The sequence below is a fragment of the Mesoplodon densirostris genome, chromosome 5, assembly GCF_025265405.1.
Source record: "Mesoplodon densirostris isolate mMesDen1 chromosome 5, mMesDen1 primary haplotype, whole genome shotgun sequence".
NCBI classification, from domain to species: Eukaryota; Metazoa; Chordata; class Mammalia; order Artiodactyla; family Ziphiidae; genus Mesoplodon; species Mesoplodon densirostris.
In genome coordinates, this window is record NC_082665.1 from 78366035 (window position 1) to 78654392 (window position 288358).

The 288358-nt window shown below is 39.7% G+C and overlaps 3 protein-coding genes and 2 non-coding genes across 5 annotated transcripts; 3 read left to right on the plus strand and 2 right to left on the minus strand.

Annotated features, from left to right (window-relative positions):
- The first annotated feature begins 28014 nt into the window (after nucleotides 1–28014).
- PIK3R4 (phosphoinositide-3-kinase regulatory subunit 4) lies at nucleotides 28015–111347 on the plus strand. Its single transcript, XM_060099053.1, has 21 exons — nucleotides 28015–28126; nucleotides 28388–28514; nucleotides 29687–30457; nucleotides 38662–38795; nucleotides 39935–40517; nucleotides 45265–45399; nucleotides 47010–47231; nucleotides 58408–58581; nucleotides 66673–66818; nucleotides 68776–68979; nucleotides 75951–76152; nucleotides 78125–78312; nucleotides 79086–79296; nucleotides 81597–81762; nucleotides 100965–101129; nucleotides 103889–104100; nucleotides 105728–105859; nucleotides 108722–108822; nucleotides 109445–109533; nucleotides 109835–109943; nucleotides 110799–111347. The coding sequence occupies exons 3-21, from the start codon at nucleotides 29725–29727 to the stop codon at nucleotides 110967–110969; spliced, it is 4077 nt and encodes a 1358-aa protein (XP_059955036.1). The 5' UTR covers nucleotides 28015–28126; nucleotides 28388–28514; nucleotides 29687–29724; the 3' UTR covers nucleotides 110970–111347.
- On the plus strand, nucleotides 96215–97042 carry LOC132491130 (V-type proton ATPase subunit e 1-like). The gene has a single exon (XM_060099966.1). It carries the CDS (start codon nucleotides 96269–96271, stop codon nucleotides 96509–96511), a length of 243 nt encoding a protein of 80 aa, XP_059955949.1. The 5' UTR covers nucleotides 96215–96268; the 3' UTR covers nucleotides 96512–97042.
- A 3545-nt stretch (nucleotides 111348–114892) lies between the features above and the next one.
- COL6A6 (collagen type VI alpha 6 chain) lies at nucleotides 114893–222286 on the minus strand. Its single transcript, XM_060098820.1, is given in 37 exon segments — nucleotides 114893–115100; nucleotides 129323–129416; nucleotides 132048–132719; nucleotides 135648–135744; nucleotides 142616–143109; nucleotides 146624–146635; nucleotides 148884–148920; nucleotides 149030–149065; nucleotides 150124–150186; nucleotides 154979–155041; nucleotides 156119–156154; nucleotides 157809–157859; nucleotides 158640–158702; nucleotides 163140–163202; nucleotides 172332–172394; nucleotides 174422–174484; nucleotides 176360–176395; nucleotides 184246–184299; nucleotides 185862–185927; nucleotides 187022–187084; nucleotides 188162–188215; nucleotides 188306–188350; nucleotides 188682–188708; nucleotides 188795–188866; nucleotides 190622–190675; nucleotides 192155–192247; nucleotides 195003–195157; nucleotides 199906–199984; nucleotides 200068–200411; nucleotides 207703–208272; nucleotides 210325–210678; nucleotides 210681–210899; nucleotides 214131–214688; nucleotides 215834–216394; nucleotides 217442–218062; nucleotides 219325–219912; nucleotides 222226–222286. Coding segments are annotated over 37 exon segments (6789 nt in total).
- An 8287-nt stretch (nucleotides 222287–230573) lies between these two features.
- On the plus strand, nucleotides 230574–230778 carry LOC132491497 (small nucleolar RNA U3). Its single transcript, XR_009532709.1, has one exon. It is a non-coding gene; the product is annotated as a small nucleolar RNA U3 (small nucleolar RNA).
- Nucleotides 230779–286244: 55466 nt separating this feature from the next.
- On the minus strand, nucleotides 286245–286351 carry LOC132491507 (U6 spliceosomal RNA). Its single transcript, XR_009532717.1, has one exon. It is a non-coding gene; the product is annotated as a U6 spliceosomal RNA (small nuclear RNA).
- Between the last annotated feature and the right edge of the window lie 2007 nt (nucleotides 286352–288358).

The following is a 288358-nucleotide window of genomic DNA, read 5'->3' on the forward strand; positions in this document are numbered from 1 at the left end:
AGTAGTGATTTATGGAGATAATATATGTAAATACTAAGAACAGTGCCTAGGACACAATAAGTCCTTAATGTCAGTTATGATTAATCATCTAAAGAAATAACACATAAATGAAAATATACTATATAAACTCAACATTCTTATCTTGAGTGAAGAACTCTGAACATTTATATGACTTTCCTCGAAGTACATGTGCTATTTTCTGTGATTGATAGACATACCAGTAACTTCAGGGTGATTTAAGTGGAAATGATTCAACTGATGATAGAATTTCAGCCTGGTGTTGGAGAAAAGATGATGGTATTATGAAAGCAGTCATTCATTTATTTATTCATCAAGCATTTATTGAAGACTTAATAATGTGTCGTGAATCCCCTGTATAAGACAATGGGGAAATTAAAAAGTTAAATGATACTTAGTATCTGCCATTAAGAAGTTGAGTAGGGGAAATAGCCACATAAGTAAATTAATTAATTCAACAAAATTTACAACAAGGGTACAGTGGGAGCACAAAGAGGAGGTTGCCAATTCTACATGAATGCATTAGGAAAGCTTCCACAGAGAAGCAAGAAATGAGGAAGGAGACCTCCACAGTGCCTTTCAAATTCCAAGAGGTAGCTGCTGTTGCATGGAGCCAGGGGAGAGCACCATGGTGAAGGGTGGTATTGGGAAGAGAGTCAAGTTAGGAGGGTGCTTGAACCACGTAATCTACAGACTCATTGCCAGGCCAGAGATGCAAGGTAGTCATTGAGAGGAACCAAAGTCATGGCCAGGAATGTGGAAGCATGGTCAAGTTCAAACAGGGCCACACACTCTCTGGAAAGGATCAGTGAAGTTGGAGGTCCAGCCCAGAGAAACAAGAGTAGATTTGTGGTCCAGAGCTAGCTGCAGATTCAGGCTTGTTCAATCAATAAGGCTCTTTAGCTTTGCGAAGCACCAGGCTTGGGATGGTGTGAAGTTATTTCAAGAAGCTATGCCAAGTTGAACAGATGCCGCCTAATTTGCCATCTCATAAGTTTGGTTTTCTGGCTATTTTTCCTCTTTATTCTAGTTCATGTGGATACTATCATCCTTAGCACAATTTTTACTAACATGTCCTAAAATGCTAAAATCCTGCTTTAAAAGTCTCTTTTCCATTGAGCCATATTCAGGTAGTAAAACACATGACTAACTTGTATTCTGTGACCTGTGTACTATGGAATTGTGTCTAGTGTGTTAGATATAAAATTACACCATCCTAGTTAAGGCTAAATGAGGGAGTCCAAGAGAAGGGGAGCAAAATGTGATGATTCAATGTAGAGAGTGGCCCCAAAGAGAGAGTTGCTTGATGTCCCAGCTACTGAATTCATGGGCCAGATTTAAATGCTGCAAGCATGTCCAGTACTGACATCTATCACCAAATGCATGACAGAACTGCGGCCCATTTGGTAAATAACGCACATAGTGTGACTTACCTTCCTACTTGTGCTATTAATTTGCTTTCCATGGATCAATTACAGTAAAGCGTGATGAGAATTCTAGCCAGATCAAGAATGACTTATCAGTCTCTACAGGAATGGTCAGCTTGCTGGCAGGGCAGTAGCACTTCTGTAACTTTGCCAGAGTTCACAACTGGGGAGAGATAATTAAACCCAGGTATGAAGCTCAGAAGTCTTTGAAAGTTTACTGTAAGGTTACTTTCTGCTTCAGGATTTGAGGCTGAATTCAAAGGTCATCCTCTGAAAAGCCAGAAACCACCCAAATCAGCACATTTAAAATAATTCTACTAATAAAACCCCCAGATAGCTTTCTTATCATTAATTCAAAGAAGACCTGTCTCTCTTACATCTTCTTAATAAATTACTTTAGCCCCTGGACAAACATATCCTCTGTCACTCTGCCAAGTCCCTACCTACATGCTGGATCCACGTTAACAGAAGAACATAGATGGTGTCAATTGCTGCCATAAGAGAGCTTAGCCTTCCTGGATATGAGGAAGTTAGCTTCTCTGTGGTTTGGGCCTTTCCTGGAATCCAAAGTCAGACATAGTACAAAGCTATACTGAATCTAAGGTATTAAACTGAACAGAAAGAACCTTGTTCACATACTAAGCATAGTCTTAAAATTCTATATTCTCAACTTCCTACCCATAGTGGAAAAGCTTAGGAGAGTGAGCCCCTTCCAACTTGTTTAAATCTCTCTGACCATACAGATGAAGGCCAGTGTGTTGTGCATGGGGACAATGGAAGAACACGGTATGGTACTCAATGTAATTGAATGAGAATCCAAAACCAAAGACAAGGATCTATGGAAATGTGAGCAGGTATATGAGGGACATTATGGGCAAATCTTGGGAGAGGCTGTGGACACTCATGTGCATTCCTTTGCTCTCTGTAGGGCAATATGTAGGTAAGTCAGATCCACTTAAAGGACTGGCATTGGATGTGTTTTCTTACATGTGTTTTTGTTTTGTTTTGTTTTTGTTTTTGGCCACACTGCGTGGCTTGCAGGATCTTATTTCCTTGACCAGGGATTGAAACTGGGACCTCTACAGTGAAAGCGCAGAGTCCTAACCACTGAGCCACCAGGGAATTCCCGGATGTGTTTCCTTTGATTCCCTCCGTTCATTTGGCTTTACATGGTCTGCTATATTCCGTTTCAAAGGCGAAACGCAGAATTCCATGATTATTCTTGCAGCCCCTCCCTTCCTAGTGAACCAAGCACTGGTTCAAGCTTTGATATTCTCAGGAGCCCACTGCATCTTTTCAGTCTTGGTTCAGTGGGTCTTGACTCTGGGGTATGAAGTGAGATAGGGTTTTTGTGGCCAGCAGAGAAGAGTGGAATTTCAGTGGAGGCATGTGGAAGGGGGATTCTGGAATACACACAATGGGCAGACTATTTCTGTTATCCAGGAGTGTTCCCAGCAGAGGTCCTCTGGTCTTCGGCAGAGGTGGGGGTAGTAGCAGCAGGAGGAGAGTCAGATGGAAGCTACCACTTTGAGTTTCTCTATGCCTCTCTGGCATGCAGGCTTTCGTGAACTGTAGGTATGGCATCTTGGCACAGACTGGCTCCTAATTATTGTGGAGGGCCACATTCTGGGTGGAGAATTGTATCCAAATGTCATGGTAATTCGATCAGCCTTTAACTCCAGGGGTTCTGTCTCAGCAGCTGTTCAGCAACTGAGCAACTTCAGTAACTTCAGTTCTGTTCAGCAACTCTGAACCCAAATGTTGTGCTCTATTAGGTAAATGGTTTATAGAGGGTGGGAAGTGGGAAGACGGATGAATGTTTTGATATCTTTGAGTGGTATCCTACAGAATAAAAATATAATGAGGATGCTAGAGTCAGAGACTGTGCGGTTGGCCATGGAGACGGATGATTTCCTTGCTGATCAAAGAGGCAGAAGCTGGAATATATGATGGAGGAAGACAATGGTGAGGAGGGGACATAGCCATTCTTTTTGAGGATACAAGTAGGAATGTCTTTGTATGGGGGTGGGGGCAGTCTTAAGTGAAGTTTCTTGCCAAAGTGTCCCCATTTAGATTTAGAACTGGGAAAGGATATATCAGATTCTTACATCACCTTGGCCTTTTCCTTTTTTGATTTTTTAAAAATTGAAGTATAGTTGATTTACAATGTTGTGTTAGCTTCTGGTGTACAGAAAAATGACTCAGATATATATATATATATATATGTGTGTGTGTGTGTGTATACATATATATGCATATATATGTGTGTGTATATATATATATACATATATATATATTCTTTTCCATTGTTACAGGATACTGAATATAGTTCCCTGTGCTATGACCTTGTTGTTTATCCATTCCCTATATAATAGTTTGCATCTGCTAATCCCAAACTCCAAATCCATCCCTCCCCTCCCCTCCCCTGTTGGCAACCACCAGTCTGTTCTCTATGTCTGTGAGTCTGTTTCTGTTTCATAGATAAGTTCATTTGTGTCCTATTTTATATTCCACATGTAAGTGACATAGTATGATATTTGTCTTTCCCTTTCTGACTTACTTCACTCAGTATGATAATCTCTAGGTCCAACCATGTTGCTCCAAATGGCATTATTCCATTCTTTTTTTATGGCTGAGTAATATTCCATTGTATATATGTACCACATCTTTATCCACTCATCTATCGATGGACATTTAGGTTGCTTCCATGTCTTGGCTATTATGAATAGTGCTGCTATGAACATAGGGGTGTATGTATCTTTTTGAATTATAATTTTGTTTGGATATATGACCTTGGCCTATTCCTAACTCCCAAAGTCTTTGTGATTATATTAAGGTTTTAAATGGAGTCATCCAGGGTAGTTTCTGGGTGAGAGTCTTTCAGGCTGTGAAACAGAGCAGATCATCCTACTAGATTAGAGACCTTTGAAGCCCTTGACCCCTGGGCCTCCTTTGCATAGCTCTGGAGCTCCAATAAAAGCTACCATATCTTCTTGGTCAGCTGAAAACTGCGGCTGGATGATAAAAGATTTCTTGCCCCAACACTTTCCTAAGGCCTGCAGGCATCCCATTATCATCTATTGTAGATTGAATTCTCTGCCTGGTGGGGCCAGAGCTGGGCAAGGAGAAGCCAGGGATTCCACCTCAGGCTCTTGGGCACTTATTATCTGATGTGGTCCCACAGCTGTTCTATTGTCATCAGCCAAAGAATACTCAGATCAGGGAGTTTTGTGATGTCAAGATTGATGAAGAGCTGAAACTGCCATCTGTATCCTGTGGTGCTCAAGCATAGAGAATCATCAGAATCACCTGGAGAAGTCTTTGAATGATAGAATCCCAAGCTTCTAGAACTTATTTTTTTTCTTTTAACATCTTTATTGGAGTATAATTGCTTTACAATGGTGTGTTAGTTTCTGCTTTATAACAAAGTGAATCAGTTATACATATACATATGTTCCCATATCTCTTCCCTCTTGCATCTCCCTTCCACCCTCCCTATCCCACCCATCTAGGTGGTCACAAAGCACCGAGCTGATCTCCCTGTGCTATGTGGCTGCTTCCCACTAGCTATCTATTTTACGTTTGATAGTGTATATATGTTCATGCCACTCTCTCACTTTGTCACAGCTTACCCTTCCCCCTCCCCGTATCCTCAAGTCCATTCTCTAGTAGGTCTGTGTCTTTATTCCCATCTTACCCCTAGGTTCTTCATGACCTTTTTTTTTTTCTTAGATTCCATATATATGTGTTAGCATATGGTATTTGTTTTTCTCTTTCTGACTTACTTCACTCTGTATGACAGAGTCTAGGTCCATCCACCTCACTACAAATAACTCAAGTTCGTATCTTTTTATGGCTGAGTAATCTTCCATTGTATATATGTGCCATATCTTCTTTATCCATTCATCTGTTGATGGACACTTAGGTTGCTTCCATGTCCTGGCTATTGTAAATAGAGCTGCAATGAACATTTTGGTACATGATTCTTTTTGAATTATGGTTTTCTTAGGGTATATGCCCACTAGTGGGATTTCTGGGTCGTATGTATTTTTAGTTTTTTAAGGAACCTCCATACTGTTCTCCATAGTGGCTGTATCAAGTTACTTTCCCACCAACAGTACAAGAGTGTTCATTTTTCTCCACACCCTCTCCAGCATTTATTGTTTCTAGATTTTTTGATGACGGCCATTCTGACCGCTGTGAGATGATATCTCATTGTAGTTTTGATTTGCATTTCTCTAATGATTAATGATGTTGAGCATTCTTTCATATGTTTGTTGGAAATCTGTATATCTTCTTTGGAGAAATGTCTATTTAGGTCTTCTGACCATTTTTGGATTGGGTTGTTTGTTTTTTTTGTTATTGAGCTGCATGAGCTGCTTGTAAATTTTGGAGATTAATCCTTTGTCAGTTTAGAACTTGTTTTATAGAAACAAAAAATTAGCCTTCATCAAGTGGTTCTTATTATCAGCCAGGTTTAGGAACCACTGTATGCAATATCTTTTACATCCAGAATATTGAGCCAAATCCTATAATTCAGCAAATTATTGTTCTTGCTAAACTGGTCAAGCTCATTGATACCCTGGAAGCCCAGCTCTGTGTAGGTCAGGGCCACCAAAAGGGCAGGGATCAGAGACTATGTAAGTTGAAGCAGCTGTCATGTTTTATTTACACTGCTTATTTTTCTCCTTGATACTTATGGAGGCCCTTGTTTTCTGGAGTATACCCTGGTGTTGAGAACTTTCCTTGGGATCCATCACAGTACATTTGTGATGGGCAAGTATGTTGGAGGACAGTACCTCAGCTTTCTGGTCTAATGGTGTTTCTTAGTGGTCATCAGGAGCCTGATATTCTAAGACTCCATCCTGGTTTGGATATGGAGGTGACTACCTGTCATCCTTAGTTTCATAAGAATATATTGTAATTTAAACCTGAAGTTAGAATACAATTATGTAAAGGAAATCCCTAGCCAATTTCCTTCCTCTCTATTAACTAAACATGTGGGATCAAGTAAGTAGGGAGATTTAAAAAAAAGTGTACAATGAGTTAGTCAAGGCAGAGGAAGTAATGGTGATGGTGGAGATGTTGGTGATGGTGCTGATGTTGGTGGTGGTGGAGATGGTGGTCATCTTGGTGACACTGGTGATGGACATGATGTAGGAACGGTGGTTACAATCGATGCAAATCTAGCTGTCTGAGATGGCAGCTATTGCCTAGGGATAGCCTGGGGTTAGCCTTAATTTGATCTTTTTCACATGATGACTGGAGGTGAGTCAGCTACTTTTAAAAGTCTAGGAACAGTGAACAGCATATAAATCAAAGCTTTATAAATTAAATATTTCCAATTTGACTCACCATAATTTCTGAGGCATTAAATCTTTATTTCTGAATGACCGTTCACTGTCAGTGATGGAATATTTTAGCCTTAAGTTACTCTGCCCTATTTGCCTCTGTAACATCTAGTTACTTTGTAAAGAAACTCCTAAATGATTATTGGAACTCATATTTGAAGAATCATTTTGTGATGAGTAATTGGCATAGGTACAATCTATTAAATATTTCTATTTTCCATCAGATAAAAAATTTTTTTTCTTTTTAATTAATTTATTTATTTTTGGCTGTGTTGGGGCTTCATTTCTGTGCGAGGGCTCTCTCTAGTTGTGGCAAGCGGGGACCACTCTTCATTGCGGTGCGCGGGCCTCTCACTGCGGCGGCCTCTCTTGTTGCGGAGCACAGGCTCCAGACGCGCAGGCTCAGTAGCTCTGGTGCACGGGCTTAATTGCTCCGCAGCATGTGGGATCCTCCCAGACCAGGGCCCGAACCCGTGTCCCCTGCATTGGCAGGCAGACTCCCAACCACTGCGCCACCAGGGAAGCCCCAGATAAAAAATTTTTACACTGAGAATTCTAAGAGAAATATACTGTACCATCCCTGAGGCTACAGAGCTCATGAGGAATAATATTTAAAAGGCTTGGAAGACAAATTATCTATATATTACATTTTTTCCCTTGGGATGTTGACAGATGATTCAGTTAGGAAATTTTAAAAAGTAGCAAAAATGTGGGACTTCCCCGGTGGTGCAGTGGTTAAGAATCCACCTGTCAATGCAGGGGACACAGTTCAAGCCCTGGTCTGGGAAGATCCCACATGCCGCGGAGCAACTAAGCCTGTGCACCATAACTACTGAGCTTGTACTTTAGAGCCTACAAACCACAACTACTGAGCCTGTGTGTCACAGCTACTGAAGCCCATATGCCTAGCCCTGTGCTCTGCGACAAGAGAAGCCACTGCAATGAGAAGCCCATGTACCACAACAAAGAGCAGCCCCTGCTTGTCTCAACTAGAGAAAGTCCACGCAGAGCAACAAAGACCCAACGCAGCCAAAAATAAAATAAATTAAAAAATAATTAGTAGGGCCTCCCTGGTGGCGCAGTGGTTGGGAGTCCGCCTGCCGATGCAGGGGATGCGGGTTCGTGCCCCGGTCTGGGAGGATCCCGTATGCCGCGGAGCGGCTGGGCCCGTGAGCCATGGCCGCTGAGCCTGCGCGTCCGGAGCCTGTGCTCCGCAGCGGGAGGGGCCACAGCAGTGAGAGGCCCGCATACCGCAAAAAGAAGAAAAAAAAATAATAATTAGTATAAAAGAATAGCAGAAATGTGATAATGATATTCCAGACTTTAAAATGACTAAAATAACACTTTGTAGTGACATGAAAATTTTTTACTCTGATGTTTTAAAGTGCTGAAGATAGGATATTAGAAAAAACAGAATATTTATGTAAGAGAATAATTTCACTTAAAGTAAAAATATATTCCACCACAAACTCTCTAATATAAATTTCAATAAGATAAAGCAATTCAATAAACCTATAAAGAACTTAGTTCAATAACTAAAATTATTTTAATTTTCTTATGCTCCTTTTTAGTGTTTTTTGTCATTACTGTCATCAACCTGCATTTTTTGTTGAGCAATATTGTATGCTTGGCACCACGCTGGACATTTTACATATATGATCCTTTTGAATGCTCATAGCAGCCCTAGGTGGTATCTGTAATTGTCTCCATTTAACAGATGAGGAAACCGAGGCTCAAGGGTTTTTAAGCAGCTCACCCAAAGACACAGGGCTTGTAAGTGAAGACAGGGATGATTCCGAATAAGATCAAGATTAAGCTCTTAACTACTATGCGATGCTTGTCCACAAAAGCATACATAATTCTTAGAGTATCTGAATTCTATTTTTTTTTTTTTTTTTCACTTAACATTATATCGCAAACATTTGCCATGTTTGCTACATTCTTAATCCAACCCCCTGGGCACATTAGCCGTGATCCTCCCCGGGGCACACTGCCCTCTAGTGGAATTCTGTTCACAAAGCACTGTGGCCCACTCCCCAGCCCCTGGGATGAAGAGGGGTTTTCTACTGTATTACTGTCTATCGTTACTGTATTATCTTAGGTATGGTAAAATGTTAAAAGGTCTTTTTCCTAGCTCCTTTAATGTAGAGAGAGATGATTATGTCCAATTTTCTGCATTGGGGAGTTGGAAAATAAAGTGAACCCCAGAGAAGTTCTGAAATGCCCTCCAGGGAATGAGGTAAGAATTAGTTGTTATTGGTGCCGAAATCTCCATGACTACTCTGTTCCCTAAAGTAACAGGATATTTCAAACATCTCCCTTCAAATTGCAAGGAAAGGCTCGAGGATGTGTCAAACTGTGTTAACACCAGCACTGGAAGACAAAGTAAGACTTTACTGGGATCCATAAAAAAAAAACTTGTAAATATATTTAAAACAGGAAATTCAAACAGATCAGGACTTGTTTTCCTCTGAGCTCACATTAATTCTTCAGTTTTCATATTCTTCTAAAGAATCTCCTTGATATTGTTAAAAATTTTCATTGGATTAAAATGCATAATTTCATGGACTTGGTTTAATTAGGAAGGACTTGGGTTAATATTGCATTGTTTTGCAGACTCACAGACATAGACAACAGACTTGTGGTTGCCAACGGAGGAAGGTGGGTGGGGGAGGGAAGGACTGCGAGTTTGGGATTAATAGATGCAAACTATTACATATAGAATGGATAAACAACAACGTTGTACTATATAACACAGGGAATTATATTCAATATCTTGGGATAAACCATAATAGAAAAGATTATGAAAAAGAATATATATATATATATATATATATATATATAAATGAACCAGTTTGCTGTACAGCAGAAATTAACACAACATTGTAAATCAACTATATTTTAATTTAAAAAATTGTTTTGGAGAAAGCGACAGGGATGGGTTTTTGTTTTTGTTTTTAGTGAATTAGGCCATTATTTCTGCCATTGTTCATCAAAAAAAGAAGCCCTGAGCAAAATTGCTGATGCTATCACACAGGAAAGGGCTAACTGGTGAGTTGTAATTGCTTTGTGTGCCGCTGGTGGGACACACCGTGGAGAGGAGGGGGGAAACCTGCCAGTTTTATCTTTATTAGCAAGCTGGATCTTAAATATTAGATGTCTTTTTATGCTTAGTGAATGACCAATATGAAAAAGGAGAAGCAGCAAAGACAGGCTTACATGGCATGTATAGTGTTGATAAGAGTTATCCAAGTGTTCTTAAGGAAATTGTATTTCTTCATGCCCTCCCATTAAAATTGCTGATTTCTTCTGAGCTTAGATTTCAGGATAGGGAAGGGGATGGTCTGAAACCTAACAAAAAACAAACAATTTTTGAGACAAATACTCCCCCAAGTAATACACAAATAAATTACTCACACAAAGGGTAAAAAAGTCCATGACAAAAATGCTTAATGTAGAAATATATGTGAAAGTCATGGAAGATACATATAGTAAACTCATTTTGTTCACTGAGAGTTCTTCTTTTCCAGCTTTATTGAGATATATTTGACATGTAACATTGTGTAAGTTTAAGTTATACATGTGTTATATACCTGACATATAACATTGGGTAAGTTTAAGATGTACAGCATGTTGATTTGCTATACATATATTGCAAAATTGTTACCTCCATAGTGCTAGCTAATTCCTCCATCACCTCACATAACTACCATTTCTTTATTTGTGGTGGGAACATTTAAGATCTATTTTCTTAGCAATTTTCAAGTATATAATACGGTATTATTAACTATAATCACCATGTTATACATTAGATCCCCCAAACTTCCTCATAACCAAAATTTTGCACCCTTGACTCACATTTCCCCATTTTCCCCACCTCCCGGCCCCTGGTAACTACCACACTACTCTCTTTTTTAATGAGTTTGGCTTCTTCTGATTCCACATATAAAGGATACCATACAGTATTTGTCTTTCTCTGACTGATTTCACACAGCTCACGGTTCTCAAGGCCCATCCATGTTGTGACAAATGTCAGGATTTCCTTCTTCTCGTGGCTGAACAATATTCCATTGTATATCTCTACCACATCATCTTTATCCCTTGACGGAAACTTGGGTTGTTTCTATATCTTGGCTACCGTGAATAATGTTGCAAAGGATTTGGGAGTGCAGATATCTCTTCGAGATCCTGATTTCGTTTCCTTTGAATATATACGTATAAGTGGGATTGCTGGATCATATGGTAGTCCTATGTGGTTTTTTTTGAGGAACCTCCATACTGTTATCCGTAAAGAACACATATATATATTATACATATTTCATTCCACTTGCTCTTCTTATAATGTGACCTTGACATGCCTCCACTGAGAGGTGTATAGGCAAGAGAGGGGGTTTATGTCCCTTTCCCTGGAATCTGAGGGGACCTTTGTAACTGCCTCACCCAATGTAAGGTGGCAGATGTGACGCCGTGTCACACTGAGGCTAGATTATAAAAGGCAACACAGCTTCCCCTTGGCTCTCTCCCTGGATACCCACCCTGGGAACCTATCCAGCACGTTGTGAGGAAGCCTCAGTCACATGGAGAGGCTCTGTGTGGGGCTGCAGCTGACAACCGCAGCCAGGCCTCCACCATGGCCAGCACCAACCTCCAGACTTGTGAGTAAAAGAGCCTTAGGTGATTTCAACTCCCAGACTTTAAGTCTCCAGCTGAGGCCCCAGACAAGTAGAGCCGAGACAAGCTGTCCTCGTCTGAATTCCAGATCCACAGAAACCGAGAGATAGTCAATTCTTTTTATTTTAAACCACTATGTTTTGAGGTAATTTCTTATATAGCAATAGATGACTAAAATGTGTGGGTCCATATATATATGAGGGTCTCAATCAGGAGAAAGGAGTCTCAATCTTCCTGAATTTCATTAAATATAAAACAAAACAATCAAAACAACCACACCTATCCTATAACTACCAGATTCTTCCCTATACCACCATCTTTATCAGTAGTTCACAAAAACATCATGGCATTGATTTATTTTGTGGCAAGCACTGTCAAACTGAATCAATGAACATTTCTGGGGAATTTTCATTCCTACAGGCAAACCACATTCAGCTGCTAGAAACACATGAACTAAAGGCCATGGGTTTAGTTTTATTTTTCAAGCCACATGGGCATCCCTACTTGCTATAAACAAGAGACCTGTAAAGGTCAGACTATAATGTAAAAGCCAGCTCCAGTATAATGGCAAACTCTGAACAGTGATGTCCCCTGGAATTAAGTGACTGTAAAAGTTCTAGAGTAAGATAAATTTGTTAACGTTTTACAGTAATTTATCAGTTAAGGGAGCTATTTGGTTAAAAGTAGTAGAAAATCCAACCAACAGTGGCTTAAACAAATGCTTATTTTGTTCCTGTAATGAGAAATTTGGAGACTGGGGCTGTTGACATTGGTTCAGAGGCTTGACCATTATCAGGGCCAGAATTTCTGTGATTCTCTTTTCTTTTTTCTCATGGTCTTAAACTGTGGTCACATTATGACTATTGCAGCTCTGGACAATCTGTGATCAGGGGTGGAAGAAGGTCAAAGGGAAAAAGGTAGTGCCAACAGATTTCTCCTTACATCTCAATGGGCAAAACACATCAAGGCCATTCCTATTGTAAAGGAGACTGGAAAAAAACAGTATTCAGCTTTCACAGCCTCTATAGTAGAGGCAGCAAGGGAGAAGTTGGTTGGGACTAGATGTTGGATGAACCAGCAGTGTCGAAAATTAATACAAAAATGACACTTTACCTTGGTCAAATATTCCTGAAAACGTTGACCAATAGAATGTATAGATATATCGGGCCTTCTTTTCACTCATAAACTCATCCATCTGATTATAACCTATATGCATATACATTGCAGCTTCCAAAACGGCATGGATTTTTCATCGATCAATTAGTATACACCGTATAATCCTATTTTTGTGAAAAACAAACTTGAACGAATAAGCATTCAAAATAATGTGGAAGAATAGACACACACTGAAATATTGACAGAATTACGCATCTTCTCCCTTTTATATTGTCTCACTTTTTTATAATAAAACATATTAACTATGAATAAGAAAAATGAGTAATACAGAGAACAACTACTGAACGCTGGCAGAAGACCCCAGACCTCCCAAAAGGCAAGAAACTCCCCACATACCTGGGTAGGGCAAAGCAGAGAGATTCCCGCAGAGAGGAGCGGTGCCGAGCGGCACTCACCAGCCCGAGAGGCTTGTCTGCTCCCCCGCCGGGGCGGGCGGCGCTGGAGCTGAGGCTCGGGCTTCGGTCAGAGCGCAGGGAGAGGACTGGGACTGGCGGCGAGAACTCAGCCTGAAGGGGGCTAATGTGCCACAGCTAGCCGGGAGGGAGTCCGGGAAAACTCTGGAGCTGCCGAAGAGGCAGGAGACTTTTTCTTCCCTCTTGGTTTCCTGGTGCGCGAGGAGAGGGGATTAAGAGCGCCGCGTAAAGGAGCTCCAGAGACGGGCGCGAGTCGCGGCTGAAAGCGCGGAGCCCAGAGACGGGCGTGGGACGCTGGGGCTGCTGCTGCCGCCGCCAAGAAGCCTGTGTGCGAGCGCAGGACACTGTCCACACCGCCCTTCCGGGAGCCTGTGCAGCCTGCCACTGCCGGGGTCCCGGGATCCAGGGGCGGCTTCCCTGGGAGAACGCACAGCGCGCCCCGGGCTGGTGCAACATCACGCCGACCTCTGCCGCTGCAGGCACGCCCCGCACTCCGTGCCCCTCCCTCCCGCCCGGCCTGAGTGAGCCAGAGTCCCCGAAGAGGCTGCTCCTTTAACCCTGTCCTGTCTGAGCGAAGAACAGACGCCCTCCGGCGACCTACACGCAGAGGCGGGGCCAAATCCAAAGCTGAGACCCAGGAGCTGTGAGAACAAAGAAGAGAAAGGGAAACCTCTCCCAGCAGCCTCAGAAGCAGCGGATTAAAGCTCCACAATCAACTTCATGTACCCTGCATCTGTGGAATACATGAATAGACAACAAATCATCCCAAATTGAGGAGCCAGGAGTCAGTGCTGTGCCTCTGAGGTGGGAGAGCGAACTTCAGGACACTGGTCCACAAGAGACCTCCCAGCTCCACATAATATCAAACGGCGAAAATCTTCCAGAGATCTCCATCTCAACACCAGCACCCAGCTTCACTCAACGACCAGCAAGCTACAGTGCTGGACACCCTATGCCAAACAACTAGCAAGACAGGAACACAACACCACCCATTAGCAGAGAGGCTGCCTCAAATCATAAAAAGTCCGCAAACACCCCAAAACACACCACCAGACGTGGACCTGCCCACCAGAAAGACAAGATCCAGCCTCATCCACCAGAACACAGGCAGTAGTCCCCTCCACCAAGAAGCCTACACAACCCACTAAACCAACCTTAGCCACTGGGGACAGACACCAAAAACAACGGGAACTACGAACCTGCAGCCTGCAAAGAGGAGACCCCAAACACAGTAACATAAGCAAAATGAGAAGACAGAAAAACACACAGCAGGAGAAGGAGCAAGATAAAAACCCACCAGACCTAACAAATGAAGAGGTAATAGGCAGTCTATCTGAAAAAGAATTCAGAATAATGATGGTAAAGATGATCCAAAATCTTGGAAATAGAATAGACAAAATGCAAGAAACAGTTAACAAGGACCTAGAAGAACTAAAGACAAATCAAGCATCGATTAAAAACACAATAAATGAAATAAAAAATACTCTAGATGGGATCAATAGCAGAATAACTGAGGCAGAAGAACGGATAAGTGAGGTGGAAGATAAAATAGTGGAAATAACTGCTGCACAGCAAAATAAAGAAAAAAGAATGAAAAGAACAGAGGACAGTCTCAGAGACCTCTGGGACAACATTAAACGCACCAACATTCGAATTATAGGGGTTCCAGAAGAAGAAGAGAAAAAGAAAGGGACTGAGAAAATATTTGAAGAGATTATAGTTGAAAACTTCCCTAATATGGGAAAGGAAATAGTTAATCAAGTCCAGGAGGCACAGAGAGTCCCATACAGAATAAATCCAAGGAGAAATACACCAAGACACATATTAATCAAACTGTCAAAAATTAAACACAAAGAAATCATATTAAAAGCAGCAAGGCAAAAACAACAAATAACACACAAGGGAATCCCCATCAGGATAACAGCTGATCTCTCAGCAGAAACTCTACAAGCCAGAAGGGAGTGGCAGGACATACTTAAAGTGATGAAGGAGAAAAACCTGCAACCAAGATTACTCTACCCAGCAAGGATCTCATTCAGATTTGATGGAGAAATTAAAACCTTTACAGACAAGCAAAAGCTGAGAGAGTTCAGCACCACCAAACCAGCTTTACAACAAATGCTAAAGGAACTTCTCTAGGCAAGAAACACAACAGAAGGAAAAGAACTACAATAACGAACCCAAAACAATTAAGAAAATGGGAATAGGAACATACATATCAATAATTACCTTAAATGTAAATGGACTAAATGCTCCCACCAAAAGACACAGAGTGGCTGAATGGATACAAAAACAAGACCCATATATATGCTGTCTACAAGAGACCCACTTCAGACCTAGAGATACATACAGACTGAAAGTAAGGGGATGGAAAAAGATATTCCATGCAAATGGAAACCAAAAGAAAGCTGGAGTAGCAATTCTCATATCAGACAAAATAGACTCTAAAATAAAGACTACTAGAAGAGACAAAGAAGGACACTACATAATGATCAAGGGATCAATCCAAGAAGAAGATATAACAATTGTAAATATTTATGCACCAAACATAGGAGCACCTCAATACATAAGGGAAATATTAACAGCCATAAAAGGAGAAATCGACACTAACACAATCATAGTAGGGGACTTTAACACCCCACTTTCACCAATGGACAGGTCATCCAAAATGAAAATAAATAAGGAAACAAAGCTTTAAATGATACATTAAACAAGATGGACTTAATTGATGTTTATAGGACATTCCATCCAAAAACAACAGAATACACATTTTTCTCAAGTGCTCATGGAACATTCTCCAGGATAGATCATATCTTGGGTCACAAATCAAGCCTTGGTAAATTTAAGAAAATTGAAATTGTATCAAGTATCTTTTCCGACCACAATGCTATGAGACTAGATATCAATTACAGGAAAAAAGCTGTAAAACATACAAACACATGGAGGCTAAACAATACACTACTTAATAATGAAGTGATCACTGAAGAAATCAAAGAGGAAATTAAAAAATACCTAGAAACAAATGACAATGGAGACACGACGACCCAAAACCTATGGGATGCAGCAAAAGCAGTTCTAAGAGGGAAGTTTATGGCAATACAATCACACCTTAAGAAACAGGAAATATCTCGAATAAACAACCTAACCTTGCACCTAAAGCAATTAGAGAAAGAAGAACAAAAACATCCCAAAGTTAGCAGAAGGAAAGAAATCATAAAAATCAGATCAGAAATAAATGAAAAAGAAATGAAGGAAACGATAGCAAAGATCAATAAAACTAAAAGCTGGTTCTTTGAGAAGATAAACAAAATTGATAAACCATTAGCCAGACTCATCAAGAAAAAAAGGGAGAAGACTCAAATCAATAGAATTAGAAATGAAAAAGGAGAAGTAACAACTGACACTGCAGAAATACAAAAGATCATGAGAGATTACTATAAGCAACTCTATGCCAATAAAATGGACAACCTGGAAGAAATGGACAAATTCTTAGAAATGCACAACCTGCCAAGACTGACTCAGGAAGAAATAGAAAATATGAATAGACCAATCACAAGCACTGAAATTGAAACTGTGATTAAAAATCTTCCAACAAACAAAAGCCCAGGACCAGATGGCTTCACAGGCGAATTCTATCAAGCATTTAGAGAAGAGCTAACACCTATCCTTCTCAAACTCTTCCAAAATATAGCAGAGGGAGGAACACTCCCAAACTCATTCTACGAGGCCACCATCACCTTGATACCAAAACCAGACAAGGATGTCACAAAGAAAGAAAACTACAGGCCAATATCACTGATGAACATAGATGCAAAAATCCTCAACAAAATACTAGCAAACAGAATCCAACAGCACATTAAAAGGATCATACACCATGATCAAGTGGGGTTTATTCCAGGAATGCAAGGATTCTTCAATATACGCAAATCAATCAATGTGATACACCATATTAACAAGTTGAAGGAGAAAAACCATATGATCATCTCAATAGATGCAGAGAAAGCTTTTGACAAAATTCAACACCCATTTATGATAAAAACCCTGGAGAAAGTAGGCATAGAGGGAACTTTCCTCAACATAATAAAGGCCATATATGACAAACCCACAGCCAGCATCGTCCTCAATGGTGAAAAACTGAAACCATTTCCACTAAGATCAGGAACAAGACAAGGTTGCCCACTCTCACCACTCTTATTCAACATAGTTTTGGAAGTTTTAGCCACAGCAATCAGAGAAGAAAAGGAAATAAAAGGAATCCAAATGGGAAAAGAAGAAGTAAAGCTGTCACTGTTCGCAGATGACATGATACTATACATAGAGAATCCTAAAGATGCTACCAGAAAACTACTAGAGCTAATCAATGAATTTGGTAAAGTTGCAGGATACAAAATTAATGCACAGAAATCTCTGGCATTCCTATATACTAATGATGAAAAATCTGAAAGTGAAATCAAGGAAACACTCCCATTTACCATTGCAACAAAAAGAATAAAATATCTAGGAATAAACCTACCTAAGGAGACAAAAGACCTGTATGCAGAAAATTATAAGACACTGATGAAAGAAATTAAAGATGATACAAATAGATGGAGAGATGTACCATGTTCTTGGATTGGAAGAATCAACATTGTGAAAATGACTCTACTACCCAAAGCAATCTACAGATTCAATGCAATACCTATCAAACTACCAATGGCATTTTTCACAGAACTAGAACAAAAAATTTCACAATATGTATGGAAACACAAAAGACCCCGAAGAGCCAAAGCAATCTTGAGAACGAAAAACGGAGCTGGAGGAATCAGGCTTCCTGACTTCAGACTATACTACAAAGCTACAGTAATCAAGACAGTATGGTACTGGCACAAAAACAGAAAGATAGATCAATGCAACAGGATAGAAAGCCCAGAGATAAACCCACGGGCATATGGTCACCTTATCTTTGATAAAGGAGGCAGGAATGTACAGTGGAGAAAGGACAGTCTCTTCAATAAGTGGTGCTGGGAAAACTGGACAGGGACATGTAAAAGTATGAGATTAGATCACTCCCTAACACCATACACAAAAATTAGCTCAAAATGGATTAAAGACCTAAATGTAAGGCCAGACACTATCAAACTCCTAGAGGAAAACATAGGCAGAACACTCTATGACATAAATCACAGCAAGATCCTTTTTGACCCATCTCCTAGAGAAATGGAAATAAAGACAAAAATAAACACATGGGACCTAATGAAACTTCAAAGCTTTTGCACAGCAAAGGAAACCATAAACAAGACCAAAAGACAACCCTCAGAATGGGAGAAAATATTTGCAAATGAAGCAACTGAAAAAGGATTAATCTCCAAAATTTATAAGCAGCTCATGCAGCTCAATAGCAAAAAAACAAACAACCCAATCCAAAAATGGGCAGAAGACCTAAATAGACATTTCTCCACAGAAGATATACAGACAGCCAACAAACACATGAAAGGATGCTCAACATCTTTACTCATTAGAGAAATGCAAATCAAAACTACAATGAGATATCATCTCACACCAGTCAGAATGGCCATCATCAAAAAATCTAGAAACAATAAATGCTGGAGAGGGTGTGGAAAAAAGGGAACACTCTTGCACTGCTGGTGGGAATGTGAATTGGTACAGCCACTATGGAGAACAGTATGGAGGTTCCTTAAAAAACTACAAATAGAACTACCATATGACCCAGGAATCCCACTACTGGGCATATACCCTGAGAAAACCATAATTCAAAAAGAGACATGTACCAAAATGTTCATAGCAGCCCTATTTACAATAGCCCGGAGATGGAAACAACCTAACTGTCCATCATCGGATGAATGGATAAAGAAGATGTGGCACATATATACAATGGAATATTACTCAGCCATAAAAAGAAATGAAACTGAGCTATTTGTAATGAGGTGGATGGACCTAGAGTCTGTCATACAGAGTGAAGTAAGTCAGAAAGAGAAAGACAAATACTGTATGCTGACACATATATATGGAATTTAAGAAAAAAATGTCATGAAGAACATAGGGGTAAGACAGGAATAAAGACACAGACCTACTAGAGCATGGACTTGAGGATATGGGGAGGGGGAAGGGTAAGCTGTGACAAAGTGAAAGAGCGGCATGGACATATATACACTACCAAATGTAAGGTAGAGAGCTAGTGGGAAGCAGCCGCATAGCACAGGGAGATCAGCTCGGTTCTTTGTGACCGCCTGGAGGGGTGGGATAGGGAGGGTGGGAGGGAGACGCAAAAGGGAGGGGATAAGGGAACATATGTATATGTATAACTGATTAAATTTGTAAAATAAAAAAAATAAAAAAATATAGTGAAAAAAAAATAAAATTAAAAAAAAATGAGTAATACATGTAGAAAATTGGCATTTAAAATGTTAACTTTTATGAAAAAGAATATATATATGTATAACTGAATCACTAATTTGCAGTACATTGGAAACTAACACAACTTTGTAAATCAACTATATTTTCATTAAAAAAATAAAATAAAATGTTAACTTTTAAAAATATAAATCAATGAGAGATAATCTCTATTAACATTGGTATATATCCTTTCAAATGGATGCACACACACACTCACACTTTTGAACATTTAAGATATGTCAGAATCCTAATATATATTAGTATTATCTCATTTAATCCAAAATATTATGTGATAAAGTTACTTCAGAGAATCTTCATTTCTCATGTATTTATTATCGAATGCCCAGAACTACAAAGCTGAACATGAAAACAATGGTCATAAAAAATAGTCACTAATGAACAGACCCTCGATAAACCTACTGCCTAGCCAGATATCGCCCTCACTCAAAAAAACTAGCACATATTTTTGTCTAGCGTATCAAGGTCTTTGTTTCTCATTTACTACTTTTGACTTACTAAGAATTTGATCTTATGTAAGGTATTAATCTCTCTGTGCCTCCATTTTATCATCTGAAAAATGGGGATGTGGAGTTAATCTACTTCATGGAATGTGTGCACAGTTGAAATGGATTAATATCTGGCACAATTTAAGCCCTGTACAAGGGGTAACTTTTAAGTTTATTATTACATGCTTAAGTATAAAGGTCAAATAGATATTGGATACAGGAGCTCTGGGGCTGGGTAAGGGTTTGAGAGAAAAAGAAATTATTGTCAGCATACTGATGATGTTTGAAGCCAAATAACTTGAGAGAAGTCGTCTATTTCTTTTTTTTTTAAACATCTTAATTGGAGTATAATTGCTTTACAATGGTGTGTTAGTTTCTGCTTTATAACAAAGTGAATCAGTTATACATATACATACATCCCCATATCCCTTCCCTCTTGTGTCTCCCTCCCACCCTCCCTATCCCATCCCTCCAGGTGGTCACAAAGCACCGAGCTGATCTCCCTGTGCTGTGCGGCTGCTTCCCACTAGCTATCTATTTTACATTTGGTAGTGTATATAGTCCATGCCACTCTCTCACTTCATCCCAGCTTACCCTTTGTCCTCCCTGTGTCCTCAGGTCCATTCTCTACATCTGCGTCTTTATTTCTGTCCTGCCCCTAGGTTCTTCATAACTATTTTTTTTTTAGATTCCATATATATGTGTTAGCATATGGTATTTGTCTTTCTCTTTCTGACTTACTTCACTCTGTATGACAGACTCTAAGTTCATCCACCTCACTACAAATAACTCAATTTCTTTTCTTTTTTTTTTTTTTTTTTTGGTGGTACGCGGGCCTCTCACTGTTGTGGCCTCTCCCGTTGTGGAGCACAGGCTCCAGACGCACAGGCTCAGCGGCCATGGCTCACGGGCCCAGCCGCTCCGCGGCATGTGGGATCTTCCCGGACGGGAGCACGAACCCGTGTCCCCTGCATCGGCAGGCGGACTCTCAACCACTGCGCCACCAGGGAAACCCTACCAATGTCTTTTCTATAAATATTCAAAGGAAAAATCCCATCCTGAAGCTGGTCTAGGGAAAAGTTTTCTTTCCCTATTAATTAGTTTATTTCCCTTTCCTGGACAATGTGAGATGTGTAAACCACAAATTTAACTCTAGGGATTAGTTGCCACAATTTCAAAGCTCAATTGAAAATTCATCTGCAGTTCAATTCACTGATTCTAAGTACTAGTTTTTTGTTCTTTTATTTATTTATTTATTTACTTTTGGCTGTGTTGGGTCTTCATTGTTGTGCATGGGCTTTCTCTAGCTGCCGCGAGCGGGGGCCACACTTTGTTGTGGTGCGCAGGCTTCTCGTTGTGGTGGTTTCTCTTGTTTTGGAGCACGGGCTCTAGGCATGCGGGCTTCAGTAGTTGTGGCACGCAGCCTCAGTAGTTGTGGCTCACGAGCTCTACAGCACAGGCTCAGCAGCTGTGGCAAACGAGCTTAGTGGCTCTGTGGCATGTGGGATCTTCCCGGACCAGGGCTCGAACCCGTGTCCCCTGCATTGGCAGGTGGATTCCTAACCACTATGCCACCAGAGAAACCCTTCTTTGTTCTTTTAAATGAATATATATTGTTTCTGTTCTCACTGTCTGATTTAACTTTGTAGAGTCACTCCAGATCCTTTGTGGAAGAGAGTTGGTGGAGGAGCAGAAGTGGAAGAACAGTGCTGGAGTAGAGGGATGGCTCTGAGGAGTGGATTCTGTGTGCCCACCTCGCACCGTAGCTGGGTCCACTCACAGTCGCTCCCCACCCCCTACACCAGACTTCTCTTGGTTCCTTGGTTCAAAATTCTCCCATCAACAGGCTTCACTTTTACTCTTTCCTCTGCTTACAACACTTTCCCCTACTCTTTAAGTAGCCAACTGCTCATCTTCCAATTCCCAGATGAAGTGCCAACCCTTCAGGAATGTCTTCCCTGAATGCTACCCTCCCCCTGCTATATATCCTCAACAGACCCTTGTACGTTTTCTTCATAGCACTTATTATCATTAAAATCATTTTATTTTTTTGACAACTCTCATCCTCTTTTAAAAACTTTCTTCCGCTCATCTATTCAAGAGCAAAGTTTCACCTAATTCCATATTCAAAGGAGTCCAGTTTTCTGGACTCTGTCTGCCAGCCCTTAGTGCATGAAGGGATGCAGCTCTAGGTCAGACAGCTTAGGTGTTTTTAAATAAGACCCAGAAAGTGATAGCAAAATGAAATAATTAGTGGTTTGAGAAACATTTTGGTCACTTCTTTCTATCTGAAATATTCAGTCCATATTCAGATTTCCCCAACTTTGCACCAAATGCCTTTTATGGCTATTTCTAACCCTGAATCAGGTTGAGCTTCACACATTGCATTTGAATTTTATGTAAGTTTAGAGTCTTTTGGTCTAGAAAAGTTTCTCCACTTTTTTTTTTTGAAGAATCCAGGCTAACGTTCAATTTTCTAGGTTCATAAGATTGTTTCCTGATGATATGGCTTAAATTATCCCTCTATTTTATTTTTTTATAGTCTGGAAGTTAAGGCTAGAGCAGGGCTTTCTAATAAAAATATAGCCTGAACCACATATGTAATTTAGAATGATCTGGTATACACATTTTAAAAAGTAAAAGAAAATTAAATTAATTTTAATAAGATATACAAGATATTTATTTAACCTATTATTTCTAAAATATGATTTCAATGTATAATAAATATTGAAAAGGTATCAGTGAGAGTTTAAACATTTTTTTGGTATTAAGTTCTTTAAAGGCTGTGTGTTTTTCACCCTTAGAGCACATCTCAATTTGGAGTAGTCACATTTCAAATGTGTCAGATGTGGCTAGTGTCTACCATATTGGACAGTGAGGTCTAGGGGCTTGATTAGATTCAGGTTAAAGATTCTTGGTAAGAATGCTTTATTGGGTGATACTGTGTACTATTAGTCATGTTACATTTGAACATGTGGATAAAGGGTTTACTGCCAGAGTTTTCCACTATAAAAGATTTATTTCTCCCCCTTTCTAATGTAGAAAGTAAACTGTAGGTATTCTTTGGGCACCATGAGTCTATCTTCTTGCCCCACAGCCTTTCACCCAATGATTTTAGAATCCATTGATGATCCTTGTGGGAACCAGTTGTTATACTGCAGGTTACAAATTGGTAATTTCCAATTCCTTTTACATCTATCATCTTGCAATCATCTACAAAAAAAAAAAAAAAAGGAAAAGACGTACTATTAACTGCAGGGTGTTGTTTACATTAGGGATTCTCTTTACTCCTTTCCCTTAGGATGCAAGCCTTGCAGAGAGTCCACGTGGACACCTCCCGGGATTGGAAGTGAGGCAAAAGCAGCTGGGGGGAGGGAGGAATGAGGAGAGGTCAGGACGATGATGAAGTGTGTGTTAAGGTAAGGCTAATGTCCGTAGCAAATAAACATCAGCATTTCACTGGCTTAACTCATGGATGTTTGCTTTGGCTTATGTAAAGGTCCTATATGGGTGCTGGTGTTTAACAGGTGGTCTTTCATCAGACAGTAATTCAGGGACACAGGCTTCTACCATTTTGTGGCTCTGGCATTACCTACAGCCTTGAAATCCCCTGCATCTAGGCTGAAGGGAAGGAGAGAGTGAAGTTCATTCCCCTAACTGCCTTGACCTAGAAGTGAAACACATAATTTCCACTTGTACTTCATAGTGAGAGCTAGTCAAATGGCCCCACTTATATTCAAGGGGTGGAATGGGGTGGAAAGTATAGTTTCTATGGTACAGCTACTTTCTGGAAACATTAATTTTTTTCTGTCACTGCCACAATGCAGCTGAGAGGCTGTTGGCCAGAGAATAGAGGAGTGTTTGCTGGCTGTTTCTTCTTATTACTCTGCCAGTGGCAAGGAAATTTTATTTTTTAATTTACTCTGAAAAACACTAGGTGAGATTCTTTTTAAAAAATCTCCACTGGGCTTCCCTGGTGGAGCAGTGGTTGAGAGTCCGCCTGCCGATGCAGGGGACACGGATTCCTGCCCCGGTCCGGGAAGATCCCACATGCCGTGGAGCGGCTGGGCCTGTAAGCCATGGCCGCTGAGCCTGCGCGTCTGGAGCCTGTGTTCCACAGCGGGAGAGGCCACAACAGTGAGAGGCCCACGTATCGCAAAAAAAAAAAAAAGAACATAAAAAAAATCTCCACAGGTAGACATGATTGCTATTTATAAACACAAGAAAAGAAAAGAAAGGAAAGAAAACCAAGAGGCGAGTACAGAAAGCATTAAAAAATATTTCATGAGTTATTTCACAAAATGTAGTGGTGGGGAAAAAATAGATGTGGAGAAAATGCAGTAGTACTCTAAACTGAGACAGATTTATCACATTTTTACACCATGACTTCTCTATTGGAGAGATGTTTAAAGCACTTACATACATGGTAATCAGAGTCTGAAATGTAAACATAATCTTAAAATACTAACTGCTAAATAACTGTATGTGTGTGCTAATTCTTTTATTTATTTGTTTTTTTATTGAAGTATAGTTGATTTACAATGTTAGTTTCAGGTGTACAGCAAAGTGATTCAGACATATATATGTGTATATGTATACATATATATTATTTTCCATTTAGGTTATTACAAGATATGAAGTATAGTTCCGTATGCTATACAGTTGGTCCTTGTTGTTTATCTATTTTATATATACTAGTGTGTATCTGTTAACCCCAAACTCTTAATTTATCCCTCCCCCCTTTCCCCTTTGGTAACAATAAGTTTGTTTTCTATGTCTTTGAGCCTGTTTCTGTTTTGTAAATAAGTTCATTTGTATCATTTTTTTAGATACCACATATAAGTGGTATCATATGATATTTGTCTTTGTCTGTCTTACTTCACTTAGTATAATATTCTCTAGGTCCATCCATCTTGCTGCAAATGGCATTATTTCTTTTGTTTAATGGCTGAGTAATATTTGTACTAATTCTCATATGTATTTTAGAACTTCCTCATCCTGGGACTCATGATCTTGTCTTTAATGGTAACATATCTGACAAGGCCACATCTATTTATTCAACAGGGATTCTACTGAATGCCTACCATGTGTCAGATACTGTCCTGGTGTTGAAAATATCCTGGTGAATAAGAATTACAAAATCACTGTCCTCATGGAGTTTATGGTCTGGTGGGAAAACAGACATTAAGCACATAGTTACCCTCTAAAATGAAATGATTTCAATGATAAGTGCTATGAAGAAAAAGTTTAGGGTCCATGAGATTATTATATAATGGGCAGGGGGCAGTTTCAGGGAAGGCCTTCCTGAAGTGTTGGCACTTAATCTGGAACCTGAAAGATGAGCAGATTTTGTCAGGGTGGGCAGGGGTCAGATCATGCAGGGTCTTGCAGGCCAAACAAAGGATTTCTAAATTTAGTCTAAAAACAAGGGGAAGAATCTGGAAGGATGTGAGCATAGATATCCTGTAACTGTAGCTGTATTCTAAAAAAGATTACTAGAATAGTAGCCATGTTAGATGTTGATACAATTTTGTAGTGATTAAAACAGTACTCCCAGATGAATTAAATGGCAACTCAATGGACAGAAGAGAGAGTTCATCAGAAGACTCACTATATATAGGAAATTTGTATATGGTAAATATGTCATTTCAAATAACTGGAGGAAAAATGGATTACTTGTTAACATGTTTTGATATTACAGTATCCCTCTAGAGGAAAAATAAAGTTGGATCCATACTTCAGAAATTTAAAAATACAAAAAGACCCAGAAGAAATCATGGAAGGAGTATAAAAAATAATATTGTGGGTGCAGAATGCCTTTTCTGAGCAGTAGATTTCAAAATCCAGACATCATAAGAATAATGGTGGTTTGGCTTAGGCCCTGGAGAGATGGCAGTGGGTGGCTTCAAAGCATATTTTGGAGGTGGAATCAACAAGAACAGGTGATTATTGAATGGGGTGGGTGAAAGAAGGAAAGAGTAGAAAAATGTCAAGGATGATCTAAGGACTTCCAAATCTGTAGTTTGAGGAACCCAGTGGATAGTAGTGCTGCCTACTGAAATGGGGAAGAATGGAGGAGAGGAAGTTGCTGGGATAATAAAAAAAATTCAGCTCTGGATTAAAACATTTTGTGCTTCAAAGGACACCAATATAAAAGGAAAACACAGCATAGAGAAAAACTATTTGCAAATCTGATAAGGGGCTTGTATCCATAATATATAAATAAATCTTAAAACTCAATAATAAAAAGACAACAGGATTAAAAAAATGGGCAAAGGGTTTGAATAGACGTTACTTCAAAGAAGATATAAGAATGGCCAGGAAGCACGTGAAAAGATACTCAACATCATTAGTTATTAAGAAATTGCAAATAAAACCCACATGAGATACTACTTCACACCAAATAGGATGGCCATAATAAAAAAGATAAATAATAACATGTGTCAGTGAAGATGTAGAGATATTGAAACCTTTATACATTGCTGGTAGAAATGTAAAATGATGCAGCAACTTTGGCAAACAGTTTGGCAGTTTCTCAATACGTTAAACAGAGTTACCATGTGACTCCACACTTCTGTAACTGAAAGTGGAGTCTGGCTGCTCTCCACTCAAAAGCCAATATTGGTGGAAAGGAAAGTTTGCTTTATTTTGGATGCCAGCAACTGGGGGGGAGGGCGAACTTCTGTCCAAAGGCCGACTCCTGCCATGACAGTCAGGGGGCAAGAGCTCTTATAGACAGAAGGAGGGGGCTACATGCAGAAAGAGCACTGTCAGCTCTGACAGTCACCTTGAAATTGGTCATGTGGTGGTCTGACCAGCGTCATCTTGATTGCTTTAGGTACAATTAATCTTCAGTTCTAGGGTTGGTTTGTTCCCAGTTCCTTGAGGCCAGTTCTTGGAATTGTGGTAGCTTAAGTCATGGCTACAGTCTGGTCATCATGTAGTTAACTTCTTCCACCTGGTGGGGGTCTCAGCATCTACAAGGCAGCTCATAGGATATGGCTCAGAATATTATCTATAGTGCTTGAGGAGGAGCTAAAGGTCCTTGACTATGCTTAATGACTAAACTATTATTATTTAGTCTTGTTGAACTGTTTTCCTTTGTTTCTGCATTTTCTCACTTCTCTGATTAAACTTATTCTTTGGCTAAAGTTTTTCCACAGACAAAAGGCAGGCAGAGGACATGGCTGGGAAGGACCATAGGGTCCTGCTCCGTTTCACTTCCACTCCTAGGTGTTTACTCAAGAGAAGTGAAAACATATGATCACAAAAAGCCTTATTCACGAATGTCCATAGCAGCATTATTAGTAATAACCAAAAAAGTGGAAACAACCCAAATGTCTATCAACTAGTGAATGATAAACAAAATGTGAAATATTCGTGCAATAGAATATTTGGCAATAAAAGGGAATGAAATACAAACTACAACAGGGATAATCTTCAAAAACACATGAAGTGAAAGAAGTCAGTCACAAAGACCCACATGTTGTATACCATATACACAAAATGTCCAGAATAGGCAAGAAACAGAAAGTAGATTAGTGGTTGCCTAGGGCTGGGATGGGGAGAAACAATTGGCAGAATGGGGAGTGACTGCTAATAGTTACAGGGTTTCATTTTGGGGGTCAGGAAGATGTTCTAAAGTTAGATTATAGGTATGATTGCACAATGCTGTAAAAAAATATATAAATCCATTGATTTGTGTATTTCAAACAGGTGAACTTTATAGTATGTAAATTATATCTCTATAAATCTCTTAAAAAATTCATCTTGGGATATATTAACTTTCCTAAGCCTGTGAATCCTCTTAAAGGACTCTGCTCTGGTGTACTTGGGTGAAGGGCATCTGAACAGGTCCTCGGGGATGTCAGAAAGCCTCAGAGTTTAGGGACTGGGTAGAAGACCTGGATGGGGAACAGACTGCTGTCAGGGAATCTCGTTTTCTTCGCCCAGGCTCAGGGAGCTCGGCCACTCCCCTCTCTTGTTTCCTAGCAACCAGCCCCGGACTCGCGCTCCTCCTCGGACCGTCACTTCCGCTCCGAGACAGGAAGTGGGGTCAGATCCGGGAGCTTTCCTGGGAGTTCAGCGTTCGCAGCGTCTGCAGCCGCTGGAGAAGCGGGATTTCCCTGCACCTCGCTGCCTACCTGTTTCCCGGGTTCCACCTCCCGCGGGTGAGGAGGTCCTCAAGGAGTTAGAGGGTCTAGAGGGTCCAGGCCCGCGCTAGAGGAAGGCGAGGCCCGGGAACGCGTGGCAGGCGGGGCGGAGGAGGGGGCTGGCGGGGCGACTCCCTGGGGTCTGGGATCACCTCAGCGTGGCTCGGTGTCTGCTGCGGCCCCGAGAGTTTCCCGCGTCTCCCCCGCGGACCGCCGGGGTCCTGGAGACTGGGACTCCTCTGCGTCCTCCTGCAGTATCCCCTTCTCCCCTCTTTAAAGGAGGACCCCTCGTAGAGAAGACTCGCCGGACTGCAGACTCCCTTCCCCGCCCAGACCCTGAAGTGACCTGCCATGACCTCCGTGTGAGCGAGCGATCGGCTTGTGACACTTCCCAGAGTCCCCCAGGGTAAATATTTGCACGTGTGCACGGTTGTGTGTACATGTGTGTTTTCATTTCCTGCAAAATCTGAGCTAGGAGAATCCTGGGCTGTGTTTGGCAAGTCGGTATTTTGGTTTACTTTTCTTTAGCATCTCTACCAGAGGTTCTTCCTTGTCGTTATGGGAAACCAAACGACTCTGTGTCTTCTGTTAGTTGAGTGGGAAGGCACACTGGAATCAGGCTGGGCGGGCTCAGGATATGCTGATTGTTTGGATTTTTTTTAGCCCGACCTATTTGTATCAAGCGATTCTTAGTTAGATTTAAGTTTTTTATGTGTTTGGGTTTTCTATTCAAGACTAAAGATTCTTCTTGGACAAAGACTGTGTCATATAGTACTTTTTTTTTTTTTTTTTTTTTTTTTGGTATGCCGGCCTCTCGCTGTTGTGGCCTCTCCCGTTGCAGAGCAGAGGCTCCGGATGCACTGGCTCAGCGGCCATGGCTCACGGGCCCAGCCGCTCTGCGGCATGTGGGATCTTCCCGGACCGGGGCATGAACCCGTGTCCCCTGCATCGGCAGGCGGACTCTCAACCACTGCGCCACTAGGGAAGCCCATATAGTACTTTTGTAACTCTTATAGCCCCAGCATAATACTGAACACATTAGTAAAGGCTCATTTAGTTTTTTTTTTTTTTTTTTTTTGCGGTATGCGGGCCTCTCACTGTTGTGGCCTCCCCCGTCGCGGAGCACAGGCTCCGGACGCGCAGGCTCAGCGGCCATGGCTCACGGGCCCAGCCGCTCCGCGGCATATGGGATCCTCCCAGACCGGGGCACGAACCCGTATCCCCTGCATCGGCAGGCGGACTCTCAACCACTTGCGCCACCAGGGAGGCCCGGCTCATTTAGTTTTAAATTTAAATATCATAAAATACACATTCTAACATTTTCAACTTAATAGAGATGGGGCCTATTTACATATAAGTCAGCTCCTGGAAAGGACAATATAAAATAACAAGATCTTTTAAGATAAATATGTCTGAAATTTAGAAGCTGCCCAGAAGGCTAAGTACAGTGCTCTCAATGGAAGAGAAATACGGTATATCTATCTTATAGGAAGAGGCCACACAAATAATGGTATTTCATTGCTTGTTTCTTTTTCCTTTTCTCCTTCCTTCCTTTTTTCTTTTTTTTTTTTTAAATAGGTGTTGTATCCTAACTTACTGAGGTGCTTGCTGCCATTATGGGAAACCAGCTCGCCGGCATTGCTCCCTCCCAGATCCTTTCTGTGGAGAGTTATTTCTCAGACATCCATGACTTTGAATATGATAAGAGTCTGGGGAGTACTCGGTTCTTTAAAGTTGCTCGAGCGAAACACCGAGAAGGCCTGGTGGTTGTGAAGGTCTTTGCAATTCAGGATCCCACGTTGCCTCTAACCAGCTATAAACAAGAGCTTGAGGAACTGAAAATCAGGCTTCATTCTGCACAGAACTGCCTGCCTTTCCAGAAAGCAGCAGAAAAAGCATCTGAGAAGGCAGCCATGCTCTTCAGGCAGTATGTGCGAGACAACCTCTATGATCGCATCAGCACCCGTCCGTTCTTAAATAACATTGAGAAGCGCTGGATCGCTTTCCAGATCCTCACAGCTGTGGACCAAGCACACAAATCTGGAGTCCGCCATGGGGACATCAAGACTGAGAATGTGATGGTCACCAGTTGGAATTGGGTCCTTCTCACTGATTTTGCCAGTTTTAAACCCACTTATCTTCCAGAGGACAACCCAGCAGATTTCAACTATTTTTTTGACACTTCACGGAGGAGAACTTGTTATATTGCTCCTGAACGTTTTGTTGATGGTGGATTGTTTGCCACTGAGTTAGAATATATGAGAGATCCTTCAACTCCACTTGTAGACTTAAATAGCAATCAGAGAACAAGAGGAGAGTTGAAGCGAGCAATGGATATCTTTTCAGCAGGTATGTGAGTTGGTCAACTTTGCTAGGGTGGGAGTGTGCATTTATTTTAACTCGAACATAGAAAATTAATTTTTTTGGTAAATCCTCCTGCACTTTTCAGATAGATGCAGTATTCTGTCACTGGATGTGTTTCGGTACTTAGAAAATCCAAAGAGTGGTCTACTCATTCAGATGTTTAAGGAATATTTGAATTCTTTCTTCTGTATATGTCAGGCACTGTCTTAAGTGCTAGAGACATAGATGGGTAATTACGTTTCTCTTTTCAGGGTGCTTACACTTTAATGGGGAGATAGATATGATATTGAAAAAAGACATTTCAGTGCACTGTGGTTTGCTGTGGTGGTGATAAGCTTAGGCTGCTGTTACAGGAACGTATGGATACTTAAATGAATCTCTGTGGTGGTGATGGGTAGAGTGGCAGGATCAGGAAAGGCATCTCTATTGGAAGGAAGGTATTTAAACTGAGACCTGAAAGGTGATTGGGAGCTAGCTATGGGAAGGGTAGTTTGTTTCAGGCAGAGGGTGTTGTTTATATGAAGACTTGAAGACCAGAGCATGATGCATTGATTTATTAGGGGACTTTAAGTGCTTTAGTACATCTGGAACGTAGGGTGTGAGGTAAGCAAGGCCCAGATCAGAAGGGGTCTGGTATGCCCATGCTAGTCTACAGGGACATTATCAGATACATATTTTAGACAAAACACTGACTGTAGCAGGAGATAGGAAAACAAGTTAGTAGTCAGCTGCCACAATTCAGGTAAGACATGGTCCTGACTGGCTTCAGGTTGTGACAGTTGGAGAAGGAGTGGAGAAAAGTAATGCTTCAGAGATAATTAGTGGGTAGAATTGTTAGGATTTGGTGATTGATTGGAGGATCAAGAACACTCCTGTTCTCCCGGCTTGGGAAACCAGGGGGATGGTGATACCAGTCACTGAGCTAGGAGACACAGGAGGAGGAACAGATAGTGGGTGGGAAGATGCTGAGGTCTGTATTAGATGTTGAGTTGAAGGTGTCAGGGGATATGCAGGAGAAGATATGTGACAGGCAGTTGTTACAAAGGTTTGGTACATAGAGATGTGGGGTGGAGATGGAGATTTGGTAGTTATCAGGAAATAGGTAGTAGTTACTGTAGCCAAGGGAATGCATTTCTAGTCAGGGAGTTTGTGGAGAAGTGATTCTTTTTTTTTTTTTTTTTTTTTTTTGTGGTACGCGGGCCTCTCACTGCTGTGGCCTCTCCTGTTGCGGAGCACAGGCTCCGGACGCACAGGCTCAGCGACCATGGCTTACGGGCCCAGCCACTCCGCGGCATGTGGGGTTTTCCCAGACCGGGGCACGAACCCGTGTCCCCTGCATCGGCAGGCGGACTCTCAACCACTGCGCCACCAGGGAAGCCCTGATTCTTTTTTAAAAAAATTTTTTAAATTTTAACCATTTGAAGTATTCTTTTATTATTATACCATTTCTGAAATGAGGATGAGTCATACAATCGCTGTGCTCATTTAAGAAGGTAGGGTTTATTTTTTCTCCTGAAAAAAAAACTGTTAACAAATTGATGATGCATCTCACAATCAGTGGCATCTTTTTTTTTTTTAACATTTTTATTGGAGTATAATTGCTTCACAATGGTGTGTTAGTTTCTGCTTTATAACACAGTGAATCAGTTATACATATACATACGTTCCCATATCTCTTCGCTCTTGCGTCTCCCTCCCTCCCACCCTCCCTATCCCACCCTTCTAGGTGGTCACAAAGCACCGAGCTGATCTCCCTGTGCTATTCGGCTGCTTCCCACTAGCTATCTAGTTTACGTTTGGTAGTGGATATATGTCCAGAGGTGATTCTTAAGTGTTTTTGGCTCCCCTTAAAGACTTTGATGAAACCAGTGACCTCCTTCTTTGGAAAAAAGTACCATACATTCATATACTTTACATACACAGACCACATGAAGCTTGGTCATGGATTGTAGGCTATCTATGAACTTCTGGAGGAGAAGTGGGCTGAGGATGGTATCCTGAGGAATACCATATGAACTCTAGCATCACTGCCATTTTTTGTAAATTTTGCAAAGGTTGGCTTTAATTTTTTTCCCACCTGTAGGTTTCCTACAAAGAAAACATAAATTGAGTTGTATTTTAGATTATTTAGGAAAAGTGACATAATTAATGAAGAAATGTATTTCATCTAGGGGAACAAATGAGCTTTGTTACACAGAATTGTACCTCTCTCTGTTGGTCTGTTCAGCTCACTAGTCTGTGTCCCAAGGTAATACTGAGGGAGGGTATTTTTGATGAGGTGGGGTAGCTTCCACGTTGTAAATATAACAAGATTAGAAATGTAATCCATCAAAGTCCCAACCTGATCAGTGAATTTATCTAAATTTTTCTTGAACTATTTTTACCTTTTAAGCTTACTGTTATGTAAATAGAACTCCTCCAGCTTAGAAATGTGATCACTTTCTAGCTTCAGCGGATCACTTATAGCTTTTTTAAAAATAAAATTGAGGTATAATTGACATATAACATCAGTTTCAGGTGTACAACATAATGATTTGATATTTGTATGTGTTGGGAAATGATCACCACAAGTGTAGTTAACATCTGTCACCATATGTAGTTACAAATTTTTTTTTTTCTTGTGGGTGAGAACTTTTGAAATCTACCCTCTTAGCAACTGTAGTCACCTTGCTCTGCATTCCATCTCCATGACTTATTTATTTTATAGCTGGAAGTTTGTTATAGTTTTAAAATTTCAGGGATTGATGAAGAGTTTATATTTATCCTTTCTGTGTGCATTATAGTCATTATAGTTTTGTGAAGTTTAACAGAATTCTTACTCAGCATTTGTTTTTCCAGACTAAAGAGCTCTACATTGTTTTGCCTGAAGATTTCATTTCTTTCATTTCTTTGAAAGAGGTGGGTGGGATCCGTTCACCTCCCATTGCTCCTAAGATTTGATTTAGGCTCTCTGGGTTTGAATGTTACTTTTCCCCATCCTAAGGCCTATCCATGGTTCCTGGCTGCTAGTTTGGGAGAAGTGTATATATTCTCTGTCTCTGGTCATATATATGGGCAGAGCCTTGTTTGCTGGCGATCTTTCATTCATTCACTTGACAAGTATTTGAGTGCCTATTATGTGTAAGACACTGTTGTGTAGGTGTTGGGAACGCAGCTGTGAACGATATTGATAGAGTTTCTGCACTCATGGAGCATGCATTCTAAGTGTGGGCAGGGAGAGAGAATAAAAAAGTAAGTAAGTAAGAAAGTTAATTTTGATTAGTGGTAAGTGCTGTGATGAAGTGCTGTGATTTCTAAGTGGATGACAAGGTCTGGTAGATAAAATGAAGGCCTCCCCTGAAGGTGACATTGATCTGAGATCTGAATGATAAAGAAGGACTCAGTGATGATAAAGGCAACTTGAACAAATTGTTCTATAGAGAAATACCACCCCGTAACACCTCTTCCAGAATGCCATTTTAAAAGTTGCAAGAAAGGGGACTTCCCTGGTGGTCCAATGGTTAAGACTCTGAGCTTCCACTGCAGGGAGCATGGGTTCTATCCCTGGTCAGGGAAATAAGATCCCACGTGGTGCGTGATGCATCCAAAAAAAAAAAAAAAAAAAAAAGTTGCAAGAAAAAAATAGCCTGTATTTACCTCTGTATTACTTTACTAGGGATGACATGACAAAATACTCCAGACTGGGTAGCTTAAACAAAAATTTATTTTCCCTCAGTTCTGGAAAGTTCCCTTAGAGCCTGTAAGTCCAAGATCAAGGTGCCAGCAGGGTTGATTTCTCTTGAGCCCTCGCTCCTTGAGTTCCAGGTGGCCACTTTTCCCCTGGTGTTCCTTCCTCTTTTAAGGACACCAGTCATAATGGATTAGGGCCCCATCTTTATGACCTCATTTAACCTTAATTACCTCTTTAAAGGCTCTGTCTCCAAACAGTCACATTCTAAGGTGTTAGGGCTTCAACATAGGAATTTAAGGGGGTGGTGAGGGATGTAGTTCAGTCTGTAAACAATCTCCATTTAGTTGTAAATAAATGTTCTTTATTTTTACGGTATTTGGAAATAATTTCAAACTTAAAAACTTGCAAAAATAAAAATAGTACATAGATCCTACGTAAATCCTTTACCCAGATTCACCTGTTGTTAACGTCTTGTTCCAATTGCTTTATCACTTATACCTTTTCTCTGCACTCCATACCCCACACTCCCCACCATTCCTCCCCACTCCCCACCCCTCCACGGCCCTTTGCCCCAAGTACTTTAGTATTTTCTAAGACCCCAGTAGTCTCTTACATAAAGCTTATGTAACTGTATGTTGCAGTTACCAACTGCAGTGAATTTAACATTGATACAATTATTTACACTTTTTATTCTATTTTTGTATTTGACCCAGTAACGTCCTTTATAGCATTTTGCCTCCTCCAGGACACGACTCAGTCTAGGGTCAGGTATTGCATTTAGTTGTCATGTCTCTTTAGCTTCCTTTAATCTGGAACATTTTCACAGTCTTTCTTTGTCATTATGACATTGACATTTTTTGAAGAATACCTCTCCCCTTAAATTTTTAGAAATTATTTTTATACTCTTTATTTAAAGTAGTAGACTCATAGTAAGTTGCAAAAATAATGAAGAACCCTTCACACAGCTACCCCCAGTGACATCTTATATGACTGTAGTACCGTATCAGAATCAGGAGTTGACATTGGTGCATTACTGTTAACTAGACTTACACCTTATTTAGTTTTCACCAGCTTTTACCTGCACTGTGTGTACGCGCTCGACCTTACCTCTTTCTTTTTCAATAGAATGGTCCTCATTTTGTACGTATCCTCTGTTTCCTTGTGATTAGATTCAGGTTATTCATTCTCAGTAGGAATACTGTGTAGGTGGTGATGTCTTCACAGTATCGTATCTGGAGGCAAATGGTGTCTGTTGGTGATGTTAATTTTGATCACGTGGTCAAGTTCATGCCCAATTTCTCCCCTCTGTAGTTACTTTTTTGTTTTTTTTTAATCCCTTGCAACTAATAAGCAACCTGTGGGAAGAAACTTTAAGACTATGCAAATAACCTGCCAGTCATCACAGTTTCCTCTTTGATTTGGTGTCTGTTGATCATTCTTGCCTGATGCGATCTTTACTATGATGGTTGCAAAATGATGATCTTCCAACTCCAGCACTACCTCCACATTTACCAGTAGGCCCTCAGCATTCTTGTGTGCTCAAGTGTCCTGTCTTTCCCCTCATTTATTTATTATTATTGGCATGGACTCTTTAATTCCTGCACGCAGTTTGCTAATATTTTTTGGAGGATTTTTATCTATATTCAGGGATTTATATTTATCTGTATTCAGGGATTGGTCTGTAGTTTGCTTTACTTGTGATGTCTTTGTCTGGTTTGCTACTAGGGTAATACTGGCCTCATAGAATGACTTGGGAGGTGTTCCTCCTCTTCTGTTTTTGGAATTTGGCAAGGATGGGTGTTAATTATTTTAATGTTTGACAGAATTCACCTGTTAAGCCATGTTGGCTTAGGTTTTTCTTTGTGAGAAGTTTTTCATTACTAATTCAGCCTCTTTTAAAGGTCTATTCAGATTTTCTTTCTTTTTAAGTCACCTTTGGTAATCTTTATCTTTCTAGGAATCTTTCCATTTCATTTAGTTTATCTGTTTTTTGGCATACATTTGTTTAAAGTATTCCCTTATTAATTCTTTTCATTTCTGTGAGGTTGGTAGTAATGTCCCCTTTTTCATACCTGATTTTCATAGTTTGAGTCATCTCTCTTCTTAGAAAAGCTTGTCAATTCTGTTGAGCTTTTCAAAGCACCAACTTTGGGCTTCCCTGGTGGTGCAGTGGTTGAGAGTCCACCTGCCGATACAGGGGACACGGGTTCGTGCCCCAGTCCGGGAAGATCCCATATGCCGCGGAGCGGCTGGGCCCGTCAGCCATGGCCGCTGAGCCTGCGTGTCTGGAGCCTGTGCTCTGCAACGGGAGAGGCCACAACAGTGAGAGGCCCACGTACCGCAAAAAAAAAAAAAAAAAAAAAAAAAAAAGCACCAACTTTTGGTTTTGTTGATGTTCTCTATTGTATTTTACTCTCTATTTCATAAAATTTCACCCTAATATCTATTGTTCCTTTCTTTCTTTTTGCTTTGGTTTTAGTTTGCTTCTTAAGGTTAAGATTATTGTTGTTTTTTTAAAAAAATAAATTTATTTATTTTATTTATTTATTTTTGGCTGCGTTGGGTCTTCATTGCTTCGCACAGTCTTTCTCTAATTGCGGCGAGCGGGGGCTACTCTTTGTTGTGGTGCGTGGGCTTCTCATTGTGGTGGCTTCTCTTGTGGAGCACGGGCTCTAGGCGTGCGGGCTTCAGTAGTTGCAGCACACGGGTTCTAGTTGTGGCTTGCGGGCTCTAGAGCACAGACTCAGTAGTTGTGGCGCACAGGCTTAGTTGCTCCGTGGCATGTGGGATCTTCCCAGGCCAGGGTTCGAACCTGTGTCTCCTGCATTGGCAGGCAGATTCTCAACCACTGCACCACCAGGGAAGCCTTTGGTTATTGTTTTGAGCTCTTATAAAATAGGTGTTTATAGTTATACATTTTCTCTAAATGCTGCTTTAGTTGCATCCCATACATTTTTGTATGTTGCTTTTGTTTCCATTCATCTCAAAGTATTTTCTAATTTTCCTTTGATCGTTGGTTATTTATGAGTGTGTTGTTTAATTTCTACATATTTGTTAATTTTTCAGATTTTCTTCTGTTACTGATTTTTTTCATTCCATTGTGGTTTGAAGGATGTAATTTGTATGATTTCAGTCCTTTTAAATTCATTGAAGCTTGTTTTATGGTCTAGCATATAGTTTCATCTGGAGAGTGTTCCACATGTACTTGAGAAGAGTTTTGTATTCTCTTGTTAGATGGCGTGTTCCTTTGATGTCTGTTAGATCTGGTTTATAGTATTGTTCAGTTCTTCTATTTCCTTCTTGCTTAAGGTGTTCTTAATAGCTATTTTAGTTTTTTATTCTAAAACTTGACACTGTATGGATAGAAATTAAGAAATTTATTGAGTGTTTATTATGTATCAGGAGCTGTCTTAGTTGGTGGAGATTTTTCAGTGAACAAAATAGACAAAAATCCCTTATGGAGTCTGCATTCTAGTGGGTATATGGACAATAAAGAAATAAATACATAAAATATATAATGTGGCATTTGGTGATGTGGGGAAAAACAGCAGGGAAAGGGGAAGGGGAATGTGTTAGATAACGAGTGTGGGGTAGTTGTAGTGCAGGGGCTTGGAATTTTAAACTGGGCAGTCAAGAAATGCCTTACTGCTAAGATGACATTTGATTCAAGGTCTAAAGGAAGTTTAGGTGTAAGCCATGAGGGTGCTTGGGGGTATAGTATTCCAGGCAGAGGGACCAACACATGCAAAGGCTGTGACTAAGTTTGTTTAAGGATCTCCTTAACATTTTTTAAATGCATGTCATATACTGATTCAGTGAAACTGCTTTGTCTTTTTGGGAATGTAGTTGCTTTATTTATTCTTTGTTTGAAGATTATGTAAGTGCAAAATGAAAGGTATCTCTCTTTCCCTCTCTAATCTTACAGCCACACTTCTTAGCACTTCTCGTTTTATAAGTGTGTCTGTTCCCTGGTTTACTTTATTTCTTTCTTCCTAGAATGAACGCTTCATGAGGGCAGAGTTTTTATCTGTTTTATGCACTGAGTCTAGTGTGTGGTAAACACCTGATAACTTTTTGTTTAATGATGAATAAATGAGTTGTCAGATGTTACTTCTCAGTAGTTTCTTATAAACGTAATATCTATAAATTCATATTTTAAAAGAACACTTTCTTATGGCTTTTAATCTATCTTTGTATCTCTGAATGTATGTGTATATATAACATGTGTAATATATTTGTTTTCAGTTACAGAACCAGGTAGTAATTTTATTTGATTTCATTTTTTTTAAGAAGGAGAAAAATTAAATAGGCCTTTTTTGACTTCATACTTTTAGAAACTGATGATTAGGCAATAGACATTTTTCCTGTCTTGCTGGATTGTAGTTGTATGTTGCATTAAACATTTTAATTCGGTTTACTTTGAGTTTTGCATCTTGAGTTTTATGAATTCTCTGAATTCTTGATCTGTATTAATATCTTGCATTTCATTTTTAATGGAATTATATCTGCTATCTTCCAGGTTGCGTGATAGCTGAGCTTTTTACAGAAGGTGTGCCACTATTTGATCTCTCTCAACTTTTGGCTTACAGAAATGGACAGTTTTTCCCTGAACAGGTGCTGAATAAAATTGAAGATTGCAGTATCAGAGAATTGGTAACTATGCTACAAATATTTCTCACTTTTGCATTAGTCAGTTCTCTGGAATGTTCTGAATTTGGGACAAGCAGTAAAACCCCATAGACTCATACACCAGCCTATTGTTTTTACTTTGTTAGGCAGAAGTGTACAATTTTTTCCCCCTTCTTAGGCACAGAGCTCATTTGACTATATATTACACACACACACACACACACAAACACACGCACACACGCACGCATCTTTCCATTATAATCTTTAGCTCTGCTTTGGACAGATTTGGAAGGAAGTAAGGAGGTGCTTGGGGGTTAGAGATTGTCCAGGATAGAGCTTGCTAGTAAGAAATGAAGAGGATAAATATCTAAAAGGAGGAGACAGGAAACAGCAACTTGAACGTAATACAGCAGTATAGGGGCATTTCATATAAAAGCAACTAGCTTTGTGTACCTCCCTTGACCCTGAGGGCAGGTCTGGAAGGGGAACTGTAGAATCACACATTAGTATAGCAGAACAGATGTGAGGAATTCTTTGGGAGGTCATGTAAGCCATATATCCACAGTACTGTTGGAGGGGATCTTTTCTAAGTCAATCAATACAGTAAGTGATGCATATGATGATGACTGAGCCACGGAAAGGTTATGTATATTTAAAATATTCTTTAGTAAGGTAGGGAAACATGCATTTTGATTTCTCTTACAAATGGCAAATATTAAGAAATAAGATGCTCCAGAGGAAGCCAATGTAGCTCACGTTCAGTGAACAGTACACTGGATTAGGAGTTGGCATACCTGGCTGTTCTAGGTGTGGCACTCATTATCATGTTGTGTTGGCTAAGTAACTTTATGAATTTGGGCCTACCTTTTCTTAACTGTGAAAGGAGTGAATTTGACTAATTTTTAAGACTAATCCTCTTTATGTGTCTGGCCCATCTGGACTATGTTAATACGTGATTTCTTGTTGCTTCATAGGATGATAGTAGAGTCACATATTACTCAGTAGTCAGGTTCTGAAAGTAGTTTGAAAGATAAAGATTAGAAAGAGTCAGAATTACCTCAAATATCCTTTAAATCATGTGTTAAGTTGCCGTTGTAGCTTTCATCTGATTGAATTTGCTGTTCTCAAATCTATTTTTTACTCCCTTTCTTGCCTTGGTATAGGTGACTCAGATGATTCACCGCGAACCAGATAAACGTTTAGAGGCAGAAGATTACTTAAAGCAGCAGCGTGGCAATGCCTTTCCTGAAATATTTTACACTTTCCTTCAGCCCTACATGGCCCAGTTTGCCAAGGAAACATTTCTTTCTGCAGATGAGCGTATTCTGGTTATAAGGAAGGATTTGGGCAACATTATCCACAATCTCTGTGGACATGATCTGCCAGAGAAAGCAGAAGGAGAGCCTAAGGAAAATGGGCTGGTTATCTTGGTGTCAGTTATAACGTCCTGCCTACAGACCCTTAAATATTGTGATTCCAAGCTTGCTGCTCTGGAACTTATTCTCCATTTGGCCCCAAGACTAAGTGTAGAAATTCTTTTGGATCGTATTACTCCATATCTTTTGCATTTCAGCAGTGACTCTGTTCCTAGAGTGAGGGCTGAAGCCTTGAGGACGTTGACCAAAGTTCTTGCTCTTGTCAAAGAGGTTCCTCGCAATGATGTTAACATCTACCCGGAATATATTCTGCCAGGCATAGCCCACTTAGCCCAGGATGATGCTACTATTGTTAGACTAGCCTATGCTGGTAAGAGCTTATTGTCCAAGTAATAACCACTCATATTTTTGAAGTTAGTGACTATAATACCTCTTGTTTCTCTGATATCTTTGGGAATTCCAAGAGTGAACTTTGGTCCTTGAACTATTTGTGTACATTTTAATAATATTTATAGCCAATCTATTCCTGGAACTCAAGCTTTGTGTGTATCCTTATTTTTGAGGTTATCAGAATTATTAAGTGAAAAATATATAATACCAGAATCTTATGATTTTACTGGGAGTATTATTATTATTATTTTTCAGTCCAAAGCTTGGGAAGCAGAGCGGCAGTTGTTTTGTTTTTTAAATTTTATTTATTTATTTATGACTGTGTTGGGTCTTCGTTTCTGTGCAAGGGCTTTCTCCAATTGCGGCAAGTGGGGGCCACTCTTCATCACGGTGTGCGGGCCTCTCACTATCGTGGCCTCTCTTGTTGCGGAGCACAGGCTCCAGATGCACAGGCTCAGTAGTTGTGGCTCATGGGGCCTAGTTGCTCCGCGGCATGTGGGATCTTCCCACACCAGGGCTCGAACCCGTGTCCCCTGCAGTGGCAGGCAGATTCTCAACCACTGCACCACCAGGGAAGCCCTGGGAGTATTATATTTAATTTGGAGTAAAACTAATGTTCACAAGTATGTGCTTCTGATCTAGTGTCTTTAGGCCTTTATAAAGTTTCTCTGAACAAATACGTTTGTTTGAATATCAGTATTAGGATATAACAGTCTATTGCTGTTGAAAAAGATTAATTTTGCTGCGTAATTTGGTGTTGAAAGGACCTAGCCTGTTTGTTAAGTTACTGAATTTTAAGATCCTTTCAGTTACTATGATGCTTAAGACGTGTGGCTTCTTTGTGATGAGGTGAGTGTATTATATAACAAACTTACCTGTTTTATTTGTAATTCTTATAAAATAAGTGATACGGATTCATATTTTTAGCTCCCCAAATTAATTTCGAATGCTTATTTCTGCATGGAAAATGTCATTGAAACATTTACATAATTTCATCATTTAGTTTTAAAATGTAATCTGATGGAAATCAGGAATTCTGAAATCTTTGTAAGTGGTACATAACATGTGTGGTGATGATATTGTCTCTTTTTTTGAAAGATACTTGCTTATTCATTATTTTATGATTTACTTGTCATTATTTTAACGAAATGTGAAAAATCGTCTTTGGACTCTGTCTTTATGGCTAGGCACATCCACAAAGTGATTGGTGGTTGTTGGCTTTGTAAAAAATACGTATTTTTAAAAATATTTATCCATCTGCCTATTTATTTATGGTTTCTGGTTTCCATAGCTTTATAGGTGTAAATTTTAGTCTTAGAAAATTCAGGATTTCTTTAAGACATATCCAAGTTTATCATTTGGAACAAAGCATGTTTACAATTCACTTGATAAATAGAAATACAGTTGACCCTTGAACAACGTGGAGGTTAGGGACGCTGACCCCGCCACACAGTTGAAAATCCCCATATAATTTATAGTTAGTCCTCTATCCATGGTTCCACATTTGTGGATTCAACCAACCATGGATTGTGTTATACTGTAGTATGTACTCTTGAAAAAAAATTCGAGTGTTGTTCAAGGATCAACTGTAATTGAACTGGATAAAATTAAATGAAAGAAAAGCTTATGATTTTTAAAAAACAAGCTGTATTTTTTAGACTATTATGACCTACTTTTGGCCCAGTGTATCTTGGTCTTTTCTCATTTGTGGTACTTAGGTAAGGTTCTGATGTGTAGGTACCATATTAACATACTTATATTCAATTTCTAGCAGTTATAGCATAAAACAATAGCTACTGTTTATTGAAAAATCTGCTTTGTATACTGCTCAGGGTTGAAAGGGTTAGTTGCAAAAGATATAGAGATTCTAAAATAGGTTCTAGATTCTAAGATTTTAAGATCTGTGTATCTCTTGAAACTGACACTTGGAACAACCTTGAGCAGTAGATGTTTTAGTGCCTTCATTTCCCAGCTGAGGAATTGGGGATGGGAGAGGCTAAGGGACACGACCAAAGGGTATCTGGACTAGTTCTTTCTCAGTTCTCAGAGCTGCTGGTCTAGACCTTGATTTTGAAGCAACCTGCTTTTATTTTACCCAGGCGTGCTGGGTCTTAGTGGTAAGAGTCCATGGTAACCCAGGGTCAGTGCCAGGACCTTGCAGTGCCCATGTCATCCAGCCATGGTGAACCATGGCTTAGTGCATGATAAAGCTGCCTTTTTAGATAGAATCTAAAGTTTCTTTGAACTTGTATGGTTAAGTGCAATTAAACCACACATGTCAGTAATTATAAAAGTTTAAAAATCAATTAACAAATTTCTTTTATAGCATTGTTTTTAAACTCAGAGATGCTGGTCTAGATTTGTTTCTTGTGTAAAGTGAACTGACAAGTGTGTTGTAGTTTATGAACTTAAATGGGAAGATAAACATAGATCTGCTCAGACTTGAGAGTTGCCCAGGAAAGTAAGAGATTTTTCCTAATAAAGATATTTTCACTAAAGTGGGGATATTCATCTAGAACCACCAGAGGATGGTGTAGAATCTTCCCATCTTTAGGGTGAGCAGGCATTGCAGGGTATTAATAACTTGCTTATTTAGAGGTAAATTTTTGTTCTACTCAGAACAGTGTTGAACCTGGCAGCAGTGGGTCGTGGGACTCCAGGATGAAGGGAATCACTGTATTCAGTAGACTCAAAAATGTCAGTTATTGGGCTTCCCTGGTGGCGCAGTGGTTGAGAGTCCGCCTGCCGATGCAGGGGACACGGGTTTGTGCCCCGGTCTGGGAAGATCCCACATGCCGCGGAGCAGCTGGGCCCGTGAGCCATGGCCACTGAGCCTGCGCGTCCGGAGCCTGTGTTCCGCAATGGGAGAGGCCGCAGCAGTGAGAGGCCCGCGTACCACCAAAAAAAAAAAAAGCCAGTTATTGTGGGATGCATCTCAATTTCGGAGATGTTAAAAAGTGAAGAAAAAGTGAGTCTTAGAATCGATAAAATAAGGTAGTTTATGTTCAGTGCTACTCACTGCTGAGAAGGAAAAGAGTGCAGTCTTTGCGGGTATATTAGGAAGCATGGAAGTGGGAGGTGAAGAAGGATAGAGTCACAGGAATAAATAACAGTGGAAGGAAGAGGAAAGTATAAGCAAAGAGCAGATATAGCTAACAGCATGTGTGATAGCAGAACTTAGAAGTAGATACTTTCACAGTGGTGAGGAGTATAAATAGTCTTAATAGATGGTCAGAGAGAAAGAAGAAGATACAGACCACTGCAGGAGTGTGACAAACAGTCTCGCACCTTGGTTCACTAAGAACCTCAGAGTATCACTTGTAAAGCAGTCCAATAAGGGTTGATGCACTTTGCTAATGGTTCTTTGAGGTGGATGTGACTCAGTTATGTATGAGGAAACTGAGACTCAGATTGGTTAAGCAGCCAGCTAGTAAGTGCCACGGTCAAGGTTTTTTTTTTTTTTTTTTTTAAATTAGTTAATTAATTTTTGGCTGCGTTGGGTCTTTGTTGCTGTGCACGGGCTTTATCTAGTTGTGGCGAGTGGGGACTACTCTTCGTTGCGGTACACAGGCTTCTTATTGTGGTGGCTTCTCTTGTTGCGGAGCACAGCCTCTAGGTGCACGGGCTTCAGTAGTTGTGGCACGCGGGCTCGGTAGCTGTGGCTTGAGGGCTCTAGAGCAGGCTCAGTAGTTGTGGCACACGGGCTTAGTTGCTCCGCGGCATATGGGATCTTCCCGGACCAGGGCTCAAACCAGTGTCCCCTGCATTGGCGGGAGGATTCTTAACCACTGCGCCACGAGGGAAGCCCCCAAGGTCAAGGTTTGAGCCAGGGTCTGTGTGATTCCAAAGGCCAGCTTGATCTGTGATTTTAATGTGAAAATGTGTTTCTCTGTTAGCCTACTGCGTATCTCTTACCTGATAAGAAACTGTTTAAAAGGTAGGTCTTTGTGGAAGGATTCAGCTTTTTTTGCCTCAGATGTTTTGAGTGCTATATTTTGGGCTATTTGGTATTTTTTCCCAGTTTTATTGAGATATAATTGACATACATCACTGTATAATTTTAAGGTGTAGAACATAATGGTTTAACTTAAATATATTGTGAAATGATTACTACAGTAAGTTTAGTTAGCATCCATCATCTCACATAGATATAATAAAAAGAAAAAAAATTTTTTCCTTGTGATGAGAACTCTTAGGAGTTACTCTAATAACTTTCATATATACCATACAGCAATGTTAACTATAGTTATCATGTTGTACATTTCTATTTTTTTTTTTTTTTTTTTTTTTTTTTTGCGGTACGCGGGCCTCTCACTGTTGTGGCCTCTCCTGCTGCGGAGCACAGGCTCTGGACGTGCAGGCTCAGCAGCCATGGCTCACAGGCCCAGCCACTCCGCGGCATGTGGGATCCTCCCGGACCGGGGCACGAACCTGTGTCCCCTGCATTGGCAGGCGGACTCTCAACCACTGAGCCACCAGGGAAGCCCACATTTCTGTATTTTTAAAAGAAGCTTATGATTTATTATTAAAACAGGTAGTTTGGGTATAGTTGTAGGTTATGAGATTAGTTACTAAAAGTCTGATTAGGTTAAGTGCTAAATTGAAAAGTCCTGCTTTTCTTTAGTCTTATGATTATTACTTATATGTATTAAGACTTAGGGAAGAAAAGTTATAAGTATTACACACATTTATGATTATAATTATTATGCATTTTCTCCCTTTTATAGAAAACATAGCTCTGCTGGCAGAAACAGCTTTGAGATTCCTGGAATTAGTACAGTTAAAAAATCTCAGTATGGAAAATGACCCAAATAGTGAAGAAATAGATGAAGTTACACATCCCAGTGGAAATTATGACACAGGTAGTATGATTTTCTCTTCCAGATTTTCTGTTATTTAGAATGAATTGCTGATGTGAACTTGCAACAAACTCTCACTTATAATTTTAATGTAAAATGAAAGAATACCAGGTTTATAGAGGGAAGGATTCTGCTGTCTGACTGTTCCCTTTTACTCTTATACATTGTTACCTAACCAGAAAATGACCAACTTGTCACCACAGATTCTAAGCTCAGTAGTTTTTCAGCCAGAATTGGTTTGTGTCAACAGCAAAGCTAGCTGAATTATATAATTCTTACAGGATAAAAGAAAAAAACATTGGAAACACCATAGACAAAGAATCTAAACCTTTTCTCCTTATGTGAGTATATTTTGAGTGTCCTCATTCATAAACTGTGTTTCTTTCATACTACCTATGATTTATGTATCAGAACCCACACCTTTTACTGTAAAGGAACAATGTGATGGTAAATTCTGTGAGGTCAGAGTCCCTGCCTCAAGTTTCTCTACATCCACACAGCTTTTAAGAGGCTTTTAATGAATGTTTATTATGTTAAAGATTTAGAAGTCAAATAATGTACTTAGATCTATTTCAAGATGTTTCTAGTTCAGAAAAAGTAGAGAAGTCTACTTTTCAGATTTTTATGCTGTAGACAACTGTAGTGTCTCAGTTACTTGTTAGAATGGATCATTTTATGCAGCAAATATTATTTGGAGTTGAAGACACTGGAATAATTTTAAACTTATAGAAGGATGTATCAGAAAGGAAATCCTCACTTTTTTTCACGGAATTACTGAGAAAATAATACTGTCCTACATCCTATAACCATGTAATTGGACCTTTTAAATAATGAAGCTAGGCATTAAAACTTTTGGGGAGTTAATCTGAAGTTTTTCTTAATGTGAACATAGAATTGTGCCTTTCAGACTGCCTTTTCCCTTGACAGTGGCTGCCCTCATTCATTTAGTTGGCATATAATTGTTAAACATAAGCTTTGCATCAGGCAATTCGTGTGCTTGCTGTAAGCACTAGGGATATAGTGGTAAATAAGACAGAAAAGATCCCTGCTCTTGAGATTGTTTCAGTAAGGAAAAGACAAACAACTAAGTAAATAAATAAATGAAAAGGGGAGGGTAGGTAGGTGATAACGTCAGAGAAGAAGGCAGTGGCTAGATCATGTAAAGCCTTGTCAGGACTTGCAATGTATTTTCTGGCTTTCTAAAATATAATTAACCGACCTTTAAAAATGCTTTCTCAAAGGATTGCCCTGTACCATCAGATTATATCCTGAACCAGTCCAGTAATTTCAAGTCCTTGATTAAGCTGATCTTATTGGGGCAGTATGATCTCCCTCTGGTGCTTCCCCATAGTTTTTCTTTGAGCCTTATAAATTAACTAGTTAGATAGTAACCATGCCTGTGGCATCTGCTTATTAGCATGTTTTTCAATCTATATTTCATTTTCCCAACTATCCTTCAGAGCTTTGAGTAGTGGAAAAACTTAGTAATTATAGACTTTCTCTGGTGGCTTTTGTAATCATTCTGTTTTCTCCAAGGAGTGAGAAAGACTGGGTCTATATGTTTGGAGAAAAGAAAATTGATCATATTTTTCCTTTCTTTTTTTTTTTTTTAGAGCTCCAAGCTTTACATGAAATGGTCCAGCAGAAAGTTGTCACTTTGCTAAGTGACCCTGAAAATATCGTGAAACAAACCTTAATGGAAAATGGAATAACACGGCTGTGTGTATTCTTTGGACGTCAGAAAGCCAATGATGTTTTATTGTCCCACATGATCACTTTCCTGAATGATAAAAATGATTGGCATCTGCGTGGAGCTTTTTTTGATAGTATAGTTGGTATGTTTTTTGTTTGTTTTTAAATTTAAGATTTGAATTATCTTCTCAAACAGATACTTTCATGCAGTCTGAAAGGTGACAGTACTACCAAATTTTATTAGTAATGAAATGAGTTCCTGGTATTTCTGTCTTCATGCTGCTTTTGGTTGATGGAAGTATCTTAGTTGATCAAGGGATTGGTTAGTAAAACTGATATACCCTTATAAAGGGGTACCATGTGGTCATTAAAAAGTATGTTTTAAAAGAAAATTTAATGACCTGGGAAAGTACCATGAAATATTATTAAAATGACTGAACCCAGTTGTGTAAAGGTAACAATAACAAGTCTGAATATACTAAGATGTGAACAGTGATTATCTCATATCTGTCAAATTTTCTATAGTAAACATGCATCACTTTTACAATCAGAAAATAAAGTATAATTATGATTGAAAATCAATCTAATTAGAAAGAATTAAAGATTATAGGCTTTGCTTTTTGTAAACTGAAAATTTGTGAAAAATTGATCAGCTTTGGGCTTCCCTGGTGGCGCAGTGGTTGAGAGTCCGCCTGCCGATGCAGGGGACACGGGTTCGTGCCCCGGTCCGGGAAGATCCCACATGCCGTGGAGCGGCTGGGCCCGTGAGCCATGACCGCTGAGCCTGTGCGTCCGGAGCCTGTGCTCCGCAACAGGAGGGGCCACAACAGTGAGAGCCCCGCGTACCGCAAAAAAAAAAAAAAAATTAATCATCTTTTTTCCTACTCTTTTTTCAAAATGTTGCAATTCTTAATTTTCAGATTTATCTAAAGAAGAGAGACATCTTGTATTTTATCTGCATATGACTCCTATTGCATTTAGATTTAAAATTAGAAAGAAATGGACTTTGGTAGATTGTCATGTTTGACACAGATTTAATATTTTTCTTTTTGGAGTAATAACTGATTATTTTCCACCTGATTGTACTGACCTTTTCAATTTTAGTTCTGGTCATTTATGAAATGTTATATGCTAAAGCCATATTATTAAAATTACCCACTAGCCCTTTTTATATCATTTTACACGTGATTATAAAGCTTGTCTGTTAACTCAAAAGATTTAAAGACTGTTCTGCACACTGGAAAGCTTTGCAGGTATTCAAACTTTCTCATGTAGTAGCAGAAGGCTGTAATAGAGTTTAGATTTTGATTTCCAGTAATCTGGGAAAGTAACTGCTAGAAGGTTTGCTGTTGGATGTTTTTCCTAAAAAATAAAAAAGTAAGGAAATTCATATAGCAACAGTATTCCTATTTTTGCGAATATTATTGTGTAATGTTTTGGAGAAAAGGGTACTTTCTGTTTTTGAAAAGCCTTGAAATTGCTGTTCTTGCTTTGTTATAACTGGAGATTACTGTACCTCCTCTTTTCAGACATCTCTAGTTTGTTTTTAATTTTTGCATTAGTTTATTGATTCATGTCAGCCTTCCATCTTGGACTCCATCTAACTCAGTTCCTAAATACAGTATGGTTCTCACACCTTTCTGTCTTTCATGCTCTCTTCTTTCAAATAATCTTATTTTTATTTATTTTTCTTGGGAAAAGGTGGTTCTTGGAACTTCATCCATTGGTTAATTCATGTGTATTTTGAAAAATGGCCTTTTTTTTTTTTTTTTTTTTGAGGTACACGGGCCTCTCACTGTTGTGGCCTCTCCTGTTGTGGAGCACAGGCTCCGGACGCGCAGGCTCAGCGGCCACGGCTCACGGGCCTAGCCGCTCTGCGGCATGTGGGATCTTCCCGGACAGGGGCATGAACCCATGTCCCCTGCATCGGCAGGTGGACTCTCAACCACTGCGCCCCCAGGGAAGCCCAAAAAATGGCCTTTATATTAGTTCTTTTTTCATTTTAAAATAATTTTCATTGATTTTTTTGTTTGTTTATAAAAGTAATATGTACTTCCTGTAGAAAAATTGGAAAATCGTGAAAACAAATCCCCTGCAATCCTCTAGCCCATGAACAGCCTCTGTTAATATATATATATTTTTTTTTTCCTGTGGGTCATCCTCGCCTTCCCCTTCTACCCATCGTCCTGTTCTGCCATCTGTGAGGCACGGTCCTGTGCTGGCTAAGAGCAGGCACTCTTGGCGACAGACTTCTGGGTTCAAGTTCTGGCTTTGTCACCTACTGGTTGTGGTTCTAGGGGAAATCATTTAATCTTTTGTGTGTCTTAATTTCCCTATCTGTAAAATGGGAATAATAATATTACCTAACTCACTGGTTGTTGCGAAGATAAAATGAATTAACATATGTAATAGTGCCTGGCACATAAGTGCTATGTATGTATTATATTACTTCTTAGTCTTGTTATTTTTTAAACCTTTTTCTAGGATCATATGTATATTCTAAGCATTTTCTCATGTCATTAAAAATTCTTTGAAACCATAATTTAATAGATAGAAATATTTCATTATACAGTTTTATCAAAATTTATTTAACTCTTCTTTTGAATATTTAAATTGTTTTAACTTTCGTCAACCATATATTATACACATAATCATTTACATAAATATTTGCCTGATTATTTTCTCAGGCTAGAAGTCGGAAATTTTAATTACTGAGTTAAATAATATGAACATATTTTTAAACCTTGACACATTTTATAAGCTTTTCAAAAAGATAATATAATTTACTACTCTGATCAGCATTGTTTGATAATACTGCACAGCCTTCCAGTGTGGAATAGGCTTCAATCAACTTTTGCCTGTTGGTAGCTAAAAGCAATGACTTGCTTTAGTGTATATTTATTTGCTTATCAGTGAAGGTGAAAAAAATTTCTCATGTTGATTACTCATTCATGTTTCTTACTCTTTGAATTTTTAATTTATTATTTTGGCCCCTTTTTTGATGGTGTTATGCTTTTCTTATTGATTTTTTCTGAGTCTTTTATATATACATTAAAAACAATAACTTTTTATCTTTTCTATGGCACTTTTCTTGAATAACTTGACTGTTATTTTTTATGTCTTTTAAAATAATTTTAGTGTTGTCAATTTATTTGATCTTTTCCTTTGTGATTTTTTTTTTTTTACTTTTGTGCTTAAATATTTTCCCATTTCAGAATTAGGTTAATAATCTGTTGGGCACATGTCTGTTTTGTTTCGCTTTGTTTTTTTGTTTGTTTGTTTTTTTTACATCTTTATTAGAGTATAATTTCTTAACAATGGTGTGTTAGTTTCTGCTTTAAAACAAATTTAATCAGTTATACATATACATATGTTCCCATATCCCCTCCCTTTTGCGTCTCCCTCCCACCCTCCCTGTCCCACCCCTCCAGGTGGTCACAAAGCACCGAGCTGATCTCCCTGTGCTCTGCGGCTGCTTCCAACTATCTATCTACCTTACGTTTGGTAGTGTATATATGTCCATGCCTCTGTTTCGCTTTGTCACAGCTTACCCTTCCCCCTCCCCATATCCTCAAGTCCATTCTCTAGTAGGTCTGTGTCTTTATTCCTGTCTTACCCCTATGTTCTTCATGACATTTTTTTTTCTTAAATTCCATATATGTGTCAGCATACAGTATTTGTCTTTCTCTTTCTGACTTACTACACTCTGTATGACAGACTCTAGGTCCATCCACCTCATTACAAATAGCTCAATTTCGTTTCTTTTTATGGCTGAGTAATATTCCATTGTATATATGTGCCACATCTTCTTTATCCATTCATCTGATGATGGACACTTAGGTTGCTTCCATCTCCGGGCTATTGTAAATAGGGCTGCAATGAACATTTTGGTACATGACTCTTTTTGAATTATGGTTTTCTCAGGGTATATGCCCAGTAGTGGGATTGCTGGGTCATATGGTAGTTCTATTTGTAGTTTTTTAAGGAACTTCCATACGGTTCCCCATAGTGGCTGTACCAATTCACATTCCCACCAGCAGTGCAAGAGTGTTCCCTTTTTTCCACACCCTCTCCAGCATTTATTGTTTCTAGATTTTTGGATGATGGCCATTCTGACTGGTGTGAGATGATATCTCATTGTAGTTTTGATTTGCATTTCTCTAATGAGTAAAGATGTTGAGCATCCTTTCATGTGTTTGTTGGCAGTCTGTATATCTTCTGTGGAGAAATGTCTATTTAGGTCTTCTGCCCATTTTTGGATTGGGTTGTTTGTTTTTTTGTTATTGAGCTGCATGAGCTGCTTATAAATTTTGGTGATGAATCCTTTGTCAGTTGCTTCATTTGCAAATATTTTCTCCCATTCTAAGGGTTGTCTTTTGGTCTTCTTTATGGTTTCCTTTGCTGTGCAAAAGCTTTTAAGTTTCATTAGGTCCCATGTGTTTATTTTTGTTTTTATTTCCATTTCTCTAGGAGGTGGGTCAAAAAGGATCTTGCTGTGGTTTATGTCATAGAGTGTTCTGCCTATGTTTTGCTCTAAGAGTTTGATAGTTTCTGGCCTTACATTTCTGTCTTTAGGCCATTTTGAGCTTATTTTTGTGTATGGTGTTAGGGAGTGATCTAATCTCATACTTTTACATGGACCTGTCCAGTTTTCCCAGCACCACCTACTGAAGAGGCTGTCCTTTCTCCACTGTACATTCCTGCCTCCTTTATCAAAGATAAGGTGACCATATGTGCGTGCGTTTATCTCTGGGCTTTCTATCCTGTTGCATTGATCTATCTTTCTGTTTTTGTGCCAGTACAATACTGTCTTGATTACTGTAGCTTTGTAGTATAGTCTGAAGTCAGGAAGCCTGATTCCTCCAGCTCCGTTTTTCTTTCTCAAGATTGCTTTCTCTATTCGGGGTCTTTTGTGTTTCCATACAAATTGTGAAATTTTTTGTTCTAGTTCTGTGAAAAATGCCAGTGGTAGTTTGATAGGGATTGCATTGAATCTGTAGATTGCTTTGGGTAGTAGAGTCATTTTCACAATGTTGATTCTTCCAATCCAAGAACATGGTATATCTCTCCATCTATTTGTATCATCTTTAATTTCTTTCATCAGTGTCTTATAATTTTCTGCATACAGGTCTTTTGTCTCTGTAGGTAGGTTTATTCCTAGATATTTTATTCTTTTTGTTGCAGTGGTAAATGGGAGTGCTTCCTTGATTCCACTTTCAGATTTTCCATCATTAGTATATAGGAATGCCAGAGATTTCTGTGCATTAATTTTGTATCCTGCTACTTTACCAAATTCATTGATTAGCTATAGTAGTTTTCTGGTAGCATCTTTAGGATTCTCTATGTGTAGTATCATGTCATCTGCAAACAGTGACAGCTTTACTTCTTCTTTTCTGTTTTGGATTCCTTTTATTTCCTTTTTTCTCTGATTGCTGTGGCTAAAACTTCCAAAACTGTTGAATAAGAGTGGTGAGAGTGGGCAACCTTGTCTTCTTCCTGATCGGAGTGGAAATGGTTTCAGTTTTTCACCATTGAGGACGATGCTGGCTGTGGGTTTGTCATATATGGCCTTTATTATGTTGAGGAAAGTTCACTCTGTGCCTACTTTCTGCAGGATTTTTATCATAAATGGGTGTTGAATTTTGTCGAAAGCTTTCTCTGCATCTATTGAGATGATCATATGGTTTTTCTCCTTCAATTTGTTAATATGGTGTATCACGTTGATTGATTTGCGTATACTGAAGAATCCTTGCATTCCTGGAATAAACCCCACTTGATCATGGTGTATGATCCTTTTAATGTGCTGTTGGATTCTGTTTGCTAGTATTTTGTTGAGGATTTTTGCATCTCTGTTCGTCAGTGATATTGGCCTGTAGTTTTCTTTCTTTGTGACATCCTTGTCTGGTTTTGGTATCAAGGTGATAGTGGCCTCATAGAATGAGTTTGGGAGTGTTCCTCCCTCTGCTATATTTTGGAAGAGTTTGAGAAGGATAGGTGTTAGTTCTTCTCTAAATGTTTGATAGAATTCGCCTGTGAAACCATCTGGTCCTGGGCTTTTGTTTGTTGGAAGATTTTTAATCACAGTTTTAATTTCAGTGCTTGTGATTGGTCTGTTCATATTTTCTGTTTCTTCGTGATTCAGTCTTGGCAGGTTGTGCATTTCTAAGAATTTGTCCATTTCTTCCCGGTTGTCCATTTTATTGGCATAGAGTTGCTTGTAGTAATCTCTCATGATCTTTTGTATTTCTGCAGTGTCAGTTGTTACTTCTCCTTTTTTATTTCTAATTCTATTGATTTGAGTCTTCTCCCTTTTTTTCTTGATGAGTCTGGCTAATGGTTTATCAATTTTTTTTATCTTCTCAAAGAACCAGCTTTTATTTTTATTGATCTTTGCTATCGTTCCCTTCATTTCTTTTTCATTTATTTCTGATCTGATTTTTATGATTTCTTTCGTTCTGCTAACTTTGGGATGTTTTTGTTCTTCTTTCTCTAATTGCTTTAGGTGCAAGTTTAGGTTGTTTATTCGAGATGTTTCCTGTTTCTTAAGGTGGGATTGTATTGCTATAAACTTCCCTCTTAGAACTGCTTTTGCTGCATCCCATAGGTGTTGGCTCATCGTGTCTCCATTGTCATTTGTTTCTAGGTATTTTTTAATTTCCTCTTTGATTTCTTCAGTGATCACTTCGTTATTAAGTAGTGTATTGTTTAGCCTCCATGTGTTTGTATGTTTTACAGCTCTTTTCCTGTAATTGATATCTAGTCTCATAGCATTGTGGTCGGAAAAGATACTTGATACAATTTCAATTTTCTTAAATTTACCAAGGCTTGATTTGTGACCCAAGATATGATCTATCCTGGAGAATGTTCCATGAGCACTTGAGAAAAATGTGTATTCTGTTGTTTTTGGATGGAATGTCCTATAAATATCAATTAAGTCCATCTTGTTTAATGTATTACTTAAAACTTGTGTTTCCTTATTTATTTTCATTTTGGATGATCTGTCCATTGGTGAAAGTGGGATTTTAAAGTCCCCTACTATGAATGTGTTACTGTCGATTTCCCCTTTTATGGCTGTTAGTATTTGCCTTATGTATTGAGGTGCTCCTATGTTGGGTGCGTAAATATTTACAATTGTTATATCTTCTTCTTGGATCCATCCCTTGATCATTATGTAGTGTCCTTCTTTGTCTCTTCTAGTAGTCTTTATTTTAAAGTCTATTTTGTCTGATATGAGAATTGCTACTCCAGCTTTCTATTTGCATGGAATATCTTTTTTCATCCCCTTACTTTCAGTCTGTATGTGTCTCTAGGTCTGAAGTGGGTCTCTTGTAGACAGCATATATATGGGTCTTGTTTTTGTATCCATTCAGCCACTCTCTTTCTTTTGGTGGGAGCATTTAGTCCATTTACATTTAAGGTAATTATCGATATGTATGTCCCTATTCCCATTTTCTTAATTGTTTTGGGTTCGTTATTGTAGGTCTTTTCCTTCTGTTGTGTTTCTTGCCTAGAGAAGTTCCTTTAGCATTTGTTGTAAAGCTGGTTTGGTGGTGCTGAACTCTCTCAGCTTTTGCTTGTCTGTAAAGGTTTTAATTTCTCCGTCAAATCTGAAAGATCCTTGCTGGGTAGAGTAATCTTGGTTGCAGGTTTTTCTCCTTCATCACTTTAAATATGTCCTGCCAGTCCCTTCTGGCTTGCAGAGTTTCTGCTGAAAGGTCAGCTATTAACCTTATGGGGATTCCCTTGTTTGTTATTTGTTGTTTTTCCCTTGCTGCTTTTAATATGTTTTCTTTGTATTTAATTTTTGACAGTTTGATTAATATGTGTCTTGGCGTATTTCTCCTTGGATTTATCCTGTATGGGACTCTCTGTGCCTCCTGAACTTGACTGACTATTTCCTTTCCCATATTAGGGAAGTTTTCAACTATAATCTCTTCAAATATTTTCTCAGTCCGTTTCTTTTTCTCCTCTTCTTCTGGAACCCCTATAATTCGAATGTTGGTGCGTTTAATGTTGTCCCAGAGGTCTCTGAGACTGTCCTCAGTTCTTTTCATTCTTTTTTCTTTCTTCTGCTCTGCAGTAGTTATTTCCACTATTTTATCTTCCACGTCACTTATCCGTTCTTCTACCTCAGTTATTCTGCTATTGATCGCATCTAGAGTATTTTTCATTTCACTTACTGTGTTTTTAATCATTGCTTGATTCATCTTTAGTTCTTCTAGGTCCTTGTTAAATGTTCCTTGCATTTTGTCTATTCTATTTCCAAGATTTTGGATCATCTTTACTATCATTATTCTGGATTCTTTTTCAGGTAGACTGCCTATTTCCTCTTCATTTGTTAGGTCTGGTGGGTTTTTATCTTGCTCCTTCTCCTGCTGTGTGTTTTTCTGTCTTCTCATTTTGTTTATCTTACTGTGTTTGGGGTCTCCTTTTTGCAGGTTGCAGGTTCGTAGTTCCCCTTGTTTTTGGTGTCTGTCCCCAGTGGCTAAGGTTGGTTCAGTGGGATGTGTAGGCTTCCTGGTGGAGGGGACTAGTGCCTGTGTTCTGGTGGATGAGGCTGGATCTTTTCTTTCTGGTGGGCAGGTCCACGTCTGGTGGTGTATTTTGGGGTGTCTGTGGACTTTTTATTATTTTAGGCAGCCTCTCTGCTAATGGGTGGCATTGTGTTCCTGTCTTGCTAGTTGTTTGGCATAGGTTGTCCAGCACTGTAGCTTGCTGGTCGTTGACTGAAGCTGGGTGCTGGTGTTGAGATGGAGATCTCTGGAAGATTTTCGCCGTTTGATATCATGTGGAGCTGGGAGGTCTCTTGTGGACCAGTGTCCTGAAGTTGGCTCTCCCTCAGAGGCACAGCACTGACTCCTGGCTCCTCAATTTGGGATGATTTGTTGTCTATTCATGTATTCCACAGATGCAGGGTACATCAAGTTGATTGTGGAGCTTTAATCCGCTGCTTCTGAGGCTGCTGGGAGAGATTTCCCTTTCTCTTCTTTGTTCTCACAGCTCCCGGGTGTTTTGCTTTGTTTTTTTTTTTTTTCCTTTTTGCGGTACGCGGGCTTCTCATTGTTGTGGCCTCTCCCGTTGCGAAGCACAGGCTCCGGACGCGCAGGCTCAGCGGCCATGGCTCACGAGCCCAGCCTTTCCGCGGAATGTGGGATCTTCCCGGCCCGGGGCACGAACCCGTGTACCCTGCATCAGCAGGCGGACTCTCAACCACTGCGCCACCAGGGAAGCCCTGCTTTGTTTTAATGCATTATTTTTTCACATAAAAATATGAACTGTTTAATTGATCTTTATTTGGGGCTGTGGTATGAGGTGAAATCTAAATTTTTCTCAGAAATATAACCAATTTTCCTAACACTATTTACTAAACATTTCATTCATTTTCCATTGATTTGTGAAGCTTCTATTATCATCTGTTGTATGCATATATCTTTTAGGGTTACTTTTCTAGATATCCTATTCCATCGATTTTTTCTACTTCTGTACTCAATATTATACTCTTTTTATAGCTATATTATATTTTAATTATTATATATTTATAAGCAACTTTAGTATCTGGTAGAATAAGCTCCCCAGATGTCATTCTTCTTTTCCAAAATATTTTGAGCTATTTTAGCTCATTATACATTTCAGTTTGTAAAGTTTTTAAATATAATCCACTGGAATTTTAGACAGTGTTTTTTCTTTTATTACAGAAAAAAATTCTAAAATTATTTCTCAATTTAGTGGAAATATGCTTTTGCAAATCATTCAAAATATATGAAGTAAGTATGAAAGGCAACAGTTGCACTTTCCAGAGGCACCTACTCTGGTTTGTGGTTTTGGTTTGATATCTTCAGGTGATTATTGCCATGTCTTTAAATAGTATTTTCATATTACTCTTTTTAGGATTATCAACTTTACACTTTATCTCTTGACTTTTTTCTATGCCACATGAAGATTTAACTCAGTCATATCATACCCTTATCCCCCTTCACCTCTGTTTTGAGATTCAGATCTTTAGTTTGTTGTTTTTATATCTTTAAATAATTCAACCTGTTTCTTATTGGTCTACTTCTGAGTTGGACTACAAGGAATTTAGTGCCTGCTTTCCTCCCTTCCTCCTTTCCTCCCTTCCTTCCTCCCTTCCTTCCTCCCTTTCTTCCTCCCTTCCTTCCTCCCTTCCTCCCTTGCTCCCTTCTTTTTTTTCGCTTTTCTTCCATTCTAATTCTTTTGTGGGTTGATAATTCAACTAATTGTTAATTGACAGTTCAACTAAACAATTGCATTTTCATAGTTGATAATATTTACATTCTGTTATGTAATTGTAATAAAGTCTTTTGTGCTTGTATAGACTGATTCTGAAAAGTCAAAACAATTTACATGATTAAGAATGTGTAACTTTTTTTGACTTTAGAGCCAAGTAGTGCACTATATTTATAACTGCTTCACCACAATTCTAATGCCATAACTCCTTTATCACTTGATGAGAATGTTTATAGCCTCAGGGTCAGTGGATTCTTTTTTCTATCGTCGGCAAACTACTAAATGCACATTGTAATTTATTTCATTTTTACACTATGACTTTCTTGACCAACTTTTTTGTCATGGAGTTTCAGAGTCTTCTGTTTTCCTTTTAGAGAGAAAAGTAATATACCTTCCTCACTTTATGTTATCTAGCTTCTTTCTTACCAGTTTTATCTATTGCTTGTAGTCTGTTCTATTTTTCTTCTTGATAACATTTTCAAAGTTTATTGACCTTTAGGTCTAATTTGGGCTGATTAATTTCTAGCTCTTTATTAGCTATTATCCTTTCTTCCCCATTGAATTCCTGGGTTATATCTACCATTTTGTACATTCTACATTTTCTTTATTTTTCTGGAGTACATCCGTAAGAACTTTCTTAGAAATGTTTGCATGGGAGGTAAACACATATAGTTCTGGCATGTCTCAAAATGACTTATTTTTGTTTTCTTATTTTATTGACAGTTTGGGTATAAAATTTCTTCCATAAACTTGAAGGTCTTGCCCTGTTGTGTTCTAGCCTACATTGCTGCTGAAGATCATCTGATGCCAGTCTGATTCTACTTCCTTTTTAGGGAATCTGTATTTTCTTTCTGTAAGCTCATAGGATCTTTTTTTCCCTTGGTGTTGCAGAATTTCTTGCCGATTTGCATTGGTGTGGGTCTTTTTCATCTATTATGCTGGGTAGGAAATGCAGCGTCCCTGTCTGGATTGTTGCTCAATATATTTGACTTTTGATTAATTTTATTGTTTTACTTAATGGCATTTGTACTTTCAGGTATAAAACAATCATGTAACATTGCTTCTCTTTTTCAGGTGTTGCTGCTTATGTTGGCTGGCAAAGCTCCTCAATTCTCAAACCCCTGCTGCAACAAGGCCTTAGTGATGCTGAGGAATTTGTTATTGTGAAAGCTCTTAATGCCCTTACCTGTATGTGCCAGTTAGGGCTGCTGCAAAAACCCCATGTCTATGAATTTGCCAGCGATATTGGTAAGTTTTTGTTTCTCAAAATTAGGATGGGAAAATTAAGGAGTAGTAAGAGAAACAACAACTGATAGGGCGTTATAAAGTTTCTAGGCAATCTAGAGTGAGATTTTCAGCTTCATTGTCCCTGTTGTGTGTGTGTCTGTGTGTGCACATCCATGTGCATGCTTATGCCTGCATGCTTGTATGTATGTGAGGGACACATAGGCACACACACAGGAGCACTGGCCCTCCAGCCCAGGTTGGGAAATACACCTTTGTTTTTAATCTGTAGTTAAGTCTTGATGATCCTTGAAAAATGAAGATTTTTTTTTGTTTGTTTAAACACAATGTGGATTAAGTCTTTAACTGCTCTGAAGTGTCAGCTTATGTTTTTGGACACTTGACCATTAATCAAGTTGAAACTGGATGTGGAGGATTGTCTGTGACTTGTCTGTGTCATTGTACTGATCGCCAGTTAAGCATTCATAGTATTGACGTTACTACTGTTGTTAATTTTATTAACCAATGAAAGGAATTAATTCCTTGACCTTTATAACAGTTATCTAGGTCCATCAACTTAAAATTCAGAATAAGAGCAAACCAGGTACATGTGACACACTGTAAAATTAAAAATATTAGAAGCTCTTAGTCTTCTTAACACTTCATTTTAAGAAAGTAACCAGTGTATTGATAAGATTGCATGTTGGCTTTGTACTGAGAAGACATGAAATCTTAGGAAATTGCCTTTTTAGATAAAATACTTTATTGCTGCTGAATGCTTTGCCAAGAAAATTTATAGAAAGCCAAAATTAGTTAGATTTGGTTAATAGGTTTTTCTTGAGTCAATCCTCAGAGAAAAAAGACAAAGGAGTTTTTATTTTGATAGTTGAAATTAGATGGTTAGATAGTAGAGAGGTATAAAATGTCTGGAAGTTTTTAGGCATGAATGTAGCTTTTTAAAAGAAAAATTTTGTGGAAATCTGAGTATATGTAGGTTTCTTATTTTGCACTCTTAATATTTAAAATCATTCGTTTAGTTTGTAACACTAATTTGGTTTGAATGTTTTTGATGATTATGTTAAAAATAATGACAAATTTATTAGAAAAGTTCTGAGTATTGGCAACATAATCATGATAAAAATCTCTATTACACTGAAATGCTTTTGATTTTTTGTGTAAGCTGCAGAGTGCTAAACCTTGAGGGAGTCATCTCTGTTTTCTTCCTAATTTTTAAAAGAGCTAATAGCTTGGGAAACAAAAATTATTAATATAATAAAAGATGTTAGAATGTTTTTTGAATTTCTGATCCTGTGTAGTGTAAGGCAGATGTAGAAAGCACCACTTTTCATAATAATATTAAAGAGAAAATGTATCATCTTAACACACATATTTTGCTGCCTGGAATATTTTCCTGCTCATTCTCATTGTGTGAATTCTCACATCAGTGTTTTCTTTTTTTCTCCTGTGAAAGTGGCATTACCTCCTAAGGGTCGAGTTTTTCTTGCTTTTGACTTTGATCTTCTTCATTCTAATGAAAATCCTTTGTATATAAATATGTACTTGTATATTCTAATTTCACATAATACATTCCTTCTGTTGCCTAATTATTTGGAAATTATTTTTGAGATTTAATATGGCATATAATTAGCATTTTATTTATCTGCAAAATGGATGTCCATCAATTTTTAAGCAAAACTTATCATAAAAGATAGTTTTTTACCCCTCCTGTCAAATTTTGCAGAAATTTTTCTGAGTCCTATGAGTTTTAGTCATTGGTCATAGGATGAACATATGGGGTCCTCATGTATCTTAAGCTTAGTATCAAAGTAAATTATTATCTTTAGGTATAGAATAAACCCAATGTGGTACAACTTTTTGGGTGTGATGCTCCCTTAGAACTGGAACTGAATTTGGTACTAGCTATGGGGAGAAAAAAAAAAACCCTTGCTGAGAAAAATCAAGCAAATAGTCATTTGTTGGCATTTTGAACTATTTAAAAGAAGAAAGTTTTTAATAACTTACAAACACCTACTTACTTAAAACAAGTGATAAACTGTACGCACCTCTCTGTTCTGTCTTTATGTGTGGTTAGCCTGTTGTAGTGATTCTTAAAGGGAATTATTGTGGTGGTGGTGATTATCATGATTAAAAACTATACTCTTCCCACTTAGACATTATGAAAACTCACCTTTCCATCTGCTTGTCCCCAGATAATTGGAAATATAATGGATGTTCTATGGGAAATCTTCGATTCTGGTTTCTTGTATTTGGAGTCTTGGAGGTTCTTTGTATCAGTTAGCTACTGACTGATATAATAATGCTGTACAACAATCAACCACAAAATCACAGTAAATCCTTTGGTCAAGTTCTCAGCATGCATTTGCGAGCTCAGTGGGCGGCTCTGCTTTAGGCCTTGCATCTCCCAGACGCCCGTGGTGATTGTGGTTTATCTGTCTCATTCTGGGGCCCAGGTTGGAGGGGCAGCAACCACCCAGGTTATGTTCTGGGTGATCGCAGAAGCCTAGCTATGCCACACATTTCAAGCCTCTGTTTGTGTTACATCTGTTGACATTCCATTGGCTAGAGCAGGTACTGTGACTGAGACAAGAGGGAGGGACAGAGAAGTACCCTTTGTACACCATGAGCACCAGGCAAGAGTGACTGTATAACAGAGATGACGCAAAGAATCGGGACCACTAATTCAGTCTCATCTAGTGCCTAACTCCGCCAGTTCATCTTGAGTTTATTTATTTTTCGGAGGTTTTTCAATGTTTTTCCAGTCCTCATTTTCTCTGTTGTGAGAGGGAAACTACCAGCCCTCCCTTGTTGGCCCCAGAGGCTGCGGGGTGTTTATGAAATGATCAAAATCACCTCCATGTGTAGTTAGAAGAATTGGAAATGGGAGAACTTTGGAGACAGATACCTTGAACAATTTTCTTCTCTTCCCCTATTTATATAAGTAATATTAGCATGAAATAGTATTTTTTTATCATTTCTTATTTTTTAAATTTACTTTTTATTGAGGTAACATTGGTTTATAACATCATTTAAGTTTCATATGTACAACATTATATTTCTACTTCTGTACACACTACAGTGTGCTTACCACCAAAAATTTAGTTTCTGTCCATCATCATTCAGTTGATCCCCTTTACCCATTTTGCCCTCCTCCCTGCCCCTCCCCGTCTGGTAACTATTACTCTGTCCTCTGTATCTATATGCTTGCTTTTGTTTGGTTTAGTTCATTTATTTTACCTTTTTTTTGTTTGTTTTTTATATTCCACATATGAGTGAAATCATATGGTGTTTTTCTTTCTCAGCCTGACATATTTAACTTAGCATAATACACTCAGGGTCCATCCACGTTGTTGCAGATGGCAAGATTTCACCTTTTTTATGGCTGAGTAATATTCCATTGCATCTTTATACCACATCTTCATCCATTGATGGGCACTTAGGTTGCTCCTATATCTTGGCTATTGTAAATAAAGCTATGTGATGAACATAGGGGTGCATATATCTTTTTGAATTAGTATTTTCTTATTCTTTGGATAAATACACCAAAATAGCTGGATCTTATGGTAGTTCTAAATGTTTCGAGGAATTTCCACTCTGTTTTCCATAGTGGCTGCACCAATTTACATTCCCACAGTATATGAGGTTTCCTTTTCTGCACATCCTTTCCAACACTTACTATTTCTCATCTTTTTGATAATAGCCATTCTGATGGATGAGAGGTGATGGCTCATTGTAGTTTTGATTTGCATTTCCCTTATAATTAGTGATGGTGAACATCTTTTCATGTGTCTGCCATCCAACTGTATGTCTTCTTTGGAAAGATGTTTGTTCAGCTCCTCTGCTCATTTTTTGTTTAGGTTGTTTGTTTTTTTGTTGTTGAGTTGTATGAGTTCTTTATATATATTGGACATTAACCCCTTATCAGATATATGACTTGCATATATCTTCTCCCACTCAGTAGGTTGTTTGTTTTGTTGATGGTTCCTTTTGCTGTGCAGACGCTTTTTAGTTTGGTGTAGTCCCATTTATTTATTTTTGCTTTTCTTTCTCTTGCCCGAGGAGACATAGCTAGAAAGATTTTTGCTAAGACTGATGTCAGAGAGCATGCTGCATATTTTTTCTTTTAGTGGTTGTGTGCTTTCAGGTCTTTAATTCATTTTGAGTTAATTTTTGTGTATGGTGAGAGATAGTGGTCTAGTTTCACTTTTTTGCATGTAGTTGTCCAGTTTTCCCAACACCATTTAAGAGACTGTCCTTTCTCCATTGTATGTGCTCTTTTGTTGTCCACATGTGTGGGTTTATTTCTGTGTGGATGATGATTTACCCATTGATGTAAATGGGGTGTTAAAGCCCTTACTGTTACTGTGTTGCTGTCAGTTTCTCCCTTTAGGTCTGTTAATAATTGTTTTGTATACTTTGGTGCTCCTATGTTAGGTGTATATATGTATATTAATCACTGTTATGTCTTTTCAGTGAATTGTCCTGTTTATCATTATATACTGTCCATCTTTGCCTTTTGTTACCTTTTTTTGGCTTGAAGTCTGTTTTACTTGATATGAGTTTGGCTACATTCCCTCTCTTTAGGCTGTAATTTGGAGTGTCATCTTCCATCCCTTCACTTTGATCCTGTGTCTGTCTGCAGAGCTGAGGTGAATCTCCTGGAGGCAGCATATAGTTGGGTCTTGTTTTTAATCCATCTGGCCACTCTGTGTCTTTTGATTGGTGAAGTCAATCAATTTAAATTTAGGGTGATTACTGATAGATGAGGACTTAGTACTGCCATTTAATCTTTTGTTTTCTGGTTGCTCTGTATCTTCATTGTTTCTTTTTCCTTGTGTTTCTGTTTGCCATTTTGGTTTGGTGGTTTTCTGTGATATTTTTCTCAGTTTCCTTTTTTTTTTTTTTGCCGTACGCGGGCCTCTCACTGTTGTGGCCTCTCCCGTTGCGGAGCACAGGCTCTGGACGCGCAGGCTCAGTGGCCACGGCTCACAGGCCCAGCCGCTCCGCGGCATGTGGGAACTTCCCGGACTGGGGCATGAACACGTATCCCCTGCATCGGCAGGCGGACTCTCAACCAGTGCACCACCAGGGAAGCCCCCCTCATTTTTTTAATGTTTCCTGTCTCTGCTCTAGATTTATGTTTTGTGGTTACTGTGAGGTTTGTATAAAACATTGCATAGGTAAAATAATCCTTTTTCTACTGATGGCATCTTCATTTACCTCTGGGTTCTGTCCTTTTCCACTTCCCTCTTTGTCTTTTTGTTGTCTCAAACGATCCCTTTTTATGTTGTGAGTTTGTTACCAAATTGAAGTAGCTATAGTTGTTTTTTCTGCTTTCCTCCCCCCTTTAACCTCCTTTATTATGCTATAATAAAGTGTTTAAAAACCTGTTCTCATAAAGAGTTGCTATTTTCTGAGTCTATTTATCACCTTACTCAAAGTTCTATGTACTTCTGCCTTTTTGTTTCTGGTAGATGGCAGGTCTAGTGTTGATGAACTCCCTCAGCTTTTGTTTGTCTGGGAAATTCTTTATTTCTCCTTCATATGTGAATGATAACTTTGCTGGCTAGAGTATTCTTGGGTGACAGTTTTTATCTTCAATGTTTTGAGAATGTCATCCCATTCACTCCTGCCTGTAGAGTTTCTGCTGAGAAATCTGGTAGCCTGAGTGGGGTTCCTTTGTAGGTTACCTTTAAAATTCTTTCTTTGTCATTGATTTTTGACAATTTTAGTACAATATGTCTTGGAGAAGGTCTTTTTGCATTAAGGTAATTAGATGTTGTTCTCTTAGCTTCATGGACTTGTATATCTGGTTTCTTCCCCAGGCTTGGGAAGTTCTCAGCTATTATTTCTTTAAATAAACTCTGTTTCCTTCTCCTTCTCTTCTCCTGGGATACCTATTAGCCTAATGTTGTCCTTCCTAAAGGAGTCTGATAGCTCTTTAAGAATTTCCTCAGTTTTTAAATATCTTATTTCTCTTTCTTCTACTTTTAGATCTCTAGTTTCTATCTTTGAGCTCACTAATTCTCTCTTCCATATGGTCTGCTCTATTTCCAGTGCTTTCTAATTGCATTCTCCAACTCGTTGATTGAGTTCTTCAGCTTCAGATTTCTGTTTGGTTCTTTTTTTGAGTTTTAGTCTCTTTGGTAATGTGTACCTTCTGTTCATTAGTTTTATTCCTGAGCTCATTGAACTGTCTCTGTGAGTTTTCTTGTAGCTCGTTGACTTTCTTCATGACAGCTATTTGGAATTCTCTGTCAGATCTCAGTATTCTTTGACTTTAGTTTCCGGAGATTTTCATTTCCTTTTTGTGGTACAATGTTACTGTGGTTCTTCATGGTGCTTGATGAGTTGTTCCTCTTCCTGTGCCTTTGAAGTAGTAAAAACCTTTCTACTTGATTCTAATGACTCAACAGGTTGGAAGTTAGAGGTCTTTCTCTTTGTTTTCCAGTAAGTGGCCCGACAGCACAGGTTTTTAACTTCTCTTACCTGAGCTGCCTCTGGTTATATTTGAGAGTCTACAGTTTCCACCCTCCACTGCCTCTGTTAGAGGTGTCACCCTGTGACCTCATTATTGCTTCTTGTGCCTCTGGTGTTGTTGGTGCCTTGCTGCTGCCAGTGTTGCTGGCGTCATTGCCTGGGTCACCAGGACAGTGAGCTCTCCTGCCACGTCCAGGATCCTCTGAGTCCCAGGCTCCACTGTCACAGGGTGAGGGGGAGGATGGGGTGGAGCTGGGATTGCATGGGCATCTTTGCCGTGTCTGGTATTGTAAAGTTTGAGGGCTTTGCTGCTGTGGGTGGAGGTGTGGGGGGCCGGAGGTGTGGGGGGCCAGAGTTGTGGGTGCCTCTGTGGCTGGAGGGATGGGGTCCCAGGCCCCACTGCTGTTGCTGCCCATTTACCTGTAGCTGCTGCTGTGGGGGAAGGGCAGAGTCATGTGTACACCTCCCCTGCTGCTACCATGTTCTCTGGGGCTGCAGGCTCAGCTGCCGTGGTCAGAGGTCCAGGACTACAGTCACCACCTGTGCTGTTCTCCTGGTTCTACCTCCTCTGTTTGTTCCAGTCCACCCACCTCTAGATGTACAGATAAGTGGAATTCTCCTGCATCTGGTGTGTTGGGCAGAGGCACCTTTGTTGAGTTGTGGATGTTTTACTGGTTGTAGATTAAAGGGGAGACACAAAGGGAGCATCTCACACCACCATGATGTTGACATCACTGTGATAATATTCTTATTTCTCTATTAACCTGAATTTCTTATGAAATTAGTATACTCTAAATGCTGATGCTTTTACATCCTCAGAACAAATACTTTTTTTTTGCTTTTAGAAATTTGAATTTTATTCTAAATCAGGTTAGTTTGGATGTTTGAATTTTATTCTAAATCTTACTTCAGTTAGTTGAATCATTGACTTTAGGTGTAGTACAGAAAATACTTAAAATAAAAGGTGTGAAAAGATATTCATTTAATTTTCTTATATCTTAAACTCTTTAAGAATGGGCATCATATGTTTTCTGTCTTTTAGTTTCCATTCATAACGCCTTGTGAATGAATTTATGAGTACTGTTTTTGATGTCATCAAATCTTTGCATTAAAAAGAATGTCAGTCAGGCGAAATCATTCCCTTAATTTAAGCTGTGGCTTGGAGGAGAAACAACTCAGTTTCTTTGTCCTTTACGTGGTATGGTATGTCCTTGGACTTTGTGGAGGTATTGGGTGCGGGAGTAATGGTTTGCTATATACTGTTGGGACTTTTTATGTCTCTCTCTGATAGTTTTTAAACCAGTCTTGTAAATGAGTATATGCCCACTGATCTTCAGCCCTGACTAAAAATATAACAATTTAAATCCCAAGAAAAGAGGTAGCTATTTTTACTCTTCTATGGTATTGCTGATATTTATGGTAGGAAATATTATAATAGCAGTATGTTCACTTGGTTCAGTTTAAGTCCCAGGATAATTGAGTATATGAAGGCAACCTGATAGTAACATTTGGTATAATCTCTTTATCAATTGTGTTATAAGGTGAAAACTTGTTTATCTTGATAGTGTGAGACTGTTTATGAACATCGTTTAATCTATACCTTTTTTTCCCTCTTAGCCCCCTTTCTGTGTCATCCCAATCTATGGATACGCTATGGTGCTGTGGGATTTATCACAGTGGTAGCTCACCAAATAAGCACAGCTGATGTCTACTGCAAACTGATGCCTTACCTTGACCCATATATTACTCAACCAATAATACAGGTATGCATGTTCCAACTTGGAATCAATCTTCCCTCCAAACTGTGCCCCTTTAAAGAAAGGTTTAGAGAGTCCTATTTTTATTTAAAAATTTAAAGATTTAAATTGGGCTACAGCATTTTCACATTCCTTTCAAGCTAGTTAATGTTAATGGAACAAACACTTTGGAGGGTGAGAGAAGTTCAAGAGACTTACGTGTACATCATGTTGTACGTAATGCAGCACTCAGTAGTTCATCCTTTTTCCTTTTGTGCAGTGTTGTAAAGCATCTGCTATTAAGTGAAATATAGCAGAAACGTATATTAATGGACCTGCTTTTGTTATAAAAGTATAACTGATTTCAGTCCAACTCCACATTTGTAATAAATTTGAAAAAGTATGTTTCAGAAGTTTGTTTTTGGAGCACTAACTGGTTCTGTTTTTTTGTTTTGTTTTTTTTTAAAAATCTAATGACTACCCCACACCTCTTGCTCCCTCCCTCCCCCCGCTTACCAAGCAGTGTAGCACTTGATGATAAACTTTGGGTCTTTGGTTTATACAAGGCAGTTATTTACCAGTTTGTCAGTGTTTATACCCTTCATTTTGCTGGACAGCCAACTATCAAAATAGATATTTAAATTGAATGGACTGTTGAGAGATGATTCTGGCTGTTAAAACATCCTAAAATGTCCTATTTTTTTTTTACTAAAACTCTGATTTTGCTTTTGCAAATTCCCATTCCTCTCTAGCTTTCTCTTGTGTAAGCCCCAGTGCGCCTTCCCTGTGGTTGGAGAAAATGGCCTTGGATATCTTCTGCAAACAAGTGGCTTTGACTGTCTTCAATCCTTACTTTTCATAATAGATTAATCCAATTTGGGAAATCATCATTCTCTATTTCATAGAGTTTGCAGATTTAAAAATATTTATCCCAAGAAAAATTTATATATCCGTGAAAGATGGCTAATATTGCTAGAAATTATGTCCCCCCTTTTTGAAGTTTATTAAGGCTTCCTTGGAAATCAGGTCTAGAGATTCCTACTACTTTGACTACTTATTGTATTTAGAAGTTTGGCTCTTAAACTCATAATGAAAGAAAGAGAAAGTGTTTCTGGGATTGAAAATTGCATGTGTTTGTAATAACTTTTAGTTGTGGCTTACTAAAATAAATCTGATATATAAGTGGTTTGTTAGAAATCACCATTCTCTTTGTTTTCTCAGAAATTATTATTATTATTACTTTTTGCTTTTATCAGTGTTTTATATTTTGAAAGGCCAGGCTCAGGAGTTGAGAGACTGATTATCTATATGCTTCATATTTTTTACCTTTCTGCAGTTTGGATTAGACAAAAGATACCTTTTTATGCTGGTTTCTACTGACCAACTTACCAGGTAGTTAAATATATCTAAAGAAAGTCCTCTTGGTTACTGTTTAGTAATGCTCATCCTTTTTATTATAAGTGCATTGGCAAGGAGAGTATTCTTGGGGATTAAAAAAGGAGGGATTTTATGAACTCTGTGGAGAGAGTAATGTTTTTTAGAAGTGGTTGAAGCTATTGGGAAAGCCTGATGACTGAAGGGTGGCCCTGTGGCTGTTGAGCATCTTCTCTGGATCAGTACTTTTGGCTACTTGACCTGTGAACTGCAGGTACTTTTTAGATCTAGGAAGTCATCTGACATTTTGGGATCTAGAAAACTTGGGATCTAAACTTTTCTAGTCTGAGTATTTATTAGTAGTATTCAAGTATGATAGACACAGATGTCTACTCAGATGCTAACAATGAATGAAGAAATACCGTAGCTCTCTAAAGGTCACTGGTATTCTTTTTTCTTCTAAGCAAAAATTGCAGATATTGATATCTCCCATTTTCTTAGAAAACGAATATCTACGTTAACTTTACACAGGTTATTTATTTATTGAATTTGAAAACAGATGTACTCTATGTTGTATCTTTGGCTGATTCTTTTTATTTTTCTAATACAGATTGAAAGGAAACTTGTTCTACTCAGTGTTTTAAAAGAGCCAGTAAGTCGTTCTATATTTGATTATGCTTTGAGGTCTAAAGATATTACTAGCTTGTTCAGACATCTTCACATGCGTCAGAAGAAACGAAATGGGTCTCTTCCTGACTGCCCTCCACCTGAGGACCCTGCCATAGCACAGCTTCTGAAGAAATTGCTCTCACAGGTTGTATCACCTTTCTGAAATCTTAACATTTAAATGCAAATTTTATAAAAACATTGAGATATCCATGTCACTCTTAAAAATATTTTGATTAAGTTGTATCATAACAAATAAGTAAATAAATCTGGCAAATATGCATTTGCTTTGGTATCTAAGACATATTATGATGATAATAAGGCATTGGGTTGAGCTAAATAAGGAATCATGGGAGACCTAGTAAGTTTTTTGTGATTACTGACTATGTAAATGAGGGAAAGAGTAGGTATAACCTTAGATTTAAATAATATCCTTGATTACATTTCATATTTCATCAAAAATATAATGAAATTCAGTTAAAAGGAACATTACAAAACACAGATGCAATGCAGAAAAATCCTGGTTTATTTCAATTCGAATTTAGAGAGTCTTCACTACGTGCAAACAGCTAAAATAACGGGTTTATAATGCGTCTTAGACTGAATAAACCAGCAGTTTACTGCTGTATTTTTTTTTTTTTTTTTTTTTTTTTTTTTTTGCGGTATGCGGGCCTCTCACTGTTGTGGCCTCCCCCGTTGCGGAGCACAGGCTCCGGACGCGCAGGCTCCAGACGCGCAGGCTCAGCGGCCATGGCTCACGGGCCCAGCCGCTCCGCGGCATATGGGATCCTCCCAGACCGGGGCACGAACCCGTATCCCCTGCATCGGCAGGCGGACTCTCAACCACTTGCGCCACCAGGGAGGCCCTTACTGCTGTATTTTAAAAGTCTGAATTTGGATCCTTTTAACAAATCTCATTAGAACTAGGAAGTAATCATTTTATTATGCTTGGCATTAGTAAGTCCTCTTTAGAAATATTAAATCTAGATTCAGCATCCTGTTTTAGGAGGGATGTGTGGATCCTGGAGAAGACAAGGTAGGAGTGAAACTGGTTAGAAATAAAGGCTATGGTTTCTGAATAAATGTTCTATGAGCCTTAAAGTGAATACTGAGGGACACCTGACTGTCCTTAAGTCTGCAGGACGTCTTGGTTAAGAGGATGAGTATCAGTCATTGTCTTGTCTAAGAGAAAAGAAGATGAGAAAATACTTCCGTCGCAGAGAGAGAATTGGTCAGCTTTGGGCTGTAAATCCTTTCATGTATTGTACTTGTCACTGAATGTACAGTGCTGTTTGATGCCCAGACATTGGCTTGGGTGATTGAATGTTGGAGTAGGCTTCTGTGGGAGGCTGGTCAATAACCATCTTGGTTCTTTTAGGTCTAAGTTTATCTGGAAGCTAGAGCTGCCTCTGAATGTCCCTTCTAGGCCAATGGTTCTATTTCCTATATTTCAGAGGACTTCCCTTTGATATGACTTGAATTGCCAGAGAGCTTTTTCTTTGAGTTTTCTTCTAACATTGGCTTGTACATTAGATGTATTTTCCAGTTTATGGAAAATTGTGTATTGAATCACATTTTTCAGTTGTTTCTCCTGAGTAAGTAATCCTTAACAAGATTTCAGCATGTAGTAAAAACCACCCCAATTTAGATGTTTCTTTGAGCTTGGATGGTGCGATTCTTTGTATTTCTCTCTCTCCTGCAAATCCCGTGTATTAAGTTGAAAGCTTCTATACTGAAGTTTTCTCTTCTTTGTAAGTCATTACTTACTTCAGGGAGCCACTGCAGTTCCTAATACTTGCTTTTCACCTTGCCGCGGGTGTCAGTTTTCCATTGCCATGGGTAAGAGGAGGGAGAGGGAAGGGACAATTTCTGTAGCCCTTCTACTTCCTGCTTCCTACTGCTCTTCTCCCAAACCCTCCCACCATTGCTGCGCTCCCTTGGTGCCAACCCCCATCACTGGTGCCATGATGAAATCACTAAACCCACTGACTTGTATTCCTCTACGTGTCAGTGCTTGATGTATTCATTCATCTCTCATTTGTCTGAGTGGAAAAGGGGAATGTGGAATTCCCTGTTTTATGTTGTTTCTGTGAATAATAATCTTAGGAGACTCCTCAGGGGCAGGAATACTCTTTATCAAGGTGTAGTTGCTGCTGGTGAAAGGAACAGCAGGCCAGAGTCGCTGAGGTCCTCAGAAGTAACAGCACAACACTGGCTTCCGTTGTTTGAGGACATACAGTGAGTCTATACCTTCTATATTGTGTGACTGTCCTTGAAATAAGCTTGAACAATAGTTAGCACCATTTTATTAGATAAGAACACTGAGGCTCAGTGAGCGTAGTTAACTTCCTGTGTGCACACAGTTCAGTAAGTTTCAAAGCTAATACTGGAACCTGAACCTGTCTTTACTCCACACCCCCCCCCACTGTTCCATCTTGCCTCTCAGAATAAACAGAGGACAGGGAGCTAAAGGTGAAAGGCGTGCTTGAGTTTTATGTGGACTTAGGAAGAAGTCCTTGGGCGGCTCATCTCTTCCAGCCCTTTGCGAGCCCTTTCTCTGCCTTTCCTTCTTTTTGGTCCCTGCACTACCGAGTTTCTTGGGATTACTAGAAGAGGCTTGGAGCCAGGGGGTGCTTTGGAGGTAGGAATTGAATCCTTTTCCTAAAGTCAGGGATACAGAGGGAAGAGACATGTTTTTAGCCTCCGCAAGTGGGAATTCTGAAACCTCCTGCAGAATTTTTTTTTACTTGGGGTTCTGTGGTGCTCTTTAGTGTAGGAGCACTTGAGGACGCTTGAGATACAGTGTGAGTAAAATAGGCCTTTCCAGAGCAGCCTAGCATTGTTTCTGTGGTATGTTCAGAGCACCAGATGATAGACTTAAAGAACACTTTTGGAACATGTGGGAGTTGGAATCTGCCTATACTCCAGATTTTCAGTAGGACTTACCATCTGGAGATGACCAATGGCAGGGCTGTTTCAGGTTGATCTCATCTATGAGAGCTCCCCCCTTTTTTTTTTATTTATTTATTAAATCAGACACTTATACAGAGTACAAAATGATTTCACTCCTTACTTTAAAAAATGACAAATACTTTACATTTTAAACTTTAAAATATTTTTAATTAAATTTTTTTTGACTGGGTAGTATAGACACAAGGTGTAAAATTGAAAAGGTATATAAGAAGATATATAATGAAATGTAAGTATAATAAAATGTCTGTATAATAAAATGTAAGTTTTCCTCTAACCTCTGACTCCTGGCCATACAGTTTTCATTCTCTGTTGATTGTGACTTTTATGCTGTTGGGTGCTGAATCCCTTTATACAGTTGGCCTTCTGTATCCATGTGTTCCACATCCATGAATTCAACCAACTGTGGATCGAAAATATTAAAAAAAAAAAAACTCCAGAAAGTTCCAAAAAGCAAAACTTGAATTTGCCTCATGCTGGTAACTATTTACATAGTTGTATTTACAACTGTTTACATAGCATTTACATTGTTTTAGTTATTATAAGTTATCTAGAGATGATTTAAAGTATACAAGAGGATGTGTGTAGGTTCCATGCAAATACTACGCTGCCATTTTATGTAAGGGACTTGAGCATCTGTGTATTTTGTTATCCACAGGGGTCCTGGGGATGGCTGTATAGTGTTGGATTTGTTCTACAGTTAAAGTTACTTGGAATTGGTTTGATCCTGTGAAGCCTTGTTATTGAGCTTTGTTAGGGCAGATCCAGAGCAACCTTGGGTCAGTGGCCAATTTAGCTTGACTCCTAAGGACTTGTGAGGACATGATACTCTGTCTGGTGAGGTCTCTCACCTCTGGCTGGTAGGAACATGAGTGATCCCCAGCCCTGTGTGAGCTCTGGGATTGTTTGGCTTACTGCTTTCTGGTTGCCTTTCTCTGGTCCCAGGTGATCCTGTTCACACACGTGTAGTTCAGCACTCAGGGGAAGGCTGGAGGAGCCTTGACCATAGCCCTTGCTCTGTGCCACATCCCTCTTCTCCAGGTCTCTGCCCCACACATTTAGCCTTTTGGCTTCCTGGAACTCGGATTTGTCTCTTGAACGTGGCTTTATTGAATCCTATTTGAGTTCCATGGCCTGGAAACTCTTCACAGAATAAGCTGGGACAGTCATAGGACTCATCTTTATCTTGGTGAATCACAGCCATGTGCTTCCTGTTTTCCAGTGTCTGAAAGTGTTTCATATTTTTTTCTCTGGTTTTAAAGTTGTTTAAAATGGGAGGGTAAATTTTGTCCCTGTTATACATCATGGCCGGGAGCAGAAGTCTGAGGGCATGTTAATGGACTCACATTAGTATTGCACTTTGCTGGGCTTGACCTCTGGTTAGAGCAGAATCTCCCAGTTTGTTTTGCTTTTTCAAGATTGTCTTGGCTGTCCTTTGTCCTTTGCACTTCCATATACATTTTCCAAATCATGTGTCCAAATATTTCATCTTGTCACTTTAATTAAAAAAATTGTTGGTATGTTGATTGAGATTGCATTGGAACCTATAGGAGAGAATCAGATCTTGACAGTGCGTCTTCCAGTCCATGAACATGGTACGTGTCTTCATTTAATTAGATCTTTAATTTATCACAATAATGTTTTATGGTTTACTTTGTAGAGCTTTATGCATCTTTAATTATAAATATTTTGGGTATTTGACTTTTAATGCTATTATAATTGGTATATTAAAAAATTGTTTTTGCAGCTGGTATATAGAAAAAAATTCGTTTACTGATCTTGTATCCAGCAACCTTGTCTGACTTAGCAATTCTAATAACTTGCTTATGTGCTTCTTTTGAGTTTGTACATTCACAGTCCTACCATGTGTGAATAGTAGTAACAATATTACTCATTTTTCTCCTGTGTGAATCCTTTTGTTTTCCTTGCCTTATTTAAATGAGGATCTTCAGTGTAGTGTAAATGGAATTTGTGATAGTGGGCATTCTTGTCTTGTTTCTCATCTCAGTGGGAAAATTCTCAACATTATACTATTTAGTGTGATGTTTGTTAATAGTTTTTTTGGTACAATCTTTTTATTAGATTAAGGAAATTCTCTTCTATTTCTGGCTTGCCAAGAGGATTATTGTGGAAGAATGTTAAATTTTATCAAATGTCTTTTCTTTATTGAGATCATTGCATGGTTTTTCTTTTATATTGTTAATGTGGTTAACTATACTGATTTTCCTATGTCATATCAACCTTTTATACCTAGATTTTTGGACTAATCACAACTTAAGCATATTATATTTACATTTAAATATGTTTTTATGTAAAATACATAAAAATAATAAATATAAACTCAATTTAAATAGTATAAAGTAATATAAATATTTTGCAAAATGTTTTTATGCAGTCTGGATTTCGTTTGCTGATACTTATTTTTTTAAAAATATTTTTAAATTTAGACTCATGAATGACTTGTCCTTCAGTTTTCCTTTCTTGTAATTGTCCTTTTCAGGGTTTTTTCTTTTTTTGATGGTGCACTTCTAACATTTTTTATTGAGATATAATTCACACACAATAAAATTCACTCTTTGAAAGTGTACAATTCAGTGGTTTTTAGTGTATTCACAAAGTTGTGAAACCATCACCACTGTCTAATTCCAGAGCATTTTCATCAGCCTAAAAAGAAACCCCATTCCGGTTAGTTGTCATTTCCGCATTTGCTTTTCCCCCTGGCAACCAGTAAATCTACTTTGTGTTTCTATGAATTTGCCTGTTTTGGATATTTCACATAAATGGGATCGTGCGATATGTGACTTTTGTGTCTGGCTGCTTTTGCTCTGCAAAATATGTTCAGAGCTCTTCCATGGTTGGGGTATCTCTCTACTTCAGCCTTCATTATGGCCTTATGATGGCCTTCCCTTGTGTGGACTAAAGCAGAGCCTCCTTGTGAGCTGAAACATAGACTAAAAAAAAAAAAAAGAGTAGAACTCTTACCACAGCTGTAAGATTGTCTAGGCAAATTTTAGGAGAAGTGTAAGTAAATGAATTTCAGGTTAATATTGGAAAATATTCAGTCAAGGATCCCTTATAATTATTGTATCACTACTTTAATGTTATTTTAAGAAACAAGGAATTTCTTAGCTTTCTGACTTTCTAGAGTTTGTGTCCTCTTGTGCCAGCAGATTACGACTATTACCTTAAACTCCAGTTTTAGAGGGATTTTATATCGAGGCCTTAGGGAACTGTCATTTTATTTTTTTTCGTTTGCATAATAAAAACATTCTAGAGGAGTCTGTGGATAGTTGGAAAGTTAAGAAAATGCAGAACTGTTCCATGTACCAGAATATTTAAGTTGCACATTGAATTCATTATTTAAATTAATTAGTATTCTTTAGCTGTCAGACAATTTGAAGTGTCTTGGGTGGATTAACTTATTAAAATTTGATAATAACCTTATGAGATGGGTGCTAGTAATTATCCTCATTTTATAGATAAATAGAGATCCAGAGAAAGTGGGTAGCTTGCCCAGGGTCATACAGATTGTAAGTAATGGGGCTGGAATTTGAACTGAGGTAGCCTGACTCCAGTCATCCTGTTACCGTGGAATGCTGGTGGGTGTGTTGCTTACATTTGCCTGTCAGTCCCTGAGGTATGCCGAATGCTTTATATATCAGAGTGCCTTCACAACAGTGTCCCACTGCGTATTCTCAACACATCTAGGGACCAAGTTGAAGTACATACACTTTCTTTTGCTTCATATTATATTTCCAGAATTTTTGTTTAGATACTAAATGTTTGTTTATTCAAAGTTATATATTAAAGATCTGCTAATTACCAGGCACTGTATCAAGTTCTTTGGAGATTTCAAAGATGAATTATATTTGAATGCTGCCTTTTAGAAAGAACGTTAAGATATAAATCATGATACAAGGTGGAAGATGCCACAATAGAGGGAGAGTGTTCTGAGATATCAGAGTTATGAGATGTTGTTCTTTATTGATAAATTTCTGTTTCTCTTGCCTTTGTTTGCTTCATTTTACCATTCTGACTCTGAAATTTTAAACTGTGTGGTTTGACCCTTCAGCTATTAGTCATTTTGAGGCCTGCCTGATATTAGTTGCAAAAAAAACCCCTAGGACATATGGTTTCATTTGGTTTTAGGGAATGACGGAGGAAGAGGAAGACAAACTCTTGGCACTGAAAGACTTCATGATGAAATCTAACAAAGCAAAGGCCAATATAGTGGACCAGAGCCATCTCCATGATAGTAGTCAGAAAGGTGTAATTGACCTGGCAGCCTTAGGCATAACTGGGAGACAAGTTGATCTTGTTAAAACCAAACAGGAACCAGATGACAAGCGAGGTCAGTACATTTATGTGTGTTTATGTTTAGCTTGTTATTATTAGTTATTTCATAAGGCTAGTTTTAGCTGATTAGTAGTAAAACTAAAAAGTCACATTTCCCAGATATAGAACTTTCAAATATAGTGAGTGAGTGACTCCATTACATAGCAGGAAGATTTGGGGGAGGAAAAGTGGAGAAGTGGACTAACAGTTAAGAAATTAAGTAACCTTCCAAATTCACAGGTCTGTATGTGTCAGAGTCAGAATTCAAACCAAAGCCTGACTCCAAAGCCCTCCTCTTGCTTCTGTGGAAGTATATGATTGAAGGTGAAATTCTGTTTTTTAGTCCTTTAAACACCAACCCAAGGCCAATAGTCTATATGAAATGAGGTAAAGTTTCCTAGCTTGTTGCTAGTAGGTAATGCCCAGTGAATTGAAAAGAATAGTCTTGCAAAGGAGAGACTAGAGACACCTTCACCATTTGAAGTCTTGAGATTTAAAACTGTCGGCTCTTGGGACAGTGACATTGACTCTGATTGTGTGAGGGTTTTAAGATCTCATGCATTCTTTCTTTAACCCTTTTTGGAGATACACTCACTTCCAAGCACATGCCATTTTTTTTTTTTTTTTTTGCGGTACGCGGGCCTCTCACTGTTGTGGCCTCTCCCATTGCGGAGCACAGGCTCTGGACGCGCAGGCCCAGCGGCCATGGCTCACGGGCCCAGCCGCTCCGTGGCACGTGGGATCTTCCCGGACCGGGGCACGAACCCGTGTCCCCTGCATCGGCAGGCGGACTCTCAACCACTGCGCCACCAGGGAAGCCCAAGCACATGCCTTTTAAGATCCCTCTATTCCAGTATCAGATTTTGAGGGCAGCTGACGAATTACATTTAAAAAAACTTCTAACTGCTGAACTTGGAATAAAGTATTTGCAACTTAATTATTAATGGTTTTAATAGCCAATAGCCATAAAATGTAAAGTATTCCTACAGGTTAATAAGAAAAACTGCAAGCATCCAAAAGAAAAATAGGGAAGGACATGAGCATACAAGTGATAGAAGAATAGAAATACACATGTTTGAAAGGTCAACAATTAAATGAATGCAAATAGAAATGAGATGCCATTCTCTGCCTGTGTGATTAACAAAGACTGATGATGCCTGTGTTAGGAAGGGGGCAAGGAAATGGGCATTTTCACTCACTGTTGGTGAGATTATAAATTGAACATATTCTTTTTTTTTTACTATTTGACTCACCATTGGAAATTTCTCATAGAAACGCTGACAGACATGTGAAGAAATATGTATAAGAATGTTCTCAGTGAAAAAGGAAATAATTGAAATGTCCATTAATAGGAGAATGGTTAAATGTTCAGCTGTATTAATTAAGTAGGAGAAAAAGCAAGTTGTGAAACAGTATGTATTATTTAATTTTTGCAAAATAATATAGTAATATATCATTCAACTTTATAGTTTATGAGGTTTATAAAGTTATGGGAGCGATTCACGTTACATATTGGAATGCCAAAACTTTGTTACTTAGTGTACTTTTTATAATCAAAGTTTTTGAAAAAAGCGTTTCTCATCTATCTGTAGTCAGGAGGTGACCGTATTGCAATTGACTTTTTATTCTTTTTTTTCCCCTGTGTAACTGATACTGGATATAGAGAGGTCATATTTAGCAGTGTGGTCAGTGACATTTGAAAAAGTTGTTTTTGTTGTTGGTTCTTCAGATAAAGTGGTTACTTGAAATTGAGCTAGCCTTGGGGAACTAGGAAGCAATTAGGTCTAATTATTAATACTGTTGAAAGAGTGCATCTGTCCATCTGCCCCAGAGATGAAATGAGAGCTAACAAGTTTATATGTAAATATAAATAAGTTGGCCATCATAAAGAACAAATAGCACATGAAGTCCATTGCTGTCCCCCTCCCGCCACAAAGAGCAATAAAAGCACATATTTGTTGTAGATTATTCTCAATCTTTTTTCATAGCTAGAAAACATGTAAAACAAGACTCAAATGTAAATGAAGAGTGGAAAAGCATGTTTGGGTCACTGGAACCACCAAGCATCCCACAGGCCCTACCTAAAGGGAGTGACCAGGAGGTGATTCAGGCTGGGAAGCCACCTCGTTCCGAGTCCTCTGCTGGCATTTGTGTCCCTTTGTCGACTTCTCCACAGGTATCATCATCCAGGCAGTAGAGCGCCTTTTGTCTTTGGATCCCGTTCTACTGTTTTGGATGTTTAAAGGCTGTGTACTGTACTGGAAAAATCAATACAGTGACTTGTCCTTTAGGGAGGATCTGTTTCTTTCTAAGAGAGGTTTATCTTTAACTTTATAGCTAAGGGGAAATCTAGTATTGAAAGCACCAAAAAGGTCTCGTTTTAGAGTACTCACCAAAAAAGTGGTCTGAAACTGTGGGATGAAGATGTCATTATGAACTGTGATTCTAATTAGGCTGCAGTAAAGCTTTAAAATCTTCTTATTCTTCTTCTAATATAACATAATTATATCTGTAAAATAGCAAAAATACTTCTGGGAAGAAAAGGCCCAAGTTTGCTCTGTGTGAGAAATGTCATCATGATTTTGATATATTTGAAGTAAGTTTGTAATTTGATGTAACTCTTCCCTAGCCAATTATATTTTAATTGAAAAATATGAATTGAACCAACTGATAAATTAAAATTCTCTTCAGTTAAATTAATGAGGATTTTTGTTTAACGTTATTGCTACACTGATATTTTTTAAAAAATATAGAGCCCTGGAACTTGTGGTTAAACTGCATTTAAACTAGACTTTCATTGAAAAAAATGTCCTTATATTTAAATGGATTTAAAAATTGGTGCATTAATAAGGACAGAAGGCTGGTGTAATGAATAGAGAGAACATGGGTACATTTTTATCATCAAATACACTTTGTGACACAAATATGTATATTCTTTTTGTTTTGCAGGTTCCAGAAGTGACAAACGTCCAAAATAGAAAACCAACAATACAGGTTTTAAGTAGTACAATTTTACCGTCCACCTACCAGATTCGGATCACAACGTGTAAAACTGAGCTTCAGCAACTCATACAACAGAAACGGGAGCAGTGTAATGCCGAGAGGATAGCTAAGCAGATGATGGAAAATGCTGAGTGGGAGAGTAAACCGCCACCACCTGGTAAATGTGCCACTGATAGGTAGTTGTATTCCAGCCCAGGTGCCAGAGCCTGGAATCTGATGGATGAAACTGATAATCAGTTACCAGGCAAAGGAAGTGGGAACAAAACTGTCACTTTGAAAGCCCACAGGAAGAACCAATAAGTGAGAAATCCCAAGTCATTATTTGTGAAATTTGGATCTTCTTAGCTGTGGCAGTGCCTTTTAGGCCAGTAACCTACTGTTTTGTCCTGTGGTCCATGTTCCTCATTTAGAATACTAGATTTTACCTACCTGCTTAGTGTCATGCCACTTTCTCATTGAATGTCAGGCTTCTTAGAGTAAACTCTGGCTTTTTATTTCTGAAGGGTTTAATAACTATTAATTTTATTTAAACAAAAAGGTAAAAACATTTAGAAAATAATGGGTGCTTCAGAAAGAAAACAAAATCACCTGTAACCATCACTCAGCAATCATCAACATTAAGATTTTGGGGAAGGCACTTCTGTATTCTGAGAAGATTTAGAAGAAACTTAGAGATATTTCAGATGAAAATTGTAGCTCACTGTGTTAACAGACATGCCTAGTGTTATGTGATGGAGCTAGTCTTTGATATTGGATTGGCAGATTTTTAAAAACATTTTTAATGAATTTCTGTATAGATTTTAATAATAAAAATGTAGCTTGAAAACTGAGAAGAAACGTATAGTGTGCTTATGTGTAGAGACTGAAAAATCATGTGAATCCCCACGGGCTTCCATTGTGAACTCAGGGAAAATTCTGGTGGAGAGCAATGGTTTAAAGATTTTAGAAATATTATTAAGTGGTAAGTGGCATCTTTAGTCACATAAATTTTTTTTTACGAAAATAAATATCCTGGAATGTTTAAGTTGTTTCTGTAATATAGTTCAATATGATTTACCAGCCCTGCTTTAAAAACAAAAAAAAGTTGACCACACACTATTTTACGATAGAATCTGTCTTTATAAGTGGCATTTTAAAGTGGAGCTATACATTTTATTCAGTAATCCCAGAAAAGGTGTCAGATTTTGTGGTTCAGGAAATGTGCAGTGACTGTTGGACTTCTGATTTTTTCTTTCCACACTTGAGTGGTTGTGTGAAATTGATTTTCTCTAGGGAGAAATGTTCAACCTAGCTTGCTAGATTATCTAGACTTCATGGCAAAGTGTTTTTGATTATTCTCAATCCAGCATATCCTCCTTAGAAGTCGCACTCAGCTGTTCTTTCCACACATTTGAGCTAGAGATCCAAGGGGAAACATTTTTCTACCGTTGAGTATGCCAGGTTTGGCAGTGGTCTTGGTTTCATTTTTGTTTTAGTAAAGGAAATAAGTTGATTTTAAAATGACTTTATTATTACTTAATTAGGCACAGTGCTGCTCCCAATACAGTATAATCTTCAGCATAGCTGTCTGTTTTGTTTTATTTTAAAATTGATTAATATTAAATATTATTAAATGTTATGCCTAATATAAAAGTTTATTCATCAAACATTGAAGATTGTTATATGCAAAGACCTATGCTAGCTATTGTGAATGATTCAGAATGGATAAGACATAGTCAGTTCTCTGGCCTCAGAGTATTTATAATTTATTAGAGGAAATTAATTACACACAAAAAGAATATACATAAACAGAAGTGTATAGATGTCATAAAGAAAGTACTAGAAAATCCTTGGGCATTCTGAGGCTATAATTTATAGTACTGTTTATACCAACCTGTTGATATCACAGAATAAATGATTGCAGGTAGAGAAGAAATAAATCAACATTTTGGTGTTTACTGTGGCCCTGGGACAGTGTTAGACTCTTTATATCTCATTTACCAATACAGTCATCCTTTGGGTTAAGTAATTTCCCCCTCATTTTACGTTTGAGTAAATTGAAGCTCATAGAGTTTAAATAAGTACACAAAGTTCACACATGAAGGTGTGGTGGGTCTTCGAGGTTTTCAGGACTGGGCTGCCTCCCTAGTGCCTGATTTCTCTAGGTCAGGGTAGTCATTACCTCTTGCTATTAAACAAATAGTCAGGGTTTTTCCGGGTAGTAGGTGACTATTGTGCCTTCTCAGACACTGGAGAAGGGCCCAGTGCAGTCTTTCTAAGGCTATGTGAACATGGGTGTCTTTCTCCATAGGCAATAGTATCTGTCGTAGTCCAGTAGGGCACTCTGAATTGGCTAGCTGTTGGGACCCTTTGTTTAGTTCTTATGATTGTTCTCCTGTTGGCGCTTGTAGCTGGGGGTGAAGGAAAGATTGTGTTTGTAAACTGCAACTTAAGACACACTCCTTTGATTTTCCTTAGGGTGGCGGCCTAAGGGGCTACTAGTTGCACATCTTCATGAACACAAATCTGCTGTGAATCGCATTAGAGTCTCTGACGAACATTCACTTTTTGCCACATGTTCAAATGATGGCACAGTGAAAATCTGGAACAGTCAGAAGATGGAGGGGAAGACCACCACCACCAGGTAACCTATACATAGGCGGAGAGTCCTACCATCCATCCATTCAGTCAGCAAGTATTTATTGAGTGCTCATTCTGTGACAGGGGCTATTTTAGGTACCAGCGATACAGTAATGATAAATGGACACAAATATATGTTCTGTGGAGCTTTCCTTCTAATGGGAGGTGACAGACAATAAACAGTGTAAATAAGTAAAACATATAGTGTATTAGATGGTAAAATACATTATGGAGAAAAATATAGCAAAAAAAGAGAGAGAATGCAGTAGGTGGGGTAGAGTAGAGTTTAAAGAGCTCATCTGCTGCCTCACGGAGAAGATGTCATTTAAGGGGAGACCTGACAAATGTGAGAGAAAATGCCATGTGGATGTCTTGGGGAAGAGCATTCTAGGCAGCAGACACAGGGGCTTCAGAGGTTCTGAGGCAGAAAGATGTTTGGCATGTTTGAGGAAGAGCAGAAAGGTCTGTGTGAGTGGGAAAGAGGGTCAGAGGGCCTGAATGATACAGGGCCTTGCAGGCTTTTGTGAAGGACTTGGACTTTGACTCTGAGTGAGATGGGAGCCTTTGGACGGTCCCGAGTGGTGGAAAGACATGATCTGAATTAAACTTCCACAGAATTACTCTGGCTCTTGTGTTGAGAATAGACTGAAGAGGTGCAGGGCAGAAGTATTAGGAGGCTTTTTCTGTAATTGAGCGAGAGGGGGTAGTAGTGGGAAATGATCAGATTCTGGGTATGTTTTGATGGTGGAGCCATCAAGATTTGCTGAATGGGTTAGAGGGAGTATGAGCATGGGAAAAGTTGGAAAATGATGGAGTGGCCAGCTGTGTAAGGACAACACATATTGTAACATGACCCACTGGAGTAGTCAAGAGAGAGGTAATTATTGAAATCTTTAAGACTCTTCAAATATGCATGATGTGATTATGATAAGTGGGATTATAAGAATTATTTTAGGTTTGTACAACTTTATAGTTATCTCCCTACTTGATATTCATATTTGTTCTGTGCCTAGTTTGGTCTCGTTCTGAAAAGAAAGCTACTAGAAATCAAAATTGAATCTTACGTACATGAAAAGATGTGGGGAACCTTTGGTGCTTTTCTCCTTATCAGTTCATTGACCAGAGTTAACCACAAAATGGTCAAACAACAAAATATCTTTGATAAACTAAAATAATTCAAAGGTTTACTCTTACCAACCTGATATGATTTTGTTCTGTTTATTTTTTTAAAAGGGCTCTATATTTTTACAACATGCTTAATTCTTTTTCATGTTCATTCTGTCTTGGCATTGCATTGGTAAGAACATAAATTGAAAACCAATAAAAGAATCCTGGCTCCATGTAGCAATTTTTTGTCCATATTTTATTACAAAATTTTCAAACCTCAAGTAAAGTTGAGTTTTGCAGTGAACAAGCATATGCTTGCTGCAAGATTCTAAATAATTAATAATTTTACTATATTTGCTATGTCATCTAATTATCCATCCTCTTATCAATTCATCTTTTAAAAATGTGTTTCAAAGTGAGTTGCAGACATGAGGAGATTTCCCCTGAAAACTTCAGCATGCATATTGTTAATATTTGTTTATATTTCTCCTTTTCTTTTTTGGTATAAAATTCATACTCTGTGAAGTACGCAGATCTTAAACATTCCATGAGTTCCAGCAAATACACACACCTGTGCAGCTTAAACCACACTCAAGATACAGATGTAACCAGAATGAACCCTCATGTTCCTTTGCATGAAATCCCTGCCTCTTCCCTGCCTATGACCATTCTTTTGATTTTCCCCCACCATTATTTGCATTTTGATTAATATTTTAAAAACCTCTTCTGGGGCTTCCCTGGTGGCGCAGTGGTTGCGAGTCCGCCTGCCGATGCAGGGGACATGGGTTCGTGCCTCGGTCCGGGAGGATCCCACGTGCCTCGGAGCGGCTGGGCCCGTGAGCCATGGCTGCTGGGCCTGCGCATCCGGAGCCTGTGCTCCGCAGAGGGAGAGGCCACAACAGTGAGAGGCCCGCATACCGCAAAAAACAAAACAAAACAAAACAAAACAAAAACCTCTTCTGATAATTGTTTTCCAAATGGTTCTTTGTTACTATCATTGTTAGTTGCATTCATTATTGCTTTTATTAGGAGGGTGAGTTTAATTGACTTGAGTAAACTTAACTTTGCAAAAACCTCTCTTGTTAATTCCAAATGATCTTTAACACAGAGCCACGCCTTCTGTATCCCAGTGTCATATTTTAGGCAGTGGTATACCAGAAAATGCGGCAATTTAGCTGACAGTAACTGTAGTCTTTGGGAAGTTTGTATGATGATTAGGAGATTGGGTTCCCTCTGGCCACAGCTGCTCTCTTGCTTTGCTGTAACACCTGCTCTCTTGTTTGTGGACTGCAGTAGGCCTTGGCTTGGAGGTGCTTCATTCTAGGTCCAGGGAGGGGAAAAGGGGAAGGGAATAGAAAGTGTTGCCTTCATCACATGCTTTTGTGAACTGATGAAGGAGAAGGAGGCCATTATTATTGCTAGAACCATGTGGGGAGCAGCTCGTGGCTGGGAAAGAGCAGCAAAAGTGATATTATATTTTCTTAGGAAATCTACTAGTACATTCTGACTACTGAGGCTTTTGCCCTATGCATTATGTTGGCTGACCACCCAGTTTCCAGTTCTTACTTTCTCATTGAATTTGGATTCGTGATTTAGGCCATCTGGATCTTGGCTCTGCCATTTTCTTCTTTCTTATTTGAGTTAAACTTTTAGTTTGTCCCTTGGGGACTAATTCTTGAAAATTTTCTGTTTTTCTACACTTTTACATAGATATTTTTCAATTTAATCCTTTGTAGTATTCTAAACTGTATTTTCCATATACACTTTTTGTGCAACCCCATTTTTGGCTCATTTAGCTTCTCAATTTTAGGGAAGATTGATGCATTTGGTACTTGCCGAATTTGATGGTAAAACATCTAAGTGGAGTTTTGTCCCAATGAAGAGTTGAAACAATATGAAGCATGTGCAAGAAAGTTATCAGTGTTAAGATTACATATTTTAGAGTCACAGATAGTGTTGGAAGCTGAAATTTTTGAGCGCTATTGCTACCCTGAACTAAAGGGCTATAAAGATCTGAGGAGGCCTGAGGCCTGAATTTTACAAAATTGAATTTTGGGGACAGGAAGCGAGTAGTCAGAAAAGAAGGGAGAGGAAACCATTTAAGTTATGTCATACTGCAACAGAAGAGAGGGTTTAAGAAAGGGACTTATAAACAGCTCTCAAATGCAGTAAAAAAACCAAGTGGCATGAAAGCCTAGTAAAGCATTTGGGTGTTCTCACACAGTGCCCTTTGGTGAAGTATAGTTCATACATCCATAATCCCTGGAGGGCTTTTGGACATTATATATTACAAGCCTTTATGATGTACATATCCTAAGGATACACTAAGAATAAACTCAGAGTTTAGTTTTAAGGCTGTTCAGATTGGCTTTCTTTTTAATTGTAAAAAACTGGAAGCAAACCAAAAGTTCAGCAGTAAGGGTGAAAATGGATACATAAGTGATTGTTGTGGAAATACATTTTTTGATATGGAATATATTGCTATAGTGTGTGGAAATATAGGTTTGAGAAGCAGGTTTAAGAACCCAGGTAGGGTTTCTGTTTTTAGAATGACAGAGTAAGGACTTTAAAAAATCTGTTCCTCTATAAAAACAATGAGAACACTGGCAAAAACTGTCAAAATCAACTTTTTCGGAATTCTAGAAATTAAAGTCCTACATCAATCTGAAAATAGTTATTCAAGAAAAACAGCTGACTCTCAGAACAGTGAGCCATGTATGTGGTCCCCAGTTTCATCCCCACTACCAAGCTCTGTGATGGCTTTGAAGACTAACAGTCCCACAACTACAGTAACTATGAAAACCAACAGCTAAGTAGCCACTGGTAGGGTCGTAATGGCTTTGGAACTCCCCCAAAGCCCCATCTCCAGAGAACTGTCACTATTTGACCAGCTTGCTGAAAAGCTCCATAATCAGGGCCTATCTTTATTTGACTTGACTATTGCCTTGTTCTTTGAGAAAAACTCTACCCATAGGGCATTTGTTGAAATTATTGGTGGTATTTGTTTAACATTGCAGCTGGCTGAGGTGGCATTCCCAGTTGTAGCTCATAAGAGGCTGACAAAAAACTTTAAAGAAGAGTGAGATATCAATAGGACCCTTTTTAAAAGTTTGGATGTATCCATGGATATCTGTAAGACCACATGCACTTGCACGGTTGTGCACAAGCCCAAGAAAGAACTGAGGAGACCGCAGGTTCTCACTTCTGGCTGACCTTGAGACTCTGTGCAAGCAGGAAATGAAGGATAAGGCCAAGTTGTAAACTGCTTTGCTGAAGGTGTGCCACAGCGAGCACAGAGAACCTCAACAAAGGCTGGAGCCCTTATCAGTTCATGAGATGCAAGGAAATGTCATTAGCTGACCACTAATCTAACTGAACAAAGAGTTCAGTGGCCACACATGAGAAAGAATACAGACTTTGTAGAATTAGTCCAGGCAAGTCATTAAACAAACAGCAACAACATTGGTATATTATTTCTGAAGTTGATACATATCAATTAGAATGTCCAGTTTTGGACAAAAATTGCAGGTCAAGCAAAGAAATCAGAAAGTGTGTCCTATACACAGGAAAAAATGCCGGTAATAGAAACAGTACCTCACTGATCCCAGACATTGGACTTACTAGACAATGACTTTAAATTAGTGACTAAAAATATGTTCAAAGAATTAGAAGAAACCATGTCTAAAAGGTTGAAAGGAAAGTATGAGAAAAATGTCTCAACAAATAGATAATGTCAGAGGGATAGAAATGATAAGCAGAAATCCTGGAGTTGAAAAGTATAATAACTGAAATGAAAAATTCAGGGCTGAACAGCAGATTTCAGCTGGCAAGAGAAAAAACCAGGGGCTTGATGATAGATCAGTTTGACATCCATTCAGAGGTATAAAAACTAAAAAAGAATAAAGAAAACTGAACAGAGCCTCAGAGACCTGTGGAACCAACATACACATGATAGGAGTCCAGAAGGCAAGGAGAGAGAAAAAGGAGCAGAAAGAATATTTGAAAAAGTGGTTTGAAACTCCCCCAGATTTGACAAAAAACATTAATCTGCACATCTGAGAAGCCCAACAAACTCCAAGTAGGATAAAGATCAAAAAGAGCCATACTAGGGGCTTCCCTGGTGGCGCAGTGGTTGAGAGTCTGCCTGCCGATGCAGGGGACGTGGGTTCGTGTCCCGGTCTGGGAAGATCCCACATGCCGCGGAGCGGCTGGGCCCGTGAGCTATGGCCGCTGAGCCTGCGCATCCGGAGCCTGTGCTCCGCAACGGGAGAGGCCACAACAGTGAGAGGCCCGCGTACCGCAAAAAAAAAAAAAAAAAAAAAAGAGCCATACTAGAGACATTATAGGCAAATTGATGAAAGACACAGAGAAAATTTTGAAGCAGCAGAGAAATGTGACTCATCTCGTACAAGGGATGATGTAAGGTTAACAGCTGACATTTCATCAGAAAATGATGGAGCCCTGGAAGTCAGTGGGATGATGTATTCAGAGTCTTGAAAGAAAAAGACCGTCAGTCAATAATTCTATATCCAGCAGAATTGTCTTTCAGAAACAAAGGAGAAATTAAGACATTCCAAGTTGAATAAAAATAGGGAATTTATTGTTATCAGGTTTTCCCTAAAAGAAATACTAAAAAGAGGCTGTTGTGCTGAAAGGAAAGGACATGAGACTAACTTGAACCACATGAAGAAATAAAGAGCATGGGGTAAGGGTAAAGGTAGATACATGAGTGAATATAAGACAGTACAAATTATTTTTTTCTGTAACTCTTTTTACCTGCTGTCTGATTTGAGAGAAGACTATATAAAGAAATAATTATAAAACTGTGTTGATGGGCTTATAATATATAAAGGTGTAATTTGTATTACATTATTAGTACAGACAAGGGAGGAGAGAACAGATATATTGGAGCAAAGTTGGTATTAATCTGATTGTTTTTAGACATTAATTGTATTTCCCAGGGAAACCACTAAAAGAAACACTTAAAAACATTTAGTAAAACACAAAAACACATAGTAAAAGAAACTAGGGAATTAAAATGGTGTACTAGAAAATATCTTTTTAACACAAAAGAAGGCAGCAATGGTGGAATAGAAGAGCAACAGCAACCAAAAAAAAATCATCCCCATGTAAGACACAGAGAAAACAAATAGCAAAATGTCACACATAAGTCCTACCTTATTGGTAATTCCATTAAATGTAGTCAAAAAGCAGAGTTGGCAGAAAGTATGACAAAATATGATATGACTATGTGTTGTCCAAAGAGACAACACTTTAGATTCAAAGACACAGTGTGAGAGTGAAAGGACTGAAGAAAAAGATACTTCATGCAGACAGTTCCTAAAAGAGAGCTGGAGCGGCTATGCTAATATCAGACAGAATAAATTTTAACACAAAAATTGATACTAGAGACAGACAAGGACATTTTATAATGACAAAAGCGTCAGCGCATCAGGGAAACATAGCAATTACAAACAAATGCCACCAACAGCAGAGCCCCCGAATGGAGAAAAAACTGACAGAATTGAAGGGGAAAATAGACAATTCAACAGCAATAGTTGGAGACTTCAGTACTCTGCTTTCATTATAGATGGATCAACAAGGCAGTAGAAGACTTGAACAACACTGCAGACCCACCAGCTCTAACATACAACTATAGAACACTGCACCCAAGTACAGCAGAATACACATTCTTCTCAGGGGCACATGGAACACTTCCAGGTTAAATCATATCTAGGACAGAAAACAAGCTTCAATAAATTTAAAGGCACTGAGCCATATCAACATATATGTTTTTTAACCACAGTGGAATGAAACTAGGTATCAGTAACAGAAAGCAGTTTGGAAAATTCACAGGTATGTGGAGATTAAGCAACATATGGCAAAATAAGCAGTGGTTCAAAGGGAAACTAGAGAATATTTTGAGATGATTGAAAATGAAAACACAGCATACCAAAACTTAGGGATGCAGTTAAAGGAGTGTTCAAAGAGAAATTTATATCTGTACACATCTGTATTTAAAGAGAAGAAAGATCATAAATCAGTAACTTAGCCTTAACCTTAAAAATCTAGGAAAAAAAGAGCAAAGTAAACCCAAAGCAACTAGAAGGAAGGAAATCGTAAAGACTAAAGAGGAAACAAATGTAATAGAGAATAGAAAATAAAGGTGAAAAACCAACAAAAGCAAAAGTCACTTCCTTGGGAAGACCAAAATTGGCAAAGCTTTTCTACAATAACCAATTAAAAAAAGGAGAGAACTCAAATTATTAAAATTAGGAATGGAAGAGGGGATGTTACTGTTGAGTACACTACTGTGGAGTACTGAGGAATACTACGAACAGCTGTATACCAACAAATTAAATGACCTAGGTGAAATGGGCAGATTAGATTCCTAGAGAGATACAGCCTGTCCAGAGTGAATCAAGAACAAATAGAAAATCTGGATAGACCTAAAACAAAAGATTAAATTAGTAAGTAAAAGAAAAACTTCCCACAAAGAAAAACCCAGACTGAGATGGCTTCATGGTGAATTCTACCAAATGCTTCATGAATTAACACCCATCCTTCAAAAACTTTTACAAAAAATAGATGAGGGAACATTTCCTAACTCATTCTATAAGGCCAGTGTTACCCTGATACCACAACCAGACAAATATATCACAAGAAAACAGCAGACCAAGACCCATAGTTAATATGGGCATTAAAATCCTCAGCAAAATACTAGTGAACTGAATTCAACATAATAAAGGATTATATACCATGACCAAGTGCAGTTTATCCCAAGAATGCAAACCTTTTTCAACATATGAAAATCAATCAATGAATATATCATATTAATAGAGTAAAGGATGAAGACCACATATGATCTCAAAAGACTCTCAGAAAACATTTGATAAAATCTAACACCCTTTTATGATTAAAAACAATTCAACAAACTAGTTATAGATGAGTACTGATAAGGACATCTATGAAAAGCCCACTAACATCATACTTGATGGTGAAAGACTGAAAGCTTTCCCCTAAGGTGAGCCAGATAAGAATGTCCACTCTCACTGCTTTCATTCAACACTGTACTGGAGGTTCTCGGTGGGACAGTTAAATAAGGAAAAGAAATATAAGGCATGCAGATTGGAAAGGAAGAAGTTAAACTATTAGCTGACAGTATGATCCTGTATATAGACTGTCTTAAGCAATAAAAAGAAAAAACGGAGGGACCTTCAAGATGGCAGAGGAGTAAGACGTGGAGATCACCTTCCTCCCCACAAATAAGTCAAAGATACATCTACATGTGGAACAACTCCTACAGAACACCTACTGAACGCTGACAGAAGACCTCAGACTTCCCAAAAGGCAAGAAAATCCCCATGTACCTGCATAGGGCAAAAGAAAAAAGAAAAAACAGGACAAAAGAATAGGGTCCGGACCTGCACCACTGGGAGGGAGCTGTGAAGGAGGAAAAGTTGCTACACACTAGGAAGCCCCTTCACTGGTGGAGATGGGGGCTGGGCGGGGGTGGGGAAGCTTCGTAACTATGGAGGAGAGCGCAGCAATAGGGGTGCAGACGTCAAAGTGGAGAGATTCCGCACAGAGGATTGGTGCCGACCAGCGCTCACCAGCCTGAGAGGCTTGTTTGCTCACCCGCTGGGGCGGGTGGGGCTGGGAGCTGAGGCTCCGGCTTTGGAGGTCAGATACCAGGGAGAGGACTGGGGTTGGCTGCATGAAGACAGCCTAAAGGGGGCTAGTGTGCCACAGCTAGCCAGGAGGGAGTCTGGGAAAAAGTCTAGACCTGCCTAAGAGGTAAGAGACCATTGTTCCGGGGTGCAGGAGGAGAGGGGATTCCTTCCCTGTCTGCCCACAGAAGGCAGAGAGCACCGCTTAAATGAGCTCCAGAGATGGGCATGAGCCGCAGCTATCAGCTGGGACCCCAGAGACAGGCATGAAATGCTAACGCTGCTGCTGCAGCCACCAAGAATCCTGTGTGCAAGCACAGGTCACTATCCACACCCTCCAGGGAGTCTGTGCAGCATGCCACTGCCAGGGTCCCGTGATCCAGGGACAACTTCCCCAGGAGAACACATGGTGTGCCTCAGGCTGTTGCAACGTCATGCTGGTCTCTGTTGCCACAGGCTCGCCCTGCATTCCAATTATAACCACTGTACCCCTCCCTCCCCCTGGCCTGAATGAGCAAGTGTCCCCTAATCAGCCACTGCTTTTTTTTTTTTTTTTTTTTTCTTTTTGCGGTATGCGGGCCTCTCACTGTCGTGGCCTCTCCCGTTGCGGAGCACAGGCTCCGGACGCGCAGGCCCAGCGGCCATGGCTCACGGGCCCAGCCGCTCCGCGGCATATGGGATCCTCCCAGATCGGGGCACAAACCCGTATCCCCTGCATCGGCAGGCGGACTCTCAACCACTGCGCCACCAGGGAGGCCCCAGCCACTGCTTTAATCCCCTTCTCTCTGAGTGGGAACACATGCCTGAGGGCGACCTACACAGAGAGGTGGGGAAGAAACCAAAGCTGAACCCCAGGAGTTGTGCAAACAAAGAAGAGAAAGGGAAATTTCTCTGTGCAGCCTCAGGAGCAGTGGATTAAATGACCACAATCAACTTGATATACCCTGTATCTGTGGAATACCTGAATAGACAACAAATCATCCCAAAGTTGGTGGACTTTGTGATCAACTGTAGACTTGGGGTTTGCTGTCTGTGAGTGATTTGTTTCTGATCCTTATGTTTATTGTAGTTTAGTCTTTAGCGCTTGTTATCATAGGTGGATTTGTTTATTGTTTTGGTTGCTCTATTTTTTTGTATTTAAAAAAAATATTTTAATTTTAATAATTTTTTTATTTATTACTTTTTAATTCTTTTTCTTTTTTTTTCCTCCCTTTTCTTCTAAGCCATGTGGCTGACAGGGTTTTGGTGCTACAGCCTGGTGTCAGGCCTTAGCCTCTGAGGTGGGAGAGCTGATTTCAGGACATTAGACCACCACACACCTCCCAGCCCCATGTAATATCAATTGGCGAGAGCTCTCCCAGAAATCTCCATCTCAATGCTAAGACCCAGCTCCACCCAGTGGCCAGTAAGCTCCAGTGCTGGATGCCCCATGTCAAACAACTAGTAAGACAGGAACACAACTCCACCCATTAGCAGAGAGGCTGCCTAAAATCATACTAAGTTCACAGACACCCCAAAACGCACCACTGGACGTAGCCCTGCCCACCAGAAAGACAAGATTCAGCCCCATCCACCAGAACACAGGCACCAGTCCCCTCCACCAGGAGGCCTACACAAGCCACTGAACCAACCTCACCCACTGGGGGCAGACACCAAAAACAATGGGAACTAGGAACCTGCAGCCTGCGGAAAGGTAACCGCAAACACGGTAAGTAAGACAAAATGAGAAGACAGACAAATATGCAGTAGATGAAGGAGCAAGGTAAAAACCCACCAGACCAAACAAATGAAAACGAAATAGGCAGTCTACCTGAAAAATAATTCAGAGTAATGATAGTAAAGATGATCCAAAATCTTGGAAATAGAATGGAGAAAATACAAGGAATGTTTAACAAGGACCTAGAAGAACTAAAGAGCAAACAAACAATGATGAGCAACACAATACATGAAATTTAAAATTCTCTACAAGGACTCAGTAGCAGAATAACTGAGGCAGAAGAACACATTAGTGACCTGGAAGATAAAAGAGTGGAAATAACTACTGAAGAGCAGAATAAAGAAAAAAGAATGAAAAAAATTGAGGACAGTCTCAGAGACCTCTGGGACAACATTAAATACACCAACATTCAAATACTAGGGGTCCCAGAAGAAGAAGAGAAAAAGAAAGAAACAGAAAATATTTGAAGAGATTATAGTTGCAAACTTCCCTAACATGGGAAAGAAAATAGTCAAGTCCAGGAAGAACAGAGAGTCCCATACTTCCCCTTGGATAAATCCAAGGAGAAACATGCCAAGACATATTAATCAAACTATCAAAAATTCAATACAAAGAAAAATATTAAAAGCAGTAAGGGAAAAGCAACAAATAACATACAAGGGGGAATCCCCATAAAGTTAATAGCTGATCTGTCAGTCAAAACTCTGCAAGCCAGAAGGGAGTGGCAGGACATATTTAAAATGATGAAATGGAAAAACCTACAACCGAGATTACCCAGCAAGGATCTCATTCAGATTCGTTGGAGAAATTAAAAGTTTTACAGACAAGCAAACGTTAAGAGAATACAGCACCACAAAACCAGCTTTACAGCAAATGCTAAAAGAAGTTCTCTAGGCAGGAAACACAAGAGAAGGAAAAGACCTACAAATAGAAACCCAGAACAATTATGAAAATGGTAATAGGAACATACATATTGATAATTACCTTAAATATAAATGGATTAAATGCTCCAACCAAAAGACAGGGTGGCTGAATAGATACACAAACACGACCCACATATATGCTGTCTGCAAGAGACCTACTTCAGAACTATGAACACATACAGACTGAAAGTGAGGGGATGGGAAGAGACATTCCATGCAAATGGAAATCAAAAGAAAGCTGGAGTAGCAATTCTCATATCAGACAAAACAGACTTTAAAATAAAGACTACTACAAAAGACAAGGACACTACATGATGATCAAGGGATCAATCCAAGAAGAATATATAACAATTGTAAATATTTATGCACCCAACAGAGGAGCACCTCAATACATAAGGCAAATGCTAACAGCCGTAAAAGGGGAAATAAACAGTAACACAATCATAGTAGTGGACTTTAACACCCCACTTTCACCAATGGACAGATCATCCAAAATGAAAATAAATAAGGAAACACAAGCTTTAAATGATACATTAAACAAGGTGGACTTCGTTGATATTTTTAGGACATTCCATCAAAAAACAACAGAATACACTTTCTTCTCAAGTGCTCATGGAACATTTTCCAGGATAGATCATATCTTGGGTCACAAATCAACCCTTGGTAAATTTAAGAAAATTGAAATCATGTCAAGTATCTTACCACAATGCAATGAGACTAGATATCAGTTACAGGAAAATATCTGTAAAAAATACAAACACATGGAGGCTAAAAAATACACTACTAAATAACCAAGAGATCACTGAAGAACTCAAAGAGGAAATCAAAAAACAACTAGAAACAAATGACAATGAAAACACAACCACCCAAAACCTATGGGTTGCAGCAAAAGCAGTTCTAAGAGAGACGTTTATAGCAATACAATCCTACCTCAGGAAACAAGAAACATCTCAAATAAACAACCTAACCTTACACCTAGAGAAACTAGAGAAAGAAGAACACAAACACCCCAAAGTTAGCAGAAGGAAAGAAATCATAAAGATCAGTTCAGAAATAAATGAAAAAGAAATGAAGGAAAGAGTAGCAAAGATCAGTAAAACTAAACGCTGGTTCTTTGAGAGGATAAACCAAATTGATATACCATTAGCCAGACTCATCAAGAAAAAAAGGGAGAGGACTCAAATCAACAGAATTAGAAACGAAAAAGGAGAAGTAACAACTGACACTGCAGAAATGCAAAGGGGCATGAGAGATTACTATAAGCAACTATATGCCAATAAAATGGATAACCTGGAATAAATGGACAAATTCTTAAAAAAGCACAACCTTCCTAGACTGAACCAGGAAGAAATAGAAAATATGAACAGACCAATCTCAAGCACTGAAATTGAAACTGTGATTAAAAATCTTCCAACAAACAAAAGCCCAGGACCAGATGACTTCACAGGCGAATTCTATCAAACATTTAGAGAAGAGCTAACACCTATCCTTCTCAAACTCTTCCAAAATATAGCAGAGGGAGGAGCACTCCCAAACTCATTCTTGGAGGCCACCATCACCCTGATACCAAAACCAGACCAAGATTCCAGAAAGAAAGAAAACTATAGGCCGATATCACTGATGAACACAGGCGCAAAAATCCTCAACAAAATACTAGCAAACAGAATCCAACAGCACGTTAAAAGGATCATACACATGATCAAGTGGGGTTTATCATCCCAGGAATATAAGGATTCTTCAGTATATGAAAATCAATCAATGTGATAAACCATATTAACAAATTGAACGAGCAAAACTATATGATAATCTCAGTAGGTGAAGAAAAAGCTTTTGACAAAATTCAACACCCATTTATGGTAAAAAAACTCTCCAGAAAGTAGGTATAAAGGGAACGTGCCTCAACATAATAAAGGCCGTATATTACAAACACACAGCCAACATTGTTCTCAATGGTGAAAAACTGAAACCATTTCCTCTAAGATCAAGAACAAGACAAGGTTGCCCACTCTCACCACTATTATTCAACATAGTTTTGGAAGTTTTAGCCACAACAATCAGAGAAGAAAAAGAAATAAAAGGAATCCAAATTGGAATAGAAGAAGTAAAACTGTCACTGTTTGCAGATGACATGATACTGTACATAGAGAATCCTAAAGATGCCACCAGAAAACTACTATAGCTAATCAATGAATTTGGTAAAGTAGCAGAATACAAAGTTAAAGCACAGAAATCTCTTGCATTCCTATACACTAATGATGAAAAATCTGAAAGAGAAATTAAGGAAACACTCCCATTTACCATTGCAACAAAAAGAATAAAATACCTGGGAATAAACCTACCTACGGAGACAAAAGACCTGTATGCAGAAAAAATAGACATTGATGAAAGAAATTAAAGATGATACAAATAGATGGAGAGATATACCATGTTCTTGGATTGGAAGAATCAACATTGTGAAAATGACTCTACTACCCAAAGCAATCTACAGATTCAATGCAGTCCCTATCAAAGTACCAATGGCATTTTTTACAGAATTAGAACAAAAAATTTCACAATTTGTATGGAAACACAAAAGACCCCTAATAGTCAAAGCAATCTTGAAAAAGAAAAACGGAGCTGGAGGAATCAGGCTCCCTGACTTTAGACTATAGTACAAAGCTAAAGTAATCAAGGCAATATGGTACTGGCACAAAAATAGATATATAGATCAATGGAAGAGGATAGAAAGCCCAGAGATAAACCCATGCACTTGGTCACCTTATCTTTGATAAAGGAGGTAAGAATGTACAATGGAGAAAGCCTCTTCAATAAGTTGTGCTGGGAAAACTGGACAGCTACATGTAAAAGAATGAAGTTAGAACACTCCCTAACATCATATAGAAAAATAAACTCAAAATAGATTAAAGATCTAAATGTAAGTCCAGACACTATCAAACTCTTAGAGGAAAACAGGCAGAACACCCTATGACATAAATCACAGCAAGATCCATTCTGACCCACCTCCTAGAGAAATGGAAATAAAAACAAAAATAGACTTCCGGGTGGGACCACAGTGCGGCGGCGGGGCAGGGGCTGGCACCTCCCGCAGCAACCATGGCGTATACCGGCCTCACCGTGCCTCTCATCGTGATGAGCGTGTTCTGGGGCTTCGTCGGCTTTCTGGTGCCCTGGTTCATCCCTAAGGGTCCCAACCGGGGAGTTATCACCATGTTGGTGACCTGTTCCGTTTGCTGCTATCTCTTTTGGCTGATTGCAGTTCTGGCCCAACTCAACCCTCTCTTTGGACCGCAGTTGAAAAATGAAACCATTTGGTACCTCAAGCATCATTGGCCTTGAGTAAGAAGACCTGCTCGCCAGTGCTCAGTCATTGAGGTCACGAAGAGAACTCCTCTAGATGCAAAATCACCTCCATACCCAGACCATCTTCCTTGACTCGCCCACTTTGGCTGTCAGCTGCCTTAAACGTTCCCACCACATTTGAATATCTTATTCTACAATGCAGTTTTTTTTCCTGTCACCTTTTTTACACTTTGATGAATGATGTGCCTATTGAATCTAAACTGTGTTGCCTCTATAAAATGTTTATGTACTGTTCGGAGATAGAAAGTGCTGTTCTTCTAAGAAATAACATTACTCTCTCCTGGGAAACTGTGGATTTGAAGATGGCTCCTGCCTGCTCACAACATGAGAATCAGCGAAGTGTTTAAAAACTATTACATGACAGTAAGACTCCAGTGGGGCAGTCAGTAGAAGAACATGTTCAGAGGGAAAATCTGTCCCACCAGAATTATACCAAAGTATATTTTCAGGATGAGTTTCTTATTTCTGCCCTCCTTTGGAATAAATTATTTTTCTGCTCTCTATGGAAAAAAAAAAACAAAAATAAACAAATGGGGCCTAATGAAAGTTAAAAGCTTTTGCACAGCAAAGGAAACCATAAACAAGACCAAAAGACAGCCCTCAGAATGGGAGAAGATATTTGCAAATGAAGCAACTGACAAAGGATTAATCTCCAAAATGTATAAGCAGCTCATGCAGCTCAATAGCAAAAAAACAAACAACCCAATCCAACAATGGGCAGAAGACCTAAATAAACATTTCTCCAAAGAAGATATATGGACTGCCAACAAACACATGAAAGAATGCTCAACATCATTAATCATTAGAGAAATGCAAATCAAAACTACAATGAGATATCACTTCACACCAGTCAGAATGGCCATCATCAAAAAAATCTGCAAACAATAAATGCTGGAGAGAGTGTGGAGAAAGGGAACCCTCTTGCAATGTTGGTGGGAATGTAAATTGATATAGCCACTATGAACAGTATGGAGGTTTCTTAAAAAACTAAAAGTAGAACTACCATATGACCCAGCAATGCCTCTACTGGGCATATACCCTGAGAAAACCATAATCCAAAGCACAGTGTTCGTTCCAGCACTATTTACAATAGCCAGGACATGGAAGCAACCTAAGTGTCCATTGACGGATGGATAAAGAAGATGTGGCACATATATACAGCGGAATATTACTCAGCCATAAAAAGAAATGAAATTGTGGTATTTGTAGTGAGGTGAATGGACCTAGAGTCTGTCATACAGAGTGAAGTAAGTCAGAAAGAAAAACAAGTACTGTATGCTAACATATATGTGAAATCTAAAAAAAAAAAAATGGTTCTGAAGAACCTAGGGTCATGACAGGAATGAAGGTGCAGATGTGGAGAATAGTCTTGAGGACATGGGGAGGGTGAAGGGTAAGCTGGGACGAAGTGAGAGAGTAGCATTGACATATATACAGTACCAAATGTAAAATAGATAGCTAGTGGGAAGCAGCTGCATAGTACAGGGAAATGAGCTCCGTGCTTTGTGACCACCTACTGGGGTGGAATACAGAGGGTGAGAGGGAGTCGCAAGAGGGAGAGGATATGGGGAAATATGTATACATATAGCTGATTCACTTTGTTATACAGCAGAAACTAACACAACATTGTAAAGCAATTACACTCCAATAAATATGTTAAAAAAAAAAGAAAAACCTGTTTGAACTACCATGAGTTCCATAAAGTTGCAGAATAGCAGATTATGTTGTATTTATGTGTACAAAACTCAGTTGGATTTCTGTTTGCTAACAGTGAACAATCCAAAGATGAAATAAAGGAAACAAGTCCATTTACTCTAGCATCAGAAAGAATAAAGTACTGAGGAATCAATTTAACAAAACAGCGCAAGACTTGAATAGTGAAAGCTGAAAAACATCATTGAAAGAAGTGATATAAAAAAAAAGAAATTATAGAAGACCTAAGTAAGTGGAAAGACATCCCAGTTGGTCTTCAGATTCTATGAAATCCGTATGAAATTTCCAGCTGCCTCGTTCTGCAGAAATTGACATTCTGATCCTACAATTCATAAAGAAATGCAAAGGACTTAAATAGCCAAAACAGTCTGAAAATTTAGGAAAGAACCAAGTTTGAGGACTCACACTTCCAGATTTGTTATGAAGCTACAGCAGTCAGGACACTATTACTGGCATAAGGATAAATATATTAATCAGTGGGCTAGAACTGACATGCAGAAGTGCATTTATGGTCACTGTTTTGTGAGAAGGGTGCCAGGACAGTTGAATGGGGGATAGAATAACCTGAAAAGATGGTGCAGGGATTACCGGGCAGCCACATGCAAAAGAATGAGTTTGCGGAGAATTTTTCAAAATGGATCATAGACCTAAATGTAAGAGCTAAACTATAAAACTGAAGAAAACATAAGCATGTAGTTCTTCATGACCTTGGATTAGGCAAGAGTTTCTGAAATATACCATCAAAAAGCACAAGTGACAAAAAATAGATGTGACTTCATCAAAATTATAAACATTTGTGCTTCAAAGGACACTGTCAAGAAAGCAAAAGGAAAACCCACAGAATGAGATAAGTATTTTAAAATCATATGTTTAAGTACCCTGAGTATATAAAGAACTCTTAACAATAAAAAAAACCAACTCAATTAAAAAGCAGAGAATTCAGACAGTGTCGGTCCTTCATACCTGTGGGTTCTGTAGATTCAGTCAGCCATGGATAGAATATTTTCTCTAGATATGGAACCCTTGGATACAGAGGGCTGACTATAAGGGACTGGAGCATTCACTGATTTTGGAATCCACTGGGGGTCCTAGAACCACTCCCCCAAGAATATGAAGGGGTAATTGTAGATTTCTCTCCAAATAGGACCAATATGTATACAAAAAAGATATTCCACATCATTAGGGAAATGTAAGTCAAAACCACAGCGAGTTACCACGTCACACCCGCTAGAATGCTATAATCAAAAAGACAATCAACAGTGCTGGAGAGGATGTGGAGAAATTGGTACCTTTGTACATTGCTGGTAGGAATGTAAAATGGTGGAGCAACTTTGGAAAAAAGTTGGCAGTTTCTCAAATGCTAAACATAGATTTACCTTATGACCCTGCAGTTTCATTCCTAGGTATAAACCCAAGAGAGTTGAAAACATTTGTTCACATGAAAATCTATAAACGAGTGTTCATAGTAGCATTATTCATAAAAGCCAAAAAGTGGAAACTAGAATGTCTATCAGCTATTGAGCAGATAAACAAATGTGGTGTATCCATACACTGGAATATTATTTAGCCACAAAAAAGGATGAAATACTGATGAATGCTACACCAGTCACTGAATTATACACTTTAAAATGTTATACTTTATGGTATACAAATAGTATTTCATCAAAGCTGCTATTAACAAAAAGTGAACTAGAAAGGCATGATTAATTAAAAAAATATAAAATATGATTCCATATTAATTTGAAAAGCAAATATGAATATATTGTAATATGAATAGGAAACTTTGGAAGGATATATAAGAAAATGTTAATAGTGTTCCTCTCTGGGTGGTAGAACTATGGTTTTACTTTTCTGTATTCTCTTCTGTATTTCAATAATTTTTGTATATTTAATATGTTAATTTGTATAATAAAATTAAATAAATTACAAAAGATAGAGATGAATAAATTTGGTGATTAGGGGCTTGTGACCTTTTAGGGGAATGGCCCCTTAGAAGGCTGAGTATGCAGCCCTTGCGGAGGGCAGTGAAGGAGGGACTTTGTGGTGATGGAGGCAGGCACCTTGTGTAGGTCATGGTCAGTAAGTTTGGCAGTGAACTTAGAAGGAGGATAGGCAGCTTGAGAGGTCAACGTGTGTGAGAGAGACTGAACATTAAAATAATATTGTGCATTAATGTCTTATGACTTATATATTATTTACACTATGTCCCAGTTGCATAAATTGGGCAGTCTTTGTTTTGTAAATGAGTAAACTGAGATGCAGAACAGGTTAATGGCTTGACCTAGATCATATGGGTCGTCAGAGTGGAACTCAGCCCTTTGATTCCAAAGCCAGTGCCTTTCCTGCTGTGCCAGGCTGCATCTGAGGGATTATAGAATAACTGCAGGGGTAAGAGTAGGGCTTAGGAATTGCAGAGAGGAAGGAGAACTGGGTCAGGGCCACAAGTATGAGAGTTCCAGCTGGAAAGGAGGATGGACAGTCTTTCTGTGATTGGAGAGAAGTGTGTGAAGATGGCCATTAAAAAATATCAGAAGAGAAGGTGATTTTGTACCAGTGCTTTTGAGGGGGATTATTGTTTTTGTTATGAGGTCAAGGAGTGAAACAGACCTCAGAGTAGTACTTTTTGTTTGTTAATAGTCATGTGGCTATTTGATATCAGCAATAATAATACTCTTGAGGCTTTTCAGAAACGCAGTCTTACTTTTCTTTTGTGCAGGTCTATTCTTACGTATAGCCGAATTGGGGGACGTGTCAAGACACTCACATTCTGCCAGGGTTCCCACTACTTAGCCATAGCGTCTGATAATGGTGCTGTCCAGCTTCTTGGAATTGAGGCCTCTAAGCTGCCCAAGTCTCCTAAAATTCATCCTCTACAAAACAGGTATCTGTCCAACTTTTGTGTTTTTTAAACTGCATTTAGTATGATAATTTAACCCTCCCTCTCTAATACAGTTTGGATCAACTGAGGACCTTTGAGAATTTACTTCTTTTTTTAAGCACATGAAACAAATAAAATTGTGTTTCCAACTCAAATCTATCACACATAGTTTCAGGAAACTATGTCTGCCTATTACTTTCTGCCAATTTGCCAGAAGGTCAGAAGGTCAGTTTTGAACTTGTGGCCCATCCCAGTCTGGAATCTGTCTGAATGACCTAATTATCAGTTACATCTTCTGTCTCAACTGGCTGGCTGATTTGAAAATGTGAGTGTTCTTCATTAAAGAAAATTCAAGTGTTGTCAGCATTTTGTTACTTGGCATTAAAACCTCTGAAATTGATGGGAACACAGAGCAGAGGTTTTAGTCAGATGATTTGCTTATCATTTTAAAAACAAGGTCCTGACTGGTTTTATCTGAGAATTTCCTCCATTTCTTATAAATTGTGGTTGCCTGTAGATTAAACACATGCAAGGTAAGATATTTAAGATCAGGCAGAATAATTTTTCAATTGACTAGTATGTGCTGCACAATGAAAATTCCAGAAACGAATAAGATGTGTTGTACTCTCTAAGAAACCACAGTCTAGTGGGAGAGACAGACCAGTGAACAGATGATTTCAGTGTAGTGTGACAGTGTGCCCTGTGACAAGGATGGGGGGCCAGCTTGCAGGTGGATAAGGAAGAAGGCCTGGAGAGGGTGACACCAGATGTAGCCAAAGCAGAGTAGTTGAGTAGGGTGGGGCAGATAAGTCAGACCTATATGCTATTCTGGAAAACATCAAGTTATAGGGAGGAAAACAGATCCATGGTTACCACAGCTTGGGGATAGGGGTAGGGGGTGACTACAAAGGGGCTGCACAAGATACATTTTGGGGTGTGGAGTTGTACTCTATGGTTCTGTGGTAGGAGATACATGAAATGTATTTGTCATAATGCATAGAACTGTATACCACAAAATGAATTTTACTGTATACAAGATTAAAAAAAAAAACACCAAAGCAACCAGGATATTGAGGGAGAGGTAGAGTGCAGCCTATGGCAGTCAGTCTAACTGTTGTACAGATGAATCACATAGTCACGGGGAAGAGTAAGGGGAATAAAGGAGGCAGGTGAACAACTTGGGAGAACTGCAGGCTAATGACAAAAGGAGCTGAGCTCAAACGTTGTATTTTAGTTGGTTTTCACAGGGGTATGGTTTAATAATTCCAAAATGACTTTATTTGTACACTAGGGTTGAATAAATAAGTAAATGTACTATAGATAATGAGAGCCAGGTTTCTCACTGGAGGAAGGAAATTACAAACAAGGAAAGGGGGCTGGCTAGAATGAAGCCTGGTGCTGGATAGATATCGGTATGGACTCGATATCAGTATGACATATGACATACATCTTTGTGTATGTGTATACACACATGTATATATACACACACGTACATGTAGACACACACAAATAGATACAGAAATAGAGATGGGTCTGTGTGCATGAGGGTAGTATACAGAATATATTTCCTAGCTCTGGCCATTGTGAGGTACTAGACACCGGGGCACCCCCATAGTGATGAGCACTTAGCTCACAGACCTGGGTTTTAAATGCCACTCTCTGATAAAAGGGACTAGGACTCCTTGAAAAACTGGTTGATTCCAGAGCCTGGGCAGGGAAAACACAAGATGCATCTGGAGCATCCTGTGATGCCAGAAGGTTAGGAAGTGGTCAGTAAGAGCACATTGCAAGGGTGTTTGAGCCAGCCTGACAGAATGTCCCATGGCCAGACTTGGAGCAAGCTGAGCAACAAGAGGCAACGACTGTGTTCGGTCATAACTCAGAGGATAAAATAAATGTCCACAAGTCCATACCGACAGAGACGAGTTGACAGAGAAGTGGCAGCTTTTCCGTACAGAAGAATTCTAATAAGCGTAGAAGGACCAAGGGAAATAGAACACCACAGGCATGATTTGTCCACAGGTCCTAAAATTAGTGGACAAAAGTTTACACAGAAACAGGTTTTTGCATAGTCTGAAAAGCATTTCCCCTAAGTATAGAGTAGTTATAAATGGAAAAATAAAAAATAATAAGTTTACAGTGGAGGGTCCTGCCAGGCGCCACCTTAGCCGCATGAACCAGGTGGACGTCACCGGCATCACGTGCTGATGTCAGGTGCTCCCGTCTGTGCACTGAGACGGGCGCGTCACACATGTGGGCTCCCTCCCAGTAAGGTACCAACTCTTGTTTGTGAGAACACATGACATGACATTCAGAAATGTCAAGGTCGTGAAAGGACATACTGAGGCGCTGTCGTAGGTGGAGGAGACGCAGGAAATGCGGCAGCTAGATGCCGGGAGATGTCTTGGTCTGGAGTGGTTAGGTCACCAGTGGGAAAACTGGTGAAATCCAACCATGTTTCGTACCTTATGGGTACTGTACCAAGGTCAATTTCTTAGTTTTGATAAATGGTCTATGTTTATGTAAAGTGTTAGCATGAGGGGAAGGTGAGCGAAGGATATACGGAAGTCTGTGTACTATTTTTGCAACTCTTCTGTAGTTCTAAAATAATTTTTAAAAAATGGTCAGCTATCATTGTCTAATGGGTCACAGAGTTTTTATTTCTTGACCATGGTTAGAATATAGATTCATCTTCAGTGGAGAAGGGTACTGTGTTTTTACTGACTGGAAAAGTCTTTGCCTTTTGATGTGTGTCTCCTTAGAGTCCTAGACCAGAAGGAGGACGGCTGTGTGGTGGACATGCATCACTTCAACTCTGGGGCGCAGTCTGTGCTGGCCTACGCCACTGTGAACGGCGCTCTGGTGGGCTGGGACCTCAGGTCTTCCAGCAATGCCTGGACGCTGAGGCACGATCTTAAGTCAGGCCTCATCACTTCCTTTGCTGTGGACATCCACCAGTGCTGGCTCTGCATAGGTGAGCTGCCTTTCAAGTCCTTGACTGGGTCTGGATGCTACTGTCTGGAGTGGCCTTCTTAGGAAAGCTCTTTCCTTTTTCTTCATTGGTAATTTTCCCCCGTGTCCTTTTTTCTCCCCATAATTATTATGTTATAATCACTTGCATTTTATTTTTTTCATTAAAAAACAGATTTGAAAGAATGAAATCAATATTCCAACACATAAAACAGTTTCCTCTTTTTCTTCATTCTTAAATGAGCCTCTTTATAATCATTATAGTGATCTGATTTGCTGGCATTTTCTTATTCTGCCAGGGAAGCAGCAGGCTTAGTTTATGGATGAAAGCATTTGGATTTGGGCACACTCGGTTTTAAATTCCATTAACCACTGGCAAGCTGCTTATTAACTCTTTTGGGTCTTAGTATCCTCATCTTCAAATGGGGCTCATCCTTTCAAGGGCTGCTTTGAGGAGTCAGTGGGGTAAAAGCATCCAGCACAGGAGAAGAGCTAAACAGTGGTTTCTTGTCTTGTGATTCCTCCCCACCCGCCTTTCCTCAAATGCTGAAGATGTACCCTGTGCTCTTGCTTGCTGCTTTCTTCTGTTTTAGTTTCACCTTTTTCTCTCCTAGGGCTTTGAACCTGCCCCTTTAGAAGGTACTAGAGTTTATTCATTCCCACTTGGCACTCTTTTTCAGAAGAATTATAATGTGCTGCACTTGAATACTGGTTTCTAGATTCCCTAACTTGCATTTGTGACATTAAGTATCTTTATTTTTATATAGTTTATATGAAATGCATTATTTTTTTGCCTTTTGTGTGACTAAACTGTACTGGTTTAGGAATGTGTAATGCCAGGCCTAGAAGAGTAGCTATTACACATGTAGCAAATTAGCAGATGGCACTGGTAGCTCTCAGGGGGGCAGCCAGTACTGCTGTGGCTATTTGAGCCATTGTCCTGGAGAGGGGCAGGGTGACAGAGGGACCCGCTGCCCCTTTTGTCTTTTCCCACCCCCATCTCTCCACTGGAACTGGAGACCAATCTTGGTGTTGGGGGGGCATTATTCTTTGGGATGGGGGCCTTCTCTCTATGGGGTTTAAGGTGCCATGGGCAGATATGCATGCATTCACCCCAGTTTCTACTGTGATTGGACACCCGTGCCTGTCTCCAGAATGTTTTGGAGAAAAGGGCACATGGAAATGATTGAAACTGATGATAGCTGCAAAGCTGCTACCACTTTGGGATTGGTAAAGTGATCGCTGAATGCCAGTAAACCACCTCTGGTTATTTAAGGCAGCCTGAACATTTTGAGTTATCAGATTCACTTTATGTCTTCTCTAGGCCTGGGTTTTTTGTGGGCACTTTTGGCAGTTAGTAAGTGTCAGTAATGAATGAATCACTCGTTTTCACTTCACATCTGTTAGGCCGTTTTGTAGTAGCATCGTGCCAGTGCTTTGTATCTTAGGCGTAAGGCACTGTTTGACACTGGGGTTGGGGAGGGCAGCTTAGTGAAAACAAAGCCTTGTCTCCAAGTGGCTAAGCCAGGTTGAACGCGCATCCGTACAAAGCTCGCAAATTACCACTTGATGACTGTAGCCTGCTGTGCTTTACCATGGGTGGTCACCTTCTGGACTTCTCCTCCCCTCAGGGACAAGCAGTGGCACCATGGCGTGTTGGGACATGCGGTTCCAGCTGCCCATTTCCAGTCACTGCCACCCTTCCAGGGCCCGCATCCGGCGCCTCTCCATGCACCCGCTGTACCAGTCCTGGGTGATCGCAGGTAAGAGGGAGGGCTGGCTCTCGGGGTTGGGGGCCTTTCTTGGAAAGTGCAGAACCCCCTGCTGCTTAGACTCATGTTCTTAGAGTTTTATTTTACATATGAGCCAAATGCTTGCTTTGGTTCAGTTCTGATTATGGAAGAAGTTCCCACCACTGATATCTCATTGTCATTTCTTATTTATCATGTTTCAGAATGATCTCATCAATCACACTACCACCTTCCATTCCTGTCTACCACCATTTCCTTTCCATTTATTTTCTTTCTCCTGTGTCCCCTATTTTTGCTAAAGTTGTCACCGTCTTCCTGGAAATCTTAGAAGTTAGAAGCCTTGAGTCATCCTTCTCAGCTGCCATTTCTGTTGAGTTTCTTGCAAGCTTCCCTCCCTTTCTCTTGTTGGCATTCAAATTTTCTTGTATGGATTCTCTGGCAAGACACTTGGGCAAGTCTTTGAAACTCATTTTCCTCAATGGTAAAACGTGGTTAAAAATACTTAGCTAGCAGAGGTTGTAAGAATTTCAGAAAACACATGTAACGCACATAGCCTGGCATGCAAGAAGTGCTTGATAAGTGGTAGCTCTTGTTACTCTTATGTTCCCTCGCTGGTCCCCGTGCCTCTGGGCTCTTCCTGCTCCCTTCTCATCCACACAGTGCACCTCATGCGCTGCTGCTGTCAAGGTCATCGTGCTGCCAGGTTCAATGGCCATGACTCAGTCTGCGTCTTACGGATTTGTCACTTGGTTGGTTGATCACTTGCTCTGTCTGAAACACTTTCCTCACCTGACTTTGAGGACATCACTCTCTTGGTTCTTCTGTTGATTGATTTGCTGGTTCTTCCTCCTCTTCCTACTTCTAAGCTGTAGCCAGCCTCAGGGCTCAGTCTTGGTCTGAACCTCTTCTCCTTCTGCACTGGCTCCCTGTGTGAGCACATCCAGTCCCCCGCAAAATAGTACCAAATTTATTCAGATTTTTATATGTGCCTGTGTAAAGTCTTCCCTAAGATGTCTGATAGCCGACTGAAACCTGACCTGTCCTGTCCACGCTGAACGCTTGGCTCCTCTCCACCAGCTGCCCGCTCCGTACCACCTCCTTGAGGACCAGCCTGCTCTCCCTGCAGTGTTGTCCCAGGGAGTGGCAGCATTCAGGCTCAAAGCTCAGGAGGAAGCCTGGCGTCATCCTTTGTTCTTCTTTCTCTCTCATCCCACTTCCAGTCCATCAGCCAGTTGTACATGTTCTGTCTTAAAATATGTCCAGAATTGAGCACCTTGTACTCTTTCCATCACTGTCCCCCTAGTCCAAACAGCCATAATCTCTTGTCCCTATTAGTGCAACATCCTTGTAACTCCCTGCTTTTATTCTTACCAAAGACTGTTCTTTCTTCTGCTCAGTACCTTCCAGTGGCTCTCAAGTAACAGCCAAACTCCTCACCATGGCACAGAGACTTTATGGGATCTGTCCCTGCTATCTCACTGACGCTCTTGATCAGTCAGGGTTCCAACAGGAAGCACATGGCATACCCAAGGTAGGATAATTTGAGGAGGACTTATTGTCAGAGGAACTGTTTACAAAGGTGTGGGTGTGAGACACAGTAAAGCACAGTGCAATAAAATAGGGCTCCAGCCACAGGGGCTTCCTGGCCTTTTCCTTGAACTAAGCACATTCCTGCTTTGGGGCCTCTGCATTTTTGGGGGGTTGTTGTCACCACTAGGATGTAAGTTCTGTGAAAAAGTGTTTTTTTTGCATTATTTGCCTTCTTTTCCTCAGTGCCTAGGACAGTGACTGGTTCATAGTAAACATTGTTGGTTCAATAAATATTAATGAAGGAGTGAAGCCTGGGGTATTATCACTCTCTTGCTCAAAATTACTTTCGAGAAAGCCTCTCTCAGGCCTGCAGCTTCCATTCCCTAGAATCTTCCTTCTACTCTTCCTGTCAGATGTGCTCCAGTCAGACCACAGTACCCAGACATGGGCGTGTGTGCTTTACTCCTTCCATCCTTTCTGCCTGAAGTGATCCATGTGCCACCTGTGTCTCCAGCCTCACTTGCTCTTTCCGTCCCAGTGATGACACCTCCATGAGGTGGCCTTGATTCTCACCCACTGGATGTGACCTTTGCCTTCCTGAGTGCAGGTGGAACTCTGCATTCTCTCTTTTTGTGCTCATTGTCTTATACTTTATATTTTTTTCTTTCCTTCTAGACTGTAGGTTTCTTTTTCTTTTTAAAATAAATTTATTTATTTTATTTATTTATTTTTGGCTGTGTTGGGTCTTCGTTGCTGCGCGCAGGCTCTCTCTAGTTGTGGCGAGCGGGGGCTACTCTTCGTTGTGGTGCATGGGCTTCTCATTGCAGTGGCTTCTCTTGTTGCAGAGCATGGGCTCTAGGCACACGGGCTTCAGTAGTTGTGGCACGTGGGCTCAGTAGTTGTGGTTTGTGGGCTCTAGAGCACAGGCTCAGTAGTTGTGGCACGTAAGCTTAGTTGCTCTGTGGCATATGGGATCTTCCCGGACCGGGGCTCGAACCTGTGTCTCCCGCATTGGCAGGCGGATTCTTAACCACTACGCCACCAGGGAAGTCCTAGACTGTAGGTTTCTTGAGGGCAGAGTCTGTTTATGCTTTGCCTTTGAACCCTGCACTTCTCTCCACTTGGCTGGACACCAGTAAATATTGACTAGTAGGCTATAAAAAACATTTCTTTTTTGCACTCCAGTGTGGTGGCAGGGTCACAGTATTATTTAAAAGTATTCGTGAGTGTTTCTTGCAGGATGGGAAAAAATGGAAATGGCTGTAGGCTGACTACCTCTACCAAGACATGAATCCCTAAGAGCGGAGACCTTGTCTGAGTAACGTTCTGGCCTGTTTCCCTCAGCTGTCCAGGGCAACAATGAAGTATCCATGTGGGACATGGAGACGGGCGACAGAAGGTTCACGCTCTGGGCCAGTGGTGCACCACCACTGTCTGAGTTACAGGTTTGCTCCAGTTTTTATTATAAAGGCCAACATAATCTCCCACAGCCCAAGCACTTTCAGGCATTTTGCCAAACATGATATTTGTTGGGCTTTTGGGTTATGTTTTAAATTTGGGTTTTTACTAAGTATTAGGTGGTCATTGCTACCGTGGGCTTTCCAGTTCCCGCTTACTGGTGTCTGCTTCTGTGGGTGTTTTGATTGCCAGCTCCATAAGGTTTGTGATGTCTCTTTGGAACCCCAGTAAAATATGGGTTCATTAGGAAAAGCACAGATTAAAGCTTAGATCATTAAAAAAATGGAACGTGACTGCTCATACACACTTTTTTAAGGGTGCTTTGTTGGGGCAGAAGGTAGGAAAGATTTTTTTCTCCTTTACTTGGGGTCCTTCTCATCCCAAATAGAGAATTTTGGGAAGCTGAACAGGCTTTGCTTCTTTATTCAGGATGATACAGAGCAAACGCATTTTAAATTCCCAAAGAAAGAAGATCTAAGACATACATGATCTGTCTCTGGTCTCTTCAGTTAACCACAGACAGCTGACTTGTCTCTAGAAACGGCTACATCCTGTATGGGCTACACTGGTGTCTGTTATTTGACTCTTTATTTCTTTATTTCCTTTAAGCCTTCTCCTCACAGTGTCCACGGTCTCTACTGTAGTCCTGCAGATGGGAACCCCATCCTGCTAACAGCTGGCTCAGACATGAAAATAAGGTACAGTAAAGACACTTGATATCCAGTGCTTGAAAGGAGAAAGGTAGCAAAATGTGGATGGATACTGCGGTTACCACTAGGTGTTGCTTATTATAGATACCAGCAGCAGTGTGATGTTTAACGTCATCTGCTTCTTCAGGGACAGCTGTTAATACTTCATTTGTAAATAATTTTAGGCTCTTCTAGAAGATTGTCTTTTCCTAATGCAGAAGAGAACAAGCTAGCATTGATGAGTGTCAGCCAGTAATCATTAGTCCCTCCCCTCCTTCGAGATTATCACCAATTGTTTCCTTTACCCCAGGTTTTGGGACCTGGCTTACCCAGAGAGGTCCTATGTCATTGCAGGAAGCACTAGTTCTTCATCTGTGTCCTACTACAGGAAGATCATTGAAGGCACCGAAGTCGTCCAGGTATAAGCAGTCTTTCTTTCTTTCAACATTTGTAGGAACAAAAACGGCTTTCATAAATATCATGTTGATTCAAATAAATGGCTTGGCCAAGAGTGGCACTATTTCTTTGAATTTAAAATTATGTTTTATTTTCTCTTGACTTTTCTGTATTTTTAAAATTAACCTTTATTAAAGTAGAATGAACATAGAAAGTGCATGTGTAAGTACACTGCTCAAAATAAGCACTTCAGACACTTGCCAAGTCCTTAAAACAACTTTATAAGGAAGTGCCTTTATTATTTTCCTTCTGCAAATGAGAAAGTTAAGCACAGCGAAGTTGAACACGTCTAAGGTCACCCAGCTAGTACAGCAGCGCTGGGACTCACACCTGGCTGGTGGGGCTCAAGAGCTTGTGTTCTTGAGTCAGGCAGAGGCTGCAGAGGAGATGACGTACTTGCCAGTGCTGGGCCGGGTATGTGCTCAGTAAATGAGGGGCTTCCTTTGTCACAAGTAACAGTGAGCTTCAGAAGGGCTGGAGTGTCTGACGGGTGTTTACATCCACATCCCGGTTGTCTCTGCCTCTCTGTTCTTTCCCTTTGTTCTTTGATGTTGACAGGGGTAATATGCACAGATTATTGGCCTATTTGTAAGTTTTCCGTATTTGTAAGTGGCAACTTGTGGAGTCCAGTGACCAGAAACCTAGAACATCACTTTGAACTCTCTCTGCTCAGTGTCTTTGTGAAAGTGTGACTCCTTCACGGGAGGGCTAGCCTAAACAAGAACAGTATTCCTCAGAAGCAGGAGGACAGACAGGCGGTAGAATGTGCTACAGCCTTTAACTTCTGGCTTTCTCCTTGACTTTTAACCACGAAACAGGAAATTCAGAATAAGCAGAAAGTGGGACCGAGTGATGATGCCCCTCGGAAGGGCCCAGAATCTCTGCCTGTAGGTCACCACGACATCATCACGGATGTCGCCACGTTCCAGACGACACAGGGCTTCATCGTGACTGCTTCTAGAGATGGGATTGTTAAGGTTTGGAAATGAAAACTGGGTGATTTGTATAATTTGTAAAAATATATAAATATACTATAACTCAAGAGAAAAAGTATTTTTAGAGAACAGAGTGAACACAGATTCATTTGCTTAATTTTCAGAATCATGTCTGTTTCATGATTAAACAAATCCCATGCACGGTGGTTAAGGAAGTTGCTGGCATACTTGTGTATATCTCAGCTGGAATTAGCCAGACAATAGTATCTGGGACTTTCTTATTGTATATATCACAGAGGTGAGGAATTTAAAATGCTAAGACTTAGGTGATCTCAGTTTACTTTGTATTAAAAAAGATGACTGAAAGTTGGTTGTAAGCTATTATAATGTAAACACATTTTTTGCTATTAAAAATGCTATTCAAACCAGCAAATAAACTGTATTCAAGTATCTTAAGGGGTTTTTGTTTGTTTTTGTTGGTGTTTTTAACAGTAAACATTAGCAGAAGAATAACCTCTCCAGCAGCACGTGTTCTGAAGACATGGACCCGGTGTTGCAGGGACTCAGTGAAAGAACTAGGCCTTGTGTCCAGGTCTCTGGATTCTCAGTATCATGCTTCCTTCTCTAGCCCATCTATCTTTCTTCCAGTTTTAGAGCTGGCCTTATTAGATGTTTAACCCTGTAGACTTGATCTCCTGTGTGTCAGCTCCAGAGTAGTGTGTCTCTTCTTGGTCATCATTACTGTTTTTTATAGGCTCTACTATAAATTCTGAAACTTGGCCCATCAGCTTGCTTTTATCCAGTGTATATTATTTATTAAATGTGTGAAAAGAGAAAAATAAAAAGATTAAGCTGTTAAAAACATGCCCCAAATTTATATTTTTAAAAGACCAAAATTTGGCCTTTCCCACTAAAATAAACCCTTGAAAATTATTGATTATTGTTCACACAGGAGCTTCTCCATCCACATTTAATTGTCATCCACTTGCAGAAGGGTTTATGGTGTTCAAAATATTTTAGTTTGAAATTAGCTACAGGAGTCTGTAAAACCAAGAAGTTGAACAGATAATCTGAGTCTCGGGAAAATACTCCAAAAATTTAATTTGTATAATTATATAACTTAGTATGGGACATAACAGTTGCAGTGCATAGGATTCAACACACTTAATGTTTAGACAAGTAAACAATAAAACGATCAGAAAACCCCATCATTCAGAGAGGTCCAGGTCAGGAGTGATGGACTCTGATGGGCCGGGGAGCTCAGTGGATCCATAGAATATGCAAATTTGACATTGGCGTTGTCATGTTGTAGTGCCTCTGTTTCCCTTAATGTGTGCTAAGACCATATTTATAGAGGTTCTAGCTACTAGATCAGATTTAGAGTCTGCAGAGGTTGGAGGAAGTTTTTTGAGACATAAACTTGTTCTGAAAATGGGCCCCAAGCCTGGAGCCATTAGATAAGCCACAGACTAATAAACTTGGGGAATACTGAGGGAAGAGATGGAGTATGCTGATGGAGCTGTAATCCTTTTCCCCGCTACCTTCCTACCACTCATTCTCCCCACTTAAAAATCTGCCCCCCACCCAGCTTTATAAAGGTCATTTGGTTGAATTGTTACTGAGTATTACAATCTGATGCCACATTGAGTTTGCATTTCTTTTTGACTTCCAGGGGTTTTCTTTAACACGTTTGATTCATAGTTCAGTGTGGAGATAATAGAAGAAATTGTCCTTTATAGTCAATTAATTTATAATTCTATATCAAGAACATCACTGCTTATTTGTGTGATTCTTGGTTTAAATAGGGTTTTGTTTAATTTACACTCAATTTGTGGTACTTTCCCCTTTAAGAGAAAGTGATAAATCATGGAAAAATGCTAATATTTGGGATAATTATTTTTAAAAGGAACTTACTATTTACACTATGCTTCAGACCCCTCACCTACTAATGATTAAAACGATGACCCCAAATGCTAAAATAATCTCAGTCACCAAGGAAATATTTGTTTGGTGTACTTTACTTAGCAATGCCAAAAAGATAGACAAATAACATTTTAAAAGTATTTCCAACAATAAACAGAAGAAAGGAATTTTTGCTTAATCCTGAGTTAACCAGAAAAATCCCTTTTATTAAAATACCTCTTAAATATTGCTCATCAATTTCCTGTACTTGAAACAAATTTTTCCTGAACTCCTAAGCACCATTTAGGATACATGAAGAAAGCTGATGTGCTTTATTCTTCTGTGTTACCTGAGTATGGATACAACCTTTTAACTCCTTGCTCTTTGGAGACATTGGGAGCTATTTCTATGGAGTTGCCTGGGTAAGGATGGCAGAAATGATTTGTAAAAACACTGCAGATGGCTCTTCTTTCCCAGGTTTTATGAAGAGAGGTGTAGAAAAGAAAGTCAGATGATACCTGCTGGTCTTTGGTGTCCATAACCCTGTGCCCCATGCATCCACGCAGGGCCTCCCTCCCTTCCTAGAGAGTATGGCCATCTGTGCAGCCAGGCCACTACCACCAACTGTGGAGCCAGCTCTTAAAATTTGACATTATGTCTAAATTAAGTATTACTACTTTGGTGTCTAGTTGTTGAAAACATTAGCCCTATCTTAAGATTAAAAGTCAGTTATGTGATCTGGATGGGAGTGAGGAGAAAGAGCCACCAGAGATGCACTTTGAAGACCTTTCCTGTTTCACTCTGATCTCTTTTCGCATCTCTGGCACCCCCACCCCCCCATCAATAAGGATTTGTAGATTAAGAGATGGACACCTTTATCTTTTCCAAACTCAGTGTGCATTTAAGCTCTTTTTAGAGCTCTGCCCGTCCTCTTTGCTGCTGCTCACTATTTACTAAAGAGCTACCTGATGGATAACTCAGAGCTTCACCCACGACATGTTGTGTCTTTCCTATTCTTGTCTAAAGAATACATGGATTAGTAAAAATAATAATAATAATGATAATGGGAAAGAAATAATAAAAGTCTATCAAAATGGCCAGGCAGGGGGCTTCCCTGGTGGCGCAGTGGTTGAGACTCCGCCTGCCGATGCAGGGGACACAGGTTCGTGCCCTGGTCAGGGAGGATCCCACATGCCGCGGAGCAGCTGGGCCCGTGAGCCGTGGCCGCTGAGCCTGCGCATCCGGAGCCTGTGTTCCGCAACGGGAGAGGCCACAACAGTGAGAGGCCCACATACTGCAAAAAAAAAAAAAAATATGGCCAGGCAGGAGGCTCTACATAATTTATGTTCTGGGGAAATATGAGTTTCTCAGTGAGTTAAGGAGGATTTGGAGCTGGGAAAAATTACCCTCTGTTTCTCACCTGTCCAAGCAAACAAACAACCGCACAAGATGGAGGAAAGCTTCCCGCACAAGCCCACTGGCAATCCAGTCAGTCCATACAGAGACCAGGGTGTGTTAAAATGGAGTCGTCGAGGAAGGTCAAATTTTCAAAGTTACGACATAAAAACGGCATCAATTTCTAGGGTTAATGTTACGATCTCCCAAAACATTAACCTTTGGTTAAATAGATGAGCATTAATCAGTCCTAAGCTGAGAAAGAAGGCTTGGTTTATAGAAAGTGGACTGGACGGAGACCTACAATTTAAAACTCATGAGTGTTGGCCCATGTATATACACGTATACACGTTATAACATTTAGCTTTAAATTACATCGCCATTAGACTTAAAAGACTCCTTTTATTTTTCCATCTTTTAATGATAACAGTTCTTGAACATACCAGTCTCGGAATTATCAGGGATTATCAGGAATGGTCAAATAAATGGACAAGATATATCTTAATACCAGAGAGTGCAAGGGGTCAAGTTCTCTGATGACCCACCACCTGTGGCCACGAGGTCCTCCAAAGCGGACCTTGGATGCAGACAGAAATCCAAGTAAAAGTCGTCCAACGTTGTGTTCATGAATTTAGTTATTTAAGCCCAGAGTCTTACCATGCTTCCTGAGGCTAAACTCTTCAAGCACCTTTATCATGTTGTTTGGGAGCCGTTTTTATCACCCCTTTCCCACTTTTAAAGGTATGGGATGTGTTTCTCATAAAATTTTGAACCGTATCATCTCTGCTGCCTCTTGCTGTTCTTGACAGATATTTTTCATGTTGAAAGAATTTTGCCTTCTGCAATACATATTCTTTGAGCGTAGCTTTATGTGGTCCAGGAAGGAAGCTATACAATGAAAGAAAAGAAACCCCATAGAAGATAAATACCATTTCAACTGTAACATATTCTATGTTAACCCATGTTCCTAAATAATTGTGCACCCATTCCTTGTTGCATCCTTCCTTCAGGGTAAGTTTATTGAGATGATTCAATAGGGGATTTACACTGAACAGATATATTAGAAGCTGACGAATAAGATATCTTGTCAAAGTATGCAAAAGTATAATTTTAACAGCAAAGTTTCTTCTTCATGGAGTATATTCCACTCAGAACTTCATATGGTTGGCTCCTGTTTATTCAGATGTTGGTTCAAATGGTACCTCCTTAGAGACCACCAGATACATAGTTTTCCCGGTCCCAGTCACGCAGCACAACATGCTCTTATTTTTTTCCTAACACTTATCACTATCTGATTTTTATTTACTTTTAAACTTTGTGATTTGTTCCCCACTCTTCCACCATCCCAGACAGAAAGTGTCATGAGACCATGTCTTGTCACCATAGTAATCCCAGGAACCTAGAGGAGTGCTTAGCACATGGTAGATATAAGTATTTGTCTAGTGAAAGCATCAATGAATGCCTCTTCTTCCTTCCCTTTCTCCCATCCATCCATCCATCCATCTGTCCGTCCATCCAAATGTTCATGCTTTACGGAAGGCACTGTGTTAGGTACAGTGGGGGATGCAGAAATAGCGCCCAGTTTGGCAGGTACACAAGGGGTTTGGTTGGGAGTCAAGAGTAACCCAACAATAAAGGGAAGCTGGGTTCAGACTCTGGGAGGTCTTGAATGCCAGACTGACGACAGGGAATCAGAAGCCAAGTGCTGACCAGAAGTCCTAGCCTGTCCAATCAAACTTTCTGTACTGATGGAAAAATGTCCTATGATCTGCACTGGCCAGTATGGCAGCCACTGGTCACATGTGGCTATCGAGCACTTGAAACGTGGTTAGTGTTACCAAGAAGCTGAATTTTTAGTTTCATTTAGCTGAAAGCTAGTGGCTAGCACGGAAAGGGAGCCATTTCAGACCTCATCTCACAGGGAGGCAGTGGAAAGAGCCTTGGGTCCTGGAACATTCTTAGATTCTAGGTCCTCTGGTTACTAGCTGGGCAGCTCTGAGCAGATCACTTAACTAGAGGGAACCTTGTTTCTTCAGGTGTAAAATGAGGACGAAAACCACCAATGTTGCTGTGAGTGACAATCGAAATCCCATGGTGTCTGCTGGTTACAGATGAGGAGACTGAGTGTGAGGCTGCAGGAGAGGCGGAGCTGAGGCTACAACCAACTCTTCTGATAGAGTCCCGTGTGACTTCCACTCAACTAGGTTTTTATCAAGACCTATCAAGATATTTGGAATAAGAAAGTGAAATGATACATGTCATGCTGTCAGAAGCACCTGGATATGGGTGCAGAACCACAGGTGGGCAGGTGGCCTGGGGCAGAAGTTAAGAAGCTATGTGGAGCCTGGCACATAAGCTCTTCATAAAATTTTTAGAATAAGTGAGAGCCTGGTGGCATAAGAGAAACTAACTAAATTGTGGTCACGGGAAGAGTCATGAGAACTCCAAAATGTTGAGACCAGGAGGACAGTGGCAACATTCACCATATGCACCATGATCCGTTCCTTTGCATTTGGATTTTTCTGTTTTATCCAGCTATAAATCTGATCTGTCTCACAAAAACATCACTATTTAGAAAATGAGTAAAAGTAGAGGATGTAAAAAGAATTTAAAGTTACTTTGCTTTCCCCTTTTTCTCTCTGTCTTTGTCTCTCACAAACACTCACTGCATATTCTTCTTTCATCTGTAATGAGAGCTGAGGGTAAGGGAGACATCAAACCAACCGAGAAGCCTACTATTCACGTCACACAGACCCTGAGGCCTCCACACCTTATATACTGTATGTCTGGGCTTCTGTCGGTGCTACCAGGGATGTACTACATTGATCAACAAACTCCTCCCAATCACCAAGAACAGTGGCCATAGCTAAATTCCAGTGCAAATACAATTTCCTTACACCTTCCCCCATTTTGCTCTTCTCTATATTTTCTTGTTAATTTCCAGACTAAATATTATGAACCCAAATCCTCCAAAGTTGTAACTGTCTGTATGCACAAGCTACGGCCCCACAGATCGTGAGGGGACATTCTTTCAGGTCTGGAACATACGGTTTCCATGGCTTGAGTTTATCTTGTCTATACTGGTCTCTCCCCTCCACCCTCATTCTCTTTCCCTTTGCATTGGCTCATTTTTATAGTAAATTTAGTTAACTTTGTTGTCTTCCTCCCTCTTTGTTAAGAAAAAGTTGTTAAATTGGTAATTGCTTCTATAGCATTGCGTTGCTATTTTTTCCCCTCAAATATGTTGATTCTTAAAAGGGTTGAACATGATAAACACCACATCTCTGAATTTCCACCTTTTCCACTGTGTCATACGTGGAGTTGGTATTGGAGAAGCATTTGATAAGAATCATTTGATTACTCTGGGAATCATACAGACTTTCTGCTTTTCTTTCTCCCATTCTGTATTGCTCAGATACTTCTTTGCTGATGGGTAACTTCGACAATACGTAATCAAGATAAAGAAACAGGAGTGAAATACCGTCCATTCATTTTGCAATGTGTGCCCAGCACCAGTAAAGCTTCTAGAAAGAAAGATGTGGCAAGTAGGTAAAATGCGGTGGGTGGAACTAATTGTAGATTTCAGTCCTCTGTGATCACAGATTCCTTCTACCATGCAGACAACCAGGAGTCAGCCCAGCTGCATTTATTAGTTGACTGGATGCACTAGAGTGGAAAATGCAGGCAAGATTACTTTTATTTTGAGAATTCTTTTTATCTTAATACACATTTTTGTGTGTCTAGAAAACACACTTTGGAAAGCAGAATTACAACAGATGTATATTCATATGGCACTGGCGACTGTGTCCATTTTTACAATTCAATTGTTCCGGTTCTGGCCTGTCATCGCTTTCAAGTCTGGCACAGGTGCTTGTCTGCCTGGATGAATAGGCAGGTGGCTTTCAGTCTTTCACTGTCTCTGAGTGGATCTAAGTGCTTACATAGAGGCTTCCCTGCAGTCTCTCCTTCGTGGGCATCTGTCTCTTGCTTGTGGTTTGGTTCAGTGTCTTTTACCAGAGAAGAACAAGCTTTTACCTGTATTTCTCAGAATCTGACAGCAGAATGATCTAATTCTCGCGTGGTAAGTCATCCTGTGTCCAGGCCTCTTGCCTCTGCATCCCTTCTGTTGAAGAGCTCAGGCAGGCAGTTTCAGAAGCAGCTGTGTGCTTGTTACCTTTTATTATAGTCTTTGATTACTTAAAGAAGGCCTGGGGAGTCCCAGCCTAACACATGGTCAGGGAGTCACTGATGGCAGTGTGGATTTCATGTCTCAATTCCTTATGCCCCAGTATTTCCTGACATTTCACCATTCCAGGTATGTGGGAGAATCTGAGCCTCCAGTGTATCTTAGGGCAATGTGCAGAAGCGGGAAGAAACACAGGGTGGGAATGGTTTCCAAAAACGTCTTTAATTTGTATAAGCTGGCTCCTGCACCTGCCCTTGCAATTATCTGTAATATGTGGAGCCTGATCCACATGCAAATTTGAAGCCCCTTTCCATGCTACCAGACACCTGCAGCAGGGGGAGCCCTGCTCCTCCTGGACTGACCACACAGGCCTGATTGGACCTGACTTCAGAAGCATTTGCTGCTGGACAGTTCCCCTGCTTCCCAGCAAGGTAAGAGGATTCTTGGAGCTTCTGGAGCTGGGGCTTCCGGGCTAGGGGGGAGGGCCTTGGGCCCCATCACCACACAGGAATGCACACACTGCACAGTAGGAGAAGCCACACTGTCAGAAGCATCTGTCTAAGTGTGATTCTCAGGGGCTGGGGCACTCTGATTTCAGTCAGATGTGGGGCACGTATGCGCGTGTTAGCATGATTTACGCTGAAACAAACCACCAAAAACCCCCACTCTCCTAACTGCTTGATTTCAATTATTTTTTAATTAAAAAATAAGTAATATTCATACATGCAAAGGCTATGATATATATGTATATTATTATTTTAAAATAACTTTTGCCTTTGTTGCTGATAAATTTTTTTAGGATATTTTAAAAAGTAAATTCTACTCTTATTCCATTTTTTGGGTATATTCTATTTTTTTGTATAACATCGCTTTAAAATATTTATTTTTTTAAATTAAAAAGAAGTTTTTACATCTTTTAAAAAAATGAAGTATAGTTTGTTTACAATGTGTTAATTTCTGTTTTTTTTTGTGTGTGTGTGTGGTAGGCGGGCCTCTCACTGTTGTGGCCTCTTCCGTTGCGGGGCACAGGCTCCGGACGTGCAGGCTCAGTGGCCATGGCTCACGGGCCCAGCCGCTCCACAGCATGTGGGATCTTCCTGGACCGGGGCACGAACCCGTGTCCCCTGCATCAGCAGGCGGACTCTCAACCACTGCACCACCAGGGAAGCCCAATTTCTGTTTTTTAATTGTATTTCTTTATTGAAGTATTTAAAAAATTTTAGTATATATTTTTTTCTATTACACCTTAAGAGCAATGTTTAGCTCATTAGCTTTTAGAGTTTAAAAAATTTTTCCTAACGTACTATGGAAAACACTATGGAGGTTCCTCAAAAAATTAAAAATAGAACTGCCATATGATCCAGCAATTCCACTTCTGGGTATTTGCCTGAAGAAAATGAAAACACTAATTTGAAAAGATATATGCACCCCTATGTTCATTGCAGCAAAATTCACAATAACCAAGATATGGAAGCAAACTATGTATCCGTTGACAGATGAATGGATAAAGAAGATGTGGTGTATATAGACACAATGGAATACTACTCAGCCACAAAAAAGAATGAAATAATGTCATTTATAATATAGATGGACCTAGAGGGTATTATGCTAAGTGAAATATGTCAGACAAACACCATATGATTTCACTTATATGTGGAATCTAAAAAAACAAACAAAACCCACAGAAACAGATACTTTGATACACAGAACAAACTGGTGGTTGCTAGAGAGGAAAGGGAGGGAGGATGGGATAAAATAAATAAGTCAGGGGGGATGAAATATACAGAACAGGGAATATAGTCAGTAACAGTGTAACAATTTTAAATGGGGACAGTTGTAACTAGACTTATGGTGATCATCTAGTAATGTATATAAATGTTGACTCACTATGTTGTACACTTGAAACTAATATAACATTGTATGCCAATTAAAAAAATTTCCCTAACATAAGAAATAAAACTATAAACTTTCCTAAAATATGAATTCTGAAGCATCCCACAAGTTTTGGCACGTAATATTTTGATTATTATACAGTTCTAAGTATTTTTAAGTTTTCACTAGGATTTTTTTCTCATTAGTTATTTAGAAATGTGATTTTGATTAAAAAACGTATGGGCTTAAAAAATATTGTTTGTATTAATTTCTAACTTAATTGCACTGTGATCAATTTGGACTGTATGAAGCCAGTTCTTAGAGATTTGTTGACACTTGATTTATAAGTTAAAAACTGCACAATGAACACCTGTACACCCTCCACGCTGATGCAACAGTTGTTAATGTTCCGTGTGTTCAGAAGAATGTCTCAATTCTTCTGTGCAGGATTCTATACTAGTCTATTAAATCAAGCTTGTTACTTATGATTAAATCTTTATATCTTTAATTTTTGTCTGCTTGACCTAACAGTATTCAAACTGATGTAGCGAAATCTCCAACTCTGATGATATTTTAATGCCAATTTCTCCCTTTTCAATTTCCACATTGTATATTTCAAAATTATTTTATGACCCTCTTATAAATTTAGAATTGTTGTACTTCTTCATGAATTAAACACTTATCATCATGTACTGACCCTCTTTATCTCTACAAACTGGTTTTGTTTAAGAGCATATTTTATAGGGCTCACTTCACTTACAAACTAATACAACATTGTAAATCAACTATACTTCAATAAAATAAAAATTTTTTAGGTATATTTTATCTGATATTAATATAGCATTTCCAGTTTTCTTTTTAAAATATTTGCCTGTTAGACTTTTTTCCCATGATTTTACTTTCAACTTTTCCATGTTCTCATTTTGTAGCTGTGTCTCTTGAAAACAGTTATACCTGGATTTTCTTTTGTTTTCTTAAATCCGTCACTCTCTAACTGGAACTGGCATGCTTAGTCTGTACATTTTTGTTATAATTACTGATATATAGAAGTGGATTGGATTCGGCTGTCTTACTTTGTGCCTACCACTTGTCCTTTTTTTCCTCTCTTGCTTTTTTATTTAAAAAATACTATGTTGTTGTTTGTTTTTATTCCATTTCCCTTACTACATTTTGGGTAGTTACCTACTTTTTATTTTTTTACATGTGTGCCCCCCAAATTTTAATGTATTTTTATTAACATCTTTATTGGAGTATAATTGCTATACAATGGTGTGTTAGTTTCTGCTTTATAACAAAGTGAATCAGCTATACATATACATATATTGCCATATCTCTTCGCTCTTGCGTCTCCCTCCCACCCTCCCTAACCCACCCCTCTGGGTGGTCACAAAGCATGGAGCTGATCTCCCTGTGCTATGCGGCTGCTTCCCAGTAGCTATCTATTTTACATTTGGTAGTGTATATATGTCCATGCCACTCTCTCACTTTGTCACAGCTTACCCTTCCCCCTCCCCGTATCCTCAAGTCCATTCTCTAGTAGGTCTGTGTCTTTATTCCCATCTTACCCCTAGGTTCTTCATGACCTTTTTTTTTGTTTGTTAGATTCCATATATATGTGTTAGCATACAGTATTTGTTTTTCTCTTTCTGACTAACTTCACTCTCTATGACAGATTCTAGGTCCATCCACCTCACTACAAATAACTTAATTTCGTTTCTTTTTATGGCTGAGTAATCTTCCATTGTATATATGTGCCATATCTTCTTTATCCATTCATCTGTTGATGGACACTTAGGTTGCTTCCATGTCTGGCTATTGTAAGTAGAGCTGTAGTGAACATTGTGGTGCATGACTCTTTTTGAATTATGGTTTTCTCAGGGTATATGCCCAGTAGTGGGATTGCTAGGTCGTATGGTAGTTCTATTTTTAGTTTTTTGAGGAACCTCCATACTGTTCTCCATAGTGGCTCTACCAATTCACATTCCCACCAACAGTGCAAGAGGGTTCCCTTTTCTCCACACCCTCTCCAGCATTTATTGTTTGTAGATTTTTGGATGATGGCCATTCTGTCTGGTGTGCAGTGACACCTCATTGTAGTTTTGATTTGCATTTCTCTAAAGATTAATGATGTTGAGCATCCTTTCATGTGCTTGTTGTCAATCTGTATATCTTTTTTTGGAGAAATGTCTATTTAGGTCTTCTGCCCATTTTGGGTTTGGGTTTTTTGTTTTTCAGATATTGAGCTGCATGGCCTGCTTGTAAATTTTGGAGATTAGTCCTTTGTCAGTTGCTTCATTTGCAAATGTTTTCTCCCATTCTGAGGGTTGTCTTTTCACTTTGTTTATGTTTTTCTTTGCTGTGCAAAAGCTTTTAAGTTTCATTAGGTCCCATTTGTTTATTTTTGTTTTGATTTCAGTTTCTCTAGGAGATGGGTCAAAAAGGATCTTGTTGTGATTTATGTCATAGAGTGTTCTGCCTATGTTTTCCTGTAAGAGTTTTATAGTGTCTGGCCTTACATTTAGGTCTTTAATCCATTTTGAGTCTATTTTTGTTATGGTGTTAGGGAGTGTTCGAATTTCATTCTTTTACATGTAGCTGTCCAATTTTCCCAGCACCACTTATTGAAGAGGCTGTCTTTTCTCCCTTGTATATCCTTGCCTCCTTTATCAAAGATAAGGTGACCATATGTGCATGGGTTTATCTCTGTGCTTTTATCCTGTTCCATTGATCTATATTTCTGTTTTTGTGCCCGTACCATGTTGTTTTGATTACGTTAGCTCTGTAGTATAGTCTGAAGTCTGGGAACCTGATTCCTCCAGCTCCGTTTTTCTTTCTCAAGATTGCTTTCTCTATTCGGGGTCTTTTGTTTTTCCATACAACTTGTGAAATTTTTTGTTTTAGTTCTGTGGAAAATGCCATTGGTAGTTTGATGGGGATTGCATTGAATCTGTAGGTTGCTCGGGGTAGTATAGTCGCTTTCACAATGTTGATTCTTCCAATCCAAGAACATGGTATATCTCTCCATCTGTTTGTATCATCTTTAATTTCTTTCATCAGTGTCTTATAGTTTTCTGCATACAGGTCTTTTGTGTCCTTAGGAAGGTTTATTCCTAGGTATTTTACTCTTTTTTGTTGCAATGGTAAATGGGAGTGTTTCCTTAATTTCTCTTTCAGATTGTTCATCATTAGTGTATAGGAATGCCAGAGATTTCTGTGCATTAATTTTGTATCCTGCTATTTTACCAAATTCATTGATTAGCTCTAGTAGTTTTCTGGTTGCATCTTTGGGATTCTCTATGTGTAGTATCATGTCATCTGCAAACAGTGACAGCTTTACTTCTTCTTTTCGGATTTGGATTCCTTTTGTTTCTTTTTCTTCTCTGATTGCTGTGGCTAAAACTTCCAAAACTATGTTGAATAATAGTGGTGAGAGTGGGCAACCTTGTCTTGTTCCTGATCTTAGTGGAATTGGTTTCAGTTTTTCACTTGAGAACGATGTTGGCTGTGGGTTTGTCATATATGGCCTTTATTATGTTGAGGTAGCTTCTCTCTATGCCTGCTTTCTGGAGAGTTTTTTTTGTCTTAGATGGGTGTTGAATTTTGTCAAAAGCTTTTTCTGCATCTATTGAGACGATCATATGTTTTTTCACCTTCAGTTTTTTAATATGGTGTATCATATTGATTGATTTGCATATATTGAAGAATTCCTTCATTCCTGGGATAAACCCCTCTTGATCATGGTGTATGATCCTTTTAATGTGCTGTTGGATTCTGTTTGCTAGTATTCTGTTGAGGATTTTTGCATCTATGTTCATCAGTGATATCGGCCTGTAGTTTTCTTTCTTTGTGGCATCTTGGTCTGGTTTTGGTATCAGGGTGATGGTGGCCCCGTAGAATGAGGTTGGGAGAATTCCTCCCTCTGCTATATTTTGGAAGAATTTGAGAAGGATAGGTGTTAGCTCTTCTCTAAATGTTTGATAGAATTCGCCTATGAAGCCATTTGGTCCTGGGCTTTTGTTTGTTGGAAGATTTTTAATCACAGTTTTAATTTCAGTGCTTGTGATTGGTCTGTTTATATTTTCTATTTCTTCCTGGTTCAGTCCTGGAAGGTTGTGCTTTTCTAAGAATTTGTCCATTTCTTCCAAATTATCCATTTTTTTGCCATATAGTTGATTATAGTAATCTCTCATGCCCGTTGTATTTCTGCAGTGTCAGTTGTTACTTCTCTTTTTTCATTTCTAATTCTATTGGTTTGAGTCTTCTCCCTTTTTTTTTTTTTTTTGATGAGTCTGGCTAATGGTTTATCAATTTTGTTTATCTTCTCAAAGAACCAGCTTTTAGTTTTATTGATCTTTGCTATTGTTTCCTTCATTTCTTTTTCATTTATTTCTGAACTGATCTTTTTGATTTCTTTCCTTCTGCTAATTTGCGAGTTTTTTGTCCTTCTTTCTCTAATTGTTTTAGGTGTAAGGTTAGGTTATTTATTTGAGATGTTTCTTGTTTCTTGTTTCTTGTGGTCGGCTTGTATTGCTATAAACTTCCCTCTTAGAACTGCTTTTGCTGCATCCCATAGGTTTTCGGTTGCCGTGTTTTCATTGTCATTTGTTTCTGGGTATTTTTTGATTTCCTCTTTGATTTCTTCAGTGATCTGTTGGTTATTTAGTAGTGTACTGTTTAGCCTCCATGTGTTTGTATTTTTTACAGATATATTCCTGTAACTTATATCTAGTCTCATAGAATTGTGGTCGGAAAAGGTACTTGATACGATTTCAATTTTCTTAAATTTACCGAGGGTTGATTTGTGACCCAAGATATGATCTATCCTGGAGAATGTTCCATGAGCACTTGAGAAGAAAGTGTATTCTATTGTTTTTGGATGGAATGTCCTATAAATGTCAATTAAGTCCATCTTGTTTAATGTTCATTTAAAGCTTGTGTTTCCTTATATATTTTCATTTTGGATGATCTGTCCATTGGTGAAAGTGGGGTGTTAAAGTCCCCTAGTATGATTGTGTTACTGTCGATTTCCCCTTTTATGGCTGTTCGCATTTTCCTTATGTGTTGAGGTGCTCTTATTTTGGGTGCATAAATATTTACAATTGTTATATCTTCTTCTTGGATTGATCCCTTGGTCATTATGTAGTGTTCTTCTTTGTCTCTTGTAATAGTCTTTATTTTTAAGTCTATTTTGTCTCATGAGAATTGCCACTCCAACTTTCTTTTGATTTCCATTTTCATGAATATCTTTTCCATCCCCTCACTTTCAGTCTGTATGTGTCCCTGGGTCTGAAGTGGGTCTCTTGTAGACAGCATGTATACAGGTCTTGTTTTTGTATCCATTCAGCCAGTCTATGTCTTTTGGTTAGAGCATTGAATCCATTTACATTTAAGGTGTTTATCGATGTGTATGTTATTAATGTAATTTTAAAAGAGTCTTCAATAGCCTAACCACCAGCCCAAAGAACACAGATTCCTAGAACACTTTAATTCCATTCACTTCCCCATGACATATTATTGCCCCTTTTTTCAGTGCTGTCTTCCTTCCGTTTAAAACTCAAGGCTTCATTTTTTAATAACAAAAGATAATTTTATTGTTCACTGTCTTTTCTCATGTTTAAATAATTATTTATTAGTACTTATATTTATAGTCTTAGTACAACTTGTTTTTTCTGTTAAAGCCACCAAGGGCCAAATGTTTTATTTTATAGCTTTGTTAACAAGTACAGATTTTTGGTAACCCTACAAATTTGATATGACTATAATTTAAAAGTGCAACACTTATTTAGATTTACCTAAATATTGACAATTTTTTTATCATCTACTATTCTTGCAGCACAGCCCTTCCTTCTGCGGTCTTTATTTTCCTTAAAGCACATACTTTTTTTTTTAAACCTGGGCCCCCTGCATTAGGAGCGCAGAGTCTTTTTAAAATTAATTAATTAATTAATTAATTTGGCTGTGTTGGGTCTTAGTTGCAGCATGAGGGACCTTCGTTGTGGTGCATGGGCTTCTCTCTAGTTGTGGTGTGTGGGCTCCAGAGTGCATGGACTCAGTAGTTGCAGTGTGTGGGCTTAGTTGCCCCATGGCATGTGGGATCTTAGTTCCCCTACCAGGGATCTAACCCATGTCCTCTGCATTGGAATGCAATTCTTAACCACTGGACCACCAGGGAAGTCCCTGAAGTACATACTTTAGAAGTTCCTTTAGCAAAGGTCTTTTTGTGATGAACTATTGTTTTTGTCTTTCTAAATTGTCTTTGTTTCACCATTTTTATTTTTTATAAATTTATTTATTTATTTTGGCTGCATTGGGTCCTTGTTGCTGCATGCAGGCTTTCTTTAGTTGCAGTGAGCTGGGGCTACTCTTCGTTGTGGTGTGCAAGCTTCTTATTGCAGTGGCTTCTCTTATTGCGGCGCACGGGCTCTAGGTGTGTGGGCTTCAGTAGTTTTGGTGCACGGGCTCAGTAGCGGCGTGTGGGCTTAGTTGCTCCACAGCATGTGGGATCTTCCTGGACCAGGGCTCGAACCTGTGTCCCCTGCATTGGTAGGCAGATTCTTAACCACTGCACCACCAGGGAGGCCCTCATTTTTTTTGAAAGACAGTTTTTCTAAGTTGGCAAAATTTTTTTCCCACTATTTATAATCTTCTCAATAGTTTTGTGGCTTCTACTACTGCTACTGATTATTCAGTTGACAGCCTAATTATAGTTTCTCTGCAGATGTCCTACTCTTTATTTCTGGCTGCTTTTAAGTTTTCTTCATCCTGGTGTTCTGCATTCCCCTACACCATTCCAACTGCTGCTTCTTTCTATTTATCCTGACTGTTGTATACCTTGTCTTTTCTTCATCTTTTAATTCATGTCTCTCATAAGTTCTTGAAAATGATCTTCCCTGTACGTCTTTGAATACTGTCTCTCATTTGTTATTTCTATTTCATCTTTCTAGAATTCCACTTAGCTATATGTTAAATCTTTCCAATCTGTTCTGTCTCTAAACTTCTTATATTTATTTATCTTCTTTGCATTCTGAGTAATTTCTTCAGCTTTATTTTTCCAGTTCATTATGTTTCTCTTCAGATGTGTCTATTTTTTTTTATTATTATTTTTTTTTTCGGTATGCAGGCCTCTCACCGCCGTGGCCTCTCCCGTTGCGGAGCACAGGCTCCGGACGCGCAGGCTCCGGACGCGCAGGCTCAGCGGCCATGGCTCACGGGCCCAGCCGCTCCGCGGCATATGGGATCCTCCCAGACCGGGGCACGAACCCGCATCCCCTGCATCGGCAGGCGGACCCTCAACCACTGCGCCACCAGGGAGGCCCCAGATGTGTCTATTGATCTGTTTAATCCATCCATTGAGTTTTACAAGTTATCTTTTTACTTTGAAAATTGTCAAATTCACAGAATATTGTAAAGATCAGAGAACCATGAATAAATACTGGTATATCTTTCATCTAGATCAGTGGTCCCCAGCCATTCACCAGGGACTGGTTTTGTGGAAGACAATTTTTCCACGGATGGGGTGTGTGGGGGAATGGTTCAGGTGGTAATGTGAGCGACGGGGAGCAGCAGATGAAGCTTCGCTGGCTCTCCTGCTGCTCACCTCCTGCTGTGAAGCCCTGTTCCTAACAGGTACTGGTCCTCGGCCCAGGGGTTAGGGACCCCTGATCTAGATGGGTCTCCACCTGTTACCATCTTGGTACGCTGTGTGAGTGTACACACACACACACACGCATGCACACACACTTTACTCCCTTTTAGGAAACCATCTGAAAGTAGGTTGCAGCCACCATGCATGTTACCCCTAAATACTTCAGCATACCTCTCTCAAGAAAAAAGACATTCTCTTACACAAACATGATACTTTACCACACATAAGGAAATTCACATGAATCAATAATATTACCCAACATATTGTTCATACTCAAATTTCCCCAATTATCCCCCAAATGTCATTAATATAAGCTTTTTTTTCTAATCTAGGATCAAATCAAGGTTCACACCCCTACATTTGGCTGTTATGTCTCTGTAGTTTCTCCAATTCTAGGACACTACCTCACATCCCTCTGCTGTTCATGACATTGAAACCTAGGAAGAATATAGGCTGGCTGTTCTGAAGAACATCCCATATTCTGGAATTGTCCAATGGTTTCCTCATTATTAGACTTGGGTCAAACATCTCCAGCCAGAATCCCACATGGGTGATACTGTATCTCCCCCTGCCTCCCCTCAGGAGACACATAGTGTCAGATCCTGGTTACAGTGGGTATGGCCAGACCTCACCATGTAAAGGCATATTTCCCCTCTGTCATTAATAAATATGTGAGGGGTTCTGTGTGACTGTAAATAGCCTGCCCCCCAACTTGTCACCCACTGGTTTTAGCATTCCTTGATCCTTGTCTGACTCAGTTATTACAATAGGATTACAAATTGGTAATTTTCTAATTCTACCACTTTTTCTATATTTATTAGCTAGCATACTTCTATAAAAAAGAACTTTTCCTCCCCTCCTCTCTTTTTGGGTCTCTAGATAGATTTGTGGATTTTTAAAATTCAGTGTTGTAATCCATTACCATCATTAGTCTTTCTGATGTTCAAATTGTTCAAAATCAGGCCAGTGGGAACCCTTTCAAGACAATTCCTTTGTCCTTTTGACATGACAGTTTTTGCTGCTTTCTTGATTTCTGGCATAACAAATGTTCCAGGCTCACATTGTACTTTCCCTGTTACAGCTTAGGATTAGTTATTTCTCCAAGAAACCTGGTTCCTTTTAGTGGGGAATGATACTTAGAAACCAAGATCTGGTTATCAGGTCCGCTCATTGCCACTGGGGTGTCCCATTGGTTGTTTTAGTTCAACAATTAGATTTTCTGTTTTAAAAAACTCTTATTTGATTGTTTTCAGATCAACCTGGTCATTTTTTATTATCTCTCGTTCCCTCAAATTATATTTTATTATCATGTAGTGGTAGATTTTGTCCAAATAGGATAAAGAGGGAGAAAAGGAGGAGGAGGAAGGGGACACATTCATTTATCAAGTAATACTAAGCAGGTAATACCTTCGCAACTGGCGCAGGGGCTGCTGCGGGTCTGCAGAGCTGAGTCTGTAGCACTTTGCTTTGATGTTTATTGGTGGATATTTGTTGATTGCACCTAGGAAGAAAAGAAATATGTGAGGGGACTCATTCACAGCAATTAACATTACAGCAATCTGCTCTGCATGCAAAGTGTCCCTTCATTGTTCTCAACATCCATCAAGGGAAGACACCAACTAAGGTGGCCATATGAGATGAAAGCATATTTCTCAGGGTAGTCTCTAAAATTGGGTTTAGAAAATGCATGACTGTCAAATTTATAGGTGGAAAAGTCAACTTACTTTTCAATAAGATACCCTTAGCTGCTAAAGTCCATCAAAAATTAGAGGAGAAATCAGAAGCCCATCCTAACAGTCTGGCCTCTGACATGAACTAATCAGAATAGTTATTTTTTACTTGCTCCTTTGGAATATTAAAATGCAAAGGGAAAAGGATATTTCCTTTATGGTCTCCATATCATTAACAACAACAGTAACTACAGTGCCATCTTGGGTTTAATTCATTATAATTCATTTCATCTGAAGTATATTAATTTTTCATAATATGAAAGCATGCCTCTTCCCACATAATTTAAACACTTAGAAACCATTTTTTTGATGAGAAACTTTAAAAAATGCATTATTATTTCCATGAAGCTTTTAATTTAATTGTGTGTTAAACACAGTTAAATCTCTTCCTGGTGGTCCCAGGTTGTCATAAGTAACAAGTTGGTCCTGGGCTGTGATCCAGTACTACCTTCTGAGCTGCTATTGTAGATTGGGCTGTGTGTTTCTAGACTGAATGGCCAAGACTGTGAAGTTTCCTTTATGTATATCTGATTTTTAATTATCTGTCTTAAGGTTGTCTGTCAGTAGTTCTGCATAGAAAATATGTCGATTCTGATGTGAACTGTGTCTGATAGCCAATTCTCTCACAGCAGTGTGATAAAAAAGAGTCACTTAGAGAGGGAGCTGGACTGGGATGACTAGGAGGGTGAGGACCACATCTGTTTTGGTCCCTCCTTGATAACCCATACCTCAACAGTGAGTGGCTCAGAGTAGGTACCTAATACATACATGTTAATGTTGAGGGGTGAGTGTGGGTCTGGGGGCCTGCTATTGAATGGAGCATGTAGGATTGAATATGATTATGTTAAAGTCTTTTCAACTTTTTGTACTTTCACAGCTATAGTTTAAAGATTGGAGATTTCTAGATACTTAAAGTTTTAGAAAACTTTAAACCCCAAGTAATTCTTTTTAAAACATCTCTTCCCCTTTCCCTGGGTGATGCGGGTGGTGTCATTTATCTAATCATACAGTTTGACTAGTTACCATGAAACACCACTAAGAATTTTGCTGAGCTGGGGAAGGAAATTCCATCTTAACTCCCTTTCAACTTTCTGCCTCATAAGGAGTGTTTCTTTACAAGTTGCTGAGAGTCTTTCAAGGTGTTCTTTTGTTTTACCCTTACAAATGCCTTGTGATTTCTTTTTTCAGAATGACCCCTGGCCTTCATTTATTTTTTCCCTTATTTTTTTCCAGCTCCTCTTTCTGGATCCTATTCCAGAGCCCATCCACACAAATTTCATTCTGGGAGCAACTGCTCGTATACCAGTATTTCTCAAACTATAATGTATATATGAAGCACATGGGGATCTTGATAAAATGCAGGTTCTGGAACAAAATGTCTGGGGTGGGGCCTGCGATTCTGCATTTTTTGCAAGCTCCCAGGTAATGCTGGGATGTTGGTCCTAGGCTTACACCTAGAGTAGCAGAGGACCAGAGGACATGACATTAGCCCCGCCGACCATTTCCCAAGGCTCCTCAGACCTCACTGACCCTGACTAGTCAGTGTCTTTGCAGCCTTAACTGGTCTCACCATGAATGTCACTGACAAGTTTGAGACACAGTCAGAATTTTCCTTAAGCTACACTGGGTGCCCTTTAGCCTGTGTGTTCACTTTCTTTTATCTGTACTCCAAAAGTAAATTCACCACAAAAATGATCAGAAATCTGACAGTGCTTTTCTTCAACCTCCAGAGTCATATCAGGACATAGCTTCTCTTAATCCATCCTGTTGCATTCAAAATGAATTGCATACTTTCAAGGCAAGCTCACTCCAAGAAATACAGCCCACGTTTCTTTTTCATGGGCACCAGTTACACTAATACTGGCATCATAAAAACTCATTAACAAAGCTAAGAAAGTTTTGCAAGGATGTATCTTTTATTCTGACAGGTAAAATGGTATCTCCTAATACTTCAAACTCTGCCTTTGGAACTTGTAAAAGCAAAGCCAAGGATTGTTGAATTTTTCTCTGGCTTTCTCTTTTGGGGTGTTAACCAGTCAAACTTTTCATCAAAGGGCAGCATGATAATGTTACATGCCAAGGGTTTCTACTTTGTAGCTAACAGTCCAGGCTGTGATTTCACACCCCCAGACTGTGCTGCTCCATGTAGACTGTGAGCAACTGCTTGTTATGATTGTTTCTCCATAGGAACCAGAAGCATAAAAAAGATGAGCCAGAAAATTCAATGCTTAGAAATCAGAGGCTTCCTCCCTCCACATCCATCATTACATATTTTCCTTGCTGAGCCTGCAGTGCCCTTGAAGACAGAGGTTTCCAAGAATCCATGTCAACTCATCAACCCTTCTTTGGGGAATACCAAGTATACTCTTAATGTGTAAGAAAGAACAGATTTTATGACTTACGCCTGACTGAGCTTATAAAGGCCTTCACAAACTTCACACCATATCTGTGGTCAGGCTTATGAATGCGGCCAAGCTGGACCAAGTGGTGATCCAAAGGGTAGCTGGCTAGATCTTCCAGTTCCTGGTCGTTCCAAGAAGGGCCAAGGGAAAACACAAATAAGGCATAACCTTGACACTTGGCTCTCAAGGATTCTTTCTTTAAAGTTTCCCTATCCAAGTGACTGGTTTCCCCAGCAGATATCACAAAAATGACTTTATTTCTTCTCAGATTGGGTGTACTCAAGAAGACATTGTTCAGAGTCCACTGTAAGGCATGACCAATAAAAGCATCTCCATTGAGCTGCTGAACTGATTCTTCTATGTGTCTCTTCATGAGGCGTTTACTCTTGTAGGTGGTAAGGTTGAATTCACTTCTAACGGGACTCCTCTGAGTGTTGGGTAGGAAGTGGGGGGGAGCATGGCTTAATAGGGCCACCCGGTCTCCAGTGACAGAGGTCTCAGGCTCTGGGGTGATTTCAAAGTGATCTAACAGTGCTCCCAGGAAGCCTCTTATGTCTTCAAATTCTGCACTTCCCACATGCCGGGAGCCATCCAGAAGGAAAGCAGCATCCATGTAAGATTGCACGGCGAGTGGTCTGGCTTGGTTGCAAGAAGCATCTGGCTTGCATACATCTGCAGACAAAAAGTCACTTAGGGTTACTAAACAGAAACGGACAGAAAAGGAAGAGATAAAACGTTTTGACATTTGGAATCTGCATAATCTTTGACGTTAAAGTAGTAACTAAATGACTTTGAGGTCAGCAACAGGAAGATTTCCTAGTATGTGGTTTGCATTTTGTTCCCCAAAATACAGATATTTATACACAGCCCGTGTCTTGAGTTCCATTCACTAATATTACCTGACTTTTTAAAATTAGGTTGCTTTCAAAAGAAGTTTCATCTTGGCTCTGCTTTAAGTTTATAAAGATTGAAGTGGACAATTCATCTCATGATTGTACATGATATACTGTATCATGACATAAAAATGAATGATCTCTCTAATTGACAATATACAGGTTAAACCAATGACCCCTATCATCCCACCCACACTGCTTTACTATGAAAAGTAATCTGCTTAAAAAGTAAGAGTGAAAAAAGCAATGCATCTTTTATTTCAATTTAAATAAAGGTTTATAACTCTAAGTCTATCTATGTAGAGACATTAAGGACAAAACTACCGCTCATGTCCTATGTCCAAAGTACCTATTAGTTGAAAGCTCAGTATGTGTTTGTTAAATAAATGAATATAAATACTACATGTTAATGGACTTTCATAAAATATGAAGTCATTTTAATAATTATGCATATCTCATTTTTTTAAAAGTATAGTAATAAAAACAGAGAGTGCATTAATTTATTGAACCTGACCACAATGAATATTCAGAGGAGTAAAAAATAACTTGGAAATGAAAGGATCTTAGAGGTCACCCAATCTAAATTTACGGAAGAGTCTGAGGGCGGGAGAATAGAGTTATTTTGCCAAAGGAGACACCAGCATTTCTAGAAGGGTCTGCGTATGAAGTCAGTGTGGTACTGTTTGAGGCAAGGCCACATAGTACAGCAGAGGGGAGGCCCCTTGGCCTGAGGGCCAGGATGCCTAGGTTCTGGTCTAGCTGTCCCCAGGAACAAACATGCTGTGAGCCCCCATCCAAGCCAAGACTGGGCCTTAATTCTACACAACTAGGTGCTTGGATTAGATTCACTCAGAGAGCCCTTTCAGGGTTGATATTCTGCAATCCTAGATTTCCAATAACAGTTGATGGTTAAGGATGAGAATTAAAGAGAATTTTCTCTTTAAAAACAAAAAAGAAATGGAAAAACACACGTGTGGACAGCCAGTACTTAGATATGGGCCTGGCCATGAACAAAAGCTATCAGATGAAAGGTTAATAACCAGAGTGCAGATCCTTAGGGGATGGAGCAGACTTCAGAACTTCAGTCTTACTCATGGACTCAATAAAGATATAAGCTCTGAACAAGTTATGATTCCCTTCTTAAAATTCAATAAAATTTGATGATGCTGTTTAACAGTCAGATGACAGCACAGTCACCTGTGTGCAAGGCAGTTTCTAAAATCAGGGACGGTAGCCTGCCCATTTACTCAATTTTGTGGGGTTTCTTAGTTGAAGGAAACAACAGCCAAAATACCTTCCATTATATACCTCAGAGACAAAACAAGGATTTAAGCCAAGAAATGGAGTCAAAATATATCCCCAGACACACACTGGCAACTTCTGACCATGCATCAGACCAGCACATGCATCACTGATATGTCTATGCACAGCTGAGAACTCAAGGGGGATGTATCTGCCCATGGTGTGGTGAGCTCTTCGGGAGGCGGGGGGAGGAAATGATCAGAGGGCAAAAGAGGGGAAGACAGAAGGAAGAGAGGGTTATTAGGAGAAATCCCACTTCTCCCTTGGAGTTGCCACCTCCCTATGAAGTCACTCACATGACCAGAATGAGCATCTCATTGACACATGCAGAAGGAGAGGAATTAAACATTTTCTTCAAGGCCAAATACAGAGTTTCAGGGAACAGCATAATAGGATCTGTGTTTCTCATAAATTACCAATTTTCTTGGGTTTGATCTGGCTGTGAGCAAACTATTTCATCTCATCTGTAAAATGGAGCCAATAACCTTTCAAACATTTTAGGGTGATTATAAGGATCGAATGAAACAATGAGAAGAGTGCTTAGAACACAATAAACCCAATAGCCTAAGCATTAAGTATCATCATCATCACCATCAGTGTTATATAAAGCAATTAGAACAGTGTGTGGCTAATAATGAGTGTCTGATAACTGTAAGCTATCACACCCACCAGTAACCTCAGTGGGTCCCACTCTCTTTGTAATTATTAGAACATTCAAATTATTAGAATACTCAAATACAGGTCTGTCCGGTTCTCCGGCTAGAACTATAGATTGTGTATAAAACACAACACATCAGTGTTATATAAAGCAATTAGAACAGTGTGTGGCTAATAATGAGTGTCTGATAACTGTAAGCTATCACACCCACCAGTAACCTCAGTGGGTCCCACTCTCTTTGTAATTATTAGAACATTCAAATTATTAGAATACTCAAATACAGGTCTGTCCGGTTCTCCGGCTAGAACTATAGATTGTGTATAAAACACAACCACAGATAAAGCAGCATTGCAAATCTTTCTGGTGCTTAACATTTGGGAGTCCGAGAAAACCTCTTTCCAATGAGAAATGCATGAATTTCTGCTAATTTCCACTCCCACTGTAAAGCATTTCTTTGGGGTTGTGAACATTTGAGATTTAGAAAACTCATAAATATACAGCATGAAAAAGGTGGCAGTGGGACAGGCTAAGTTTATCTAAAAATGATTCCTGTTTCCTAGAAGCTGCGTGAGCTGAGAGGCTCCATCTGTGGATGAGGCTGTGTGGCGAGGTGAGGCCAGAGCCCCAGAGAGATCCTCCCAAGGCCACAAGCGTCTCTGCTGCCAAGTTCCAGCCGCTCCTGCCAATGGTGACTCACTGCACTGCTTAACGGGCCTGATCAAGTTATGTTCTCCCTGTGGGTCTCACCGTAGCAGAAAGTGCACCGCTGGAGTCCCTCTAGTGCTGGTGCAGAGTCAATCCTGTGTGGAACCATGATGACTTGGAATCTGCCAGTGTCGTCAATCTGCAGAAGCAAGAGGAAGAAGAGCTTCATGGGTGGGGCTGCAGGAACCTGTCAGGATGGTCCAGAGAGCTGAGATCTGCAGAGGGAAGTGGGGATCCCTCCCTCTAAGAGGGTCCCGGGGAGGCTGAAGGGCAGAGGGGCTAAGAGCACTGTTGGTTTAACCCATGACTTTCTCTTTAGCTGGATGACAAGTGGCTTTGCCTCTGTTTCCACATCTGTGAACAGAATAGTCATACTACTCCCTAAGAGGGCTACCGTGGGCACTAAATGAATTCATAATTGAAAAGCACTTACTGGCACCAGGTAGGTGCCATGTGGGTCATCAGAGACCGCAAAGCACTTCCATTCACAGCCCAGTGAGATTGTTCTTAAGTTCATCATTCCCATTTTACAGATGAGGAAACTGAAGCTCAGAAAAAAGTTAAAGGACTGATCAAAAGATACTGGACATGGAAACCATTTAAGGAAAAGGACCAGGGACACCCCTCTTCCCAAGTCCAGACAAGTGTGTGAAACCACAGATGTGATTTAGAACCGGCTTTGAGTTCCCACCATGAACAAGGCATTGACCCTGGCTTTGAAGTGCAGACCCAGATTCACATCCAGCCAGCTCTCCTCTGAACAGCTTCCCACCCTTTCCGATTTGGCCCTATTATTAGTAACCTCCCCGAGGAATTTGAGGCTGGAGAGAGGCAGACAATATGGAGGCTCTAAATAATGAAGAATAATTAGCTTGTCAGTTAATTGACTCAGAGATCACTGACAGTTGAAAGCGTATTGTGGGTGTGATCCTACCCAATGCCTCAGAGATGTGTCACACAACATTTAGTCTCTCCTGTGAACCCATCTGGCTAACCCCTTCCCCTCCTTCTCAGGGAAGTTTCCTTCCCATACTTGATCCACAGAGGTGTGACTCAGGCAGCTGTGTTGGTGTGGGGTGGCCCCGTCTCTCAGCAGAGTGGATTGCATCACAGACACCTGAGACGATCAGAAACCCAGAACTAGGGTCCTGAGGGCAGTGCGTCTCCCTGTCTTAGTGGTGAGCACGGACAGGGCTGCAGGCTGGTCATCTTCTATGTTGTTCACTGAGGAGCAACGGACATGGGAAGGTGGGGGTGGGGGCTTTCCTGAGAGTTATCTCTGTTTCTGCACATCTTTTATTCTCCTGTGTATAAGAGATGGAGAAATCAGCACTCCCCTGAATTCCTCTCTGGGAGACCACTGTGTTTGCCTTCCTAAGCCATCTGGGTGACAGGGGAAGGCTCGGAGGGAGTAAGCGGTAACTGAAGCTTTTAGCTAAATTTCTAGGCACAAATGTATAGAGAAAGGAAGGTATGGTGTCTGACAAAGACTGAGAGGGAAGAAACAGAATGAGAGTGAGCATCGTGTGGTTTAAGAGAAGAGAGAAAAAGAAAAGACTCTGTGATGAAATTCCACATCTAAGCAAGTTTTTAAAAATGGTACAAATGAACTTATTTACAAAACAGAAGTAGAGTTACAGATGTGGAAAACAAACTTATAATTACCAAGGGGTAGGAGGGATAAATTGGGAGATTGGGATTGCCATATACACATTACTGTATATAAAATAGATAACTAATAAGAACCTACTATATAGCACAGGGAACTCTACTCAATACTCTGTAATGACCTATATGGGAAAAGAATCTAAAAAAGAGTGGATATATGTATATGTATAACTGATTCACCTTGCTGTACACCTGAAACTAACAACATTGTAAAGCAACTATACTCCAATAAAAATTAATTTAAAAAAGAAAAGACCCTGTGATAGTCAGGTGGCAGAAAAGGGACAGGTGGTGGGGACATAAATGGGGACATTTTGTGAATGGGGACCTGTAAACACAGTCTTGACTCTTGATTCTTGTCCACCAGAAGACACAAATAGCCTGAATTATTAACAGCTTTTAATAGGTGTCTGGGCAATATTTCCAGTGAATCATGCCATTGTTTCATCTGGACTGTGATGAGGGACAAGGAAACCAAATCCAGAGAGCATGGATCAGTCCATCTGATAGGGGCCAAATAATTTCTTATTTCTAACTATCAGGGTCCAGGAAAAAAAAGTCACAGAAGTCTTGAGCTAGAAGAAATCTTAGAAGCCAATCCCACCATTTCATAGATGAGGAAAGTTAGCCCAGAGTGGGGAGGAATACAGATGCCTCCAGTTTAAACTTTGCCTCCTGCACTATTGGTGGGAATGTAAATTGATACAGCCACTATGGAGGACAGTATGGAGGTTCCTTAAAAAACTAAAAATAGAACTACCATACAACCTAGCAATCCCACTACTGGGCATATACCCTGAGAAAACCATAATTCAAAAAGAGTCATGTACCACAATGTTCATTGCAGCTCTATTTACAATAGCCAGGACATGGAAATAACCTAAGTGTCCATCGACAGATGAATGGATAAAGAAGATGTGACACATATATACAATGGAATAGTACTCAGTCATAAAAAGAAATGAAATTGAGTTATTTGTAGTGAGGTGGATGGACCTAGAGTCTGCCATACAGAGTGAAATAAGTCAGAAAGAGAAAAACAAATACCGTATGCTAACACATATATATGGAATAAAAAAATAATGGTACTAATGAACCTAGTGGCAGGGCAGGAATAAAGGCACAGACGTAGAGAATGGACTTGAGGACACAAGGGATGGAAGGGGAAGCTTGGGTGAAGTGAGAGTAGCATCGACATATATACACTACCAAATGTAAAATAGATAGCTAGTGGGAAGCAGCAGCATAGCACAGGGAGATCAGCTCCGTGCTTTGCGAGGACCTAGAGGGGTGGGAAAGGGAGGGTGGGAGGGAGACGCAAGAGGGAGGAGATATGGGGATATATGTACACATATAGCTGATTCACTTTGTTGTAAACAGAAACTAACACAGTACTGTGAAGCAATTATACTCCAATAAAGGTGTATTAACAAAACAAAACAAAACAAAACAAAAACTTTGCTCTCCCCACATAAGACCTACCTTCCACCCTCTGCCTGAGATACTTTGACTGTAGTTTTGTATCAGGGGGTTCTAGCTTGATTTGGAACAGTGTTCTCACCATGTCACCCAGAGATTGCTGTCCTTTGTTCACTAGTTTGTGTTCTGTGTGTCTACCATGTGGCAACTTCCATCCTTCTGGCAGTGGCACTAGTTGATAAATTAGGCTTCACATTTAACCGTGTATCAACATGTTGGTGTCAACCTAAAGCCATACTTTCCACTCATTGATTCTAGTGCGTCTTTTTTTTTTTTTTTTTTTTTTTTACTGGGAGAGACCTCAGGGGGTCTGTGCTCTCCACTCCCCTTCCCCCAAGTAATTTTCTAATCAATAAAGTTCGGCAGATGTGGTCTTAGAGATCACTCATCCTACCACACGTCATTGGAGCAACTGTAATTAGCATATTACAGAAAAATTCCCCAAGATGAATGTGAGTTGGGGATTTAAAATAAAAGGGTCCTATGTGTCACTTCACTTTCCTGTGGATTCAAAGATGCACCAGCTTGGATGACCCACAGATGGGTAAAATGAGCCTTCAGTACATCATTCTGGATGATACCCTGCTCTTTGCTTTCTCAACATCATGGGGCTCCATGAATTGGTGCATTCGAAAAAGATACCATTAACACTCTTTAGACAATTCTCTATTAACAAAGGAAATCCATTTAAAAATAAAAGGGCAGAGTGCTCAGAGTGCTGAAGTTTCCCATTAACCCTCTCTCCCCCCAGTTTCAGCTCTGTTTCTTCACTAGAATAATCTGTAATGTCAACTATTACACCTAATGTTTCTCTCACCCGCGACGCTAAACAGCAGAGTAAAGGGAAGAAAATAAGGCTAGCTATAAAGGACACATTTCTTATACATATATTAGAAAGGGAGACTCAGCCCACATTAGAATTCTTCACGGGCAGGAAATAAAATTTCACCAGAATTAAGAGGTAATTGCCCAACAAATTTAAAGGAAAAACCCTACGGACAAAACAAAGCTGAGATTGAGGTTTTTCCAATCAAAAATGGTCTTCCATTCCAGAAGGATGAACAGCTCATCACTCGGCTTCAGAACATCATGAAAAATTTCCAAGATGGTTATCACACAACACATTTGCTCAGAAACATAGGGAAATGAGCCCATGTTTTCAGAGCAGCTGCTTCTGAGACCTGCCACACGTGTCTACACAGGTGCCAAATTTCAGTTGGATTCTATTGAACTCTCAGACGAATCAAGATATGGAAAAGTCACAATGGTTATGAAATGAACAAGGGGTTTTGTGATATGGCCTCCAAATAAAAATTTATTGTGTCATTAAAATTTTAAGCTCTGTTCTTAAAGTACTAATAAATGACAGTTTAAGAGCAAGTGAAGAGAATGGATAGAAGAAAGAAACAGAAGGGAAATGGAGAAGTAGTAACATCATCTCTCTTCTGCAATGTCAGGTATTGGGTTCTCATCAATTTGTTTTGAGCCCTTCTAGACAACCCTGCAGAGCTCCATCCTCTAATAGGTGAGGCCTTTTGGTTTTCTACTTAATCTTGTGTCCTCAGAGCCTAGGATGGCACCTGGTATATATGAGCTGCTCACTCAACATCTGTTGGATGAATGAACCTTGGGACCAAGTCCGACTTCTGTCTGCAACTCTAACTCTTTTTCTATCCAAGGGATGTTGGGGCCAATACTGCTCCAATCTGTGAGGGTCATTGTCAAGAATCTGAACCTTCATTGGTGCTCTTTTGAGATAAATTCCTTCAGGAAAGGAACAAGGAGTCTCTAGGTGATATAGGTAGAATCTCTAAGTGGGACTGTTAAAACTCCAAAGTTTAAAAGAAAAACTCTACAAAATATATTTTCTAAAGTTATATGCTATGCACATACCTTTGAGAGGGTAGGTGGAATTGCATCTGTTTAAATTTGTATCGCAAGTACCATCAATCATTTGTGTCAGGATATTAAGCTGTCTCCTATTTTGTGACTAAATAAAGCCAAGGGACAATGGGCACTCCCAATAAACAGAGGGAATTAGGAGGACTCTGTGTGTAACCAAATCCACTTACAGAATCTTTGAGCCGCTGCCTCTCAAAGCAGCTTCATTAGCATAAGCTGGCCCCAGTCTTCTAATTTATGTGCATTTTCTTTTCTGAGCCTCGTAGATCAGGCTGCTCATTTGCATAATTCTGAGTTAGTTTCAATGATGCTAATAGCAGTTTCAGCTTCTTTACAACCCAGACTTTAATACAGTTAAACAGATTTTAGTTCACCATCAAGAAACTGATAACAATAATAATTAAAGCAAGAGCTACCATTCTTGAGTGTTTGCTATGTCCTAGGCACTAGTGCATGGAGTTACATCATTTCTTCTTCACACCAATGCTAGGAAACAAGCGCTGCTTTCTGCATTCTACAGAGGAGTACTATATTTCAATTCTGGTCTGCTTAGTTTAGCACTTTCACAGAAAATTAGGGAGCTGGAGAGGGTCTCAAAAAAGCCACTTAATCCTAGTTCTCCAGGAAAGACAGAAGTCACCCTTGCCAGGTGAGTGACCATCCCTACAAAAGGCCTTCAGAGAAAGATGGTGTCATGACCACCTACATTTAGCCATCTGGCCCATGGCAACGTTAAGTCAATCTTGCCTTCAGAAAGCTCTTACTCAAATCTAAACTGGAGTTTCCACTGCTATGATTCCCAGTTTCTCTAATAAGAGATTTTACTAACTTGGAGTTGGCTGACTAGTTTTCTCCAGTAATAATCCTCCACACACCTGAAGGCAGTGACTCGGTCACTTCTCACTTTCCTTTCTCTACGTGAATTAATTTTTAAACGCTTGTCTTTCTGGTTCAGGTTGCATTTTCCAATACCCTTTGTAGATGCATGGGGTCTCTCCTCATGGCTTCCCCATGAATGGAGAACAAAACAGCATGTTGGGTGGTCACAGATGACCAGAAGGACACTCTGCCAGGTCCAGCAGGTGTTTTGTAAGGAACCCCTGCCACTGAGGCTCTATTGATAGAGGGTTTTAAAGGTCGCCATGATCCCAGGTGGTTTATTTAGAAATGCTACACAATAAGATTTTTTAAAATTAATTAATTAATTATTGGTTGTGTTGGGTCTTCGTTGCTGTGTGTGGGCTTTCTCTAGTTGCAGCGAGCAGGGGCTTCTCATTGCTGTAGCTTGTTTTTGTTGCGGAGCACGGGCTCTAGGCGCGCTGGCTTCAGTAGTTGTGGCGCACAGGCTTAGTTGCTCCGTGGCTTGTGGGATCTTCCAGGACCAGGGCTTGAACCCATGTCCCCTGCGTTGGCAGTTGGATTCTTGACCACTGTGCCACCCAGGATGTCCCCACAGTAAGGTTTTAATCTTCAACCTAAGAAGCTATAACTGGAATGGCTTTTCCTTTATAAAGTACAGATATTTACATGATTGGTGAAGTTATAAAATCAGTCCTTTGGCTTCCATTCCATGACCACATCAGTGACATCCACAAATATTTACTGGCTACCCAGATTTAGTATCTTTACATCCAGAGCCAACTCAGAGAGTCCCTTGGAGAAGCACTAGAATAGAGGCCTGGATTCAAGCCCTGACATTGCCACTTGTCAGCTGTGTGAACCTGGGCATAGGGTTCACTTCTCCAGACTCAGTGCTCTTACCCGTACAACGGGAATAACAATGATTCCCATCTCATACACACCGCTTGTGGGAACTAAACAGGATGATGCATATCAAGGGCTTGACATGTTCCTGGTACATAGTAATAAACACTTAGTACAGCTCCATGCTTTCTTGTAAATGCCCCTGAATACAGGCAAAAAAGAGAGAGAAGAGTTATGAGGCAGCTAGCCTTTCTTACCACAAACGAGCGTTTGATGTCGGGCACCTGGCTGAAGGCGATCACCACCGGGATAACGTCCAGGGCGCTGAACTCCAGGCCGGCCGTCGTGATGGTCTGGGCATCCGCAGATGGGCCGCCACTGAAGAACGTGGCGATTCTTCTGGTGTGAGCCCCTGGGAGCATCCGCTTGAAGACATTCCTGGAGACAAACCTCATGGCCTTGCCAATGTCCCTGCTGGACGTGGACCGCTCGTAAGGAAGGGCCTCGATCTCTCTGAGGAGTCTGTCCTTCCTGTAGGCGTCGGAGAAGCGGATGAGGAGCCTGGCGTGGGAGTCGTAGGTGAGCACGGCCACGCGCGCGCCCACAGGGCAGTGGTTCTCCCGGATCCGGAGACCGCCCAGCAGGGAGGTCATCATCTCCTTCATCCGTGCAAACTCTGGCTCCGTGACGCCCCGAGACTGGTCCAGCGCGAACACCAGCTCCGTGGGATGCACAGGGCACCGCGGGGCTCCTAAAAGGCCAGAACATGTGCCTTACCACGAGAACACTCGCTTAAAAATGAAAAAGAGATATTCACATAGAAGGCGAAGTAATTTAGATGTTAAATATTAAAATATGGAAACACAATCATTAAATGTAAATAACTTAAATAGTAAAACAAACACTTAAATATTTAAATCTTTAATAATTAAAATGGTATTCTAAAAACTGACTTTGATCTTTTAAATAAAGCAAAAGATGAACTCATTTATGAAACAGAAACAGACTCACAGACATAGAAAACAAACTTATGGTTACCAAAGGGGATAGGGGTGGGGATATATTAGGAGTTTGGGATTAGCAGATACATGATATTATATATAGAATAGATAAACAACAAGGTCCTACTGTATAGCACAGGGAACTATATTCAATATCCTGTAATAAACCATAATGGAAAGGAATCTGAAAAAGAGTATGTGGGTGTGTGTGTGTGTTAGTTTCTGCCGTACTCTAGAAACTAACACAACATTGTAAATCAACTATACTTCAATTTAAAAAAATACAAGAAGTCTATAATTCAATGTGAGTTTTAATGAAATTTGTAAGTTCATTACTAAAACTCCTAAATAATAAAGAGCTCATGGACATGCCCTTTTACCTACAGAGATTGGATCAATGGTACCATGTTTGTTCCTGGAACTTTGTTAAATAAACGAAAACATACATTCTTTACTTAATGAGGAAATTTAACAGGGGTGAAAAAGGTATGGATGTGAAAGCTCTGTTGATAATTTCAGACAGATTGGGATTTACCCTCTCTGTGCCTCAGTTTGCTCATCTGTAAAATGACAGCCCTAACCGCACCCACTGCCTAGGCCTGTGTTGGGGATTAAGTGAATCAACACAGGTAAAGAAAGCACTTAGGATCACAGTGCCTGGTACACAGCAGGTGCTCAACTAATGTTCACCATTACTGTTATTATTACAGACTTACTCATTGTGAGAGAGAACAGCTATATTACTTAAAAGAATGAGGAAAACTTCAACTGATAAATTTTTATTTAACAGTTAGAAATGCAAGTTTAACCAATAAATATGCCTTATTACTTAGAGAAACTCTGAATTAGGATTGTTAAACACGAATGTAAGTGTTAAGATTTATTCATTGATCCCAATTCACTCATTCTAATCCCAGTATCCTGCACTTATCACAGTTGGAGATTTATATATGTTTAATTATCTGATTAATGCTTGCCTCTCCCACTACTTTATGAAGTGTGGAGACAGGGATGATCTCTCTCGACTGCCAGATTCTTAGTCCCTGCCATATAGCTGGGATCTCATAAATGATGAATGAAAAAGAACCAAACAAAGGACAGTTCTTTGCAACAGGTACAGGAAAAACAGAACTTTCTGGATGGGTGAGATGCCTGGTGTTGAGATACATGTTGGTAAAAGGAAATCTGGCTGATATGCTCCCCTTGGAGGGGGCTGTCTCCTCTCATTCAGAGGCCAGAAACTCAGCTCTTGCCAGGTGAGCTCAGGACTCAGACCCACCAGGACTGGCTAGGTTGGCCAGGCTGGCCCAGGAGGGGTCTCCCTCTCAGCTGGGCTTCATCACCTTAGTGCTAGATTATCATCTCCTCTGGTCCTAGACTCTGTGACCTTCACAGGCAAAAGGACCAGTAAGAATAAATGTTCAAACCCAATCAAACTGTGTATCTCAGTGGAGACAGGACAGGATTTATTAGCCTCTAAGTCTAATTTAGTGGGCTGAGCAGATATTAAAACAATCAAGGTCACGTCAATTTTACAATAAAAAATGGGTAAAATTATGACCAAACATGACAGTGGTCTGCTAGCTCTTTGTTTGGGCTGCTATTTCATATGGGAACAACAGCAGTGATAACAACAATGCAGCTTCAGCTGTAATTTAGAGGTAAAGGGGAAAAAAAGATATAAGCACTGGCTGTTACCAAGTTTTCAGGAAAAAAAACACCTAAGGGCTAACTCAGCTTGTTGCCAGGACCCCAAGGATCTTGAGGAAAGCTAGGCTGGACTGTGGAGGCACCGAGGAGGCCCCCCTCAGACGTGGACCCCCACATGGAGACCCAACTTACTGACCACAGCAGGTGACAATGAGTAATGAGGAAGGCAAACCCAACACCCACCATGTGACTACCACCCAGCAGTGGCGGCCCATCCAGGCCGCCGCCGTATTTGCCTGGAATAGCTTCACATGGCCCCCTCCCCCCAAAACTAGTCCTCTGGCTTTTATGCTTCTCTTCCCTACAATCCACTCTCCCACAGTGGCCCAAATAAGCTTTAAAAAATTGTTCATCAGTTCACGTTTATACCTTCAATACTTTTAATAAGCTCTTTAATACCCTTCCATTCCAATCTGAATAAAATCCAGCCTCCTGATTATAACCTACAAAACTCAGTGCGATCTGGTCCCACTTCTTTCTCCATTTTTGCACATGCCATGTCCCCCTCCTCACCGTGTCTCAGTCACACTGGGCTTCCGTCAGCAGCTAGAAAACACCTGGGTCTGTTTTGTATCATGGCCTTTGTACTTGCAGGATTCCCTGCCTGGATCTTGCAAAGCTGGCTTCTTTTTATTCTTCATCCAAACTTCAATGTCATTGTCTCAAAGAGGAGTCCTCCCTTCAAAGGCATTTCTCCCCTCCCCTAGTGTCATTTTGTGACAGGACCTTCCATTTCTTATCTCTTTCACAACTACTAAAGTATTCTGTAATTGTTTCCTTTGTTTACTTACTACCTGGATCCCTCCACTAAAATGGAAGCTTCTGAAGACAGGAATTATGTCCATCTTATTCAGCCCTCTGTCCCCAGTGTCTGGGACAGAGACTGGAACATAATAGGCTTCCAAAACACATCTGTTGAATGAGTGAACAAGCAACCAGAAGGCATGGATTGATGGATTTATACAAAAGGTATAAGGGTATAAAATATAAGAGGGTGATGATGGGTTTATACAGAAACCTCATGTAATAAGCTTTTGTAATATTCCTGAAAGCTGGCCCAGAAAGATATTAAGCCAACTTGGTAATTAACATCAGCCAAGAGCTCCACAGATTTCAGCACTATCTGAGCTGCATATGCAACTTATTTGCTATCTGATCATCCCTACCATTGTTCCACACACTTCTGCCCTTTGCATCTTAATCCCTAACCACCAGACTACAGAGACAGGATAACAAATGGAGAGAGAAAATGGAGGGAGGGAGAAATGTTTTTGAAATTACAAAAAAAATCTATTGGTAAGGTAAATGGCAATGTTAGTCATTAAAATATAAATAATTAAAAAATCAAACCACTTGGTTGGCAAAGAGCTGTGAGACTCAGCTTAAACTCAAGTGATTTATTGGAGGCAGAGCTGTGCTACCAGTATGAGGCAGCAAAGAAGTCCAGATAAAATGTTTATCATTTGTCAGGCAACACATTGTTCTAACTCATCTTTCCATATGTACCACATTTTGGAGCTTGATTATAATATGCTGTAAATAAAGATTACTCACCATGTCTGCCAGCTGGGGAAGAAGAACAGAGGAGGTTGGGTTATTATTGGGTAGGGGAACAGTGTTCTGTATTGTGTAAGAAATCATGGCAGCCAAGGCTCCGCCTTGTGAGCTTTTTGTAGATGACTCAAAAACCAAGGCAACAAATAGGGTTTGGAGAAATGCAGACAGATCCAACATGTTGGTAAAAGCACAGGTCCTTCCGTAGGGAACGGGATGGGAGAAATAGGAGGGCCATAAATCAGCAACATACAGCCAGCTGTCAGAGGAAAAGGATTTCTGCCTGGGCGGGAACATTATGTTGCAGAGAGGTGCACTGAATTTGGAAAGTTAAAAGGTCCTAACCACTCTTTACTCTAGATTTTCCCCATGTAGATATCTATAGCTATCAATTACATATATGTATACATATATGTGTAAATATATGTGTGTGTGTATATATATATAATATATATATATATATATAAACATCAGAGATGGATTTGCTCATAAGTAAATGAAGCTTAAACTTTACGACTGTACTGTCCAATATGAAAGCCATTAGCCTCATGCGACTATTTACACTTGAATCAATTAAAATTAAATGAGGGACTTCCCTGGTGGTCCAGTGGTTAAGAATCTGTGTTTCAATGCAGGGGATGCCGGTTCGATCCCTGGTTGGGGAACTAAGATCCCACGTGCTGCGGGGCAACGAAGCTTGTGCGCCGCAACTACTGAGCCTGTGAGCCACAACTAGAGAGCCTGCGTGCTGCAACTACAGAGCCCACATGCTCTGGAGCCTGTGAGCTACAACTAGAGAGAAGCCCGTGCACTGCAACGAGAGATCCTGCATCCTGCAACTAAGACATGACACATCCAAAAAAAAAAAAACATTAAAAAAAATGAAATAAATTCAGCTTCTCAGTTACACTAACCATCTATCAAGGCTCAAAGTCCCATGTGGCTAGTGGCTACATATTGAACAGTGCAGTGGATACTTCCATCATTGCAGAAAGTTCTGGACAGCACTGCTCTCGACCTCTCACCCACGGGGCCCCTTGCAAGGCCTTGAGAAGGGCCCTAGCCATGGGTTCACATGATCATATGATTTTATAATAGAAGTCAGTGGTTGTGATTTCCTTTCTTGTCCTAAAGGACACTTTTGAAGTAGTTTTGTACCTACTTTTGGATTTATAATTTTGTATTGAACCCCTCAGATTTTAAAAGATCAGTCCTCATCATACTTAGATTTATCCTTGAGTCATCATAGTTCACATGGCTCCCATGTCAGAAAGCCCACTCTGCTAATCCAGCCCCAGAGCAACCAGTCTTCACCACCCAATGCATAGATTTTGATTCCCACATACGGATGGCTCCATTCTGCTACAAAAAGGCAGAGTTAAGGTCAGCACTGCATTCAAAGCTTTGTAAAGTCTGTGTCTTTGAGACTGATGCTCTCTACAGAAATGGGCTCTAATTTGTCTATCTTCTCCCTTCAAATACACTTTCATTTTAGAAAACTGAGAGACTTCCAAAAAGCCTGGAGGGAACTGTGACATTCTTTTGAGTCCTAGTGTTTATTTGGGAAGTTGTTACGCATTTGTAGGTGAACATTAAATAGCCGACTCTCTCCTCATCTTGTCCATGGCGTTCTTTTGATGCTGCTAACACGTATTTTGATAGAAGATGCTGCTATAAGGGTCTCAAAGCAAATTCAAAAGAGCATTTGCCAAATCAAAACGCCTTTTTGCTTTTAAAATTTTGAGAGTAAAGAAAATAAAGGCAGAATGAGTAATTTAAAAAGCAAATGAGTCTAATTCAAGGTAGTCAAGCACACCTTCTCAGGGAAGGAGTAACAAATGATAAACAGAAGTCAGGGCTCCCACCCACTAGGACACCCCTTTGGCATGGCTGGCTCTTTTACACCAGCTGAATTCAACACTTAGTTATTGTCAGGGGTTAATCACTTTAAAAAGTTTAATGTGACTCCCCACTGATTGATTTCACCATCAGGGGAGTTCTGACCTTGTGTCTCCATTTTCCCCTGATTAAAAGCACCAGATATAGCCTGACTTAGTGCTTGGAAGCATTTCTATAGACATGCTGGCAGCCAGAGAGGGAGTCAATAGTCATCAGTGTATGCTGCCTCAAAATATATACAGTGACATCTCTGATTTTAAGAAATTGGCCGGTAAATTGTCTCAATTTTGAGTGCAGAATTTGCTGCTTTTCTTCTATGAATGCTGACACCCCGGGTGATCATTCTAAGTGGGGTACTTACGACTGTGGTCCTGCACATGCTGGATGAGCTCACATGTCTGCTCAAAAATAAAACAGAAGGAATTAACCAACAGACTTCCAGGTCCTAGAGTTGAGAAATAAATGTCACAGGGCGCTCAGGCTCCTTTGGAGTTATCAGGTACGTACGGAGAAGGAAGGTAATCCTTTGGCCCCTTTCACACCCTAGGGAAACAAAAAGAGTGTGGTTTCAGGGCTTTGGACACACACATCAGGAGCCAGAATGTGCATCAACATTACTCTAAGAAAAAAAATAAATTCTTAACGTTTTTATTCTAAGTTCAAGGGAGAAAAGAATTCATGTAGGATACTCATCACCTAATTAACAATAACATTCTAAGGGGAATAAACTGTAAGCAGTGAGTGTCCAATGGCCACTTTCCTCCAGATGCATCTCTGGATGATAAAGCTTGTCCAGAAGCTAAGGATGGAGCTGACAATGAGACACTGGCAGGGAGACTCTGGAGCAGGTCCTCAGCCTAGAACTAAACAAGCCTGAACCATCCCCTGTGCCTGCCCGTCTTTAAGGCAGAGGTACAGAGTTCCCCAGTGCTTGACCTTGGCCACTGGGCAGCCGCTGAGCAGAACCTAAATCTATTCCCGCCACTGGTTGGATGACAAAAGGAACAGACTCAAACTGAACTTCTGGAAAGGTAATCCCCATTGTCTTCCCAAAATGAATAGATATATCTCTGGGTTGGGGATAGAAAGAACAAAGTAGAATTGGTTTGAATTTCATGTGTTCAGTCTCATCTTTGGAACAGGAAGAGTCTGGCTGCTCTCATACAGAGACAGGGAAAAATGCGATGGCGCCCCACCCAAACTCCCAAAGAAAATAAGTTCCATGTGAATGCAGCATTGGTAACTTAGTTATTAATTTCCTCTCACTTTCTTTCATTCACTGATAACTTACTGACTGTGAGAAAACGGCAAGGATTGGCCAGATAAATAAAATTCACTGATCATTGAGAAATCTCATTCTAGATGAAATGAGAAATCTCTTTTCATTTCCTCCCTCAATTCTCCCCACCACCCAAGAAATGGCAACTCATATTTAATCGACACTTTTTTCCCTCCTCTGAGCACATTAAAGGTGGAAAAATAGTGAAAATCGTTGCCAAACTGCAAAGACTGAAAGCACACACATTTGGATAATGAAGACTTCAGGCACTGACTTTTTATTTGGAAAAGGAGCTGATGTGATTTATGGGTTTTCAATTTACCTTGCGTCCAGGAGGTCCCAGCTCCCCAGGGGATCCCGGCTCTCCTGGAAGCCCAGCAGACACCTCAAAGCAGAATTTATTTACTTTAGAATTATACATACATGTTTGTGTGTTTGTGGGTGTGGGTGTTTTACATTTCAAAAGCAATACACTTTCATTTTAGAAAATTGAGAGATTTCCAAAAGACACACAGAAGGAAAAAAATCCTCAGCAACCTCTTCTCCCCAAATAATCCTTGTTGACATTTTGGTGTCTTTTCCTCTGGTCTTTTATTTGTTTATCCTTTTCGTATTAATCTACACATATTTTAATATATTTTTATACTTTTTCCTGTTGCCTTTTAAACTAAATATATATCTTGGGGCATTTTCATGTTACTAAATATTTTTTCACAAAAATCACCTTTCATGGCTGCCATAGTATTCTATTACATGGATATACCATGATTTATTTAATCAGTCCATTATGGTTGGCATTTAAGTTTGCTGTTGTTGTAATAAGCATGCCACTATAAAGTCATATGTGAAATTCTGATTATTTCCTTAGGGAACATTGTTAGAACTAGAATTGCTGGGTCAAGGGAGAAATTTTTATCTAAATAAATTTTTATCTCAACTTATCTAAATTTAGTAGGTGACTAAACTGAAAAACAAACACATGAACAAAACCCCAGAAAAATAAAAATTTAACTATAAAAACCTTTGAAGTAACTACAACAAAAAAATATTTAGCAGTTGGCTGGAAATATTTGTAGTAAAATGGGGAATAACAGCAGTAAATAAAAACAACATTTGTTGACTATTTACTTTATTCATGTGCATTCAACAGTATAATTTATCATAAAGAAAGCTAGAATTTAGTTTAAGAATTAGGAAAATATTCCTTTGCTCATTTACAATGTCATGTTTTTTATAAGAATAAAAAACAAAGTTGTCTGAAATCAACTTAATTTGTAAAAGCATTGCCTATGGAACAGCAAATAATTATTGATGTCCTTTAGGTCTTCCAATGATATTTACAGCACGCTGGGTTGAGTAAAAACAAAACAAAACAAAAAAAACCTTACTGATCATATTTTATTTAGAAGATATAGATTAAGCTCCAGGGCAAAAAAAGGCAGATTGAACATTGGCATTTACTTTTGCTCCCTCCGGTGTCTTACTAAAATAATAGTAAGCATATTTTTTAAAAGGCAAAAATGTGACAAGCATGGGGAGAATGAGAAAGGAGACAATAACCATCAAACTTCAGAGGCTGGAAAGCAGAAGTACCAGTGTTAAATGACTTAGAGCTGAAAAAGCTGAAGCCTAGGCCAGCAGCAGGGAAAGCCAAGAATCTGTGTGTTTTATAACACACTCTCAGAAGGTACCTCCAGAAGTGGAGGTAAAGGAGAGAGGTTTAATAAGGCAGATTGGTTGAAGATCATTTTAGGAAGCCCCAAGCCTCCTCCCCATTCTCTACCATTGGATGAATGTCCCTTCTTCCTCCTCAGTGACAGAGGTAAAACCGAGGTGTCTGCACTAGGAAACCCCAGGCAGAGCTGAGGGCCAGTGGTACCATCCAGAAAATAGGTTGATCAAATGAAGGTGTGGAATAGATGTGAGACCCCTAGAAAGCTGGGGTTCCCAGAAAGCTGGCAGCCAGAACTTCACCCTGAGGCAGGAGATTGAAAGAATCTTCTCAGGGGAATCTGACTAGATTTGAGAAGAAAGACCCAAAGATGCTGATATTAGACGTTTGCTAAGTAACAACTCAGATCACTCTTCAGTGACACTTGTAGTTGATGAGCCCACCCATGTCCTCAGGGTTTCCAATTGGAATTTTTGTCCTCAACTCTTCAATAGAGAGAGTTAGCCCATTCCCCGGAAACATGAGAAAGAGAGAGCAGGACAGAAAAAAAAAAACCACACACGGCAGGGAACAGACTATGTTGGGCAAAGAAGGCTCCAAAAATACTAATTTATATCCTCAGGGAGATGAGATGTTTCAACCATAAAACAAGAGCAGGATAGTATAAAAAAGGAATATTCTGACAGCAAAAAAATGAGTGCTTGAAAATTAAACTATGAGAGAAGCACTGTAAGATAAAGTCAAAGAAATCTCCCAGAAAGTAGAGCAAAAAGCCAACTTTCAGTGAAATAGGAGCTAAGTGGCAGAGGGATTGTCAGGTTTTCCTAACAAACCTTGTGAAATTAGTTGACTCTCTAAACCAGTGGTCCTTAACTGGGGGGTGGGGGGAATTTTGTGTCCCTCAACCCTGACTCCTGTAGGGACATTTGGTAATGTCTGGAGACATTTTTGGCTGTCATAATGGTGGGGGAAATGTGGATGATGCTGACTCTAGTGGGTAGAGGCCAGGGATGCTACTAAACATCCTGCAATGCACGGAGCAGCCCCACAGCAATTATCCAGCACAAAATGTCAGCAGTGCTGTGGCTGAGGAACCCTGCCTTGAAGTATGTGCATGTGTGTCAAGTTGATAAAAAGTATAAATAAATACAAACATACCTCTATACCCAAAATAAGATAGGTTAAAAATCATGGCAAATTAAAAAAAAATGCTTCAGTTGGGGGAAAAAGGTGAAGATTTAGAAAACTGAAACTAGGAATGTAATCATTCCAAGAGAACTAAAGAGACACTCAAAGATTTATCACTAAAACCTTCCAATGGGAACTTCTGATCTTTCAAAGGGAAAACCTGGAAGTTTTCAGTGTCTAAACTTCAAATTCAAAAATACTCACAGAGATGTAGAGAAAGCAGCATGGCAGGTGAAATAAGCAAGTTAAAAAACAGTGATGAAGGGCTTCCCTGGTGGCGCAGTGGTTAAGAATCCACCTGCCAACGCAGGGGACATGGGTTCAAGCCCTGGTCCAGGATGATCCCACATGCTATGGGGCAACTAAGCCTGTGTGCCACAACTACTGAGCCTGCACTCTAGAGCCCGCAAGCCAAAACTACTGAGCCTGCGTGCCTAGAGCCCGTGCTCTGCAACAAGAGAAGCCACTGCAATGAGAAGCATGCGCACCGCAATGAAGAGTAGCCCCCACTTGCTGTAACTAGAGAAAGCCTGCGTGCAGCAACAAAGACCCAATGCAGCCAAAAATAAATAAAAATAAAAAGTAAATTTATATTTAAAAAAAAGTGATGAATTGTCCAATGTGGGAAAAAAATTCAAGTAACCAAAGGCCAAGAGAAAAAGATGATATATTTATTCCCCATTAGTTTATTGTTTTTTAAAAATGATTAACGTGCCATTGGGCAGCAAGGGAACCCAAGAAACTGCTGACCATGTTTCATGCCTCCAATGTTCAAGGGTAAACTACCTCATTAACAAGTAGAGGGAAAAGATCCAGAGATCTGGATTAATTTGAAAGTCTTTTCAAATTATCTTTCTTTTATCAGTCTTCTTCTTCTTCTTCTTTTTTTTTTTGAGAACAAAAATGTTAAAGGATAGTCATCCAAAAACATGTATGAAGAAAAGAATTATATCCAGGAAACAGTCCTCTTGGGAAAAGCAGGATGGAGGGAAATAAGTTTCTTTATTTTGTACCCCTAAAACCCGCATAAATAATCTCTTCACATAAAGTTTTTGTTATACTTTTCAGGAAAAAAACAGATCAGAGTAAAACTAACTATGGTGACAAAACTGAAAAACCACCTCAAATAATAGTTTTATCAGACTTTGTGTTTTTCTTGTCCAGCAATTGACATGGTATCAAGATCAGTTTACCTGATCAGTGCTGTTCTGAAGAAAAGAGATAAAGATGGTCTCAGGAGATAATTGTCATAAGATTTTGTCTCTTATAAAGCCACCATCTCAGTTTTGCAGCTTATGATATATAAAGAGTCAGCAAAGGCAAAATCCATTCTTAGCACACGAGAACCCAAGGCAAGCTCGGGATGCTGATGCTTCTGAGGGTGCTGGAGATGGGCGTTTATTCTGAGTGGCCCAAAGCATTAGGCAATGTCTAGGTCCTCCAGGGAATAAAAAGGACACATTCATTACAGTACATTATTTTACATAATAAATGGAAACTTTCTCCTAGAGCTCAAGAGATACTTTCTTGAGCTAAATTGGGAGAGGACCACCTCATTAAAGTAGTTTAACGAGACCTTAACAGGGGAGACAAGATGCCAGTGGGCATTAAGTTACACGAGATCTGCCGGGGGAATGGGATTAAACTGGCCATATTTTGTGGTGCAAAAACAGTTTTGACCACAAGGATTCCTTAAGAAACAACACACAACTTATTTCCAGTGTTAAGAATGGTACCTTGTCAACCAGATCAGGTGAACTTGGTCACTACGAGCCTTATTGCTGGCAATGAAGGATGAGTAAAATATCCATTTCCCTTTCCCAAGTTTGCCTTAACAAAAACCACATGTTTTACAAGTCTTTGGGACCAAATGACAACTCAAATGACTGTAAAAGCATGTAAAAGGACTTCCGTGGTGGCGCAGTGGTTAAGAGTCTGCCTGCCAATGTAGGGCACACGGGTTCAAGCCCTGGTCTGGGAAGATCACACATGCCATGGAGCAACTAAGTCCGTGCGCTACAACTACTGAGCCTGCGCTCTAGAGCCCGCGTGCCACAACTACCGAGCCCACGTGCCACATCTACTGAAGCCGGCACGCCTAGAGCCCGTGCTCTGAAACAAGAGAAGCCACCACAATGAGAAGCCCGAGCACTGCAACGAAGAGTAACCCCCGCTCGCCGCAACTAGAGAAAGCCCGTGCACAGCAATGAAGACCCAACGCAGCCAAAAATAATAAAATAAATAAATAAACAAACAAACGAAAAAGGACTTCCCAAAGTAGCTGAGGTTGTAAGGCTTTGCAGCCTGAGAAACTTACCATCTTGCCTCTAGTGCCCTTGGGTCCAGTTTCTCCTAGACCACCAGGGTCCCCAACCTCACCCTAAATAAGTTCAGAGAAATAAAATAAAATGGTTAGTAAAATCAAAGGGATATATCTCATTGTATTTTTATACTGATTCCAACATGAAGACATTTTTCACATATATTTTTATTTTTAATAGTCTTCTTTGAAGTGTTCCCCCCAATAACCCCTCATTTTTAAATTCTCAGCACAGTACACTGGAGCCTCACTGTTTTATTTCTCTGTCTCTCCAGCCAGAACACAGCCTCCTTGGAGATATGTACTGTGCTTTTCATTTTGTCCCTTGATCCAATCACAGGACCTAGCATTTACTGAGCTCAGTCAATCTTTCCAGCAGAAGTGAAAGCCTTAAGGTAGAGGAGAGCATCCCCAACTTATTATCTGAAGGTGCCTTATAAACACGTTGGGAGAATTGAGGCAGGTGAGATGAGGTAATTTTGGTTTTCCTTACGTTTTACTTCCCTTTGAGCAAAGAGGAAAATACATATGGTAAAGGGGAAGGAGTACACATGAGGAGAAAAATAAGGATGATTTCTTCCTTTACTTATGAATTAAAAACTAGAAATGAGGGACTTCCCTGGTGGCGCAGTGGTTAAGAATCTGCCTGCCAACGCAGGGGACACGGGTTCGATCCCCAGTCCGGGAAGATCCCACATGCCGCGGAGCAACTAAGCCCGTGCGCCACAACTACTGAGCCTGCACTCTAGAGCCCGCAAGCCACAACTACTGAGCCTATGTGCCACAACTATTGAAGCCCACGCACCTAGAGCCCGTGCTCTGCAACAAGAGAAGCCACTGCAGTGAGAAGCCCGCGCACCGAAAAAAAGAGTAACTCCCACTCTCTGCAACTAGAGAAAGCCCACAGGAAGCGACGAAGACCCAATGCAACCAAGAAATAAATAAATAAATTTATATTAAAAAAAAACTAGAAGTGAAATATTATTTTTAAAAGTCTGCTTCCTCCTTCTCCCCTTTCCCCATAAAGTTTTCTTTTTATTCATTTATAATTAACTATCCTTCTATTATCCTATAATACATTTCATAAGCCCAGGAGTATCTCTGATTGATCCCTAGTTAGTATGAAGTACACGGTACCTTAGGTCCAGTTTCTCCAGGGAATCCTTCTTGCCCCTATAATCGACAGTGGAGAAAATTAATATATGCACATATCACCAGGATAGGCTTATATTGACTTTAATTTTGCCTGCTGCCTTATTTAGTTTAAGTGCCTCTGAACCGAGGAAGGGCCAGAACAATTGAAAATGAAACTGTATGGCATGATTTGAGAAACTAACTCAAATTTCTAAATTAAACTATTTACTGGTCTCACCAAAATGTCATAACAACCTAAGACCAAATGGGTAAATGCACACATCTGAGGAATTACACATCAGCTCTCCTTCAAATGTAGACATTCGACAGGATAGCTGGCCATCTGGCCACGTGTTTCTGAAACAGTCTTCTTAAATGGGTTTCAATTTTGGGGAAGAAATTGGGGAAGCCTGCCGTCTAAATTTGATCATTTGTTTTCTGGTCCTCTGTTTACCTTCTTTGGCCACAGACTATAGTTGAAAAGGTATGATAATCCTCATTTGATGAAAAACATATTTTATTAAGATAAAGTTTATTTTCTGATCATTAAAAGTAAGATCTCCTCAAATATATTTAAAATATAAAAGGACAGAAAGAAGAAAAATCACCCAAATCTCACTTCCCATACTGTTACTATAAATATTTTGCATATTTTCTTTAATCTTTCTAAATGCATTTCTAAAATGCATTTTAGCACAATTGGGATAAGTGTTTTTTCTTATTACATTCTGATTTTTACTTGACATTGTCACAGAAGTTCTATACAATTATGTATAAACATTTACGTTCATTTTAAAGAGTGGCTAATATTTCAATGCTATAAGCTACTCAATAGTTCCATTTTTAACAAATATTAAGGTTGTTTTCAATTATTCTCTATTCTAATGAAAATTTCACTGGAAATACTTCATTCATTAGAGTTTTTTTTTTTTTAAGAAATTTTAGCTGTTTGGGGTTTGTTTATTCTTCCAGACAGCCTCTTGCATCATTCCCATTGGGATTTCATTTAGAATTACATTGATCCTTTATAATGTTTTAGACTTTCCAACAAGAACTTGGTACGTCTCCATTTATGAAATTTTATATCTCAGTAATTTTGGTCATAGGTCTTGAACATTTTTGTAGAAAGGATATTCTTAACTATATTATGTTTTTGTGGATGTTATTATGATTTCTAAGTGGTTATTGTTGGTATATAGCAATCACTGCTTTTGATAAGTTTATCTTACTTCCAGACACTTAAATATTCAGTGACAATATAAAGTTATAATTCTGATAGAAAGTTACAAGGTTTAATTTTGAAGTTACTGCTTGGCCCAATGCATTTGGAAAGGCTCTGTAAAACTTCTCACTAATGATTAGAGTAAACATAGAGGACAAATTTTGGAATGCCTCCCTAAGGCTCTAGATTAGATGTACTATTCAGGCTGAACTAGTCAGGCCCTGGCTGCACATCTCTGCAAAGAACAGAAAATTAATTTCAGGTTTCACTTGTTGCCTGGCCCTTAGGTTTAAGTTGTTTTCTTTTTTTCTACCATATTCCCCACAAAATATCAGCAAATAAATGATCAAAATCTATCTATAAAGGTCCAAGTCTACCTTATTCACTACTTTCTTTTTTCTCTTAAATGTGACCATAAGGAGCAACAAAAAATAAATGGAAAATGACCAGCTTTCAGTCGATGTGTCTTACCTTTGCTCCTTTACTTCCAACACTACCATAACCTGGGTTGCCATCATCACCCTGTAAACAAAGCAATTATTTACAAACATCCCTTACTGCAGACAGAGGCAGGCTTATTCACAAGAGAACTAGACAGACAGTTTTTTGGTTTGATTAGGAAAAATTAGGCAGCAGGATTCTCCCTCTGGGGCAGGCCACTGACATAGTGACACTAAAGGAAACTCTCAATAACAGGCACAGACAATGCACTGTCCCTTAATCTCACTTGTCTCATCTGTAAAGATGAATAATAATTGTACCTGCTCATCATGTTATGAGGATTAAATGAGAAAATTTCAGGTGTGTAATAATCTTAATAAAAGAATGTAGAAGTGTTATCTCTCCTGGATAACATTTGTATTTTAATACCTTAGCTCTAAACCATTTTCAGTTTTCTGGATAAAAGTAAGATCTCCTAAATGTCTGGGTACTGGCCACTGTTGGATCCTTGTCAAGGTCTTAGTGAGAAGCCCCGAGCACTGGGGGAAAGGTGGGCTCAGTTTCCCATGAACAGGTTTGGATGAGAGGAAAGAATGCAAGAAAGGTTATGGGGTTGTTAAACACAAGTTTTGTCCATTTTATCATTTGGCTTCAAAAGCATCCCAGCCAGGATGCTTGGTACCTGGGAAGTTGCTACCTTGGAAAAGCTGGTCAAGAAGAGGATGAAATCTCAATCACTAGAAAGCTCTACAGCTAGATTGGGATGTTATCTTCAACACGCTCTTCAGAGAACCACACCTGATGTCTATTGAACTAAAAGGATTCCAAGAGCCAGATCAAAAGTAGGAATAAAATGCAAACCGGCAAGCCTTGAGGACCCCAAAGGCCAATGGCTCCCTTTTCTCCCACAACGCCAGGTTCTCCCTGTCAAAGAGAACAATGAAATGTGCCCTTATTAGATTGTTTTTGTAAAGGAAATTAGAAATGATGGCACCAAGACAAGAATTTTCAACTGCATCCATGTGTATCACAGTGACAATGACTTTGTGGCCAGGACTGTGTCTGTAAGCAATACAAGAGGAACTGCTGTTGTTGGTGAGTGAAGTCTCCTCCATTGATAAATGAAGCCCCAGCAAGTCTGATGTATTGTTTAGTGCAAGTTGCCATCTTAGCAGCTCAGTGCTATGAGCCGCAACCTTGGAAATGTCTTACCATGAGTCAAAGAGGAGGCTCTGTACTGTCTTAAAAAATTAACAAAACAGTTTTCCATGATGATCCATGAAAATCTTCTGGCTGCTGCAGAAGCAAGAGGCCTATTAATCTACTTTAAATCAAGATAGCCAAGGTAGCACGACATCCCTGGCAATAGTTTCTGACTTCTGACTAATAGAACACCTACTGTGGATTATAAATCAACCTCAGTATTACGGTGAGGAAATCCAGCTACTTGGGAAAGTTAACATAGGTTTACAAAAGAAGGTTAACTCCTCTTCTTAAAAAAAAATAGCTTTTGGGGCTTCCCTGGTGGCGCAGTGGTTGACAGTCCGTCTGCCGATGCAGGGGACACGGGTTCGTGCCTCGGTCCGGGAAGATCCCACATGCTGTGGAGCGGCTGGGCCTGTGAGCCATGGCTTCTGAGCCTGCGCGTCCGGAGCCTGTGCTCCGCAATGGGAGAGGCCACAACAGTGAGAGGCCCGCGTACCGCAAAAAAAAAAAAAAAGCTTTTAAAGTTTAGATTTTAAATGTACAAAATGTTGTGAAGACAGTACAGAGAGTTCCTATACATTCCACATTTAGCCGCCTCTATTGTTAATATCACATTAGTTACATTAGTAGGAACATTTGTCATAGCAAATACATGGATATTAACTCATTAACTAAGCCCATACTTTATTCAGATTTCCTTAGCTTTTACCACTTAATCTCCTTTTCCTGTTCCAGGACCCCATGTCTCTGTAGGCTCCTCTAGACGAGGAGAGTTTATCTGGTTTTCTGGTTTCTGATGACCTTGACAGTTTTGAGAAGCATTGATCGGATATTTTGTAGAATGTCCCTCAGTTGGAGTTTGACTGATGTTGTGCTCATGATTATGCTGTGTTTTATGAGTTTGGGGAGAAAAGACCACAGAGGTGAATTGCCCTTTTTATCACATTGTATCAAGATTATATCCTATCAACATGGCTGGCACTGTTGATGGTAACCTTGACCATCTGGCTGAGGGAGGCTTGGCTAAGTTTCTCCACTGTCTAGTTATTCCCCCTGCCCTTTCCACAAAGCTCTCTCTGGGAGAAAGAGTGTGGAAGGGTGCCCAGCCCATGCTGAAGGAGTGGGAGTGGTTTACTCATTGTTAAGGACAGAATGACAACACAGTACATGTGAGGAGTCCAAATGAACAAATGTCCACCGGCACTGACTGACCCCGGGGGGCAGGCAGTGGGAAGAGAGAGGGTTCCATGGAAGGGAGGCAGAAGATCACCTGCCCTGAAGCCTTTCTTTCAGGGTGGTGTCCCCCACAGTGTGCTCTGGGGGCCACCTGCCTCCAAATTACCTGGGGTCCACGGGCAAAAGGAAATTCCAGGACCCCATCGGTATCAGTCTCTGGTGGTGGAGCCCAAGGATATGCCTTTATAAATAAGCTTCTCAGTGGATTCTTACGCACACTGAAATTTGAGAACACCTGCTTTAAGGCAGGAAGACAAGGGAAGCCATGAGGCTTGTCCAGGGTCAAACACTTTATTATTGGTTACAGCCAGGTGTTGAGCTCAGTATTAATTGCTGGGTTGCTTGCCTCCCTGGGAACTTGAGCTTAATAGAGTAAGGCAGGAGTAAGTGTCTGGGGCTCATCTCAGTTAATTATGAGTCTAGAAGACTTGGTCCACCTTGGGGCTGCCCAAAGGGTTTGGGTTTGCTTTGAGGGCACTTACCCCCCAAATTCTTGCCTCTCCCATTCAAAAGTCCCTCTTATTAATAATGATATTCTTTGGCACAACTACCCTGCTCCTATCTATCTCCTTCCATACTTCTTTCTACACGCTCAGCTACATCCCCCTCTAGGGTCCCTCCATCCCTGTCTTGGTCCCTTCCAACACACCCCATGGAGTGCCTTCATTTCACATGCAAACCTTCACTATACACCCATGATGTCTGCACACACACATCCTCACTCTAAGATAAACTGTGTTCTTACCAGTGACACCACTTCCCCTCCAGCCCTCTCCAGGGCAAGAAGGCAGCAATGTATCTCTTCCAAACTTTCCTTTCCAGACCATTATTGCTACACCACATGCTCTAGTAATCTCTTCCTTTTGGAGCTGATTATCCTTGTCATCCATGGATCACATTTCATCCTGCAGTCAGCTGTCTTTGTAACACTCGGCTGCTGGTTCCATCATGTCCGCGCTTCTTAGCAGTTCTCCATTCCAATGCTCGCCCCTCTGCTTATGCCCTCAAGAAATTTCTCCATTAATTATCTACACTTTCTCACATCTTCAACTTCCTCTTTTCTCTCTGTTTTTCTTTTCTCTGTTTACAAAAGTAAACTATAGTCCCTCTTCTTATGCCCTCAAGAAATTTCTCCATTAATTATCTACACTTTCTCACATCTTCAACTTCCTCTTTTCTCTCTGTTTTTCTTTTCTCTGTTTATAAAAGTAAACTACAGCCTCTTCTATCATTGAAAACAAATAAATAGCCTGCTCCAATCTGTTCTAGACCTTGCCAGTACAAGCAGTTAATGTCCCATCTCACCCCCAAAGCCTAGTTTCTCCAAAGAGTAGTTTACAGCCCAGCATCCATTTCCTCCTCATGAACACATTGTTCAGTCCTCTGCAGCCAGTCAATTGTTACATTTTGGAATCTATTCTTTGGCTCATTTAGCCATCAGATGTGGTGGCTTTTCCAGTCCTCTCTTTCTTACCTGCTTGATGCCAGCTGAGACTCCTGACCTCCCTTTCTAGGACTCTCCTTAGCATCCAGTGTACTTTTCTGCTTCTTTCCCATCCTCCACTTACCCTTCTTACAAATGGTCATCACCAAGAGTCCTTTTAAACGCCAAATGATTCTGAAACCTCCATCTCCAACCAGTCCTAGACCCTCTCCTCTATTCCCCAAACCAAGCATTTTGCCTCACTCCTATTCCTCACTCTGACATTCCTGCTTCTGTGATGGGGTCCCTGCTCATGCTGGAAGCCCAGAGTCATCCAGCCCTCTTCTCTCTGCCTCAGTTCCCTCTTGAGAGAGCCCTACAGAGTCATCATGGGTCCCTCCTGTCCTCACCCTGTTAAGTCATCCAATCACTGCTGGTCTTGGAGACTGTGAGAGGACACCAACCTGCCTCCTAGCTTCTAATCTCTCAGCCTTTGAAATAGTCCCACACTGAGTTGCCTATTTAAAACCTTCCAAAGTCTGGCTGTGCTTGTACATGCCAATCACAAATTGTAAATAACACTGTGCTGGCTACCTAGTCAAGTCAGTCACCACAGACTTTCTTGTTCTTTATGGTCCCCCACATAGGATCGTTTTTCATCCCCCAAATACCGGCTCATGGGGTTTTTCCAATCCTGTGCTTTCCTTCACATTATTTCTTCAACCTAAATTCCTCATGCCCCCTCTGCTTGCCAAATACTTCTTACCTTCCAAAGTCTACTCAACTTCTATATCCTTATGATGCCTCTTTTCCCAGCCCAGAAATACTTCTATTAACACTATGTTTAAACCTCCATTTCAGTCTACTATCCCTGACTAGTGTTTCATGTCATAGATTCTTGTCTTGAAAATATTCTCAATTCTGTGGGGTTGATTCTATTTCATATTTATCATTACACAACCCAGAAATTCTTTCATGAAACAAATATTTTCTAAGCACTTATGACATGTCAGGTATTGTTCGAAGCTCTAGGGATACATCGGTGAGCAAAACAGACAAAGATATCTGCTCTCCTGGAACTGACTTTAGTCCAGCTGAATGGCAGTGTAGTGTCTTGGTCTTTAAAGGTATTCAGTGAGAGTTTGTATTAATGGAGGAAAGAAATAAAGGAAGAATAAAAGAAGAGAAGGAAGGGTGGAAGGTGGGGGGGGGGGAAGAAAGGAAGGCCTGCCCTAGAACAGTTCCCCTTCCCTGATATCTTCAGCTCAGATTGAGTGTAGCCTCTTGTGAGATGATGCTGAGCTGGATTCCCTGACTTCATCTGGGTCCACACCCATGTCCTTAGATGCTGCTGGCTCTCTAAGAACCAAGCCAGGGTATAGGGACAATGAGATATGTTCTCTTTTGTGTTGAAAGGGCTCTGGCTAATATAACCAGACACACTTCCCTTGAGGAGAAAACCTCAGCTTTGGTGTGTATAGAAGAATGTGACTTACTTTATTCCCTTGGTTTCCCACACGGCCTTGACTCCCTGCCTCTCCTGCTGGTCCTGGAAGCCCCTGAAACAAAACAAGGATTGCAAATATAGCTGAACATAAAGCAGCTTTCCTTGAAACATTCTGTGTCTCTTCTAAGAGGCAAATGAACCACAGATGGGAAGAGTTATGGCTTTGGAAAAAAGTATCACAGCTGTCAAATGAAGACTAGTAAATAAAAGAAAATTAATAAAGTAATTCAGGCCAGATGTTGCCTAATGATTGTGTTTCCCTGTGAGTCTTCTCTTCGAAAGAGATTTTAGTTTCTCACTGTTTTGCTGTTATAGCAGATGTTGCTAAAATGTCTAAAATTTGAAGAAGGCATTTCAGATGACGTTTGCCTTGGACTGTATTATTCCTGGTTCCTCGTTTTGAAAAAGCATGTTGTTAAGGTTACCTTATCTTTATTTGCAAATAATATGATTAATACAATAGAAAACTCAAGAAATTTTACTAACAATAATTAGCACTCATAAGATATGTTCAGGTGGTACAAGATAAATATTCTGACATCATTTTCTCTTTCCTAGAAAAGTTAGAAAAGTAAATGTAAATAAATTTTCATTTATCAATATGAGAAAAAAACTGTAAAATACTCAGAATAAATTTAACAAGAAAGATAAAAGACCTACATAAAGCAAGTTTTAAGATTTTACTGAAGAACATAACAAAATTTAAACAAATGTATAAATATACCATGCATCAATATGGAAAGTCTATTTGATATAATAGAAGTCTCTCTAATATTCTAGAAAGCATACTTTCTTGGAACAGCTTTAGAGCTGAACATTAAAAAATTCCAATTCAGAGGCAGCCCAACTGCCTTCCTATGTTATTGACACTTGGGATCGGATTTTTCCTTGGGATATCCAAACATATGGCAACAGAAATCTCTTTTGGTTAAACTGTTTACAGGTACTTGTAAATTGTCCAAACACCAGTGAATTGAAATCATTTTCACATTTTTTTGCCATGGTTACTATAATTTAAAAATAAATAAACCAAATCTGTGTAATAAGCATGATACTTAGTAAGTTCATTTTATGAGAAAAAAATTAACATTAACCTTTTCATCTTTTAAAGAATTAAAGATGTAATAAGTTGGACATAAAAAAAAATCCTAATAGGAAAGATTGTTGAACAATGAATTAGTTACTAGGAAAGATAATAATGATCTTCCCACAACCTTTCATTTTCCTCTCTTCCTCATCTTAAAAAAGAAGTCTCAATTTCTTCATCCTCCAAAGCTCTTAACACTTTCCCTTCTAACTTTTACCTCCATCACTGCATGGAGCTCCCATGACCTGCATGTTCAATCCAGTTGACTTTTTTCTGCTCTTACCTTATTTGAATTTGATCATGTGTTCTTTGAAACTTTTCCATTAATTTCTGTAACATCAAGTTACCATGGTCTTCCTGGCCCCTTTCTGGTCTCTTCTCAGTAAACTTTGAAGATTTTCTGTCTTCTATTTGCCTCTTAAATCTCCATGTACCCCAGGGCTCCTCTAACCTTATTTTCGCACTTCATCCCCTCTTACTGAGTGACAGCCCATATATTTTCACATACCACTTCCACAAAATGATTCCTAAATATATGACTCTGGTCCAAACCACTCAACTGAACAGCAGAATCATCTATTAAAATGCCTATTGGGTATTTCGTAGGAAATGATTACCAAAGAAAATCATATTTGCCACAAGTCACGCTCAGTCCTATTCTTTTCATAAGGAATGGTGTCACCCTTTACTCTCTTGAAACCCAATCCAGAAACCTAAGAATCATCCTAGACCCCTCCCTCTAGTTCATCTCTCAAAATCAATCAGCTACAAGTCCTACAGGTTCTACCCCCTTTCTGTATCCATCTCTTTTCCATTCCCATGGCCATCACCTACGTTCAGGCCCTTCTTGCATTCTTGCCGAAATTCCAGGCTTCCCTGAATGTAGCCTGGCCTCGTTCTAATCCATTCTCCTTCCTTTTTCTCCTTTGATTTAAAATGTCAGGCTGACGATGCTATTGCTTTGTCTGAAATTCTGAATTCTGAGTAGATTTCAGAATAAAATTGAAGGTCTTTATTGATATGTAAAATCCCTCAAAATGTGGGTATTGCATGCCTCTGCAGTCATCAGTCACTCTACGGTCATGCTCATCAAAACATCTGAAGTCCCCAAATTCTTCCCATTGTCTTATGTCTCCACACTTATGCAAGATGTTCCCTTAGCTGTTCCATTTTCCCATCTAGGGAGAGGTACAATCTCCCTTTCTTGAAAATCTTACTTTTAGCATCACTGTTTCAAGAAGAAGACCTGAACTCCCTGGCTGAATTGGGCCACATAATTATCCCACAGATTCCTCTACTCTGTAGGTAGTTGTTCATTTATTTCTCTCATCCACTAGATGCCAGCCTGTGCACTCCTTGAAAGAAGGGGCACATCTTATTGAATTCATATCTGTGGAACTTAGTATTGTATGTAGAACCAATCAATCCACCCATCCATTTCTCTATCTATCCATCCACCTATCCAGGAATGGTCCCCAAGAGGGATGAAATAGTGTGTTTAACTTGTTGGTCTTCCATATGAAATTTTCATGTACTTCACATGTACATGAAATGTACTTCTGAAGTAGAGAGATTTTAATTGTCCTTGACAATAAGAGGTATATTGGAAATCTTGCTTAAGAGCTCACTTTTTATGCTTCCTTCAGACATAATGAGCTCTATGAGATGAAGGAGATTTCTCAGAGATTACTTCCTGTATAGTCCCCACAAGCACACGCAAGCACAATGAGAGATAATCCTGTTTGAAACTCCTTCAAAATAAAAGATTTCTTGGATGGATGGATGGAAATGGACAGTCTTGTAATTAGAACATCAGAAAACCTGATCCTGTTTCCTGTGCAGAATCACACAAAGTACCAAACCAGGGTTTGTGACTGCTTGAATGGGGCTTAAACTTCAGTGAATTGTTACCCAGATATATTACCTACTCAAATACAGCTGGTTGTAAAAGATACTATGTTTGTAAAGGAAAGAAGGAAAATTCCCTGCCACCCCTAAGATATCAAGAGTCAAAAATTTGCCTGGATCTGAGATCAAGAGCAGCTGTGGAGTATAAAGAGGAGCTCAGGGCATCTAAAGGGAAAGAGCGTTAGCCAAATCTCCATTGGCTTTGTTGTAATGACAGCCCTTTATTGAGCATTTATTTTGTGGAAGGCACTGTACTAAGAGGTATATATTTATATATAGGCTTCTTCAATCCTTACAACAACACAATGAGATACATATTCTTTTTTTCTTTTAACATCTTTATTGGAGTATAACTGCTTCACAATGGTGTGTTAGTTTCTGCTGTATAACAAAGTGAATCAGCTATACATACACATTTATACCTATTTCTCCTCCCTCTTGTGTCTCCCTCCCACCCTCCCTATCCCACCCCTCTAGGTGGACACAAAGCACTGAGCCATGAGGCTGTTTCCCACTAGCTACCTATTTTACATTTGGTAGTTCAGATACATATTCTTAACACCATTTTACCACTCAAAAACAGATTCTCAAAGCATTTAACCACAAATCACTCGGTTAATAAGAGGATGAGATGGGAACGCAACTGGATTCTGACTCTAAAGACTGAACTGCCAGCCACTCTGTCTGCTGTTCTGAGGCCGATATCTGGGACAGGATTCCAAAACTCTTACCATCCATGCACCAGCTGAGACTGGAGTTTTAAAAATGTGAATCTCCAAGCTTGATGCAGGAGGCTGGGCCCAGATCTAACCTCCAACATGGGGACTTGGGCTGGGGATCACGTTCACTTTGAGACTCTGACACAGAGTCCTTGGCAATCACAACTGCTTAAGTGAGGATAGAGAAGAGGTGTTTAGAGGAGGTGTAAATGTTTTAAAAATGTCCTCAGGTAGCATCTTATCACAAGGGATTGTACTAGGAGTTTGGGATAAATGGCTGGGGCACTGCCAAGAACACTTTGACTTTGGATGGGATATGGCAGGGCAGGGGCAAGAGGTGTGGGTTCTTCCCATACTTAAAAGGAATCTGTCTCAGTTTTATGGGGGTAAAATCTTTTCTACACTCACAACCAGCAAATATCATGCTGGGATGGAACAACTCAAGGAGATTAAATGCTCAGCTTCTGTAAGAGTCAGATATGAGCTAAGTCTGAGAAATAAAAATCAAGAGACCAGCAAGGGGTGGGCTAATGCAAGAGCAAACCCCAAGACACCTGAGAAGATGCTGCCCTGGATGGTGCTAGTGTAGGAGATGGCCCCCAACCTCAACTTCTGATCCTTTTTCATGCACCCTACACTCCATCCACATTGAACCATTTATGGTTTCCCAAACTCACCTTGATCTCTTTTCAGACAACCTGGTTCCTTTCCTGTGCCTGCCTCTCCCTTGGACACCTGGAAAACACCTCCTTATCCTGCAAAAGCTAAGCCACTCTTCCTCCTTTAACTCCATCCATTCTCCCACCACTCTACCTTGGGTATAATTCTATTTTAACATTCAGTACGTCACATCTCAATTATTTGTTTGCATGAGTTTCCTTTATGAGACTGGGAGCACTTTAGGCTAGGGTCTATGTTTCATTCACCCTTTTATTTTACTACAGGGCCGACACACAGGAAGTGCTCAGTACATGTTTGTCAAGTGAGTAAAAGAAATGGTTGATGGGGCTTCCCTGGTGGTGCAGTGGTTGAGAGTCCGCCTGCCGATGCAGGGGACGTGGGTTCGTGCCCTGGTCTGGGAAGATCCCACATGCCGCGGAGTGGCTGGGCCCGTGAGCCATGGCCGTTGAGCCTGCGCGTCCGGAGCCTGTGCTCCGCAACGGGAGAGGCCACAACAGCGAGAGGCCCGCGTACCGCAAAAAAAAAAAAAAGAAAAAAGAAATGGTTGATGGATCATCCAATCTGGATTATGCAGAATGATGAAATTCAATGACTGCAATATAGATTATATATTGTTATAGTGTTACTATTATTATGGCCTTCCTTGGATTGGCATTAGCATGCTTTGGGCATAAAATGAACCTGTTAACTTAGGTAATGTTGATGCAATATAGTAGTAAAAACATTTATATGATGCGTATTATATTGCAGGCACTGTTCTAAGCTCTTATATATATTAAAGCATTTAATCTTTGCAACAGTTCAATGTGGTAGCTATTATTACTATTCTCAGTTTACAGCAGGGAAAACTGAGACACAGAGAGGCTAAATAATTTGCCCAAGGCCACACGGCTAGGAAGATACAAACCTGGCAATCTAACCCAGGCAGGCTGGCTCCAGACTCTGTGCCCTTGACTACTATGATATGCTTTAAAAAAATAACAACAGAAATTATACTTTGTATCCCAAATTTTCACTGAATGATTTCAACCTTCCTTGGTATTTCATATGATACTTGATATTTCATATGATATTTCTAAGTATTTAAAGAATAATTCCAGCTCTAACTGGAATTAGTATTTTACATCTGATTTTCTATTTCTTTTCTAAGCATTGGTTATATTAGTGTAGGACTTGAAGGTAAACCAAACAAGAAGGGAACAAAGGAAGGTACAAAAGAATATGCCATTCCTTTCAAAGTTCTTTCTTCTTTCTCATTGTACCATGGACTGTACTTCTTTTATCTCATAGCTATATACTTGGCTGGATTAGCATGTTTGATCTAAGCAGAATTCCCCAACAGTGCATAAATTAATGTCTTCAGAACACTGTCAACAGAAATCACATCCCTTTTTCTAAATGTACATCCTAAGAAACACTTTAAAGCCTGCAGTTAGAAAACACTCATGTAGATTAATCTCCAAAATTTATAAGCAGTTCATGCAGCTCAATAGCAAAAAAACAAACAACCCAATCCAAAAATGGGCAGAAGACCTAAATAGACATTTCTCCAAAGAAGATATACAGACTGCCAACAAACACATGAAAGAATGCTCAACATCATTAATCATTAGTGAAATGCAAATCAAAACTACAATGAGATATCATCTCACACCAGTCAGAATGGCCATCATCCAAAAACCTAGAAACAATACATGCTGGAGAGGGTGTGGAGAAAAGGAAACACTCTTGCACTGCTGGTGGGAATGTGAATTGGTAGAGCCACTATGGAGAACAGTATGGAGGTTCCTTAAAAAACTACAAATAGAACTACCATATGACCCAGCAATCCCACTACTAGGCATATACCCTGAGAAAACCATACTTCAAAAAGAGACATGTACCAAAATGTTCATTGCAGCTCTATTCACAATAGCCCGGAGCTGGAAACAACCTAAGTGTCCATCATCGGATGAATGGATAAAGAAGATGTGGCACATATATACAATGGGATATTACTCAGCCATAAAAAGAAATGAAACTGAGCTATTTGTAATGAGGTGGATAGACCTAGAGTCTGTCATACAGAGTGAAGTAAGTCAGAAAGAGAAAGACAAATACCATATGCTAACACATAGATATGGAATTTAAGGAAAAAAAATGTCATGAAGAACCTAGCGGGGGCCTCCCTGGTGGCGCAGTGGTTGAGAGTCCGCCTGCCGATGCAGGGGATACGGGTTCGTGCCCCGGTCTGGGAGGATCTCATATGCCGCGGAGCGGCTGGGCCCGTGAGCCATGGCCGCTGGGCCTGCGCATCCGGAGCCTGTGCTCCGCAACGGGAGAGGCCACAACAGTGAGAGGCCCACATACCGCAAAAAGAAAAAAAAAAAAAAAAGAACCTAGCGGTAAAACAGGAATAAAGACACAGACCTACTTGAGAATGGACTTGAGGATATGGGGAGGGGGAAGGGTAAGCTGTGACAAAGCGAAAGAGAGGCATGGACATATATACAGTACCAAACGTAAGGTAGATAGATAGTGGGAAGCAGCCACATAGCACAGGGAGATCAGCTCGGTGCTCTGTGACCACCTAGAGGGGAGGGATAGGGAGGGTGGGAGGGAGGGAGACGCAAGAGGGAAGGGATGGGGGAACAGATGTATATGTATGACTGCTTCACTTTGTTATAAAGCAGAAACTAATAAAAAAAAAGAAAAAAGAAAAAAAAAAAAGAAAACACTCATGTAATTCCATTCAAGAGGCTGGTCCTTGTGCTGTAAAACATTATGAAGCCTATGTCAGTGAATTTATAGAGCCAATAAAGAAAAATACTCTCTTGTCTATCTGACTGTGTTTGTCTCCCATGGTTTTCCTTTGAAAACAACAATTTTGAGATCTAATTCATCACCTCCTGAGCACAGAAAATTCTATACATCTTTGAAATGGCACATTCACTGTTTTGACAAGGGTATTTCCAGAAAAGCAATCAAAGAAAGAAACACACTTTCCAGCCAGTTAAACAGAAGAGCTAAGCTAGAGGGAAGTGGTGCCTTTTGACTAACTCTGGTGATGCCAAGAGGCTGGATGATTTATGACCATGACCATTCCTGCCAAGGTGAGATTAAAGGGGACCCTCTCATAGAAGTATGCTACAGGGCAAATGGAATATCTTATTTGAGTAATAGCCACTTGGATACAATTTTGGATTCTAGAGCAAGGGAATTACCAAGCTTTTTGGATTTCAAACCTTTTACATCTCAATATTTCATATAAACAGATGAGATAATCACCACATATATGTTTCCTTTGGCATTTACTGTTTTTTTTTAAATCCCGATTTGTGGTGCCAGCAATGATTAAAGGATGTGAATCCAAAATAACTACATTTCATCAGTTTAGTCCTACATGAAATTTTAAAGTTTTCATGCTTTTTGAAGGGGCACATTCATCAAAATTAGGAACAAATATCATTATGAGCAGGAATTAATATGCTTTAAAATATTGTGTCATGAGATACAAGTTCGTGCAAATAGCTTCTGAAAAATTTTGATGATGAACATATCCACTTAAGCATTGGACCACTGCCCAGTTTAACTAATGGACACAAAGTAATGGATTCCCTTTATCTTCATGTTAGCCCAGAGCACAAGTCCCAACTGAGACTCATTCATTCATTTACTGATTAATTCATTATACAAATGTGTGTGGAAGCACTTATTCTGGGCTCTGGGACAAAGTCCTAGCCCTCACAGAGCTTACAGTCTAGAAGGGAAGACACACAGCTAAGCAAATAAGTATATTCTATAATAGCTGGTAGTCAAGGACCAGATCATGTATAGGGACTTGCTATTCAGAGTGTGGTCTGGGGACCAGCAGCATCAGCATCATCTAGGAGCTTGATGGAAGTGTAGCATCTCAAGCCCCATCCCACAACTACTCAATCAGAATCTGCATTTTAAAAAAAATTATTTATTTATTTATTTATGGCCATGTTGGGTCTTCATTGTGGTGTGTGGGCTTTTCATTGTGGTGGCTTCCCTTGTTGTGGAGCACGGCCCCCATGTGCGTGGGCTTCAGTAGTTGTGGCACGTGGGCTCAGTAGTTGTGGTTCGTGGGCTCTAGAGCGTAGGCTCAGTAGTTGTAGCACACGGGCTTAGTTGCTTTGCAGCATGTGGGATCTTCCCAGACCAGGGCTCGAACCCATGCCCCCTGCATTGGCAGGCGGATTCTTAACCACTGTGCCACCAGGGAAGTCCCCAGAATCTGCATTTTTAACAACTTCTCTATGTGATTATTATGCACTTTGAAGGTAGAGAAGTGCTGATATTGGACAGTTAATTCCCAATTCTGGGTGTGTATATTAGAACCACCTGGAGAGAATTAAGATTTAAGTGGTCTGGGGAGAGTTCCAGGTGGTAGAGTGTTTAAGAGTCATCCTGGGAGATTCTCGTGTGGTTAGTTGAGAACCACTGAAGTAGGTTGTATTCTGGGTGCAAAGAGAAGCCCCTTAGGATGGGGATAATGAAATCACGTGACCTGATTTACACAGAGGAGGAATTCTTAACCTCATAGTAATGGCTGAGCTGCCATCTTCTACCTCTGTGTCTGATTCTGACATAACAACACCCACTCTGTAAGGTAGGGAACAGAATGTGATGTGGCCACCACATCGACCCCCAAAGTCAAACTTCATACACTTTGCTGGTTCACAGGCCGTAGATAACTCCATTGGCAGGGAGGAAACCATAAGGACATCCACAGTCAAGCCAAGATCAAAGCCAGATGCAGTCACTGTCTCTCATTACATACCTGGGGACCTTTACTTCCCAGACCTCCTTTTTCTCCTTTCATACCAGCCTCTCCTCTTGGGCCCTACAACAGAGAATTAAAGCATTATTCTCTCCCTAAAAGAGAATACTAGATTATTAACTTGAATACTAAAAATGGAAATGCTAAGTCAGTAACGTGGACAGAAATTGGAAAGAGAACTTCACTCATGGTTTTGGTTCTGTCTTGATCGGTCGAGCTCACCCTCTCTGCAAGGATACAGGGTCAAAGCTGGCCCTTAAATGGTTGGGCATTTGTAGTCAAAGTGAAGAAATACTGAACAGCTGAATTCTCCGGTATTGCTTTCTAATTATCCTAAGCATGTTTGTACTCAAAAATAAATGTATTTCTTACATTAAAAAAAATAATCCTTACTTATGTAAATCTGAAACTGGGATAACTAAGTGGATTTTCTATTTAATGACCACACTGAATACTGGTCATAAATAAGACATGGCACATGGTAAGATGAAATTTAGATAATTCTACTTCTGTAATATTATGTTGACTATTAACTTTGGCTTGATATGTTATGCAGAGGAACCTTCATGCTGTGTTTGGTTTTTGCATCTCCTTTTAAATTATGTCATAAAAAAGTAAGAGTCTATAAAGTGGAAGAAGAGATGTAGTATTACTTGTTTAGTATGAAGTAAAACCAGCCAATCTATTGAAACGCTTCCCCACCATCTCAGTGGCAAATATTTCTCACTTGAAGGTAGGAAAAGTGAACATTTCTCGGCTGCCAAGTAAGACAAAGAAAATCCATTGAATCAGAAAGAGACAGAGGTCCCAGGGGCAGACTGTTTACTGCTCTGAAATCTTGGTAAAATGTGGATTAAGTTTCTCCTCTGATGTCTAAGGATATTTTGCCCAACTTCAGTGCAGCAGGCTGTTAACATATAATAGTTACTTCAATTTTTTTTATCTATGTGAACTAAAACTTTGAAAAATTGCAGGACCATTGCTTGTCCTGCATTTGCCAAAGAGAAAATTTACTTCTCAAGATTTCAAAAGTAAAAGTTTGGAGAGAAAAAAAAGTGTTTTAACTTTCTTATATCTGACCTTTCTTTCATCTCAGCATTTTTGAGGACTTCCTTTCCCTTCTCATGATTATTTTAGGCTATATTTTGCTCTTTCTGGCACATGCTTCCTTTCCCCTCATGTAATCAGGGTAAGAGCCAACCATGGCTTGTTCCCTGCCAAGGAAAAAGTGCTCGAGGCAGCTCCCTGGAGAAGTGAACTAGAAAGATGACTATAGATAACCCCACTGAAGACCTCAGCTCTATTTGGAACAATTCTTTCCTAGGCTAGAGTCACTTTTTCTACATCACAGGCATCCAGATATAAAACACTGAGCTCTTACTGTGCTAAATTGACCAAAATTTCCAGTTTTGAGGCTCAGTATTTTCCTTGGCTCGTCTCCCTAGGATACAATAGCCAGCCTGGACCCTGTCCTGGACTAGCCAGCACAGGGACCACTACCCAGCGTGTTCATTCCCTTTCCACCTCTTGACTGGGACAAAACTCAGATAAAGGAGACCAAATGCTGTACAAGTCAAGACTGTGTTGCTTCCTTACTTTACTACCCTGAAAACACTTGAAACATCTGTACTTCTGCAAGGGAGTTGGAGGTATTCTATCAAGGCTTCAGATTCTTCTTTCTGTTCTCAAAGCCTGACTAGTCTTTTTTTTTTTTTTTGAACATCTTTATTGGAGTATAATTGCTTTACAATGGTGTGTTTCTGCTGTATAACAAAGTGAATCAGCTATACATATATATATATCCCCATATCTCCTCCCTCTTGTGTATCCCTCCCACCCTCCCTATCCCACACCTCTAGATGGTCACAAAGCACCGAGCTGATCTACCTGTGCTATGCGGCTGCTTCCCACTAGCTATTTTACATTTGATAATGTATACATGTCAATGTTTCTCTCTCACTTCGTCCCAGCTTACCCTTCCCCCTCTCCATGTCCTCAAGTCCATTCTCTACATCTGCGTCTTTATTCCTGTCCTGCCTCTAGGTTCTTCAGAACCATTTTTTCAAAGCCTGATTAGTCTTGATACTTACCTGAGGACCCTGAAGTCCCAGTGACCCCGCAAGTCCATCTGGGCCTGGGATGCCCTTTTTCCCCTGTGGGGAGAGAGAGATCAAACTGTTAACATCGTTCCTTGAGAAATTTTTTCTTCTTTATGTGCAAGATTCTAAATATTTTTCCAGTCACAAAGGCAGTGCAGAATCTTTGCAAAAAATATGAAAAATAAAGGTAAATACAAGAAGGGAAATAAAAATCTTCTAGGGGCTTCCCTGGTGGCGCAGTGGTTGAGAGTCCGTCTGCTGATGCAGGGGACACAGGTTCGTGCCCCGGTCCTGGAAGATCCCACATGCCGCGGAGCGGCTAGGCCCATGAGCCATGGCCGCTGAGCCTGTGCATCCGGAGCCTGTGCTCACTCAGCAACAGGAGAGGCCACAACAGTGAGAGGTCCGCGTACCACAAAAAACAAAAACAAAACCAAAAAACTTCTATAATCTCATCAAGCTGAGATAACCACAGCTAATATGTTGGTGTATTTGCTTTCATTCTTTATACACATGCATGCGTGCATGCACACACACACACACACACACACACATCCCTTCTTTTCCTATAATACTTGTTATATACTGTATCAAACTTGGGTGTTGGCCTGAAAAAACTCACAATTTACTCCACATTTTCTTAAAAAATCTCCAGGCATCTTCCACTGTATTTATATTCAAATAGATTGAATATCTAGGGACCAAAAGTTGAGCATTCCCGTCATATTGCCCTTGAACTCTGCCACAGATAAGAATTCCAAATAAGATTAAAAAGTTTAATTTAGACTATTGGATAGCCTAAGATTACATCTCAGTTTTTACACAGTTAGATGAGATTAAATGTCCCTCACTGATGCTTTTCCTAGAAATCATAAAGGGGAAATTTCTCAACACTTTCTCTTCCCAATCTCATTTCATTCATTTCACGCCATTTTTCTGGATTCACTCTCCATTTTGTTGCAGTCTAACCTTGAAAAAAGTGTGTGTGTGTGTGTGTGTGTGTGTGTGTGTAACATCTGTGGATGGTAAATTCTTAGTCTTTGTCTATTTGAAAATGTCTCTTTTACATTCATTCATAGTTTAACTAGGTATAAAATTCTAGGTTAACAGTTATTTTTCTTCTGCACCTGCAAAACATTACTTTGTTGTTTTTGGCATGTTTTATTGTTGAACAGAAGCCTGATGCCATCTAATTGGTTATTCCTCTCATGGGTAAAAGTGTTTTTTCTCTCTGGTAGTGTTTAAAGTGTTTTCTTAACATTCTGGAGTTTTACCATGATGTGATTGTGAGTGGATTTGTTATTTATCCTCATTGTATTTTCAACCTGAAGATGTGTGGTTCCTCAATTTTTTAAAATTCTTAGCCACTGCTCTTTCAAAAATATTACAGTTTCATGTATTTATTTATTATTTATTTATTCATGATATATTTATCACCAATATGTACAAAGGAGATATGATATGACAGTCGGTATGGTCAACTTTTGAACAAAACATTCAGATTATCTAATTTGTATTAAGGTTTTATTGTACTCTTGGTTAAAAAGGGGTTTGTGCAAATTATAAGTAAGGTTCAGAGTTAGCTGAACAAAAATCTAAAAGAAAGATCACCCACTGAATTACTAGTGTTTGTATGAATACTTGAAATCCAGACAAAGTTAAATTTAATGATAATTGGGCCAAGTATGTCTCTTAACTTTAATTTTTAGAGTTTTTGATTAAAGTGCTCAAATTTTAATTTTCTTTTAAGGTTTGAATTCTTTAAATTGTAGCCTAAAAGTTTTCCAAAATTTGATTCCACAACCATTATTATCAAAAAGCGAAAGAAATTTAGGCTTGGAAGAGACTTTCCAGAGTCTTTATTCAAGCTCCTTGACTAGACACAGAATATTTATCATTTGCAGTTAAGAAAAAGAAAAATCACTGTACCTGTGGGCCTGTATGTCCCCTCTGGCCATGAACTGCCTACAATAGGAAAAAAAAGGTAGATATCTTTAACTTTGAAAAAAATGCTTTTTTATGTTTAATTTAAATTGGTAATGGACACCTTAAAGCACTGACATTAAAAGAAAAATTCCCACATATTACTTTAAATTATCCACTTCATCATGAAAGCAAAATGTTGCCAACTCTGAATTTCTATCCTCGGGCAATAGGTAATTAAAACTATAGATAATGTAAATCTATAAATACTTGTGAGAATAGACTGTGGTCAATAATTTATCCTCCACTAAACTACTACTAGAACTGGTCACAAGCACCAAAATTGGCTGATTTGAATTGTACTTTTCATTTTTCCGAAGTACTACCAAGTAAGTCAGAAATCAGGAGTAGAAGTGGCCAAAAGGCAGGAAGCCAGAGGAAACACTGAGAGAATTAACTTTATGAACTTTATTATAGATGAATTTCAGAAGCTAACAATAGCCAAACTAATTTTATCCCCCTCCCCTTCAAGAAGCCAAATATGCTTACCTGTCAAAAATGAAAGAATCATCTTAAGCATTCAAGAGTTAATCAATTCAATAGGTTAATAAAATATTCAATCAAAAAATGGTTAATAAAATATTCAATCAAAAAAATGGATTTTTCCTACTACTCTCATATATAAGGTTAAGGTCTGAGTATATTCTAGATCAATATTTCATAAATCTGGGAATCAAGAGACAAAGGTATTTTATTGTCTAACTTAGGATCTCTCAATAAAGTTATAACATCCAGGATTTACAAAATTCAATAAATATCAGACAACATTTTCTTGATGGAAATTTGAGACATTCAGGTCAAATTTCTATGTGAGGTCAGTATTGCGGACTTTAAATTCTTCTAATCATATTTCAGTCAAAATCTATTGTTATTTCAGAAATAGACTATGTGTCTGGGGAAATGGTTGGAGGCCTATTTCTTTAAAACCTGAAGAGTTATCTTGAGATGAAAGTGTAAACCTCCCTATCAGAGGGATGAAGAGCAGCTCTCTCTACTCTTTTTACACAAGGGTTTATCTTTGCTAGTTCAATTCACTGCAGTTTCATTCAGAGAAATATATATATCTAAGATCTACTATCCACAAAGCATATAGGATGGGAACCATAGGAGCATAAATATGACACACATTTCTTGACCTCAGAGGAAACTCACTCTCTGGGTTAGTGGGGAGGAGATAAATATTACAAATATTTACAAGGCAGAATATGTCAAACAGCATAAGAAAGGGGAAGACAGAATTATGGGTTTCTTCCAATCGAAAAATGGGCAGAAGATTGAAATAGACATTTCTCCAAAGAAGACATCCAGATGGCAAACAGGCACATGAAAAGATGCTCAGCATTGCTAATTATTAGAGAATGCAAATCAAAATTACAATGAGGTACCACCTAACACTGGTCAGAAAGGCCATCATTAAAAAATCTACAAATAACAAATGCTGGAGAGGGTGTGGAGAAAAGGGTACCATCCTACACTGTTGGTGGGAATGTAAATTGGTGCAGCCACTATGGAGAGGTTTCTCAAAAAACGAAAAATAGAGTTGTCATATGATCCAGCAATCACACTCCTGGGCATATATCCAGACAACACTATAATTCAAAAAGATACATGCACCCCTAAGTTCATAGCAGTATTGTCCATAATAGCCAAGACATGGAAGCAACCTAAATGTCTATCAACAGATGAATGGATAAAGAACCTGTGGTACATATATACAATGGAATATTACTCAGCCATAAAAAAGAATGAAATAATGCCATTTTCAGCAACATGGATGGACCTAGATATTATCATATTAAGTAAAGTAAATCAGAAAGAGAAAGACAAATACCATATGATATCACATGTGGAATCTAAAATTGGAGACAAATGAACATATCTATGAAACAAGCAGACTCACAGACATAGAGAACAGACTTGTGGTTGCCAAGAGGGAGGGCAGGTGGTGGAAGGATGGATTGGAAGTTTGGGATTAGCAGACGCAAACTATTATATATCGAATTGATAGACAACAAGGTCCTACTGTATATCATGGGGAACTATATTCAATATCCTGTTATAAACCATAAGGAAAAAGACCATATATATATATGTATATGTATGTACACACACACACACACACACACACACATATATATCTGAATCACTTTTCTGCACAGCAGAAATTAACACAACATTGTAAATCAACTGTAATTCAATAAAATAAATTAAAAAACAAAGAAATATGGGTTTCAAAAAAAGCAATCATATCCACTTGGTCAAATCAGGAAAATCTTCCTAGAGAAAGAGATTTTTGAGATGGGTTTCACAGGATGTGTAGGAGTTTTACAGGTAGAGAATGAAAGAAGTCTTTCTAACAGAGACTACAGCCTAAGTAATGAAGTAGAGGTTGGAAACTAGGAAGAGTATTTGATAGTCTGGGTCAAAGGTGAGAGAAAAGGGGAGTAATAGGGTTACTAGGCTGAAAATAGTAGGCTGAAGGGTTCATACTCCATTTAACAGAAACCACGGGGTTTCTTGGAGCAGGAAGTGTATGTGCTTAGACTTGGGCTTTAGGTGGATACATCCGGTTGTGGTAGGAGAAACTGAATGCAACCCTATATTCAGGCAAAGTAAGGGATATGGAACTTGTTTTTACATCCAAAATCTTTCTCTGGTTCACTGTCATGGTGTTTGAAACACTATCAATAAACGTTTGTTCTCAGTGTCTTTCACTTGTATTTAATAAAAGGAAAAACAAAACAAAGAACTGGAAATGTGAAGTGGTAATATTTCTTTTTTTTTTTTTTTTGCAGCACGCGGGCCTCTCACTGTCGTGGCCTCTCCCGTTGTGGAGCACAGGCTCTGGACGCACAGGCTCAGCGGCCATGGCTCACGGGCCCAGCTGCTCCATGGCATGTGGGATCTTCCCAGACTGGGGCACGAACCCGTGTCTCCTGCATTGGCAGGCGGACTCTCAACCACTGCACCACCAGGGAAGCCCGAGGTGGTAATATTTCTTGACAGTAAGAGATATATAATTCTCAAAGAGGAAAGAATGATTATTTTTTAAAAAATGTAAAAACTAGGAGGTTAGGATATGTTTGTGATACATATTTTAGCTTATGATGATGTTTAGACATTGACCCCCTGCAATGAAAGATGAGGACGTAGTATTTTGGAACTTTCCCCATACCTTTTCCCACTTTTCTATTTGCAGATGGTCAAATGTATAACATTTACATTTTTTCCTGTAATCATTATTTCTATGGTTTAGTCTTATTTCTACACAAAGGATCATGGGGGTTATATTGCTTGAGTTTTTGAAGGCTTGATCATATTGATTACTTATATGCTTAAAGGACATCTTAGGTAGGTATAAAGATCTTGGACCACTTTATTTCCATCAGAACTCTGTAGCCATTGTACTGCTCCCTATTGGCCCTGAATGTCAAGAAGGCTGAAGACAGACTGAGTTTTCTATCTTTATTGCTTGGAAATTCTCGATTCTTCTTTTCCATAATAAGTTTGAGAATTTTACTGCAATGTGGCTCAGTGTTGATATTTTTGTATCAGTGTTTTTTTCTGAGTCAGAGTATGCCTTTTCTTTCTGCATATTTGAGTCTTTGTTTCAAGAATTTATCTTTTATTACATTGTTGAAAAGTTTTACATTACATTTGGTGTATTTAGTAACACAAATTGTACATTTATTGGCTGTCCATTGTCAATATTCCATCTCTAGCACTGCTTTTGTAGCTTCCTGATTGCCATATGCCTGGATATATTTTCAGTCATCCTTGTTCTAATTTTTTGTTGCTTCTAATATATCATAGTTCTACATGTATTTCCTTTTCCATTGCTCCCCAAGCACTACCAGTTTGCTTTCTTCACTTTCTATTGTCTTGTCAGATCTTTAGACTCTTAGAGCAATCATTTGTCTTAATTTTTTTGGAGAACTATTTGCCAGAGTTATTATTCTTTATCCTTGAATACTTCCTCTTTTAATGAGGGTTTATCTGTCCTTTGCTCATGTAGTTTTCCTCCTCTTCTCTTGCAATTTCTATGCATAGGTCCTGATTAATAATCATCCAATTAATTCATAATAAAGCCTATGAATATTTCTGATTATTAATCACTTTTGAATAGGGCCACCCATTTACTGAATAACTGTATGGGTTGTAGCCGGACTTGTGACAGTAAACTTGATACAGATATGTTGTTTCAAACACTTTGTCATTGTGAATTATTTCTTTTACTTATGGCTACCTCTTCCTTCAAATTTTGGCCTTTAAGAGACATGAACTCACAGAAAGCCCCTTAAGTAATAGTTTCTTTGAGTTGTAACCATCACTGTTTCTTCTGTTTTTGCAGCTTCCCTGGCCTAGGCTAAGTTGTAATTTTAAAAATGGAATAGTCTTCAGTTTCTCATTATTTCTGCCTCCTCTGCTAAACTCTATTTGTATCAGTATATTCCTATATTGTCTCAAAATCTACAGTACCCCTGGATTTTGTTCATCAGCTTTTTCAGGACTAGAGCAGCTACTTTTAGATACATCTGATCCCTGATTCAGGTTTGAGTTGGTATGCATCAGCTTCCAAAGCCTACCTTATTAGGATACAGATTTTAAAAGTTGGCCAAACATGAAAAGATGCTCCACAACACTAATCATTAGAGAAAGTCAAATCAAAACTACAATGATGTATCACCTCACACAGGTCAGAATGGCCATCATTAAAAAGTCTACAAATAACAAATGCTGGAGAGGGTGTGGAGAAAAGGGAACCCTCCTACACTGTTGGTGGGAATGTAAGTTGGTGCAGCCACTATGGAGAACAGTATAGAGATTCCTCAGAAAATTACAAATAGAGTTGCCATATATGATCCAGCAATCCCACTCCTGGGTATATATCCAGACAAAAGAAAAGACACATGTACCTCTATGTTCATAGCAGCACCATTCATAATAGCCAAGACATGGAAGCAACTTAAACATCCATTGACAGATGAATGGATAAAGAAGATGTGGTATATATGTACAATGGAATATTACTCAGCCATAAAAAAGAATGAAGTAATGCCATTTGCAGCTACATGGATGGACCTAGAGATTATCATACTAAGTGAAGTAAATCAGAAAGAGAAAAAATACCATAGGGTATTACTTATATGTGGAATCTAAAATAGGACATAAATGGACTTATCTATGAAACAGAAACAGACTCAGAAATAGAGAATAGACTTGTGATTGCTAAGTGGGAGGGTGGGTGGGGAAGGAATGGATTGGGAGTTTGGGGTTGCAAACTATTATATATAGAATGAGTAAACAACAAGGTGCTAATGTATAGCACAGGGGACTATATTCAATATCCTGTAATAAACCATAATGGAAAAGAATACGAAATAGAATGTGCATATATGTATAACTGAATCACTTTGCTGTACAGCAGAAATTAACACAACATTGTAAGTCAACTATATTTCAATAAAATAAAGTAAAATAAAACCTCTAAAAAATAAAATAAAATAAAATAGTTGGCCAATACCGTCACCATGTGTGGCTTGAAGCTGTGGTCATTCTTTGTTAATTTATTTTAAATTTCTTTTGTTGTTTTTGGTGAGTTGCACACAAGGGGAGTAGTATTTTAAAAACCCTTGACTGTGCCATCTTTAGCTGGAATTCTACTTTTACTCAATGACACTGCTGAATCTATAACCCAAGAAGGGGCCATATTTTTCAGGAGTTGTGTGATTTAAATAATACGTGGTGATACTGCCTTAGCCTGTAGAGAGATTATAGCCTCTATGAAACAAGAAAAGTACATCTCCCATGCCAGGATTTTTTGGATGATATTCTTTAAGTTCAAAATATTTTCCTGGGGTATGTAAGCTGGCTACACCCTTTCAGAAAGTAAAATAAATATCAAATGTATTTTTTAAATCTTTAGATGCATTAAAAAGGGCTTTCCCAACAATTAAATTCTACATGTTTTAAACATAATCCCTGTTCTTATTTCCATTTTCTCTGCCTTGCAAAGAAGAGTGTGTTCCAAGACATAAAAATATTTTCCCGATGGAGTATAATAGCTGGTTCTATGAACTTCTGCTTTGAAAATACAATGCATAATAAATGAAATGTATTAAACTACTCTGTGTTCAATTTTAAAACATTATATATATATATATATATTATATATATATATATATAATATATATATATATTGGGAGGGGTGGAGGACATTGGAAAAGGCTGGATAACTAAATAAAGAATGGAAAGAAAATGTTGCACAATGAGAAGAGACAGGTCTAATTTAGAACCCAATGCAGGCATTTAAGTGTATTTTATTAGTTATCTCCTCTTAATGGATAAAGATTTTGTTTTATAATGTCAGTACTTTTCCAAGAAGTCAAGCACAGAATCTTTTTTAAAAAGTACTTAGTGAAAAAAAATAACAACAAATGAAAAAGACCCCAAAAGGTTTCATAAGCAAGTGACTTAATTTTTCTCTCAGATATATTTTTATAGGCATACATTACCTATAATCTTTTTAGCAGCATGGAGGTTCCTCAAAAAATTTAAACAGAGAACTACCCTATCATCCAGAAATTCCATTTCTGGGTATTTATCCAAAGAAACAAAAACACTAACTCAAAAAGATATACCCCTATGTTCATTGCAGCATTATTTATAATAGACAAGACATGGAAGCAACCTAGGTCTCCACTAATGTATGAATGAATAAAGAAAACTTGATACACACACACACACACACACACACACACACACACACAATGGAATATTATTCAGCCATTAAAAAGATGGAAATCTTACCATTTGTGACAACATAGATGGACCTTGAAGGCATTATGCTAAGTGAAATAAGTCAGAGAAAGACAAATACCCTATGAGCTCACTTATATGTGGAATCTTAAAAAACCCAAAAAACCAAACTCATAGATACAGAGATGAGATTAGTGGTTGTCAGAGGTGAGGGATGGGGGAGGGGGTGAAATGGGTGGAGGGGGTCAAAAGGTATAAACTTCCAGTTATAAAATAAATGTCATGGGATGGAATATACAGCATGGCAACTATAGTTAAAAATACTATATTATATATTTAAAAGTTGCTAAGAGAGTAGATCTTAAAAGGTTTTCATCACAAGAAAAATAATTCATAACTACGTGTGGTGATGGACGTTAACTAGACTTACTAGCTGAATGGTGGTCATCTTTAATATATACATATATGGAATCATTATGTTGTACCTCTGAAACTAATACAATATTATCTATCAATTATATCTCAGTAAAATATATATATTTTAAAATTTAGCACAAATAGAAACCAGTTTAATATATTGCATTTATTATGCATTCTGTTTTCTGAGCAGGAGCTCACAGAACCATATATTGTAGTCCACCCAAGAAACTATTTTTATATCTTGGAACACACTCTTCTTTGCGAGTCAGAAAAAATGGAAGTAAGAACAGAGGACTCACACCAGGACTGACTGTTCTAAGCAGTCATAAAACTGGGCAGAGGAATGGAGTCTTGGACTTTAAGCCTCAGCTGGCCTAGTGAATAGGCCAAATTTTGACCGCTCTTCCCCTAGTTGGCTGCTCTTGTGTTCTCTTTGCCCAGCTCTTTCTTCTGATTGGTAACTTCTCCTGCAGCCAGCACCTTCCTGCCTCAGCTTCAGGGCCCTTCTGGAGTCCTTTGCCAGCTCTGTCCCAAGTCAGTTTCCCTAAGGTAGTGAGTCCCAGTGGAACCACCCTGCCCACTCCCACCATCAGCCATTTCATCCTAATACAGGCTCCTCTGCAGTGGGCTGACTTGTCTATGGGGGTTCTTACTGTCTTTCTTCTGGAGCCTGGGGTTCCAGGGGGGCCTGGCCAGCCTCTTCTTCCCTGTCAAAGGAACAGACAGATGTATGACAATAATGACACAACATTGACATGTGCACTCCAACGTTGGCTTGTTGTGCTCCTGGGAGGGTGGATGGGGACACACCAATTAGAGTTATCCTCCCTATGGGATGTGGCCTTAATCCACTGGTCACAAATCATATCTCTCTGTGGGTATGACTTCATCTGTTCATCACCACTGTCTAACTTGTGTTTGGGCTATAAGTTAGAGTATTCAAATCAAACTGTCTCCACTGTGTTGCCACAGAGTGGAAAATTGAAGCATCCGTGTGTCAGGGACGGCTACAACTCATTTGGATTTCTACCTTTGGACTCCTTGCTCTGTCTGGCTAACCTGTGTAGATTAACACCCTAACGTGAGTAAAATCTCACAATACACACAAGTCTTCCCAAGGTAGAAAAGGGGGGAATGACTATGAGTCTATAACAAGACTTACATTTATCACTTAATAAAAATGGCAGGTAACTTTTACTGAAGGTTTATGATGTGGCAGGGTCTGTCATCGAATTCCCACCATCCCCTTCAAAAGTAGGCTATTTGTCCTATTTTGAAGATAAGAAAATTGAGGTTTACAGAGAGTACCTTGAGGTCACAGAGCTGGTAAGGAACAGAGCATGAAATATGGCCTAGGCCTTTTCCCAAAGCAAAGATCTTTCTACCATATCAGACCTCTCCCACAGGTGGAGTCATTAAAGAACTTCCTTACCAAGAAGATCCAGAGACACACATTTTCTAGATAATTGTTTTTCAAAATTCTGAAAAATCTCATATTTCATGGGATTAATAGATCTACCAGACCTTGTTCTTGTTCTTTTTTTAAAAAAGATTTAATTTTATTTATTTTTGGCTGTGTTGGTTCTTTGTTGCTGCGTGTGTGCTTTCTCTAGTTGTGGCGAGGGGGGCTACTCTTCGTTGTGGTGCACAGGCTTCTCCTTGTGGGGGCTTCTCTTGTTGCGGAGCATGGGCTCTAGGCACATGGGCTTCAGTACTTGTGGCTTTCAGACTTCAGTACTTGTGGCTCGCGGGGTCTAGAGTGCAGGCTCAGTAGTTGTGGCGCACAGGCTTGGTTGCTTCACGGCATGTGGGATCTTCCCAGGCTGGGGATCTTATCCACTGTGCCACCAGGGAAGTCCTAATCTTGTTCTTTTTTAATCATGTACTATGTATAACATGACATCTTTTTAGGCTATGTGTCCTCTGGATCCTGGGAAGGCCAACAACTTTTTTGCTAGTGCTTTCTATCAGCTACCTTACAGTTTAAGTTAGGGTTTAGATGTTTGCATTCATAAATTGAGACCTCAGGGGTATGGCTTGGTGAAGAAAGTCACCCCAAATTCAGAAGAAGAGAATGTGTCTTAAATCCCAGGGTAGTAGATAAGGAAGAAGAAAAGATCATTCTGCTCCTAAAAATAGTTTTTCTGTATCAAGTATATTCACTCTGATTCCAAATTCTTTATATGCTTTTCGTATTCTACCACTAAAACTCTGAGCCCCACAGTTGTCACATCATTACATGTTTACTTCCAAAAGCCCACACAGTTACCTGTCTTCCGTGTTCCCCTTTCAAGCCCTTGGGTCCTTCTATGCTATTGTCAAATCCAGGAACTCCCTAAAAAATAGAAAATAAAGAGCAAAATTGATAGGCTTTGAACTTTTTTCCTTAAAAATGTAATTTGTGTGTAATACACCTGGTCACCTCCCAAAAAGGTGATGAGAAGTTCAACCCATTTGAAAGCAGAAATAGGTTAAATTATAAATGGTTTACAAATGTTTTCTTTTCCTCCCATGCTTTGCATTATCAGAGGAGAGAGAAGACCTAAGATGAGTGTGTGGGGTTGAAGTGAGAGCTCATGATGGAAGGCAGAGCCCAGGGAAGCAAGGGTGACATGACTTGTGTTTAGGTATTTCCTTCTTGCTACTACCATCTTTCTCTTAACTTCTGGTCTTCTTTCTTGAGGCCTCGGCAAGTTTGTACTCGAGGGTTGGTAGATTTTACTCTCCACAGCCCTTGGGAGAAGGCAAAGATTTTTTTGTTTTGTTTGTTTTTATTGAAGTGTAGTTGATTTACAATGGTGTGTTAGTTTAAGGTTTTGGAGACTGATGTTTGGGCATGGTGATCAAAGTCCTGTAGTACTGAGGTCTAATTGGACTCGGCATATCCCCTAGGTTGGCGTGGGTCCTGCTTCTTTTGGTGCAGGTCGTGCCTACTCAACTGGGTTGCATCCCCATGACAGTAGGTGTTTCTGGGTCATAAGTTTTGCTTAATGTACTTTTAGCTGGCTTGGACTCAAGGAAATGAAGCTAATATTTTTAATTGAGAAAGACTCTTGGGGAATAGAAAAAAGAGATGGCTTTGTTTCTTTCATTCTGTCCATATTTCGAGATACCCAGAGGAAGATAATGGAATGGAGAATTCCTTCATAGCTCTGAAGCACAAGGACAGTTCTGAATATGCACGCTCAAAAAATACATGTGCAAACAATGTGCAAGGTCTTCTCACTATCCATACTCATACTGTATATAAATAGGATCAGGCACAAGAGACCTACTTTTAAAATTCTAAACAGTTGTGCCCATGATGATTTCACTTCAGGACTGCTATTGTAGTACCTTCAAGTGGGCTCTCTTTCCCTATCAGAAGTGCTGATGGGAAACAAGCCCTGACGCGATGTTAGTTTGCAGCCCCTCAGTCCCAGCACTTACAGGGTCTCCGCACAGGCCCTTTGCTCCATGGTCACCAGGAATCCCTCTTTCTCCTGGGATTCCCTAAAGTTAACACAAATCAGAAGAAGGACAAGATAAGAATTTTAAATAACATTAATAAAAACGAAGAGCTTATCTTCTCCTTGATTTGAATTATTAAATATTTTCCTGCTAAAGTTACTTTGAAACTAGAAAGAGGAACAACTGATAGTTTCAGGCATCGTACAAATAATTTAAAAGTGACGTCAAGTCTTTGCCACAGTGGTGAATGCTGTGTTCCAGACACACTTGTTGTCTTGTTCAGTTTTTACAACTACTTTATGTGGCAGGTATTGTTTTTTATCTTTCTTTTGTTGAGGCAGCTGAGATTCAGAGAGATTATCCATTTTCCCCAAAGTGGTTGCATCAGCTAGAAAGTGGGTTCTTGACTCAGCTGTTCACACTCTCAAGACAGATAAAGTGGAAGGTGGAAGTATGGCTGCTGCTGGGATTTGTTCCAGATGGAAAGGGGTGACAGACACCTTCAGAGTGCTGCCGACCCCAAGGCTCTCACCAACACCCTGTGACTGTTCTTAGCATGGTAGCTGCTTTTCAAGATTACCCCCAGTTCTTCACTTTTCTCTGTATCTATTCCCTTTGCTGTGAAACTCTACAGTGCCTTCCAACTGTGGTGGGGCAAGATTCCCTACCCCTGAGTTTGGCTGTGACTTGATCTGACCAACAGAGAGAGATGCACATGTCGCCATGAGAGCTCCAAGCCTCGGCCCCAAGAAGCCTTGAGAGAGCTTGTGTGTTTCTACTTGCTCCCTTGTTCTTCTGCCACAGCCATGAAAAGGTCATGGTCAACATAGCCAGGCAGCTCTCCAGTCCCAGAAGGAGGATAAGAGACAAGTGATACAAAGCCCCCAGCCAACCTAGAGACACATGAGCGAAGGTCAGCCATGCTCAGCCTTAATCAGCTGAACTTCTCAGACACAAAAGAAATAAATGTTTATTGTTGCATGTGACTGAGGTCTTGTGATCATCACAAAGCAATTTTGTGGCCTAGCTGACTGATATACCTGGGGTAGCTGTTTTACTGTTAATCACACCTTTAATTCCCAGCACAGTTTTCATGTTGTCCCTTTATTGAATACCAACCTGGGCTCCTACATCTCCTTTTTCTCCTTTTGCTCCTGGAAGACCATTGTAACCCTAAAAACAGAGAAGAATAAACTCAAATTCCCATTTTCTTAGTGAGAAATAGCTCAGAAGGGTCTTCATGGTACAAAGAGAAGGCTCTACCTGTTCTCCATTTAACCCATCAATTCCACTTTCCCCAACTTCTCCCTGAAAAGACAGATGTGATCAGAATAGAGTGCATTGCATTTATGTGGAAAGAAGCCAGACACCAAACAAAAAGTCTAATTTTGTGTTCCATATACAGGCTCTTTGCTAGGCTGGCCCTGGGTTCTATCAAAGATTACTGAGTCACAGAAACTGTCAACAAATAATATACATTGCCTGCAATAAAAGGCAAGAGTAAACAAAATGAAATGGTTAGCAATAAAAAAGGAAGGTCAACAGAAACTTCAATTGTGCAATCTACTGGTCAATCATCTCAAAAATAAAAACATTTCTAGATAACAGATGGGCAGATAAAGGATGTTTGGTACCATACCTCCTGTCCATTTAGTCCCCTGTTTCCCTGAAAATAGAAAGGACAGTAGGGGTTAACGTAGGAAGAAGGAATTAATGTTGGGAAGACTTCACAGTGTCTTATGTGACCCTTACCTTAGGACCTTTGGCACCATAGCATCCTTTAGTACCTTGCTCTCCCATTGGTCCGGTGGCTCCTCTTTCCCCCTGAGAAAGAGCACATATTCAGGTAAGCTTTTTCTATTGTCATCTGGAATCTGTCTTGGAAATTTGACAACTTTTGTGTTGGAAAAAAAAATTGCAACTACTCATGGTTTACAACCCAGAATTCATGCTTATAAAAACTGAGAATGCAAGTGAATCAGAGCCACTCTGATGAGAGCTGTTTGTGTTGAATCCCACCTGGATACTTCCCAGGGTGGGGTAGTATCTAAATAAAACAGACATGCAAACAACTGGCTGCTAAAATGCATTCTCAAGATTTCAGGAGATATTCCAGGAACAGATAATGAATAATTGGTGAGACATCAGAGCAGGATGCTCTAGGTATGGTCTAAGCAAGAGGCAGATTTCTAGACCAAATTCCATCTCCCTTCTCTCTTTTTCTCTTAAACCAAGAACTGCTCCTGCAATCCTTGTCTTGGTAACCCCACCAGCCTGTGCAGTCTTGTGAGCTGGAAACAAAGATGTCATCCTCAGCATCTCGCTCTCCAAGTCGTCACCAAGTTACATCCATTCAACCTCCTTAACATATCTATTCATACTGCCCTAAACTAAGATTGGGACCTCTTTGTCTTGCACCTACTACTGCAAGACTTCTACCTGTAATCCTTACCTTATCATCCTCCGTGAAGTTGCCTGATCATGCTTTCTAAACCCATACCCTAACCATTTTCAGTCCTGTGCTTAACATCATTGAATGATGCCCATCAATTGGAAAACACCTTCTAAGTCTTCCACAGGGTATTCAAGACACGCAGTACTCTGGGTCTTGCTTGCCATACAACCTCCTCTCATGGTGCTGGGTTCTGGCCATGTTGACCATATGTTATTCTGCAAGTACACAGTTCTCAGTTACACACCCTTGATCACACTGTTCTCCCTGTAATAGAATGTTCTTCCCACAAACTTTGCCTGGAGAAAGTTCTATCTGTCCTTCAGATGCCTGCCCAACCATCAGCCCTTGTCTACAGTCTTCCTCTCCCAAGCCCTAACTGTCACCAGGGCTGTTACCTGATGCTGTTAGGTATTTGCACGGCCACACTCTATCACATTGCACCACATTATACCTCTAGTAGGGTCCTTGTGTATAACAACTGGAACTACTGTTGTCTCATATGCCTTTCCACTAGTCTGGAAATTACCTGAGATAGGAGCCATCGTTTTTCTTCTCTTTCTTTATTTTTATTTCTAGGGCCTGGCACTGTGCCTGGCACATGGTAAGGCACCTTAATATATATTTGTTAAATGAATGATGAGTGCATTTATGAGTGAGGTGTTTGATAAATAATATGGTAAATTGTAAGATGCTTAATATACACTTGTCAAATGGATGGATGGAAGGAAGGAAGGAAGGAAGGAAGGAAGGAAGGAAGGAAAGATAGATGGATGAACAGATGCAAGAAAGGGCGAAGGCTTTGATAAGCAGTGTGGTGAGTTGGTTTACTCATGCAAAATGGATCAGAAAGGGGGAAATGGCAGTGATTTGACTCCCTCAGTGAAAAAGATAACTTTTGCATTGAGTTTATTATACAATGTTGGTGGATAGTCAAAGAGGAGACAGTAGGTTAATAAAACACTTGTGACAACCAGAAGCCTGATGAAGATTAGGAAAGACCTCAGACTTTGCCTATGAATCCTTAGAACTTGACTTTTCTTGCTTCCTTCTGAATTGACACAAATGATTTCATATTATAGACATGTTCTTAGGAATAAATGGAGCTGGAAAAAACCTTGACTTACAGCAATGCCCTCCTCTCCCGGGTAGCCTTCACTGCCTTTAAAACCTGGGGGTCCCTGGAAATAAGGAAAGGAAGGATACATTAGCACTCCATAGACCAAAAACCAGAGGTAATCAAGCAAAATTCTTCAACTTTACAGTTTTACTTTATGTAGAATAGTATGAGTTTGAAAAAAATGGTTCCCCCTCCACAACTTAAGCTGCATTTATACACATAAAAATAAATGGAATTTTGAGACAAGTATCCAGATAACTCAAGGGTGTGTGTGTGTGTGTGAATCATAATATTTTCCATAACTCTCTCAGGTGTTATATATAGAGCTGGAGTTTTTTTTTTTTTTTTCCTAGACAAGCGTTCAAATGAATACAGCTATATTTGCCTCTGACAGACTAGAATTATCCTCTTTTCATTAAAAAGTTCTTTTTGAGGATTTATGCTACACATAAAATAGACTACACACATTTCTTTCCATTGTTATTTTCTGAGACCTGTTTAAAAAAAATTCTACCATTCTTGGGACTTCACTGTTGGTGCAGTGGGTAAGATTGCATGCTCCCAATGCAGGGGGGCTGGATTTGATCCCTGGTCAGGGAACTAGATCCCACATGCATGTCGCAACTAAGAGTCTGCATGCCACAGCTAAGGGGCCCACCTGCCACAACTAAGACCCAGTGCAACCAAATAAATAAATAAAAATAAATTAAAAAATAAATAAATAAATAAATAATTTAAAAATTCTGTCATTCTCTTTACATGAAATCAAAGCATTCAGGAAAAAATTAGTCTAAAAGCTTTCTTCAGAGAGACAGCTATGGTGATTTGAAAGCTATAGTGCTATCTATAAATTATTCAAAAATCAAACACACTTGTAAATAAGCAGTATTGAAATTGTTAAACACACCCATAGTATGTTTATACATATTTGAACATTTCCTCAAGCCCCAAATCATATTTTTACATAAGGATACATCAACTTCTTTGGGTTAGGAAATACACGAATCTGTTGTTAGTTATTGTTTTTATGCTTGGCCTGTTTTACTTGGCAACATTTTGGTCTGGCTAGAGCTGAATGAAACATCTTAGTGTGTCTTGCTATGACAGGGTGATCTGATCTAGCTTTTCAGCAGACTGCACAACCTATTCCCTACTTTATTTAAATTCCTCTGCTTCCATTAAAAGTGGAAATGGAAATAACCAGTCAGTATTCAGGAGGTTTTCATTATTCAACATGAGAGATCACAGTTTGTTTTTCTGCATCACGGTCATCACTGCCAGAACACTGGATAATCAATGATCTCTGCAGTTTTTCTCTTGATACTTGTATAGAAAGTTTTTTTAAAGTATCCAATTTAGAAAGCCAAGAAAAAGCTAATTTGACATATAAGAAGAAGAGTATGATAAGAAGAGGAGTATGACATATAAGAAGAGGAGCTTCTACTTAGAAGCTAAAAACATTCCTTATTTCTACCTAAACTTGGGTCTGAAAAACGTATTGTATTCAAATAAAGTAAGCCATGATTGTAACTAAAATTACCTTTTTCCCTGCTGGTCCAGGGTCTCCCACTGTGCCATCTTCTCCAATGCACTTGCAGAATAAACAGCAGCATGTCCTTTCTGCAACACTGACCTTGGGGAGGGTAGGAATACATTACATTTGGTGGCATCGCTTCCCAAATCACACACCACACAAGTTCAGGGATGTGATCTGAGAAGCCTGTTCACCACTCAAGTGACAGTGCTCTGGAGAGGATGCAGGTGACATTCTTTACCTTCCATCTTTCCTTCTGTGATCTGCACCATACAAGGAATTCAGAATCAACTCAAAGACGTTTTGTGTTCTCAAAAAGGCATCAGTTTAGCCATGGCCAATTCATTGCACACTGATTTATTAATGAGATCTCCTGTGCCCACACCATCCCAGTACTGACCATGGTATTGTTAATTACCCTATATAATTCTACCCCTAATATTTTGTTCAATAGAATGAATACATGCTGTTTTCTCCTTTTCCTGTTTTGTGAAATTTTTGTATGCCAGAGGATATAGACAGTGTCCAATGTCACACTGCTTGGCATGGAGTTCAATGGTCAACACTTCCAGAACAGTTTGTGTGGGACAGGATTTCAAAGACACCAATTACATGTTCAACATTTCAGAAGCACTTGCTGTAGAGGGTGGGCACGTGAAGAGATTTTATACTCTGGTCACATTTTATAGTCTGGTTCCCAAAAAATGTTTCTTTGGCAAAAAAATTTGAGTGAATTTCATCCTGCACCTAGTTAGTCATCCCCTAAAAAATGGACATATTCCACTGCATTTTTATAATTAACCCACAAGATTTATTTTTATGAAAATTCTGCTTGCAATAAATACTATGTTTTGCCTTAGTGGGGTAGAATCAATCTTTGTGTTGAGAAGTTTCCTATCAAAATTCTAGTGTGACGAAAAATGAAAATCTTTTGTTATAATCACTTAGCAACTTCCCCTCTTTAATTATTTCTTATTATATAATGTTTCTTTTCTGACATTAGAAAACTCTCCGTTTATTTCCCCTGAAAACCCAATAAAACTTGAAATGTGTGAAACCAAATAACAACAACAAAATGGATTCTGTGATTTCATGTTAGATGATATCAATTTTCTTTGCATCACTAAAATCCTACAGCATCAACTCTTTTACTATTAACATTAAAACTGGTTATTTCTACAATTAAAATTTTCTTATACAGTGTTGCATTTATGTGATATCTAAAAAGTGATAGGCTTGTTTGAAGAATAACTTCCTCCCTCTATGGATTACCAATTTGAAATTACACATTTCAAAGAGTAGTAGACACAAAAATTTTTTTGTAAAGTAGACACCATCTTCCCATGTAGAAAGGAATTACAACAAAACTTCCATATTCTCTAAGTAATTATTTTTACATAATTACTACACTGAACACACTGTCACATATCTATATACAAACTCTATAGGCAGAAAGTAGCAGGAGCTAGCACCTTATTGGAAAGTGTCTTGATATGCTGATTACAGATTTTATAAATTATCAGCAAATTACAAATTATCAGCCATTCATTAAAGGTGAAAGTAGTGCTAGATATCTTGGTAATATTTCACCAAGCTAGTTGAATTCTTGTATGTTTCTGAAAGAAATAGGATTATGATGCATCTTATCTAGGTGTTAGGTTCTAACAATAGATCATAAAGCAAAAATCTCCGTCAGTCAAGACAACCTTTAAAAAACTTTTCATTCTAAAGTACATCACAAGAGGTCTATCATCACATCACTAGTTTTTCTTCCAAGATTGGATAGAGATACTCTTTTCTTACTTGAACTCTCAGTGGATTCGGCTCTTGTTCACAGGCCATGTTGCAGAGAAAACACACATCTTTTTAAATTTTTATTGGAGTAGAGTTGATTTACAACGTTGTGTTAGTTTCAGGTGTACAGCAAAGTGAATCAGTTATACATATACATATATCCATTCCTTTTAAGATTCTTTTCCCATAGAAAAGAATCTTCAGAGTAGAGTTCCCTGCGCTATACAGCAGGCTCTTATTAGATATCTATTTTATATAGAAAACACACATCTTAAACAGAAGAATGATATTCTGTTTGGTGAGTCATGGCACTTAGGATCTAAAAGGGATGTGAAAACTGGCTGGCTGAGGGAGCAGCCGAGTCACCCCTACTGGTCAGACACTCTTGGGCGCTTATGTTTATTGACTGTAATTTGGGCAAGACTGTAGGTGCTATTTAGTTTCTTCTTCTTTCTTTGTCTTCTTCTTTTTTTTTTTTGCCAAGCATATAAATTAAACATGCTTTCAGACATAGGAAACAAACTTATGGTTACCAAAGGGGAAAGTGGGGGGGGGGGAGGATAAATTATGAGTTTGAGATTAACATATACATACTATATATAAAATAGATAACCAACAAGGACCTACTGTATAGCACAGGGAACTATACTCAATACTTTGTAATAACCTATAAAGGAAAAGAATCTGAAAAGAATATATATATATATGTATATATATATATATATATACATATATATATATATATATATATATATATATATACATATATATATAAACTGAATCACTTTGCTGTAACCTGAAATTAATACGACATTGTAAATAAACTATATTTCAATAAATAAATAAATAACAACAACAAAAAGAAACATGCTTTGACGTCTCTCTACTATATTACATTTCTTTCAAAACACCCTCTTATTTGGGCTTTGCACAAAATCAGAAAAGCCTGACTTCACTCCCAAATGAACAAAACTAGTTCAAATTCATAAGCCTAAATATGAAGCCTATATACAAAACAAATAGAAAGTTTAAACTCACCAGCTTTTTCTGAATAACTTACCAGGTGCTTTGACAGTCGGCTCCCAAGATCCCTCATCCCAAGAGTGAGCTGTGTCCTGTACTCAAATCTTTTCCCAAATTCAATGTTGAGAAGGTCAGCCAGGTCATTGGAATTGGTGACTCCATCCAGAGCAACTGTGATGAGGGCATTCAGGCCTAGCCAACACAGTTGACAATTCTCCAGGTGAGGGAAGTTTGGTTACTTTAATCTTTTTTGCATATGTATCTAAGTTGTTATTCCAGGAAACCAGTTGCAAGAGGAACACTCATTTTACTGTCCACTTCCCCCAACCACACACTGTAAAACTGTCAAGTGACAAGACCATCATCAGAGAACAAAAGGAATTCCATTTTTCAAAACAAAGTAAATTGGAGAATAATTTATATAATAAATTATCACAGATCCTTGAGTTCTCTGATGATATGAAGTAAGATAGTGAGTTTAAGAGAGTCCACAGAGAAAAGGGAACCCTCCTACATTGTTGGTTGGAATGTACATTGATGCAGCCACTATGGAAAACAGTATGGAGGTTCTTCAAAAAACTAAAAATAGAGCTACCATATGATCCAACAATCCCACTCCTGGGCATATATCTGGAGAAAACTCTAATTCAAAAAGATACATGCACCCCAATGTTCATAGCAGCACAATAGCCAAGACATGGAAGCAACGTAAATGTCCATCAACAGATGAATGACATAAAGAAGATGTGGTATATATACATACAATGGAATATTATTCAGCCATAAAAAAGAATGAAATAATGCCATTTATAGCAACATGGATGGACCTAGAGATTATCATAGTAAGTGAAGTCAGAAAGAGAAAGACAAATACCATATGATATCACTTATATGTGGAATCTAAAATATGATACAAATGAACTTATTTACAAAACAGAAACAGACTCACAGACATAGAAAACAAATTTATGGTTACCAAAGGGGAAAGGGGGTGGGGGAGGGATAAATTAGGGGTTTGGGATTAACAGATAAAAACTTCTGTATATAAAATAGATAAACATTAAGGTCCTACTGTATAGCACAGGGAATTATATCCAATATCCTGTAATAAACCATTATGGAAAAGAATCTGAAAAAGAATATATCTATATATCTGTATCTATATATATCTAAATCACTTTGCTGTACACCAGAGACTAACACATTTTAAATCAACTATACTTCTATAATAATAATAATAATAATAATAATAATAATAATAATAATAATGAAGAGTCCATAGAGCATGCTAAAGCACAGAGGAATTCATATGTCAAGAAAGGAAGTATTCTAAAGTTTTGTCACTTGAAGGGGGGATCCTTGAAGCAGCAGCACTGCCTTCACCCGGAAGCTTATCAGAAGTACAGAATCTCAGGCCCCACCTTAGACCCACAGAATCAGAATCTGTATTTTAATAAAATCCCCAGGTGATTCATATGCACATTAAAGTTTGAGAAGCATAGCTCTAAATGACAATCCAGTTGGAATTATAGATAAAAGAGACAGTAAAGGACCTCTTGTCAGGCAATCAGGAACAAATGTCATATAACTAACCAGAGCTGTGGCTCATAGGCTTGGAAGTTTATAGAATACTTCAAATAAAGCTTTTAGAGACTAACAAAAGTTTGACTTATTTTGCAAAGTAAGGACATTAAATGATGATAGTAATAAACCTGGCAATCATTAGGGTGGAGGTAACCATGGCAACAACTGTGCTCTCATTTATTAATAATTACTATGTGCCTGGAAGTTGCCTCAGTGCTTTACATGCATTATCTTATTTGTAAGATACAAGCACAACATTATAGGTAAGTGCGATTACAGCTCTATTTTACAAACAAGCAAAGGTTTACCCCAGACAGCCTGACTCCAATGCCTACACTCAGAGTACATTTTAATAACAAAAATGAACTAAGGACATAATAATAAAGAGCAGTCCTAAAGTTGAATAAATTTAGTTTTATGAAAACATGACTATATTGGCATAACTTTTCTCATTTTATTAGGGATAGGTGAAGAATTCTTTGGATGGGACTTAAAAATCAATGGCCCAGAATAGATAAAGAATGTTCAAGGACTTGGCAGAGTTAAGAGTGCCTTCTTATATGATAGAAGTATGACTGAGAGGAAGAGGAGAATGAAGAGAACGCAGCTTCAGGGACACAGTGGGGAGGCTCAAGTTCTAAGAGATGCAGTGTGGTTGCTGAAGCGGAATAAAGGAAGAATCACCAAAGAGTAAGGTGACCAACTTGTCCTGGTTTGCCTGAACTTTCCTGGTTTTAGTGCTGACAGTCTCTGGCTTGTCTCAAGCAAACAAAGACAGCTTGTCACTCTTCCAAGAGTGAGAAGGATGGGGAGAAGAGCGATGAGGGCTGGGAGAGGCAATGAGGAATGCTGAGTTCATCAGCTGGAGTTTAATGATGAAAAGAAGGCATGCCAGTGGGTCTATCTATAAGGGAAAAAGATCTCACATCTGATTTTTCTTATAGGTTCCAGGAAATGTAAAAGTTTAATAAGAGTTATGAGAACCATGGGATTGTTTATTTGCAGAAAATATGCATATAACTATAATTTGTAATGCTTTTCTCAGGATGGAGGACTTGATCCTTTCAGACTCATCCAGTACATGGGTCATATGATCTTAAAAAGTGTCTTCAATTCCTAAAAAATGAATTAAGAAAGAAAAGATTTCAAAAATTGGGAGAATAAAGAATCACTGAGAAGATTCTAGAGTACTGGATTTTTTTAAATGAAGAAACTGATTCATACCCCAATCCACATGGATTAAAGTGATATCCGTCACTGAGGATACTTTTCTCCTGGTCTCCTCTTGTTCCACAGTGATGGCACAGTTTACATGTATAGATTCTGGGCCTCAAGTTAGGGAGGATCTCCTGGGTTAACAGGTCATAGGGCCCAGCATCAACTGAAATTGTCTATATTTAGATAAGGGAAGCCAGAGCCAGAGGTGCTCTTTGTTCCTATTGAGAGACATTGGACACTTTCCAAAGAACATTATGGCCCACACCCCTTTATCTTTCCCATTCAAAGCTTGTAGCTAGTGTGAGTCCTCCAACTTTTGCCTCTTTTTCAAAGTTGTTTTGGCTATTTTGGCTTCTTTGCATTTCCACATACATTTTGAACCAGCTTTTCTAGATTAACAAGTATCCTGCTATGATTTTGACTGCAATTTAATTGAATCTATAGATTTGTTTGGAGAGAATTGAAATTTAATGATATTGCGTCTTTTTATCATTGTTTAGTAATTTTCAGTAAACAAACAAGTATATTTTGTTAAATGTATACCTCGGTATTTCACGTTGTGTGTACATTGTAAATGGCTTTTTAAATTTTGTTTTCCAGTTTTTCATTTGCATTTGGAAATATAATTGATTTTTGAATATTGAAAAAAGATTCTAAATTTCTGAGGATATTCAAAATCTAGCTTCTGAAGTTGAAACTCATTTACTAGTTTTTCCTTGGGAGTTGGAAGAAAGAAGATTGGTCTTAGAAATCTGGGTGTTCCAAGAGAAACTTCCTGGAGAAAACTCTGATGCTGTCTGCAAGAGAAACATCTTTCCCCCACAAAAGAAAAGCTGAAATTGAAAAAACCCTACTCTAGGGTCCTGTTCTCAGTCTTCATTTATATCTCCACCTCAGATCAGGAAAAAAAGCCAAGACTTGACAGAATAAAGGGAAGCAGATTTAGTAAATAAAATAAAAATTCTTACTCTTCAGTTGTGAATTCAGTGAATTCAGCAATTTGTGTAAGATGGAGGAAAGAGAACCAGACAGAAAAGACAAAATCTAATCAGCCTCTAATAGTTAACCTGGGAGACAGATGTCTTAGGCTAAATTCCCTAGAAGCAGAGCCTGAGATAGCAATTTGGACACATACAATTTATTGAGGAAGCACTCTGAAAGAAGGGGACAAACGTAAGCAGGGTAGGGCTGGGGAAGGATCTGAGCAAGACAGTGTTTCAGCTAACATCTAGCGTCATCCTGATCCCTTGGGAACTCTGGAGCATGAGTTACACTACGCAACTGGTGCCATTTTGAGGCAAAGGTCCCAGTCCCTGTACTCTACCTGCTGCCCAGGGGTGGGATGGGGAGTAACATTCCAGGTAAGGTGGCTCCCACTGGCAAAGGGCAGTTCCTCAGAGAAAGGGGAACCTGTGGGTAATGTGTTAGCAGTTGGAGGATGGGGGAAGCTGTCTGTAAAGGGGTCTGGGTGGAGTACCAGTTACATCCACTTATAAAAAATTATTTCTATTTTCAGTCAAACCGGAACATGTGAATGCATTTTTCTTCCACAGATCCATATTTTAGTATGAACTGACAATGAGTCAGAATGGACATTGGTTTCTAAAGCCGAAATCCTGGTGCCAGAGCTTTACAAACTCATAAACACCATAGTTGGTCCATCTGTTATCTGAAGGAAGGAACTGATTATCAAGTCCCGAAACATGAGTAAACTTGTCCAACACTGCTTGTAACTCTGGAAACTTTAAGAGTGTTAGAAGAAAATAATCCAACTCTCCCATTCCTTAATCAAGGAGAAATATACATGGTTCACTTCTACTGACACTAAAGACATAGCAATATTAGATAATGCGGGGCAAGGGAGACAGGAACATCCTCCAGGAAAGCTTAGGAAGAAGAAATAAAGTAATATGAGAGAAAGGATAGGACACTGTATTCAGTGCTGTTTCATATGGGGAGAAGAAAAAGTAGGGGCTAAAATGCTGTGAGAGCTCATTTGCTCTGCCAAGTGCATCCAGAGTGGAGAGGCTGGCAAATTCAGTGATATTTGAGCGTCTGGAAATGTAAGAGTTAGAATTGAGTTTTGAGATTATAAAGTTCATCAACACTCCTTTCCCAGTCCTCCCCATGCTTGGTACCTTCTTTTCTAAGTTCATCAGATTTTTGTTCAAGTTTTTCAACATCATCATCCAATCCATCTGAAAATAAGAGAACCACCTAGGAAAGTATTCAAAAAAGAAAAATGAGTAAAAAGGAAGTCATTGCACCAAAGACAAATAAATAAAATAAAACCAAGTTACCTTTCCCCGAGCAGCTGATTTATTCTGAAATGCACCCCACAGAGAACTCAAGAGGTTTACGTTGAGAAGAGATGGTCTTTTAACTGTTACATTCTTCAAGCTGTCCAGTATGTTTTCACTGTAGATCTCAAACTTGGGGGAATATTTTTCCATGGCATTGGTCACTTGAAAAGCCACACTAACCTGAGTCTCTGTGCCCACCTCACAGCTTACCCCACTGAGGGACCCGATGGCACGTAAGATGTCTTGAAGGTAAGTTTCCATCCAAGACTGACCTTCAAGCAAAGTCTGCCCATTCTGCTGAGTTGAGATGTCAAATCCCACCACAATGTCCACAAAGCAATCTAGGATTCAAGGGAAAAGCATATCTTATTAGACTAACAAATAGCTTTATTCGACTTGGATGTCATGTCTGAATCACGGGACTTGGAATTCTTCTTTCTGTCCCAGTTATAAAGTTGGAAAAAAAGAAAGAACATGAGTGAATAATGGAAGAGGCTCAGAATCACTCTTTCACAACCTGTTAAAGTGTTATTTTTTTAGCATCTATAAAATCTAGATGATTCTATAATGAAGTTCTGAAAGATTTCATTGTGTCCATTGAAAAAGCTATATAGTCACTTAAATAGTTGAAATATGTTGTGGAAATATTAACAGTCTAAAATAGGAAATCCATATCATGCCATTATAACTGAGGTCATTCAACAAATATTAAATTATAATTATAAGGGAAATATAAAAACATTTGAGTAGAGAAAGTAATTTAGAAATAATAAATCACAAAAGACTCCTAAAGGAATGATTTTGATGATTTATCTTTCTGAAAAGAATCTTTGATTCCTCTTTTTGTCTCCTAACATCCACTCAGAAAAGAAAAAGTAGAAAGAAAAATAGAGACTCAGTGAGACCCTTTGAGATCTTGCTTGGTTGAAGTCCTTCAAGTGAAGAAACTGGGTACCAAATTACCCATATTCAATCGTGTCAAAGATGGCTTTGTGCTCAGAGCTCAGCCACTCAGGAAGCCAAAGCCAACTGCTATTTTGGAGTTTAAGAAATACTTAGAGAAGCATTGCGTTTAAAGTGCTTTGCTCTCATCCTTATTAACTCTAGAGACATTTAAGCACTGGAGAAACTGCAAGGGCTTGAAATTTTAAGCTGAGCCTCCTAACAGGAAGATAATGAGAAGGGTAAAATCCTATGACATATACACTCTTTTTTCAAGAACTTTTAGGTTGACTAGAAACTTCAAACTTCTCCAGCAAGTTCCACACACACACAGCTTGCTTGGTAAAATAAGGCATAGGGATGTTTATTTTTAATTTGCATTATTTAGAGAAGCAGTTTTTCAGATATTTGTTGTGTAGACCAATGCCCGCCTTCCAGACACACTGGTCAGTTGGGCATTTGCAAGTCTTTGAAACCAAAATATCAGTTTCAGTTCTTAAAACAAGGGACAGGAACTTGATTCACTTTTAATGATAAAAGAGTTGGGTGAGGGAGAAGAAACCTTATTTGATAATCAATTTTCACCACGACATCTGAGGTAAATCAAAGTCACCAAAACATCTGAAAGGTGAGTTTCCTTAGTTTACTGTACTTAATTGGAAAATGTCTTCTCCAATACTCAGAAAGTGAGATAAAAAGAAAGAAACTAGTCAGAAGGAAGCACTCGAATATGTCCTTTCCAAACTTCCTCTTAAATCTATATCCTTTCATTTCTATTTTGAGATTGAAAGTTTCACTCTTGGATGAACATTGTTTTAATACCTGAACAGAAAACCATTCATTCACCAAAACACATTACTGCCTTCAAGGAAAACAGTCTCTTGTGAAAAAACAAACATTGACAAATATGCCAAAATGTCATTGAGTGTTCCTGAAAACTGTCCCCTTTAAAAATAAAGCATTTTAACTTTTTGTCTAGATTACTGAGATTATAAACTCTAGTAAACAAGTTCCTGGTGTTTATTTAACTAATTCAAATTGACAAATAAGTCCATGATAATGTGATTAAAGGAACGGAATTTGGGGAACAAGTCCAGAAGTGGCAGTCATATGTCTACAATTACATACAGTTAGAGGGAGTGGGCCATGCAAGTCATGGAATGGCCTTGCAGACTCTGCAGGACATCTGCCCTCAAATCAAGAGGCCTTTGAAGAGGCAGGGATGATTTTGGAAGTGGGCTAGGAAAAAGGCTAAAAGTGGATTTCCAAAGAGAAATAATGAAGGATTGTAGTATCAATAGAATAGCAGGAGTGGGAATCAAAAGGGGGTAATAAATGCAAGGGAAATTAAGAAGGTAATCCATGGGACTGGCTACAGAGGGTGATAAACACAAGTAAACTAGTACTCTGAGAATTTGCCAAATAGCAGTGTGAAACCCTGGACTGGGGAGGCAGAGTTAAGTTTTAGTCTTATACAGGTCACTTCTGCGTTACTACCAAGTAACTTCTGCCAAATCTCTTAACCTCTCCGGGCATTAATTTTCTTGTCTATAAAAATAAGAAGATTATATATTTCAAAATAAAAATACAAAAGAACAGAAAAAAATAGGATTGAACTAGACAGTAATGGTCTCCTGCTAAACCCCAAAGCTGATTTTAATTATCTGACTTATAAAGAAAGTCCTTAATTGGAGTTAATGATGGCAGATTTTTAGTATTAAGAAATACTGTCAAACAAATGAACATATTTATGAAACAGACTCACAGACACAGAAAACAAACTTATGGTTACCAAAGGGGGAAGGGGATGGGGGAGGGATAAATTGGATTAGCAGATACAAACTACTATATATAAAGTAGATAAACAACAAGGACCTACTGTACAGCACAGGGAACTATATTCAATGTCCTGTAATAAACCATAATGGAAAAGAATACGAAAAAGAATATATATATATATATATGTATGTATGACTGAATCACTTTGCTGTATAGCAGAAATGAACACAACATTGTAAAGCAACTACACTTCAATAAAATTTTTAAGAAAATAAAGAAATACTGTCAAGATGGTAAGGTATATTTTTAAGATTAGAAGACAGATTTTTGAGATTTTTCCCCTTTTCTCAAAAGTTTTTGAGCAAAGGGCAAAGTCAGGCTGTTGACTGTTATTAGCTGGGATAAGAGAAAAATTTCTTTGGAGATTTGAAAGAAGGGGATATCTTAGATGAAACAAAGAGAACGAACGATCTAGAAAATATAGTTAGGTCAAGACCTAGTTTATATACCTCCCAGATTGCTTCTGCCTTCCCCCTCCCTCGGCCCCGGCCGCACACACACCCAGGAGTTGGACATTTGTCCACTGGAGAGCCTCGGCAGCCGCCATCACTGGGTCTCCCACACTATGGGGGGTGGGCAGGCTTTGACAAGGCCTCCATCATCATTCTCACTGCTGTAGTTTCTCAATGACTCTGGTGCCCACGTCCAACCCAGCTGAACTCACGGGAGCTCTGGCCCCTTCCACTACTTCAGCACAGATACAACTCACTGCTGACCCCGTATCTGGTTTTCCAAAGGGCTGGATAGCACGATGCAGTAGGGTGGGAGAGTAAGTCTCCATGGGGTGAACTCTGACCAGCGAGAGGCAGTAGATAGGAAGGAACCGGCAGATAACTGGCCTTTATTCCCCCTGATAGGCTGGTCTGTGCAGTGGTTCTGAGGCTTCCCTGGGTGATGTTCTGCAGGACCAACGTACCAGTGATGCTTTCTCAAAAGCTGTAGCTAGCTTGGCGATGTACATCTTGTATGTACTTTTCTCTTTCCTGTATCACTTCCCTCCACTCACTCTTGCTTCCCTGGGACTGTACTCCCACTGGAGTATTAGCACATAAACTGTGCTTTAAGCTCTGCTTTCTAGAGAATGCCATTAAGACAGGAATATAAAGAGATTCTTGTCAAGAAAATTTGGAAATGGCCATCTATTTTTTCCTTATATTTCCCACATTCCCTGAGTCAATTCCTGAGGGGGTGTCTACTTCATCTTCATCAGACTGGCCTTTTGCTGAATCTCCTTTTTGACTCATTTTCCATGATGATGCAAAAGATGAGAGGTACTCTCGATTCTTTTGCTACCCAGTCACGGCTCCACACCAGAAAAGGCAGCAAGTCCATATCCTGAAAACTGCCTGGGGTCTCCTTTGGGTGGTCAGAATAGGCAGACTCCAAGAAAAATCAGGAGAATAAGCATGAATGAAGATAAGAAAACAGGCTTTGGAGTTTAGTTGTTTAGGGGAATTTGATGCATGTTGAGGCATTAAATTGGAATATGGTTCTGAAATGTTGCTAAACTATTAAAGTTCCTGAACCAAGAAACTCTTGGTACATTGTCCTTCTGTGAACTAAACTACCCCATCACTCCATGTACCTGTGTTAACGAGATCACTTCAAGATAGCCTCTGTAATATGCTGTGAGAGTTACCAAGACATGCTGAACATTTATACACACTTCCCATGCATTCCTCACATGTCCTTATGAAACACAATAAGTAGAAATGCTTCTAATTCTCATTTTGCAGAAGGGGAAGCTGTGACTTAGAGAAGCTGGCCCGAGGTCTCATAGTTATTATGGTGGATCTCGCACATGGGAATCAGATCCAGGCCTGTCTGGTGCTCCTACGCAGAATGACCTTATTTCACCACCTCCAGGGTGTCGAGTGATGCCAGATTGTGTTAGATTGTGTTAGAATGTTAGTGTTAGATTGTGTTAGATTGTGCTGTCGGAAGTGACAGCTTAGCAGCGAGTGGCTTCCTTAGGGAGCAGCAGCTTTTGAGATATAAACCCATGATGTCTTAATAAGTTTCATCTATTAATTGTTGAAGCTCATCACTTATAATGTAAGCATCAGATAACCTAGACAGCAATTATATCAAGAGAACTGGCAGCTTATTTAACAACCCACAAATGGGTTGGAATCAGACAGACCTAGGTTTCAAAATTTGCTTACTTTGTTGCCTCCCGTATGATCTGGGTCAGGTTACCAATATTCCTTACAGCCCCAGTTTCTCATTTATAAATTGGAATGAAATCAAACCACAGAGGGTTTGGAAGTTTAATGAGATAATGCATTTAAAACACTTTAAAATGCTTGACCCTACACAGATGCACAAAAAAATACTGATTCTTCCCTCATATCTCCATGCAGCTGACCATCCTGCCCCATAACTTGAATCCTAAGTACAATCAGAGAAACAGAGATGATTTAACTGCACAAATGAGAAAAGTAAGAAAGGCGAGTGACCTCTCCAAAGTGGTGCATATTTTAATAAGAAGCAAAGCTGGATGTTCAAGCTCTGAACCTGGTTTGCTTTGAGACACACCAAGCTACTGTCTGATTTCCTTGATTTGGGGGTTTATCATTTAAGAGGAGCTAGTATTCTCTGCTATGTTTGCACAGGCTTTTGAAGCTTTATCAGCTTTATCAGTCTAGCCTCATTAGTCCTCAGCCCAGGCTTGGCTACAAAGGCCTCGTGCATTCTTGTTTGCTACAGTAATCACTTCAAGTTTATCTTTATAGGGTACTTTCCTTATTTGTTTGTTTGTTTATTTATTTATTCATTCATTCGTACATTCATGACTGCTGTTTTGACTTTCCACATGGTTTTCTTTCACCCACTCTAGGACAGACTAGATGGTCCCGGGATCATATTCTGCCTAATAATTGGAAATGGGTATTTCATGTGAAAAAGGAAAGTCATGTGGAAGGTTTGGCTGAGGTCACCAGGCACATTCCAAAGTATGGGGGGATTGTAGAGTGAGATTTACAAAGGCAATCATTCCTCACCAATGACAGGACTCTTAACCTTTGGCTCACACACTGGGTCTTATAAAAGGTTTGAGCTTGGAGTTTAGAGGAGCACTTTTGGAGAGGATGGTTGGTGTGCCCTGAGGTCTCTCCCCACAAACACACACACACACAAGGAGAGGAGGTAACGTCCTCTTTAAGCCAAGAGAGAGGAGATTTGAGAGGTAACTTGGAGATGACACAGCCTAGAAATTCTAAAGAATGAGACACAATGGCACGCTGCTCTCTGCAAAGGAGAGGCACCCACACCAGGGGGCTGGAACTTCCAGTATTTACTGGGGAAATTGACATGTAATTGTTTCCCATGGAGGTGATATGGCTGCATGTAAGAAAGAGCTGTGTTGGGCTCCTCTGATCTCCCATCCAAGAAGGCCACCTGGAGGGGCAAAGAGCTGGCAGCAGATAAAGCTGGAGGCATCACTAGATGCCCGGAGGCTGAGAAAGGCATAAGGGAACAGCTGGAATTGAGAGATGCTCACCGTCCTCAAGGGAGCTATGGTGGAGAGACAGTGATGCTCTGACAAATGTGCTTTGGTGGGGGTGGAGGGGGTGGGGGGCAGGAGGGGAAGTCTTTGAAACATTCATAAATGGGCCCAGCTTTAGACATGGGCTACTGAGAAAATGAAGTCCTGAAAAGTGCCATCAAGTAGGAACTTTCCTGAATCTCTTTGGCTCCTCTCCCTTCCCCAACCCATTCTGGAGAGGCCAGAAACTATGGTCAGTAAGAAGAGGGCAGGGCCTGGGAGAAGGGGGCAGAAGTGGGAGGTGGGGAACAATGGATAAAATGCCAACCGTGTGTAGTTGCTTCTGTCATGGTGAGTGGCTGTGGCAGGGAAAGCACAGTAACCTTCACGGAGCATGAGGTTTGAATAGTTCCACGGGGATGGACATATTCATCACCAAGAAGAGGTTCACTTATTTCCTGAAAGTGACTGAGGGCAAGGGAAGAGCTGACCCCCATGAATAAACTGAATGGGTCAACGGTAGAAAAAAGTGAAGTGACTTTATAATGGCATACCAGGTGTCATGCTTATTCAAAGTAACGTTACATATGCATTTTCTCATTTCATCTTCACAGTGATCTTCTGAACTAGGTGTTCTGTCATTCACATTTTACAGAGGAGAAAAATTTAAACTTAGAAAAGTTAAGTTTAAAAAATTTTTGTCCAAGAAAAAATGGCCATGGAGTGGGGATTTGCAGCCCAGTTAACTGTCCATTTCCAGAGCTGCCTCTTAGCAACCGTGTAGCCTTCCTCTCCCAAGTGGAAGTCCAGGGTTAGTTATAATCCACAGGTAGTTATACAGAATCACAGCTAACCCCATCAGAACTTTTATAAAAATAGAAAAAGTTATTTATCCTTGAAAACCTTTCTTTCCATCTATTGGAAAATTGTCAAAATGTGCTAATTTTTAAGAAGAGATTTACCAACTTCTGCAGTGAAGTTTCATAACAAAGCTCTAAACCACTACGGATGTTCCCTCCCTACCTGTGGCAGCACTTGGCAGCCCCGTTGCCAGGCAACCCAAGTCTGTCAAATAGTTCATTTCTTTGGGACACATTCCTCAGTCTCTGAAACCAGCCAGAGTGTAAACAATGGCCTTCTCCTCACACCTTCGGAAGCTGAGGCGTTCCCATTCACAGAGGGGGCATGTACTCCCAGGAGAAGGGGAGAGAAAAGGACAGTCTCTCCAATATCCTGTTTCTTAATCCACAAGTCACAAAAACTACTTGACAACTGTGAAAAGTTTGAAATCCAGAGGCACAAAGCTACATTTTCCCACCAGCCCCAGGGAAGGAACAAACACGAAGGACACTTTCAATACTCACTGCTCTCACTCCGCGAGGTACAGATGTTGCGAACGATCCTCTTCTTGATCTTTTTCAGTTCGTCAAAGTTGTGAACTGTCAGTTTTTTATCAGCGGTCCCAGTGATCTGAACGAGCTGCTGGTCATCCACATCCCCGATGCCCACGGAGTAAATGCTGATCCCTTTGTGTCTCAGCTCTTCGGCGGCCTGAGCCACTTCGTCTTGGGACTGGCCATCTGTGAGGACCAGCAGCACCTGCGGGGTACCTGTGTTGATCCGGCTGCCCATGTCTGGCTGGAAGTAGTGCCCTACCTGCCGGAGAGCAGAGCCAATGTACGTGTATCCAAAGATCTGCTGGATGTTTTCAATCTGAAAGGAGATCTCCTTTTTGCCGATGAAAGTTCCCAGTGGAAACTCCGGCTGGTAGGTGTGGCTGAACTGGGCAGCTCCTATACGCACTCTGTTGACACTGACATCGAAGTCTTGAACGACAGATGCCAAGAATTTCTTCATCTTCTTGAAGTCATCTGGATGAATGCTATTCGAACCATCCATGAGGAACACAAGGTCTACTTTTTCAATTTCACAATCTACAAAGTACACAGCAACAAAATCAGATTTTTATTCTTTCTCTAACCCAGCAGAAGTCAAACATTTCCAGCTACAGAGAAATGCTATTTCTGAAGGTGGTTTCTTAGCTTAAGCCACCCTGTGGTCCCATTAATTGGAGAGGAAACAAAAACAAACAATTGGTCATAAAGGCAGCATGAGGCATATACAATTCCCACGTCCTTTTAGGCTTCTCTTGGCTTTTCCGTTTGGTCTCACACCGAGATATCAGAGAAATGGGTGTGGTGCCACAGAAATATTGCTCTCACCTGCAATCTAGCTTTAACACTTCCAGCAAGCTCAGTGACAGTAGCAGCATAGCAAGAAAAAACACACCTCCATTTAGGGATGCAAACAAGAGACAGATGGTCTGTATTATTGGCTTGGCCTTGCTGGCCATTTGAGCCAATAAGTGCTTTTCTAGTTTCTTAGGGCAAATTGAGCTTTGAGAATCATGACTTCCAACCTATATCTAGTCAGTTTGTTTCTTAATCAGCCCACTTTCTGGTATATACAGGCAAAAATGTCTACTTGAGAAAAATGTTTTTGAACAACGCACTATGGCTTAGAGATGCTTCCCTTGTCTTAACACAGCAAATTAACAACAAGAATGTGAAAGGCCATTGCCAGTGAATGAGTTATGCTTGGCATGAGCTCATGTGTGTTCCTTAGCCTTCTGGAAAGCATTATCATTTCCTTGAATTCCCCAGAGAGCTCACCATTGAACTAACTTTATTAATTCTCATTTTAATCTCAGAAAATGTTAAAAGTGTCTGAGATTCCTGTAGCTGAGATAAGCAAGGAAGAGATAAAATATAGGGTAAACAGATCCTTCAGGAATTGGTTAGTTCATTAAATTCCTTTGTTTCAGTGCCCAAGATAAAACTTTCAGTATAAAAATTCAATTTCAACTTCTACAGTTCACTTGAAAGGGGTAGATTGATTTTTAGATATTGGCCAACAGAAAGTAAGAGATTCATCCCAGTTTTCAGTGAGATCCAGATGCATTTTGTTAGTTTTGTGAAAGAAAAAGACAGTAGCTGCATTCTCAGGAGGCAAGGCATATGAAAAACAGGAAAGTTAAATAAGATTTAAAAGGAGCTGCACCAAGATACTGAAATCCTTGATTAATATTAATTCTTCTAATAAAAAATACTTGGTATTTTTGGTAAAACACATCCTAATAGAAATACTAAGGAATTTTAATAAACCACAATCTCCCTTTGAAACAAAAGTGTAAAGTGGCAGCTGAATGAATGAATGCATACATACATACAGCAATGCAATTTCCAGCTGCCGGAATAGAAACACAGCATCCAGGGCAAAAGAAGTCCTGCTCACAATCTTCTCTGGAAACATCTGAGGCTAAAACCGAGGGCTTAACATTGGGCTCCATATTGCAAATGAATCTGTGCCATAACAGAAACGGGTGAAGGCACAGGGGACTTCCAGAATGTAGGAGAGAGGACTTCAAGCAGTGGTCGCTGGTTCTTAGGAAGAGAGGGATTTGATTTCTTGTGTAAAGAACAGGAAGGAGGGCTTCCCTGGTGGCGCAGTGGTTGAGAGTCCGCCTGCCGATGCAGGGGACACGGGTTCGTGCCCCGATCCCGGAGGATCCCACATGCCGCGGAGCGGCTGGGCCCGCGAGCCATGGCCGCGGAGCCTGTGCGTCCGGAGCCTGTGCTCCGCAACGGGAGAGGCCACAGCAGTGAGAGGCCCGCGTACAGCAAAAAAAAAAAAAAAAAAAAAAAAAAGAACAGGAAGGAGAACTAGCGGGTGAAAGAGGCATGTAAACACATCTGTGTTCCAATAAATAAAGCCTGTTCGAAATGGCGAATTTTCCATCGTTGGAAGAGTTTAGGCAGAAGTGAGTGGGAGTGTTGTGGAAGGCCAAATGAAACATCCTTGAGGTCTTTCCAACCTGAGATTCCACAGTGTGGGAACTTCTGCAGAACCCTCAGTTCCCCTTCTCTTTGGTTTCTCCCTTATTTGGACCTCTGCTGATAATTAAAAACGTAATGGATGAATCTTACCTACTTTTGAAGAGTTACACACACTGGCGGACACATCTGAAAATATCCCCTTCAGGCCTCCAAAAGTTTCCACAAAGAAGTACTTGTCACTCGATCCTGCCATGGCCAACAGCTCCACGGGGTTGGCACCAGCGATCCCCACGGCCAGGACAAGGATGCCCTTGTCCCGCAAGGCCTTGGCTGTGGCATTGAGCTTATCGGCATCATGGGATTCCCCATCAGTGATTACGATGAGGACCTGGGGGACCCCCTTGTGCAGGCGGCTGCCCCGGGCTTCAGTGAACATGTGGTCTGAGAAGCTCAGGGCCTTGGCGGTGTAAGTGTTGCCCCCCATGGGTTGGTCATTTTGGAGTCCGAGATCACATCCCATTTTGTGTCAAATTTATCCAGATAAAACAGCACCTCTGGGTCATCCGCATACTTCAGAGCCCCAAACCGGACATGATTCTTGCTCACATCAGCTTTTTTCACCAAGTCAATCATGAAGTCCTTCATGATATTATACTCATCATGGTCAATGCTGCCAGAGTTGTCAATTACAAACACGACGTCTAAAACTTCAATGCGTTTGCATTCTGAAGGCAGAGGAGAAAGGAAAACTGGATGAGATTAGCTTGCACATCATGCAGGACTCCCCTCCCCTACCTGTTTTTTAAATGCCAGTGTCTCCTCTCCATAGGATCAAGCTGTACATTGGAATGTCCGCCCCCTGGACAACAGACACAACACACATGCATTTGTGCTGCCAGTACATAGTAATGCTCATTTAGGTGGCTTTTAGGACAAGGCAGATGTGACGTGAAGCCTACTGCAGGGGGTGGGAAGGGGGTGGGAAGGTGGGTCACAGGATCATCAGGGACAAACATGTCAAGTGCTTTTGGACCAAAAAAACAAAATTCAAAATTATGAGGAAATTTTCCTGTGTAAGTGGTACCTTCAACACGTGCTTTCATTTACACTAATTTGTTTATTTTTTTTAAGCCACAAGGATCATGAGATTTTATTCTTAAAATGAACCCTGGGGAAATGACCAGATGAAAATGAATTTGGCAACACTATATTTTTTCATGATTAACTTTTCAAGGTTACATTTTCTCCCTTTTTGACTTTCTTAAGACATTGTCTGTTTTCGCGATTGGGCCTCATCATAAAAATAAACCCATTTCATACCTGGCCCAACCAAGTGGTCCTAGCATGACTTCTTGTTAACTTTTTTTTTTTTTTTTTTTTTTTTTTTTTGCGGTATGCGGGCCTCTCACTGTTGTGGCCTCCCCCGTTGCGGAGCACAGGCTCCGGACGCGCAGGCTCCGGACGCGCAGGCTCAGCGGCCATGGCTCACGGGCCCAGCCGCTCCGCGGCATATGGGATCCTCCCAGACCGGGGCACGAACCCGTATCCCCTGCATCGGCAGGCGGACTCTCAACCACTTGCGCCACCAGGGAGGCCCCGACTTCTTGTTAACTTTTTAAATGTAGGGTCAATGCCATGGAAAAGTAAAGCAGGAAAGACCCAATTAGTCCATGTGTGTATCACATTCTAACTCAAAGTACAGAGTTCCAAACTCCAACTCACTCATTCTGGAGAAGTGGAATTTTAAGATGGTGAACGATTTAGTCTCTATGTAGCACCATCCCTCTACAGGCCTTAGGAAAGTGTGTTCCAAATGTTAACTCATCCATTCTGGAGAAATGGAACTGTGAGAAGATTCCCACCACCCCCTCTGAGGCTCACCACATTCCCTTCCTTGACAGCCACTTTATTGCTCCGTGGTAGGGCTGTTGCAAATCCGAAAGCCAATGCACTTCACGCCCCTAACTAGAGGCCGTGTGTACAGAGCCATAACCAAATTCTCCAGAAAGTCTGGGTCCACACAAGAAGAAACTATGTCCCTCTGGCCTTCGGCTGCCCAGGGGACCTGCTTGGATTACCCAGGGAGCTGGGGAGTAGACTGCTCAGTGCTGGCACCCTTCAAAAAGGTCAGATTTGTTCTGGGTGGAGCTACCAGGACATGAAATCCAGGTGTATTCCTCTTGCCACAAAACACAGACAGCAGTCACCAAGACTTCTAGTGGGAGTTGACCAGAACTGATATTTGAACAACAGAACAATGTCCCTCTTTTCCTTCAAAATTCCATTAAGATCCATCTCCTTCATAGAGGTTTTTCAGAATGCCTCTGTCATCAAGTCCCATGGGTCGCAATAAAAATCAGCCCCTTATTTCTAAGTTTTATCACTTCCCTTACTCTGCAGTCTCCTAGGAACACGTTGGTGACTACCCTATTTATTTCCTTGGAAGCATCCATTGCTCAAGTTCCTATATTATATTCCTCCTTTATAGGATTTAATAAATATTAACATGTTTTTACAAAGATTATCTCATTTTATGTAAGTATTGATTTTTAAAAATTGTAAAATGAGCAAACATGTATAGTGGATGTTAGGTCAAAGGGGAGACACCTTGCCCAGGAGGTTATACCCCTCTATCGCCTGTCTCGGTGGACCACACGTAGCCCCCAAACTCAGATTATACAAGGCTGGGCCCCTGCCTTAAGGTGGAACCGACTCTGTGATGTAATTCATGCTCCAGTGCTCCCCATGGGATGAGGCTGAAGCCAGACTCCAGCTGAGACCACCTCCTTGCTTAACTCTTACCCATGCCCTGTCCTGCCCTCCTTACTTCTCTTCTGAAAACACCTCCTCAATAAATCAAAAAGTCTACAAATAATGAATGCTGGAGAGGTGTGGAGAAAAGGGAACCCTCCTACATTGTTGGTGGCAATGTAAATTGGTGAAGCCACTATGGAGAACAGTATGGAGATTCCTTAAAAAACTAAAAATAGAGCTACTGTATGATGCTGCAATCCCACTCCTGAGCATAAATCCAGAGGTAACCATAATTTGAAAACATACATGCATCCCAATGTTCAGAGCAGCACTGTTTACAATAGCTGAGGCAAGGAACAACCTAAATGTCCATATATATTATGGAATATTACTCAGCCATAAAAAGAATGAAATAATACCATTTGCAGCAACATGCATGGGCCTAGAGATGATCATACTAAGTGAAGTAAGCCAGATAGAGAAAGACAAATATAATATGATATCACTTATACTGTGGAATCTAAAAAGAAAAAGATACAAATGAACTTATTTACAAAACAAACTCAGAGACAGAAAACAGACTTACGGTCGCTAAAGGGGAGGAGGGGGGAAGGGGTAAATTAGGAGGTTGGGATTAACATATACACACTACTATATATAAAATAGATAACCAACAAGGACCTATGGTATAGAACAGGGAATTATACTCAATATTTTATAATAACTTATATGGGAAAAGAAACTGAAAAAGAACATATATATATATGTATGTATAACTGAGTCACTTTGCTGTACACCTGAGACTAACACGACATTGTAAATCAACTATACTTCAATAAAATTTTTAAAAAATGAAAAGCAATAGATAAATAAATAAATAAATCACTTCCACAAGAACCCCTGACTCAGCTTCTGCTTCTAGGGAACCAGACCTAAAATCCAGTATGATACTATTTTCCTTAAATGGAGGATTCATCACCCTAGTGTTTTGTCTACAAAAGGGAAAGAATCTAGGTGGATCAGAATTGTTCCTTACTGTCTAATTTAACAGTTCTGTTGAGGAAACTTTCATTTCTATAAGCAAGTCAAAAGCCACTAGGATACAATGTTCAAATAGTAGTCTGCTTAGTTCAAGAAACAATGACTAACATGTATGTGTGGCATTTGGATAATCCCCCTATAGTGAATATGCCCACGCCTACCTTCAAGGGGGCTGCATATTCCAAAAACAAGGTCGTCTTCAATGTGCTGCAGAATGTCAAAATTCTCAACATAAAAAACCATCTCTGGCCTCCCACTGATCTCCTCAAGCTGGGTGACATTGGAGCCAAACACCCCCACGGAGTAGATAATTATGCCTTCTTGCCGAAGTGCCACTGCTGGGTCCTTGACTACGTCCTGAGCCTCACCGTCCGTGATGAGGATGAGGAACTTCCTGACGTTGGGCCGGGCCCCCTTGGCAGGGCTGAAGTACTGAGACACGAAGGTCAGGGCGCTACCGGTCAAGGTATTTTCTCCAATGTGAGCCATTCGGTCTATTGCATCTGAAATTTCCCCCTGGGACATATATCTGTTGAGCTGAAACTCCTCCTTATTGATGTCACTGAATTGGACTACACCGATTTGCACCCTATCTCCCCCAATCTGAGATTTGTTCACCAGGTTTTTCATAAATGTTTTCATTTTGATGAAGTTTTCAAGTCCTATACTGCCAGAACTGTCCACCAGAAATATGATGTCGGCCTTCATCTCTTTGCAGGCTACACAAGAGAAAGAAGATGGGTTATTCAAGTTGGCTTCATGTAGAAAGATTAAGAGTGAACAGGTAAACCCAAAACACAAATAATTCTATATGTAAGTTAAGCATGTACTTGGTAAGGGCTGTTATCAGGTAAATAATGCATTGAAGGCAATGAGAGGGAGCCTATTCTCTTTGTTATTTAGTAATTTGCTTTAATATGTAACTCAGGGTTTCTCAACCTCAGCACTACTGACATTGTGGGCTGGAAAATTTGTATTGTGGAGGGCCATCCATGTACTGTAGGATACTGTAGGATGTTTAGCAGTAGCCCTGCCCTCTACCTGTTAGATGCCAGTAGTGCTGCCCCAAATATGACCACCAAAAATGTCTCTGGACATTGCCAACTATTCCCTAAGGGGGCAAAATCAACCCTGGTTGAAAACTACTGATACACGTTTTACCAAAAAGCAACTTAAATAAACCTGTAGTACTACTTAAAATCAGAAATCATTTGATCATATTACACAGGCAGTGTCTAATCATAGATCTATCCTCACAGGGATTTGTGGGGAGAAGCTAATTAATACTTATTAGTAGCTAATTAATTAGCACTCCCCTAGTTATCACCACCAAAATTGTCTCTAGACATTACCAACCATCCCCTGAGGGGGAAAAATCACCCCTAGTTGAAAATTACTTATCTAGCTCTAGATTTCAGACAAATTTTATTAAAAAGCAACTGAAATAAACCTGAAATATTCTTCTTATGCTTCAGATAATAATAATTAGAGCAACACTATAATGGGCCCTTCATTTTGTCCTGGATAATAAACAGCTCCACGAGTCAATGAATCTCAGCTTGGTCACTTATGCTGTTTCTGCACACCTGCAACATCAAACACTGCAGAAAGCAGATGCAAATTGTTATGTATAGGATGGATAAACAAAAAGGTCCTAATGTACAGCACAGGAAAGTATATTCAATATCCTGTGATAAACTATAATGGAAAAGAATATGAAAAAGAATGTGTATATATGTATAACTGTACAGCAGAAGTTAACACAGCATTGTAAATCAACTATATTTCAAGTAAAAAAATAAAAAAAATAAAATACTGCAGGAAAGCAATTTGGGAGCTGAAGTCCAAAGGCAAGGAGTCCTACCTTCTTTGGCACAGATTTCTTGAACAACCTGGTTTCTTATGTCTTTCAAGGCATCAAAGTCATGCACATAGTACACCCGCTTCTCCTTGCCTGCGATTTCTCGCAGCTGTGTCTCGTTAGCCTCCTTGACCCCGATGGCATAGACGTGGATGAGCTCCTCTCTTAGTCTGTTTGCGGGCCCCAAGATGCTGTCCTGGGACACACTGTTGGTCAGGAGAACAAGGTGGCATGGCACTCTGTTTTCCCGCTGCCTCTTTGCTTTCTGCAGCAGCCCCAGGGTGAAGTTCAAGGCTGCGCCTGTGTTTGTGTTCCCGCCCAGCTGCCTGATGTTCTCGATGGCCTTTCGCACATCATGCTTGTTGGTGTATTTATTGATCTCAAATTCCAAGTCCCAGCGGTCAGCATACTGGACAGCCCCAACTCGCACCTTCTGGGGAGCGATGTTGAACATCCCTACAACCTCCGACAGGAAGGTCTTCATTTCCTGGAAGTCCGTGGCCTGGGTGCTCCCAGAGCCATCGATGAGCAGATAGATGTCTGCTTCCTCAGTGTCCACACAACCTAAAATGCAACACGAAAACTGAGTGTGGCGCTGGGGCAAGTGGGACAGAGACACAGGGGCAGGTGGGAGGAAGGGCAAACACCAGCCTCATCAGACAGAAAAATGGGAAACAGTTTCTCCGTGTTAAGACCCAAATGAATTGTCTGTGACAGTTTGAGATGATTTGTATCAAGAATCAGAGTCAATCTGGATGTAGTAGAAGATTAGAAAGAAAACATGTAGATGCTTTTTACAAGTCACTTCTCTTAGCAGGGAGTAACTGCTTAGCAAAATGTTAAGTGGTGATTTGCGTGCTAGAGAAGGTAGCATTTACCTGGACATGGTGGACAAAGTGCTGTCTTTCTTGAAATCTTGAACAAAGTATTTACTTAACACAACCAGGGGTCTTGTCAGTGGCCTTATTTATGTCAGGCAGTGACCCTTCTGCAGTCGACATGCTCTAAATATTTGTTGAAGGATGCAGATATATATGCGTATTGCATGCACACACAAAATTTATGAAAAATACATATGTATGTATGAAATATATGAAATACATTGCTCTCTGTCTCTCTCTAAACTCACTGATACTAGAATAGTACCTCCCAATAAATTCATTACTCTGTCCTCAATCCAAATCATGATTCCTGTTTATTCTCTAAATTGGAATTTGAGGCTGAGGGAAGAAGAGGAGGGAGAGAAAAGTACTCACACACAAAAAAAGAAAGGAAAGAGCAAGGAAACATGAGAGGCAAAGGTGAGAAAGGAAAAAGTGCAGAGGAGGAAATAAAAAAGGAAGGTATTCTGGAGTGTTGAGAAGTAACAAAGAATCCAAGTAAAGTGGTGCAAAAGAGCAAATAAAAAAAGAAATCCCTTCTTCCCATTCCAACACCTCAATAGCTTTTATTCTCCCCCAATTTACGTTTCCTATTATCAAGTTAAATTAAGAAGTCAGGAACCCACTCTCCCTCCCTACATCATGCCCGCCAAGCCCTTTTGTAGACAGAACACCTGCAAGACAAGAAAAAAGCAAAACGAATAATCCTTCTCTCAGCAAAAGGTTTTACCAGATTTGAGGGTTTCAGTCCTTCCGGAAATGACAGAGACTGTGTGTGTGATCTGGTTCCGCAGTTTCTTTAGAAACGTCTGGTTGTGGGCAGCCAGGTCGGAGAAGGTTTTCAGTTTGGAGACGTACTGCTCGGCAGGGTGAGATGCGATCTTCTCCAGCTGGGCGTCGCTGGCCCCCTCTATGCCCATGGTGAAGATGGTCACCCCCTGGCGCCGGAGGTTCACAGCAGCCCTGGTAACGTTGTCCTCAGACAGGCTGTGGGTCACCAGCACAGCTATCTGTGGCACCCCCTGATTCTTCCGACTGCCGTGCTGCACGCTGAAGACCTCCTTCCTGATCTTTCTCAAGGCAGCTCCAGTGTAGGCCTTCCCGGCCTGGGGAGAGAGGCTCTGTATATCCTGGAGAATCTCTGACTTGTTTATGCCACTGCTCAGTGGATTAATCACCTTTGTCTCATTGCTATAGGCCACAAGGCCAACCCTCATGCAGTTTTCCTTGATGTCCAGAGCAGATACACTTTCTTCCAGGAATTCTTTAAGATAGTCAAAGTCCTCCCAGCTGCCGTTGATGGACATATCCAACAGGAACACAACGTCTGCCACAGAAGCGCCTTGGCAAACTGTGGGCAAGGAATGAACAGGCAGAGTTTCAATTCAGCATCTCTGCTCAGCATTAAAAGACATGGAGAACTCAACCAGAACTTAGTTATGCCCTTAAAGATGGAAGGAGGTGTACAAAATGATTATGAAGCTGAGATCAGAGGGTCCTGGGTTCAAAGGTGGGAGCTTAGCTAGCCTTCCAGCTCCAATTTTCACATCTGTAAAATGTAGGTAACCATAATATTGATCTCATAGAGTTGTTATGGGGATTAACTGAGATCATGTGTTTAGCATGGGGCCTGGCACATAAAAGTCACTCAGTGAACAGAAGCTACTGCTATTGTATTAAAATCACTAATAAAATCAGCATTTATAGTCCACATTCTTAAAGAATGATAATGGAATAGCAATTGACATTCCAATATTTTATTTGGGAAAGATGCTAGTAATAGGATTCCCATATTTTCATAGATTGCTACAAGAAAAGCAGCGTTCTCCAGTATCAATAGACAGTTATATATGTCATCTCACTCAAACTGACTTAACCAGACATAATGTGAGTTTCTTACATCACTTGTCTGGACTTGTACACTTTGAGCAAATTATTTTTTATTGGCTCTCTCCTGCCCCTCTCTTGAATGATGTTCATAAACTCTTGGCCATTCTTGCTAATAGGAGAGTACAAGGGGACAGACCAGGACAGCAGGTTGGAGTTGGAGCAGAACATGGGGAAGCTAATTTAGAACAGAGCCGCAGGAAGGGGCAGCGCGGGACTGAAACCACACAGGCGTGGCTCTGACTCCAGACTGCAGCCTCATCCAGGACCAGATCACATCATCTCTAAGAGGGCCCGCAAGTTCCTCTCTGTGGAACAGAGGTTTTGGACTTCCTGAAGTTGTTTCAAGCTCTAACATCCTGTGATGACATTATATGGCTTCTGGAGTCAAGGATTTTTTTAGGAGCAAATTGACCTTTTAAATGAACCAGGAATAAAACTACATAGCAACTGAAGCCCAGGAAGAAAGCTCAGGCAGCTGGGTAGCAGGGTGGAGGCAGCCTGTGAATGACGAGCAATAAGTGAAACATGGAAAACCAAGGCTCACCGAGTTCACTGGATTTTAAAAGGCCACAATCATTCCAGAATGATTTATGCAGAATTTAACATCTGAAAATGCAGCCCAGCTTTTGGGGAAGGGGATGTTCATAGAGTCTCCATCTTCTCCTCTTGTTGATCTTCCAAAAGCATTTTATCATCATCGCTACACACGCACCCTGAACCCACCTTCCACAAGAATGTCATTGACTGCTCCTTCCTTGTACTGAGCCGCATCCTTGAGAATCTGCGTCATGTTTTGGGAGAACGTGCTGAGGTCTCGGACCGTCCGGAGGCTGTAGTGGAACGGGCCTGTGGCCATGGCCTTCAGGGTCTCCTCGGACGCCCCCTGCATCCCCACAGAGATGATCCTCACCCCGTCGTTGCGCAGCACCTTGGAGGCCTCTTCCACTGCATCCTCAGACTCGGCCGAAGCCAGGACCACCAGGATTGGGGGAAACTGTCTCCTGTCCCTCCTGTTTGAGAAGTAGGTTGTGTGCACCTCCTGGAGAGTGTTCCCAATCCGCAGGGAGCCACCCAGGAACCTGACGTTCTTCTTGAGGTGGTTCAACATGGGGCCTCTGCTCTTGAAGGTGCTGAGCTGGAATTCTCTGTGGAGCCCATCGCTGTACTGGGCCAGGCCCACACGGTACTTGTCGGCCTCTATGGGGAGGCTGGTGATCATTTTGTTGATGAATGTCTTTACAAATGGGAATGATTTAATTCCCAGGTGGTCAGAGCTGTCCACCAGAAACACCACATCGGCATACTCAGGGCCTACAAACCCACAGACAAACACAAACAAAGCAAACTTCAAAAATTTACTACCAAGTTTAATGCCAACCATATGGGAAAAACATTACTTCCCCCTTTTGCTTGTATTTGTAATATCTTTCCAATGCGCTGAAAATAATACACATTCTCTCAAGAAAAATATTGTTTCTTGGGCTGATTCTTTATACACTCTCTTGTTTGAACTGATCATGAAATTAAGCATCACTTTTGCAAGGAATTAAGTAGAAATAGGTAAATATAAAGAAGTAAAAAATCATGGGTTTTTATGTGTTTAGTGGATAATTTCCCCGTGTCTTTTTTTTCTTTCAGAATTTGACCTCAATTTATATCAACACGATAAACATTTTCATTGAGAATCTAATCAAATTTGTTTGAATGGAGAAATCTAAAAAATAGCCTTTCATTGTGATTTCCACTTAAGCAATGCAACAAGTGATCTGATTAACTTATAAATATATTAGTTTTGTATTCAAAGTGTCATATTGGTGAAGTTTAAAAAGAATCCTAAAAATCATAAATATGAGATTGCATTAATCTATCTTAAAGTTATTTACAATATTTTTTGATGAGTGCACATTATAATTGGTAAATTTATTCTCACAAATGTAAAATGTGATAGAAACATTAACATTAACATTCCTACCTTAAGCTAGGAATAGGATTATACTTTTAATTTCTATTAAGAATATAATTTTTATAGAGGAATACAATACTTTGCTGAGGTTTTAAGGCTTCATTCGATGCCAGATTCAATGCTAGGTATGTAAAATTATATTTTTATGTGATAGAGAGTTATTTGGTTCAAGCACAAAATATCATTCGCTCATGGTCTGTCTGCTGGTTTGAATTCAGAGCTCTTACCACTGTTCTGTAAGCTCCATTTCTGGTCCAGGGAAGGGAGGGAAATATTTGTGTGTGTCTGGATGGTGTATGTTTAAGAAAATACAGTGTAATTGAACACGCAATGTGAGTCCTGACTTTGTTATCAGCTAATTCTTCCAGCTCTGTCAAGCCATTCAGTATACTTGGGCCTCAGCTTCCTCATATTTAAAATGAGTAGATTCAACTAGAAAATATCTAAGGTCTCTCCTCACTCTGAGTTTCTGATTATCTGAAATAGTCACAAGATAAATTCTAATCAAATTAAAAGAACTTTAATCTTTTCCTGTCTACAACTGCGAGGAAATCACCTTTGGCACCCCAGCATGTTACTTCAGTCTCTTTGGAGCAGTCTGATCAAGGCATAGTGGATAAAATCATTCTTTCTTTTCTTCTAAACAACCTGATTTCAACCAGTTTGAGATTGCTTTGATGATCATATAGCCAGCAGAATCTCAGGGGAAAAACTAATTGAGGGGGATCAACATCTTCCTCCAAGAGAAGGCTGGAACCCCTCTGAGGACTGTCAGGTGAGTACTGCCTAGGATGGCTTGACTTGTGACCAAAAGTGACCTTTCTATTCATGGACAAATCCCCACATTTTGTATGGAGAAAAGAAATGTAGCCACTGGCACAGGAGGCATATTTAGGTTCTAACCAGGCCCATCACTATATCGGAACCACAGAACAACTGGGGAAAAAGCACTGTCTTTCTTTAAAAAGCTTAATAATAGGCCTAGTGAGACATCAAAGGAAGATGTTTGCAGGGCAAAGTCTAATCTGTCTCTCCAGAAAACTTGCTTCCAAGGTCAGAGTCCTTGAGAAAACTGTAAAAGCCAATCTAGGTGGCCCTGCACATGAAGTGACCAGTATAAGAACTGATTATTTAGGAGGTGGTAGAGGCTGTGAAGGCTTGGCCAGTATTTTGACTTGAAGTCCACTGGACATAGATTGCTGACAGTGGATGGCTCTGGAGCTCTCTCTTCAAGGTAAAAGCACTTTCTTTACAATACTCAGACACTCAGTTTAAATTGGAGCAAAATCTGGATGCTTAACCAAGACAAATGTTTCAGCACAAACAAATTAGGAAGAGACATTTCAAATTTTCCAAGCCTGAACCTAATGTTAAAAGAGAATTTTCATGCAACCTCCCAGACCTAGAAGGAGTTGAAACTGAGGACAAGAAAATAGCTCTTATATCCTCCTATTGTGAACAAGGAATAAGATCCAAAAACAAATGATCTTCAAAGGAACACAGGGTGGCATCAAAAGAAACTGAGCTGCCACTCCCACCCTTACCATCATCAAAATCAAAACAAAGCAAAACAAAACTCTTAACTTTTAAGCAAGTCAAACTCATATATTATTTTCCATAATGAAAATTAAGAAAATAATTCTTTTCATTTTTTTCCTTACCAGAATGTTGGTTGACAGAAACATGGGAACAAATTATCATAAGGAGCAAAGTGAGCAGCATTTTCATATTATAACCTGAAAAATCACCAACTTGAAATCTGAAAAGGCAAAAATATAAACATCTAAAATTGTTGTGTATATTACTTGGAAATCAAGACTCAAACACATATGAGCACACAAAATTATATAATAAATTGGGTGAAGACAAGGAATTTCTGAGGTTCCCTGACCTTCAGCTCTGTGAAGTGCCTTGGAGAAAAATGAACCGTCAACACTTACAGTATCACAAAAGCTTCTCCTGGTCCCCAGACCCTGTAGAAACATGAGATTTTAGATTGTCAATGGAAGCAGCCAGATGCATTCTAATTCCACCAATATTATGTGTTCCTACTAATCAATTTTCCTATAGCCTCATGTCACCCTCTGTCCACTCATTGCCAAGACAATTCAGAGTTCACAGTTGGGACACAGTCTAAGAGCTGATTTGCAAATTTTCCTTCATGAACATGTAGGTGTGTTTCATACTTGAGAAGTATTTCTAGATGTAGTCAAAATTCTCTTTTCTCCTTTTCCTACATGATTAGAAAGGTAACTATTTCCCTTTATTCTTAAATTTGAGAGAAGACATAAAGAAATAAGTAGTGATCCTCCATATTGCATACAATGTCTTGGTCCTCCGAGTGATGCAATTGGTACCATTTTTCTTCCAACAACCTAGAACCGCATGAAGCAAATTTTCCAATTCTAGTTTGGCCTAAAGCATTTTCAGCCACCTTGAATTATTCGTTTCATGGGATAAAATAGGATATTGAAGATATTGACAATAAATATTTCAATTAAACAGGTTGGGCTCATTCATTCACTCATTCATCCACTGAATAAAAAATGAATTGATCTGTGTTAATAAACTAGTATTTCTGTTTCTTGCTTAATTCATACCCAAACGTGTATTTGATACAAATGGCTGTCTCATTCCTTGTCAGGCAGGCTCCTATTGTGTAATATTTCACCCTTTCAGAAAAGGGACCTTTGCCATGAAAAATTCCATCCCCATTTCCTCATCTACTCCATCGTCCCTCTGACATTCTGGGATTTGGGACTCTGTTCTGTTCCTTCGTAGGAAGCCTAGATGATTTAAACTTTTCAGGCTGTGAGTCAATTTATCCATCCTATTTCAGAGGAAATCAGTAAGCTGGAAGGGGCCTTTAAGAGGTTGTTTGTAGTCCAACCTTTCATTTTAGAGGAGCTTTGGTCCCAAAGTGGATTGTCCAAAGTGAAAACCAAGTCATACTATGTGTACAAATTTTCTACTAATGTGTATAACAATAATAACAAAGTCTACCATTTGGTCAGTCTTGACCATATTCCATGCCAGAGGCTAGCAGCTTTATACTTGTTCTCCTGTTTCATATCGATAGGAAATCTAGAAGCAGGTCATATTATTGTTCTTATTTTGCAGATAAGGAAACAGATTCATAAAGGGGAATATGATTCAAGGTCACACAGATAAAATGGGCCACAGTTCAGACTACAGCCCACATCTATCCAATTCTAAAATCTGGACTCTCAAAATTAGTTCCTGTGCATCCCAAACTCAGTATTATTTTTAAAATTTATTTTTTTGAAGTATAGCTGATTTACAATGTTGTGTTAATTTCTGCTGTATAGCAAAGTGATTCAGTTATAAATATATATTCTTTTTCATATTCTTTTCCATTATGGTTTATTACAGGATATTGAATATACTTCCCTGTGCTATACAGTAGGACCTTGTTGTTTATCCATCCTATACATAATACCAAACTCAACATTATGAACACAAAAAGTGTCTCCAAGTTTTTTGGTTCTATGTCTCTTTTTCTAAGTATTAGGGGTTACTGGTACTTGTTTTCATGCCTTTTTATTTTTGCTTTTCAAACCAGGGCTTTACGCTCTTCACTTCTTTTCTGTTTATATTATGAACTTTATAAATGAGTGCTATCTTTAAGAGTTATGAGAGATAAGAGACTTTAGGTTACTCCATCGGATAAATGCCAAAGACTGGAAGAAAATAGTACTGAATGGAAGTTAAAACCTGGAGAGAAAAGTGAGGGTTACGTAAGGCCACAATAGTCTCAAACAGTATGCAGCATCTGGAAATTTCCCCATGCAGGTGGTCAATACTACTGGTACATTAAGAGTTGAGTTCTTTGGGATAGCATTTTGTAAAACAATTTTCTTTTTTTAACACCTTTACTGGAGTGTAATTGCTATACAATGGTGTGTTAGTTTCTGCTGTATAACAAAGTGAGTCAACTAAACATATACATAGATCACCATATCCCCTCCCTCTTGCGTCTCCCTCCCACCCGCCCTATCCCACTCCTCTAGGTGGTCAAAACGCACCAAGCTGATCTCCCTGTGCTATGCGGCTGCTTCCCACTAGCTATCTATTTTATATATGGTAGTGTATATATGTCCATGCCACTCTCTCACTTCGTCCTAGCTTCCTCTTCCCCCTCCATGTGCCTCAAGTCCATTCTCTATGTCTGCATCTTTATTCCGGTCCTGCCTCTAGGTTCTTCAGAAGTTTTTTTTTTTTTTTTTTTTTTTTTTTAGATTCCATATATACGTGTTAGCGTACGGCATTTGTTTTGCACTTTCTGACTTACTTCACTCTGTATGACAGTCTCTAGGTCCATCCACCTCACTACAAAAAACTCAATTTTGTTTCTTTTTATGGCTGAGTAATATTCTGCTGTATATATGTGCCACATCTTCTTTTTCTTTTTAATAATACTTTCTGTATTTAATTACTTATCAAATCCTATGTAGTTCTTTTTTTAAAAAACATCTTTATTGGACTATAATTGCTTTAAAATAGTGTGTTAGTTTCTGCTCTCTAACAAAGTGAATCAGCTATACATATACATATATACCTATATCTCCTTGCTCTTGCATCTCCCTCCCACCCTCCCTAACCCACCCCTCTAGGAGGTCACAAAGCAACGAGCTGATCTCCCTGTGCTATGTGGCTGCTTCCCACTAGTGATCTATTTTACAATTGGTAGTGTATATATGTCCATGCCACTCTCTCAATTCGTCCCAGCTTACCCTTCCCCCTCCCCGTATCCTCAAGTCCATTCTCTATGTCTGCGTCTTTATTCCTGTCCTGCCCCTATGTTCTTCAGAACCATTTTTTCCTTTTTTTTTTTTTAGATTCCACATATTTGTGTTACCATACGGTATTTGTTTTTCTCTTTCTCACTTACTTCACTCTGTATGACAGACTCTAGGTCTATCCACCTCACTATAAATAACTCAATTTCGTTTCTTATTATGGCTGAATAGTATTCCATTGTATATATGTGCCACATCTTCTTTATCCATTCATCTGTCGATGGACACTTAGGTTGCTTCCATGTCCTGGCTATTGTAAATAGAGCTGTAATGAACATTGTGCTACATGACTCTTTTTGGATTATGGTTTTCTCAGAGTATATGCCCAGTAGTGGGATTGCTGGGTCGTATGGTAATTCTACTTTTAGTTTGTTGAGACACCTCTATAGTGTTCTCCATAGTGCCTGTATCAATTTACATTTTCACCAACAGTGCAAGAGGCTTCCCTTTTCTCCACACCCTCTCCAGCATTTATTGTTTGTAGATTTTTGGATGATGACCATCTTGACCAGTGTGAGGTGATACCTCATTGTAGTTGTGATTTGCATTTCTCTAAAGATTAGTGATATTCAGCATCCTTTCATGTGTTTGTTGGCAATCTATATATCCTCTTTGGAGAAATTTCTATTTAGGTCTTCTGCCCATTTTTGGATTGGGTTGCTTGTGTTTTTGATATTGAGCTGCTTGTAAATTTTGGAGATTAATCCTTTGTCAGTTGCTTCATTTGCAAATATTTTCTCCCATTCTGAGGGCTGCCTTTTCGTCTTGTTTATGGTTTCCTTTGCTGTGCAAAACGTTTTAAGTTTTATTAGGTCCAATTTGTTTATATTTCCATTTCTCTAGGAGGTGGGTCAAAAAGGATCTTTCTGTGATTTATGTGATGGAGTGTTCTGCCTATGTTTTCCTCTAAGAGTTTGATAGTGTCTGGCCTTACATTTAGGTCTTTAATCCATTTTTAGTTTATTTTTGTGTATGGTGTTAGGGAGTGTTCTAATTTCATTCTTTTACATGTAGCTCTCCAGTTTTCCCAGCACCACTTATTGAAGAGGTTTTTTCTCCACTGTACATTCCTGCCTCCTTTATCAAAGATAAGGTGACCATATGTGTGTGGGTTTACCTCTGGGCTTTCTATCCTGTTCCATTGATCTATATTTCTGTTTTTGTGCCAGTACCATACTGTCTTGATTACTGTAGCTTTGTAGTATAGTCTGAAGTCCACGAGCTTGATTCCTCCAGCTCCGTTTTTCTTTCTCAGGATTGCTTTGGCTATTCAGGGTCTTTTGTGTTTCCATACAAATCGTGAAATTTTTTATTCTAGTTCTGTGAAAAATGCCAGTGGTAGTTTGATAGGGATTGCATTGAATCTGTAGGTTGCTCGGGGTAGTATAGTCACTTTCACAATGTTGATTCTTCCAATCCAAGAACATGGTATATCTCTCCATCTGTTTGTATCATCTTTAATTTCTTTCATCAGTGTCTTATAGTTTTCTGCATACAGGTCTTTTGACTCCTTAGGTAGGTTTATTCCTAGGCATTTTATTCTTTTTGTTGCAGTGGTAAATGGGAGTGTTTCCTTAATTTCTTTTTCAGGTTTTTCATCATTAGTGTATAGGAATGCAAGAGATTTCTGTGCATTAATTTTGTATCCTGCTACTTTACCAAATTCATTGATTAGCTATAGTAGTTTTCTGGTAGCATCTTTAGGATTCTCTACGTAAAGTATCATGTCATCTGCAAACAGTGACAGGTTTACTTCTTGTATTCAAATTTAGATTCCTTTTATTTCTTCTCTGATTTCTGTGGCTAAAACTTCCAAAAATATGTTGAGTAATAGTGGTAAGATTGGGCAACCTTGTCTTGTTCCTGATCTTAATGGAAATGGTTTGTTTCTCACCACTGAGAATGATGTTGGCTGTGGATTTTTCATATATGGTCTTTATTTTGTTGAGGTAAGTTCCCACTATGCCTACTTTCTGGAGAGTTTTTATCATAAATGGGCATTGAATTTTGTCAAAAGCTTTTTCTGCATCTATTGAGATGATCATATGGTTTTTCTCCTTCAATTTGTTAATATGGTATATCACATTGATTTATTTGTGTATATTGAAGAATACTTGCATTCCTGGGATAAATCCCACTTGATCATTGTGTATGAATCTTTTAATGTGCTCTTGGATTCTGTTTGCTAGTATTTTGTTTAGGATTTTTGCATCTATGTTCATCAGTGATATCGGCCTGTAGTTTTCTTTTTTTGTGGCATCTTTCTCTGGTTTTGGTATCAGGGTGATGGTGGCCTCATACAATGAGTTTGGGAGAATTCTTCCCGCTGCTATATTTTGGAAGAGTTTGAGAAGGATAGGCGTTAGCTCTTCTCTAAATGTTTGATAGACTTCACCTGTGAATCCATCTGGCCCTGGGCTTTTATTTGTTGGAAGATTTTTTTATCACAGTTTTAATTTCAGTGTTTGTGATTGGTCTGTTTATATTTTCTATTTCTTCCTGGTTCAGTCTCAGAAGGTTGTGCTTTTCTAAGAATTTGTCCATTTTTTCCAGGTCATCCATTTTTTTGGCATATAGTAATATGCAGTTTCAGTTGTTGCTTCTTTTTCATTTCTAATTCTATTGATTTGAGTCTTCTCCCTTTTTTTCTGGATGAGTCTGGCTAATGGTTTGTCAATTTTGTTTATCTTCTCAAAGAACAAGATTTTAGTTTTATTGGTCTTTACTATCATTTCCTTCATTCCTTTCTCATTTACTTATTTCTGATCTGATCTTTCTGATTTCTTTCCTTCTGCTAACTTTGTAAAACAAATTTCTTGAAGTCTTTAAATGGAATGCAAAATCTGGTGTGCTATATGGCTATACAATGTGGAAGCCCTGTGGAAGGGGCTCTTGAAGTGCTTATGTGCCTGGTTTTGTGTGTGTGCCAAACCACACAAAGGAGTAGTATGGAGAGAGGGGGGACTAAATCTCTAAGCTAATGTTGGGGAGGCTTTGGTTCATTTTTACCACATCAAAATATGGATGGATTGCCTATGGATTTACATACCAAAAAATTTAAAATATCTAAATATTTAAAATAAAAATTGTAAATACTCAAAGACATGAGGGGAGAATGAAGGAGACATATAAAGTAACAACATAAAACTTAAATTCATGGCACACCCAAGCTTAATATAGCTACAGTCAGATTGATTGCTTCTTATTATAGAAACACTCACACTCTCAATGGTACAGATCTCTTTAATCTCTCTTTAATCAGAATTAATCAGAATTTTTAGTACTCCATTCATTCTGATTCAAGCAAGCTGAGGCTAATACACTTTTCCCAGAAGTTATACACTATAAAAAGCCTTTTTAAAAATTTGAATCTCTTAGCATAATACCCTCAATGTCCATCCATGTTGTTGCAAATGTCAAGATTTCATTATTTTTTATGGCTTTCATTGTGTATATACATCTTGTTTATCCATTCTTCTATGGATGGAATAAGACAGAGAAAAACAAATACTGTCTGATTTCACTAATATGTGGAATCTAAAGAACAAGACAAATGAACAAACCAAACAAACTTGAAACAGACTCATAGGTACAGAGAGCAAACTGGTTATTGCCAGAGGGGATCTGTGGGGTGGGGAATGGATGACACAGATGAAGTAGATTAAGAGGTACAAACTTCCAGGGATGTAATGTACACACACATAGGGAATATAGTCAATAATAGTGTAACAACTTTGGTACAGTGATCATTTCATAATGTATAAAAATATCAAATCACTATGTTGTACACCTGAAACTAACATAATATTGTATGTTAATAATAATTCAATTAAAAAAAGAAAGTAAAAAATATCTGGATCTCTGTAAACTTTCTGTCAAGAAGGAAGAATGTTTATAATTTAAGCTATGGCTGCAAAAGCAATACAGCCACCCAATACTTGGCTTCAAACCCAGAATGTTTAGAACTTGTGCAACACCTCTCTTAAGGCTATTAACAACAAGGGCCTTCGGGGAGACCTCTACCCTTATGAGCCAATTCCTAATCTAGGACATGTCTTTGAAAAAATATTAAAAGCCTAGAAGGGATACAAAAAATACTTCAGCAGAATTAAGATAAACACTATTTCTTTCCTTTAAAATGAGCATGCAGGAAACATCATTTCTAAGTACCGATTTCACCTTTCTTCAGAAACATGAATATTGTCAGCTTTTGTATTGTAAGAAGCAACACGGGATCTGTGCCACAAAGTTCAAGATAAATGGTTGTTTGCTTAGTAAACCCCTCATCTCTTTACTGTTTCCCTTCCTCCCTTCTCAGAAGTCAAAAGGTAAAAAGAAAAATTTTCAAAGTGAGACTTCATTTCATATTGAAATGCTGCAGGATAAATCCTTGGCACACAATGGTAACAAATAAACATTGGATCAATGATGGTGAGCAAAAAAAAACACATGAGCAAGCACTCGCCAGCCAAGCCAGTTTCATAGTTTTACTGTTCATGTCACACTTTCCCCCAAATGCATTTTCTGGAACCACAAAAAGAAGCTGTATGGGGATCATATTTGAACAAGGTCATGCAGGTGACCTTGACACTGTAAAATGCACACTCTTCTGTGTTGAGGGGTGCTTGGCTCAGCAGGAAGAGCACAGGCTATACAGTCTCATGACCTGGCTTTCACGTGGTTCCTAAACTGTTGTGTGACTTTAGGTAACACCACTTCCCTTCTGTATAATTCTCATTTGAAGCACAAGGACTACATTCTCTCTAAATTCTAGCAGCTCCACACAGTTAACAGTTCTGTGATCTAACAAATAGTACTAGAAGAAAAAAAAAACATGAATAATTAAGCCAAGAGCACACTGAAATACTGAACTCACATTTTGAAACAATCCCGTAGAAGAAGCTGTCCCCAGATAGAGCCCCTGCCGGTCCTTTGTGGGAGGGGCCCACACCAGCCACAGCAGGAGGCTGTCTTGACTATTGATCCTTTCCATGTCTGAAACTGCTGGAATCCTCCCAGACCCCACGACATAAACTTAAGAGAACTAAAATTCCAACAAGGCAAATCCACTAGGAAAGGAATGAAGTGCCCAACTTAGAAATTAGAAATATTACAGAATATATCTAAAAGTAATTTAGGGATACTGAAGTACTAAAACTTTGAGCAGAAATCAGCAATTTAAAAAACAAAGGTAAAATACTTTTGGGATCATTTGTATATTTCATTACTAGAGAGTGTGTGTAGAGAACCCGAAACCACAAGGAAGAGGTACAGCATTCTCTCTTGAGCATGAAGCTAGCTCTAGGTGTTGCTTCTGCAACTGCCATTAGCCAGTGATAATCCTTCTTCTCTTCCTCTGGGAGAATAAGAGTGAGAGAACACTGTCTGAGTGGTTTTGAATGAGAAAACAAACAAACAAAAAACAGATAAAGAGGGAGGGATAAATTAGGAGTTTGGGATTAACATAAACACACTACTATATATAAAATAAACAACAAGGACTAACTGTATAGCACAGGAAACTCTACTCAATATCTTGTAATAACCTATAATGGGAAAGAATCTGAAAAAGAAATATATATATATATATATATATATATATATATATATATATATATATATATATATGAATCACTTTGCTGTACACCTGAAACAAACACAACATTGTAAATCAACTATCCTTCAATTAAAAAAAGAAAGATAAAGAAAATTAAGCTTTGAAAACACCAACCTCACAATAGACTGATCAAAAAAAAAAAAAAAAAGAAAAAGAGAAAGAGAGAGAGAGAGAGAGAGAGAAGAAATAAGTTGGCAACCATATAAAAGAAGACATAACTATACATAAGGCAAAGACTTTCAAAAAAAATTGAAGCAGTAGTTTAAAATATTCACAGGAAGAAAACCCCAGGACAAGATGGATTTATTGGCAAGTTCCACCAAACTTTTAAGGAACAGATCATCTGAATCTTTTACAAATTATTTCAGAGACTAGAAAAAGATGAATATTAGCCTTTTCATGTATATGGAGCCAGTAAAATCTTGATATGCAAACCAGTTAAGGACTGTATGAGAAAGGGAAATGAAAGACCCATTTTACTCATGAATATAAATACAAAAAAATCCTAAATAAAACTTTAGCAACTCAACTCCTTTAGTGTATAAAAAAGATAATACACCATTATCAAGTTGGGTTTATCTCAGGTATGCAAAGATGTTTTAAAATTAGAAAATATATTTTTCCAAAGAAGAAATGCAGATGGCCAACAGGCATATGAAAGGATGTTCAACATTGCTAATCATCAAGGAAATGCAAATCAAAACCACAATGATATATCACCTCACACTTGTTTAGAACAGCTATCATCAAAGAGAACACAAATAACAAATAGTGGTGAGGATGTGGAGAAAAGGGAACTCTTGTACACTGTTGGTAGGAAGGTAAATTGGTTCAGCCACTATGGAAAAGAGTATGGAGGTTTCTCAAAACACTATAAATAGAGCTACCATATGACTCAGCAATTCCAGACCTGGATATATATCCAAAAAACAAAAACAAAAACAAAAAACCCAAAAAAACACTAATTCAAAAAGATACACCCCAATGTTCATGGCAGAATTATTTACAATTGCCAAGACGTGGAAGCAACCTAAGTGTCAATCAACAGATGAATGGATAAAGATGATGTGGTGTATATGTACAGTGGAATACTACTCAGCCATAAGAAAGAATGAAATTTTGCCATTTGTAGCAACATAGATGGACTTAGAGGGCATTATGATAAGTGAAATAAGTCAGACAGAGAAAGATAAATACTGTATGATATCACTTGTATGTGGAATCTAAAAAATACAACAAACTAGTGAATATAACAAAGAAAGATGCAGACTCACAGAACAAACTAGTGGTTACCAGTGGCAGGGGAGCAATATATGGATGGGGGAGTGGGAGGCACAAGCTATTGGGTGTAAGACAGGCTAAAGGATGTGTTATACAACACGGGAATAGAGTCAATATTTTGTAATGACAGTAAATGAAAGTAACTTTTAAAATTGTATAAAAAAATACAGTATTGAGGGAAAATAAATTTAAAGATTAAAAAATGAATATAGTCAGAAAAATTAGAAAATACATAAATATTACCACATCAACACACTAAAAGAGATATACTATAAATATGAAAGGAAAACTACTCCATTAATCCATAATTTTTAAAAAAACTTAGCAAACTAGGAGTAGAAGGAAACAACTAGATAAAGGATATATTTTAAAAATCTGTAATATATACCATCCTAATAGGAAAATATTAGAAATGCTCCTTAAAATGAAGAATCAGAAAAGTGGTCCTCTTTCACTCTGAGGTTCTGGAAAAATTAAAGCCACGAGGATAAAAAAAAGAATAAGAACAAATAAAATTATCACTGTTTGCAAGTGATATGACTGTCTACATCTATAGACAAATTATTAAAAGTAAAAAGTATTCAAGATGTCTTCATATAACATCAAGATATAAAAGTCAATTGCAGAGGAGCTTTAAAATGGTGGAAGAGTAAGACATGGAGATCAATTTCCTCCCCACAAATACATCAGAAATACATCGAGATGTGGAACAACTCTTACAGAACACCTACTGAATGCTGGCAGAAGACCTCAGACTCCCCAAAAGGCAAGAAACTCCCCATGTACCTGGGTAGGGCAAAAGAAAAAAGAAAAAACAAAGACAAATGAATAGGGATGGGACCTGCACCAGTGGGAGGGAGCTGTGAAGGAGGAAAGGTTTCCACACACTAAAAGCCCCTTCCCAGGCGGAGACTGCAGGTGGTGGAGGGGGGAAGCTTCACAGCCGTGGAGGAGAGCACAGCAAAAGGGGTGTGGAGGGCAAAGCGGAGAGATTCCCACACAGAGGATGGATGCCAACAAGCACGCACCAGCCTGAGAGGCTTGTCTGCTCACCCACTGGGGCAGGCAGGGGCTGGGAGCTGAGGATTGGGCTTCAGAGGTAAGATCCTAGGGAGAGGACTGGGGTTGGCTGTGTGAACACAGCCTGAAGGGGGCTAGTGCACCATGGCTAGCCGAGATGGAGTCTGGGAAAAAGTCTGGAGCTGCCGAAGAGGCAAGAGACTTTTTTTGCCTCTATGTTTCCTGGTGCATGAGGAGAGGGGATTGAGAGAGCCACTTAAAGGAGTTCCAGAGATGGGTATGAGCCGTGGCTATCAGTGTGGACCCCAGACACGGGCATGAAATGCGAAAAATGGAAAAAGACATTCCATGCAAATGGAAATCAAAAGAAAGCTGAAGTAGCAATTCTCATATCAGACAAAATAGACTCTAAAACAAAGACTATTACAAGAGACAAAGAAGGACATTACATAATGATCAAGGGATCAATCCAAAACAAGATCTAACAATTGTAAATATTATGCACCAAACATAGGAGCACCTCAATACATAAGGCAAATACTAACAGCCATAAAAGGGGAAATCAACAGTAACACAGTCATAGTAGGGGACTTTAACACCCCACTTTCACCAATGGACAGATCATCCAAAATGAAAATAAAAAAGGAAACCCAAGCTTTAAATGATACATTAAAGAAGATGGTCTTAATGAATATTTATAGGACATTCCAACCAAAAACAACAGAATACACTTTTTTCTCAAGTGCTCATGGAACATTCTCCAGGATAGATCATATCCTGGGTCACAACTCAAGCCTTGGTAAATTTAAGGAAATTGAAATCATATCAAGTATCTTTTCCAACCACAATGCTATGAGACTAGATATTTATTATAGGAAAAAATCTGTAAAAAATACAAACACATGGAGCCTAAACAATACACTACTTAATAAACAAGAGATCACTGAAAAAATCAAAGAGGAAATCAAAAAATACCTAGAAACAAATGACAATGAAAATACGATGATCCAAAACCTATGGGATGGAGCAAAAGCAGTTCTAAGAGGGAAGTTTATAGCAATACAATCCTACCTTAAGAAACAAGAAACATGTCAAATAAACAACCTAACCTTATGCCTAAAGCAAATAGAGAAAGAAAAACAAAAAAAACCAAAGTTAGCAGAAGGAAAGAAATAATAAAGATCAGATCAGAAATAAATGAAAAAGAAATGAAGGAAAGGATAGCAAAGATAAATAAAACTAAAAGCTGCTTCTTTGAGAAGATAAACAAAATTGATAAACCATTAGTCAGGCTCATCAAGAAAAAAGGGAGAAGACTGAAATCAATAGAATTAGAAATGAAAAAGGAAAAGTAACAACTGAAACTGCAGAAATACAAAGGATCATGAGAGATTACTAAAAGCAACTCTATGCCAATAAATTGGACAACCTGGAAGAAATGGACAAATTCTTAGAAATGCACAACATTCAGAAACTGAACCAGGAAGAAATAGAAAATATGAACAGACCAATCACAAGCACTGAAATTGAAACTGTGATTAAAAATCTTCCAATAAACAAAAGCCCAGGACCAGATGGCTTCACAGGTGAATTCTATCAAACATTTAGAGAAGAGCTAACACCTATCCTTCTCAAACATTTCCAAAATATAGCAGAGGGAGGAACACTCCCACACTCATTCTAGTAGGCCACCATCACCCTGATACCAAAACCAAAGATGTCACGAAAAAAGAAAACTACAGACCAATATCACTGATGAACACAGATGCAAAAACCCTAAACAAAATACTAGCAAACAGAATCCAACAGCACATTAAACGGATCATACACCATGATCAAGTAGGGTTTATCCCAGGAATGCAAGGATTCTTCAATATACGGAAATCAATCAATGTGATACACCATATTAACAAACTGAAGGAGAAAAACAATATGATCATCTCAATAGATGCATAGAAAGTTTCTGACAAAATTCAACACCTATTTATGATAAAAACCCTGCAAAAAGTAGGCATAGAGGGAACTTTCCTCAACATAATAAAGGCCATATATGACAAACCCACAGCCAACATTGTCCTCAATGGTGAAAAGCTGAAAGCATTTCCACTAAGATCAGGAACAAGACAAGGTTGCCCACTCTCACCACATTTATTCAACATAGTTTTGGAAGTTTTAGCCATAGCAAATAGAGAAGAAAAAGAAATAAAAGGAATCCGAATCAGAAAAGAAGAAGTAAATCTGTCACTGTTTTCAGATGACATGATACTATATATAGAGCATCATAAAGATGCTACCAGAAAACTACTAGAGCTAATCAATGAATTTGGTAAAGTAGCAGCATACAAAATTTATGCACAGAAGTCTCTTACATTCCTGTACACTAATGATGAAAAATATGAAAGTGAAATTAAGAAAACACTCCCATTTACCATTGCAACAAAAAGAATAAAATATCTAGGAATAAACCTACCTAAGGAGACAAAAGACCTGTATGCAGAAAACTATAAGACACTGATGAAAGAAATTAAAGATGATACAAACAGATGGAGAGATATACCATGTTCTTGGATTGGAAGAATCAACATTGTGAAAATGACTATACTACACAAAGCAACCTACAGATTCAGTGCAATGCCTATCAAACTACCATTGGTCTTTTCCACAGATCTAGAACAAAAAATCTCACAATTTGTATGGAAACACAAAAGACCCCAAATAGCAAAAGCAATCTTGAGAACGAAAAACAGAGCTGGAGCAATCAGGTTCCCTGACTTCAGACTATACTACAAAGCTACAGTAATCAAGACAGTATGGTACTGGCACAAAAACAGAAATATAGATCAATGGAACAGGATAGAAAGCCCAGAGGTAAACCCACACACATATGGTCACCTTATCTTTGATAAAGGAGGCAAGAATATACAATGGAGAAAAGACAGTCTCTTCAATAGTGGTGGTGGGAAAACTGGAGAGCTACATGTAAAAGAATGAAATTAGATCACTCCCTAACACCATACACAAAAATAAACTCAAAATGGATTAAAGACCTAAATGTAAGGCCAGACACTATCAAAATCTAATAGGAAAACATAGGCAGAACACTCCATCACATAAATCACAGAAAGATCCTTTTTGACCCACCTCCTAGAGAAATGGAAATATAAACAAATTGGACCTAATAAAACTTAAAACGTTTTGCACAGCAAAGGAAACCATAAAAAGACGAAAAGGCAGCCCTCAGAATGGGAGAAAATATTTACAAATGAAGCAACTGACAAAGGATTAATCTCCAAAATTTATGAGCAGCTCCATGGAGGTTAATATCAAAAACACAAACAACCCAATCCAAAAATGGGCAGAAGAACTAAATAGACATTTCTCCAAAGAAGTTATACAGGCTGCCAACAAACACATGAAAGGATGCTGAACATCACTAATCTTTAGAGAAATGCAAATCACAACTACAATGAGATATCACCTCACAATGGTCAAAATGGCTATCATCCAAAAATCTACAGACAATAAATGCTGGAGATGGTGTGGAGAAAAGGGAACCCTCTTGCACTGTTGGTGGGCATGTAAATTGATGCAGCCACTATGGAGAACACTATGGAGGTGTCTTAAAAATCTAAAAATAGAACTACCAAATGACCCAGAAATCCCACTACTGGGCATATACTCTGAGAAAACCATAATCCAAAAAGAGTCATGTAGCACAATGTTCATTACAGCTCTATTTACAATAGCCAGAGCATGGAAGAAATCTAAGTGTCCATGAACAGATGAATGGAGAAAGAAGATATGGCACATATTATTACTCAGACATAAAAAGTAACGAAATTGAGTTATTTGTAGTGAGCTGGATGGACCTAGAATCTGTCATACAGAGTGAAGTAAGTGAGAAAGAGAAAAACAAATACCATATGCTAACACATATATATGGAATCGTAAAAAAAAGAAATGGTTACGAAGAACCTAGCAGCAGGACAGGAATAAAGTTGCAGATGTAGAGAGTGGGCTTGAGGATATGGGGAGGGGGAAGGGTAAGGTGGGACAAAGTGAGAGAGTGGCATGGACATATATACACTACCAAATGTAAAATAGTTAGCTAGTGGGAAGCAGCCACATAGCACAGGTAGATCAGCTTGGTGCTTTGTGACCACCTAGAGGGGTGAGATAGGGAGGGTGGGAGGGAGGTAGACGCAAGAGGGAAGAGATATGGGGATATATGTATATGTATAACTGATTTACTTTGTTATAAAGCAGAAACTAACACCCCATTGTAAAGCAATTATACTCCAATAAAGATGTTTAAAAAACAAGTCAGTTGCATTTCCGTATATACACAATAAGCAAGTAGAAAACTTAACCTTTTTCTTAGAAGAGTCATGTTAAAATAGCATCAACATGTCAAATACCAAAAAAATAAACATTAAAATATGTAAAAGACTGATACAAAAGTTTATAAAACTTTACTGAAGGACAATACACCAAGGGAATGGAATAGACAGCCCAGAAATGCCCATTCATAGTTGTTATGGTAGACCGGTGGGTGGGACAGGAATGGTTATTCTCATGGAAATAGGTGAAATTGGATCTCTCTTTAACACTGTACAGAAAAGTCAACTACAGTGGGCTAAAGTTCTTAAATGTTAAATGCAAAAATTTAAAATATTAAGTAAAAACCATGGGCGGATACATTTCCAACCTCGGTTAGGGTTAGGGAAGCATTTCTTAAACAAGACACAGAAAGTACCAAAAAAAAAAAAAAAAGAAAAGAATAAATTTTACTACATTATTATGAGAACTTCTGATCAAAGATATCTGAAAGAAAATGGAAAGATATTTTACATATTGGAAAAAGATATTCATAATACTGACAGAGAATTTGTATCAAAAATATATAATATTCCTAGAATTTCTTGGAATAAATAATTAAAAAGAAAATGGGCAAAAAACATGAATGAAAAACATAGAACTCAAAAACATATGGGCACTAACCATATGAAGAAATATTAAAATTCATTTGTGCTCAGGGAAATACAAATCAGGATCACACTGAGATATAATTTTACAATCAGCAAAATTAAAAAGTCTGACAAAATCTAGTACCAAAAATGACGTGGATGAGCAGGTCCTTGGTTAACACTGTTGGCGGAAGTGCAAATTTGTACTACCACTTTGGAAAACAGTTTGGCATTATCTTATAAAACTGAACATTCTCAAGCCCTGTAACCTGGCAATTCTACTCTTGGGGAAGCTCTTGCACATATGTGTGAGTTGATGTATTTAGAAACCATCAACAAAATGAAAAGGCAACTTACCCAATGGGAAAAAATATTTGCGAATCATGTATCTAATAAGGGGTTAATATCCAAAATATATAAAGAACTCATGCAACACCAAAAAACCAAACAATTCAGTTTAAAAATGGTCAGAAGATCTGAATAGACATTTTTCCAAAGAAGACATACAGATAGCCAACAGGCATGTAAAAATATGTTCAATAATATTAATCATCAGGGAAATGAAAATCAAAACCACAATGAGATCACCTCACTCCTGTCAGAATGGCTATTATCAAAAAGACAAGAAATGACAAATTGCTGATGTGGAGAAAAGGGAACACTTGTGCACTGTTGGTAGGAATATAAATTGGTGTAGTCACTATGGAAAACAGTACGGAGGTTGCTCAAAACATTAAATATAGAACTACCATACAATCCAGCAATTCCACTTTTGGGTATTTAACTGAAGACAATGAAAACACTAACTTGAAAAGATATATGCATCCCCGTGTTCATTGCAGCACTATTCACAATAGCCAAGATATGGAAACAACCTAAGTGTCCATTGATGGATGAATGAATGAGAAATTTTGGAGTACACACACACACACACACACACACACACACAATGGAATATTATTCAGTCATAAAAAAAAAGAGTAGGGCTTCCCTGGTGGCACAGTGGTTGAGAGTCTGCCTGCTGATGCAGGGGACGCGGGTTCGTGCCCCAGTCCGGGAGGATCCCACATGCTGCAGAGAAGCTGGGCCCATGAGCCATGGCTGCTGAGCCTGTGTGTCTGGAGCCTGTGCTCCCCAATGGGAGAGGCCACAACAGTGAGAAGCTCGCGTACCGCAATAAATAAATAAATAAATAAATAAATAAAATAAAGAGTAAAACCTTGCCATTTGTGGCAATAATATGGATGAAACTTGAGGGCATTATACTAACTGAAAGAAGTCATATATAGACAGACTAATACTGTATGATCTCTCCTATATGAGGTATCTAAAAAAACAAAACAAAACAAAAAACCAACCAGCCAAACAAACAAACAAAACCTAAACAAAAAATAACCAACCTCATACAAACATTGGTGGTTGCCAGAGTTCGGGGGTGGGGGTTTGGAGAAATGGGTATTATCTTTTAAGAATTTTAAAAACTAATCAAAGATAAGAAAAGAAAATTTAAAATATAAATATTGGGAAGGAAGAAATCAACTGTCTTTGTTCGTACATGACATAATTATCTATGTAGGAAATCTAAAAGAATCAACAAAACACTTCTGAAACAAATAAGCAATTATAGCAAGGTTGCGGGATAGAAGGTTAATATACAAAAGTCACTTTCCTATATAACCAGCAATGAATAAGTGAAATTTGAAATTAAAAACATGACACCATTTACATTAGCACCCCTCAAAATTAAATACTTAGTAATAAGTATAATAAAATATGTACAAGATCTATATGAGGAAAATATCAAAATTCTGATGAAAGAAATCTCAGAACTAAATAAATGGAAAGATGTTTCATGTTCAGGGATAGGAAGATTCAATATTGTCAAGACATCAGTTCTTCCTAACTTGATTCATAAATTCAACACAGCCGCAATCAAAACCTCAGCAAGTTATTTTGTGGATATTGACAAACTGATTCTAAAGTTTATATGGAAAAGCAAAAGCTCCAGAACAACCAATAAAATACTGAAGGAGAAGAACAGAGTTACATGACTGACACCATCTGACTTCAAGACTTACTATAAAACTATAATAATACGAAAACATGGTACAGGCATACCTAAGAGATATCATGTGTTCAATTCCAGACCACCACAATAAAGCGAATACCACAATAAAGAAAGTCACATGAATTTTCTGGTTTCCCATTGCATATAAATGTTGTATTTACACTGTACTGTAGTCTGTAAAGTGTGCAATAGCATTATGTCTAAAAAAAACCAATGTAAGTACCTTAATAAAAACCATTTTATTGTTGAAAAATGCTAACCATCATCTGCACCTTCAGGGAGTCATAATCTTTTTGCTGCTGGAGGATTTGAAATATTGTGAGAATTATCACAATGTGACACAGAGACATGATGTGAGCAAATGTTCCTAGAAAAATAGCTGATGGGCTTGCTTGATGTAGGATTGCCACAGACTTTCAAAATTTGTGAAAAAATTAGTATCTGTGATGCAAAATAAACTGAAGTGCAAAAAAATGAGGTTTGCCTGCTAGTCCCCTCCACCAGGGAGCCTAAACAACCCACTGAAACAACCTTAGCCACTGGGGAGAGACAGCAAAAACAACAGGAACTACGAACATGCAGCCTCAAAAAGGAGACCCCAAACACAGTAAGATAAGCAAAATGAGAAGACAGAAAAACACAGAGCAGGTGAAGGAGCAAGATAAAAACGCACCAGACGTAACAAATGAAGAGGAAATAGGCAGTCTACGTGAAAAACAATTCAGAATAATGATAGTAAGGATGATCAAAAATCTTGGAAATAGAATAGACAAAATGCAAGAAACAGTTAACAACGACCTAGAAGAACTAAAGATGAATCAAGCAACGATGAACAACACAATAAATGAAATTAAAAATACTCTAGATGGGATCAATAGCAGAATAACTGAGGCAGAAGAATGGATAAGTGACATGGAAGATAAAATAGTGGAAATGACTGCTGCAGAGCAGAATAAAGAAAAAAGAATGAAAAGAACTGAGGACAGTCTCAGAGACCTCTGGGACAACATTAAATGCACCAACATTCGAATTGTAGGGGTTGCAAAAGAAGAAGAGGAAAAGAGAGGGACTGAGAAAATATTTGAAGAGATTATAGTTGAAAACTTCCCTAATATGGGAAAGGAAATAGTTAATCAAGTCCAGGAGGCACACAGAGTCCCAAACAGGATAAATCCAAGGAGAAATACGCCAAGACACATATTAATCAAACTGTCAAAAATTAAACACAAAGAAAACATATTAAAAGCAGCAAGGGAAAAACAACAAATAACACAAAAGGGAATCCCCATAAGGTTAACAGCTGATCTTTCAGCAGAAGCTCTACAGGCCAGAAGGGACTGGCAGGACATATTTAAAGTGATGAAGGAGAAAAACCTGCAACCAAGATTACTCTACCCAGCAAGGATCTCATTCAGATTTGATGGAGAAATTAAAACCTTTACAACACAATCAAAAGCTGAGAGAGTTCAGCACCACCAAACCAGCTTTACAACAGATGCTAAAGGAACTTCTCTAGGCAAGAAACACAACAGAAGGAAAAGACCTACAATAACGAACCCAAAACAATTAAGAAAATGGGAATAGGAACATACATATCGATAATTACCTTAAATGTAAATGGACTAAATGCTCCCACCAAAAGACACAGATTGGCTGAATGGATACAAAAACAAGACTCATATATATGCTGTCTACAAGAGACCCACTTCAGACCTAGAGACACATACAGACTGAAAGTACGGGGATGGAAAAAGATATTCCATGCAAATGGAAACCAAAAGAAAGCTGGAGTAACAATTCTCATATCAGGCAAAAGAGACTTTAAAATAAAGACTATTAGAAGAGACAAAGAAGGACGCTACATAATGATCAAGGGATCGATCCAAGAAGAAGATATAACAATTGTAAATATTTATGCACCCAACATAGGAGCACCTCAATACATAAGGCAAATACTAACAGCCATAAAAGGGGAAATCGACAGTAACACACTCATAGTAGGGGACTTCAACACCCCACTTTCACCAATGGACAGATCATCCAAAATGAAAATAAATAAGGAAACACAAGCTTTAAATGATACATTAAACAAGATGGACTTAGTTGATATTTATAGGACATTCCTTTTTTTTTGTTTGTTTGTTTTCTTTTGTTTTTTTTTGTTTTTTTTCCTTTTTTTTATTAGTTTCTGCTTTATAACAAAGTGAATCAGTCATACATATACAACTGTTCCCACATCCCCTCCCTCATGCATCTCCCTCCCTCCCACCCTCCCCATCCCTCCCCTCCAGGCAGTCACAAAGCACCGAGCTGATCTCGCTGTGCTCTGCGGCTGCTTCCCACTATCTATCTACCCTACGTTTGGTAGTGTATATATGTCCATGCCTCTCTTTCGCTTTGTCACAGCTTACTCTTCCCCCTCCCCATATCCTCAAGTCCATTCTCAAGTAGGTCTGTGTCTTTATTCCCGTTTTACCCCTAGGTTCTTCATGACATTTTTTTTCTTATATTCCATATATATGTGTTAGCATACGGTATTTGTCTTTCTCTTTCTGACTTACTTCACTCTGTATGACAGACTCTAGGTCTATCCACCTCATTACAAATAGCTCAGTTTCGTTTCTTTTTATGGCTGAGTAATATTCCATTGTATATATGTGCCACATCTTCTTTATCCATTCATCCGATGATGGACACTTAGGTTGTTTCCATCTCCGGGCTATTGTGAATAGAGCTGCAATGAACATTTTGGTACATGTCTCTTTTTGAATTATGGTTTTCTCAGGGTATATGCCTAGTAGTGGGATTGCTGGATCATATGGTAGTTCTATTTTTAGTTTTTTAAGGAACCTCCATACTGTTCTCCATAGTGGCTGTACCAATTCGCATTCCCACCAGCAGTGCAAGAGTGTTCCCTTTTCTCCACACCCTCTCCAGCATTTATTGTTTTTAGATTTCTTGATGATGGCCATTCTGACTGGTGTGAGATGATATCTCATTGTAGTTTTGATTTGCATTTCTCTAATGATTAATGATGTTGAGCATTCTTTCATGTGTTTGTTGGCAGTCTGTATATCTTCTTTGGAGAAATGCCTATTTAAGTCTTCTGCCCATTTTTGGATTGGGTTGTTTGTTTTTTTGCTGTTGAGCTGCATGAGCTGTTTATAAATTTTGGAGATGAATCCTTTGTCAGTTGCTTCATTTGCAAATATTTTCTCCCATTCTGAGGGTTGTCTTTTGGTCTTGTTTATGGTTTCCTTTGCTGTGCAAAAGCTTTGAAGTTTCATTAGGTCCCATGTGTTTATCTTTGTTTTTATTTCCATTTCTCTAGGAGGTGGGTCCAAAAGGATCTTGCTGTGATTTATGTCATAGAGTGTTCTACCTATGTTTTCCTCTAAGAGTTTGATAGTTTCTGGCCTTACATTTAAGTCTTTAATCCATTTTGAGCTTATTTTTGTGTATGGTGTTAGGGAATGATCTAATCTCATACTTTTACATGTCCCTGTCCAGTTTTCCCAGCACCACTTATTGAAGAGGCTGTCCTTTCTCCACTGTACATTCCTGCCTCCTTTATCAAAGATAAGTTGGCCATATGTGCGTGGGTTTATCTCTGGGCTTTCTATCCTGATCCACTGATCTATCTTTCTGTTTTTATGCCAGTACCACACTGTCTTAATTACTGTAGCTTTGTAGTATAGTCTGAAGTCAGGGAGCCTGATTCCTCCAGCTCCTTTTTTCGTTCTCAAGATTGCTTTGGCTATTCGGGGTCTTTTGTTTTTCCAAACAAATTTTGAAATTTTTTGTTCTAGTTCTGTGAAAAATGCCAGTGGTAGTTTGATAGGGATTGCATTGAATCTGTAGATTGCTTTGGGTAGTAGAGTCATTTTCACAATATTGATTCTTCCAATCCAGGAGCATGGTATATCTCTCCATCTGTTTGTATCATCTTTAATTTCTTTCATCAGTGTCTTATAATTTTCTGCATACAGGTCTTTTGTCTCCTTAGGTAGGTTTATTCCTAGATATTTTATGCTTTTTGTTGCAATGGTAAATGGGAGTGTTTTCTTGATTTCATTTTCAGATTTTTCATCATTAGTGTACAGGAATGCCAGAGATTTCTGTACATTAAGTTTGTAACCTGCTACTTTACCAAATTCATTGATTAGCTCTAGTAGTTTTTCGGTAGCATCTTTAGGATTCTCTATGTATAGTATCATGTGGACATTCAATCCAAAAACAACAGAATACACATTTTTCTCAAGTGCTCATGTAACATTCTCCAGGATAGATCCTATCTTGGGTCACAAATCAAGCTTTGGTAAATTTAAGGAAATTGAAATTGTATCAGGTATGTTTTCCAACCACAATGCTATGATACTAGATATCAATTACAGGAAAAGATCTGTAAAAAATACAAACAAATGGAGGCAAAACAATACACTACTTAATAACGAAGTGATCACTGAAGAAATCAAGGAGGAAATTTAAAAAATACCTAGAAACAAATGACAATGGAGACATGATGACCCAACACCTATGGGATGCAGCAAAAGCAGTTCTAAGAGGGAAGTTTATAGCAATACAATCCTACTTTAAGAAACAGGAAACATCTCGAATAAACAACCTAATCTTGCACCTAAAGCAATTAGAGAAAAAAGAACAAAAAATCCCCAAAGTTAGCAGAAGGAAAGAAATCATAAAGATCAGATCAGAAATAAATGAAAAAGAAATGAAGGAAATGATAGCAAAGATCAATAAAACTAAAAGTGGTTCTTTGAGAAGATAAACAAAATTGATAAACCATTAGCCAGACTCATCAAGAAAAAAAGGGAGAAGACTCAAATCAATAGAATTAGAAATGAAAAACGAGAAGTAACAACTGACACTGCAGAAATACAAAGGATCATGAGAGATTACTACAAGCAACTCTATGCCAATAAAATGGACAACCTGGAAGAAATGGACAAATTCTTAGAAATGCACAACCTGCCAAGACTGACTCAGGAAGAAATAGAAAATATGAATAGACCAATCACAAGCACTGAAATTGAAACTGTGATTAAAAATCTTCCAACAAACAAAAGCCCAGGACCAGATGGCTTCACAGGCGAATTCTATCAAACATTTAGAGAAGAGCTAACACCTATCCTTCTCAAAATCTTCCAAAATATAGCAGAGGGAGGAACACTCCCAAACTCATTCTATGAGGCCACCATCACCTTGATACCAAAACCAGACAAGGATGTCACAAAGAAAGAACACTACAGGCCAATATCACTGATGAACAGAGATGCAAAAATCCTCAACAAAATACTAGCAAACAGAATCCAACAGCACATTAAAAGGATCATACACCATGATCAAGTGAGGTTTATTCAAGGAATGCAAGGATTCTTCAATATACGCAAATCAATCAACGTGATACACCATATTAACAAATTGAAGGAGAAAAACAATATGATCATCTCAATAGATGCAGAGAAAGCTTTCGACAAAATTCAACACCCGTCTATGATAAAAACCCTGCAGAAAATAGGCATAGAGGGAACTTTCCTCAACATAATAAGGCCATATATGACAAACCCACAGCCAACATCGTCCTCAATGGTGAAAAACTGAAAGCATTTCCACTAAGATCAGGAACAAGACAAGGTTGCTCACTCTCACCACATTTATTCAACATAGTTTTGGAAGTTTTAGCCACAGCAATTAGAGAAGAAAAAGAAATAAAAGGAATCCAAATGGGAAAAGAAGAAGTAAAGTTGTCACTTTTTTCAGACAATATGATACTATACATAGAGAATCCTAAAAATGCTACCAGAAAACTACTAGAGCTAATCAATGAATTTGGTATAGTAGCAGGATTCAAAACTAATGCACAGAAATCTCTGGCATTCCTGTACACTAATGATGAAAAATCTGAAAGTGAAATCAAGAAAACACTCCCATTTACCATTGCAACAAAAAGAATAAAATATCTAGGAATAAACCTACCTAAGGAGACAAAAGACCTGTATGCAGAAAATTATAAGACACTGATGAAATATATTAAAGATGACACAAATAGATGGAGAGATATACCATGTTCCTGGATTGGAAGAATCAATATTTTGAAAATGACTCTACTACCCAAAGCAACCTACAGATTTGGTGCAATCCCTATCAAACTACCACTGGCATTTTTCACAGAACTAGAACAAAAAATTTCACAATGTGTATGGAAACACAAAGACCCCGAATAGCCAAAGCAATCTTGAGAACGAAAAATGGAGCTGGAGGAATCAGGCTCCCTGACTTCAGACTATACTACAAAGCTACAGTAATCAAGACAGTATGGTACTGGCACAAAAACAGAAAGGTAGATCAATGGAACAGGATAGAAAACCCAGAAATAAACCCGCACACATATGGTCACCTTATCTTTGATAAAGGAAGCAGGAATGTACAGTGGAGAAAGGACAGCCTCTTCAATAAGTGGTGCTGGGAAAACTGGACAGGTAGATGTAAAAGTATGAGATTAGATCACTCCCTAACACCATACGCAAAAATAAACTCAAAATGGATTAAAGGCCTAAATGTAAGGCCAGAAACTATCAAACTCTTAGAGGAAAACATAGGCAGAACACTCTATGACATAAATCTCAGCAAGATCCTTTTGGACCCACCTCCTAGAGAAATGGAAATAAAGACAAAAATAAACACAATGCACCTAACGAAACTTAAAAGCTCTTGCACAGCAAAGGAAACCATAAACAAGACCAAAAGACAACCCTCAGAATGGGAGAAAGTATTTGCAAATGAAGCAACTGACAAAGGATTAATCTCCAAAATTTACAAGCAGCTTATGCATCTCAATAACAAAAAAACAAATAACCCAATCCAAAAATGGGCAGAAGACCTAAATAGACATTTCTCCAAAGAAGATATACAGACTGCCAACAAACACATGAAAGGATGCTCAACATCATTAATCATTAGAGAAATGCAAATCAAAACGTCAATGAGATATCATCTCACACCGGTCAGAATGGTCATTATCAAAAAATCTAGAAACAATAAATGCTGGACAGGGTGTGGAGAAAAGGGAACACTCTTGCACTGCTGGTGGGAATGCAAATTGGTCCAGCCACTATGGAGAACAGTATGGAGGTTCCTTAAAAAACTACAAATAGAACTACCATATGACCCAGCAATCCCACTAATGGGCATATACCCTTTGAAAACCATAATTCATAAAGAGTCATGTACCAAAATGTTCATTGCAGCTCTATTTACAATAGCCCTGAAATGGAAACAACCTAAGTGTCCGTCATCCGATGAATGGATAAAGATGTGGCACATATATACAATGGAATATTACTCAGCCATAAAAATAAAGCAAATTGAGCTATTTGTAATCAGGTGGATAGACCTAGAATCTGTCATACAGAGTGAAGTAAGTGAGAAAGAGAAAGACAAATACCGTATGCTAGCACATATATATGGAATTTAAGAAAAAGAAAAAAAATGTGATGAAGAACCTAGCAGTAAAACAGGAATAAAGACACAGACCTACTTGAGAATGGACTTGAGGATATGGGGAGGGGGAAGGGTAAGCTCTGACAAAGCGACAGAGAGGCATGGATGTATATACAGTACCAAACGTAAGGTAGATAGCTAGTGGGAAGCAGCCGCATAGCACAGGGAGATCAGCTCGGTGCTTTTTGACCGCCTGGAGGGGTGGGATAGGGAGGGTGGGAGGGAGGGAGATGCAAGAGGGAAGGGATATGGGAACAGATGTATATGTATAACTGATTCACTTTGTTATAAAGTGGAAACTAATACACCATTTTGAATCAATTATACTCCAATAAAGGTGTAAAAAAAAATGAGGTTTGCCTGTACTGCTGAAAAGATAAACAGATCCATGGCACAGAGTATAGAGCTCAGAAATAGACCCACATAAATATTGTCAACTGATCTTTAGCAAAGGATCAAAAGCAATACAATGGAGAAAAGATAATCTTTTTAACAAATGGTGCTGGAACAATTGTACATTCACACACAAAAAAAGTTTAAAAAAATCTAGACACAGACTTTTTACCCTTCACAAAAAAGTAACTCAAAATGAATCACAAATTTATTTATTTATTTATTTATTAACATCTATATTGGAGTATAATTTCTTTACAATGTTGTGTTAGTTTCTGCTGTATAACAAAGTGAATCAACTATATGCATACATATATCCCCCTATTCCCACCCTCTTGCGTCTCCCTCCCATCCTCCTGATCCCACCCCTCGAGGTGGTTGCAAAGCTCCTAGCTGATCTCCCTATGCTATGCAGCTGCTTCCCACTAGCTATCTATTATACATTTGGTAGTGTATGTATGTCAGTGTCACTCTGTCATTTCATCCAAGCTTACCCTTCCCCTTCCCTGTGTCCTCAAGTCCATTCTCTATGTCTGCATCTTTATTCTTGTTCTGCCCCTAGGTTAATCAGAACCATTTTTTTTTCCTTTTAGGTTCCATATATATGTGTTAGCATACAGTATTTGTTTGTCTCTTTCTGACTTACTTCATTCTCTATGACAGATTCTAGGTCCATCCATCTCACTACAAATAACTCAATTTCATTTCTTTTTATGGCTGAGTAATATTCCATTGTATATAAGTGCCACATCTTCTTTATCCATTCATCTGTCGATGGACACTTAGGTTGCTTCCATGTTCTGGCAAATAGAGCTTCAATGAACATTGTGGTACATGACTCTTTTTGAATTATGGTTTTCTCAGGGTATATGTCCAGTAGTGGGATTGCTGGGTCATATGGTAGTTCTATTTTTAGTTTTTTAAGGGAGGTTCATAGTGTTCTCCATAGTTGCTGTATCAATTTACATTCCCACCAGCAATGCAAGAGGGTTCCCTTTTCTCCATGCCCTCTAGAGCATTTATTGTTTGTAGATTTTTTGATTATGGCCATTCTGAATGGTGTGAGGTGATACCGCTTTGTAGTTTTGTGAATCACAAATTTAAACGTAAATGCAAAACTATAAAACACTAGAATAAAATTGAGATGACCTTGGATTTGGCAATGACTTATTAGATACAACACCAAAAGTATGACCTATAAAAGAAATAATGGAGGCTGGACTTTCTTAGAATAAAAACTTCTGATCTGTGAAAGACAATATCAAGAGAATAAGGCAAGCTGAAGACTGATAGAAAATATTTGATAAAGGACTGTTATCCAAAGTATACAAACTCAACAGTAAGAAAAGAAACAACTTGATTAAAAAATAGTACAAAGACCTTAACAGACACGTCAAAGAAGATTTACAGATGACAAATAAGCATATGAAAAGATGTTCCCCATCACCTATCATTAGGGAATTGCAAATGAAAATAACTAGATACTACTAGCTGTTTATTAGAATAGTCAAAATCCAAAACAGTGACAACACTAAATGCTGGTGAGGATGTAGAGCAGCAGGAACTCTCACAAACTCTTAGTGGGAGTGCAAAATGGCACAGTCTCTTTGGAAGATGGTTGGTGGTTTCTGACAAAACTAAACATACCCTTACCAAACAATCCAGCAATTCTGTTCCTTGGTGTTTACCCAAAGGAATTGAAAACTTATGTCCATACAAAAACCTGCAAATGGATGTTTATAGCAGCTTTATTTATAATTACCATAACCTGGAAGCAACCAAGATGTCCATCAGCAGGTGAATGAATAAGTAAACTGTGGGACATCCAGACAATGGAATATCATTCAGCACTAAAAAGAATGAGCTATCAAGCCACAAAAAGCCATGGAGAAACCTTAGATACATATTATTAAGTGAATGAAGCCAATCTGAAATGGCTACATACTTTATGATTCCAACTATATAACCTTCTGGAAAAGGCAAAACTATGAAGACAGTAAAAAGGTCAGTGGTTGCCAAGGGGTAGGGGGGAAGAAGGGATGAATTGGCAGAGCACAGATGATTTTTAAGGCAGTGAAAATACTCTCTATGATATGATAATGGGGGATACCTGTCATTATAAATTTATCCAAATCCATAGAATGTTCAACATCAGAGTGAACCATAATGTAAACTATAGACTTTGGGTGGTAATAATGTGTCAATGTAGATTCATCAGTTGTAATCAATGTACCACTCTGGTCGGGGATGTTGATAATGGGAGAGCCTATGTATGTGTGTGTGGCAGGGGCAGCGGGGAGCATATGAAAAACCTCTGTACCTTCTGCTCAATTTTGCTGTGAATCTAAAACTGCTCTAAAAAAATAGTCTATTAAAAGAAAAAGCAAGGGCCTCCCTGGTGGCGCAAGTGGTTGAGAGTCCGCCTGCCGATGCAGGGGATACGGGTTCGTGCCCCGGTCTGGGAGGATCCCATATGCCGCGGAGCGGCTGGGCCCGTGAGCCATGGCCGCTGAGCCTGCGCGTCCGGAGCCTGCGCGTCCGGAGCTTGTGCTCCGCAACGGGGGAGGCCACAACAGTGGGAGGCCACAACAGTGAGAGGCCCGCATACCGCAAAAAAAAAAAAAAAAAAAAAAGAAAAAGCAAAGGAATAATAAACATAAGATCCAGGATAGTGGTTACATAGGATATGGGAGGAAGAGGAATGGGATTGACAGGGAACTTATTGTAGATATAAGTTATTGTTAATATTCCAGTTTTCATATGTGTAGAGTTTCATGGGTTTGTTGTATTATCAGTAAGCAAGCAAATAAATAGAAAGTCTTACAAGGAACCATGGATGTATGTGTGTAATGAACTACAGCTTAGAATTAACCTAATTCTGTGTACCTGAGATCCAACAAATGTATAGAAAAAGAATAGCCAATTTTTAAAATTAAATACAGTTAGAGGAAAGAAAAAAATCAGGCAATTAAGCCAAGAGCCCAGTGACATGTTGAGGGCAGATATGGAACAGTTGCAGGGAGAAATTTCTCCCCCTGAGACTGTCATCTGTGATAAGTTTTATATTAGTGGTATGAGAAACAGGAAAACAAGAACATGTTTTGACCAAAAAACTTTCCCCAAATTCATAACTCCCCCTGGCATCCTGCAGGACCCAGTTAAAGGAACTGAAATCAATAAACTTTCACACATGATAAATCATCTACCATCATCATGATTCTGGTAGCAGACACCTCTAGCTGTTCACCAAAAATGTGTGCTGCCCGCTCTGCATTGCAGAGATGTCACTGAGCTATGGCTGCTCACTGGGATCTGCATGCCCCAGACCCATCTGCAGTAGTGAACGATGGAGTCCTGGCCAGTGGAATGTGAGAAGTGACATCACCAACTTCCAGCTGTCCTTATGCCTCCCACAGGGTGGCCCTCTGCCCCCTTTCCCCTTCCAGTCAGCTGGAATGGAGACGACCTCAAAGCCAAATGTTGAAGATGGTGGAGCTATGCTCAGCCCGGGGACGGAATGACTGTGTGCAGAGGGGCTGCCCCATGATTGTGTGTATCCACTTGCTTTTGTTACATCAGTAATAGTGTAACTTATCATTGTGTTTTCCAGTATACATTTTGGGGGTGTATTTGCTACAGCAGCTAGTATCACCCAAACCAATGCAGCCCCCAACACCTATTTCCTGTGTGCAGGAAACAGCAGGGACAGGAGAGGCTGTGACCAGGGCATAGGAGGACGAGAACAAATTCCTGAGGCACAGAGGGACTCATGCCACTAAAGATGACTCAGCACCCCCAACACTGAGGTCACAGTCCAGTTACACCAGGACTCAGCTATAGACTGTGTAGCCTAGTAGTTACACTTGCAGGTTCTGGCAACAGGCTGCTAGATTAAAATCCTGCTCCTGTGACACACTAACTGCATGACAGGCAGGTAATAAATCCCTGTGAACCCATTTCTCATCCATAAAATGGTGTTTGTAGCCACACCCACTTCAAGGAACTGTTGTTGCCATTAAATGAACTGATAACGTGCAAAGGAGTTGGTGTAGCACTGTTTTGCTGTCAATATTAAATAAATGTTAGCTGTTGTCATTATTTTTACTCTTGTTATTGCCATCTTTACAATGGCTTGTAAGTAGAGCAATCTAGAAAAGACACTGGCTAAGGAATACCCTGGAAGGGAACTGTATTTACTTCCTCTCCCTTCTCCGCCACATATTTTCAAATCTTAACACTTGTATAGGCTTGTATAGGTGTAACAATTGCTGAGGAATACTATTCTGCACATTTTCAAGTCCTGTCATAGCCATTATCTCCATGAATCTTGATAGCAACCCCATGAGGTTGATAGGAATTATATTCCCACTTTACAGAGGAAACATCCCCAGGTGCCAGCCAGTCCCTGTGTTCTAAGTCCAGGACTTTTCCCACTACCTCACAGTGCTTTCCTTGAGGCAAAGTCTTGCATGCTATCCAGTTCTCTAAGGATGGAGGAATTTTATCTCATGTGTTAGAATGTACCAGATCATCTGTTTGTAATTATTTTTTACCGAAAATTATTTCTTTAAATTATCTTCTTTCTCAATGAATATCAACTGCTGTGAATTTCTGCTGTTTACAGCTGATCCCATTAACCCTGAATAAGGGCTCTTCATCTCCAAGTTGCTGTTTTTCTCTCTTTGGCTAAAGCTGCAAAAGGGCAGCCACACTGACACAATTCACAAAAGCCAACAATGACATCAGATAGTCAGAGATCTGTCCAGCAATACCCAGAGGACCAGAGAGGCAATGAAATATATTGGGTCACTGATAAAATATTTTTATTAATTGCAGCTAAATCAAAAGCATACATGGCTTAGGATAGCAGGAAGTAAGAATTAGGCCTAACTGGTCCTCTTTAATATCCTAGCAGTTTGGACTTCCCTGGTGGCGCAGTGGTTAAGAATCCGCCTGCCAATGCAGGGGACACGGGTTCAAGCCCTGGTCCGGGAAGATCCCACATGCTGTGGAGCAACTAAGCCCGTGTGCCACAACTACTGAGCCTGTGCTCTAGAGCCCGTGAGCCACAACTACTGAGCTCACATGCCGCAACTACTGAAGCCTGCGTGCCTAAAGCCTGTGCTCCTAGAGCCTGTGCTCCACAACAAGAGAAGCCACCGCAATGAGAAGCCTGTGCACCACAACAAAGAGTAGCCCCCGCTTGTCGCAATTAGAGAAAGCCCACACTCAGCAACAAAGACCCAACACAGCCAAAAATAAATGAATAAAAAATATATATAGCTACTTCCGGGTAAGATGGCGGAGGAGTAGGACGCGGAGATCACCTTCCTCCCCACAGATACACCAGAGATACAGCTGCACGTGCAACAACTCCTACGGAACAACTACTGAACGCTGGCAGAAGACCCCGGGCCTCCCAAAAGGCAAGAAACTCCCCACATACCTGGGTGGGGCGGGGCGGAGGGATTCCCGCGGGGAGGGGCGGTGCCGGGCGGCACTCGCCGGCCCGGGGGGCTTGTCTGCTCCCCCGCCGGGGCGGGCGGCGCTGGAGCTGGGGCTCGGGCTTCGGTCGGAGCGCGGGGGGGGGACTGGGACTGGCGGCGAGAGCTCAGCCTGAGGGGGGCTGGTGTGCCACAGCTGGCCGGGAGGGAGTCCGGGGGGGCTCTGGGGCTGCCGAGGAGGCGGGAGACTTTTTCTTCCCTCTTGGTTTCCTGGTGCGCGAGGAGAGGGGATTAAGAGCACCGCGTGGGGGAGCTCCGGAGACGGGCGCGAGTCGCGGCTGGGGGCGCGGAGCCCAGAGGCGGGCGTGGGACGCTGGGGCTGCTGCTGCCGCTGCCAGGGGGCCTGTGTGGGAGCGCGGGACGCTGTCCGCGCCGCCCTTCCGGGAGCCTGTGCGGCCTGCCGCTGCCGGGGTCCCGGGGTCCAGGGGCGGCTTCCCTGGGGGGGCGCGCGGCGCGCCCCGGGCTGGTGCGGCGTCGCGCCGACCTCTGCCGCTGCGGGCGCGCCCCGCGCTCCGTGCCCCTCCCTCCCGCCCGGCCTGGGTGGGCCGGAGTCCCCGAGGAGGCTGCTCCTTTGACCCTGTCCTGTCTGAGCGAAGAACAGACGCCCTCCGGCGACCTACACGCAGAGGCGGGGCCAAATCCAAAGCTGAGACCCAGGAGCTGTGAGAACAAAGAAGAGAAAGGGAAACCTCTCCCAGCAGCCTCAGAAGCAGCGGATTAAAGCTCCACAATCAACTTCATGTACCCTGCATCTGTGGAATACATGAATAGACAACAAATCATCCCAAATTGAGGAGCCAGGAGTCAGTGCTGTGCCTCTGAGGTGGGAGAGCCAACTTCAGGACACTGGTCCACAAGAGACCTCCCAGCTCCACATAATATCAAACGGCGAAAATCTTCCAGAGATCTCCATCTCAACACCAGCACCCAGCTTCACTCAACGACCAGCAAGCTACAGTGCTGGACACCCTATGCCAAACAACTAGCAAGACAGGAACACAACACCACCCATTAGCAGAGAGGCTGCCTCAAATCATAAAAAGTCCGCAAACACCCCAAAACACACCACCAGACGTGGACCTGCCCACCAGAAAGACAAGATCCAGCCTCATCCACCAGAACACAGGCAGTAGTCCCCTCCACCAAGAAGCCTACACAACCCACTAAACCAACCTTAGCCACTGGGGACAGACACCAAAAACAACGGGAACTACGAACCTGCAGCCTGCAAAGAGGAGACCCCAAACACAGTAACATAAGCAAAATGAGAAGACAGAAAAACACACAGCAGGAGAAGGAGCAAGATAAAAACCCACCAGACCTAACAAATGAAGAGGTAATAGGCAGTCTATCTGAAAAAGAATTCAGAATAATGATGGTAAAGATGATCCAAAATCTTGGAAATAGAATAGACAAAATGCAAGAAACAGTTAACAAGGACCTAGAAGAACTAAAGACGAATCAAGCATCGATTAAAAACACAATAAATGAAATAAAAAATACTCTAGATGGGATCAATAGCAGAATAACTGAGGCAGAAGAACGGATAAGTGAGGTGGAAGATAAAATAGTGGAAATAACTGCTGCACAGCAAAATAAAGAAAAAAGAATGAAAAGAACAGAGGACAGTCTCAGAGACCTCTGGGACAACATTAAACGCACCAACATTCGAATTATAGGGGTTCCAGAAGAAGAAGAGAAAAAGAAAGGGACTGAGAAAATATTTGAAGAGATTATAGTTGAAAACTTCCCTAATATGGGAAAGGAAATAGTTAATCAAGTCCAGGAGGCACAGAGAGTCCCATACAGAATAAATCCAAGGAGAAATACACCAAGACACATATTAATCAAACTGTCAAAAATTAAACACAAAGAAATCATATTAAAAGCAGCAAGGCAAAAACAACAAATAACACACAAGGGAATCCCCATCAGGATAACAGCTGATCTCTCAGCAGAAACTCTACAAGCCAGAAGGGAGTGGCAGGACATACTTAAAGTGATGAAGGAGAAAAACCTGCAACCAAGATTACTCTACCCAGCAAGGATCTCATTCAGATTTGATGGAGAAATTAAAACCTTTACAGACAAGCAAAAGCTGAGAGAGTTCAGCACCACCAAACCAGCTTTACAACAAATGCTAAAGGAACTTCTCTAGGCAAGAAACACAACAGAAGGAAAAGAACTACAATAACGAACCCAAAACAATTAAGAAAATGGGAATAGGAACATACATATCAATAATTACCTTAAATGTAAATGGACTAAATGCTCCCACCAAAAGACACAGACTGGCTGAATGGATACAAAAACAAGACCCATATATATGCTGTCTACAAGAGACCCACTTCAGACCTAGAGACACATACAGACTGAAAGTACGGGGATGGAAAAAGATATTCCATGCAAATGGAAACCAAAAGAAAGCTGGAGTAGCAATTCTCATATCAGACAAAATAGACTTTAAAATAAAGACTACTAGAAGAGACAAAGAAGGACACTACATAATGATCAAGGGATCAATCCAAGAAGAAGATATAACAATTGTAAATATTTATGCACCAAATATAGGAGCACCTCAATACATAAGGGAAATATTAACAGCCATAAAAGGAGAAATCGACAGTAACACAATCATAGTAGGGGACTTTAACACCCCACTTTCACCAATGGACAGGTCATCCAAAATGAAAATAAATAAGGAAACACAAGCTTTAAATGATACATTAAACAAGATGGACTTAATTGATATTTATAGGACATTCCATCCAAAAACAACAGAATACACATTTTTCTCAAGTGCTCATGGAACATTCTCCAGGATAGATCATATCTTGGGTCACAAATCAAGCCTTGGTAAATTTAAGAAAATTGAAATTGTATCAAGTATCTTTTCCGACCACAATGCTATGAGACTATATATCAATTACAGGAAAAAAGCTGTAAAACATACAAACACATGGAGGCTAAACAATACACTACTTAATAACGAAGTGATCACTGAAGAAATCAAAGAGGAAATTAAAAAATACCTAGAAACAAATGACAATGGAGACACGACGACCCAAAAACTATGGGATGCAGCAAAAGCAGTTCTAAGAGGGAAGTTTATGGCAATACAATCACACCTTAAGAAACAGGAAATATCTCGAATAAACAACCTAACCTTGCACCTAAAGCAATTAGAGAAAGAAGAACAAAAACATCCCAAAGTTAGCAGAAGGAAAGAAATCATAAAAATCAGATCAGAAATAAATGAAAAAGAAATGAAGGAAACGATAGCAAAGATCAATAAAACTAAAAGCTGGTTCTTTGAGAAGATAAACAAAATTGATAAACCATTAGCCAGACTCATCAAGAAAAAAAGGGAGAAGACTCAAATCAATAGAATTAGAAATGAAAAAGGAGAAGTAACAACTGACACTGCAGAAATACAAAAGATCATGAGAGATTACTATAAGCAACTCTATGCCAATAAAATGGACAACCTGGAAGAAATGGACAAATTCTTAGAAATGCACAACCTGCCAAGACTGACTCAGGAAGAAATAGAAAATATGAATAGACCAATCACAAGCACTGAAATTGAAACTGTGATTAAAAATCTTCCAACAAACAAAAGCCCAGGACCAGATGGCTTCACAGGCGAATTCTATCAAGCATTTAGAGAAGAGCTAACACCTATCCTTCTCAAACTCTTCCAAAATATAGCAGAGGGAGGAACACTCCCAAACTCATTCTACGAGGCCACCATCACCTTGATACCAAAACCAGACAAGGATGTCACAAAGAAAGAAAACTACAGGCCAATATCACTGATGAACATAGATGCAAAAATCCTCAACAAAATACTAGCAAACAGAATCCAACAGCACATTAAAAGGATCATACACCATGATCAAGTGGGGTTTATTCCAGGAATGCAAGGATTCTTCAATATACGCAAATCAATCAATGTGATACACCATATTAACAAGTTGAAGGAGAAAAACCATATGATCATCTCAATAGATGCAGAGAAAGCTTTTGACAAAATTCAACACCCATTTATGATAAAAACCCTGCAGAAAGTAGGCATAGAGGGAACTTTCCTCAACATAATAAAGGCCATATATGACAAACCCACAGCCAGCATCGTCCTCAATGGTGAAAAACTGAAACCATTTCCACTAAGATCAGGAACAAGACAAGGTTGCCCACTCTCACCACTCTTATTCAACCTAGTTTTGGAAGTTTTAGCCACAGCAATCAGAGAAGAAAAGGAAATAAAAGGAATCCAAATGGGAAAAGAAGAAGTAAAGCTGTCACTGTTTGCAGATGACATGATACTATACATAGAGAATCCTAAAGATGCTACCAGAAAACTACTAGAGCTAATCAATGAATTTGGTAAAGTTGCAGGATACAAAATTAATGCACAGAAATCTCTGGCATTCCTATATACTAATGATGAAAAATCTGAAAGTGAAATCAAGGAAACACTCCCATTTACCATTGCAACAAAAAGAATAAAATATCTAGGAATAAACCTACCTAAGGAGACAAAAGACCTGTATGCAGAAAATTATAAGACACTGATGAAAGAAATTAAAGATGATACAAATAGATGGAGAGATATACCATGTTCTTGGATTGGAAGAATCAACATTGTGAAAATGACTCTACTACCCAAAGCAATCTACAGATTCAATGCAATACCTATCAAACTACCAATGCCATTTTTCACAGAACTAGAACAAAAAATTTCACAATTTGTATGGAAACACAAAAGACCCCGAATAGCCAAAGCAATCTTGAGAACGAAAAATGGAGCTGGAGGAATCAGGCTCCCTGACTTCAGACTATACTACAAAGCTACAGTAATCAAGACAGTATGGTACTGGCACAAAAACAGAAAGATAGATCAATGGAACAGGATAGAAAGCCCAGAGATAAACCCACGGACATATGGTCACCTTATCTTTGATAAAGAAGGCAGGAATGTACAGTGGAGAAAGGACAGTCTCTTCAATAAGTGGTGCTGGGAAAACTGGACAGGGACATGTAAAAGTATGAGATTAGATCACTCCCTAACACCATACACAAAAATTAGCTCAATATGGATTAAAGACCTAAATGTAAGGCCAGACACTATCAAACTCCTAGAGGAAAACATAGGCAGAACACTCTATGACATAAATCACAGCAAGATCCTTTTTGACCCATCTCCTAGAGAAATGGAAATAAAGACAAAAATAAACACATGGGACCTAATGAAACTTCAAAGCTTTTGCACAGCAAAGGAAACCATAAACAAGACCAAAAGACAACCCTCAGAATGGGAGAAAATATTTGCAAATGAAGCAACTGACAAAGGATTAATCTCCAAAATTTATAAGCAGCTCATGCAGCTCAATAGCAAAAAAACAGACAACCCAATACAAAAATGGGCAGAAGACCTAAATAGACATTTCTCCACAGAAGATATACAGTCAGCCAACAAACACATGAAAGGATGCTCAACATCTTTACTCATTAGAGAAATGCAAATCAAAACTACAATGAGATATCATCTCACACCAGTCAGAATGGCCATCATCAAAAAATCTAGAAACAATAAATGCTGGAGAGGGTGTGGAAAAAAGGGAACACTCTTGCACTGCTGGTGGGAATGTGAATTGGTACAGCCACTATGGAGAACGGTATGGAGGTTCCTTAAAAAACTACAAATAGAACTACCATATGACCCAGCAATCCCACTACTGGGCATATACCCTGAGAAAACCATAATTCAAAAAGAGACATGTACCAAAATGTTCATAGCAGCCCTATTTACAATAGCCCGGAGATGGAAACAACCTAAGTGTCCATCATCGGATGAATGGATAAAGAAGATGTGGCACATATATACAATGGAATATTACTCAGCCATAAAAAGAAATGAAATTGAGCTATTTGTAATGAGGTGGATGGACCTAGAGTCTGTCATACAGAGTGAAGTAAGTCAGAAAGAGAAAGACAAATACTGTATGCTGACACATATATATGGAATTTAAGAAAAAAATGTCATCAAGAACATAGGGGTAAGACAGGAATAAAGACACAGACCTACTAGAGCATGGACTTGAGGATATGGGGAGGGGGAAGGGTAAGCTGTGACAAAGTGAAAGAGCGGCATGGACATATATACACTACCAAATGTAAGGTAGAGAGCTAGTGGGAAGCAGCCGCATAGCACAGGGAGATCAGCTCGGTTCTTTGTGACCGCCTGGAGGGGTGGGATAGGGAGGGGGGGAGGAAAAAAAAAATAAATAATTTTATCTCAAACTGGTATTATTTAGAATAATATTTTATTCTAAAATAAAAGAATGTTTATTTATAATACTTTTATTATATTTACAGGTAGGTTCTTAGCTCTAAAAAAAGATTAGAAGACTCAATTTCTAACCACATAGCCATATTGTCTACATTTAAAGATGATGAAGAAAATGAAACTGACATATCAGAAAAAAAAAAAAAAAAAAAAAAAAAAATATATATATATATATATATATATCCTAGTAGTTAAATATCTATACATTTTTGGCCTCCTAAGTTTGAGGTTTTGAAAATCAAGAGGTAACCAAAGAGATTCAGACACAGTAACATTCTAAAGTTGGCATGGATTTTCTCTATCAGCTCTGCAAAATATTAGGTACCTTTGAAAAATATTCTGACTTTGCATTGAGCAAATACAGTAAAGAGTAACTCATAGGATCCTGGTTTGACTGACTGTGGTTGGCGAGAGGATTCCCAAAATGAATAAGAAGAGCTAGTATTTACTGAGCACTTACTATGTGCCAAGCATTGTTCTAAGGGCTACACTTAACTCTCGCAATAACCCAATGAGCATCAATAAATACTACACTCATTTTACAGATGAGATTGAGTCAGAGGGTTACGAAGCTTGCCAAAAGTCACATGGCTATTAACTAATAGAAGTGGAATCAACTAATCTATGAAATGTGAATACAGTATTTGCCCATGTTGAGGGACACAGGCCTACAATCTGGTTGCTGAGTTCTAACAAGTACAATAATTAAAGAACAATTAACTGTTAAATGATGCACATTGACTATAGCTGCCATCTCTGTAAAGGGCAGGACTTCCACAAAGTTGCCCAGTCTAGAACCGCAGGAGTTATCATTGATTCCTCTCTTTCCCACCCATAAGCAAGAGTGTTTTTATTTTAAAAAGTAGATCTCAGATCCAGCCATGTTTCAACACCGTTTTTACTTCTACCCTAATCTAAGATCCCATCGTCTCACCTGGATTATAGCAAAAGCCTCCTAATTGGATTCCCTGCTTCCACTTTTGCCCAACTACAGATTCTTCTAGAGTGATTTATTTTAAACTAAAAAATGAGATCACATCATACATCTACTCAAAATCCTTACCATGTCCATCAAGGCCCTACAGTGTCTGAGTCCTATAAATCCTTTGACCCCAATTCCTTCTTACCCCCTCTCCCCACACCAATCCAGCTGAAACAAACATTGCATGGTGTTAGTATTAAATCTGGGTCAGAATATTTATTACATTATTCTTTTCTGTATATTTCAAAGAAATCATGAATAAGAAAGGAAAAAAGAATGCTTAACAATGGAATGCAGGAATTAAGAAGGAACCAGCAGCCTCTTGAAAGGGACTGTTCATGTCTTATGAAAACCAATCTGGTAAGAAAATTTGGTATCCCAAAATAGAGAATAAATGAATTTCTATTTTCATTCCACTATATGTTCCATTAAAAAATTCCTGAGATGTAAGAATACAAAAGAAATCATTGCCAGGGACAAGAAACTGCACTTGTTAGAAACATGGTAGAATTCTTTGCTACTGCTCCCACTGACAGTGGGGTCTAATTTCCCTCCCCTTGAACCTGGGTTGGCCTTATGACTTATTTGATCAGTAGAATGTGGCAGAAGTGATGTCTTGAGACTTTCAGTATTATGTCTAAGAAGCCTGCAGCTTCCATCCAGGCTCATGGAGCTCTTGGAGAAGCAGCCACTAATCACCATGTAAGAAGTTCTGCTAATCTGGGACCACCATGTTATGAGGAAGCCAAAGCTAGCCCCATAGAGGTGTTAAGTGGGGGGGGGGGGGGGAGAGACACCTGGCCAGCCCTCAGATGATCCAGCTGCCCCAGCCCAGGTGTCAGATGTGTGACTGAAAAAGCTTTCTGATGGCTCTAGCCCCAACCACCACCTGACTGAGGCCCTGAGCAAGAACTACCCAGGAGAGCCCAGTCAACCCACAGAACCATGAGAGATAAATTGTCATTTTTAGGCCACAGTGTTTTGGAATGGTTTGTTTTGAAAAATTAAATAACTGGTTTAGGAAGGAAGATCTAGGCTTAGCTTTTCTGAGAAGCTGAGCTGCCGTTGTCCACAAATTGTGAATGTGGAGACATCCTGCAGGCAGTGGGCACATGGTATTAGAGCCTAATGAGTCATCGTCATACTCATGAGTGTGGTCACCTGCTTTGGCACACAGTGCACCAGCCCCTGAGAATGCATAATCCAGTAAGCGCAGCCTTCCACCTTGTGAGTTCATAGTCTGATAGGGGAAGCAGGGAGGCAGATCTGTGCTATGATGCAGGTGGGCAAGCCCTGAAGGCTGTGGGAAGTCAGAAAAGCATCATTTGGATGCCTTGGCAGGGGAGAAGGCTGAAGAGTGCAGAGATGATTTTTCTGGAAGAGGACTGCTTCAGTCATTCTGATGGACAAATATTAGGTCTCAAGTATGGGTGCTCCTTAAGGAAATAAAGACATAGACAATGGGGGTAGGTAGAATTATGGATGAGCGCCATCATTTCCAGGGACTTGAGGTCAATAACTAGGCAAATTGCGTTGCCTTGGCAACTGCCCAATTAGGTAATTTATATGTTAATCTCAGAAGGACACAGAAAGGACCCTGCCTACAATACTTTAAAAGCTATCAGAAAAAGAAAATAAAACAAAAGCAAAATATGACATGCAAATTCATGTATTTATTTGTTTGTTTAGCATTTTTCAAGGTCATATTTCATCCTAACCCCCCCTGAACTGGCTGTTCTTTTACAAAAAAATATAAAAGCCATGGTTTTGCTTTTTTGATGGAAAAGCCTATATTTTTGTAGTTCAAAAGTGCTTGTACTTTATAACTCCTCTATGAAGGAGGCTCAACTCTTCCAGTTTTATAGATACTAATACTGAAACTCAGGAAGAATGAGTGGCTACTCCAAGGTCATAGGCGATGAACAGCAGGACTTAGATTTGGATACAATTATTTATTCCTCTTACCAGGGCTGCCCCTTCCTTCGAGGAGGTTTGGTGGAAGTGGGCAAGGTACACATATATGAGGCTACGAAAAGACCACTGGAAAAAAGTGTGATCAAGTGAAATGTGCACAAGGGAAAGACAGGCACAGAAGTGGGATCTGCAGGAGGAGGGAGGACATTAGGGCCACCTTTGGTGGCAGTGGATTTTGAGCCTGATTTTGTGGAAAGTGATTAACTTTTTTTGATGGTGGCTACGTGGGCAACAGTGCAGCACTGGTTTAGTTGGAGGAATGGTGTCTGCATTTCACAGTTATTTATGCCAGTGGTTCTCAACTGAAGGAGATTTTGCCCCCAGGGGACATTTAGTCATGTCTAGAGAGATTTTTTCTTTTTACTGATAGGAGAGGGGCCAGTGCTTCTGGCATCTAGTGGGTAGGGGCCGGGGATACTGCTAAACGTCCTAAATACACAGGACAGTCCTCCACAACGAAGAATCATCTGGCTCAAATGTCAATAGTTGGGAAACTATATAGGTTGAGAATTCCTGACCTACACATATATAACACATTGTACTAGAACTTTCAAAAGAAATACAACAAATAGGGTGTGTGTGTGTGTGTATCTGTATATCTAGAGAGAGAGAGAGAGAGAGAGAAAGAGAAGGAGAGAGATTGAGAGATGTAAAGAACAGGCTCCTTTGATTGTGAGGCAGGCTGGAAATTCTGGTTGCAGTTTTGAGACTGAAGGCAGTCTTCTCTGGAGACTTGGGAGACCTCAGTCCTGTCTTATAGTTACCAAATTCAAGTTCGGTCTGCTCGCCGCACGACAGGCCAATAATCGGGAGATGAGGTGTTGAAGCAAGGAATAGTGATTTTATTCAGGAAGCGGGGCATCCGAGAAGATGGTGGACTAGCATCGTAGAGTCCCATCTTATCGGGGTCTGGATGCCAGTTTCTTTTACAGAACAGAGAGGGGGAGGAGGTGAGGAAGTAAAGCAAAAAGGCCATAAGTTTTGCAAAATATCTCCTCGTTTTGGCCAGCCTCAGGGAGGGATGTGTTAATTTCTTATTTTCTGCAGCCCTTCACAGGTGGGCAGGATCAGGGTGTTTCCCTGTGAGCTGAACAAAGGCTTTAGATTAACATTCAGGCAGAGGGGCAGGGTTACCCGAGGCAGGCCATTATGTATGCCTATAGCTATAGACAGAACAAAAGCAATGGAAAGCAAAGGTGAAAGTAAAAGAAACAGATCCAACACGGAGTCATATTTTGTTCTTCCCTGTTACATTATAGTCTTTACGTGGCTGGATGAGACCCCCCACATCATGGAGGCTGATCTGCTTTACTCAACAGCTACTGATTTAAATTCTAGTCACTTATTAAAAATCCCTTCCCAGCAGTATCTTGATTGGTTTGTTGTTCAAATAAAGGACACCATAGATCAGCCAAGTTGACACATACAATTCATCATGACAGGCATTTAACTTTCAAAACCATGAGAGGCAAAGATTTTATTCTTACTTCAAAGATAAGGGAAGTAAAATTCAGAGAAGTTAATGAATTTTCCCATGGTTACACAGCTAACATTACTAACAGTTAACTTACTTGGAGCACTTACTGTGAGCAGATGCTGTGTTAACAGCTCTATGTTGTTAATCCAATTGAGGCAGCTAACATTATTTTTATTATCTCCATTTTATAGATGAGAGCACTGAGACACAGAAAGGTATTGTAAACATCCCAGAGCCAAACAATTTTTAAGCAACAGAGCCAGAATTTGAAGCCAGGCAGGCTGTCTCAGAGCCCATACGCTAACCTGTGGTCCTCACACAGAATCATCAGGAGGGCTAACTGAAACCAATTGCTGGGCCCCATCTGGTAAATTGGGGATGGGCCCAAGGATTTGCATTTCTAACAATCTCCCAGGTGATGCTAATGTGACAGACCTGGGGACCACACTTAGAGAATCCATGCTCTAAACCACTGTGCTGCTCTCTGCTTCAAATATCGATGAGCAGGACTGGGCCAAAGTGCATACATTCCAAGTACAGATATTCCTGAGCCCCTTCAATAAATCAGGTGTAGTGGTTCTAGTCACCGATTCTGGTGTGTCAGGGGTTTTACATCTCCAAAAAATGATCTAACACCACTGGGTGGCCTACAACCCAGCTCAGTTCTGACACCATCTAATTGTAGATGTGTCAGGTCCCACAGGTTAAGGGCTCAGTCCCTCAACCCCCCACTCCTACTTCAAAGCCCAATCACAATTCCAGGTTGTCACCTGTGCTTGTGACTGAATAGCTACAAATCAGAGGTTCTCACTTACCCTCTCCTCAGGTTTGATGAATTTTCTAGAGTGGCAGAGTTCAGAGAAACATTTTACTTATTAGATGACTGGCTTATTATAAAAGTATATAACTCAGGAACAGCCAGATGGAAGAGATGCACAGGGCAAGGTGTAGGGAAAGGGTGTGGAGCTTCCATGTCTTCCCCAAGCATGTGCACACCACTCTCCCAGCATCTCCACCTGGTCACCAACCCGGAAGCCCTCCAAACCCAGTCCTTTGGGGTTTTTATGGAGTTTTCATTATACAGGCATGATGGGTTAAGTCATTAGCCAGGGCTGATTGATTCAACCTCCAACCCCCTTTCCCCTCCCAGGAAATCAGGGGGTGGGACTGAAATTTCCAACTCTCTATTTGCAGTTGGTTCCCCTGGCAACCAGCCCTCATCTTTAGGTGTTTTCCAAAAGTCACCTCATTAACATAAACCCATTTGTGATGGAAAGGGGCTTATTATGAATAACAAGACACCCAACTCACATTGATGGCTCCAAAGCCATTTCAGGAACTGAGGACCAGAGACCAAATATTGTAACAAAAGATTCTCCCATTGATCTTATTTCTCAGGAAATTCCCAGAGTTTTGGTAGCTATGAGCCAGGAACCATGGACCAAAATATATATCCATTATAAATCACAGTATCACACCAGGTGATAGAGATAAAATGATGACCAGGCAGTCATGGTCCTGTCCTCATGAATTCTCCAGGGCATGGAGAATAAGTCTCTTAAAAAGAAAGAGACTATGCTGTGATGGGGAACCTCTAGGGATGGTAGGTGCTCCCAGCAGGGGCCCTTCCCCTGGGCACGGGCCAGGGAAGACACCCCAGAAGAGGCAGAGGGCTAACTGGGACCTGAGGGAGAAGCAGGAATTAGACAGAGGATTCTAAGGAGGAGAGGAAGTATGTCCAGGGCAGGGAGACTACCAGGTACCCTCAAGGGACCAGAGGGGAAGGAGGGGCTTCACATTTGGGGAACTGAAGGCAGTTCAGAAGCTGTCACAGTATTTTGCCTGTAACTCTTTGGCACATCATCATACCATCTGCACGATACATCTTCAGGGGCCTCATTTTCCGTGTCTGAATAACAGGAATGAAAATACCACATTTCCTGGATTCAAACTGCACTTACCCCCTCCCCCCATTTAAACATTTGTATAATCAGGATGAGTGTTACTCTAGATTTGTACTTTTCCTGCTGTTTTTTTTTTTCTCTTCCTTGAAAGCTATTGGGCAACCGATGGTGTTCCAGAATTAAGGAAATTGAAATCATTTTTGCCTTACCTTTCTCCTAGGGTCACAAGAATATGGGACTATCAAATAAGATTAAGACCCATACTGGCTCTCAGCATCACCTTGGGAGCTTTTCAACTCTATCAGTTCCTTGGCTCCATCCCCAGAGATTCTGATGTCATTGAGCTGGAGGAGGAACCTGGTGGGATTTTGTGGCAACCCAGATGACTCTAATGCACAGCCAAGGTTGACAACTGATACCACCGGATCCTGCAACAGGGGTCAGAACACTACCACCTGTGAGCCAAATCTGACTCTATTTTGCTAGATAAAGTTTTACTGAAACACAGCCACACCCATACATCTACATACTATCTATGGCTGCTTTTTCATCACAATGGTACAGTGGAGTAGTTGCAGCAGAGACAGTAGAACCCACAAAGTCTAACAATTTCATCGTCTGACTCTACAGAAAAACTTTGCCAAACTTTACCAGATACTGTTGCTACTCAGTGTGGTTCTCAGCTCAGCACGGGCAGCACCAGCAGAGCACCATCAAAGCCTGCTGGGAATGCAGAATCCTCAGCCTTAGTGAATCAGTCTGCACTGTGACAAGATCTCTAGATGGTGTGTCTGCACATCAAAGTTTGAGAATCCCTGCCCGGTGCCCTCTGACCACTGCTATTCTCTCTGGCCACTTTTTCGCCCTCTACCCTTCCTCCTACTCAGTCTTCATCCTCCAGGTCTTTACTGCAATGCTCTTTTCTCAGGGAGGTCCTCTCCTGTCCTCATAAATTCGATTTTTCTCCCATGGCACCTTATTATTTTTCTTCATAGCCTGTCACAAGTCTGTGATTAAACCATCGTTTGAGTGTTTATCTCATTAATGTCTATCCCACTGCTAGAGTGGAAGCTTCCCAAGGGTGGAGGCTGGGTCTCAGGGCATGAGAAAGAGCTCAGAAAGGTACAAATCACTCTGGGTGGTGGCAATGGAAGGAGGAATGCAGACAACGTTGGAAGTGACCTGGTGGGTGTAAACCCGAGGAATGTCGCTCACGGTCTGGTTCTATAAGGGTTAAGCCGTTAGCCACTGCAGTCGCTGACCTACAATACACTCTGAAAGGAGCTCAAGAACAAATAGAATGAGGCAGTCTGTGCTTTGGGAAAACAGGCCAAACAGGCCCTTAGATATTAGATATATTTCAGGAGGAATTTTTTTGAACCCAGATCCTTGCATCTTCCCATACTTAGAAAAGCACTAAGATCATTAACTGAAATATCTGTTCCTTGTGACCTTCTACCAAAGTGCACGCTGGCTCGCACATATTCTTTAGTCAAAATCACACATATACTGGCCTCCACCTCAACACTCACCTCTTCAAAGCAGTTCCTCAGAGCTACTGAGAGGCTACCTTCTAGGCTACAGTCCTCAGTAAGACACTGAATAAAACCCAACTCGCAGTTCTTACTGTGTGTGTGTGTGTGTTTTTTTTTTTCCAGTCAACATGGAAACAGAACCAATCACTATGCAGATCAGGAAGGGTGCAGTGTAGAAGATATCAGATGATGAGCAGTTAGGTAGGTTCTAATTTCCTCTTTTTGTATTCCAGGGTTAAATATTAGTATTCAATCACACAGAAACACTGAAGTGCTTTGGTAAAGCTCTGCAAAGTAAGGATCCAATTTTACCAGCTGTTCATTAAATCTCACACACACACACACACACACACACACACACACATATATATATATATATATATATATATATATATATATAATCTCAGGAATTTAATTAGAAAGGCAGAGGTCCAAGTATGTCATCATTGCTTGAGAAAGTCACGTTTCAGGCAGCTTTTCCCTTCCAAGTGAACCAAGGAAACTCTTAATTGCATTTTATTCTTTTTTTCCCTCTTAATCACAGCTTGCCTCAACTGATGTTTTTTTTTCCAAAATGCCCTTGGGGAGTGAACATTTTTGAATGGCAAACTTGTATGAAGATTAAGCACACCAGCTGCTCTTGTCTGAAGCTGTAACATCTTTTAAAACAGAGCATAAATCAGATGGCTTAGGCTGACCTCCTTCGGGTCCTAGGCACAACACTCACAAACACTGAGATAAAAAGATACAAATGAACTTATTTACAGAACAGAAATAGACTCACAGACATAGAAAACAAATTTGTGGTTACAAAGGGGAAGGGGGGTGGTAAGTTAGGAAGTTGTGATGAACATACACACACCACTACATATAAAATAGATAACCAACAAGGACCTACTGTATAGCCCAGGGAATTATACTCAATATTTTGTAATAACCTATAAGGGAAAAGAATCTGAAAATGAATATACATACATATATCTGAATCACTTTGCTGTACACCTGAAACTAATACAACATTGTAAATCAACTATACTTCAATGAAAATAAAATAAAATAAATAAAAACAAAAAAATAGTGAGATAAGATCAATGTTTTTTTTCTGGAGAAGAAAACAAACTCAAAGAAAGAAAGAAGAATGTCACAGACTCAGGTTACCTCAACAGAGCCTCACCAAGGGAATTAGAACAATGCTGGCTGCTGTTTGTGTTGAGTCTCCCATTAGGAGTATTTGTCGTACATTTTGGTAATACCCTACTCTCTCAAATAAATGAGGCTCCACTGCAAAAGGGAAAGTAGCTTGTATGATGAGTGTGGAGACAAAGGTTCTAGTCCAGACTGAGAGGCCTTAGGCCAATCTTTTAACGTAAACTCTCAGAGACTCATTTTCCTCATCTGTAAACTAGGTGGTTTTAAAATATGTATTTATCCATTCATATATTTATCCGAGGCCCTGTGTAGGCAGCAGGTGGGCGATGAAGAGTAAAACCAGTTGTGGTCTTTGTCCTTATGGATCTTCCAATCCACTGAGGGAGAAACATATTTTCAAAAGAATGACATCAATAAGTGTGACAATAGGTAGTGTCATAGGCTGTAAAGAAGAGGTTTCTCTAAGTCTCCCCAGGCCATCCATCAGTGAGTCTGGGTAACAGTACCTGCTAATCTAACTACTTCTCACCACTTCCCACCTACGTCCACGCCACAACTGCCTCTTGCCTGGTTTATGCCACTAATAGATCTCCACGTTTTGACTCTTGCCCCTAATATATTCTTCAGGCATTAGTCAGACTGATCTTTGAAGACCATACATTAGATCAATATTCCCACGTTCAAAATCTCCAGTGACTTTCCATCAGGCTTAGATTAAATTCCAATATTGTGTGCATGACCCACAAGCCTCTCTAGGCCACCGGCTGTGCCCCATGATCTGATCTCATCTTCTTTACACTCCTTCTCACTCCCCTACTCCACCCATACTGGCCTCCTTGCTTTTCTCATGCCAACATTGCTCCTGCCTGGAAATGTCCTTTCCTCCCAAGCAGCCTCGTTTTGCTCCCAATTTCACTCAGGTTTCTGCTCAAATGTCAGCTCCTCAGAGATGCCTTCCTGACCACTCCATCCAAAATAACTTCCCACTTCCTTACCGTCAGCCACTACCCCATTAAATACCTCTGGTTTTTCCCTATAGCATTTAACACACATTTGTTGACTTTATTATTTATGTCCTCCCTGGAGGTGGGAACTTTTCCCATCTTGTTTCCCAGCACCTAAAATAAGACTTACACATAAAAAGATACTCAGTAACTATTTGTTGAATTATTATATACTGGGATGACATGTAATACAGAGAATTGATTAACTCAGAGGTCAGGAAAGGTTCCCCTAAGGGACTGTTATTTAAGGTGATATTTGGAGGAATGGTGAGAGTTAACCAGGCCAAAAAAGAGTGTGGAGTGTCAGGAGGGAGGAGAGCTCTTGTCAAGGTCCTGTGGCAGGAAGGAGAGCAGAGTGGTCCTGGAAGCAAAGGAAGCCCAGTATGACTAGAAAACAGAGCGAAGGGGAGCACAGCACTTGTTTAGGCTGGAAAAGAAGTAGCCAGGCCATGCATGGCTTTGCAGGATCTATTAATGATTTCTGTCTTTATTCCAAGATTAGTGGGAAGTCATTAAAAGATTTTAATTGTGGAGAAGGATGGGGGGAAGAATCAATCACTTTTGTTTATAAAACATACTTGAAATGATTCGTAAGATCCATTTTTGCTCTGAAATTCTTGAACCCTACAAAAAGTCAAACAGCAAAATGAGAATGAAATTTTGAAAATATTAATCAAAGTCAATTTCAGTGACAGAGATCCAGTCCCTTGAGCTTTGTAGTGACTCCACATCACTACTTTGAGACTTTATGTTCATGTTGAGTTTAGCACTCTCTCTTTCTTCCCTCCCCCAAATAATAGTGAGTCAAAATTTCCTTTTACTCTGAGAAACCTGACTTCTGTACAATTATTCTTACCATGCAGGGATCTAAGTTGAGCATCAGCATTAGAAGCTTCTAGGCTTTAGAAGCACATACTTTCTAGCTGACCCAAGCAGAATAGAGAGGTAGCAGTGTCAAGGCCTGGGTTTTACCACATCATGAATTCAAATCCCCCATGGGCCAGTGGTGATTTTGAGCACTTGATGCATATTGAAACCTCAGACCCTCATCTGTGAAAAGGGGATAATGATAGTACCACTTTCCTCACTGGGTTGTTGTGGATTAAATGTGATGATATATATAAAGTGCTTAATAAGTGATGAGGTAATTGACAGAGTATTGGAGTATTCAAAGATCCACTGTGTGAAAAAAATCTGGAGTCAACCATCTCTTTCTACCTGGGTGGTTCTAGCCCAGTCACCTATTGCTCCTGACTGAAGCTGGTGGCATGGCTACCGCTCTGCACACAGGGCACAATCTCCTTTCTCAGTGGGGAGTTACAGATCTGCAAATGTGGAATCACAAACTCTCCTTTGGTGTCCACTGTACTACCCTACTCAATCCCTTTGATAGCTGCTGATTGAGATGACGATGGAATATCTATGCCTAACTGCAACTTTCTCCATGAAGAAATTGAAAGAACTGATGGAGCAATAAACAAATAAAATAAATGAAGAGATAAATGAAAACCCTCAAGCTTTGGGGAGAAAAAAAGTCATCTATCTAAAGTATTTTGCATCTAGGGCTACATAACTATGGATTTATGAGGTGGGTCTTGAACAAAGACAATGCTTTCAACTACCAATTTACCTATTTTTATTAGTAAAATGATTGTTAATTACAAATGACTAAGTGTGCCCAATTTTGGGGGATATGTAGAAACAAAGGGCAACAAACTTTGTGTATCAGAGTGGGGTGGGCATCCCTGGCCCAGTGAAGTTGAAAACTGGATTGCCATAGACTTAGGTGGGTTTGCTAAAGCAGTAACCTACCAAATAATACCTAAAAGTCTTTCCTAAAAAAACTAAAAATATAGGTACTATAATATATATTTTTTTCAAATTATAGTTTTCTCCAGATTTATGCCCAGGAGTGGGACTATAGGATCCCACTCCTGGGCATATATCTGGAGAAAACTATAATTTGAAAAGATACATGCACCCTTATGTTCATAGCAGCACTATTTACAATAACCAAGACATGGAAGCAACCTAAATGTTAATCGATAGATGAATGGATAAGGAAGATGTGGTACATATATACAATGGAATACTATGCAGCCATAAAAAGAATGAAATAATGCCATTTGCAGCTACATGGATGGACCTAGAGATGATCATACTAAGTGAAGTAAGCCAGCCAAAGACAAATATTGTATGATATTGCTTATATGTGGAATCTAAAACAATGATACAAATGAACTTATTTACAAAACAGAAATAAAGACATAGAAAACAAATGTATGGTTACCAAAGGGGAAAGTGGGGGGGGGGGAGGAATAAATTAGGAGTTTGGGATTAAAATATACAAACTATATTTTAAAATAAATAAACAACAAGGACCTACTGTATAGCACAGGGAACTATACTCAATATCCTGTAGTAACCTATAATGGAAAAGAATCTAAAAAATCTATATATAGGCATGTATAACTGAATCACTTTGCTGTACACCTGAAACTAACACAACATTGTAAATCAACTATATTTCAATGAAAATTTAAAAAATTAAAAATAATAAAAATCTTGAACATGTACAGACAGCTCTTGGAGGTGCTATTATCCTAATTTCCACCCAGATTATGTGCTTAACCCGCTCCCCATTACTAAAATCTGAAAAGTTTTTTGCCTTAATCATTGACCAGTGCAGGTCTGTTAATTTGTTTAGTGCTTGCCTCCACCCAGTTAAATCACCTGCAAATGTGCCTAGGAGTTTCTCAGCATTTTCACGACAAGTTCCTGGAAGCCCAAGAATGAGGTGCTTAATGGTGTGTTTCAGAACGATGACAGCAATCCTGGAGAAGGGGGGAAACTGAGGAGGAATTGCAGTTGAGAATAATTTAAGGCAAAACTCTTGGAAAAAGCTCCTCAGTTTAGAAGCTGGATTCATGGCATTAACCCAGGAAATGCAGATGTTGAAGCTGGAGGATTATTTGGAAGAAACTGTGTGAGGGAATTAGACACCATTATATGTTATTATATCAATTACATTTCCAAACACACACTCCACCCAAGGTTTGAAAGCAGGATACTTCTAGCTACATGGCACTTTCCTCCATCTTGGTTCTGCCCAAATTCCCTCTATTAGAGTGCCCTTTAAACTTAGACACCCTGGAATGTGGGCTTTACTATCTCATAATATCACAGGTTCAAGTCAAGCATAATACTCATCTTGATGACTCTAAAAGAAAAATCATTTATTCAGCACCAACTAACCAAAACCTCTCAATCTCTGTGTTTGGATATGATTTCTACTTCAGATGTGAAAATGAAAGTTCAGAAAGCTTATGTGACTTGCCCTTGGTCATCAGCTAGTAAGGAAACTGATTTCAGTACATTTATTCTACAGCAGATATTTATTGAGCATCTAGTAAGTGGTTAGCACTGAAGATGCCTGGTGAACATGAAAGACAAAGCAACCACGCTTCAGTGGGAACTGTGGGAGCCCAGTGTACAGTGGGGACTCAGGGCAAAGTACCTTACCTAGTAGACAGGGCTCAGTAATAATTTCCCAAGGAATGGATATGTTAGCTGAGCCCTAAAGGGAGAGAAAGAGTCAGCCAGATTGAGAGTCCAGAGAATACTATTCTAGGTAGAGGAAATTCCAAATGCAAATGGCAGGAGGGAGAGAGCAAGGTCTGCTTAAAGACCCAAAGGATTGGCAGTGGTGGCAAAGAAATAGAAAAGCAGGAGAGATGGATAAAGATTGGATGGTGGGAGGATTTTCAACCATGATAAGGATTTTGGATTTTACCCAAAGGCATTGGAGAATATTTAATTAATTAATTAATTAATTAATTAATTAATGGCTGTTTTGGTCTTTGTTGTCGTGCTCAGGCTTTCTCTAGTTGTGGCGAGTGGGGGCTACTCTTCATTGCAGTGCATGGGCTTCTCATTGTGGTGGCTTCTCTTGTTGCAGAGCTCTAGGCATGCGGGCTTCAGTAGTTGTGGCACACGGGCTCATTAGTTGTGGCTCACAGGCTCTATAGCACAGGCTCAGTAGTTGTGACATATGGGCTTAGTTGCTCAGTGGCATGTGGGATCTTCCCAGACCAGGGCTCGAACCCGTGTCCCCTGCATTGGCAGGCAGATTCTTAACCACTATGCCACCTGGGAAGTCCCAGCATTGGAGAATTTTAAGCAGAGGAAAGTATGAGCAGACAGTTTTAGGGAACTCACTCAAAGCTGAACTATGGAAAATGCTAGAAGAGGAGCAAGACTAGAGCAGAGAGGTGGTCTAGGTTGCAGCTGTCGTCTGGGTGAAAAAGAGAATGGTGTTTGGGGACCAGGAGCAGAGATGATGGAGAGGAGTTTGCAGAAATCAGTAGGAAATATAATCATAGGATGTGGAGACTGATTAGATAGGATTCTTGATAAGGGCTGGGGAGGACAGGGCTTCAAGGCTACGTTGGTGGAAGATGTTCAGTTGCCTTGTGGGCAGTTAGATGTCTGGGTCTGAGTTCCGAGGAGAGGTCTGGTTTGGGGTGAGGAGCGGATTAGGAAGTAATTGGTAAATGTGATGGTAAATTTTATGTGTCAACTTGACTGAGCTAAGGGATGGTAAAACATTATTTCTGGGTGTGCCTGTGAGGGTATTTCCGGAAGACATTAGTATTTGAATTGACAGAATGAATAAAGAAGATGACCTTCACCAGCAAGTAGGCATCATCCAATCCATTGATGGCCTGATTAGAGCACAAAGACAAAGGAAAGGTGAATCTGCTTTCTCTGCTTAAGCTGGAAAGTCCATTTACTTCTGCCCTTTGACACTGGGGTTCTTGATTGTCAGGCCTTCAGACTCAGATTGATGACACCATTGGCTTTCCTGGTCCCCTGGCTTGCAAGTGGCAGATCAGAGGACTTCTCAGCCCCCATAATCATGTGAGCCAATTCCTATAATAATATCCTCTTATACATATCTCTCTGTAGCCTGTTGGAGAACCCTACTACAGTAAAAGAAATGGTGACCAAAGCAGTGGGGGGATAGGAACACCCACCAGAAATATTGTGAGGCTGGTTCCATCCTTACGGAGCATGTGTTTGAGCCACTTCTCATAACCTGCTGAAGGTGCTATTTCTCTAACGATGGAGTCATAACTGAGCCCTCCCCAGTACCTCCCTCCCCGTGCTCCTGATACATTCTCAGAGAGCTGATGGGAATTCAGGATCAAGTCATAAGCAACAAGCCAACTGACCCAGACACAAGTGAAACAGCGCTGGCTGGGGACAAAATTCTGTTCTCCAGTGTGGAAAGCAAGAATTCCATTCTTGATTCACTTTTTGGCCAGAATGGAATCTACAGGATACTTAGAGCTAAAGCACTGTCTTAACTGAAATAGTTAACAAGCTCATGGTAGATTGGGTTCCCCCAAAGCAGACTCTAGACAAGAATTTGTGCAATCAGATTACTGAGGAGAGGATCCCTGGAAGCACTAGTAGAGCGGCAGGGAAGTGAGACAGGGAACCAGGTAGAATTGTTAATGAGCAAGTGGGTTAGCATTCTGGGCAGCTGGAGCTCATCCCCTTGGGCACCTCTGGAAGAATGTAAAGATCAGACCTCAAGAGTGGCCTCCCCCAAGGTGTGAGAAGGCTGAGGTTACTTATTCGCCAGCTTTAATCTATTATTGGGTGAGGGGTTGCTCACAGTGGTGTTAACTCCCAGGCCCCTCTGGCCTACTCCACTTGAGTCAGCCATGCTCCCAAGGCCAGAGAAAGCCCTCAGGCCTCCACTGGTGCTTGAAGTAAGAAGCCTGCAGTGAGAACTGAAACTGAATGCAGAAGGGTCACAGACAGGGCTCTGATATCCTCTAGTAGCCAGCAGAGAAGAGAAAAGCCTGGGCATTAGGGAAATCTGTTTCAACATATAACACCATCTGCCCTGTATTATAGTCCCAGAGAAATATGTAAGTAAATGTGATTGATTATAGCGTTATCCACACCTGCTGGCTTATGGTGAGTTAAGGGTACCAAAAGATGGTATATGGGCCATTTGATACATTGCGGAAATTTCTTCCACCAAACAAAAATAGCCAAATGTGACTCTGACTCGCTCAGGATCTTCAAAGTGCTATTGTATTTGGACTCATGCAATGGAGAATTTCAGTCACAATGTCTTGCCAGACGTTAATCATGTTGTTTTTAAAGGACTCGATACGTGATTAACTTATGGGTTTTCAAGCCAAAACAAATGCCTTTGCCAAACAACTCTGGCAAAATCTTTACCCTCTAAAGTTTAGGATACAGTACTTAAAGCATTACAAAAACATGTTCAAGTCAAATCAATACCCCATCCTTAATTATAAATGGTTAAGGAATAGTTAAATGTATATTTATTATCTCTTTGTGCCTTGAGGGGAATGCTGAGGCTTAAGATGGAGTTAGTTTGTATGCTTTATTTTTCTTCCCTCCACTCCACCTTTTGAACATTTGAGGGAAAACTTTCTCCTCCTGGCAAAATTAAATCATCAAATTCCCTGGGGCTTGTTATTTAGAATCATAAAAAGTGTTAGCTTTTAGGGTTATCTCAGTCAATCGAGATGAGTCATAAAGGTAAGATTTAGAGTCTATTTCTTCCTTTCGCAAAAGCAAGTAAGAGGTGATACAACCTCTTTTATCTTGTCTGGATTTTCTAAGTGCAACTGCTCCAGATTTACATGAAAAGCATACTTCAGCCAGACTTTCGCAATTTTAAGTCAGTCATTTATCAAATATTTATTGAGTACCTACTAAGTGCCAGGTACTATGGGAAACACTAGGGATACAAGAGCCACAGGAGATCTTTTCTTCTATACATGGTTTATATTAGCCAAACAGTATCCATTTTTATTCATGGTAACCTTGTCCAATTTTTCCTGTCATTGCCTTGGGGTCACCCCAAGAAAAGACAAGTTTGGAAGGAGGGTGAGGAATCGGGAGAGCGAGTGACACCAAGTCTCTAACTACTACTATTCCTTCATTTAAAAAGTTTGGCCTCGGGCTTCCCTGGTGGTGCAGTGGTTGAGAATCTGTCTGCTAATGCAGGGGGCATGGGTTCGAGCCCTGGTCTGGGAGGATCCCACATGCCGCGGAGCAACTAGGCCCGTGAGCCACAACTACTGAGCCTGTGCATCTGGAGCCTGTGCTCCGCAGCAGGAGAGGCTGCGATAGTGAGAGGCCCGCGCACCACGATGAAGAGTGGCCCCCGCTTCCCACAATAAGAGAAAGCTCTCGCACAGAAATAAAGAGACAAAAATTAAAAAAAAAATAAACAAACAAATAAATAAAAAGCCAAGCATTTGAAGCCCTTTAATACATAAATAAATAAATAAATAAATAAATAAATAAATAAATAAATAAATGAAAGTTTGGTCTTTACTGTTCTGTACAATATTCTCTATGCCTTCTAAATTCTCCATTCCCTTGAAGAACTGAAGTTTGCTTTGCGGGCCTTTATTTTACAATTCTGAAAATATAAATCTATAACCTTTCTGCTGAAGGCAGAAAGATATTTTTGTTACCACAAAACCATTATACAAATAAACTAAAACCCTGAATGCACTTTTCAAAGCCTTTGACCTGAAGTAAGCATTTGACTTCTCTAGAATGAGAAGCACATTAGCACCAGTACAAAAATTCAGTAGGTACGTACGGTTATCATCGTGATCATAATGGACAGCATGTGTACAAAATATTGTCCCCAAACTGTAAAACAGAAGATATGAAGAGACACAGAGTGAAATCAGAATAGCCATAACTCCCAAACATCTCTTCCAGGCCGGCAGCATGCCTGAGTGATGGGTCTTTCCTTAAATGCCCTCCAGGAACTGGAACACTTCCAGGGGAAAAGGGAGATTACAACGTTGGCCGAGTTATACATTTCTTGGAATCATGTTCTACTCCATGGAGACAAGGTATTTCAGTGAGGTCAAAACATGGACTAAAATTGGACTCTATGACGGAGACCTTCAAGATGGCGAAGGAGTGAGACCTGGAGATCGCCTTCCTTCCCCAAAATACATCAGAAATACATCTACACGTGGAACAACTCCTACAGAATACCTACTGAACGATGGCAGAAGACCTCAGACTTCCCAAAAGGCAAGAAACTCCCCACGTACCTGTGTAGGGCAAAAGAAAAAAGAATAAACAGAGACAAAAGAATAGGGAGGGGACCTGCACCAGTGGGAGGGAGCCGTGAAGGAGGAAAGGTTTCCACACACTAGGAGCCCCTTCGCGGGCGGAGACTGCGGGTGGCGGAGGGGGGAAGCTTTGGAGCCACGGAGGAGAGCGCAGCCACAGGGGTGTGGAGGGCAAAGCAGAGAGGTTCCCAGACAGACGATCGGTGTCGACCAGCACTCACCAGCCTGAGAGACTTGTCTGCTCACCGGCTGGGGCGGGTGAGGGCTGGGAGCTGAAGCTCGGGCTTCGGTAGTCAGACCCCAGGGAGAGGACTGGCGTTGGTTGTGTGAACACAGCCTGAAGGGGGCTAATGTGCCACGGCTAGGTGGGAGGGAGTCCGGGAAAAAGTCTGGACCTGCCTAAGAGGCAAGAGACCATTGTTTCAGGGTGCGCAAGGAGAAGGGATTCAGAGTGCCGCCTTAATGAGCTTTAGAGACGGGCGCGAGCTCCGGCTATCAGCACGGACCACAGAGAGGGGCATGAAATGCTAAGGCTGCTGCTGCAGCCACCAAGAAGCTTGTGTGCAAGCACAGGTCACTATCCACACCTCCCCTCCGGGGAGCCTGTGCAGCCCGACACTGCCAGGGTCCCGTGACCCAGGGACAACTTCCCCGGGAGAACACACAGTGCACCTCAGGCTCGTGAAACGTCACGGCGGCATCTGCTGCTGCAGGCTTGCCCCACATCCGTACCCCTCCCTCCCCCCGGCCTGAGTGAGCCAGAGCCCCCTAATCAGCTGCTCCTTTAACCCTGTCCTGTCTGAGCGAAGAACAGACGCCCTCAGGTGCCCTACACACAGAGGCGGGGCCATATCCAAAGCTGAACCCGGGGAGCTGTGCGAACAAAGAAGAGAAAGGGAAATTTCTTCCAGCAGCCTCAGGAGCAGAGGATTAAATCTCCACAGTCAACTTGATGTACCCTGCATCTGTGGAATACCTGAATAGACAACGAATCATCCCAAATTGAGGCAGTGGACTTTGGGAGAAATGATATATATGTATATTTTTCCTTTTTCTCTTTTTGTGAGTGTGTATGTATATATTTCTTTGTGTGATTTGTCTGTATAGCTTTGCTTTTACCATTTGTCCTAGGGTTCTGTCTGTCCATTTTTCTTTCTTTCTTTTTTTTTTTTTGTATAGTTTTTAGCACTTGTTATCATTGGTGGATTTGTTTTTTTGGTTTGGTTGCTCTCTTCTTTCTTCCTTTTTTAAATTACTTTTTAATTGTTTTATTTTAATAATTATTTATTATTTTAATAACTTTATTTTATTTTATTGTTTTTTTTCTTTCTTTTGTCTCCCTTTTCTTCTGAGTTGTGTGGCTGACAGGGTCTTGGTGCTCTGGCCAGGTGTCAGGCCTGTGCCTCTGAGGTGGTAGAGCCAAGTTCAGGACATTGGTTCGCCAGAGACCTCCCAGCTCCATGTAATATCAAATGGCAAAAACTCTCCCAGAGATCTCCATCTCAACACTAAGACCCAGCTCCACTCAACGACCAGCAAGCTACAGTGCTGGACAACCTATGCCAAACAACTAGCAAGACAGGAACACAAACCCACCCATTAACAGAGAGGTTGCCTAAAATCATAATAAAGTCACAGACACCGCAAAACACACCACCAGACGTGGTCCTGCCCACTAGAAAGACAAGATCCAGCTTCACCCACCAGAACACAGGCACCAGTCCCTTCCACCAAGAAGCCTACACAACCCACTGATCCAGCCCTAGCCACTGGGGGCAGACATCAAAAACAACAGGAAATATGAACCAGCAGCCTGCGAAAAGGAGACCCCAAACACAGTAAGTTAAGCAAAATGAGAAGACAGACAAACACATAGCAGATGAAGGAGCAAGGTAAAAACCTACCAGACCAAACAAATGACAAGGAAATAGGCAGTCTACCTGAAAAACAATTCAGAGTAATGATAGTAAAGATGATCCAAAATCTTGGAAAGAGAATGGAGAAAATACAAGAAATGGTTAACAGGGACCTAGAAGAACTAAAGAGCAAACAATGATGAACAACACAATAAATGAAATTAAAAATTGTTTAGAAGGAATCAACAGCAGTATAACTGAGGCAGAAAAATGGATAAGTGACCTGGAAGATAAAATAGTAGAAATAACTACTGCAGAGCAGAATAAAGAAAAAAGAATGAAAAGAATTGAGGAAAGTCTCAGAGACCTCTGGGACAACATTAAACACACCAAAATTTGAATTATAGGGGTCTCAGAAGAAGAAGAGAAAAACAAAGGGAATGAGAAAATATTTGAAAACATTATAAGTGAAAACTTCCCTAATATGGGAAAGGAATGGTCAAGTCCAGGAAGCACAGATAATTCCATACAGGATAAATGCAAGGAAAAACACAAAAAGACACAGATTAATCAAACTATCAAAAATTAGATACAAAGAAAAAATATTGAAAGCACCAAGGAAAAAACAACAAATAATATACAAGGGAACCCCATCAGGTTAACAGCTGATCTTTCAGCAGAACCTCTGCAAACCAGAAGGGAGTGGCAGGACATATTTAAAGTGATGAAAGGGAAAAGCCTAAAACCAAGATTACTCTACCCAGCAAGGATCTCATTCAGATACGACAGAGAAATTAAAACCTTTATAGATAAGCAAAAACCAAGAGAATTCAGCGTCACCAAACTAGCTCTACAACAAATGCTAAAGGAAGTTCCTTAGGTGGGAAACACAAGAGATGGAAAAGACCTAAAATAACAAACCCAAAACAATTAAGAACATGGTAATAGGAACATACATATCGATAATTACCTTAAATGTAAATGAATTAAAAGCTCCAACCAAAAGACATAGACTGGCTGAATGGATACAGAAACAAGACCCATATATATGCTGTCTACAAGAGACCCACTTCAGACCTAGGGACACATACAGACTGAAAATGAGGGGATGGAAAAAGATATGCCATGCAAGTGGAAATCAAAAGAAACCTGGAGTAGCAATTCTCATATCAGACAAAATAGACTTTAAAATAAAGACTATTACAAGAGACAAAGAAGGACAGTATATAATGATCAAGGGATCAATCCAAGAAGAATATCTAACAATTGTAAATACTCTTGCAACCAACATAGGAGCACCTCAATACATAAGGCAAATGCTAACAGCCATAAAAGGAGAAATCAACAGTAACACAATCAGAGCAGGGGAATTTAACACCCCACTTTCACCAATGGACAGATCATCCAAAATGAAAATAAATAAGGAAACACAAGCTTTAAATGATACATTAAACAAGATGCACTTAATTGATATTTATAGGACATTCCATCCAAAAACAACTAAATACACTTTCTTCTCAAGTGCTCATGGAACATTCTCCAGGATAGATCTTATCTTGAGTCAAAAATCAAGCCTTGGTATATTTAAGAAAATTGAAATCACATCAAGTATCTTTTCCAACCACAACACTATGAGACTAGATATCATTTACAGGAAAAAATCTGTAAAAAATACAAACACATGGAGCCTAAACAATACACTACTTAATAAACAAGAGATCACTGAAGAAATCAAAGAGGAAATCAAAAAATACCTAGAAACAAATGATAGTGAAAACACAATGACCCAAAACCTATGGGAAGCAGCAAAAGCAGTTCTAATAGGGAAGTTTATAGCAAAAAAATCCTACCTCAAGAAACAAGAAACATCTCAAATAAACAACTTCACCTTACATCTAAAGCAACTAGGGAAAAGAGGACAACAACAACAAAAAAAAACCCCAAAGTTAGCAGAAGGAAAGAAATCATAAAGATCAGATCAGAAATAAATGAGAAAAAGAAATGAACAAAACAATAGCAAAGATAAATAAAACTAAAAGCTGGTTCTTTGAGAAGATAAACAAAATTGATAAACCATTAGCCAAACTCATTAAGAAAAAAAGGGAGAAGACTCAGATCAATAGAATTAGAAATCAAAAAGGATAAGTAACAACAAACACTGCAGAAATACAAAGGATCATGAGACATTACTACAAGCAACTATATGCCAATAAAATAGAAAACCTGGAAGAAATGGACACATTCTTAGAAAAACAAAACCTTCCGAGACTGAACCAGGAAGAAATAGAAAATATGAACAGACCAATCACAAGCACTGAAATTGAGACTGTTATTAAAAATCTCCCAACAAACAAAAGCCCAAGACCACATGGCTTCACAGGTGAATTCTAACAAACTTTAGATAAGAGATAACACCTACCCTTCTCAAACTCTTCCTAAATATAGCAGAGGAAGGAACACTCCCAAGCACATTCTACGAGGCCATGACCACCCTGATACCCAAATGAGACAAAGATGTCACAAAGAAAGAATACTACAGGCCAATATCACGGATGAACATAGATGCAAAAATCCTCAACAAAGTACTAGCAAACAGAATCCAACAGCATATTAAAAGGATCATACACCATGATCAAGTGGGGTTTAACCCAGGAATATAAGGATTCTTCAATATATCCAAATCAATCAATGTGATACACCATATTAACAAACTGAAGGATAAATACCATATGATCATCTCAATAGATGCAGAAAAAGCTTTTGACAAAATTCAACACCCATTTATCATAAAAAAAGCCCCCAGAAAGTAGGCATAGAGGGAACTTACCTCAAAGTAATAAAGGCCATATATGACAAACCCACAGCCAACATCATTCTCAATGGTGAAAAACTGATACCATTTCCACTAAGATCAGGAACAGGACAAGGTTGTCCTCTCTCATGACTATCATTCAACATAGTTTTGGAAGTTTTAGCCACAGCAATCAGAGAAGAAAAAGAAATAAAGGGATACAAATTGGAAAAGAAGAAGTAAAGCTGTCACTGTTTGCAGATGACATGATACTGTACATAGAGAATCCTAAAGACACTACCAGAAAACTACCAGAGATAATCAATGAATCTGGTAAAGTAGCAGGATACAAAATTAATGCAAAGAAATCTCTTGAATTCCTACACATTAATGATGAAAAATCTGAAAGAGAAATTAAGGAAACACTCCCATTTACTATTGCAACAAAAAGAATAAAATATCTAGGAATAAACCTACCTAAGGAGACAAAAGACCTGTATGCAGAAAATTATAAGACACTGGTGAAAGAAATTAAAGATGATACAAATACATGGAGAGATATACCATGTTCTTGGATTGGAAGAATCAACATTGTGAAAATGACTCTACTATCCAAAGCAATCTACAGATTCAATGCAATCCCTATCAAACTACTACTGTCACTTTTCACAGAACTAGAACAAAAAATTTCACAATTTGTATGGAAACACAAAAGACCCCAAATAGTCAAAGCAATCTTGAGAAAGATAAATAGAGCTGGAGGAATCAGGCTCCCTTACTTCAGACTATACTACAAAGCTACAGTAATCAAGACAGTATGGTATTGGCAAAAAAAACCCAGAAATATAGATCAATGGAACAGGATAGAAAGCCCAGAGGTAAACCCATGCAATATGGTCACCTTATCTTTCATAAAGGAGGCAAGAATGTACAATGGAGAAAAGATAGCCTCTTTAATAAGTGGTGCTTGGAAAACTGGACAGCTACATGGAAAAGAAAGAAATTAGAACACTCCCTAACACCATTCACAAAAATAAGCTTAAAATTGATTAAAGACCTAAATGTAAGGCCAGACACTATCAAACTCTAAGATGAAAACATAGGCAGAACACTCTATGACATAAATCACAGCAGGATCCTTTTTGACCCACCTCCTAGAGAAATGGAAATAAAAACAAAAACAAACAAATGGGACCTAATATAACTTAAAAGCTTTTGCAAAGCAAAGGAAACCATAAACAAGACGCAAAGACAACCCTCAGAATGGGGGAGAATATTTGCAAATGAAGCAACTGACAAAAGATTAATCTCCAAAATTTACATGCAGCTCATGCAGCTCAATATCAAAAAAACAAACAACCTGATCCAAAAATGGGCAGAACACTTAAATAGGCATTTCTCCAAAGAAGATATACAAATAGCCAACAAACACATGAAAGGATGGTCAACATCACTAATCACTAGAGAAATGCAAATCACAACTACAATGAGTCATCACCTCACACCAGACAGAATGGCCATCATCAAAAAATCTACAAACAATAAATGCTGGAGAGGGTGTGGAGAAAATGGAACCCTCTTACATTGCTCGTGGGAATGTAAACTGATACAGCCACTATGGAGAACACTATGGAGGTTCCTCAAAAAATTAAAAATAGAACTACCATACGACCCAGCAATCCCACTACTGGCATATACCCTGAGAAAACAATAATTTAAAAAGAGTCATGTACCAAAATGTTCACTGCAGCTCTATTTACAATATCTAGGACATGGAAGCAACCTAAGTGTCCATCGATAGATGAATGGATAAAGAACATGTGGCACATATATACAATCGGATATTAGTCAGCCATAAAAAGAAACGAAACTGAGTTATTTGTAGTGAGGTGGATGGACCTAGATAATGTCATACAGAGTGAAGTAAGTCAGAAAGAGAAAAACAAATATCGTATGCTAACACATATATATGGAATCTAAAAAAAAAAAAGTTTATGAAGAACATAGGGGCAGGACAGGAATAAAGTCACAGATGTAGAAAATGGGCTTGAGGACACGGGGAGGGGGAAGGGTAAGCTGGGACGTAGTCAGAGAGTGGCATAGACTAATATATACTACCAAATATAAAATAGATAGCTAGTGGGAAGCAGCTGCATAGCACAGGGAGATCAGCTGGGTGCATTGTGACCACCTAGAGGGGTGGAATGGGGAGCATGGGAGGGAGATGCAAGAGGGAGGAGATATGGGGATATATGTATATGTATATTCACTTTGTTATAGAGCAGAAACTAACACACCATTGTAAAGCAATTATACTCCAATAAAGATGTTAAAAAAAAATTGGACTCTACGCTAAATGAACTTTTGGGAACACTTCTATGTGCCTTGACACTTAATTATTACCACTACCATGACTATCACCCTCGTTTATTGAGCACATATGTCTTGCCTTTTATAAGGATGTTATTTTTTCTCCCACATCCCTGTGAGGTAGGTAGGTACCACTGCTTGCTGTGACAGGTGAGAAAAGACTCAAGACAGCTTAAGCGAAATCCAAGCTCCTGTGTAATCTGAACCTAGACCCATTTCAGAGCAAAGCTACGGGACTTACTTTAAATAACAGTGACAACAAAAAACTACAAAATGGTCAGGACAGGAGAAAAAAGATTTTGGCCAACTTTTGATCACTCTGGAGAAGTCATATTCATGACACTTATAAAAGTAGAAGTGTAGAAAATTTAATCTTCATACTTATTTCTTGGGACTGTAAGAGTGAGTGATTTTTGGTTACAAATACACCATCATTAGTCATGACCACTTTTCTTTATTTGCAGGTGGTATACCTGGCAATCACATATTTTTGAGAAATTCCAGAGACAGTAGGTATTTACTGACAGGGAAGATATTTTCAGTTATTTTTAATACCATTATATTAGCAGGACTACATAGTATACTGTGTATATAGATGAATAAATAATGCACCAACTTTTATTCACAATGCTATAATCTGACCTTCGTTTGGTGACTTAATTAGCTGCTCTTGGCACTGTCCATGCAAATAGGTAAATAAAGAAATTCTTTCTTGATAAACATTCCAAGTACTCAAACTTTCCTGAAATTTGGACTATCTGAAGGGGATGTGAAAAATGGAAGTTGCAAGTATATTATATTTAATAACGGTGTTTTTTGAGAATTGTTTCACAAAAAGATTTAGTAAAGGTAGATTTTTTTAAAACATCTTTATTGGACTATAATTACTTTACAATGGTGTGTTAGTTTCTGCTGTATAACAAAGTGAATCAGCTATACATAAAAAATATGGAACACTTCACAAATTTGTGTGTCATCCTTGCGCAGGAGGCATGCTAATCTTCTCTGTATCGTTCCGATTTTAGTATATGTGCTGCCGAAGCGAGCACAGGTAGATGGTTTTTATTACTAAAAAAAAAGGCTAAAGATGATTCTCCAAGGCGTGGTTCCCATAAAGTCTTTTATGTACATCATAAAATTTGATTTCACATGGCACAATGTCCAAAACACACTTTTGAGCGGAAGGTAAGCTTTCTTTTCAGGTTTCCCTCTGCACTTCTAATATTTTGGAATAAAATGAGGGAGGGTGGAGGGAGAAAGCTGATAACTTCTTTTACAAAGGAAAAACCTTTAAGGCCATCCATGTATTTTAAAACACTTTATTTAGACAAGGCCATACTGGAAAGTTTTGTATTAAAAATAGTACTCATCAAATAGATCCTTCTTTTAAAAAGCAGTGTGATTGCAGATTCTGTAACTGTAGCAATTCCTAACAAAAGACTTCTAATATCCTTCCTATCTTAAGTCTTATGATTTTCATAGACGTCTCAGTTATTCCCAATCAACATCACCACCCTTTTCCCCTATGGAAAAATTTCCCCCAACTGGCAAAGATCATCTTTAAGTATCTCCATAGAGTAGACTTCTAAAAAGAGAAATGAGAAATCTTTATGACTAAAGGACACAGAAGAGAAGAAATCACTTCCTAGTGCCATTTTTTTTTTCCTCTTCCCACCGGCCTCCCCGGCTCATCGAAATTATTTGCACAGTTGACACTGAGCCAGGTAGCTGGGGTTCTACTCATTGCAGAATGTTACTGGGCATTCATAAAAGGGTGGATTTTTTCTGCCTTCTCCTCTCCCTTCAGCTAACAATAAAACTCCAACCGTCTTTAATAAATTTGGGTGATTTCAGCAGCAAAAGTACAGGCTGGGTCTGGACCGGCCTGGCAGGGACTTTTCCTGACCCCGGCTGGTTAACCTCATTCATCCACTCCCCATGCCGTCCTGGGTGCCTGCCACACTCCAGGCCCTGTGCTGGGCGTGGGGACACGGTGTTGAGTGAGGCACCTCTCAGCCTTCGAAGCTCTCGGGAGTGCGGTGGGGGACACGGAGCCCGGAGCAGAGAGAGTGACCAGAGTGTACTCTGGGCTCTCCAAGAGGAGAATGCGGGGAACTCACAGAAAAACGCAGTGAGGTCAGCTAACCCTGCCTGGAGGAGTTGAAAAACAGAACGAGGCGGTTTTGAGGTTCTGACACCCCTTCTTCCCTTTACCGGGATCCTCAAGCAGCCCCGTCCATCCGGCGCGTCCTTACCGGGCAGTCACTCACCACTTGCAAACCTAGTTCTGGCTCTGGCCGGCCCAGCCAACAACGGCTCTAGCACTTACCTCGGGGAAAAGTCCATGCGGCTCCCGGCCCCTCACTTCACAAGCCCCCGCCCCCGGCGGATCTCCTCGCAGCGCACGGATCAGAGCGCAGCGCACCGCTGGGAGCGCAGCGCCGAGTGCCGCCGACCGGGGAGACCGTGGGGCCAAAGGGGACCGTGGGAGGGACGTGAGGCGGCGAGGGCAGCCTCTGGCCTCCTGGTGTCCTGCAGGCGGGCGGCAACTCCCAACCCTCCTCGCCGCTATATAAACGCTTCTCCCCGCCCCGCGCCGACCCTTCCCCCGCCCCGGCGGCCCCCTCGCTGCGCGCGTGCCCCGGGAAGGGGGCGCAGCCGTAGGGAGGTGACGGAAGCGGTATAGGGGGTTCTTGGGGCTGTCACTGTCCTGCCAGCATCTTCCCTACATGGAACCTGTGCCTACAGCTGCGGACTAGGGAGTAAACTGAGGGCGGGGAAATTGGGGCGTTCAAGGTGCGCGCCTTCTCTGCACCCAACAGACGGGCAGCGCGCACGCTCTGAGTCATAGAAGATCAAGCTGTGCTCCGACTGTTGGAACTGCAGTCTCTTGGTGGCTTTGTCTGTGTTCTAGGATCTTCGTGCAAGGGACCCCGAGAGTCCTAGGTGGTGGGAACTGCTCCCTCTTGCCTGTGAACGCCCCAGAAACTGCACGCCCCAGGATGGAGGCCAAGCGCCATTGGGGTCCCCACTTGGAATTCAGGGTCTACAGGAGA

Excerpts from the sequence above, each read along its gene's own strand:
- PIK3R4 (XM_060099053.1), top strand. The coding sequence starts at position 29,725 with ATGGGAAACCAGCTCGCCGGCATTGCTCCCTCCCAGATCCTTTCTGTG. Across the intron at positions 66,819-68,775 it reads TTACTCAACCAATAATACAG|ATTGAAAGGAAACTTGTTCT; the intron begins GTATGCATGTTC and ends TTTCTAATACAG. Across the intron at positions 109,534-109,834 it reads GGCTCAGACATGAAAATAAG|GTTTTGGGACCTGGCTTACC; the intron begins GTACAGTAAAGA and ends CCTTTACCCCAG.
- LOC132491130 (XM_060099966.1), top strand. The coding sequence starts at position 96,269 with ATGGCGTATACCGGCCTCACCGTGCCTCTCATCGTGATGAGCGTGTTC.